Source organism: Spermophilus citellus (genome assembly GCF_964194105.1).
Source record: "Spermophilus citellus genome assembly, chromosome: 2".
NCBI classification, from domain to species: Eukaryota; Metazoa; Chordata; class Mammalia; order Rodentia; family Sciuridae; genus Spermophilus; species Spermophilus citellus.
In genome coordinates this window covers 26,358,066-26,646,423 of record NC_138183.1, presented here as the reverse complement: position 1 = coordinate 26,646,423, position 288,358 = coordinate 26,358,066, and the positions used below count along the sequence as shown (strand labels likewise).

The following is a 288,358-nucleotide window of genomic DNA, read 5'->3' as shown; positions in this document are numbered from 1 at the left end:
GTGGCTATTTTTATCTCAGAACGATTTCTCTAAAAAGAGAATAATTGCTATGGATATGTGAATATTAATAACAACTGACATTTATTGAGGACTTATTATCTTCCAGGCATTGTTCTAAGAGCTTTGCATATACTAACTCACTTAATAGTCACTATAATTCCATGAGATTGGTGACTTTTATTATTAATCCATTTTACAAATAAAAAACAGAGGTACAGAGAAGCAAGTAACCCAAGGTTAGACAGCTAAAAAAATGGCAAAACCAGGATGAAAGCCCAGACTATATGAATACAGCTGCCATGAACGTTTTCATACAAATACTTTTCTGAACAAATGTCTTACTTCCTCTCGGGTATTATGTCTAGAATGGAATCGATGAATCACAGGTAGGTGTATCTGTGGTTACTAAGTAACTGCCATATCCTTTTCCAAAGTAGTTGTACCCACATCCCTTTGTTAATACAGGAAAGTATTTCCAATATTATTAGGTTATTTTTCAAAAGCAGGATATAAAACTTTATCTGTAATACAACTGTATTCTGATGTATTGAGTATTGGGAAGAAGTTAAGAACAATCCTTTCAAGTGCTAGTAGAGGGCTGGGGATGTAGTTCGGTGGTACAGCACTTGTTTACCATGTATAAGGCCCTGGGTTTGATTTCCAGAATAAAAAAAAAATGAACAGAGGTAATCTCTGCATAGAGGCCTACAAATGCTCACCTTTTTCTTTGTATTTTTCTATATTGTAGCATTGTGTATTACTTTAAGACAATATAAATTTGGAGTTTGGGGCTTTTTGAAGGAAAAAGATCAGCAAACCACGTGATCAAAATGTTCTCTTCTAGTCAAAAAGGTCAAGAGATGCAAAGAATTAATAAAGAACTCAGTTGCCCAGAGTGGGGAAAAAATCTATTTATGGCAGTCTGAAGAAGCAAGAAGTTCTAGGAAAAGACCCACCCACATCTCACAAGACTGTTCATTTGTATGGGCCCCTTCCTGAAGGCTTGAATTTGTGGTTAGGTAGAAGGACTTTCCTTCCCCTGCCCTTGGTAGTCTCTGTGTTTATGTTGTATTCCAGAGCCTTTTGCCTAGACAATAAGATCTGTGTCTCATTTCTCTGTGGCCAGAACATAATAGATGCTCACTGTATTTGTGCAACTACTGCACGGCTCATAGAAAATGGATTTAACAGAGTGGCCATACCCACAACACAATCATATCAGTGATATCAATAATGATGTAATTTGAGATACAATGGAATGTTTTTACCCAGTGTGATGCAGTTACACAGTGCATTGGAATGCAGCTCACCTCTACAACTGAGTGGCTCCTTGAACTTGAGCCACTACTTGGAAGCTATTCACAATGTGATTCTTCTTTATCTTTAAACAAATTCAGGAGTCACTTTTCCTTCAACCAGCAGTATTAAAAAATTTTAAGTAGACCGTACAGCATTTATCAACCAAGAGAAAAAGAACTCCACTTACAGAATACTTAATTTTATGTGTCATGTCTTTACAAGAGACATTATACATAGTATCTCTTTTAATCTTCACAACAAGTCTGTAAAGTAGGTATTAGGAATACCCAGTTCACAAAGAGAATGCTATCCCATGGTACGGTCACTCCTCCCACATCATATGCCTTATAAAATGCAGAGCTGAGACATGAACTGGGGTCTATGAAGTCAGATTTCACAGGGTAGATCCATCTTCGATGAATTCCAAGACATTAGATTCAAAGTAATAAAATGTCAGCTGCATAAGCAACATCCTTTAGGGATGACTTAGAATGAAACATCAACTAATTACTAGATCACAAAAATGTTCAACCTGCCTATCTGTCTCTATGGAAGTGTGAAATGAGGCACTGAAAATATTTGTCTCCTGCAGTATAGAATAATAAGGCCATCCCAGAGTGGGATGCACAGGATCACGTGTGGGAGTTCCAGGGTTTACTTCTAATTGGAATGCTGTAAAATCTCAAAGCCGTTAAACAGAAATAATACGGTAACAAGAATACAGGCTTGGGAGCCAGAATCTTAGCTGTGATTCTTACTAACAATGTGTCCCAGAGCAAACCACATAACCTCTCTGTGGCTTAGTTTCTCCATCTAAAATAGTAATAAAAGAAAATGGAACTACATCATACAGTCACTGTGAAGACTAAGTGCATTAACATCTAAACAAGTGAATTCACACACAAAACTGTGCCCAGTACATAGCACTTTCCACCAAGGCAAGCCATTATTATTATTATTATTATTATTATTATTATTATTATTATTAATTACTATTATTATTTCTCAAATATATGTCATTCACTTTCAGAATACTGTGATTGATCCAGAGTGATTAAGGAAAAACCTGCTCAAATTGATGGTAAGTGTGGATTATAAAATATTTTTTAAATTCAATATATTACTTTAAAAAGTTATAGGCATTTAAACTAAAGTAACTAAAGGAAGCTAAGGTAACTGAAAAGTATTAATGCAAAAGTTTCATTGGTCATCTACTTCAAAAACTGAATAAGTTGACTATTTGCTTCTAAATAAAAATATTCTTGGAAAGTATCTGTTATTAGATAAGGTGAACATTCCATACCATCATGCTATTTGCTTGGTTAGAGAATAATCTCTTTCCCTATGAAAAACAATTTCATAGATTTAAAAACTCATTGAAAAGGATCTTTAGGAAACAATTTCATAGCTTTCAAAAAGCATTGAAAAGCATCTTTAAGGAGACAGACCTAATCTCACTCTTACTCAGGAAATCCTCACCCCACATAGCACAGGAACTCAGGGAAGAAAACTTTCATTTCAGCCCAGGCCATTTTTAGACAGTACTTCCTTAGATGGGGTGAATTCTTCTTTGTGAACATTTACTCCATTTCACTGATACACAGAATTACCCCAAAGGAGCATCATCCCTCTTCTTAACAGTTGAAGAATTTGAAGATGACTATTGTACCCTCCCTGAAGTCTTCTCCACATGTAACACCCTCATCTCTTCTGATCATTTTTCATTGACAAGACTTTAGATGCATCATCCACCATGGTCCTTTCCTTCTGCTTGAGCCCTTTCCCCCCATGTTGGGATTCCAAAAAATGAACTGGACACTCCAGGTATAATTGGATCAGAGCAAGATACTGCCTTGCTGGGTTTGGACCCAAGGATAATCTTGACATTTTGGTACACTCATCGACTCTTGACTTACACCAAGCTTAGCACTGCCCCTCTTTCTTTGTTGGAGAGGGAAAGAGAGTATAATATTCAGGGTTCTGCAGATAAACAGAATCAACTCGTGTGTGTGTGTGTGTGTGTGTGTGTGTGTGTGTGTAGAGAGAGAGCGAGACAGAGACAAAGACAGAGATAGAGACACAGAGAGACTGATTTATTGTAAGGAATAAGCTTACATGAAATCCAGAACAAGAAAAATGAATGGTACAGTTCTAGTCTGAGCCTAAGACCTGAGGAACAAGAGTTAATGATATAAGCTCCAGTCCAAGACTGAGTTAGAGAACTAGGAGAGCCAGGGGTGCACACACCAGTATGCATCTGGGGCTAAAGGCTGAAGAATGACATACCAGTTTTAAGGCAGTCAGGCAGAGAGGAAAAAATTAAAAATAAAAAATAAATATATATATATATATATATATACACACACACACACACACACACTATATATATATATATATATATATATATACACACACATATATAGACTATATCTATTATATATATACATATATACTATATATTATATAATATATATGTATATATACACAATAAATATATTTTTTTCTCAGCCTTTTATTCTATTCAGGCCATCAACAGATTGGCTAAGGCCCAACCATATTGGAAATTAACTTGCTTTATTCTTTGATTCAAATGTTAATTAAATCTAGAAATATCCAGAAATTATGTTTAACCAAATATCTGGGTACTCCCTAACACAGTCAAGTTGATACATGAATTACACATGATGAGCTTCTACATGCTATTTTGGCCATAAAATCCCCACCTTCTACCTTCATTTCTTAATCTATCACTATTACATTTATATTTACTTTATGTCTATCCCTATTACATTTCTTGTAATATTTTCACCTTAGTTTCACCTTTGAGAGATCTCAACTACTGTTTCCCATATTATATCTGATATCACTCCCAAATTTGCATGAATAATATTGCTTGATAAATATTCTTCTAACATAAAATATTAAGCTGAACTCTACCAAGAGGAGCACCATTTGGAATACTAGGTTTCTATTCATTCATTAGCCAGGTTTTTCAATTGTGGCTGTTCAGTTGTTATCTATTTAGTTGTAGCATCAATTGTCATATTTCCATAAGATCCTAAAGGTCTGGAATGAAATTATGACTATTCATTTTACCTCCTTAAGACTCTTCAGTCAAGTACAAGAAATTAAAAAAAAAAAAAAACGAAATTCAAATATACTATGTCTATAGCATTTCCCTTGTTGATCAGTTTTGCAATCTCAAAAAAGAAGTCCTGGGCCTGGAGTAGTGGCTCAGTGGTAGAGCACTTGCCTAGCATGTGTGAGGCACTGGGTTCAATACTCAACATCAGCACTGCATATAAATAAATAAAATAAAGGTCCATTGACAACTAAAAAATATTTTTTAAAAAAGTCCCACATGACCACTTCTCTCAATGGACCCGTTCTGGCTCCTAAGGTTCATAATTCATCTCTTTAATGATCTTTTTGAGATCTTTTTCCAGGAACAAACTTTTAAGCCTATAATTAGTAAAATTTGCCTTCTTTCCTATAAATATGTATGTACTTCCTACTCAAATCAAAAAGTGGATTAATTAATTCACAATTTGTCCTCCCATAGTAATATCATACAGTATATTAAAACCTTGGTTATTGATCAGGGGAAGTGACTGCTTCATGTCTTTGGTTAAATGAACTTCTTTATTCATAGCTTAAGATGTGAGATTTCCTGGCTATTGAATTAATCATCTACTATATTTGCTATTGCTTCCAAATCGGAAAAAAATAAATAAAAGAAATAAAAATACATTACCTGAAGGCGAAGGCCTGAACCAAATGATGGTCATTTCCCTCTTGTGCAAAGTCTATAGTTCAGAAGGCTTTATTTTGGGTGGAGTTTAAAACCTTGTCTGGGAGCATTGTAAGTTTGTTCTTGCTACTCTGTAATCCCACCATGATAAACCTGACTGATACTCCAGTATATAAATCTGATTCCTCTGAATTGGAAGATTTGAAAGATATACTGCGTCAATAAATTAGAATACCAAGTTTTACAAACACATAAAATTGCTTCCATCAGGAGTTTTCTGAAACAGTTAGAAATCAAAAATGCAAAGCAAGAAGAAGATTTAAAATATGGCTGCAACCACAAGTGTATGTGAAATGCAACTTGCCCTTTGGTATCCTTTGGCCAGCGTTCTTAATTGTAGTTCTCTTCCTGCTTGGGGATTGATCTCAATATACTGCCTATCTTTCCTGCCCTTGTTTGGTTAAAGGTTCTTGGCACCATGGCTCATTTCCTTTATTGCCAAGTTGGTTGATTTTCTGGCTCATAATGTATGCTTCCTTAAATTTGATTCTGATTGCATTGATTGACTGTTCTCAAAACCTTGGTAGCCATCTTCTCTCAGGAAGGAAAGCATTTCTTCTCTAGGCTCAGGGCACTCAATAATGTTCCCTCCCAGCAAATGAATGTCAATGACTGCCCTACTGCCCCCTGCTGATGGCTCCAATATTTATGAGTCCATCTCATGTTTTAAGCCTTCATTCCACAAATGAATTGGCAAAAATCAAGTCAGTTTAAATAAAAATGAGAATTACAGTAAAATTAAGCTGCAGTCTGATGTCAGCCCATTCGATCCATCGAGACGTACAATGGTAGGACCAACTGGATGATGATTTAGAATAACCACGGTGACTAAATGTCAAGTCTCTGGAATGAATCCCAGTTCCACTCTCTGAGTCCTTGGCAAACCATTTCTTCTCTCCAAGCCTCAGTTTTATAATCTGTATAAAAAGATGATTTAACCAGAAGGTTCCCAAGGTCCCCATTAGTGCTCAAATCCTGTGGATCTATGAATCTATTGTAAAGTTGCCCGTTATTAATTCATAACATTTGTGTGTTATAACCTGACCCAGCTATTAGCTGTATAAATTTGAAATCATATCTTTGAAGGCAATGAAAGAATAGTGGTTCTCAAAGAAATCAAACCAATTCTTCTTTTTCTTTTGCTTTTTTTTTTTCATTCTCTGTTTTTCCTGCATGTTCTTCCAGTTCCCCAAATCTTAATGTCTTATGGCAAAGGAGATGTTCTGTTCTAGCCTGAATGGCAGTAAAGCGTACTGGAAATGTCATGACAATGCCTGTCCTCAATTGATCCAGCCCAAATATGCAGATGCAAGAGCTTCAGATAGTCATCCTAACTTCTGGGTGCCTGTCCAAACCAAACCTCTGAGTTCTTGGACTGGAGCCCTTCATTTGAGCAGAAATAGAGACTTCATTTTCTTTCTGTCTCAAAAGACCTTGGAACTTTTGGGTAAAACCAACCCATGGATGCAAACAGACATGCTCTCACACACAGTGCACACGTGGACATATGCTTCTACATATGCCAGGAGCTATTGGAATCTCATCATAGCATCATGCACCCTTCCAAAACATCAGGAGGAGGCCAGTTTTCTAGAATATAAGGATGTCTATTTAAAAGGATCTGGAATGATGAGGTTTCCAGGAGGCTGCTGACTTGTTCCAATGATGGCTTTGGCTACAGTGACCCACTGCATGGCTTTGCCTGTGATTTGATCACAAAGAGTTGTCTTTATTTATGTGCTGTGTTTGAACAGTGGAGACAGCTTGGCAGAGTTAGGGATAAGGGGATTTAATTGCCACATATCTTTAAATGCTAACAGCTTTTACAAATTTTTTTCTATACCACATGCTATATTTATGGGACAGTAAAGTGGCAGAGGTCTGAGGAAATGAAAATGAGGAGAAGATGAAGCAAAAGAACAGTAGGGAACCAGGGCCTTAATGAGTCTGAAAGTATTTTAGAACTCTCAATTCCATTATTCTCTGAAAGCACCAGTTAGCTTTCCAAAAGTCTCTGTTCATGATACTCCAGAATATGATATAATTTAAGGTTTAAACAATATGTTCCTTCTGTCTCTATTTACACACTCGTTTGGTCAGCAAATATACTCATTGAAAGCGTACTGTGTCTGGGCATTATATTAAGAATTGTAGAAAGTGTAATGATATATGAGACAACTCTGTCCTGTATGAGCCCTTCGTCTAATGGAGAGAGATGATACATACGTGTGACTGTAATGCATCACTCTATGTTTATTATTAAAGAATTAATTAAGAAAGAGACATTTAAAAGCTTACATCAGGAAATAAGGAAACAGATTCCCAGGAAGAGAGAGCAGCATGAGCAAAAAATGTAGATGCAAAAAAAAAAAAAAAAATACAAGGCTATTTTAGGGAATGACTGAATCATTGTGGTTGGGTGTTAGGAATCGAGGGGGAAAGGCTTGGAAAAGTAGGAGTAGGCTGGGGCAAGTTATGAATGACTTTAAATCTCACACTGATGGGCCTGGCCTTTAGTGACCAGAAATGGAAAGTCAGTGAGGATCTGGAGTGGGGAGTAGCCTGAGCAGAGTGATGCTTTCCAAAGACTGACCTCTAAGCCAGGTGAGGACTGACTAGAGCAAGAGAACTTGGGCCCATGGTGACCAGAAAAGAGGCTCTTCCACTTGACTCAGTGTAAGGCAGTAATTAATGGCCTGACCTAGGCAGGTAGAGGTTAGAAGGCAAGAAAATTAATAACCGTAAGAACTGGCGTGAAGGAATGAGACACTGTATATGAGGAATGAGAAAGCAGGACACGTAGAAGATTCTGGAATTTTAAACTGAGATAACAGAAACTGTGTGTGTGTCTCTGGAAGGGACAACTGGCACATGAAGGATGGTAACAAATTCCATTCCAAAACACTTAGGGATTTAAGAAAATATTTCTCTACGTGCCTAGGAGAAATCTCCATTTTCAAACTTCGACCCGAATTGTGAAGTCATAAAATTCATTAACACTTTTATGGCTTGTTTATAAACCCATTCTGAGTTCTAAACAAGAAAAATACACAGACTTCATGTTTTCTTTGTCTAATCACCAATAAAACTGATTATCCCACACCCATTCACTTCGATTGCCTTATCCACATTGCTGACAATAATAAAAATAGAACACAAAATGGGCCCACAAAGGATACCCCACCCCTGCTTCCACAAGACTGCAAGTGATAGCATGAGAATAACCAACAATTGCAGAAAATGCACCCAGTCTAGATTGAGAAGTCATTAGCATTGAGCCCAGAAAAGGACTTTCTATTATAAGTGATGATGGGAATAAATGGTTCCCCAAGGAAATGGTGTGTTCTCTTAATAGCTCGAATTATCCAGGTTAGTTTGATCAAGCGGAGCAGAGCTAGCAGGGATACAAATTACTGAAATGGTGTCAAAGATAAAGCTTCTATAGAAAAGAAAATTTGAGGTGCAAAGGAGATTGAAGATTAGCTTTCTAGTAACTCAGTAGAGCACAGGACCCTGGGTTCTATTCCCAACATGGCAAAAAAGAAAAAAATATATTAGCTTTCTCGATAGACTGAAGGAGTAGGCGTACAGCTTGAAATATGTTTATGTTCTTATTTCATTTCAATGTCTAATTTTCTAAAGATCAGAAATAGGGAAGGGGCCAGGAAGTGGTAAAAGAAAAAAAAATCTCCCTGTCTCTCCTCTCTGTCTTCTCTCCTCTCCTCCTCCTCCTTCTCGTCCTTCTTTCTCTTTCTCTTTCTCTCTCTCTTTCTCTCTAAGATTGAGGAACAAACCCAGGGCCTCTTCTATGTTAGGTGAGTACTCAACCACTGAGCTACACCTCCAAACCCCTGTCCCCACTCTTTCTCTAGCCTGTCTGTCTATGGGTCTTTAGAACAGAGTTCCAAAGACCCATGACTGGGGGAAAAGCATGTTAGAAAAAAAACCAGGGAGAATGAAAACCACTCCTTTCCTTCTCATTGCCCTTCTGCAAAGGGGGTTCTGTTAGGTTCATGAGCATGCATTCCATCTCTACTTTGGAGTTAGTGGTAGAAAAGAATCTGACACATAGGCAAACTGCAACCCAACCACACAACTCTGTCTGGCTTCAATGAAGTCAGTTGTCCTGTATTCTCTGATGACAGCATGTCATGGGGAAACCATCAGAGCCCTTCCCTCTGATGCTGTTGGCCAGGGGTAATTCCAAAATAACCACGAGGATCCGAGAAGATCACTGAAAGCCACATTTTCCTTGGCCTTCCAAAGACACTCAGGGAGGTTTTTCTCCAGCTTTGATAGATGACAGCTTGGAGCAATGACTGGAGCCACTTCAAATTAATTAATATTCATGATTGTTACCACCATGTTAAAAAGCTGGTTATTCATTGCATTCACTCAAAATTATTAAGGAGTAGTCAGTAACTGCTAATATGAATCACTACTCACATGGGCATCCCAGGTTATGATGGCCAGTGTACGTCCATCTACCCTGGGCACACTCACTACCCAAAACCTTAATTCTTGGCAAATGTTGTCTTCATTTAGAGAGAAAGAAACTAAGGCCCAGTGAAATTAAATGATTGACCCAAACTCTCACATCTACTAGAAGTTGCAAAACTAAAACTTTAACCCATATCTTCTGAGCCTGAATCAATGGGGTATTTTCTTATAGCCCCACACAGTAAATATTGATGATAGGCACCAATTAGTATGTATGCCAGGTCCAAAATCCCACATAATCTTGAAAATTGTCCCAAATGCACAGACACCACTGGGGGCACACAGTGAGGTCAATTTTTTTGGCATGATGTAGTCAAAATGCCCAGTTAAACCACTGTTTTCCACTATAAATGAATTATATAGTCATTTATTCACTCACTACCAAAAAAAAAAAAAATATTTACTGAGTCCCTACTATGTTCTGGGCGTAATGTTAAGTTTTTCATCTATCTTTCCTTCTACAACTCAGGTTAAACAATGTGTAGATGTTACACACTTTTTTTTTTAACACTTATTTCCAACTACAATAAAGCCATTTGGGTGCTAGTGAATCTTTCATTTCTCCTCAGGAGAAAAATTTTTTTAAAACTTGACAATGTATTTCTGTCAATGGAGCTTTCCCCCTTATTTTTCGGTCATGTTCGTCTCTCTGACCCACTTATTCAGGTTCTTTGGAAAAGGAGAATTCACCCTCTGCAGGTCACCCTATTAATTACTATTATAAGGAACTGATTTATGGGCACAAAGCCCTCTGCGGGTGTTTGAGAATGGCGCTCCACAATGGGAAATGGAAACAGGTTAATCAATAACAATCCTCAGGCTCCTGCTACAAGGCTGTCCTTGAAGGGTGCAGGGGATCTCTTTCCAGCATGCCTAATGAGCAGTCCTTCTGCCAGCAAGGAGCCCTCGGGGAGGAGGAGTAAATATTGACTTTAGGCATGGCACAAGGGCCAGCAGATACTGCCAGGACATCCATACTGAGAGATCACAGGACTTGTTGGAAGGAGGAGGAAGGCTGGGCACAGGAAGGAATGTGGAAATCTCTTCTTTTGACCCCAGTGATCACTGAACTTGGTGTCAGATGATTCAAGTTCCAGATCTGGCTCTATCAATCAGAAAAGTACCTTTGGAAAAGTGACTTAGCTTCTCCAAACTTCAGCTTTCTCCTCTGTAAAATGGGAGCAATGAGTTCCCACACAATGTAGAGATGATGTGAGCTAGTCCAAGTTCGTTATGGGCCAGGAAGTGCTAAGGGGACTCCTTTCAGTCAGGCTTAAATCATATCCCAGCATTTGTCCCCTTTCCAGGTGGACTTTGAGCACGGGACTGGAAGAGAACACAATGTAAAAACACAAGATACCTCTGTGGCCTGGCACACTGCAGGTGACGAAGAGGTATCTTTAACCAATAGTTTGCATCATCTCTTCTACTTCTGCTTGGTTTTCATTTCAGCCCCTCCTAATGATCCTCAGAACTCGTGGTGGGTTTATTAGGGAGCAGCAGGTGGGGCAGTTCCGGGAGGGGCCCCTTTGTCCTCCCCTTTCACAGTTTGGCTTTTTCCCTCAGTTGGTCAGAGAGCTATTCGAGCTAGTTGGATGCAGGTCACCATGTACAGAATGTTGACTACCAACCAGGCAGCTAAACCCGATCCTCTGGCTTAAAGGCAGTTAGTGTGGTTCCTTAAATAAGTAAAAATCCTGACCAAAAGACAGTGAAAAGTGAAGCCTGGCTGAATTTGGAACACCACTGTAAGCTAGAGAAAGAAGGAACAGGAAGACTCACCAAGAGATCCTATCAACAGCCCCCGTGTGAGAAGGCTGGAAGAGACCGGCCTTCCAGCCTGAACTGCCACAGCAGTGAAATCGTTTCTAATTTTAGAAATATTAAATAACTGATAATAACATGACCTTGTTAAAGATCCATGTTGGGGGGAAAAAAAAGAGACACTGTTAAAAATAGCATGCCATCTCCCAGCTGAAGGTGCTAGGTAAAATATAGGTTCACAACCATAATGTGGGCTCCAAGTGATGTGACGCCCCACATTGCTACCAGTTGCAGCAAGACCAAGGCTCCTGTGTGCTCTGGAAGATGTTCATTTTAAGCACCCAGTTGGGGGAGAAGGGGGAGGCTCTTAGCATCCTTAAAAGCATAAGAGAGTGTGTAAGCACCAGGAAATCAAAGAGAAATAGGACAGAATGCTTCTCAGGGAGCTTAAAATCTGGTCATCAGCCTCGGGGACACTCTGAAGCATCCTGATTTTAATATGTGAGGTTGTGCTATGGTGCACAAGACCTAACTGGGAAGAAGCAGCCCTCTGCGGTGCCTGGGAATGTCTGAAATTGCTGTAGCTGGCATCCTATGAATAAGAATTTGCAAAGCAGCACCTAAATAATTATCCTGGACTCACTCTGGAGGGATAGAGAAATGGAAGGTGCCGCTTGCCTGGAAGGTGGACAGAACTTCAGACAGCTTCCCCGTCCCTCTACGTGCCTCAGATGTGCACCTCCAAGGCTTGGCTACCTCAAGGATCATTAAATGCTTTTAGCAAAACTGTCTCTGAGGAGCAACCAGCTTTGAAAGCCAAATTGAAAAAGGTCCATCTGATCGTGTAATTGGAGAGAAAGTAGGATCGGTGCCATGATAACACATTAGAGGCATTTGGAGATGAAAGAAAGGAAGGGGTGGTCTAATAATTAGCACGGGCCTGAGAGTGCAGAGATGTGAGTCTTCTGGGGGCATCGATGGAATTCACTTATCAGATGCCACCAGTCTCTCCCCACATCCCCCTCAACACTGGGAGAATTTGCTGAGCACACCTGGGCTGAATCTCTTTTGAACTTCTGAATCTCGTCCTGTCTATCATACTTCCAACTGCACAGTTGACAACACTGGTTCTCAACAGGAGGCAGTTTTGCCTCCATTTGGCAATGGCAGGAGACATTCTTGATTGTTCTAAGTGGGAAGGGATTTTCTACTGGCATCCAGTGGATAGAAGCTAGGGACACTGTTAGACATTCTATAATGCAAGACAGCCCCTCCCAACAAAGAATGTTTCAGCCCAGATGTGAATAGTGCTGAGATTAAGAAACCCTGGTTTAGAATAATGAATGTTTTCTGACCTTTCATTCTTTATAAACTATTTTTATTTCTATACCCTGACGGGCAACATTTTCCCTTTTTTAAACAAAAGGAATTGGTTTACCATATCATCACTGCTATAACGAAAACATCCCAGCAATTAAGAAGATGTTCCTTATCTCAAAAGTCAACCAGCTCAAGAACTATGTTTTTGCCTGGGACTTGTCCCTGCCCAACACCCCAGCCTGAGTCAATGGCCCCTCTTGTGGGTGGACTCCCTGAAAACCCTGATGTTTCCTCCACCATAACACCTATCTTGCTGAATTCCAAATAGTCATGCATGAGCTCTGGACACTTGGAACAGTTTCCTGTTCATCTCTGTGTGTACAGCAATCCCTCTACCTCCTCCCTGACCTGGTACAGGGCTTGGTTCTCCACGGGTTTTCAATAACTGTTTGGAAAAGTGTGGAAGGAAAGGTCAGAGGAGGGAGGGGGAGGAGGTTAATAAAGAGATGGGGAGAAGAAAAGAAAGAAAACAAAGAAGCAGCAGAGAGGGAGGGAAGGAGAGAGGAAGTGGGAAAAGAAAGGGCCAACAGGAGGAAAAGAGTAGGCTGGCGGGGAGTAGACGAAATAGAGGAAGCAGAAGAAAGGAGCAGAGAGACAGGAAAGGGCGGGGGGGGGGGGAGGAGAAGGAACAACTTTGCTGTTGCTGCTTGCTCAGAAAAGATGTCTCTACTCTCTCAGACTTAAGTCAAATTAACTCCCCTCAAGAACCACAGGACTCCTATAGCACTTACCACATATATAGCTTCAGGTGTATAGGTTGGGAATCTCCAATCCAAATATTCAAAACCTGAAATGCCCTAAAATCCAAAATTTTTGAGGGCCAGTGTGTTGCCAGGAGTGGAAAACGGTGCACCCTTAAACGTTGTTTCATGCACAAAATTATCAGACATATTGTATAAAATTGCCTTCAGGCTATGTGTATAAAGCATGCATGAAACATAAATGAGTCTTATCAGTAGACTTGCATGCCATCCCAAGATATGTCATTATGTATATGTGAATATTCCAAAATCTGAAAAGATCCAAGCATTTTGGATAAGGGATATTCAACCTGTATTATGTTGCAAGCTCCATGAGATCAGACTCTGTTTTCGCTCATTGTTGTAGCTTAGGACATAGTATGTCTTCAAAATTATTTGCTAAATGTAGGAGAAGATGAACAGATTGACTGGTGAAGGGATGGCAGCAGCTGGTTCTGTTAATAATCAGCCCCTATTTTTGTTGTTGTTGTTGTTGTTGTTGTTTGTTTTGTTTCGTTTTAGACATCCATCCAGGAGCTTGGATTTGGTCTTTTCCCTTCCTCCTAAATTTGTTCTGCTTCTGGGTAGAACTGCTCCAAAGCATTCAAGACAGTGGCATATACATCCTCGCTTTAAAAATCAGTCCCAGGAGCAATTTATTACAGGGAAATTTCCTGGACTCCAAGAAGCACCTTGAAGTCAGGAGATGATTAATTTGATATAACTGAAGAGCTGCAAACATCTGCTCCCCGTTGACATCTGCCTCTCATTAAGTTACAGCCCTCTGTCTCCCTCTGCACTGGGGGGCTGGCTTGTGTGTTGATCTGGTAACTCTAATTATATGGTAAGCCCAGAGCTCAAGGCCCTTGTGCCAGCCACCTGGTGGGGGCTCAATAAAAACTTGCTCTATTGCATTATACTCCAGATCCACCCTGAGCACTTTCTAAGTCCTCCGTCACTCCTAAATAATAGAAATAAAAAAAGGTAATGAGGTTGGTGAGCACATTGTCCTCGTGTAGCTCTGGCTACGGCTGAGTCTGGATAAAATCAAACCCTTGGTTGATGCACATAAACAAATCAATTCCATGAAAAGTCTCCCACATCAACTCTGTTTTTTTGGCATCCTGTTTCACAATGATTCTTTATTTGGTAGCTCTTATTCCTTATCCCTTCCCCACCAATTCTATCAATTCTGTCAATTCGGAAACACATCTCTGATACTGAGACACTCTACTCCTGGAAGCTCTGCCTTCACCGAAGAGAACATTGAGTCTCCCTGACTTTGACTTCTAGGACTTCCACTGCCTGGAATAAACCTGACCTCCACCCCATACTCTCCCCCAAACGGCTCTGTTTTCAGTCATACTGTGTGACTTCTTGCTGCCTGGTTCTGCTACTCCTCTTTCCACCTTCCTACCTCTGCTCAATTAACTCTGAGCACCATCACCAGTCAAAGCGCCATCAACTCAGACCCAAATGCAGTCATCTCAGCATCTGAGGGAGTTGGTTCCAGGCCCCCCCACAGATACCAAATCCATGGATACTCAAGTTCCTTATGTAAAATTGGGTAGTAGTTGCATATTTTCTATACACACCCTCTTGTATGCTTTATTATTTAAAGTGTTTTGTTTTTAATTGACACAGTATAACTGTACATATATATAGGGTACTCTGTGCTGTTTGTATACGTGTATACATTGTACAATGTCCAAATCAGGGATTTTCACTTCTTTATCAGCTCAAATGTTTATTATCCCTTTATGGTAAGAACATTCAAAATTCTCTCTCTTAGTTATTTTTAAATATACAATATTATGTTAACTATTATCACATTGGTATGAAACAAAATACCAAAAGTTATTCTTCCTATCTAATTGTAATTTTGTACCTGGGAATCTACCCCCATTTTTTGGTCCCCCTTACCCTCCCTATCCTTTAATGACACTATTATGCTGTCTACCTCTATGACATCAGCTTTTTAAGAGTTCACAAATTAGTAAGATCATGTGATATTTGTGTTTTTGTGACTGGATTATTTCCCTTAACATAATCTCCTCCAGGTTCACCTCTCTTGCTGAAAGCTACAGAATTTCATCCTTTTCATGGATAAATAGTGTTCCAGTATATATGCATGTCGTTTACCCATTCATCTGTTAATGGACACTTAGGTTGATTACACATCTTGACTCTTTTAAATATTGCTGCAACAAACTTCTTCTGAATACTTGAAATCATCTCTAGATAACTTATAAATACCTAATACAAAGTAAGTGCCATGTAAATAATAGTTATACTGTATTATTGGGTGGATACTGATAAGAAAAATGTACATGTTCAGTAAGACTATGCAGGAAGCCATCCGTGATTTACATGAGGGTCTTCTCTCTGTATGGTAGCCCAGGAGATTTAGGTTTGGCATTGCAAACTATCTGTGGCTCCCCGGGGGCAATAGATAGCCCAATGCATGTGACCTTTATCTCCGCTCTACTAGGGGATCCCTCATGGTAGCTCCAGAGATGAGCTAACCCACTGGGAACTGGACAGCCCACCTTTAGCCTTTTTTGGTGAAGAACATTCTATGGAAGGCCTTTAATGTTTCTCGATATAAACAAAGCAGGCACAGGCTCAATTTTGCCATAGTATAAAGCTTGATCCACATGATCGAAGCCCATCCTGCCCCTGCTTTTGAAATTATTTTCTGTGTCCTGTGGTTTTTTCGTTGTTCTATTTTTCCTAGCTTTTATTTCTCAGCCAGAGCATTCCACCAAGGGGAACCCCATTTCCACCACCCAGACAAGAACACACAATCTGCTTTTTTCCAAGTATTTTTTTTTCCTGTGGGGGCGGTGATTACCAGGGATTAAACTTGGGGGCACTCAACCACTGAGCCACATCCCAGCCCTACTTTGTATTTTATTTAGAGACAGGGTCTCACTGAGTTGCTTAGTGCTTCACTTTTGCTGAGGCTGGCTTTGAACTCACGATCCTCTTGCCTCAGCCTTCCAGCCACTGGGATTATACACATATGTGCCACTGCACCCAGCTCCCAGTATTTTCAATCCACAACTGGTTGGCTCTGAGGAGGCAGACAGGTAGATATGGAGGGCCAACTATAAATGGAAATCAGTTAAATATTTATAACACTCTTTCATAAAAACACCAAAAGAGAAAACATAGAAACACCTAAATTTCCTAAAATCTGTCTTTCCCATTCCTGCTCACACTAGGCTAACCCCAATTCTCTCTACTCCCGAACCCAAAGCTCCCACCTTAACATGTCCTCCAAGGGCCCCTTCAGCCTCTTGAGTCTCCTCCCTGACTAAGCTCTTTATATCTATATCATTTCAACCTCCCTCGCTTCTTAGAATTGTTCTATAAAAACTCTCTACTTGGGAGTTGGGGCTGCAGTTCAGTGGCAGAGTGCTTGCCTAGCATGTGTGAGGCACTGGGTTCAACCCTCAGCACCACATAAAAAAATAAATAAATAAACAAATAAAGGCATTTTGTCCATCTACAACTAAAAAAAAAAAAAAAAACTCTTAGAGAACTTGGCACATTGGTCTTGTTTTATGGTTTTTGGTGGGAATGTCTTATTTCTACTCTTGAAGTTTGGGACTCAAGATCATCTGTAAAACCCTTCTGTAACCTTCAATAATCACGTACACATCATTTCTGTGGTGATGGCCTTCCTTGCTTGCGTTCTGTCCTTGGTTTGGTCATCTCGCTGATGCCACAGCAACCAGCACCAACTTGACTTATTATTATCAAAGTTGATGGATTATTTGTTTATCTGTATTGTCACTTCTCACCCCAGGCACATATATACTTTGAAAACAGGGAGATTTCTTATTCAGCATGGCACAGCGGGGCATGCCTGTAATCCCAGCAGCTCAGGAGGCTAAGGCAGGAGGATTGCAAGTTCAAAGCCAGCCTCAGCAACTTAGAGAGGGCCTGCGCAACTTAGTAAGACCCTGTCTCAAAATATAAAACAAAAAGGGCTGAGGATGTGACTCAGTGACTAAGGCCCCCTGGGCTCAATTCCCAGCGCCAGAAGATAGATAGATAGATAGATGGATGGATGGATAAATAGATAGATAGGGAGGGAGAGAAAGAAGAAGGGAGGGAAGGAAAGGGAGGGGAGGGGAGGGGAGGGGAGAGGAGGGGAGGGGAGGGGAGGGGAAAAGAAGAAAATTTTTATTCATCTCCATATTTATCCAAGTGCTTGACCAAAATATGTTCTCAGAAGATGTGTGTACAATGACAAGTTTGCTGGTTGTATTCTCCCCCCAATATCCATTCCTGTGTCTTGCTCATAGTAGATACTCAAAAAGTATATCTGGAATTCAATTGAGTATATATGAAAGAGCATGACTGATTTTCTTTTTTGATGTAAATTTATCTGCATGGTGGTCTAATGTTTTCAAAGTGAAAAAAATACTAGAGGGAGAACAAAGGACTGAAAATAAACTGGTTGGACCAGTTTCTTTCCCTCTGGATACAAAGCCAAGCTTGGAGCTTTGTCTCAGGAAATCATACTCTCAGGCAAAAGATAACAGGCTGAGTGTGGGTCCTTCTTCTGCAACCTGCAAGGCTATAAGACCTTTCATTTCTGTATTAGAATATTCTGTTATACTAGGCTCCCGTGACTCCTTTGGTTAATAGTGACAGAAAATGTGACTCCAGGGCCACATAACCACAAATACTACTGGCCTAGAAGCTGGAACAGATTGATATGATTGGCAAACCCCACCTAGGCTGCTCTTTGTAAAAGGGGGAGAAAATACAGTGATTAAGCGTAATCACTCTTATGCATTGTGCAATTAATCTCCAGGATCCCTGGACTGCTCTCTGGGCGCCACAGTTTACACTCAGCTCACAGTGATGGGGCACTGACTATGGAATCAGAGTATAGAGAAGTCTATACACAAAAATTCACTAATTCTTTTGAAATTCAGTCCTTCCCCTCCTGTGGCATGGGGCCTTGGAGGAAGGAGGATATATTTTCTTTGGCAAAGCTTCTGAGGCAGAGGTTCAAGGTAGAAGCAACCCGGGGAAAGCTGATACTGCTGGTTGTCCACACACGCCCTAGCGCCAGCCCCAGGGGTGGGTTATGAACCCATTCCCCTTAACAGAAATTGGTTTAGATGGTGGAATGGATGTAATTCAAGTCAGTGAGGGATGGTGGGAAAGCTTTCCTTTGAGAGAGAGAGAGTCAAGATAAAGCTGGTCTCCTTTTTCTTTTGGACATGATCACGTGTGGCCATGTTATTACAACTGCAGCAGCCACATTGCAGCCAAGAGAGAATTCCACCTGAGAAGACAAGATTGGGGGTAGTGAAAGGTGTCAAGATCCTGGATTCTTGATTCGCAGCTGGATCACCAACACCGGAGTCTCCGTCCCTCTGATTTTCTTGTAATATAGGGTATAATATCTCTCAAACCATTTAGGATTAGCTTCCTTCTATTCTTCTGTTCTTAGCTTTCTCTACTGTTACAAAACAATCTTAATATATTTGGATTATTGAATTTTGCAATGTTTTTCAAAAAGTATAGCTCTCCTATCTGCTGTATCACAGCCAACAGGTAAGACCCTGTATCTGTTTCATCTACTTCACCCTCATATCCTTGGTCTTTCTTATATCATGCTGTGGACAGGGTCACTGGCCTTTGTCCTCAGCTGAGTGACCCATTGATTTAATGGTTTAGGTCAACACTCAACTATTGACTCTATATAGCCCCTTAATTTCATGCCTGAGTCGCACATGACCCTTTCCCTCCTCCCTTAGACTATAGAACACTCACTTGACAAGCCAGCCTCCTGACACCTTGCAGGAAAGGGGACTTAGACCATACACAGGCAGACGCAGACCATGTGATCTTTTCCATATTCCTCCACTCATTTATCAAGTCCCTGTCTATCGCTAGACCTTGGTTAGGCTCTCAGTGAATTAAAAGGAACAAGTTACCTGACCTCTAAGTGACCTTCAATCTCTGAAGAACTACCTTCAAATGATGATCTGGGTATTCCTATAGGATGCCTCAATTTATTTATTTAATTTATTGAGCATTGAGTGAGCAGTTAATTTAAGCCACCCATTCTGCTAAGGATGGGAGACTCCAAAAAGGAATTCGCTTTCATTCATTCAACAAACATATGATAGTGTCTACTTGAAGACAGACAAGCACAAAGGGCTAAGTTGTGATAGAAACACTACGCTGAGCCTGTCCCCAAGGAGCAACAGTAGAAACAGACGCTACCTGGCAAAGACAGACATTTATTATATACCCACCCAAGGCAAGCACTGGGTCAAAGGCAGGACTAAGGCAAGAGAGGTCACTCTACGCAAAGAAAACTGCCACACAAGGTTACTGAGGCCGAAGAAGAAATAGCACAATTCAGAAAGTCAAAAATCTCATGTCACTGGAGCACAAGGTGCAAGGGGAGACCATTTCAAGATGTGACCGGAGAGACAGTGGCAAGGAGAAGGTCACCAGGTGCCTTTTATATTGTGTTAAGGAATTTGGACCATTTCCTAAAGGCTCTGAGGCTGCCTTGGTACATTTTAGGTAGGTTAGTGAGCTGAATAGAAGTTAGGAAGACGCAGAGAGAAGTAAACACGAAATCAGGAACAACTGAAAGGTAAAGGCAGTGGGATGGAGAAGAGAAGCTGGATGAGAGGCCAAGTGGGCAGAGTCAACGCAGGGAAGCAGCCAACACACGCCCCCCGGAGGTGGGGCAAGGAGGTGGAGAAAGCCTGGGGTTCAGTCTCAGAAGGAACTATGTGAGAGTGTGTGCACCCAGTGACATATTCCCTCCAAAGTGGGGCCTCCGAGTTAGACAGATGTTAAGGAATACAAATGTGATGCTCTAGAGAAAAATCTGGGCTGGAAAAATAAATCTGGGTTCCACAGAGCAAAGGTGGTACTGAAGGCCAGAGAATGGGCAAGATCACCCAGTGGAAGGATATAAAGTGACAAGGGAAGAATCTTACTAGGAATCCCTGAGGACAATCTGTATTTGTGGCCCCTTGCAAGAGCACCATTGGAAATTCACATGCATATAAATATTTGAAAGTGAAAACATCAACCTAAATGTGGCATATATACACAATGGAATTTTACTCAGTAATAAAAGAGAATAAAATCATGGCATTTTCAGGTAAATGGATGGAGTTGGAGAAGTTAATGCTAAGTGAAGTTAGCCAGTCCCAAAAACCCAAATGCCGACTGTTTTCTCTGATATAAGGAGGCTGATTCATAGTAGGATAGGAAGAGAGAGCATGGGAGGAACAGACAAACTCTAGATAGGGCAGAGGGTTTGGAGGGGAAGGGAGGGGGCATGGAGTTAGAAATGATGGTGGAATGTGATGGTCATTATTATCCAAAGTACATGCATGAAGACACGAATTGGTGTGAATATACTTTGTATACCACCAGAGATATGAAAAACTGTGCTCTATATGTTTAATAAGAATTGAAATGCATTCCACTGTCATATATAAATTAAAAATTAATTAATTAATTTAAAAACCAACCTAACAGACTGATAACTAAAATATGTAATTCTCCTGCATTTATAATTATACTTTTACAATAATACAATTTTAAACATATAAAAAGATAGTTTTTGTATGATTGAAATTTGGCAAAAATTTAATAAGATGATTGAGTTCAATTTTTATTTTGAACATCTGCATCTTCTGTTGATGGCCCAGCAATGTTCAAATAAGAGTTTTAAAAGATATACACATTCCATGAGTAATTATCAATTTATTCCATAGAATTTTTTTCTCCTGTTTTCATTTTAACAAAATCATTAATTATGTTACTGTAATCAATTATTCTTATGTAGTGGCATTCTTTCACAGTAGTGCCAAAATTGAAACTGAGGCAGTAACAACAGGGGATGTCAACAAAATTGTTAAAGCAATACTTCAGTTCAGAAATGAATCCTTAATTTTGCATATTGTGTTCAAACATTGTCATACACAGAATATCTAGAAAATATTATGAAATATTTTAACTTCATGATCTTAGTGTAGCATCTAGATCCATAGAGAAATATAAAGATTCTATATCATGCTTCACACCCATTACATCTAAACCTGCATAGATGCAAATTTAAGAGTATTATACATTGTTTAATATTGCAAAGGTTCTCTTGCTGCTGTGTGCCACTACTGTAAATCCCACATTAATTCATGAGTAGTTCTGAAACTATGAATTGAAAAGTAAAGAGAAGCAAGAAAAGGGGCACTTGGCACTGAGAGAAATGATACTTCACTCTGCAAGAAGGTATTGCATTCATGCTATCTGAGTGGAAAGATTTGACATATTAATTAATTTGTCTTTTCTCTTATCTAAGTACTTCTGCCACTCAAATTCTCCCTGCACACCAAAGAAGGGCCCATCATTGGCTTCTGCTGCTGCATAACCCACACACCTTTATGGGACTCAGACTTGAGCATCTTTTGTTCAAAAGACATGGGGTAAAAGAAGTCTAGAGAAGACTTTCCCTGAGACCCAAACAGCGTTAATTTATGAGAGCCGTTGTTTAAGGTTTTGAGACACACTGGCCAGTACTGCATACTGGATCTCAAATGGTAGAGGTGCTCTGTTGCTCTTTAATAAATTTACCAGAGGACTGTGAAAAAGAAGCTGTTCTGGATAAGAGTCCCTATCAATGAGCCAAAAGACTCCTCTAAGGAGTATCAACAGTTAAAAGGTAATTTGGAAGAAGAGCATGCCCTGAAGGAGCTTGAGGCGGAATAACCAGAGAAATGAAAGAAAAACAAAAAGTGGTATTACAAAATCAGAGAAAGAAGAATTTCCAAGAAGTCATCAACAAAGGCAAACATTTTGGAGAGGTGAAAAACGTAGGACATTGGTTAAATAGAATATGGCATATCCATATGATGGAATATTATTCAGCAGGGAAATGGGGGTGAAGGACAGAATCGTGCCACACTGTGGATGAATCTTACAAATGTGCTAAATAAAAGAAAGCAATCACAAAAGTTCCCATCTTGTATAATACAGTCTATATGGAATATCCAGTGCAGACAAATCCATAGAGACAGAAAAGTAATTGTTATCATTCTAGTAGAATTGGGGAAATGGGAGTGGCTGCTAATGAACATGAGGTGTTTTTTGTTTTGTTTTGAAGGGATGTACATGTCCGAAATTTAGACTATGTTAATAGCTGCACAACTCTGAAAATACCTTCAGTCTTTGAACTGGACATTTTCAATAACTGAACTTTGTGTTATGTAAATTATATTTCCATAAAGCTCTTTTTTTTTAAGAAAAAAAAATAGGAAGAAATATCCACTCATCTAAGATCCCACAAAGCATCCCCTCTAACTGTGGAAATGAAACCTGGACTGCTGTCATATATTTAGGACTCAACAATCCATCCTGGTGATTCCATTACCCCTGACAAAAATAAAGAAAGAAACTAGTTCTTCATTCTTTGAAAAAACAAGAGGATGAGACAGAGGGACAGTTTCATAATAGAGGTCTTTCACACTGAAGTAAACTCTAAAACAGAGAACATTTATGCAAAAAAAAAAAATCCATTTACTGTGTCAGTAATTTTCAGCACTTCCCCTGCTGTTATTGTAGATAATTGAGTAAAAGCTTTTTCTTCCCTACATCAAACATCAGTTTCCAACTGATCCTCTCAGAAATTCAGTTTTGAGATTTCACTTCAAGATCATGACTGTAGAGTTTAGGGGAATGCATGTGTGTTTGGGTAAATGGAACTATTTCCTTTTCTTGAGGCAAATGCTTAGAACAACTGGAAGAAAACAGAAAGAAAAAAGAAAAACTTCCCACCAAATGTATCAACCATCCCAGCTACCCTTCCTGCAAACCCTCAAGCGACTCTACATTTAGGTTACGAATCCACATCATCCCGGTCAACTCCTAGCATTTATATGATTCAAGATATTCATCGCTAACACTTTTCTGCTGCCTATGTTTTTAATGCACATGTTAATTCTAAAGTCCATAAGCTGAACTACGAAATGGGGAACTTAGTAACATATAGGGAAACTTATCACTCCAACATTAACAGCTTCAATAACATTTACATTTTACAGTTTGTATGATGTAGTCATATATAATACTGTATGTGATTTTTATTAAATGGGTAGAGCAGGTATTATTATTATCTCTTTTGTTTGGACAGGTAAACTAAGGGTGACCATAACCACTAACTAAGTGACTAGGGTAGAACCCTTCCAGGATGCTGCCAGAGTACCCTATCTGTAAAATATGTAACCTTCATGGGTCTCATTACTTGATACCTGTCTTCCCCACTGGGTTTCATGGAACCAGGTAGCAGTGAGGCATCTGGCACCCAGTATGTGCTCAACAACCGTGTGCTAAATTGAATTGATCAAGTGACCACAACGAGGAATGCACAGAAACAAGATGTCAGACTCCACATTGCACGTTTTGTAAAGCTCTAGTTGTGTTTTATTTATTTACTGTTATTCATTTGAAAACATTAGGAGGAAGAAGAAGATGCCAAGTGAGACGGGTAGAATAGGAATTTGTTTACTTTTAGACTCAAAACCACCTGTGTACAATAGCATTTTGGCAATATTCCAGTGGTCACACAGCTTAATGGTCATATAACTCAGTGGTCATAGAGCTCCGTTATCATATAGAGTACTGTTCATATAGCTCTGTAGTTCTATAGCTCAGAAGTGTACAGCTCAGAGATGTACACTTACAACCCAAGGATCATATAGCTCCAGGTCATGTAACTCTAGGATCATATACCTCAGTGGTCCTAGAGCTTAATAGTGAAGAGGTGGTGATTTTACAGTGGTTAAGAGCCAGAGGGTTGTTTCAGGTCTTTACCCAAAACATCCCTCTATCTCTCCTCTATATGTGTGTTCTCTAGCTCATCACAAGCCTCAGTTTCCTCATCTGAAAAACAGAGATTAAAAATGAAAACCTTTCAAAATGACTGTGATGATGAAATGAAATCAAACCTGTAAAACTTGCAGGACAATGTCTGGCACTAGTAAATCATGCAACATACATATTACCATCATCATTATCCATTGCTATTACTACGATGATGTGTCCCTAATGAGAAAAGAAAATGCCTCTTGTTGAAATCATCAACAGCTGAAAAGGCAATTTGCTGATAACTGATATTTGATTTGGAGTTGAAAGCTCTTACTCAATTTTCTGCAATAATAGATGAGGAAATTCTAACACTGTCATGTCTCACTGCAATCACCAGAGGCAAGAATGGCCTCTCTAGCTTCTTGGGTAGATGTTCATTGACTTGCCTGTTGAAGAACCCAGGATACCCTAGAATAATCTGTGATTGTATTTCACGTACCCTAGGCCATTTAATCTCATCTACCAAACTCCAGACTCCATTGCTCCAGGCAATATTGTTTTCTAGAGAAGTACCACCCCAGGTGCTGAGCTTTTTTGTGGTACTAGCATTTAAATGCAAGGACAAAGTCAGTGGAAGTGTAACTGATGTGACTCTGCAATCTGTATACGGGGTAAAAATGGGAGTTCATAACCCACTTGAATCAAAGTGTGAAATATGATATATCAAGAACTATGTAATGTTTTGAACAACCAATAAAAAAAAATGCAAGGACACTCTACCACTGAGCTACATCCCCTTTTTATTTTATTTTGAGACAGAGTCTCTCTGTTTTGTTCAGTCTAGCCTCAAACTTATGATCCTTCTGCCTCAGCCTCCTGGGTAACTGGTGTTACAGACATGTACCACTGTGCCCTGCTCCACTAGATCATTTTAAGAAAGAGAATTCCTAAATCCCTTTGCAGCTCAGAGAAGTATGCACTTTCATTTGCACACATACATTTCCCTTCTCTGCTAGGTGTTATTATTTCCAATTTCACCTGCTTCTTCCGAACGCAATGATTCCTGACTCTTGTGGCCTGGAAGACTAGGTCACCTTCCTTGCTAACCCCTAAATCAGAGCCTTCTCCTCCTCTTTTCTCTGCTACTCCATACAATTCTCTCGGCCTCTGAGCCAGTCAGCAGCTCACAATAGGGTTCAATTACAGTTGCACACATTTTGAGATTTCATGATGATCTTTGTGGCTACTGGCAAGATAGGACATTAAGAGTCAGAAACTTGAGTGTGAATCTAGATTCAATTACAAATTGGTTGGCTGAATTGTTGGCAAGTTATGCCATAAGCCCACAATCCGACTGGCACAATTACAAAATAGAAATGAAAATAACACCTACCTCATGGACTCAGGATAAAATCACATAAGTAAGAATACTTATGCAAAATACAAGACATTCTTCAAACAACATTTTAATGACCAGACACAGATAGGACAAGAAAAGGGATGAAAAATCAATATGAATTTAGGGCCCCCTGGGTGAGAAGGACTGTATAGCTCTTAAAGGATCACTCTCTTGATTTCTGAATTAATGCTTTACTCCAGGCTGCTCCTCTTTTTCCTTTTATTCAGAAATTCTCATCTAGTCATTCAGATAATGTTGGCCATCCAGAATGCATGGGGAACATGTGATAGCAACGTGGGGAGCCTGCACAGAGGGACTTTGATTTGTTCATTCATTCAACCAATGTCATCAAGTGCTATGTTAGTTTTCTATGACTGCATATACCCATGTACCATAAACTCCACAGCTTAAAAAAAAACACATTCATTATCTCACCTGAGTCAGGAGTCCAGCCATAACTTAGCTGGGTTGTCTTCTCAAGGGTTCACAAAGGCATGTTCAGTGGGGCTACCTTCCCACCTGGAAGCTTGACTGAGGACCATCCACTCCTGAGCTTTCTGCTTCTTGGCAGAATCATTTTGTGCAGCTCTCTGAGGTCTCACTTCTTCACTAGCTGTCACCTAGGGATGGCTCAGCTCCTAGAGGCCACCCTCAGGTTCTTGCCACATGGCTCCCTCCGCAGACCTTCCCACAACGTGGAAGCTCCTTTTCCAAGATCATCAAGATAATCTCTCTCCCTTCAGGAAGGGCCTGATCCTTCTTTAAAAGGCTTTTCTCTGATTGAGTCAGGCCCAACCTTGATAATTTCCTTTTCAATTATTATCTCAAAGCCAACTTAATTAGGAACTTTATATCTGCTAAAATACCTTCACCTTAACCACACAATGCAATCTAAACGCAAGAGTGACATCTGTCATATTAACAGATCCCACCAACACTGCAGGGAAGGATATTATGTGGGGTCATGTACTCTGGGGGAGGGGGCAGCACTCTTGAGACCTTTCTTAGAATTCTGCCTGCAATAAGCATCTATCATCTGCCAAGCAATGCCTAGCAGAAATGATAAAAAAAAAATCAGATGTGTCCTTTGTCTTCAAAAGATTATAAATTGGATGATAAGCACACCTATCTTACAGGAATAGATGTGTATGATTTTATGGGAGGAAATACAGGTAAGGGATTTGTCATGATGCCTGACATAGGAAAATTAGTGTTCAGAGAAGTTAGTCACTATTATCAAATAATTGTAATATAGTTTGCTGAAATTTATATGAACGTTCTGGGCAAGGCCTATGTTAAGAGAAGATTAGAAAGGACTTCAAGAACAGATGCCACTTGACCAAGTCTTCTTAAACTTTCTATCACATTATTTGGAAATTCAGACTCAGTTAAAGAACTTACAGGAGGCCACTCAGTTCATTAAAAAAAAAAAAAAAATGAAAGTTCTGGACAAGGCATATGTTGATAGGAGACTTATCTTCACTGCATACTTGGAATGTTATTTTAGGACAATTATCCTGGCCCTGATGGGAAAGATGCATTATAAGGAAATAAGGATGTGCATAGGTAGGGATGAGTCCAGGAAATCACGGGTGCCTTAAGATGTAAAGTGCCTGGAACTGGAAACTGGAGAAGAAAGGCCAGGTCCTGACAATGGAAAGGAGCAGTGAGTCTCAGTCGGAAGAAAGCAACTGTGAGTTTGAACCACTACTCAGAATTCCCCAACCCTCTGCCCTGAGGGGCTCTTCTGTCCTCTCTCCCCTGCTTATATGCCACAGCTCAGCCGACCCGGACCACCTGTGCCCTTTGCAGCACACCTCAAATCTCTGTTCTTGCTGTTTTCTTCCCTGTGACTAGCCTTCTTCATATTCCCTTCTAGAAAAACCCTAATTGTCCTTCAATGCCCATAATAAATGCCATCTATTTCAAAGACTCATCTATGATCCCTGCACACTTCTCAAATTGATGTAATCTCCCGCTCCTCCAAACACTCAGATTGCACTTAAAAATCTACACCATACCAGCTGGTCTTTCGATACGTGTCCTTATTATGGTCTCTAATTGATTTCAACTCAATACCAGGAAGGCCTTTCCAACAATTAGAGCTCTCTGACTGCTTATGAAGAGATAAGCTGCCCAGGAAGACAGGGAATGGGTCCTCGCTAAAGTTGGTGTCTCAGTAATTGTCAGGAAATTGAAACAAATCCCAAAACTTGATGTGAAGACTTTTACATGAGGAAAGAGGCTGAGTGTTGGGGATCACTGGAAAGTGGTGGGGAGAGGGCACACTGGAGCAGACACTCTCTCTCTAAAACTAGTAACTCACTTCTCTGTCCCCATCCAGGGTTGCTGAGTTAAAAATAGGGTCCAAGGACTGGGGTTGTGGCTCAGAGGTAGAGTGCTCTCCTAGCACATGGCAAGTACTGGGTTTGGTCCTCAGCACCACATAAAAATAAATAAAGGTGTTGTGTCCAAGTACAACTAAAAAATAAATATTAAAAAAAAAGGAATGGAGTCCAGTATTATCAGCCATTCTGATTATACAAGGAACATTTTAAAAACCGATTTGGTATGATATGACTTGATTATTTTTAATTTGAAAAATCACTTCTTTTGCAAAAACACTGGGCAGACCTAATTAAATGCATCCAAGATTGGAATCTGCCCTAGGATACCATTTTGAGCCTCTAACTTAAACATTTTTCTAGATCCTTAGAATAATAAACCGGATCTTGAGAAATCCCACACTTTTATGGGAGAAACATATTTAGTATATTTGTTAGTACTTTAGTATATTAGTATATTTCAGATTTTTCTTCAACAATAAATGAAAGCAACTGGTGGCAAAATAAAGAGAAGAGAGATGGAATACGTGTAAACTGTACTTTCAGTGCATAAGGGAATACAAACAGAAGAGATAGAGGACCTAGTTTAGGAAAGTCAGAAAGCACGAAAAATGATAAATCAAATGTATCGATGGAAGTAGAAAAGAAACTGAGTGACAGTCCAGTGTGGTGTGAATACAGACCTGAGTCCCCTCCCTATAGCAACTAGTAGAGGACTAGGTTCTGTTTGAGGAGAAACATGGCTCACTCACTGTAGAACAAGTAGCATTTGATGATGTTATTAAAACATCCAGCAAGCAAGGCATAATGGAGTTGGACAGTTGGGAGAAAAATGAGAATAAAAGATGAGGACCTGAGGGTCAGCTAGGAGGTCTATGGTTTAACGTTGTGGACGTGAGCCCAACAATCGGGAGGGCTCACAGTGAGCATTGTAGCAAATGGAGCCGAGACCCTAGGTGATGAGCATTTAGGAGCAGATGCAGAAAATCAAAGTCCAATGAACTGAACCAAAAAGAACATCTGGAAAACAAGGAAAGTCCTGAGTGTCTAAGGCCAAGGTAGGCCTGTTTGCCAAGGAGTCATTCTTCCATTCTTCTTCGATGCAGGCCATTCCAAGATACTGCTGCTAAAGAAGAAAAGCAAAAGCACAATCTCTGAAAGCATCGTGACAGGGCTGATTTCCAACCTGGTCAAGAGTTGTTACCCCGTGAGGAGCAGCTAGCACGTCACGAGGATAACGGGATATGGTCCGGTGTCAGGCTGAGCCACTCCTTTTGGACACTCAGTAGGAGAATATTCTTCCTGGGGCTGAGAGAAAGAGGGCTCCTTTTCTTTTGAGAAGGAACCGATTTTCGCCCTGACTCTGCAGGAACAATGCAAGCCATGGGGAAGGGATTCATTATTCTCAACTGCAATCTTCCCACATTCCTGACACAAATCTATTTCCACACCCAGAAAAGTTCAAACCAACTTCACAACAGTGGAGCACATATGTGTTCTTAGGTTGCAACTATTCGGCTCAGTCAAACTTCCTTTTTCTTAAGAAAAGTAAATTAAGATCTGCTGGGAAAAGGAGGAAAATGAAGCTGGCCAAATGAGGACTTTAGTGGACTCGAGATGTGAATTTTTCAGAAACTCCCTTTTCCCCCATTAATCCTTCTTTTTTTTTTTTTTTTTTTTGTCCTTTATCCATTATGTGGGATTAGTTCTTTGTAAATTTGGATTTGTACTGATGAATTAAATTCTTGGCAACCGCTGTTCCTGCTGACTGGATGCTTCTTTGTGTTCTTTGTAAGATCTATAACTCATTGCACCTGTTGCATCTGAATAGTCCTCTGCGGTCAGGGGTGTGTGTGTATGTGTGTGTGTGTGTGTGTGTGTGTGTGTGTGTGTGTGTGTGTATGCGCGCGCACACACGCGCACACATGTTCTTGAAAGCATTCCACAGTGTTCAATGTAAAAAGAAGAGCTTCAGGCTGACGGGAGCAGTCGTTAAACAGTGGACTGAGTTACAGAAGCAAGTTGTAGAATCTCTTCCCCAGAAGATCTTTTAAGAAAAAAGAAAAAAAAAGCCAGAAAAACCTTTCAGTAGCACAATGTGGGTCCGTGCTCATTTTAGGCAGGAGGGTAGGGGGTGAATTCTGAAGATCTTTCTAGCTCTCAGGAGCTACTATATGCTTTCACCAGAAATTAAGAAGAGAATGTAGGGCTGGACCTGAGAGGCACACCTGTAATCCCAGCTTAGCTCCTCAGGAGGCCGAGGCAGGAGGATTACAAGTTCAAGGTCAACCTCATCAAATAAATGATACCCTGACTCAAAATTAAAAACTAAAAAATAAAAAAGACTGGGGCTGCAGCTCAGTGGTAAAAGCACCTCTAGGTTCAATGCTCAGTATGGAAAAAATAATAATAATTTATTGATTCTTCATTCAAAAGAGCACAGTCTAAGTCTAGGGGTAAGTCTAGGTTGGAGAGGTTTGGTAGTAACTTACCCAAGGTAACACAGCTAGTTAGTGGAACACAGGGCTAGAATCCTCCACTGCATATTCTAACCCCTCCCCATACAAACACAGTTTCACGTTACATTCTTTTCTGTTGTTGTTCTTTCACATAAATATTAACCAGCTGGTTTGTGAGGCCTTTGTAGAGAAGCTCTATATTTTCATCAGGCTTCACATTTTTGAAAAATTACATCAGAATTTATGTCAGAAGGATGCTGTATTTTTTCAATGAAATAGATTTTTTAATGGGAAAAAGAGAAAGTGGCCTAGGATATATATCTTAGCAGCTGAATAAACAGGCCTACAGAACAAGCATTTGGGGCTTTATAAGTTATATATTATTTATAATGCAATCATTCAATATATTAAAGATTGGGCCATTAGCTCCATAATATAATACATTCTCTCCTTTTATTTCCCATCCAGAGTTCTTTCGGAGATGGAAGTTGGCCAAATGGAGTAACAAGCATCTTCCTTAGAGATTCTCTTCAGTCTCCTCCTCCTCTTACCTTTCCTGCTCCCTACCACTACCACCTCCGTGGATGAGGCTTCCCCAAGCACGCTTGAATCCCTCCAGACATCTGCTCTCTGGGACTTCCAAACGGTGGAATGGGTCTAGCCCTAGAGGTAACAAGACATTCTCACATATGTATGGAGCCGTGGTCATTTAGGGGAAGTGGTTGATACGGATGCCCAGGGACTAATCCCTGTGCCATTAGAAATGTCAGCCTGGATCTGGACATTAGAACCCCCAGCAATTCCCTTCAGCTGAGAATGTGTGAAAGTGTCATGGTCCCAACCTGTCTGCTGTGACTAGATGTCCATTATGGTTCAGAAAGGACTTTGGTATATCTCCCAAAGATTCACATGTTGGAAGTTTGGTCTCAAGGTGTTGGTATTGGTCCCAAGTAGTGTGGAACTTGTCTCCTGTAGAAGGTCCTGAGGATGCTGTCTTTGGAAAGGAGTAAGGTAGTCCTTTGTGATCCTTGGGTAGTTCTCATGAAAAGGCTTGTCATACAAGCCTGAACCTGGCCCCACACACCTCTGGCTTCATGTCTGGCAATGTGATCACTTCCTTACACATGCTCTCAACTTTGCCATCCACCCTAAGGTGACAGAGTTAAGGCAGGGATCCTTGTCAGAGATGGTACAATGCTGTTTGAACTTCCAGCCTCAAAAACTGTGAGCTAAATAGACCTCTTTTCTTTATTAACTCAGCTTGCTTCAGGTATTTTATTACAGGAACACAAAATTGACTAGTACACCATCTTAGTCTCTTCCAGTCACTATAATAAAAGTAGGCAATCTATAAGCAACATAAATTGATCGCTTACAGTTCTGGAGGCTGGAAAGTCCAAAATCAAGGCACCAGCTTATTTAGTGTCTTCTGAGGGCTACCTCTCTGACTCAAAGATGGTACCTTCTGTGTCCCCACAAGGTGCAAGGGGAGAACAATCTTCCTGGTTATCTTTTATAAGGGCACTAATTCCATTTATCTCTACTATTATACATAAATATATACATACATATAATCAGCCCTCAAAAGTAGGCACACTTCACACAAGAAGAAAACAAAGCACAGAGAAATCAGTGTAGCTAGCAGGTAGCAGAGGTGGAGTTAGAACTCAGGTTGTCAAGCTCTGGAGCTCAGGCTGGTTTGTCACATGGGTGCTACAGATGCAGAGCCCCATGTTGCATGTTAAGGTTCCAGATAAATAAGACATGCCACTGTTCTTAAGGAGTTCACGATTGTTGCAGAAGACAGACACATAATTACAGTAAGGTGGAACAGTGCTGGCTGAGTTGAGTCATGGTGATTAGGACTGTCTGCCTTGGAGGATGCCATAGTAAAGTCCTCTGCCCTCAAGAGCAGTGTGTACAAAGGCAAGAAACTACTGTAACAGTCAAAAGGTTTTCATTAGGATGATCTACTGCAGAGAAGCTACAGAAGCTGGGGGACGAGGCAGCAATATGTATCCAAAAGGATTGTCAGAGGCAATGGGGGGAAGAGCTGGAATGCCAGTCTGTACTTTCATCCTGCAAGAGACTCAGAGCTGGGGAAGGTGTGTAAGCAGGCAGTTGAGATGATGGGATGTGTTGCAGAAACACTGTGTGAAAGCCTCGTGGAGGCTGGACTGGAGAGGGAGAGAATGTAGGTCAGGTGACCAACTGGGACAGTAGTAACTTACCCTGAGTCACATCACATAGCAGTGATGGAGAAAGCATGGAAAGCTAGGGGCTCTGAACCTCCAAGCACATTGCAATAGGAGCCAGGAGAACCACGCATAAGTTTATCTGCGTCACCTCTTTTAGGAAACAACTTAAGTTTTTTCACCTCAGATTCATCATCTGTAAAATGGGTCTACTAAGTTCTATATCCCCGGTTGTTAGGAAGATGCAGTAAATGTAAAAGCAGCTTATAATCTGCTATTTTAAGGAAATACTGCTCTGACTTTACCTCTCCCTGCAAAAAAAAAAAAAAAGGCTTAAATATACAGATAAAAATGACCAGTTCAAATCTTTTTAACTAAAACTTTCAACCTGCAACAATACAGCCATGTAAGTTTTTAAAACTCAATGAAATCATTTATCACCTGTGTCTTCTAAATCCATTCTCTTCTGGGAAAATACCAGTATCAGCAAATGAGAAGTCAGGGACTTCAAAGACTTTATTGTCATTTAAATCAACTGAGGGTCACCAGGAAGCCCTATGAAAATGCTGGTTTGGACTCCCTAGCTTTCATTTCTTGTATGAACATAAACTAGTTCAAAGAACTTCAAGTTTCCCAAAAAGCTGCTCTTTTACACACAAAATTTCAAGACACAGGAGGTCAGATCTAACACACATGTATGTTAGAAGATAATCTCAAAAGCCATGAGGGATCAAATATTTGGGGTCCCAGTCTGGGAGTGATGCTGGAAAGGGGTCTATCTCAAGAACTTCCTTCAAGAAGCTGTCCATGACGATGGACAAGCTCTCATACTGGCCACCTACAGGAGAGCATGTCACAACCAACACTGAAGACTCATCAGACCCACTTACACATTTTATTGCATCTTAGTTGGCCTCCCTGTACTGTATTTGGAAATCATCACATCTCCATTATCCAAATAATCATTGGCCACTCCTCCCTTAGATATGTATTGTAGAGATGCCCACATGAGAAGCAGCTCCCGTTTAATTCTGTATCTACATTCTGAGGCATCTCCTCTTATGATTTTCATTTGGGGCTAGATTTATTTTTTTATTATCACTACTATTGCTTCTACTAGGGAATGGAACCCAGGGCACTTTACCACTGATCTACATCCCTAGGTTTATATATTTTTTATATATTTTTATATATATTTTTTATATATTTTTTTTGAGACAGGCTTTTCCTAAGTTGCTGAGGTTGTCCTCAGACTTGCAGTTTGAGGAGTCTCTTATACGTAGGTTACAATTTAATTCAGACCATCCCAAATATGCCCTCCAGGCATGATGAACATCCAAACAACTATTTGCTCGATGGGGCAACTCATGAGCAATTAGTAATGGTATATATGTAAATTCAATAATTTATGAATTCATTACCTCATAAAACATTATTAAACAGCTCTTCTACGTCAGGCCCTTTGCTAGGATTCTAGAGCGAATGAGGCAGACATAGTCCCTGCTGTGAAAATACTCACTCTCAGCCTCCTCGGAAACACAGGCAAATAAATAAGTCTCCTGGATCTCATATGAGATCCGTCATGCAAGTGTGTGCAGAGCACATGGGAGAATGCAGCAAAGAGGGCCATGGGTCTTTCCTGGAGAGGTGTGAGGGAAGGCTTCCTAAAGCAGGTGATGTTTGAGCTGTGTTTAAGGGATGAGCAAACATCTCTGGGCTGGAGTTATGCAGACAGGCCTTCCAGCCAGCAGGATCCCTGAAAAAAGGCAGGGGGACATGAAGCTGCCTCTTATCACTCTTTGCAGTCTGATAGGAGTCTATCATACACAGGCAGCCAGAACAGTCAGATATGAGCCTGGCCGGGGAGGTCAGGCTCAGATTATCAAAGGCCTTGAAGGTCCTCCTAAGAAGTATATTTTTGTCCAGTAAGTAATGGAACCATGGAAAGATTTCCTTGAAAAATGATCTGACTGCAGAGTTGAAAAAAAGTCTGAGAAGAGAAACAGTTACTAAAGATAGGACAACCAGTTAGACATTGAGGAAGATTCAGAAAAGAGGTGCTAAGTCTGAACTAGAGAGAGAGAAACGGACTCAAAAAGACGCTTTTAGATAAGAATTGACAGCATTTATTGATAGGGTCCATACGCCCTTGTCTTTACCATATGCATTTTGGGGATGTACAAAGTCCATAAGTTCCCTAAATTACAAAAGACACATAACGCAACCAATGAATCATTAAAGATCGCTAATAAATGGTATTAAGGTGGTGGGGTGGGCAGGGGGAGGGGGGGCTTCTTCTATTCTGATTCCACAATGTGAGGCATGGCTTCTAGCACTCTCCCATGGTAGCTGGGTAGACATTAGACATGATCCTTCTCTCTGAGCTCCTCGCTCCTGAATAGAGGGACTCGCTAGGATGATCTCCCTCCAAGGTCCACTTCAGATTTCACACTCTGAATCAGACACTTATGAGAAGGGGCCAGCAACCCTAGCCTCTCCCAAACTGAGTCACCACGAAAGCAGGGATTATTTGGGGGTTGACCAGGAAACGTGAGTCCAGGGACTATAGTCACATCCCAGATTTGATTCTCAAGAGTTGGAAATCAGTAGGTCTGACCTGAGGTGGTGGTAGGGATCAGAGACAGCTCCCTGGTTACTGAAGCATTTCCCCGCAGATGCACAGCCTGGCTGAGTCCATGAACCTGCTTCCACAGAAGAAAGAACCTTCCTACCTGGGCATTCAGGTCTCTGGATCTCCCAGAGTCTACACCTCATTTGTATCAATTCCCAAAGCCAGTTATCCTGTTGACATTTTCCTAAAGCTGTTCATAGGACTTGGCCACAGAACACAGGGGGTTCTCAAGTATCTGGAATTCACTTCCTTCAGATGAGCAAGGCTTCCTCCTCAGGGCCTAGCCAGGAGAGAACTCTACCTCTGCCCATTTCCATTGTTTCGCTCTTAGTGAGCGCCTGCTGTGGGCCACCAAGCTCTTTTGCAAGTCAGAGATAGTCCCACTAGGTAGGTACCACTTCTCCATTTAATGATGTGGAAGGGGACGTTAGGGGGTTTATCAAAGACTGAGCTAAGATGTGGCCCATCCAGGATTCAAATTGAGGTCTGATTTCCAGTCTTTTGCCTTCTTCTTCTAGTAAACAAAGTCAAGCCCTAAGTAATATTCTGCACAAGTGTGAATCACCTACAAAGCCTCTAAGCAGACCTGCTGTCCTGTTCTACCCAAGGAAGGCATATCAAGGTATACTTCAGTTCAAGATGCAAAAAAAAAACCAAAAAAAAAAAAAAAAAACCAGGTCATAATTCACCTAACCAAGTACACCGATGTTAGACTTCCAGGTTCTTTTTTAGTTTTCCCAGTACAGTGTTAATATACTGATCTCACTCAGTATCACATAGGGTTTTAAATGAAAAAAAAAAAAACGCAGTGAATCAGTCCACCTGGCTTTGAATATCTTGTCACATAGAGCCAAGTAACCCTGGCCAAATCACTGAGAGTCTCTAAGCCTCAGTCTCTTTTTGCGTATAAATCGGGATGAGAACAATACTCACCTCATAGCGCTGTTATGAGGAGTAAATAAGACGATGCCTGTAAAAAGCACTTGACACGGAGCCTGGCATATGGTATGAGCTCGAGAACTCCCAGCCACTATTATTATCATAATATCTTTGTGCATAAATCTCTCTGCATCTCTGATTGTTTTCTTAGGACAGATTCCAATGAGTAAAATCACTGCATCAAAGGGTGGCTCTTCACACACACTACTTAATTATCCTCCAGAAATAAGAGCAATTTATACACCCAACAGCTGAACCTGCAGGAGTAAATCCAGCACCCTTCAGAGCAATGAACTCTGAAGACGGATCTCATGCAGACGAAGGCGATAGGTGTCTGAACATCCTATAAGTTCTCAAGTATTAGAGAATAATCTTTCTTTTTCTTTTCTTTTTTTTTTTTTTTAAGTTAGAGGAAATGGGATCCATTGTAAGCTTGGTCACTTACTATGGGGTTTTGAGCTAGTTCATTCCCGTCTGTACATTGGTTTTTTTCTACAGTGTTTTGGGGTTGTTGTTTTTCTCTGTTATGGTTGTGGTGGTTGTGTTTTTTTTTTTGTTGTTGTTGTTGTTGTTGTTTTGTTTTTGTTTACTTTTTGATAAACAGAAATATATGCAGACCGGATCTTCCTCCTGTATTTATTATTATTCCATGTGCATAGTAAATGTGACTATGCCTGGTGATAATCCCTGTCGCACTGTGTTCATAACTTTGGCTTTATTATCACCTACATTTGTTAGGACAGACATTTAATAGTATAGATTTCCTGTGCTAATGTTCAATGGAGTACAGACCCAGCTCTACTCAAACTTGGTTGTGTGATGAAAGTGTTGAAGGGTTTGTGACTTCACTATTCTAGGCTTTTTTTTTCCCTTGTCTATATCAATGAGATGTTTGGTCCAGATTATCCCCAAAATTTATATTGCTATTATCTTACCTTCCCATATATACCAAGGTTTTTCAGTCTCACACTACGGACATTATTGATCCAGATAATTCTTTTTTGTGCTGAAGGAAGGAGGAAGGGCTGCCCTGAGCACTTTAGGGTACTTAGCAGCATCCCTGGCCTCTCTTCAACACTGGCATCCCACCCAATCCTGAAACTGGAGAATCTACGGACATTGCCAAATATCCCCTGAAGGTCAAAATCATCCCCAGTTGTGAACCACTTGCCATATATTTAAGGGTTTCAAGAATTGGGTGTTAATTAAAGAACTGAATTAGGTGGCCTTTAGCATCCCTTCTGATCACAAAATTCCAAAAGCCAATGACGCTGTGGCCAAATTGAATTTCTACTCACCCACGTGCCACATATTTGAGAAAAACCATAGTCACTGCTGGTGTCTCTTCCTCTATTGAATTCCACAGGGATGAGTGACTCAGTCACCGACATCTTCGCTAGAGGTGGCAGGTAAAATATCCCAAACTATGAATTTGGGATCCATCTGACCCAATCACCACTCAGGTGTCTTTGAAGACAGTTTTTAACTTCAGTGAATTCCTTTATTTTTTTCTACAGGTGAAGTGTGGATAATACCTCAGAGCCATCTGTGGATGACCGAACATGACAACTTACTATTGTACCTGGTACCAAGGAGAAGGAGGAACTCCAAAGAGGAAGCTGCTGCTTTCATTTTTCCCTAGAGAATAAGATTCTCTGCAATCATTTCCCTGCCATAGCCTCAGGGCTTAGGCCAAGTTTTCTTTCAGTTTAATTGTTTCCAGCCAGACTCCAGGAGTAGCTCCTGAGGAATGGGGTGGACAAATTATCTACTGAGGAGTCAGAGAAAGGATAGGGACCAACGGAGTGACTTTGGCTCCAGCTGAAAACGTCAGTAGAGGGCTGGGAGAAAGGGATCAGTTTAGCAGGTGTGTTTGGAATCTGGCAGAGAGCGCTGGGCCCAGGCCAGGATCTCTGAGCTGGTCTGAATGCCGTCTGTGTTGAATCCCTGGGCCTGAGACCCAGGAGGTAAAGGGGAGAACATCTAGTGTAAACACACTGCAGCCAGACAGTGGCCACGGTTTTTCCTTAGGCTCTCGTAGAACTCCAAGAAGCCAGCAGCGTGAGTGTGGCCTGAGCCTGAGGCCTTCACCCACCCTCTTCCAGACCTCCCCATCCAAGAGAAGGTCCCAAAATAGCTCAGAATCTGGGCCTGCCTGGGAGAGACATAAAGATTCATTTACATGAGAAGGTGACTGCTCAGAATATCTACAGCCTACCATCTATGCTAATGGCTCCATCTCCTCAAATCTGGGATTTATATAACTGGCTCCTATCCTTTGTCATTGCCAGCAGAAATGCCTGAATTATCTTAATTCCAGAATGTAAATTATTCCAATTTTGAGGCCATCATTTTACAACTGTCAAAGTCAATATTTTTCACAGCCTAGGAAAAAAAAATTACAACTGGAAAATGTCTAAACAAGTTGTGCTCGAGGTCCTGAGACAATGTCTGGCAAGAATCTGTGCCCGAGATGGAGAAATACTCCACACTGACTCCACAACTAGGAAAAAAACATCAATTTGTCCTATCACCTATTTGTCTGCAGGAAAGTCAACGTGTCAACTCCGCTGGCATTGATCACTTTCAATCTGTTACCTTCCATCTATGGATTAATCATCTGTTTTTTGGTCCTAAGATTTTTTTTTTGAAGAAAAAAAAAAAGAAATTAATTCTTAAAAAGAATAACAGCCGATACTCAGTCACGGAGAGAAGGAAGAGATCCTGCCCTAACCTCCATCTTTTCTGAGCTATTTTGTTTTATTTCAGTTCACTTCATCCATTCCTCTCTGATACTGTGTTCTGGGCACAGGCCTAGGGATGCTGGGATCCAGGAGAACCCTAGAGGAGGGAGGAGCTATTTTTTTTCATCGCTGTGACCAAACCACCCAATAAGAACAACTAAGAGGAGGAGAAATTTATTGGGGGCTCATAGTTTCAGAGGATTCAATCCATAGATGGCTGACTCCCTTGCTCTGGGCCCAAGGTGTGGTAGCACTTAATAGTAGAAGGGCCCAGGGGAGGAAATCTGCTCAGCTCATGGTGCGGTCAGGAAGCAGTGAGAGAGAGAGAGAGAGACAGGCCAGGGGGAAGTTGCACTGTTCCAGGGCACACACCAGTGACACACCTCTTCCAGCCATACAGCACCTGCCTACAGTTACCCCTCAGTCATTGCATTCAAACGAGGAAGGACTCATTAGATTGGAGCTCTCACAATCTAACCATTTTACCTCTGATATTCCTGCATTAAGAGGAGCTTTGTGGAGACACTTCATATCCAAACCCCATAACAAGCTACCTTGTACCCTTGAACTTGGTCAGGAGGAGAATGGCAGCTCTCGGGCTCTCTCTCTCCTCTCTCTCTCACACACACACATAGTAGTTTGCAACTAGATGAATCCTTATCTCTACCTGATAAACTCCCCCAGACAGAAACCTGGGATTGAAGGAAGAAAGTGTGTGAGAAGAAAGCCATGATTTGCCTTTGGGATAGAGGTCATTCATCAGCACCCGGGAAGCTGGCCAGGTGGCAAGAATATGGAGCCACCAAATGGATACTCCTGCCACCACTGCCCCAGATGCCAGGCTGAGTGGTCTTTGTGGGACGAGACTGAAAAATCTCTGTTATGGGCCCATCTCTTATTCGGCAGCTGGAAAACACCCATTCCTGCAACTCCGAAGCAGGATTAATTGATTGGTCTCATATGAACCTAAAAGCCGTTAAGAGCAGGGAGGATGAAAAGCAATTCAAATTGCTTTATTACCATTTTCTAGTAAAGTACCAGTTTAGTCCTCAGCCCTACTGTGAAGCAGCAGGTCTCCAGATATTGACTGTGCTGGCATGTGCTGCTAGGAAAGAGGAAATGCCTGGGTCTGAGAAGCAGAAACATCTGCTCAGATCTCCAGCGGGCCTGTTGATGGAGCCATGCGGTGGGGGGTGGGGGGGTCCCCCTCCAGGTGGTGTCACTACAAGCAGGAGACAGGAGCAGCACTCCCAATGGGGGCATTTCAGGCTTTTGTCAAAGACCTCATTCACTTAATGTGAGGGCCAAAAAAATTAGGAATGATTTTATACAGCAGTCTATAGACTTTCTGACACAGGGCAGCAAAGTGATTATAGTAGCTGTAATGATGATGGTGATAATAATAATCATCCCATAGTGCTCGCATACACGCAGCACTGAGCACTTACATGTCTTAATTTATTTAATCCTCCAATGACACGGCAAGGTAAGCACCTCTAAAATTCCCTTTTTGTAGATGAAGAAGTTGAGGAACCCAGAGAAGTAATTTGCCAGAGTCCACCAACCAGTTAGTATAGGAGCCAAGCTTGAAACCCAGCCAGTCCAGCTACAAAGCCCCTGACCTCAATCACTAGCTGAGGGAATAATCACTACATGATGCTAGGTACTGTCACACACTTTTTTCTTTGATCTCTACAGGAACACTAGGAGTAAAACAATAATGTTCCCAATTTTCAAATGGGTAAAACTGAAGCTTAGAGTTATGTAGTGATTTGTTTAATGTCACAAGGATAAGAAACGTCAGAGCACAAATTAACCCCCGATCAAGCTCTTTTTATAACAGGTGACCTGAAAATTTGAATGCAGGCTATGCTTTTTAAGTGGGACTCTAGCACAGAATGCTAATAATAAGTTAATCAGTATTAATAATAATAATTTAATAATGGTTACCACTTATTGAGCTCCTACAATTTGATAAGCTCTCCTAGACATGAGTTTAATCCTCACAAATCCCTACAAGTCCAGTCTTTATTATATTCATAAATCAAAAAGAAAAACACAAAAATCACTTGCATTTCTATTCACTAACTACGATCAATGTAAGAAGGAAAAAAATTCTATTTACAATTGCAATAAAAAAGATATTTAGAAATAAACTGCCATCAAAAATGCAGGCAATGCAAGAAAAAAATTTTGACTTTGTCATATTTCAAAACTTTTATACATCAAAAGACACTATCAAAGCCAAGTCACAGAATGGGAGAAAATATTTGCAAATTATAAGGGATTGCTATCCATAATACATAAAGAATTCCTACATCTCAATGACAACAGCAGTGATAATGGAAAAACTCAATTAAAAATAGCAAAGACTTGTATAGATTTTTTTCTCCAAAAAAGACATACAGATTGCCAATAAGAACATGAAAAGATTACTAGGTGTTGTAGCAAAAACCTGTAATCCCAGCAACTGAGAAGACTGGGGTAGGAGGATAGGAAGTTTGAGGCCAGCCCGAGCAACTTAGAGAGACCCTGTCTAAAAAATAAAATAAATAAAAATAAAATAAGATATAAAAATGACTGAGAATGTAGCTCAGTGATAAAGCATCCCTGAGTTCAATCCTCAGTACAAAAAAATGATGATGATGATGATGAGAGGAGGAGGAGGAGGAGGAGGAACAGACACTCAATACCATTTATCATTTAGGAAATGCAAAACAATATCAAAATGAGATACTGCTTCACACCCATTAAGACAGAAAAAGAAATAGAATAAAGTGACAAGTGTTGGTGAGAATGAAGAAAAAATAAAATCAAGACTAGGGCTGTAGCTCAGTGGCAGAGTGCTTGCCAAGCACATGTGAGGCACTGGGTTTGATCCTTAGCACCACATAAAAATAAACAAATAAAATAAAGGCATGTTGTCCATCTACAACTACAAAACATAAAACTAAATCTTAAAAAAAAAAAGAAAAAATAGAATCAGTATACATGGTTGGTGATAACATAAAATAGTGCAGCTGTTATGGAACAATATGGCAGTTAATAAAAAAATTAAACACAAAATTACTATATGATCCAAAAATTCCAGTTCCAAATATATAACCCAAAGAATTGAAATATCAGACAGAGATTTGTATGCCCACGTTCAGTAGCTTTATTCAGAGTAGCCAAAATATGGAAACAACCCAAATGTCCAGCAACAGATGAACAAATAAACAAAAAGGTGGTAGATTCATAGAAGGGAATAGTTTTCAGCCTTAAAATGAAATGAGATTCTTGTAGATGCTACAGCATGGATGAACTTCGAAGGCATTAATCTAAGTGAAATAAGCCAAACCCAAAAGGACAAATATCGCATGATTCCACTCATATGAAAGACACAGCATAGTCCAATTCAAAGAGACACAGGATGGAACGGTGGTTGCCATGGGCTGGTACGAGGGGCCAGTGGGAAGTTCCTACTCATGGGTAGAGTTTCCGTCTGGAGGATGAAAACATACTGGAGATTCGTGATGGCGACTTAATAAACTTAGGCCTCTGATCTGTAACTTTTAAAGAACTGAAGTGGTAAATGCAATGTAATGCATACTTTACCATCACCACCACCCACCCAAACACACACACACACACACACAAAAATGCTAACCAAGATGAGAAGCCTTGCCCAAGGTCATACAGTGAGCATGTTCCAGGCACAGCCTACCTAGAATTCCCAGGTTCCTGAAGCCTACTCTAGTGCTATTTATATCTTTGCTGTAAACTAAAATGAATATTTCCATTTAATACAGAGCACTTGTAAACACGGGTTAAATATCAGATGGCTTGGACAAAATGAACCAAACTCATCACCTGCTCTTTTCCCAGACTCTTTAAATAGAAGGAGAAACTCACAACTAAACCATCCAATTGGTGGTGGTGGTGATGGTGGTAGGTTATGATAGCAAACCCTCCATCCTCCAAGGCCTAGGCCACAGCAATTTCACAAACTGCCCAGAACCCTACACGCTACTCTAACAATATCCCAAGCCTATAACTCAAAACTCTTAGAATTTTTTACTTTCATAGCATGAGACTAGGTAAAAGTCATTCAGAAATCCACTGATCTTCCAACTGATTACAATAAACACTAGATCAACCAACTCCAATCAGATCATTCACATTAACATATTTTATATTGCCCATACTACAGTATCGCTCTCATCAACATCCTTGCTGATGTAACTGATTGGTCTCCTTATTAATGCCTAGAGTTATTAGAAATTCTAGTTATGAAATACCTTCAATAAATTAAAATATCAAATTTCCAATTACATTTCCCTTTCAGCCTCAAAAATGATAAAAACTCAAAAATCTCAGGATGTAGCCTCATGTGTAAAGTGAATTTTAATTGCTCCATTTTTTTCCCACAACAACCTGCATATGGTTATTGATTTTCCTTAAACTGGGTTTAAGTGTTTGGAGTGATGGAAATTGTTTCCCTCTCCCCTTTCCACTTATTCTCTTTATACCTCTTATCCATTTAGAATGCATGTTAACTATAAAGAACATTTGTGCTATCAAAGTTCAAGCTTTAAGAAAAAATCCTGATTTCACCTTTTTTTAAAGTACAACTCTTTTTATTGGAATTTGAAAGGAAAATAAATTTTTATATATCCTATAATTCCAACCAGCTATTAATCAACTTCACCTTAAAAGATGTGTAGTTTTATGCCCTTTTAAAACATTGATTTGCAAGGAGTTGAACATTTCTTATAACTCTCGGAATATTTGAGCCCTCCACTCTTATGTCCATGAGAAACACTGTCGATAAAACTTTTGTTAATTCAGATCTCTATATTATTGCTTGTGTCTATTGCTGTCAAACAATTTAATTACCTAGATTTACACTATTAACAGATTGGAGAAATACTATCTGAACAAGTTACCTTGTTCTTCTTCATATATTCCTTGAGATATATTCATTTCCATTCTTAATATGAAGGGCTTCATGGACCCTGAACTGGCTGCATTGCTCAGAGTTTTGTTATGATGTTCTCTAGATGCCAGTTTCTGCTAAGGGAAATGCATGTGGTCAATGTTCACTTAGGCATCTCCAGCAGATCCTATTGCCACTCTCATCCCCTTCTCCATGAGCTATCTTCTACCCATCCTCTCCTAGCAAAATACCCACCCCCAGTCACTTTCAATACTGCATAAATTATTTCAAAAAAAATTTGGAAAGCATGTTGTGTTTACAGAGCAGTTTTTTTAAGTAGATTTACATTTTGTATGTTTTTCTAAAATGTATTCATTTTTTTCAATACAAAGAAAATATTTGTCAATCTTCACAATCTCACAGCCCACTGTTGCGTATTAGATCAGAAATGTCTTCCAAAAGCTCATGTGTTCAAGACTTGGTCCCCAGTGAAGCCATGTCCCAGGGTGGACCTTTGGGGAAGTACCTGGTTCATGAGGAAGGTAATCTCATCAGTGGATTAATCCATTTGATGAATTAATCATTTCAAAAGATGACCAGGAAGAGGTGAAAACTGTAGGCAGGTCTGGCATGGCTGGAGGAAAGTCACTAGGTATGTACTCTTGAGGACTAGATCTTGTTCCTGGTCCTCCCTTCCTCCCTCTCTCTCTCTCTCTCTCTCTCTCTCTCTCTCTCTCTCTCTCTCTCTCTCTGCTTGCCAGCAGCCAGGAGCTGAACAGCTTTCCTCTGCCATGATGTTTCCACCTAGGAGTCACCTTTTTGTGGTTTGAAATATTAAAAAACATGAGCCGAGATCCAGAAGGGAAACAGCTGTGACTCAGCACTAATCCATCCGGCTGAAACAACTGGTCAGCCCTTCTCATCCTACGGAGGTAAATGCCAACCGAGCCTTCATAGGCCTTCATAGGTAGTGGTCACAGGTTTGAAACGGGGCTTGGGAGAGACAGTAAGGACCCACCCGTTGCATTGGTCACCCGGCAAAGGGAAACAAACTGTCGCCATTTGCAAGAGATACCACCATGGCAGAGAACTGACGTCATTAGACTGCGGCGGAGGAGATAACTTCATTGAAACCTGCGGCTACAGGTGTGTAATTCCCTAGCCTTCCCTCTCCACACATCGGGGAAACCTTAAGGGCCCCTCCCAGCTCTCCCGTGAGCACGATAGCCAGACCCAGGGAACCAGAGGTGGCACGGGACCCGCGGCGCTGAACTACCGCTCCCACCAGTGCTGACAGCTGAGGTCTCTTGCACCAGCTACCGGGGGCGTGGCTACCGGAGGGCAAGTAAAATTCGCTGAGAATTCTCAGCCCCAAGCTCTACAAACTTAGGGTCTGAGGGAGTGGCAAACTGGAAGAGTGTGCCCACTCGTTTATGAAAACAGGGCTCCCTGGAGCAGCAGACCTGGTGTGTAGCCAGTATTGTGGTGAGCGGCACCCATGAGAGGGGCCTGGCTAGAGGAAAAGTGGGAAGTGACTAGACACAAGAGGAGGCCCTAGGCACTCAGGATTGGAGACTCGCCCAGTCTGGGAGGAGCTGCTGCACAGTGATTGGTCCCCGCGTATTGACAGGAGAAACTTGGCCTGGTAGGCACAGCGCCACCTACTGGAAGAGAAATTAATCAAACTATAAGACTGCACTTATTAGTTTTTTTCTCTTTTTTTCTTTTCTCTTTTTTTTTTGATTTGGGTTTTTCTTTCATTTTCATTGTTCTTTCTTGTTGTTTTTTTAAATTTTTTTAAATTTTTTTTTAATTTTTTTTTCTTCTAATTTTAATTTTAATTTTTTTAAAATTTTTTTTCTTTTTTATTTCCTATTTTTTTTCTTTTGTCTTTTCATTTCTTTTCAATTATCTTATCCCCCCTTCCTTGAATTCTACCTGCTTACTCTCATTCTCTTTAGTGACTTCTTCCCTTCCCTTCTAATACCTTTCCTCCCAAGCATCTAATAAATTTATAGGAGTAAACAGTAACTCATCAGTCAAACAGAACAAGAAGTAACATGAGAAGCTTCAAAAAGCAAGGAAGAAAAGGAGTACAAACAATGCAGGACAGCCTAAATATTCAGGAGGGCCTAGAGTCATCAGAAAAATGGTCATATAAAGAACTCAAGGAACACCTTAGACAGATGGAATGGAACCTTAAAGAGGATACAAGACAGCAAATTCAAGCAGCGAAAGAACACATTGAGAATGAATTACAGAAACAGATAAAAGAAGAAGTTAAGTATCTTTATCAGGAGATAGAGATTATAAAAAATAATCAAACAATAATTCTAGAAATGAAGGAAACAATAAACCAAATTAAAAACTCAAGTGAGAGTATCACTAACAGAGTGGAGCAAGTAGAAGCCAGAATGTCAGATAATGAAGACAAAATATATCATCTTGAAAAGAGTCTAGCCAACTCAGAAAGGCTGGTAAAAAATCACGAGAAAAACATCCAAGAGTTATGGGATAACATAAAAAAACCAAACTTACGAGTCATCAGGATAGAAGAAGGTACAGAGATTCAAACCAAGGGAATGAGTAACCTGCTGAATGAAATAATTACAGAAAACTTTCCAGAAATAAAAAAGGAAACAGATATACAAATTGAAGATGCATACAGGACACCGAGCACACAAAATCACAGTAGACCAATGCCAAAACACATTGTTATGAAGATATCCAATATACAGAACAAAGAGAAAATATTAAAAGCTACAAGAGAAAGGAGACAGATTACATTCAGGGGTAAATCAATAAGGTTAACAACGGATTTTTCATCACAGACACTGAAAGCAAGAAGGTCATGGAACAATGTATTTCAAACACTGAAAGACAATGGATGCCAACCAAGAATTCTGTATCCAGCAAAATTAAGCTTCAGGTATGACAACGAAATAAAAATCTTTCATGATAAACAAAAGTTAAAAGAATTTGCAGCCAGAAAACCAGCATTGCAAAGCATTTTGAGCAAAACACTACACGAGGAAGAAATGAAAAACAATAACAAAACCATCAGTAGGAAGTGCCTCGGTAAAGACAGAGGGCAAGGGGAAAGATAATCATGGAGAAACAAACTAAATTTTTTTTAAAAAGGATAAATAATCAAGCATGGATGGAAGTACAAACCATATATCAATAGTAACTCTGAATGTTAATGGCTTAAACTCTCCAATAAAGCGACATAGGCTGGTATCATGGATTAAAAAAACAAATCCAACAATATGCTGCCTCCAGGAGACACATCTGATTGGAAAAGACATACACAGGCTGAAGGTGAAAGGATGGGAAAAAATATACCATGCACACGGTCCTTGTAAGCAAGCAGGGGTGGCCATCCTCATATCGAATAAAATTGACTGCAAGACTAAGTTAATCAAAAGGGATAAAGAAGGACATTATATACTGATAAAAGGAACCATTCACCAACAAGACATAACAATTATCAATATTTATGCACCAAATAATGGTGCTGCAACATTCATAAAACAAATTCTCCTCAAGTTCAAGAATCAAATAGACCACAACACAATAATTATGGGTGACTTCAACACACCTCTCTCACCATTGGACAGATCCTCCAAACAAAAGTTGAAAAAAGAAACTATAGAACTCAATATCACAATCAATAACCTAGACTTAACTGACATATATAGAATATATCAACCATCATCAAATGGATATACTTTTTTCTCAGCAGCACATGGATCCTTCTCAAAAATAGACCATATATTATGCCATAGGGCAACTCTCAGTAAATATAAAGGGGTGGAAATAATACCTTGCATTTTATCTGATCATAATGGAATGAAACTGGAAATCAATGATAAAAGAAGGAAGGAAAAATCCTACATCACATGGAAAATGAACAATATGTTACTGAATGATCAATGGGTTACAGAAGACATAAAGGAGGAAATCAAAAAATTCTTAGAGATAAATGAAAATACAGACACAACATATCGGAATCTATGGGACACAATGAAAGCAGTTTTAAGAGGAAAATTCATCGCCTGGTGGTCATTCCTCAAAAAAAGAAAAAAACCAACAAATAAATGAGCTCACACTTCATCTCAAAGCCCTAGAAAAGGAAGAGCAAAACAACAGCAAATGTAGCAGAAGGCAAGAAATAATTAAAATCAGAGCAGAAATCAATGAAATTGAAACAAAAGAAACTATTGAAAAAATTAACAAAACTAAAAGTTGGTTCTTCAAAAAAATAAATAAGATCCACAGACCTTTAGCCATGCTAATGAAGAGAAGAAGAGAGAGAACTCAAATTACTAACATACGGGATAAAAAAGGCAATACCACAACAGATGCTACAGAAATACAGAAGATAATTAGAAATTATTTTGAAAACCTATATTCCAATAAAATAGAAGATAGTGAAGACATCGATAAATTTCTTAAGTCATATGAGTTGCCCAGACTGAGTCAGGAGGATACACACAATTTGAACAGACCAATATCAATGGATGAAATTGAAGAAGCCATCAAAAGACTACCAACCAAGAAAAGCCCAGGACCGGATGGATATACAGCGGAGTTTTACAAAACCTTTAAAGAAGAATTAATACCAATACTTTTCAAGTTATTTCAGGAAATAGAAAAAGAGGGAGCTCTTCCAAATTCATTCTATGAGGCCAACATCACCCTGATTCTGAAACCAGAGAAAGACACTTCAAAGAAAGAAAACTACAGACCAATATCTCTAATGAACCTAGATGCAAAAATCCTCAATAAAATTCTGGCGAATCGAATACAAAAACACATCAAAAAAATTGTGCACCATGATCAAGTAGGATTCATCCCTGGGATGCAAGGATGGTTCAATATACGGAAATCAATAAATGTTATTCACCACATCAATAGACTTAAAGATAAGAACCATATGATCATCTCAATAGATGCAGAGAAAGCATTCGACAAAGTACAGCATCCCTTTATGTTCAAAACATTAGAAAAACTAGGGATAACAGGAACTTACCTTGACATTGTAAAAGCTATCTATGCTAAGCCTCAGGCTAGCATCATTCTGAATGGACAAAAGTTAAAGGCATTCCCTCTAAAATCTGGAACAAGACAGGGATGCCCTCTATCACCACTTCTATTCAATATAGTTCTCGAAACACTGGCCAGAGCAATTAGACGAAAGAAATTAAAGGCATAAAAATAGGAAAAGAAGAACTTAAATTATCACTATTTGCAGATGACATGATTCTATACCTAGAAGACCCAAAAGGGTCTACAAAGAAACTACTAGAACTAATAAATGAATTCAGCAAAGTGGCAGGATATAAAATCAACACACATAAATCAAAGGCATTTCTGTATATCAGCGACAAAAACTTCTGAAACGGAAATGAGGAAAAACACTCCATTCACAATATCCTCAAAAAAAATAAAATACTTTGGAATCAACCTAACAAAAGAGGTGAAAGATTTATACAATGAAAACTACAGAACCCTAAAGAGAGAAGTAGAAGAAGATCTTAGAAGATGGAAAAATGTACCCTGTTCATGGATAGGCAGAACTAACATCATCAAAATGGCGATATTACCAAAAGTTCTCTATAGGTTTAATGCAATGCCAATCAAAATCCCAACGGCATTTCTTGTAGAAATAGATAAAGCAATCATGAAATTCATATGGAAAAATAAAAGACCCAGAATAGCAAAAGCAATTCTAAGCAGGAAGTGTGAATCAGGCGGTATAGCGATACCAGATTTCAAACTATATTACAGAGCAATAGTGACAAAAACAGCATGGTACTGGTACCAAAACAGGCGGGTGGACCAATGGTATAGAATAGAGGACACAGAGACTAATCCACAAAGTTACAACTATCTTATATTTGATAAAGGGGCTAAAAGCATGCAATGGAGGAAGGATAGCATCTTCAACAAATGGTGTTGGGAAAACAGGAAATCCATATGCAACAAAATGAAACTGAATCCCTTTCTCTCGCCATGCACAAGAGTTAACTCAAAATGGATCAAGGAGCTTGATATCAAATCAGAGACACGGCGTCTGATAGAAGAAAAAGTTGGCTCCGATCTACATATTGTGGGGTCGGGCTCCAAATTCCTTAATAGGACACCCATAGCACAAGAGTTAATAACAAGAATCAACAAATGGGACTTACTTAAACTAAAAAGGTTTTTCTCAGCAAGAGAAACAATAAGAGAGGTAAATAGGGAGCCTACATCCTGGGAACAAATTTTTACTCCTCACACTTCAGATAGAGCCCTAATATCCAGAGTATACAAAGAACTCAAAAAATTAGACAATAAGATAACAAATAACCCAATCAACAAATGGGCCAAGGACCTGAACAGACACTTCTCAGAGGAGGACATACAATCAATCAACAAGTACATGAAACAATGCTCTCCATCTCTAGCAGTCAGAGAAATGCAAATCAAAACCACCCTAAGATACCATCTCACTCCAGTAAGATTGGCAGCCACTATGAAGTCAAACAACAACAAGTGCTGGCGAGGATGTGGAGAAAAGGGTACTCTTGTACATTGCTGGTGAGACTGCAAATTGGTGTGGCCAATTTGGAAAGCAGTTTGGAGATTCCTGGGAAAGATGGGAATGGAACCACCATTTGACCCTGCTATTGCCCTTCTCGGACTATTCCCTGAAGACCTTAAAAGAACATGCTACAGGGATACTGCCACATCGATGTTCATAGCAGCACAATTCACAATAGCTAGACTGTGGAACCAACCCAGAAGCCCTTCAATAGATGAGTGGATAAAAAAAAATGTGGCATCTATACACAATGGAGTACTATGCAGCAATAAAAAATGACAAAATCATAGAATTTGCAGGGAAATGGATGGCACTAGAGGAGATTATGCTTAGTGAAGCTAGCCAATCCCTAAAAAACAAATACCAAGTGTCTTCTTTGATATAATGAGAGCAACTATGAACAGAGCAGGAAGAGTAGGAAGAAAAGATTAACATTAAACAGAGACATGAGATGGGAAGGAAAGGGAGAGAACAGGGAAATTGCATGGAAATGAAGGGAAACCCTCATTGCTATACAAAATTACATGTAAGAGGTTGTGAGGGGAATGGGAAAATAAACAAGGAGAGAAATGAATTACAGTAGATGGGGTAGAGAGAGAAGATGGGAGGGGAGGGGAGGGGGGATAGTAGGGGATAGGAAAGGTAGCAGAATACAACAATTACTAATAGGGCATTATGTAAAATTGTGGATGTGTAACCGACGTGATTCTGCAATCTGCATTTGGGGTAAAATTGGGGGTTCATAACCCACTTCAATCTAATGTATGAAATATGATATGTCAAGAGCTTTGTAATGTTGTGAACAACCAATAAAAAAAAAAAAAAAAAAAAAAAAAAAAAAAAAAAAACAGAAAAAACCATGAGCCAACAACATGCCCCTAAGTTATTCTTATCTGGTATGTTGGTCACAGAGGTGAAAAGCCAACTAGCACACACACTATCTTATTATTTCTTAATCAGTGATACATTTGAGTTCTGTATTGACAGAGTACAGACCGATGTCTTCGAAGGACCACGAGGCGGGAGATTGAATATACAGAATGAGAAGGATGTTTTTTGAGGGTAATAAAAGTACTCTGTGTCTTGGTGGTGGTGGTTACATAGCTATATGTACCAATTTGTTAAAAGTCATCACCCCGAACATTTAAAATGGGTATGTTTTATTATATGCAGATTAGACTTCAATAGAATTGATTAAAATTTTTAAAGTAGTAATATATTCATTAGGAAATTCAAATTGGACACTAAATTTATTTCACTCTTCTTCTTCCCATTATATCCCTAAAATGGAAGAAAAGCAAGAGATAAAAGATGCCCGAAGACAAGGAGGACAGAAAAAATGTTCAGAAGATAGGAATTCAAGAGATTATAGAATTCAGCAGAGCAGAGGAAGCTATAAATACAGCGCCTACAGATGAATGAAAAAAAAAAATCATGAGAAATTAGTAAGAGGCTGCCCTTTCAGGATCCTTGGCCAGAAGAAGAGCAAAGAGCACTGGAAGAGAAATTGACTGAAGGTCTGAATGGAGAGGAATGAGACCCCTTACCCCTCCTTCCCTCGAGCAGCCAGACAGTTGCCCCTTCTTCATCCTCTCCAGTGCTAGGACAGAGGTTTATTCCAAAGGGACCCCAGACTCAGAGGCACCAGGCACTGTGGAGAGCAGGGTGAGGGGCAAGGCTGAGCCATTTACAAGTCATCTGACCTCGTGAACTGCAGCCCCTTGCACTGACTTCAGATCACCACCATCAAGGTTCCAGAGGAAAGGCATGCACACAAATCCTGCGGCTCAGCAAACATCAGGCTGTCTTGCTTCTTGATCTCCCTGAAGCCCACCAGTTCATAAGCACTTACCCAACACAGACCCCCCCACACACACACACCTTCTAAAAGATGGCTCAATTTTAAACAAGAATGGATACTGAAGGATCATTAGGTGTTTAAGAAATATCATCAACATGATTTGTTTTAAAGAAATGAAATAAACTTTTTTTTTTTAATTTTTGGAAGAAACTGAGACCAAGAACAGAGAGAGTTTTAAAAGTTCTTTTAAAAAAAGAATCTTACAGGGCTGGGGATGTGGCTCAAGCGGTAGCGCGCTCGCCTGGCATGCGTGCGGCCCGGGTTCGATCCTCAGCACCACATACAAACAAAGATGTTGTGTCCACCGAGAACTAAGAAAAAATAAATAAATATTAAAATTCTCTCTCTCTCTCTCTCTCTCTCTCTCTCTCTCTCTCTCTCTCTCTCTCTCTCTCTCCCCCCCTCTCTCTCACTCTCTTTAAAAAAAAAAAAAAGAATCTTACATTTAATATCTGTAAAGTGATAAGAAATGACATTGCATCCCTAAAACAATACACGAGTGCTATAAAAGGAAATAATTAGAAAAAGAGAGACAGCATTCTGATGTTTAAAATACATTAGTCCAAGTATGGAAAGTTCAGAAACTCATAAGTGTTGAAGTAGAGAAAATCCCACATAAAACAAAATGAAAAGACAGAGTTGGAAAGAGGATCAACCAGCACAAGCAGCATACCAATAATAACAGAAAGCCTAGGAACAGGAAGGAGGGAAGAGGGGAGAACAATCTCGAAATTTAAAGAGAACCCAGTGTGGCCAGAACAAAACTGGAGCAAGATAAATCATCAAGAAATCTTAAGACACCCAGAGACAAACAGAAAACGCAAATGCCTCTAGAAATACACTGAAAGTCACAGACCAGGAAGAGATACAAGAAGATTTAGATCCTCATCATCAACATCAATGCTGCTCAGACCAGCCAAGCATGGCCTTGATGTGTGTGGGAGAAACTGTATATTATCGAATTTTTTATCAAGCTAAATCAACATTCAGATTAGGAGGAAAATAGATTGTTATTCATGCAAAGCCTCAGAAAAATATTTACTTTTTAGATGCCTTTCTTCAGAAGCTACTAAAAGAAGTGTCCCAGCAAAAGAGAGACTGTTGAGAAAATGAAAGTCAAATTTTTTAAGGAATAAAAAGGTGCTAACAGAAATTTTTTGCTGTGCATGAGACCTAGAGGAAAACAAATGCAAATCAAAACCACTCTAAGATTTCATCTCACTCCAGTCAGAATGGCAGCTATTATGCATACAAACAACAATAAGTGTTGGCGAGGATGTGGGGAAAGGCACACTCATACACTGCTGGTGGGGCTGCAAACTGGTGCAGCCGATATGGAAAGCAGTGTGGAGATTTCTTTGAAAATTGGGAATAGAACCACCATTTGACCCAGCTATCCCTCTCCTCGGTCTATACCCAAAGGACTTAAAAACAGAATACTACAGGGACACAACCACATCGATGTTTATAGCAGCACAATTCACAATAGCTGAACTGTTGAATCAACCTAGGTGCCCTTCAATAGATGAATGGATAAAAAAAGATGTGGCATATATACACAATGGAATATTACTCAGCAATAAAAGAGAATAAAATCACAGCATTTGCAGGTAAATGGATGGGATTAGAGAAGATAATGCTAAGTGAAGTTAGCCAATCCCCAAAAAACAAATGCCCAATGTTTTCTCTGATATGAGGAGGCTGATTCATAGTGGGATAAGAGGGAGCATGGGAGGAATAGACGAACTCTAGATAGGGCAGAGGGGTTGGAGGGGAAGAGAAAGGGCATAGGGTTAGAAATGATGGTGGAATGTGATGATCATTATTATCCAAAGTACAGGTATGAAGACACAAATTTTGGTGTGAATATACCGTGTATACAACCAGAGATATGAAAAAATTGTGCTCTACATGTAATATGAATTATAATGCATCCCGTAGTCATATATAAGTAAAAAATAAATAAATAATTTTTAAAAAGAAAGAACTCCATACAAAGTGGGGATATAGAGATACGCTATTGATATATTTTTATCTTCTGTATTTAAACACGTGTCAAATTTACTGTTGGGTGTTTGACATATATATGGGTGTGTTCAGGAAAATTTCATGTGACAGGTAAATAGAAAATTGAGCAAAGCAAATGAGACAATTATTAACCACAAGAAAAATTAAAAATGTATATGATAAAGAATCTATAGTCCTTGGCAAGGTTGTGAACTGTGTAAGTACTTGTGATAGTATTACTCTGTCTTTAGATTTGGCCAAACATTGTTATGCATTTATAAGAGGAAGTGCAGAGATGGAGATCAAAAGGAGAAGAAAGGGGTTACTAGAGAGATGTGCCCTAAAATAACATAATAGAGATATATAATATAAAATAACACTATAATCATACTACACAGATATTTGAAGGCAAACAGAGGGAAACAAGAGTTTAAGGAATTGACTTTTAGCACTGAGAATGGAAAGGGTTGAGGCAGGGAGTTATATTTTATACAAGCCTTTACTACTTCTTTGTATTCAAACTATATGTACCACATTCATAATTTTTAATGTAGAAGAGAGGTAGTTTCTTGTTTTTTACTATTACAAATGTTACAAGGAACTTTTGCATCTACTATCTCATTTGAGCTTCACAACAATACTCTGAGATGGAATTTACTGTTAGCCCTATTTTATAGGTAATGATTAAGATGATTCATAGATTATTGAGGTCACAGAAATGAGGTGCACTGTGGCAAGTCTGCTGATTCTATATCCTTACCTTTTCCTCCATCCAAAGGTTAAAGAACAATATCATAATATTTGTCTATTTACAACTCTGCGTTACTCCAAAAAGGCACATATGGTGACTTAAAGATGAATATAGGGTCTGGGGTTGTGGCTCAGTGGCAGAGCACTTGCCTAGGATGTGTGAGGCACTGGGTTCGATCCCTAGACCACATAAAAATAAATAAATAAAAATAAAGGTATTGTATCAAATATTAAAAAAAAGAGAGAGATGAACATAGCATCACCTAATAAATTGAATTAAAAATAAAACATTTGAGGAGCACCTAGGAAAGATAAATAAGGATAGTAAATTCAAATGAAAGCTTAGTTTCCAAATGCAGGCCAGAAAATCCTGCGTATTGCAATAGAGTTGAATCTAAAATTTAGTTCTGAACTTGCTATTAGTCAATGCTAAAAGGAAAACAAAAAGGACAAATTTGAAGACTCACTATAAATGACATACGATCAAATCAGTTGTTACTTTAAATTTTTTCTATCTATCCCTAACACTGAAGTCTCTGAGAACTCTCACTGAGAGTTCAATCCTCAACAAATAAGTCAGTGATGAGGGGGACATAAGACCTTCCATGTAGAACTATTTCATCACAAAAAAACCAATTTGATTAAACATATATTAACTGGGGGAGAAAAAGGGATGTCAAAATCACATGACTTGAATATAAGGAAGAAACTCAAAGCAGATGTAATGCTTTGAGTCACCTATACTTAAACACACATGAATACACACACACACACACACACACACTCATATGATAACTATGAGGAGTTTTTAAATAACTTCCTGGTGCACTTGCCAAAAAAAAAAAAAAAAACTTCAAAGTGACCCCAACATGATATATTTATGCCATTTACTATCTAGGATGATTTGCTCTGTGTGAAGTTAAAATTGATTCATGTATCTAAAATAGTGACACTAGTTTTAGAAGGATCCTTTCTATCAGAGACAATTATCTCTTAAAGATATTCCTAATTCATGATAGTAAAACCATATCATCTGTTAAATGCTGACTTCCAATGCAGGGACTTGAAACCATTTCTCATCTACCCACCACCTCCATTCTGTCTCAAGGGAGTGAGCTGTCCAAATTCTATGGCATGCAATGGCCAGGGAGTGTTGATTCAACCGAGCCAAGTAGAAGGGCATGCAAGAAGTGCGATCTGATGAGCTGGTAATCCGCCATGTCTGTGGAGGTCTTTTGGACATCACAGTCTCTCCAGGGTTCTTCTGCTGTTCTCTGTGCAAATAATGAACATTCTGGGGTGCCAGCAACCTAAAGTGACACCCAAAATTGTCATCCTTTGAGATGCTTAAAGTTCTCCTTCAGTCTTTAAAGAATTCAGACTCTTCTGAATTGCATATTAGTATATCCATAATAGCCAAGGCATGGAATCCACAGAGACATCCATAAATGAAAGAATGGATGAAGAAAATGTGGCACAAGTACAATATGGAATATTATTCAGCCATAAAAAATAGTGAAATCTTGTCATTTGCAACAGTGGATGGAACTGGAGGAACTCTTACGTTAAGTGAAGAAATCAGGCACAGAAAGACAAATATATGTGATGTACCAACGAGGGGGCTCCTGGGAATCACTGGGTGAAATGAGGGCAATATCAGGGTTCTGCATGTTCCCATTCATATGTGGAAGTTAAAAAAAAAAAAAAAAAAAAACTTATTTCACTGCCAGGCGCTATGGCACACACCTGTAATCCCAGCAGCTCTGGAGGCAGAGAAAGGAGGATCGTGAGTTCAAAGCCAGTCTTAGCAAAAAGAGAGGTGCTAAGCAAGTCAGTGAGACCCTGTCTCTAAATAAAATACAAAATAGGGCTGGGGATGTGGCTCAGTGGTCAACTCTGTGCCCCTGAGTTCAATCCCCAGTACTCTTCCAACAAAAAATGTTATTTCACAGAAGTAGAATAGTGATCACTAAAGGCTAGAAAGGGGAAGGAAGAGCAGGGATAGAGGATAACCAAATGCAGTTAAATAAGAAGAATAAGTTCTAACACTCTACAGCATAGTAGGGTGACTAAAATTCGCAAGAAAGTATTGTATATTTTATAAAGAACTAAAAGAGTTTGGAGATTCCCAACACCAAGAAATGATAAATTTATAAGAAGAGGAAAATGATAACTATTCTCATTTGATCTTTATATGCATACATGTATTGAGTTATCACACTGTCCTCTATAAATATGTATAATTAATGTGTGTTAATTGTAAAAAAAAAAAAAAAAGAAGCCTCCAGTAGATGTAAGGACTGGTTGCTGGGTTTCCACAATGAAGAACATCCTCAAGCACAGCTTGAAGTTTTTGTCTATAGCACTATTAAAAATAAATATTAGCCCACTTACTCAATATGTTTTATAATATGATTGCTTTCATAACTGTTTTTTTAAATACCCTTTTGAGTTCTATGTAGAAAAAGAAAAGAATCTTGTGTGTGTGTGTGTGTGTGTGTGTGTGTGTGTGTGTGGTGCTGGGGATTGAACCCAGGGCTTATATGCATGCAAGGCAAGCACTCCACCAACTGAGCCATATCCCCAGCCCAAAGATTAAGTATTCCAGACCTGGCCCACATCAACCTACTGGCCACCATATCCAATGCTGTCTACCTTATTTTAAAACATCCATTCAAAATCTCCTCTTTTGCTACACCATTCACTCCAGCAAATTAACTTAGATTCAGCAGGATTGCCCGGCTCCTTACCACCAGTAACCTGTGTGTTCACGGGCCAAACCAGCTTAGCAGACACAAATAGATTCTCATCAAAATAATATTTCAGTAGGTATGACTCCGTTTTATTCTTCTAACACTTCCAGGACCCTGGGATTGCCCTCATTTCATCCAGTGATTCCCAGGAGTCCCCTCATCGGTACGTCACATGTATTCACTGCCCCATTTTGTCTTCTTCCACCAAGACTATGCCTTGGTCCTCCCTTACTGAGTCAAAAGGCCTCCACAGTGCTCATTCCAAGCTGTGTAAGGTGCTCCAACATTGGTTCAGGGCACACTGTAACACCTGTAGTGCCACAGATTTGACTAACGCTGGAGTTCTGGAGTTGCCAAAGAAACATTTTGTTTCCGTAGTCTGAAATGTGCTGAAGTCAAACTATCTCTATGCAGATTTGTAGTAAAGTCCCATTCCATCATTATATTTGGAAGTATTACTACTACAATTGTACTGAAGTTGTGTTTCTTCTTCTTTGTAGCTTTCTCTGTCTCCAGAGTTTAAATATGGATCCTTAGAGGGCTGATCCAAGGGAGAATTCCGGATACCATGGGTGAAGATGAGTAGATAATCCTTACCTATGAAATCCACAGGTCTGGTGCAGGAAAAACCATGTTGAGCTCTAGAGTGAGTTCTTTTCCAAGAGGCTCCTCTGCATGCAAATAGAACACAGGGGCTCCTCAGGTATCCAGTAAACCTAGCCAGTCTGGCTTTTAGAGGGAATGCAGATTTGGCTCAAACTCTCATGGCCACATCTACCACTTAACAACCTTCTATATGCCCTTGTGCTGAGTTCCCTTTTGTAGTACTTTGAAGACTCCTGAGGGTGGAATATTATTTTCTCCATTTTGAAAATGAGAACAGAAGCTCATCTATTCATGATCTTCACCAGAGCTCCTCTCCGAGGCTATAGAAGTATGGACGGTGCAGCGTTCACACCAATCCAGGGCTGGATGTTGTGTTAGACAATGTGGCAGGACCCAAATATGCCCCAAGGAACTGAGATGGTAGAAGGAGAAATGAAACCAAAACACAAATCATACTATTAGATAGTACAGTATTATCCAACTGATACAGAGTTCTGGGATATGCAGAGGTGGAAATGGAAATTCTTTCATAAAAAGTGATTGCAATGGTGAATCTTGGTGTTCATGCCTAAATGACCAAATGATACTCATTCATTTATTCAACAATAGAAATTGAGTGTCTACTCTGGGCTAGAAACTATACTAACACCAAGGACATGACCATACCAGGAACAAGGAAACTCATGGTCTCCTAGAAAAAGAATTAATTCCAACTGCATTGGTTCGTTAGTGCTGCCATGACAGATTACCGCAAAGTGGATGGCTTAAAACAATAGAATTATTCTTTTACTCTTCAGGAGGCCTAGAAATTCAAAATCAAGGTGTTGGTGCAAGTCTGCACCCTGTCCCCTCTGGGTGGTTGCCAGCAATCCTTGACATTCTTTGTAGCTGTGTCTCTTTAATCTCTGCCTCTACCACCATATGATCTCCTTCCTGTCTATCCTCACATCATCCCCTGCTCTTTGTGACTTCACATGGCCTTCTTATAAGGAGACGGGTCATTAGATTTAGGGTATGTATTTCAGTATGACCCATCTTAACTAATTATGTCTGCAAAAACTGATTTCTAAATAAGGTTGTGTCCTGAGGTTCTTAATAGACATGATTTTGGAAGGAAGGACACCCTGTAATCCAGTACACATATGTCTGATGAAACTCAACAAGTGCCAAATAGGGAAATACAGAGCTGTGGGGGAATGTGAATTGAAACTCAAAAAAGGCGAGAGTTCAGAATCCAGGAAGACAGCAAGTTGGTAAATGCTCTAAAGTTCACTTGCAAGTAGACAACTTCATCTCTTCTCTCCAAAGACATGCACCAGAATCTTCTAAACAATTTCTCTAACTCATCATTTGTCAAGCCAAGCCCCTCCTCCATGAAGTCTTTTCTGATCTCTCTGTACAGATTAATTACTGCTCTCTCTGCACTACTATGGCTGCCACAGCAACTTTATTTAGAGGAATGGGAGCTAGCATTATGATAAGTGTCTTCCATGCACCAGGAATATACTAGTCACTTTCAAATATCCTGTAAAGTGGGACCCCATTTTTAGACGTGGAAAAACTGAGACTCAACAGTTAAGTGACTGAGCCAAGAAGACACAGTGCCTCATCTGTCTGGCCCTCAAGGTCATGCATCCTGTTTCAATGCACAGGCCTCCTGAATTTAAGAGCCCTGGTATTGTCTTAGACTTCTCCCTCCCAGGCCTGCAGTGAGCTAGCTGAGAAAAGGACTGTATTTACTCCTGCAGCATGGAAGAAATGCTGTTAGAACACAGCTGAATGATCTGTCACACTGAATGCCCACAGGACTTCCGAGGGACCGTGAGCTCACCCATAGCTTTCTGCATCCTCAATGTACCTCCCTCCAACCCTTCTTTCATCCCGGGAGAAAACCAGACCAGCTGGGAGTGTTTGCACCATGAAAAAAAAAATCCATCTCAAAGCAAACATTCTTCCAGTCCCTAAGGATTCCTCATAAGAGCTTTCCACTGCACCCGCTCACAGGGCAGACAATGTGCTAAACCAGCTGTTTAACACAAGAGGCTCCCCATCCCCAGAGACCTGAGACAAGCTCCTGAGACGCACGATACGTCTCCATTAGCCAAGCAACCAGCTTTGGGTGTACTTTCTAATTCCATATTCTCGTGTTCATTAGCTGCAAGCCTGCCAGAAACTCAGGGTACCAGCTTCCCCAAACACAAGAGGGAACTGCTTCCCTAGATTCATATAGATCTGCTTTTCCAAGGACTCCACGCCACTGAGGCTCGTCACCACCATAACCTATATGACTTAGCTGCAGCATGCACAGAGATGCCAATGCTGAGTCAGCCGAGGAGGGTGAGTAAGCAGGAGCAGGCATAACTAGGAGGGACAGGCGGATGGAGAGGCCAGCATCCAAGTCCTGATGTCCAGGGAGTGGGGGGGGGGGGGGCAAAAGAAAGGAAATATGGAACCACAGGGAAGAGCTTAGACTACAGTTAGGACTGGTTTTGAATCCAGCCATTGTCACTCAGCAAATCTCTGACCTTGGATAACTTACATAACTTCTTATGCCTCAGAGATAATAAAAGAACCTCCAGATTGTTCTGCAGACAGAACGAGATAATGCTTATAAAGTTCTTAGCACATGGTCTGGCCCATGGTGAACTATAATTAATGCTCTTTGCAGGCTAATTTCAGCCTCTAAGAGAAGACAGGGGCTGGGCTGGTAGACAGTGATGTCCTATCTGAGGTGTCCTTACAGAGAATGGCAGCTCTCAGATGCTGGGTTCTCTTTCCAGTCTGCAGTAATGTCCAAATTCACCAGTGTTGGGTCAGGGCCTGGATTATCCAATATAGTAGCCACTAGCTGCATTTGGCTATTGAGCTTATGCACATTGAGAAGTGGATTCAGTATAGAATCCACACTACATTTCAAAGAGTTAGCATGAAGAAAAGTGTAAGCCATCTTCATAATCTTTCTTATATCACCTACATGTTGAAATAATAATATAGTCAGCCCCTCATATCTACAGTTTCTGCATCTATGCATTAAACCAACCATGAATCAAAAATATTTTTTAAAAAAGCATCTGTTCTGAATATGTATGGACTTTTTTCTTGTCATTATGCCCTAAAGAATACAGTATAACAGTTATTTACATAGCATTTACATTGTATTAGGTATTATAAGTAATCCAGAAATGATTTAAAGTATTCAGGAGGATGTTCATAGGTTATATGCAAATACTATGCCATTTTATATAAGGGACTGGAGCGTCCATGGATTTTGTTATCCTCAGAGAATACTGGAACCAATCCCCTGTAGATATGAAGGGATGACTGTTCTTTTATTATATTGAACTAAATAAAATATATCATTAAAATGTCCCTTGTTTCTTTTTACCTTCTTAAATTAGGCAACTAAAAAAAAAATTAAAGTTATACTTGTGGCTCAAGGCTCATAGGTTTGGCTCCCATTATATCCCTATTGGACCATGTTGGTTTAGGCCTGCACGTCTTCCAGTCAATGGATTGAACTGAGGGGTTACTGTAGTTGAAATGTTTGTGTCCCCTCCAAAATTCATGTTGATTCATGCTGCATTCACTCCAAAGAAGCAGTGTTTAAGAAGTGGGGTCATTAGGAGGTGATTAGGGCATGAGGATCCCTCCCTTGTGGGGGATTAAGGCCCTTATAAAAGAGGCTTCACTTAGTATTCAGTCCTTTACCCTTTACCTTTTACCACATGAGGTCACTCATCCATCCTCTCCAGAGGACACAGCATTCTGGGTACCAACATGTTAACAGAAGTCATCCAGATACTGAAACTGCTAGCACCTTGATCTTGGACTTCTAGACTTCAGAACCTTGACAGATATATTTCTGTTCTTTATAAGTTATCCATCCCCAGGTATTTTGTTATAGCAGTAATAACAGATTAAGACTGGAACCCAGCTCACATGAGTTAGGAGAAGTGGAGAATAATCAGGAAACCAAGGCAGGAAGGATTACAAGCTATCACACATGCCTGCATATACCTGGGTTCACCTGCACCCCCTGGACACAAGGATAACAATGATAGCAGCGGACACAGATGAGACCTTGGTAGGGAAAAACCCCTAACGAAAGGCCAAGTCTATTCAGGGATAGCCCTATATATGGGTGGGACTGAGCCTATAAGTTTCAGGACCTGCACCGGACAGGGCTGAGGCCTTCAGAAGTAGAGAGTCACTGTCTGGGATTTTTTAGAAACCTGGCAACAGGTGAGCACCTTTTACTCCAGGTTTTCTCCCTTACACATCATTAGCAGAGATAAGGAATCCAGATACCTCCCTCAAAGGAATTCACACACAGCTCAGTGCTCTGGATTGCAAGAGAAAGCCAGAAGAGAGGAGAGAAGCAGAAGAAGCCGTGGGGGGAAGACTTTCAAAATATTGAGCATGCCTTCAAGCCAGGCTAGCTACAGTCAATTTCTATCACGAACACAAGAATAGTTCTTGGAGAACTCAGTCTCCTTGAAACATGACTGCAGTCAGAACCATAAAAAGTTTCTACCATGTTTCAAGAAGCTCCTGGTGCCCTTCAATCTCTTAGTCCCCAACAGCCTCCAAAATGTGGTTACATAAAATCTAAACCCACGTCTCCAAGAAGAATGACAACCAAATCTATCTATTAGCTCTAAAAGTGAGAGTTTTTTCAGGAATGTGTGTGTTGTTCTTAAATGAATGAGGGTGAATGGTTTCAGATAATTTCCCCAGCTTCAAAACTGATAATTTAGTATCTGACCTTGCCTCCATGAACTTGAATGAAGGAGACATATGAAAAGAACAGGACACCAAAAAAGAAAAGGTTCCTCAGCATCTGAGAGTTTAGTGATGAACTATGTTCTTGGCCTTGGCACTAAAATCAGGACTAGAATCTCACTTCTTGGCCTCATTCATCTGACATTGTCTTTGTGGACACAGTATGTATTCAGGTACAAGTGGCACGAAGAGACTCAGATTCAGCAAGGCAGCCTGATCCCTGAGGGTGATGTGGATTTTAAAAGATCAAATGGCTGTGACTAAAAAATTTTAACTAAATTTTTTTTAAAAAATTTTTTTCCATTTGTTCTAATTAGTTATACATGAAAATAGAATGCACTTTGGCACATCGTACATAAATGGAGTACAATTTCTCATTCTTCTGGCAGTACATGATATAGAATCACACTAGTCGTGTAGTCATATGTACATAGGGTAATAATGTCCGATTCATTATGCTATCCTTTCTAATCCCATGCCCCCTCCCCTCCCTTTACTCCCCTCTACCTAATCCAAAGTAATTCTATTCTTCCCAGCCCCACCTGCTTTATCATGGATTAGTATCTGCATATCAGAGAAAACATTTAGTCTTTGGTAAAACTCACACTTTGGTTACTTCTACAAGATATGAAGAAATCTTTTGTAACCTTTGTAAAGCCTTGAAGCTACCCCAGTGGCGCATCTCAACCCATCTCACAAAAACTCCATTGCAAGGCTGGGGTTGAGGCTCAATGGTAGAGTGCTCGCCTAGCCCATCCAGGGTACTGGGTTTGATCCTCAGCACCACATAAAAATAAAATAAAGGTATTAAAAAAATACTCCATTGCCTTTGACAGTCTGTGCCCTGTGGCTTTGCCTGCTTACTGAAACAGCATGAGTGACTCACCTCTGTAACCAGGTGTCCCACTGTCAGCCCACTTCTCATGAACAGACCGGAACCCAGACAAAGTGGAGAAGTTTCTCTGTACTCCTGAGCCCCCTGGGCTCCCTTCACCTCATGCTGCAGCCCACCTCTTTGTGTAAACTATTCATGGACTTGACTGGCTGCTACACTAGCTCACTCTTGCTTGTGTCTGTCTGTTCCAGGTCACAGGTCCTGACACTGCATGAATGTGTGTTAAAATAAATAAATAAAATTAGTGTCTACAGCTTTGAGCTTTCCCTTTCTCACCACACCCTTGCACTCTGTTTACAATAAGTGGTACCAAGTCATGTAGCAACTCATTTAGTGGTAAAGCTGGATTCGAGCAAGCCACTTAAGAAGCAGCCTGGGAGACAGAATCAGAACAGTGAGACAGCACATCACGTAGCCTTTTCACTATAAGACATGCCAGTCCATGGCTTCCCACATAGAAAATGGATCACATAAGAGACAATGGAAAAATGGGGTCAGGCCAGGGTCTGAGCAGTGTTGGTCAGGTGAATCAGACATGACCAAGTTCAGGGCACGCTTTAAAAGATGTAGACATGATCCAGCCTTTTCCGGAAGCACTTTCATGATCATGACATCAGTAATGTTAATAACAACAACATTTACTTATTATTTTAATACTTGTGTCTGAAGTCCCTGCAATGTTTGACACTGCTCTGAGTGCCCGGGGACACAGCAGTGACACAACAGCTAAGTCCTTCTTGCTCTCATGAACTCAGGGAGAGCTTGTAAGGAAGCACATATATCTGGTAGGTCACACAGGAGTGGGAGTGTTGGGGGCTGCGATTTTGTACAAGATGGCCAGGGAAGCTCTCAGAGATGTGGTGTATCTTAGCAGAGACCTGAGAAGAACATTCCAGAACAAACAAGTACAAGCATGCTCTGCATAGTCAGGAAGGTGTTACTGGAGCTGAGGGAACCAGGAAGAAAAGAAAAGCCCAAAATCAGAGGGCGACAAGAACAAAGTGGACACCTCACTGAGCTCTTTCATTACAAGACATCCTAAAGACCTTTGCATTCCCACATGGAAAAGGATAATAGCGTGTGTACACGCTATTATCATGGTTGTGTGTACAAACTTTAAAAACAACAACCCCAACAATAAAACTTGTCAGCAAAACCAGTACCTTTAGAACACTCCCTTACCAAGCCCTAGACAAAATGATAATGTCAGCAGAGTTTATTTTTGACTCTTACTAATAAGTGTATTTCCAATGCGCATGTCCCTCTTGCAAGCAAAATGCCACGTTCTACAGTTTGGTCTGCATAAAGTGATGTCCAACTTTACAGTGGAGGCCCGGGTTTTATTGGCTAGTGCTGGACTGTGTCCTGCTTCTTAACTCTATATTTGTCCACTTACATCTCACAATAGCCTTATGAGGTAGAGCTAAGCCATAAAATAAAATACAATTCAGGTGATTTTCCTACAAAATCATAGAATTCTTTGGGCTGTTCTGTATTTACCTCCATACAAAGAAAAGAAAGAGACTAGCAGTAGGTCCTCTAAATGAGTGCTAGGAGATTGAGAAGAAGATTGGTCCTGTGATCTAAACCTTTAGAAAACTTATAAGACTCATTTAGTCCTCAAGAGCCTTTGAAAATTAAGATGAGATAAAATCTTCCAAGATTACCAGGGATCAGGGAGCTGAACAAGAAAATGACCTGACTGAGTACAAGATTTCCCAAGGCTCTTTCATTCATTTATTCATTTGTCTTATTCATTCATTCATCTCACCCATTTAACATTGGATGACTGCTTACTTTGCTATAGATATTTTCCTCCTGAAGTTCTAATCTCCTGTTAATAGTGTCGCCCCTGATAAATTCTAACTTTTCTAACAAAGATCACATGGAATCACACCCTCATTGGTCCATAGATTTGGGTTTGACAAAGAAAGTGGTTGTTATTTGATCATTGTACAAATTACCTAAACTATGTCCTCAGAGGCTAGAAGAAGATAATAATATCAGTTCTTTCTCATAATTTTTGTTATAGCGATAAGACATGGTGTCTGAAAGCACCTGTTACCCAGTTGGATTCAAGAACTGTTAGCTGAATCTGAATTTATGGGCAAAATCTCGCATTAGGGTGTCCTGGTCCATTTTCTGTTGCTTTATCAAAATACCTGAGACTGAGGAATTGATAAAGAAGTGTATTTCTTACAGTTCTGGAGGTTGGATCAAGGGGTCACCTCTGTGAGGGCCTATGTGCTGTTTCAGGACAGGCCAGAAGGGACCACATAGTAAGAGAGCAGGAAAGCTCTTCCCTTTCTAATCAAGTCTCTAATCCCATCATGGGGGTCCCATCCTCATGACCTCGACTAGTCCTAATTACATCCCAGAGCCCATCTCCATATAAAGTCACCTATGAATTTAGGGATCAAGTCTCCCACATATGAACTTTTGGGGGATATAAGTCTACTGCATAAGTCTACTGCTGATCTTTAGAGCAAAATCTAGAATGTGAAGGCAAAGGAAACAGAAGCTGCAGAAAGCTTGGGTAGTCTCCATTTTTCTGATTACTTGTGCAGACATTTGGGAGAAATTCTGTCTTGACAGTACCACCAGGATGAGGATCACCCCCCAGAACCTTGAATATGACTGTGGCTGAGAGGAGGTGCTAAGGCTGTGATGTGTCGGTGAGTGTGGTAGATGTTGGAGAACCTGGACATTTCAACTCTGAGAGCAGTAGTCGATCTTTTGAGAGATGGATATTTGAAAACACTTTCAGTGTTTTCCCTTTCCTCTCCAAGCAAAGCCCACAAAAGCTGATTCATTTATGCAAATTTAATGCAAATACCTAGGCACCGTTCTTGGAAACCCGGTTTGGAACAGTTTCATTAGTCAGCCTCTAAAATGGAGATGCTCAAAAGCTGTAAGTGAGAGAAAGCAAAATTGTTTTCTATGATCTAAGCAATAGAATTTTTGTGTGCAGTGAAGTACATCAGGGTATCTTTAGGCTGAGCTGTATTTCTTCTGTCTTTCCTCTATTTCTTAAGAACTGTTTTGCTGGTTCCCAAACAAGAGCTGCTATGGTCCCAGACTGAAAAAAAAAAAAAAAAGAAAAAAAAAATAGGCAAAGCAGAAATCAAGACAGGAGACTCAAAATGCAAGCAAATTCACCAAAAAGAATTGAAACCAACTGGCTTTCCAAAGGAAGCCTTAATTTCTGGCAGGTGGGCACCAAGGTAACTAAGAAAGGGTAAAGCCTGCCTTCTTTAAATAATTACTTTCTACAGCTCAAGCAGCATTTGACCAACTCACTGTTACCTGTCCTCGTGGAGATGTGCTTATTCTTATATGAGATGTGCTCACAGAAGGATCTAGAGCCAACATACATAAGGAATATAAGAGGAGTTACCATGAGATCCCTCCTTAGACTAGAAAAAAAAAATTACCAAGATGAACTGACCTTGGACTGATGAAATCCCCCAGACTGGCATATAGACATAATATATTATGTCCATCCTTCTAAGGACACCTATCTTATCAGATGAGGTACTACCCTTAATGACCTTGTTTAACCTAAATTATCTTATACATAATGCTACGTCAGGATACAGAACACAGATTCTCAACTTTAAATATGAAAGAATGGCCAGGCATCGTGTCTGTCCCATGCCTGTAATCCCAGAGGCTCGGGAGGCTGAGGCAGGAGGATCAGGAGTTCAAAGCCAGCCTCAGCAAAACAAGTGAGGCTCTAAGCAACTCAGTAAGACACTGTCTCTAAATAAAACACAAAATAAAACTGGGGATGTAGCCCGGTGGGGTCTTGTGTCCCAGAGTTTAATCCCTGGTATCTCCCCCCACCAAAAAAAATGAAAGATAACAGTTACATAGGTCTATGAATACACCAAAAAGCAATGAATGGTACACTCTGGATGGGTGATTGTATGCTATGTAGATTATATGTTAATGAAGCTGTTGAAAAAAAAATGGAAGTGATTTCTTTCATGTAGCTAAAAGGGACAGAGATAACAAAGACACTCTTGCCCACTACTATGATATATATGCATTTCTTTCATGACTCTTGGGCTTATTTGGTATCTTTGGTAAGGGCCATGAAGTTTGGGTTTAAAGGCTGGTGGAAGAGTCTGCTTTTTACAGGATGACTGATCATGGACAAACAGAAATAGAAAACTGGACCTTATAAAGTAGGCCATAGGAAGACGAGACATTCTTCCGTCACTTTGTTTCACTGTTTTAATCTTGGATATGCTGGAGTTAAGACCATGAGAGCAGAGGCTAATGGCACGGACACCAGGGCTTCAGCACAGGCAAACGTCCCTTCATAGACCCCATGCTAGAGATGCACAGAAAGATCCTGCAGACCAGGGACCTCGCTGTGACTGTGTTCTATCAGGCATCTCTGACCTTCTACTAAAGTCTACTAAAGTCCTCCTCTCTTCAGCTGGTTGAATATGGGTACAAAAAAATAATGTTACATTTCCTCAAAACTCACCTATTCCTCCCCAGATCTTTATTAGACACTGTTAGTATTAAGTCAGCTCTGACTACCAGAAAAATACACAGACTAGACACACTGATTTTCCCAGAGTTCTGGAGGATAAAAGTCACTAATCACAGAACAAACAAATCTGGTTTCCTGTGAGGGGTCTGAGATCTCTAGGGTCTCTTCCCAATCTTCTAAGGACACCTATCTTATCGGATGAGGCACTACCCTTAATGACCTTGTTTAACCTAAATTACTTCCTTAAAGTATATGGGGCACTAGGGCTTCAACATACAAATTTGGAGGAAAGGGATCAAATTTAGTCCACTACACTATTATTTTTTCCATTTGTTTTAGGTAGCTTTTTCCCTACTGTGACTAAAAGACCCAACAAGAACAATTTTAGAGGAGGAAAAGTTTACTTGAGGGCTCATGATTTCAGAGGTCTCAGCGTGTGGACAGCAGACTCCATTCCTCGGGGTTCGAGGTGAAGAAGAGGGTCAGAGGGAAGTAGTTCACATGATGATCAGGAAACAGAGAGAGACTCTACCAGATACCAAATATGTACCCCAAAGCCATGCCCCCAATAACCCCCCTCCTCCAGCCACACCCTACTCACCTTCTGTTACTACTCTGTTCATCCCTTTCAGGGGATTAATTCACTGATTGGCTTAAGAGTCTCATAACCCAATCATTTCTCCTCTGAACCTTCTTGCATTGTCTCACATGTGAGCTTTTGGGGGGACACCTCACATCCAAACCAAAACACCACTCTACACCTGCCAAAACTGAAGCTCAGAAAAATGAAGCTATTTTGTCATAGACAAAAAGCTAGAGTTTAACCCAGGCTGTCTCATGGAAGAAGCACATCTTCATGTTCTTCGTTTATGCCATCATAGTGAGTGAATGTGTTTGTGTACTTTGGCTGACATGTTCTTTAGGGAACAGGACCCTTGCCAAACTTGAAGATTCAGGGTCAGAGTTGATTAAGAGACCTACTAGTCTCATCTGCATGATACAAGAGGAAGTGAGGGGAAAGGGAAAAAAAACAAGGGGGAGAAATGAATTACAGTAGATGGGGTAGAGAGAGAAGATGGGAGGGGAGGGGAGGGGGGATAGTAGAGGATAGGAAAGGCAGCAGAATACAACAGACACTAGTATAGCAATATGTAAAACAGTGGATGTGTAACTGATGTGATGCTGCAATCTGTATACGGGGTAAAAATGGGAGTTCATAACCCACTTGAATCAAAGTGTGAAATATGATATGTCAAGAACTATGTAATGTTTTGAACAACCAACAATAAAAATTAAAGGAAAAAAAAAAAAGAACAATGGTAATTCAGACAGTCAAGATTCCAAAGGTTTTAATGTTAATGATGGCCACATGAAAAGGGGTAAAGCTGGGAACTTCTAGTCAAAGTCATCTTTACCTTTCAACACAGATAAATACCATTCAGGCCAAGGACATCACAGAGTTCCTTGCTATTACCATAAACAGACCTGCCTATCCCAGACAGCTCCAAGCTCTACCAGACCTTTCCTCTTCTCCCCTAATTTCTCCATGTCCTATTTCCTCTTCCAGACATATACTAGGGGTAAACTAATAATTTTTAAAATACCCACTGGTAATAATGGCTAACCTGTCTTCTAAGGATATCTTACTTATTCATTCAACAACTGTTGATTGCCTTCCCTATTATAGATCAGATATTATTCTAAGCAGCAGCAACAGAGGAGTTAATGTCAGAAAAGATCCTTGTCCTCAAAGAAAGACATCCTAGTAAGGCACTTATATAATTGTGAGGGTCTTAATGTTCTTAGAACATTGGAACAGGAATGGCTGTGCCTTATCACTTACGGAGAACATCTCTACCACCAAATCCATCACAAGCAGTGTGATAGAGTACAACAGGATCCACAGCCATGATTACAGGACCTGGTTTCAAGTTCTGGCTTCACCTCTTTCATTTATTCATGTAATATCCATTCTGTCCCAGGAATTATGCTTGATGCCTATGATACAGAAATGAGACAGAGACAGACCATTGAAATGCAATGTGTGTGGGTTGGGGATATGGCTCAGTTGGTAGAGTGCTTGCAGAAGGCCCTGGGTTCGATCCCTAGCACCATAAAAAATAAAAGCTTGGAAATATTTGATTTGATTGTATCTCCTAGGCCTTTTCAACTATACCAATACAATTTCATGAAATGCAATGTGTGAGTGCCACAGAAGAATCACCACACCAGTGCTTTGGAGGTTCGGTGGAGGGAACAGTTTAGTTTCTTTGCCAAAATGGAGACAGCTTCACAGAAGCCATGAAATTTGAGCTCATGATGGAGCCAGTGTTTTCCAGGTCAAGAAAGTAAGATTGCTATAAATCACTATATTATAAATAGAGACAGATAGCATTAGGGGCACAAAATAATAATAATCATAATGTCAGCATGGCCTACGAGAATTTCAGGCAGGTGGGAGAAGTCTACAGAAGATGTATGGGCCAGATATGTCTGTATTTCTAAGATCATTTCATAAACTCAGCTCTATACCTTTGTATTTTAGTAGCACAGAGAACCATAAATAAAATTTACCTCTATAAATACTTCTATTCTCAGGGTATACATACATATGTATCTAGGTGTATATTTGAGCTTGTAAAATGTAATAAGATGTAACAGTACTGAGATGCTTTCTACTTGACATTTGGGTGATTGGATTTTACCAACGGTTTTTTTTTTTTTTTTTTAACTTTGAATTGGGATATTACCCTCTCATCAAGACTTAAAAATTAGCCTGAAATGACATAAAATGGAACACATCTAAATTTTCATCAGGAGATTATACACTTGTACTTTTGAAATCTTCAACTCTCAGATCAGTTGCTTGAAACTCATGGTGACTATTCTTAAGCTGAAGAGCTACATTCATCCAGAAAATTCCTGTCCAACAAACCTATGCCCATCCTTCATAAAGAGTTTGGAGAAATGATAAAGAATAAATGCATTATTCCGTAGCCTTAGTGCTATTTGCCTGGTAATTGAGGATTTCTGCCTTCCAGGCACATGGTAGTATAATGGTCCCTTCAAGAATGATTCTAGATTCTCTGAACCTTTTTTTTTAATACCTTCTTTCAAGATGATCAATGATACTAGCTGCTTGATCAGCCTGGTTCCAGAGAAGGGACAAGACAGATCAGATACTAAGCCACTCTGTAATGAATACATAGAGCAAGTGAATAATAAACCTTTGTTGCTATAAATCACTAAAATTGGGGGAGGGTGTTTGTTACCAGGCATAATCTAGCCTGTGCTGACTCATAAGTTTCACACATTTGGGAGTTGAATCAACTGTATTTTAAAAGTTGACTGTTCCTGTATCAAGCATAGAACACACACCATATGCTAGAATATGCTACATAGTTTTTTTTCCCCATGCTTCATAGAGAGGTAGGTATCACTTACAAATGATAAAACTGAGGCTCAAAATATGAATAGTAGGGTCAAAATACAAATAGGTCTTCCTATTCCAAATTTGGCTTCCTTCATACTATACGCTATTTCTTGTCCTACCATTTCTAGGGTAAGATGTGGTCTTGGCAAATGTAACCTGGATATCCCCTGAGGCTTGACTCTCTAGACCTTGAACCCCATCTCAGCACTTTATAAAAGGTCAAATCCCTCCCCCCAAAGTTGGATTTTTTAAAGTCTAATTTTGTAAATGCATTTTTATTGATTGATTAATTGGGACAGGATCTTGCTATGTTGCCCAAGCTGATCTCAAATTCCCAGGCTCCAGCTTCCTGAGTAGCTGGGACCATGGGTGTTTGCCACTGTGCCTGGCTTTCCCCACAAGTTTTGCAAATTTCCAGGGAATGAATGAGTCCAAACTCTAACCTGCCTCCTGGAATCCCCAATTCCTCATTTCAATCCTGCACAATGTAAAACCAGAGTTGGCACTGAGTCCCTTCCCCCTTACCACAGAAACAAAACCAACCGACAGTAAAACAAAACAAAACAAACAAAAACCCCACCTTACTGTATACACATACATACACACAGAACATCAGGTAAAGGTGTCTGAGAGGACATCCTAGGTCACCTCTCCCTAGTTCCTACTTCTTTAACAGTCAAACTTCTTAACAGTCAAACTCAGCAAGATTATAACCCTTCCTCTTAAGTGAAACTACCCACCTTATCAACTGATTGTGGTTATTTTAATTTTTTTGTATAAAATTTAAAGATGTTTCTTTTCTATCTTCCCCAGTATTTGGCCTAGCTACTCCACATATGCATGTGGAAACAGATTTAAGGTAAAGCCTATTTGGTTTCCTGACTCGATGCCATCCACCATCAGCTATGTCATGAGACCTATGCCAAGCAGAGTAAGAAAGGAAAGATACTTAGCTTCTGTTTTAGTCACCTTTTTCACTGCTGTGACTTAAAGATCTAACCAGAACAGCTGTAGAGGAGAAAAAGTTTATTCGAGGGCTCACAGTTTCAGAGGTCTTAGTCCCTAGAAGTCTGGCTCCATTCCTCGGGGCTGAAGGTGAGGCTGAACATCATGGCGGGAGAGTGGGGCAGAGGGAAGCAGCTCACATCTCTCTCCAACTCTCTACACCAAGTGGAGACAGAGGTCTTCACTTGCCAGATTCAAATATGTACCCCCAAACCACGCCCCCAATTGGTTAATTGATTAATTCCTCCAGCCACACTCCACCTGCCTCCAGTTACCATTCAGTTAATCCCATCAGTGGTTTAATTAACTAATTGGGCTAAGGCTATAGCCCAACCATTTCTCCTCCAAACCTTCTTGCATTGTCTCACATGTGAGCTTTTGGGGGACTCCACATCTAAATCATAACAGCTTCAAACTGAAAATCCATGATTATTATACATAAAATTGCTTGGAAACCTCCCAAACTCTCATCTATATTGTAATATTTATGACAGTACCATGAATTTAATGAGGAGCTGATGTGGTCAAGTAAGGTCTCAAGGAGATGCTAGGTACTGAAATGTGTAGGATTAAATGGATACATAGGGCTTGGTAGATATAAAAGATGGGAAGGTTTAATCCAGGCAGTGGATAGGGCATGGTGAAAGGGTATCAGCTGAGACAAGCTGGTGGGAGAAGGCTTAAGCATTGCTGGAGACACTCAACCATCTTCTAGGCCACCATGCCTAGCAGTGTGTAGCAATTAAAAAAGTAGAATGTGATTCAAATCCAAGGGTTTGTTGTTGTTTTTTTAATCCCAAACCCAAGACTCTTTCATATTCTAGTAGTTCTCACATGGTGATCCCATAAAACAGAAGTTTATCATGAGCTAGATTGAGGAATCCTGGCTCTAAATCTGGTCTTTCTCTAATTGTTGAAGAAAAATACTAATGAATAACATTTATTGAACTTCCAGTTTCTCTTCTTTAAATTTTTTAATTCTTTTATACAAGTTTCTGTTTGTTGACAACAAAGCAATAGCAACTTAATGAAGAAAACAAGAAGCAGTGTGCCCTTTTAGTTTTTCTGTTAGTTTGTTCTTCATGAACAAGTAGTCATGAAAGTAGAAACCCAGGCTTTGGGGCCAACTCTGCCCAAATTCACATCTCTGCTTGGCCACCTATGAGCTGTGTGTCTTTTCCTGATAATTTTTTTTAACCTTTTGATGCCTCAGTTTCCTAACTATAAATTTGGGGTGCTTTTAACACCACTTCACAGGGTTGATGTAATTAATTAATAAGATCTATTATGTACAATAAGTATACACTATACATAAAATGCATTAGGAACTGTTCTACCATGAACAAACCTGATAATATAATAATAATAATAATAATAATAATAATATTTAACACTTGCTAAGAACTTAGTAACTATCAGGCACTGATTTATTTTTTCAAAAAAGGTCTGTTTTTCCGTTTTGGGTTTTTTTTTTTTTTCCTGTCTCCTTGATGTTACAGTTGTTCCTAATGTATATAATGGAAAGAGATAAATCATTTCATAGTGTTCCGATGTGAGCTCCAACAACTATCATTCTCTTCAACCTGAAAATGTTTGAGAAGCCTGCATTGCTCATCAAGGAGGTTGATGTCATTCTTTCACTCAAACTTTCATAACAATAACTTTCCATCCAAATTTCAAAACAGAACATTTGCTTCCAGTTGGATGAAAATCCTTATTCAGAAGCCAACAGGCCATCCAGAATTCATTGACTGTTCTAGGGTATGCTAGATAAGGAGGAGAAGCCCTAGAGGAAATGCTGTTTGGGGGTTTCTTGATGCATATGTTCTTGATGGGGTGCAATGACATACTGATGTAGTTCTTGAATGCAATATAATTCAGTGTTGGAGTCATGAGCAGAGCTTCTTCCTGTGGCTTCAAATCCTGCCACTTCTAATTACAAAATGAGTTACTATTAAAATGGGGAAAACTAAACAACAGGCATTGCATACCCATTTCTCTACATAAACAAAATTATCTTGATGTTACCCTGAAACTGAGTACATCCTGTGTTCAAATGGTTACTTTGGACCCCAGAGTCTTTGTCAGTTATTTCTCTTCACAAAACTCATGTGCTGGGATGCTGTCATTCAATCCTCAACCAAGCAGATAAGGAACTTCCAGGAAGACATTCTCAGGCATTCTGCTTTATCTAAAAAAGGATATAGGGGCTGGGGATGTGGCTCAAGCGGTAGCGCGCTCGCCTGGCATGCGTGCGGCCCGGGTTCGATCCTCAGCACCACATACCAACAAAGATGTTGTGTCTGCCGAGAACTAAGAAAAAATAAATAAATATTAAAATTCTCTCTCTCTCTCTCTCTCTCTCTCTGTCCCCCTCTCTCTCACTCTCTCTTAAAAAAAAATGCAAGTCAATTTAAAAAAAAATAATAAAATAAATAAATAAATAAATAAAAAAGGATACAAAAGTAAATGAACAAATTATTAAAGCAGCACTTCTCCTTGAGCCATTAGTCATCGTTTAGCGATTGACATTTTACAAATAAAATCAGTGCCCTGGTAAGGCAAAGCTCACAGAAGTGTCCCTTCTGCTTCCAGATTGCAAATTTGAGAATTGATCAATGTACATATTTCAAGATTATCCTGTATAAAAAAAAAAAGCCACCAACCAACTCCTGTAAGGGTCCCACTTACTTGAAATAATGTGGTCATTTTTAATGAGCCAAGAAAAATCTTTACATCATCAGTGAGGCTGTGTGATTTAGTATCTCAGAAATCAAGGACACAGCTTCACTGGGGAGTACTTCCTAAAAAGCATAAAGAAACGCTTTAAAACAACTGACTTCCTAGATCAAGAAAAGCATCCATCTCAGAATCCCTACAGTTAACTTCAGATACAACAAGTCCACTCACAAACTTAGCAGTGTGAAGTGCAAGTTCCCAAAAAAAGGCAGGTGGGGACAACTTTGGTAGATCACACTCAGCAGAATCCATCAGATAGGAATCCAGAACATCATTTGTGGCACCCATAATTCCTCGTCATCAAGAGTTCTTGGTTATTCAAAAATAGCAAATGCCAAGAGTAAGAGCATAGATCATATTCCAAGAGTATAAGGGTTTGCTTTTTTTAAAATTTTTTTTTAGTTCCATATATTGAACCCAGAGGCTCTCAGCCACTAATCCTCATATCCAGCCCTTTGTTTTTGTTCTGTTTTGTTTTGTTTTTAGAGAGAAAGAGAATTTTTTTAATATTTATTTTTTAGTGTTCGGTGGACACAACATCTTTATTTTATTTTTATGTGGTGCTGAGGATCGAAACCAGCGCCCTGCACATGCCAGGTGAGCGCACTGACGCTTGCGCCACATCCCCAACCCAGCAGCCCTTTGTTTTTTTTATTTTGATACAGGATCTCCCTAAGTTGCTTAGGGCCTCACTAAATTCCTGAGGCAGGCTGGCTTTGAACTTGCAGTCATCCTGCCTCGGCCTCCTGAGCCACTGGTATTATAGGCATGCACCACCATGTGCAGCTGGTAAACTGCTTTTGATAAAATCTTAATAGCAAAGTTTGCTGATTCTAAAGGCTTCAGATGAAGGGTTTTTAAACAAATATTACTTCCTACTCTCATAATGACTTTGCAAGGTGAATGTCATTACCGTGTCTTACAAACAAAACAACTAAGGACTAGGAATATTGGCTAAACCAGGAAGCAAAGACAGGTTTGCCCAACACCAGGCCTAATGCATTTTCCTGCATACTGGACTACTTCCCTAATGCGTGCATGGTGCTTTTCTGTATATCAATTGCTTCATTTGTTCTAGTCAACAGTCCCCTGATTGTAGGTATTACCGAGATTCAAGAAACCAAGTGACAGCAAACGTGACACAGGGAATGTCAATTCTCTTCCAAGGACACCACAAGGCACTTTCCCAAGAATCAGCGACAGAGTCCGTCACCAACCAGGAGAGTGAGATTCAAATTGAACTGAGTTGTGGGGGATTCTTAATCAGACACATTCCATTTAACTTTTTTCCAAAGTCCGTTGCCATGGTTGTTAAGACCAGCAGGCATTCCTTGAGATTACAAAAATTCACAGCTGACGATGCTAGAAATTGTGTGGTCAGGTGTTATTACAAGAAGAGTGAAACCAAAACCTATTTTTATGATTTATAGAAATGGGCTTCAGATCTCAAGGCAACCATTTTATTTGGGATGGTATTTAAATATTTTAGTGATGTTTACTATTATTATAAAAGAAGCGCATTATCTTTACAGGAAAAAAAATTATTAAACATTATTAGAAAGAAAAGAGTGGAAATACATAATTCCACCACCCCAAGTCAACCACAACTAACAGTTCATTTTACAGTTTTGCTTTTTAAAAATAAATATAGTATTATAAAGATTTATATATTTTTGGCAAAGTTGTTATCATACTGTATATATAACCTTAGGGTGTTACCTTTTTCGTTGAACACTATAATATGGGCATAACTAGCACTGGATTACTGGCTCTTAATAGTCTATTGAGCATAATGATTATGATTTGCATACTTTTCTCAGTTTGATAGTCCTTTCTGGTTTTCCAGCGATTGTTATTATTAAGAACATTGCAACAGGTCTTCATGTATGAAGTTTTCTTTTTCAATATTTAGGCTTATTTCATTTCATAGACACTCAGAAATAGGAGCAATGATCATTTTAATGGTATATATTGTCAAATTATTTTTCTAAATATATGCATTTCACACTTGTAGTGTCATTTGAACATCCCGATTTTAGCAACTTGACAGAACATTTGCCAAGATAGTCTCTGAGAAACTGTATGAGTTTGTGCCATTCATTCTGAATTTAACCATGTTATTCATTCATTCTCATGGTGGAAATTGTCTTTTGGTCCAAAGGAAATAAAAATTAGTTATTTTCAAACATAGTCACAATATCCTAAAGCCTCCAATGCCCATCTAATCATCCCAATCCCCTGGCTGCTGCCTAATAATTGGCACTGTGGAAGATGCAGCTGCGGCACCCTCTTGAGTAGCACCCACATATGGTCTCTTGGATCCTTGGCTCTGGATGTCCTGGTGGTGAGGACTTTGCAAAGCCTAGCCTTGTCCAAGTTGGTCAACAGCTGATCTGTGATGAAGCGACTGTCACTTGTGAAAGGCCATTTCAGGTTACATGTCTTCCCTTTGGAAATTTTCTCTTCCCCATAAAATTCTCCAGTGTCAGGATCACTTGGAGGAAATATACCTCAAAAGAAATGAAACCAGGACTTTGCTGAGTCCTCCAAAAAGAGAGCTGATACAGATATCCATGGAGAGATAGAAAACTTTTTTCTCACCAGAAGCCTTGTCTGGGCTGAGGAGTAGGGAATGTTCCCAGGATAGGAGAATAGAAGCATTGTCTCAACCGAGGAAAGGAAGATGGGGGGTGGGGAGGGTCTGGGGAAGAGATCAAGAGTCAGAAACTGAATTGGAAACAGAAAGAGGGGAAGTTTTTTCATGTCTTTGGGTAGAGGAATAATTGAAAAAAATTAATATATTCTGCTGAATGATAAACTATAAACTTCTGGGCTTGCTCTTCAAGAAAAAATAGTAAAGACCCACCCACTTTATTTTCTAGTCTTCCAGGGTTAAATTGCAGCGGTTTGGGGTGGAGAGTGAGAATGGCAGAGGGTTGCTCTTATGAGTCTGTTTTATGTGTCACCTGGCAGGGACAGGTCTCAAGGTGACTCATCTGTATTTAAGTTGCATAAATATTCTTCTAGCAAATCACTTTGAACTGATTGGGTCTTCAAGGTTCATGCCGTTTGGATGTTGTTAATGATCCTGTCAACTTTGGCCCTGGGTCCTCTCATATTCCACCCCTCCCTTCAGATACATTCACTTGTGGAATCTAGAATCTCTCCTGCTGTATTGACCACCATCTCCAGCCTCCATCCCCATTTTTGCTCTTCCTTTTGGTGTGAACTTTAATGAGATATAGTCTACATGTTCCTATGGCTCTGCCAGCACTGCCTGGTGACTGGTGTTAGGCTCAGACAGTTTAGCTTGACCAGAGCGATTAATGCCAGTCTATGCAGCAGAGAGAGCATACCAACCACACAACCAAGGAAAGATAAATTCATGAAAAGCTTTTCATTGCCTGATATCCCTTACCCAAGTTATAAAGCAGACATGAAAATCTAGAATCCAGGTTAGAACTTCAATGTCATCTGCTTAAGCTATGACATCAATATTTTACCCACCCCCACCTGGACCACTTAATAGAGGTAGAATCATATCTTATTGAAGTTTAGTTTCCAGGGGTTCAGGTTAAAAAGAAATGTGCATAGTAAAAGAAAATTACTCTTGCAAATCCCTTAAGTCACCTGTAAAGTATTAATAATATAATCTTCCAACAAGTTTAGAAGCCCAACAAACCCACTTTTTTTTTCTAGTGTTAGAACAGATCAGCAAGACTTCGATTGAGAACTAGAAAAAAATCACTATCATATGTTATTGGCTATATTGTATAAAAATATAAATTGCGAAGGGAGAAGTAGAGGGAAAGGGGAAATATTGGAGAATGATATTGCCAAATTATATTTTAATGTCATATGCATGTACAAATATGTAACAACAAATCCCATCATTCTTACAAATTCTTACAAATTCATGCCATCATAACATATAATTGTAATGCACCAAAAAAAAAAATCGGGAAAATATACATATACAGTGTCTTGAACTCTAGATATAGAATCAGCATGTGAGACATTGCCTCTAGAAGAGTCGCATGATAAATTGGAGCCATAGGAACACCAGATTCATGGCTTCCAACTCACATTTACTCTGAGGTATATATTTCAATGAGTGAAAATAGGGACAAAAGATCTATGCATTCTGGTAGCTATGATATATCTATTTTCAAAGTAAAGCAAGAACCTTCAGCCTGTTTAGAGCTATTCATTCCAGAAATACATGACACAAGCCTACTCTGTACCAAACTTCACACTGGATACTGCAGTACTTACATAGAGGGAAGAGCACATATTCTCTAGGAGCTCATTGCCTGGTGAGAAAGAGACAGACACTTGAGCTACTATTGATAAATCAGTTCACCAACACAGTATACACACCCACCGAGGTGCAGGCATGAATTTGTAAGAAGCAGTGGGAGGCCTTATTAATCTTACCTCGATGGGTGATAGTGGCAGTCACAGAAGCCTCTGAGAAGAGGTTCCTTAATGATAAATTTATAATTCTCAGAACAGAAAAAGGGAGATGCTGCCAGCTGCTGCTCTAAAAGTAAGGGACATATAATCCATGCAATGGTTTCTCCAGAAGCAAATCTTGCCATCTTCTTAGCACTGTTTGCTCATTTGTTCACTTCCCCCCTCCCCACTAGATTTTTCAAGCACTGTGCTATAGAAATTATACCATGGCTCTAGAGTTTCTGAGCCTGGGTGCCTTTTGTAAATTTTTCAATGACCCAAGCACTCTAAATCTTAATTAACTCCTCTCCAAAATGTGGATAATACCCATATCTTGGGATCTTTTTTAATTAATTGAAATGATACATCCCAAGTACTTAACATAGTGCCTAAAACAGAATAAATGCTCAATAAATACACCTGTTATCAGTCACTGTGCTAAATATTTGAAGGTGACTAGGAGATTTTTAGGGGAAAAATAGGGAAGGAAAGGGGATTTTTAGGCAGAAGGAAATTGTATGAAAAAAAAAACAGTATTAAGAAAGCATGTTATGTTAAGATAATAAGATGACTGTTGTATTCTGCTACCTTTACTATCCTCTAAAATCCCCCCTCCCCTTCCCTCCCATCTTCTCTCTCTACCCCATCTATTGAAATTCATTTCCCTCCATGTTTGTTATCCCATTCCCCTCGTAAACTCTTATATATAATTTTGTATTACAATGAGGGTCTCGGTAGCAGAATACAACAGTCACTAATATGGCAGTATGTAAAAATGTGATGTGTAGCCGATGTGATTCTGCAATCTGTATTTGGGGTAAAAATGGGAGTTCATAACCCAATTGATTCTAATCTATGAAATATGATGTGTCATGAGTTTTGTAATGTTGTGAACATCCAATAAAAAAAAAAAAAAAAAAAAAAAAAAGATAATAAGATGATTTGGTTTGGTGATTGTGTGGAGCGTGTGATTGTGGGGAGGGACCAGTAATGAGATTGGAAAGATAAGTTGGGTCCAGATTGTGTAAGGTTTTGTAAACCATATGAACCAGCTTGAACTTTACCCTGCAGGCAAAGAGAGACAATGGAGGGTTTTAGGCAGAGAGGCACCACTGGGGCACTTATTTGTTTGTTCATTCATTCATTCATTACAGTACTGAAGATTGAACCCAGGGCCCTTTACCTCTGAGGTACACCCCCAGTCCTTTTATATTTTCTTTGAGACAAGGTTTCGCTAAGTTGCTGAGTCTGGTCTCAAGCTTGCAACCCTCCTGCCTCAGCCTCCTGAGTAGCTGGGATTCCAGGCATGCACTACCACTTCTGGGCTGTTTTAGGGAAAATGTTCTGGCATCAGAATGTGTGAGAGGGTGGAGAAAGGCAAATCCAGGACTGGGGTTGTGGCTCAGTGGTAGAGCGCTCACCTACCATGCCTGAGGCACTGGGTTCGATCCTCAGCACCACATAAAAATAAAATAAAGATATTGTGTCCACCTATAACTAAAAACTAAATATATATATATATGAAAGGCAAATCCAGAAGCAGGGATATTAGTAGGAAATGTTTGCAATAATCTTGGCAAAAAACAAGGTGAGGTTATGACTAAGAACTGTATTGAAAGAATAGAATTGGGGGGGGGAGTATTTCTTGAGCAGGATTAGCATGACAAAATGCTTGACAGGATGTGAGGAACAAGGGAGAAGGAAGATTCTAGAGTGACTCTAGCTGGAGTAAGACATGGAAAGGAGAGGCAGATGAGATTTTGTTGTTCGGGTGAACAGCATGCGTATGTAAGACCTGGTGGTGAAACTGTCCAACTGGGCAGTTGGAAATTGGGTCTGGAGTTCACTGCAAGCTCTGAGCTGGAGATGTAAATGTGGGAGGCAGTAGTGAGCAGGGAAAGCTCTGGGAATGGTTCCAAGAAGGGGAGTTGAACATGCTATCTTCTTGGTCTATTGCATTACTTTCCCTGGAATTCACTCTTCTGAAATGAAGTGAAGCGTAATCTGTGTCACATGGCTTCCAAAAATAATATCTCCAAGCCCTCCTAGAGCTATTCAACTTTCACCATGTTTTTTATTATACAAAATGCAACCATGCTTAAGTCACCTCATTGTCTAGTGCAGAGGAATTGTCTTATGGCATCAAATTCATCAACAGAAAAATGTTTCTTGGACCTTGGGGACTTTCTTGATAGAAACCATGGCTATTTAGGAGTTGTTTTCTGTTGTTTTGTTTTGTTGTTGTTTAGTTTTTTGGGGGGTGGAGATTTTGTATGGGGATTGAACTCAGGGGTACTTAACCACTGAACCACATCCCAAGCCTGGTCTCAAACTTGCAGACAGAGTCTGGCTAAGTTGCTTAGGGCCTCACTAACTTGCTAAGGCTGGCTTTGAATTTATCTTCCTCTTGCCTCAGCCTCCCAAGCAGCTAGAATTACAGATGTATACCACTATGCCCAGCATTTTTTTTAATTCAAGAATAAACTCATCTTCAGAAAGTAACTGCATCCAAACTAAGAAACCTGTCTTTTTAATTTTTTTTACAGAAATCAAAAGTTCCACCACCCTTTCCAATTTGTCTTCTTCTCATGTTTAACAGGAGGAGATTAACCTACACAGGTAAGTCAAAGCCATTTATCATGTTCCACGTCCACAATGATTTACATGACTTTTCTAGGACAAGAATTAATTGCAAAACACATCTCTAAGGGGTTAAGGCTGATCCTAGTTCCATCTCAAGCATCCACTCTTTGAAAGAAATGGATGACCAAACATTCATTTTTTAACAATAGATCACCATTTATTTATCTTGGTTGACTGTAAAAGAATTTGTGAGTAAAGCATTAATAGAGAACTATTGTGTCTCATCGTTCTCAAGTTCGATGAAGGGCCAAAATAAAATGCAGAATACCAAGGGTGCCCTCAATCTAACTGAATGGCAAGATCAACCAAATTGGTTTGGTGATTTCCTTACTGCTCAATTTACCATTTCTTGTTAACAATATTCAGTTATACCAAATCACCAATAGATCATAAAATTACAATTTGGGGGGGTTGGGGTTGTGGCTCAGCAATAAAGCGATCACCTTGCACGCACAGGGCCCTGGGTTCGACCCTCAGCACCACATAAAAGTAAATAGGTGAAGTAAAGATATTGTGTCCAACTACAACTAAAAAATAAATATTTTTTTAATTACAATTTGGAAAACCTAGGTTCACATCTCAGCACTGACCTTGAATAAATCAAGCAAATGTTCCATGGGTTCATCATCCCTATTTGTAAACACTGAATGTAGCATTAATCTTACAAATATTTTTAAGCATCAGTGGGATAATATATGGGAAAACACTCAGCAGAGTGCCAAGTAAGGATTTGACCCAAATGTCAATATGGGATCAATAAAAGGGTTTGGGACATAAGATTGTGGTCTGCTTATGCCAGGTGTTGAGTCTTTTCTCTAATGTCATTATGGGATAAAACTACTGAGGTCATAGACCCTGAATCACATTAGTTGGAAATCATATATGACCCATCTTTATATTGACCATCAGCAAATACATTCCTATTTGGGTGACCAGAAAATTCAGGACTTTGAAGAAGTAGTTGCTCTTCTGATTGTGATTTTTCAGGTATTCCACAAAGCACATACATTTACCATAATGTGGAAAAAAAAAAATCATCATCTGGTCAGACACCTGCTTAAGTGAATTTGTTGTTGTTGTTTCTGCGCTTGTGGAACTTGAGACAGAAAAGGTGGAACCTCCTTCAGATTTAGTAAAGTTTTGGGTAAAATACTAGTTGCCTCTAAGATACTAAATTGGAGTTGTCTTGGTATTGTAACACAGCATGCATGACCAGTATCTTGCATAATTTTAAATCTATGTCTATTTCCTATAAAATTTGACTCTAAAATTTTGCCAAGGGAAAAATTCCAAAGGAGTTTCACCGAATACAAAGAACTGAAGAGAGCAACTAGGCAAATAAACCCGTTTGCAAAAGGTCAGAGGATATTTAAGAGAACTTGCCAAGGTAAACAGCATAGATTCAAAGGGAGAAAAAAAACTTATAATGGATTGCTATTTTAGAATTGGATCTCACAGCCCAATAGATGTCATGTGTATTATAATAAAATAAGCATACATTTAGCAGGTACTCACCAATGGGAAATCCATTTCTGGGGCCCACCTGACATTCACACCACAGCTTGTTACTGATATAAAGAAAGATTAATGTACCTGGTCACACAGAGCCAATGGAGGAGGTTTGAGCTTGCATCTTATTCATGACCAAATCCTCTCCAGCCAAACATGCGACTTCCTGGAACCATCTGTGAGAAGCTGTGGACTTTGCCATCCTGGGCCATTTATCCAGGCATGATGTTTAATTAGTGCACACAAAGTTGATGCGAAAGGCTTGGCAGCTCATCCCCTCACCCCTGTTGGGTTCATTGCCTCATTAGAAAAGCCCTGGATGGCTGACCAGCCAGACAAAACTAACAAGCACATTTTTCACCATCTACAGTAGCAGTAACTAACATTTTTTATAAAGATTTAAGATTTACAAAGTGCCCTAATATACACCATGCTCTCTATTACAGTGTAGCAGACAGAGGACCAGACCTTGGATTTGAAAGTTTCTAGTCTATGTCCCTATTCTGCCATGATGTGACCTTGGGACAAGTCTTCTCTTCTCCATGCATCTCAGTTCTCTCCACTGCAAACAGTGTTAATAGTGCCTGTATCTCAGAAAGCTGCCTGGATTAACTGAGGTAGTATATATGAAAATAACTACCCCTCTCCAGGCATTCAGTGGTTATTGTTTTGACTCCATCTGCTTCCTTCCAACTTCTCCATCCACTTAATTTGATAATCAATCTGAAATTTGATTATCTGTACATCTGAAAAGATGGTGGTCCCAGCTAGATGCTCTGAGTAGACTGGATAGTCAATGACCATAGAAGTTAACTGAGAAGACCACAATAGGAAAGTCAGGCAGGAAAGTCAGAAGAGAGACAATGTCAGCTAGGTTGACAGGTCTTCAGGTAAGATCTCATTGGCAAACCAGACCTCCTGGAAATTATTTTCCACCTAAGCATGATTCTTGTTAGTTGTTGAGCCAACATGGTTATGCTGTGTCCATGTGACCAAAAGAAACACTTTAGACAAAACACAAAAGAATGTTAAAATTGACTCTAGAGTAAAAACCTCTCGCCTCTTGTATCTTTTCTTCTTCTGTGTTTTGTTTCAAAACTCCAGGACTGAGTCTTGAGCTCCCCCAAGTAAAGGGGGTTGGGGTTCACACAGGAACTATATTTGAAGGAAAACAGTGATTACCTCTCCTATCTTTCACAGTCAAATAAATATTTACTAAGTAAGGACACACAGCATACATTAAAATTAATGCTTTGCGCCGCTTTGGAAATGTCTGTCATATCTGTCAATGTTTCCATAGCTCCATGACTGTGAATGGCTCTGCTGTGAGAGCTGCCATTTTCCTGATGGTGCTCAGCGGGAGGCTGGGCCTGATTACACACTCGGAGCCAGAGGATGGGCAGCTAAGCATATGAAAGCTCAAGGGAGAGAGGAAGAGCTTATAAAGTTAGCGTTCAGTGAGGTCTGTGGCCGCTCTTCAATATTTTCAGAGAGCAATTTAACGGTGATTTCAAATAAAGAAAAGGATCCGCACCTAATAGGGACTATCTGTGTTTATAGACTATTAACAAAAGAAAACTGGAGAAAATTGACAATCATCTTCACTTGGTTAAATAGCCTATGCAGAGTTATGTCTTCGGTGTGTCAAGTTGTCACCAGCCCCAAGGGCTTAAGAAGGGGAGAGTTTGCACTTAAAAGATATTGATGTGTGTGTTTCCCCAAGTGTCATTCATCCAATGCCTGTGCAGCGTGGAGATATTTGGACTTGGATAATTTTATTTTGTTGCTCTTCCCTCCTCTAGGAACAGTGTCAGTTCCTGACACTAATCTGGCTGCTGAAATGATGGCTTCCAATTTCATTAATGGTATATTTATGATCCCTTTAAAATGCCAGTGATCTCCTCTTCTTGGAAAATATACACAACCATTAAGAAAGCCACATTTTTCAGCTGTTGTTCTTTTCTTTGGCACATCAGGTCCTCCAGCAGCTATGGTCACCAGAAGATGGAAGGAAATGTGACTAGTTATTTTGGGACAGCAGGAGAAACAGATCCGGGGAATATAGAAATGGAGAAGGCAAGAGGTGAAGTAGAAAGAGCAAACAGAAAGGTATGTGTTACACAGTTGACTACATTTTCCCAAGTATTCAGAAATAAATTAGTGACATTCCTGAATGTGCTGGAATGTCTTGCTTCATTCCAGCTGTGTTTTCTCTGTGACTCATGCACTAGGGTCCCATCCTTCAGCTCTAATATATGGGTAGTCTGGTTTAACATCAGGGGTAGAGTCCTAGGTGATTTTTTTTTGTATGTTTGCTTTTTTGTTTTTGTTTTCTTTTCTTAGAAATACATTCTAGAGACGTAGATGGAACTATCTATAGCTCAAGGGTAGAGCACTTGCCTAGGATGCACGAGGCCCTGGGTTCAATCCCTAGCATTGAAAAGAAAGAAAGAGGGGAAAAGAAACACTCATTTCTTTCTGTTAGGAAGAAAGCCAGTTCTCCCTATCAATATTTTCATCAGCAGGACATGCTGTTCCTTAAGAGGTATTTTACATCATAAAAATGAGATTGGAGAATCGTCACAGAGGCCCTATCACTAATGTTTTTTGACATTACCTGGTTATTTGGAACATTTTTATTATTACAGTATAAATGGGGCGGGGGGGAAGCTTGCATTATGAATTCCAGCCTTCAGAATCAACATAGGCCTTGATTAGGTTTCCCAGAGCAGAACTTGAGAGGAAGATTTTTGTATGGATGACTTACTGAAGAAATGCTCTCTAGAGAAATGGCAAAGAGTGGGGAAATCAGAATAGGAAAAGGGAAGAAGCAAGGAGGGTGTATGATCAGGGGAAGTTCCAGCCTCATCTAGAACCTGTGAGGGCTTCTGGGAGATAAAGGATGCTGCCATTTGGACCATTTTGAGGCAAGAGAGCTGAGATTTCATACTGCTGTACCAGCAAACTATGGGCTCCAGGAGGTCCCTGGGGCATGTAAACTAGCAGGCACTCTGGCTCTTGGAAGGTCTAAACAAAGAATGTCCAACAGCTCAAAGATACTTCTCTCACCAAGGTCACAAGTCTATATAAGCTGTGAGGAACAATGTGTCCAGGACCTGTGGGAGGGTATCCAACAGGCTCTGCAGGGAGCACTCATAACATCCACTGTGATATATGACCTTCATTTACTCCCTAAATAGTTATTTAATGCCTACTATGTACTAGCTACCAGACCAAGTGCTGGACTTTCAAAAGTGAAGAAATTATTTCCTAAAAACGTCCAACACCAAAATAAAAATATTTCTTCAAATAAAAATATTTCACCAGGCATGGTAGCCCACACCTGTAATCCCAGCAACTTGAGAGGCTGAGGTAGGAGGATCACAAGTTCAAGGCCAGCCTCAGCAAATTGGTGAGATACTGTCTCAAAAGAAAAAAAGAAAAGTTAAAAAGGCTGGGAATATACTCAGTGGTAAAGTACCCCTAGAGTCAATCCCCAGGACCTCTCAAAAATAAAATAAAAAATAAATGTCAATGTTTCACCTAGAAATAAATTTAAAAAGTAACAGTGAAAAAAGGAACAAAGGAAACGAAAAGGTCAACAACTAAAGAAATGATTACTCCTCTAGACAAAGGAGTCATTAAAAGATGATGCTTCAGTGGTCTCTCGGGGATAAAGACCTGTGAAACCACAAATAAGCACAGAGCACCTAGGGGTGGGCAAGCTTCGGAGGGGTGTGATCTTAAACAAGTAGAATTGCAAATCCTCCAGGAGGGAGGAAGCTCTGCTCAGACTCTGCATTATTGTGTTTTTCTGAGACATTCATTAAATATTCACCCAGGGTTTTAGTCAGCTTTTTTGCTGCTGCAACTAAAAGACCCAAAAAGCACAGTTGTAGAGGAGGAAAAGTTTATTTAGAGCCTCAAGGTTTCAGAGGTCTCAGTCCGAAGGCAGCAGGCTCGATTCCTGGAAGTGAGGCTGGACATGGTGGAGGAAGAGCGTGACCCAGGGAAAGCAGCTCACAGGATGATCAGGAAGAAGAGAGAGCGACTCCAGATACAATCTATATACTCCAAAGCCACACTCCCCCCAAAATGACCGACCTCCTCTAGTTACCACTCAGAAATCCCATCGGAGATTAATTCACTGATTGGGTTAAGGCTCTCAAAACCCAATCACTTCTCCTCTGAACCTTCTTCCATTGTCTTACATGTGAGCTTTTGGGAGACACCTCATATCCAAACCATAACACCCAGAAAACATTTTCTGAGAACCGGGTATATCCCAGGAACAGGAACAGGCACTGGGGTACAAAGTCAAAGAACAGCCTCCACTCCCTGAGGGGCCCTCATCCTGGGCTCATCATCTCCCAACCCTAGAAATGCAGATTCACCACCAGAAAAATAAGGTTTACAAAGCCTTGGCACCAATCTACACCCAAGAATAATAAGACGGAAAAAAAAAATGAGCTCAACGGAAATGTATCCAACAATGAAGATATCAGAAGCTCCCACAACAAAACCAATGAGCATTTTCCTCCTTGAGCCACAGACTTGAACTTAACTTTTCGAATGAATATTATTTATTCCCCAATGAAGGACCTAACATGTCTTAATCTATGGCTAAGAAGTGAAAAGTAAATTGATCTTAAGCTCCCTGTGATAGTGCTACAGGCACCCAAGTAAAACCACAGATGAGAAACTCTCAGAATGAAGGATGGGGACACCAGATGTGGACAGTCAGCAGAAAATGAATAAGGAAAGGAAATAATGTGGAGGAAATCAAGTCCTAGTTCACTCTCACCTCCTATCCTCTGCCCCAGTCGACCAACCGAGATGCCCTTCCTGGCCAGTCCAAATTTTGCCCAGGCTTTACCAGCTAGTCAGGTTCTACCTCTTTGATGAAAAAGTCCAACCCTTTAATAGTTCTTCTGCCAACAGTATTCATTGAGCTCTTTGAAAATCATCTGGTTAACTTAACGGTCTCTCAACCCCAATTAGCATGCAAACTCTCTGATGATAAGAATTCTTCTTTCCTCCTTTTCCATCTGTCCAGCTGAGTGCAAGGCAAATGAGAGAAGTCGGAAGTCCTACTCGCTGGTGGAGGAACAACAGTCTCCTCGAGCTCCAGGTGTGCTCTCAAATTCTGAAGGACAAAGCAAAATGTGGGTGGGTGTAGGGAGAGATTCTAGGACGGCAGCAATGCAGATGAGTCATCAAGATTAGGAAGATTAGCACCGAAATGAAGTAGGCGTTGAGGCTGAGATCAGAATCCAACTCCTGTGAAAAAGACGCCAACCCTAATCAAAGGGTTAAAAAGTGGGGTGGAGGCCCACAGGGCAGGAATCAATTCAGGGAGTAAGTCAAGATCAGAGCTGGCAGGGACTGAAAGGCAAGGAGGCAGAGCAATAAAATTTGAAAGTTGGGTCCAGGCCACACTGTGTAGAAGGCGCTCTGCTAAGGTCAGCCCCTTTTGATAATGAAGTCGCCACTCAGTAATCAGGGAAGAATTGTATTGATGGCCACCCAAGAGTTGAGAAGCTACATGTCTCCATAGCTTATATAAAATTCCATTTTGGAGAATGAGAAATCTTAAAGACTCTATCAGCTCAGTTCTCCTATTTAACCTGCTGAAAAGATTACAGCGACTATGAAATAACTGTGCCAAGGAGAAGGAAGGACACGTGCTTTCGGTATGTGAACAAGTTATAAAGATATTTCTTTTGCTTCAAATAAGTATCTTTGACCCCTTCGTAGGAATAAGGGTAAAATTTGGTGGAGATAAGCTGAGAGTAGGGGACAAAATACTTAAGGACACAAAGAAGTGAACACTCGGATCAGCACTCTCTGCAGAACCGCCTGTGGGGATGGACACCTTCCCCAACTGCACTGTCCACTCACTGCCATGTCCTCAAGCCACATGTGGTTATTGAGCACTTGAATAATGGACAGTGTAAATGAAGATGAGAAGAACCTTTTATTTCCTCTAATTCTAAATAAACGAAATAGGACCATGTGGCTGGTGGTTTTCCAAATTGGACAGTGATATACTAATTATCATCTTTTAAGAATGAAGAAAAAATAATAAAATAATAAGGTAGAGGGAAGAGAATAGAACAGAAAATAATGAAAAAGAGAGAGAAAGTAATGAGAATGAGTAATAAAGTGGGTCGGCAGAAGGAAAGAGTGAACAAGATCATCAGCAAGATCTGGTTTTATTAAAGAGAAGATACAACAGATCTAAGACCAGAGTTAAAGTCACTTAGCTAGGAGAGTTAGATTGGCAGGAGGCCTTGTCTCCAATCTGGAAGAACACTGAGCTATGAATTCCTCCCATGTTCAACTTCCAGGCTCCTAAATGAGGCCAAGTGCAGTGACTGTTCCAGTTTTAGATGAGGCCAGGACTATCCTATCACTAAGAATCTATCACTTTATATGATGCTACTTCCCAAGGAATGGTATTCTTGTTCTTTGAAAGAAGCTCTGACTGGGTGAGTCTTAAACCTCAGAAAAGAACTCTACAGAAAACAACACCCTGGAGGATTCTCTCTGTTCTATCCTCTAAATAAGACTTTTTGCCTAGGCATTTCTCAGGTACTCAATCTTCAACTCCACGGAAATGGGGACCTGATCCTTATCTTTGGTGGTGGGGATTGAACCCAGGGCCTTATGCATGTGAGGCAAGCACTCTACCAACTGAGCTATACCCCCAGCCCTGTGATCCTCGTTTTCAAGGCTGCTTTTAGATGGGGGCTCATCTGGGATCTTCACGGAGAATTACCCACCTCTCAGATGACTTTACAACCTGTTCATTCTGAACCAGACTTTTACTGTGGACCCCTCCACTGACCCACCCACAATATTCCTAAAAGGAAAACCGAAACTGCTTGCCCCGTGTCACCCCCTCTCAGCCTGAAGCAACCAGAGCAGTTATCTTCCATCTCCCCTAAAAGGAGTAAGGGTTCCCTCAATCAGAGGGGGGATTGAGACTGGGGCATAAGGACAGTCAATATAGATAATGATTAGGTCAAGGAGATGGGGGCTGTTTCAGAAGGAGATAAAATGCTACCACCTGCTGAGCACTTTCCCTTCCTCCCACCTGGTGCCCAGGTCGGTGGCCTCTGGGGGATTGTTCCTTCCAGCAGGAGTTGTTAATGAATGCCCCCTGGGTGGCTTCCTTCCTGCCTTTCTGGGCAGATATGGAAAATAGGAAAAGGCACACCTGGACAGCTCTTTCCCTGCCTTTGGCCACTGGAGCAAGATAAGAGGAGGAGAAGAAAGGAAATCTAAAATCTACAAAATGGGCAGGACATCCCCACTCCCTTGGGTACAGCTCTGGATCCTCCTCTGTGATGGACTCCCCACTTCTACCCTTTAAATAAAACTTTTTGCTAAAAAGAAAAAGAAAGAAAGAAAAAAGAAAACAAACACTCATTCCTGAGTGCATTTCCCTAATTTGTTGAATGTGTACATGTTCCTACCATTTTCTCTGTCCACGTATAGAAGAGCAGATGATTTCCCAATGGTGAAATGAGGAACTCTCCCCACAGACACATAGTTCAAACAAACCCATTCACCTGGTTCCTATTCAGTCAGAGACATTTTCTGAACAATGGAAATTCCAAAGGTGGAGAAGAACTTGCAGAAAAACAAAAAGAAGTATGCTTTCTTTTCTCATTAAACATAAGAAGCTCCTCCTAGATCAATCATTGTGTTATCCCACACTTTCCCCTTAAGTAGGCTATGCTCATATATTACACTACCAATGCTATCCAGTAGAAGAAAGATAACTAATATCTTCACAAAGCTAAAATGTATAGGAAAACTTTCCACACCAACTATCTCCTTGATCCCCAGATCAACCTTATTTTACAGAAGAGACAACCAAGACTAACGAGGAATGATGGTCTACACAAGGTTTCACCGAAGCTGAGTAGGAGAGGCAAGAGTAACCCGAATTTCCTTCAGCCAAACCATACATGGGAACACATAACCCAGGACCTGATTCATAAGCAATTGCTTCCTTTCTTCCTCAAGATCTTGCAATCAACAAAATCCATGTTTCTCAGACCAACAGAGAGTTTCCATTCTACAATACCTAAAAAGAACTAGCACATAAGCAGAGAGTCTTCAGTGCATTAAGATACTGTTAGATCTGCTAGACTGTGAGATACAAATCTAGCAAATCTTAGTCAGATTCTTAAATTTCCAGAAACTGTTGGCCTCTGACGATAGATACCAACACTCTTTTTATCTTATATCCAGAACAAAAAAAAAATGACTTGATCCATTAATATTTTAAATTTACTAGTTGTTATTCTTATGTAGTACTCTTTCCTCCTCCTCCTCCTCCTCCTCCTCCTCTTCCTCCTCCTTCTCCTCCTCCCCCCTTCCTCCTCCCCCTCCCTCCTCCTTTCAAATGCAAGGGTTTATCCTGAAAGAATTCAACACTGAAAACAGTAGTTTTCAATTCTGTTTATTTGGATGTGCATTTAAAGAATTTAAGTTTTCTCCATTCATCACAAGGAAGAACTGTGGACTGCCCTGGCCGGACATAAATTTCTGATCTTTATTCATTCCTGGCCTGCTGTTGACAATTCTGACCCCTCCTTACAGCAAATAACACCCTGCTTCAGGCCACAATGCACAACTTGCTCAACTCAAAGTACCTTCTGACAGAAGTCACTGTAATGCATGCATGTAGTCAGCTGTAGCAAAAATAAGCCTTGCACTCGAATCAAATTTAGTAGTACACCAGGGAAGGATTCATGATATATCTGCCATTCTCAACACGACAATTGGGAAACTGATCTGGCTAAATAGATTTGTAAACAACTAATTACAGTACAGTCTGAGGGGATTCTAAAAAAGAGTCAACACAGAAGATGGAACAATTAAGTCTTCCAGAGGAGTGACCAGAGAAGGCATCTCGGAGGTGGAGACTTTTGAACTAGACCTTGAAAGGCAAGTTGAAGGCAAACCGGAGGAGAGGATTCAGGTGGAGGTGATTGAATGGGTGAAGGCACAAGTGACAAGGCACTTCCTGCTGTGCTCACAGGTGAGAGGATTTACAAGGGAAGCTGAACAATTCCTTACAATAGATAAGAATCTCAGCCAGTTCATGCCCAAAAATGAGAAGAGGGCTTTATAAGGCTATCTACAAACTTCAAGGTAGAAATGACAATAATTATTATTCCTAGACATATAAAACACCTCAACTTTATTTATTTTTATTTTTTTATTTTAATTTTTTTTACAGTACCCCAGAGCTATGCACTCAGCCCCTCCTCACACTTTAAAAAGAATTATTGAGGGCTGGGGTTGTGGTTCAGTGGTAGAGTGCTTACCTAGCACATGTGAGGCCCTGGGTTTGATCCTCAGCATCACATAAAAATAAATAAATATGAGCTGCTTGAGGCAAGGCTGATATTCCACTTAGACTATTTAAAAAAAAGAATTATTGAATATTACAGAGTTGGTATTTATAACAACTCCTATTATTTATGTTATACTGATGAAAAAAAAATGAACTTCGGAAAGATTAGGTGTCCTGCACAGCAAATATTCTGTTTCATTTTTGAGAAAAATGTTCTTTTCATCAGAGCACCAGCATCTTCCTTTGAGTATCTCATAGACTAAAGGTCATGGGTAAATTAGTATGCATATTTACGAACAAACACAGCACAATTACTGGGTAAATCAAAAATTCAAGAAAGTATTATTTTTCCTTTCCAGCTTATATTCTTGCAAACTGTGCCCTTCTAATTTTAAAACAAAAATTAGAAACATTTTGAATGTGTTTAAGATGTACGTGATAACAACTCTCTGAATTTTAAGATCGTTCTTTATTTTTTTATATTGAAGAACTTTTTTTCCCCTTTCTTTCTTAACTATAAAGTAATTTATACTCATTTCATAAAATTTGAAAGGAGAGGGCTGCGGGTGTAGCCCAGTGGTAGAATGCATGCCTAGTATATGTGAGACCATGGGTTCAACCTCAAGCACCACCATAAAAAAGAAAAGAAAAAGGAGGAGGAAAAGGAGGAGGAGGAGGAGGAGGAAGAGGAGGAGGAGGACAGCAGGAAGAGAAAGAAAAAAATTAGGGTAGAAAAGGCTCACTTTAATCCAATCTCCACTTAATATTTTGTTGTGTGATTTCTATTGTTTTATGCATATACATATTCACATATATATGTACCTTATAGGCCATCGTTTTCTTTCTCAGATTATTCATCAACAAAGGTGAAAGAAAAGACAAGTGAACCATCTGAATTATGTCAAACACTGCAAACTAAATGAGTCACAAACTAGGATCGCTAGGATTATTCCAAATTTCACTATTGGAGCAAACAGGATATAGCAGGGAGAACTTGATTGGCCCAGTTTAACAGAAGATATCTGAACACTAAGAATGAGAAGAGATTTGCTGGTCTTTCTTAAATCCAGAAATCCCAGTGGGTTATACTAATGTGGATGGTAAGGAGATTGATTTAAGACATGATCTAAAAAGTCACAGTTTCATAGTTCCAGTAAGGACAGTTCATGAATCTAAGAATCCAAAATGTTTTAACTACCACCTGCTGGTCCCCATGACCTAATCTGAATAATATGTCTACACAACCCAAAACATACAGATTGTGTTAAGATATAAGTGTGAATGATGATATCTAGGACTGTGAGGATGGTTGTTGGCATTAAGAAGGGTGGTCAGTAGAAAAATTGGAAAGCAAGAAGATACTCCTAGAGTCAGCAAAAAGAGGCAGCTAACTTGCCCTCTCATCTATGCTCACTATAAAGGATAAACTCATAGAGAGTCATTCAGGACACTCTTCTGAAAGGTACATGATCATCCCTTGAAATAAATGGTAAGATAGTCCACAAATGGTCTCGTCTATCCAAATTGGATACCACTCCCTTCACCACGCCTGTGGGAATGATTGCTACACATGTCCCATCTCTGTGCTTATACCACCACTGAGCATCACCTAACTTCTTCAATTAATAATACTCCCAACTTCAGGATCAGGTTCCTAATGAGTAAAGGTCAGATCCTTATTATACTTTACAGCAAAGTTCCTGGCACCAGTGGTTGCATGATAAAACTGTCTTCATAGGATTCGTCTGTTGAGAACATTCCCCATGTTCTATAGAGGTCAGTTCTGGAATTTTAAAATTCCAGTTTTTATTCATCTGCATGTGATATTTTCAATCACAAAACAAGCAGAAATGTCTGGATCTCCATTCTGCCAAGCATTGTGCCAAGTTCTGGGAGAAACTACAATAAAAGAAAGTGCTGGGCTAGGACTGTGACTCAGAGACCAAGCGCTCACCTAGCATGCATGAGGCACTAGGTTCCATCCTCAGCACACATAAAGTAAAATAAAGACATTGTGTTCATCTATAACTAAAAAGTAAATATAAAAAGAAAAGAAAGTGCCATTGCTGATCTCAACACACTTGCAGTCTATTAAGATGCACATGTAACCAGAGCCAAGTCAGGGGTCCAAGATTAAATGCTGCACAGTGGGGAGGCTGAATTTGTGAAAAGAGGAGAAGACACTGAGGGCTTTGGGCAGAGTAGTCGGATGGAGAACATACTGCAGTTAGAACAAATTCAAGTCCTGGCAACATTACTTTGTAATTGAGTGACCTTGGCAATCTCTTGGAGCCTTTGAACTGGATGGCTTTGTCCCCTTCCTGCCATAAAGTTCTATAACCCTCCATGACTCATCCTGTGATACAATGAAGACAAAATCAACTTTGTATAGGGAGAGAGGAACAAAAGGGCGTTCAAGATATGAACAGTGTGAATTAGGGGGAAAAAATGTGGTAGATTGCATGTAGCAGGGAAGACCCTGAGGAGATGATAGCAATGCCTTTGATTGAGAGTTAAGAAAAATGGACTATTACCAAGACCAGGGTTCCCACTGCCTTCCTCCCAACCCCAGATCCTCCCTTAATACAATAATTAAACACCAGATCTCTCTGACAGCCATCCAGAATGCTAAATAGAGAGTTCAGAAGGGCTCTACTCTGAGAACTTAAGCTTATTGCCTATAACAACTCTACTCAAACTAGGTGAAGAATTTATTGAAATAACTCAGGAGAATCCTATCAGATCCAGTTATAGAATACACCAGCCAGGCCTCATGTGACCAGGAAGGTCATCAAGCACCTATTCAATTCCATCTAACCCTCTGAACCACAAGTTTGTTTGTTTGTTTGTTTGTTTTTTCCCAAAGCTATAAGTCTGCATTGTTCTCTTCCTATATAACATCTTGGTCATTCTTGCCCAATATATAATATGGCCATAGCAGGGACTCTGCCCCTAATTCTGCGTGAAGATAATATTTCAGTACTCAACATAGTTTTTGTGACTCATTTCAAATTCTATGGAAAGCATGTGACTGACCAAAAACCAGTTGATGGATCTGTAAGCTCTAAAATTTCTCAATTACCAAAAACCAACAGAACGTGTAGTGCCCAGTTCTCCCCTTTCCAGGGCTATAGTAAACAGGTTAAGCTAGCTAAATAGAAGAATTTATCTAGGACAAGCAAGTCACCTACTGTCTTTGCTATAGGCCACTAGTGTATGATAGCTTAGATATTTTATAGCTCAAAACGATTATGTGAGCTAAACTAGTGTTCTATCATTTCTAACAGTGTTTAGAAGAAAACATGCACCAAGTTTTCAAGATGCTACAACTTTTGTAACAAAATCTGTTTTTTAGATTGGGGGCTATCTTCATATAGTTTCTACCAACTGACCATGATGGTGAAATAAAGGAATTGTCAGACTGTCTCAATTTGATTCCACAAGGACGTTCCTTCATACCATAAAACCTCTAGCACTTTTGAAGTATACAAACAGATGCCTTCATGTGGAGAACAAAGGCCAATCATCTAGAAAATCATTTACTTTTAGAGTGGTAGATGAAAAGCTGGGTAGAAAGTAAGAGGACCAACCTCTATGACACTAAGGAGAACTTCAAGAGGAGAAAACTAACCTTTGTTTGATGTCAATCATATGCCACAAATTATACCAAGGGCTGGCTGTGCATTTCCTTATTTAATTCTCATGAAATGTAAGAGGAAGATATTGCTCATCCTATTACCCAAAGAAACTGGCACTAAGGGAGGACAACTAACTTATACAAAGGTGTGACAAAACCAATATTCAAAACAGAGTCCATCTGACTCTAAAGCACAAGCCTGCTCAAATCTCTCACTCACAATAGACAGTATAATGGTTTTGGACACAGACTCAGACCAAACTATGGATTCCTGACCATTCTTACTACAGGGGAAAAGTGATCCTGAAAAAAATGAGGGCTATTTAGAACATACCTCCAAAAAGCTGTTTGAAGGATTGTGTTAACATATGTGAAGTGCTTACGAAGAACCATGACACATCTAAAGCTCCTCACCCTTCATTTCAGCATATTCAATTGGGATTCCAGCTCTTTAAGTCCAGATGTCTTCAGTTGAACTGGGTCAAGGTATCTTTGCCATATGCTATTTGCTCTAATAATGACATTGGGAGCAATCCTGGTTTACGGCAAGTTCAGTATGCAGAGTTTTATATAATTCAAATGATCTGCTTGGTCTTTTCTTCAGCCTCTGCTGATGAGCAATTGGAGAAAGAAATTATCAGCAAATGATGTACACGCATACCTACAAATATGTGTGAAAGCAAAAGAACACATCAAAGTTGTTATTATCACCCCACATTATTTTGGATGCTGTGATCCATGAGCAGATGATGAATATTATGAAAGGGGAAAGTTATTTGCCTAGATCTGATTAGGGGCACACAAAAGTATTTGCAAACTACAAAACGTATCTAAATGTTGAAGGAAATGTAAAGAAATCCTGGTAAATATACTTACCTAAGGAAAAATGCTGAAAACTTATCAGCACAGACATTTTAGAAAGAAGGTGGACCAAATGCAGAAGAAGAAGTAGAAGGAGGAATAAAATATGCTATCAGAGTGATGGCCCTGGGGGAATAAACCAAGTAACCTAATAGGTGTTTTCCATCTTTGAATTCTATGACTAGAATAGCAATGAAGGTTTTAGCTCAGAATTGGGATGCTGCAGACAACTTAGGAAGTCTATAGAAAAAAAGCTTTTATATTACCTACCCACACCGTTTCTGGCTTAAACTAGTACCGGCTGACTTCTATTTTCGTAAGTGCTCATTCGCCATAACAACGTTTTTTACACCCTGTGTGCGATCATCATGCACACACACATACAATTACAGCTCCAGATACATGAGCATTTGTGTGCAGATAGATTTTGAAAGGTAATGTTCATCCCAGATGCATTGGTTCTCTGATTTACATTCAATACATAGAGAATATAAGCATATTTCTTTTAGAAGGGAAAGGGGGGGGGGAAACCAGTGACTGATATAGGTTGGAATTTATGGGTCAGATATTAATTCCCTGAATATTTCAGTGAGTGAGTGTTATACTTGTAACGTTCAATGCTTATCTCAAATGATAGTGGGTATTGTGGGAAAGAAACAGTGGGGGGCAGGGAGAGAAAGCCATAACTTCCTTCAGAGTTCATTACCAACATTATTTGGCCTACCATTAAAATTATTATGATTATGTCTTTAAAGGTAAAAATATGTTCATACTGATCACATTAATTTCCTGATGGTAATGAGTTTGAATTACAATGTGAAAATATTGAAACTAAATAACCACTAATGCTCTTGAAAAAGATTATTAAGAGCAGGAGATTTCTCCAGATGGTCTAGAAATAATGCCACAGTTACATAAGGTGTGGGTCAAATTCCATGATCTTAAGTTCAATTAAAGTGTGGTTTTGTGCTACTTTCTTATAACATTATATGAGTAGATGAATACAATATTAAATGATCAGATCTTCTAATGTAAAATTAATAGATTATTACCTTGGGCTTTTTCATCTTTTGCAAACTGATATTTGTTGAAATGGAATCTGACCCACATAAACAAATTCGTATTTATGAGTGTGAATCTGATACGGCAGAAACCCTTTCAAAGCTCCAAACCAAATGTTCTTTCCATTACTAAACACTTTCAAAGACATGCACTCAGTGCATGTAGAAGTTATTTCCATTGACTATGGCATCAAATTCTAACATACGAATCTTAAACATAATGAATTATTATAAAAACTAACTTAAACTGTTGCATTTAAAGGTACTCATTGTTAAATGTATGGGCACATGGAAAAAATACCTGAATAACTATTTCAGCATGTAATTCCCTTGAACAAGAATCCTTCATGTTGAAGATGATTATTACATATGCAGCCTTTTCACTATTTCTTTTCTCATTGTCATCTAGTGACATTAAAATAACTTTCTTGCATACAGTCTCCCACCTTGGATTTTTCCCCAAGTTAAGATGCTTGAGTTTAGAAAATCACAGGGCTCTTATTACATAGAGACTCTCATTGTACAAGTTAGACCTAGATAGCATCGTCCTCTGCAGGCACCAGCCAGATACTGTGCTTAGAGTCTGTGCAACCTTTATTCATCGTACATTCCATTTTCAACTAATAGTTATTCATTGTGCCAGACACTGTTCTGAATGTTTCATGTGGCTAAAGACAGAACAGCAGTCAAGTAAGGAGTAGAGGAGAAACTCTACATTCCTGAAGCAGGTTCTGATTATACAGTACTTTCTTTGTTAACAATAATTGCTTGTTACCTTATGACACTATACTTTAATTAGAAATGCCTATACAGGAAAATGCTAACTAGGTCTTGCACCTATTATCAAATATGACATATGTCAAAATTGCAAGCAGTTGTAGAAATGCACACTGATAATAAAAATGATAATAATAATAAAATAATAATATGTGCCACTTGTTGCTTAGCATGTGCCTGACACCATGACAAATACTTTATATTTAGTCATGAGATGATCAGTTCTCCAAGATGAGGAATCATGTACATGTCCTGTTTATGGCTACCACCCCAGTATCAGGCCAAGTATAAATATTCAAAAATGCTTTTGCTAAAGAAATGAATAAATGAATCTATTATTTCATTGAATGCTCAAGAGATAGGGATTGTTACCTCTCTTTGTAGATAGTTAAACTTAGATGCAGAGAGATGAAGTATTCAGGGCAAAATTGGGATTTAAATCTAGTTCTTATTGATGCTAAGATGTGTGGATGTAACAGTACTCTGTAGTAAAGTCTCCTGCCTGGTATTTGGGGTCCTAAGTCATACTTTCTCCTTAAATCAAACATATTCTTGATTAAACTATATGTGTGGTTCTCTTTTGTTTGATAAATATGCTTGATCACCTACTGATTTCTAATCTTTCATGTCATCCTTTTAAATACTCACTCAGTGTTTATTCTGAACACTTATAATTAAATTTCAGACTAAATGTATCTTAACTCCTCTCCCTTCCACCCCCAAGATTCAATGGTTTCATTACAAGAGGCTCCTCGGGGATGAACATGTGGTCGTAGTCATCCCAATCACCGTCTTTGCATTGATACCTGGTGTACTGTGGGGGCGGCACTGAGGGAGGCAAACCTTGGCTCAAGTTGCCATTCTCCTACTTTTCCAGCTCTGTGGCTTAATAGGTAACTGCTGAGAGTCGACATTCTTCAAATGCAAAATGAGAACATTTGAAAGAAATAATATAAAATTGCAAAGTTACTGACAGCGTGGCAGATTCGAGGCTCAATCAGTAACTGATTCCTTCAGAGAACCTGTTAAAAGTATGAAGAGCAACTAGAACAATCAGAAGCAGACCAACCCTCAGGTGTGTGGTAGTCATGCCTCTCCTAGAGAACACCACCAAGGAGGCAGGCAAGGGTATTAATCTGGGGGACTCTGGAGGGAGAATTGCTGCTGGCTCTGGTTTACTGAGAGTCAAACCTTTGCTCTTCTGCAGAGAAGGTGCTCAGAGGGATGATCTCTCAAATGAAATACAGAAAGGGAGAATCACATCTTGAATCTGGGCCTGAGTGTTACTCTTTCTGGGAGGCCAACGTCAACTCAAGTAAGGGAAGTCTCAGGAGTTGAAAACTGGTAGAGGGTCAAAGGTTTGGGATCAAATAATCTCTGAGGTTCCATCCAGCAATTGCATTTTATGATTCCAACCTCTGACCAATTTACAGGAGTAATTTAAATGGTCTCAAATGCCCTGTATGTGTATCAAAGCAGAACACCGTGGTGTTGAGGGAAAGAGGGAGAGAAGAGCTAGTTAGCAACACCCATTAGAGTGCAAAGCCTCTAATGCTGGTGAAATGATTTTGAAGGGAGCACAGCCAAGCAGACTTGAGAGGCACTGCTCACACCCTCTCCCCGGCATCCCGAGAGAAGAATGTATTCTCTGCTTCAGCAATATGAGAGTACGGCCTCAGACAGAATTTTTTAAAACGTATACAGAAAAAAAAAATAACAAATTTCACATTGAGAAGAGAAGCCTCTTCCCTTTACTTGGCAAAACCACCAACAATATACTAAATACCTGATTTGTGCCTTTTACTGGAGAGAGATACAGAAACAAATGAGAAAAGTTTTCTACTCTCAAATATCTTATAATAAATGAGAAAGAGGGGCTGGGGCTGGGGCTGAGCAGCAGAGCACTTGCCTTGCATGTGTGAAGCACTGGGCTCGATCCTCAGCACCACATAAAGCCCTGAGCAACTTAACATAAAAATAAACAAAATAAAGATATAAAAAATAAAAATAAATGAGGAAGATTCAACAAATATGGCTGAGTAAATTGATATCTACACAGAGGTACAAATAATCTGTTATGGGAAAAAAAAGATTCAAACTAAGATACTAGAAAAAAGTTCCATGGAGAATGTATTTTAAACTGAGCTTTGAAGAATAGCAGGATTTATAATAGGGGGAAAAGCTTGTAATTTAAAAATAATGGACAAAGGCCATAGAAAAATAGTTTCCTCAAAACACACTATAAATGACTAAAATAAACATTTAAAAAGGGTTCACCTTGCTAATACCAAAAAAATACAAATTAAAATAATGCTGAATGAATTTTCAACTACCAAATTGTCAGACTTTTAAAAAATGTTAATGTCTAGTGTGAGTACAAATTAGGATACTTCTTATAGTTCTTATTAGAAATCAAACGATATATACGTAAATCAAGTTCTTTTAAAATGTTAATATATGGGAGACTAAAGCAGGAGGATCAGATTCAGAGGACCAGGTTCAAGGCCAGCCTCAGCAACTAGGTGAGGCCCTGAGCAACTTAACAAGACCTTGTCTTAAAATAAAAAGTAAAGGGTCTGGGTTTGTGGGTCAGCGGTAGAATGTTCGCCTACCACATGCAAGTCCCTGGGTTCGATCCTCAGCACCACATATAAATAAATAAATAGATAGATAGATAAAGGTATTGTGTACAACTAAAAAATAAATATTTTTTTAAAAAATTAAAAAAAAAAAAAGTAAGAAGGTTGTGGATGTTGTTCAGTGGTAAAGCACATTGAATTCCCTTCCTAAGACCAAAAAAAAAAGTTAGTACAATTTTACCAAGTAAATTCATATCTGATATTTTATATAATAATATATATTCATTCCAATGCATATAGTTTTAAGAATATTTAATTACATTGTAAATTTCTCATAATACACTAGGCCAAAAGAAGAGTTCTAAATATACATACATGTCTATATGTATATGTGCTTTGAAGCATAGACTAGAAAATATATCTAAAGATATAATACTATTTCTGGATTATGGGATTGCATGATTTTATTTTATACTTAGTAACCTCTATAATAGCTCAAAATTTTAATCAGAAAACATCAAGTTATTTTAAAATAATTTTAAAAATAAATTGGATTTAGACAAGTGAAGAATTGAAAAATGGCATTTTAGGCCAAAGAACAATATGAGTAAAGATAAAAAGACAGTGTAAAAGGAACTTTGGGAAGAGACAGAGTGGACCAGTGAGAAAGATCAGTGTCAGTGAAACCGGAAGAGCAGTTGGAACACCCTGCTGATGGCCTGGCCCATCCTATTCATGGTTGGGTCCTGTGAGCAGTGCGGCTCCTGATCCAGGGCAACTGTGGTCACACTGGTCTGTGTGAGGACAATCCATCTGACAATTTGCAGAATAGAGGATGGATCAAAGAGGGAAAACTAGAAGCAAAGAGAAGTCATTTATAGACTCCAACTTACAAGAACCTTCCAAACTTTGTAGACTATAAGTACAATTCAAATAGTGACCCCATACTTTCACACACACACACACACACACACACACACACACACACACAAATGTATGACACAATTAGCCCCACAAATAGCTAAAAAGAAATTTTCATGAAGGGGTAATAACCTTACCTTTTGAATGCTAATACTTTCTGTTCTGTTGGGTTCTGTTCCTTTCTACTTTATAACATTATGCATCTTTCTTTCTTTTAATGCTGGTCACCATCCACACAAATGATTTCATGACTTATACTATGGTGCTATTTTGGGAAAAATCCAACCTTCCCTTTCCTCTTCCCAATTCTTCTCCCAATAACAGACCACACTCCAGCAGTGGGTTAAGACCGGGAACCTAGAGCTGGATCATGGCCCCCAGCAGCTGGAGATTTCAGGCCAAGAAGTCTAAGGGGAGACATCTTTGATTCCATATGGAGAAATATCTAAGGCTCTTGCTCCCTTGGCCTTCCTTTCTTGCTTGGAATGCTTCTTGGTCTTATATGTCACTTCCCATATAAGCAGTGAGATCAGACAGGCTTGAGTTTTATGCTCACCCTCTGCTCTTATCCCCAGAAGGCCAACAGAAAGCCAGGTCGGCCCAGGAGAAAGGAGCCTGCAGCAGCTGTGCATCTAGTTCAGACATGAGCAATCCTTTCAGCTGGCACACCACCCAACCTAAAGCCTAAAATGGAAATTTGGAACAAAAGCCTCATCTATCAGAAAAGTACAGTAAATTGGTAGTCTGTCGTTGGTGTAACTTTCCCTTGGACACACATTCATAGGTAGTAGCTACGGATGGAACTTGTGTTTCTATCTATCCTGGAAGAAAATAATTCAATAATCCCAATGAAAGATGATCCAGGCCTTATCTAGAACAGTGGGGTCAGAGAGTAGAGGATAGATGTAATAAACATCTGTGACAGAATCAGCTGAATGTGAGCCTAGCTGGGGAGGAGAGGAATGCAGGGGTTGGGAGACTGGGATACTTGGGAAACTGCATTCAGACATCATCGACAGGGGGGCTGGGGCTGGGGCTCCTTGGTAGAGTACCTGCCTTGCACAGGTGGGACACTGGGTTTGATCCTCAGCACCACATAAAAATAAACCAATAATTAAAGATATTGTGTCCATCTACAACTAAAAAAAAATGTTTTTTAAAATCATTGATAGGGACAGAAAATTTGGGAAGACGAACCAGTGTATGGAGAAAATTATGTTATGTTTTGGTAGTAGTCCAGATTAGAGAAAATTCAAAGCACAGACACAAATGTATTTGAAAGTTTCCAGTTGCTTACGGAAAAAAGCAGAATATGAAGGTCAGTTGAATCAAATAATAAATCAATTCACTATTATAAATTTCGGGATTCAGGTCGAGCCAAGATGCAACCCCTTTCACATAACAACTGCAAACAGCAACACCTAGCATACATTTAACCAAGGTTTTGTGTTTACTTTTTCAGTTACCTCCTCATAGGAAACCTTACAACTGAGAGTTATCAGGGACATGATCTCCAGTTTGCAGATGAAAAGCCTGGTCTCCAAAGGTGTTAGAGGATTGTCTGGAATCACACAAGGCTCCAGCACTTTTTATCAGTACCTGTTCTACCTGTGTCCCCTGTAAACTTGACAATGAGAAGAAATGGGAAAGCTCCAGGTGAGGCAGCTGAAGTGGAAGAATCAGCTCCAAAATGAATTTGGAATGTTCCAGAGGCCTGGAGTAAAAGACATGCCTTACTCAGATTATAAAATAGAATTAAATTGTCGAACATAAAATCCAGGTCATTGGAAAAGATTTCCAGAATTTGATGCTAGTTATGTTATGAAATACAACTGCAATGAAATCAATCTTGCTGCTTTACGGTCGCTCAGAAAAATCATTTTAGAAAGAGGATAGTAAGGGAACTAAAGGGGCTTTTTGCTTTGAACCCCATTTTGTATTTCTTACTCAGAAAAGGGTTTCAAGCATTTTTAAGGGCGTCAATTGACACAAATCACATGTTTCAGCAATTCAGTAAGGTTAGTATGCATGAATTATATTTTTATTAACAATTGTTTAATCCTTTTAGCATAACATAATTGAGTCAGGACTCGCCTGCAGACTAGTACGGTGGAGAAAAAAGACTCGGATTCAGAAACCAGGATTTTAATTCTGGTTCCACTCCCTACTAGTTTGGTAACTACAACCTGGACAAGTTTTAGCAAAATTTGTCTGAGTCAAAATTTCATCACTGGGAAAATAAAAACAATACCTACCTTACATCAGAGATGTCAGGATTAAAAGAGATTAAAATGTGTATAAAACTCTGAGTATGATATCTGACATAGCAGAAGTTCAACGAACAGTGGCTATGATCATGAAAGAGAATAAACAAAAACAAAAACAGCATAAGCCATCATGGGAAAATGTAATTTTGGGGAATCATGAGGGTACAAATCAGTTTGACCTTTTTTTTTGGGGGGGGGGATAGTGTATTGAGCCCAGGGCCTCAGGCTCGCCAGGCAAGCACTCTACCAGAGAGCCACACCCCCAGCCTGACTCCAAACTTTTATTAAAAGACAATATATACTTGAAAATATGTGTGTTTGCTTCTAACATTCATATTTCGGGTAATCTTGGAAAAGAAACCTTGTCTTCTCTGGCTCAAATTTTGCAAAACACCAGAGCAAAAACACCTCTGACCTTTCCAGAAATATAGTGACTATTTGCTTTTAAAAGATCAGTTATGGATAGAAGTTCCCTGTATCAGAAGTCAGACCAGCTCCTGTCTTTAGATAAGCACATACTCACAATCATACACACAACCAGACCATTTCAGGTAGATAAAAAGTGAGCCTTTGGGTCCAACCTTTCAGAAAGGGTATGTGGCCACTTTCTAGGGAATCCATCAAGGTTTTCCACCATTTGCACTGTTTGGAATTTCTTCCTTAGAAATAAACAAATGTCAGTTTCCTCATGTTCTTGCCTTAGCAGAGTTGGAACACAGTTTGTCACCCCCTGAATAAAACCTCTTTGAATATTAAAGGATTTCTTCCTCTCACTCTTCTCCAGGAAGAATAGCCCTGATGCCTTTAACTTCTGCAGAGCAGGCTGCAAGCCCCCATTCTATTAAAGGGCTTGGCACCCCGTAGACCTTAATAAAATACTCTGGACAAAGTGGCTAATGGATTGACTTTTGCCGTAGATCTTATTTCCCAAACTTCTAAACATGCCTGTAGCTTTCCTGTCCAAGTTCAAATATAGTGTATCACATCACAAGTGCTGAGGAGCAGGAAGTCCATCCCCGAATCTGGCACCACAGTCCCGAGTGGAAAATACCATGTGTTTCCTTGGCAATCTGTCCTTGGTTAAGTGGAAAAAGTGGGGAGCAAAGGGTTAACGCTACTATGAAAGGGCCACACTGCAACCCACAGGTAATCAGAGGATGGGGCAGAGTGGTCAATTCTACTGAAAAACAGCGGCTGGAAATACATTAAATGCCCCCGTTGTTCAGCAGGAAGTTGGGGAAAAGGGCTAAAGGTCTCCTGATCTCATTAAGGGCTACTTCTGCTCTACAAGAAGTTTATAATCAGGAGTTGTCCTGCAGGAAGAAAAGGACAACTAATGAGAGTCACTAGCGAGCTTAGAGGCTGGAAGGCAGAAGACCTTTCCAGAACGTTAAGAGCCAAAAGAGTACCTTTTAGTGTTTGTTTTGGTTATATTTCCCTGTAACCCAGCAACTGGGCCCAGATGCCAGGAGAGAAGACGGCTGATGACTGGAGAAGGAAAAGAAAAAGAATTCCCTTTGTGTCCCCACTTGTGTGGTTCTTCTCAAGGTGAGTGAAAAGAGCCCGTCAGGACCCTCTGAGGGTGTTAAGAACCCTCCCTCATTTTCCTAACCATGGTCAGAATGATTTACAACACCACATGTGCTCCTTGGTGGTTTCCTCTTTTTTATTTTTGAAGACAAGACACAAGTGGGAAATGTGAATCTTGAGCCAGAGTTAAGCTGATCTTTTAAAGCAACCAAGGGAATTTTCCAGGCACCATCCCCCCACCCTGAGCTCTCCTCCCTGAGTCACTCTTTCCCCCTCCCAAGGGCAGTCTGCATATGTTCAGTGTCACTGTAAACCAGGATTTCAGGAGTTCCATGTTGCTCCATGTGTTCAGATGCTTGCACTCTGCGGACGCCCCTTCTCTGTAAAGGAAAAACAAAACTAGGTGTTCAGTATATGAGATCTATGACAAAATCACACCAGAACAATGTCAAAGGGACAGCATTCTGTTGTTTCAATGCATACATAGATATGTAGAAGAAGGAGAATATTTCTGTATTCTAACTTCATTCTTTATAATCTCGGTGACCAGGCAAGTTATTATTCAGTTCAAGCTAAATCCTTTTCTAGTGTCATCTGTTTGTTTTTGTTCATAACTATGGAAATGTGTGTGTGTGTGTGTGTGTGTGTGTGTGTGTGTGTGTGTGTTAGGGATGATGGTAGTTTGGTTTGGTTTAACTATCACCACTCAGATATTTGAAGATAATTATCAATGCAGCTCTTAATATCTTCTAGGTGAATTAACCCAAATTCTTATGATTTTTTTCCCTCTACACAGGTCTTATTTGGGATCTTAGAAAATAACTTTGAATTAAAATATTTCATTATTTCCTTTATCCAAGGACTCTTAGAATTTCTCTTGATATGTTGACTTAAGTGGGAAAATTACTAGTAAATTTCATCTGGCTGACTAGTTTGAAAAATGGGACTTTCTTATCCAACATTTTTCATACATGCAAGATTTGAAAAATTTGAAATAATATTTTTTGACAATAATGCTATGTGCAACTGAACTTAACCAGTCTGACCACTCAGATGACATTTTAGAATCCTGCATGGTTTCAGTACCAGTTTTCAAGAGTCCATAATGCGACTTCACATTTGTAGCTTGAAATCAGCCATCAAGGGAGCATTTTGACCACAAAAAAAAAAAAAAAAAAACCAGTAAATTTTATAAGGAGAGCCAATTGTTAAACATTTACCAGCATACCACTGGATTCTAGGTCATTATTCCAGATGTAATTATTAATTACCTATAAAATTCAAATTCTAAACTTGATACCCTTAAATATGCAATAGCATAGATCAGAGAATAAATGAATAACCAAAGCATGCACATTTCATTCACAGTTAAAGTTACAAAATTGCAACCTGATTTTAATTTTCTTTGGTAATTATTTTCTAAATATTTAGAATTTAAAAAAAAATTCCTCCTTAAGTCAAAAATGAACAAAACAGTAATTACATACTAAAATGATAAAAATCTTATTTAAAAAGACTCTTAAGTCTTATTTTAAAAGGTTCAAAATTTACTATGTTAAAAAAAATCCTTGAAAGTAAGTAAAAGATATGTAACTCAATAGAAATTTTAGTAAAGAAATACAAATAGCTAACAATGGTGTGAGGGGGTGCATATTGTAACACAAGAGTAAAAATAAAAATAAGAAGATTCAGTTTTATCTGTAAGATTAGCAAAACTTAATTTCTTAGAGCATCCAGTGTTGATATAAACAAACAAATATTCTAATACAAGTAATGAGGGTTGTAAATAGTAAAACGTGTTTGTTTGTTTGTTTGTTTGTTTTTAATGGTACTAAGGATTGAAACCAGGAATGCTCTACCATATCCCCATCCTTTTTTATTTTTTATTTCAAGACAGGTTCTCACTAAGGTTTCCAAGCTAGTCTTGAACTTGCCAGATCCCTGCTTCATCTTCACAGCGATAATACGCATGAGACACTATATTCACCTGAGATATATATTTTAAATATTTTTTATACATTAATGGACCTTTATTTTATTCATTTATTTATATGTGGTGCTAAGGATCTAACCCAGTGCCTCAAACATGCCGGGCAAATGCTCTCCGCTGAGCCACAATCCCAGCCCCTCATCTGATATTAAACTCATCTGATATTAAACTTTCTAGAGAAGTTGGCAATGTGTGTCAAAAGCCTTAGAAATATGTATAACCCAGAAATTATCTCTCCAGGAATTTATCCTAAGAAAATAATTAAGAGTTTGGAAACCACTAACTTCAACAATAAGATTGCTAAAGTAATAAGATTATTAATTTTCCAGCTACGTTGCATTGAGTAGTTCATATAGCAGTTCACATTTATGCAAACAAGGTAAAGAACAAGAAATAAGTCTGATGCTAACAAATTAAGTTCAGGGCACATGTGAGACCAGCATAGTCAATTCATTACCCTAGATTCTTCACATAAAAAAATTAATACAATTCATCTTCACTAAGTGTTTTCATTATTAAGAACAAAATCAATTGTAATTGTGTTGTTGTTTACTAAGGCAGAAAACCATGCCTTGTACCCAACTAGTGTTGAATTCTATTATTCAACACTAGTCTTTCCTTCTATGAAGTTTCCAATCAGCAATGTGTTCTTCACCCTTTTAAATGTTGTTGTTAAATGTTTCTATGGATACCGCCACGCCCACAGACAGCACTATTAACGTCTCTTGCCCATCACTGCAATAGCCTTCTATGTTGTGTGTAATACTTTTGACACTCCACACTACAGAACCAGCACTTAGCCCTCCTGAGTACTCTGTTCTTTTTTTTTTTTTTTTTTTTTTGTCACCAGGGATTGAACTCGGGGGCACTCCACTTTCTTCCACTCAACCACTGAGCCACATCCCCGGCCCTATTTTGTATTTAGAGACAGGGTCTCACTGAGTTGCTTAGCGCCAAGCTTTTGTTGAGGCTGGGTTTGAACTCACGATCCATCTGTCTCGGCCTCTTGAGCCTCTGGGATTGCAGGTGTGCCTGGCTTCATTTGTCTGTTTTTTTTTGTTTTAGAAACCCACCTTGCCCCTCTGACCATTATAAATTCTTATGAACATTGACTTCAGGGCCCCCTGCTAGCCTAACTTTGTGGGAATTGCAACAAAGTGTCCTTCCTTCCAGATGCCTACAAACTCAGACAGAGCCCTGGTGCTTCTCAGGCATCATTATGCCTTATTCTGTTGCTCTTAGATAAAAGGACCTGAACCTCCATGGTGACCCTGACCTTCACATGCATCGCATTGTCAACTTAACAATGTTTCTGTGGAGTCATTTCTCTTTCCACTCCCCCAACCTCTTTCTCTCTACCCTTCTAGACTCCAATCTCTGGAAAGCCAACAATACTGTCTCGACTTGCCCAACATTGCATCCCTATTGGTCTGGCACAGAAGCACTACTTAATAAGTATTTACAAATCAGTGAATGAATCTAATCTTTCTTTTTTTGTCTCTGGTTATTGTTCTTTTTTCCACATACTCTTTGGGTTTCCATCCAGTTGCTAACCTACACACAACAATACTACATACCTTCCTAAAGGCTCCACAGGTGGCTATTGACACCAAAATTGCTTGAGGAATGGAGATTCACCTCTGCCCTCCAGAGAGAGGCACTCTCTGTTTTCAAGGGATAGTCCACACATGCTTTGTCATTATTCAGAGTTACTTCACTTTTAATATATACTTAATTTTAGCTTTTCTTTTGCATTTTAAATGTGCACCTAATAATAGGATATTGGAAAGTGAAAAGGATTGATAAAAATCTCAGTTCTGCTCAGTAAATAATTACAAAGCACTTCTGAACTACCAAAAAAGGTGGGAGAGAAGGAGAGGATTTACAAAATAAATGACTAGGTCAAAATCATGCTAGGGAAAAGGAAGGTGCTAAAAAATGAAGTTGAGCAATCAAACACCAATTGTACTTGAGATTGAAGAGGGATTTGAGAGGAGCTGGAATCAGTCTTCATCCTGGCCAACTTCAAAGAAATGTCAGTCTCCATTGTTTTGGTAAATGTGAAAAGAAAAAGAAAAACAAACAACAACAACAACAACAACAAAAACCACTTCATTCCAGCTTTAAGAACAGAATTAAAGGAAGTAAACACCTATGTGTCTATAAACTTTAAGTAAATTTTTATAATTGCCTAAATAATTTCTCAGATTAGAGGGAGGAGGGGTATAGTTTGGTGATAGAATGCTTATCTAGCAGGCATGAAGCTCTGATTTTGGATCCCCAATACTGAAAAAGAGAGAGAGAGAGAGAGAGAGAGAGAGAGAGAGAGAGAGAGAGAGAGAGAGAGAGAGAGAGAAAATATCTCAGATTAAAAATGAAATAATAACCAATTAAGATAGGTGGAGAAAATATAAAGCAATGAGCAAATATCGGTTTGGAGAGAGAAGAGGGAAAAAATGAGATTCCACTTCTTGGGCTAATTGTGTAGATATAAAATTGAAATCACTGTTCTTTCCTCTTTTTCTCTTAATTGTTTTTAAAGTAGCAAGTGGGTGGATGGAACTGTTTGGGGAAAATGTTATTTCTGACCAGAAGGGGAATTTTGATTCTTTTCTACTCCTATCAGGAATACAAGGTATCTGGAGAAATTTGTAATGTTCATAGAAAATCAAGATAGAAAGAAAAAAAAAAAGAAAGAAGGTAGACAAATGTCAAACACACGAGTAAATTTATAAAATCAATTTAAGTTAATTAATCTAATAAATATCCCTTAATAAGTAGAGAAGTGTGAGTTAATAGGCAACTTTGGAAGATAAAGAATAATATTAAAAATAAGCCTTGTGGGCTGGAGTTGTGACTCAGTGGTAGAGTGCTATCCTGGCATGTGTGAGGCCCTGGGTTTGATCCTCAGCACCATATATAAATAAATAAAATAAAAGATCCACTAACAACTAAAAAAAAAATTTGTCTGATTAGACAAGTTATAGCACATCTTTTGTTGTCAATTAAGATCATGAAGTACTTGAGTGAAAGGGAGATGAGAGATCCTGTAGGCCAATCTCCCTTGATTTACATGTGTTTTATTACATCATTCACAATATACATGTTGAGCACCTGATTTGTATCCGAAACTGTGGTGAATGCTGAACATAATAAATCAAAGTCCCTGATCTCAAAGAATTCATAGTCTAGTTGGGAAGAAATATCTAGATAAAGAAATGTGCAATGTCAGATGGTGCTAACAGGGATGCACAGTGTAAGTATGTGTGCATTTGTGTGTGAGGCAGGTATGATGGATTGGTAGGGGAAACATCTCTGCAAATTAATAATTGAGTAGAGATCTTGGTGAAGAAAGAAGGTCCTGGGCTGGAGTTGTAGCTCAGTGGGAAAGTGCTTTTACCTTGCATGTGTGAGGCACTGGGTTTGATCCTTAGCACCACAAAAAAATAAGTAAAATAAAGGCATTGTGTCCAACTAGAACTGAAAAATAAATATTTAAAAAAATACACTTATTCTCCCCTCCTCCCTCCCTCTGTATCTCCTTCCTCTGTTCTATTGGTCTCCCTTCTGTTTCGGGTGCCTATTTCTCTCTCTAGCTTCTGCATATGAGAGGAAAACACTGAACCCTTGACTTTCTGATTCTGGTTTATTTCACTTAGCATGATGTTCTCCTGTTCCATCTATTTACCAGCAAATGACATAATTCTATTCTTCTTTATGGCTGAGTAAAACTCCATTGCATATTTATACCACAGTTTCTTTATCCATTTGTCAGTTGATGGGCACCTAGGTTGTTTCTATAATGGTAGGAGATACAATCCGAAGAGTAGAGGAGATATGGTCACATCAGACTACAGCCCAAAATAATACAGGATACATTGAATTTTTATTGTTATTTCTTTGTTCTGACTTGTTTGTTTTGTTTTTTTTGCAGCACTGGAGGCTGAACTCAGGGGCATTCTTTCACTGATCTACATTGCCAGCCCTTTTTATTTTTATATTTTAAGACAGGCACTTGCTAAATTGTCCAGGCTGACTTTTAACTTGTCATGTTCTTACCTCATCTCTTGAGTAGCTGGGATTAAAAAATGCCTGGTGAATTTTATACTGAGTTGATACACCATGGCAAATCAGTCACTTGGTCTAACTTAATGTTTTTAAAAGGTCATTCAGAATAAACTCTAAGGTGTCAGAAGAAGAAGCAGAGATTTCAGCCAGAAAGTTATTGAAATAACACAGTGAAGAGGTATGGTGTTCAGGCCCAGATTAGCCACAGAGAATTAAAGATTGCCTAGATTAAAGATTTATTTTGAAGTAGAGATATGGACTTGATGATGGGTTGAATATTGGGTGGGAGACAGTAAGGAATTAAGAGTTACTAGGGTTTTTAGAAAAATGAACAATCGTGCTCTCAGAGAAGGCTGGGCAAGTGGAAATCAAGGATCCAGTTCTGGTTATATTAAATTGGTGCCAACTAGACAATTAAATAGAATTTAATAGCACTTAGACATAAGGGTTCTAGAGTTCCTGGGAGAAGATCTGATTGAAGAAGCAAAAATTTTGGAGTCGTTATATATCTATGGTACCTAAAACAAATGACTAGATGAAATCCCAGAGGGAGTGAATTTAGGTAGCCAAGAAGAGTCTGGGAATTGAACTTAGATTTCTGCAACACATAGAGGTAGGAAAATGAGGTGGGTCAGACAAAGAACACTTGAGAATGTATAGCTTATGTGATTGGAAGAAAGTCGAGAGCTCAGTTTCAGAGGTCAAGTGCAGAATGTGTTCATGAAAAAAGCAGTCAAATGAGACCTACATCAGGAAATGAGAAGACTTGACCAGAGCTCATAGATTAGGTTTTTTTTGTTTTTTTTTTTTCCCTAACACCAGCCTCCTTCTATTCCACTGTCACTTTGCCTGAGCTACAGACAGGACTTTCTGGGAGCTGCTAATTCATTATCAAGTTCACTGAAATTTCAGTAGCAATGGTGAATATCTCAGTTTATGTTTTTTTGAAAAGGAGACCCTGAAACAAGGCTTTGACAAAGGTCGAGTGTTAATGAGCATGTTATTGTGCTGGACAATAGGCTCAGTTTCATGGAGATCTTCTGAAAAAAACATGTAGAATATACAGCAACCTTGGCAGGAGGGAGAAGGTGGGGTAGCTGTTCACAGGCTTATTGGTTGTGAGTTGCCCATCAAGGACATTAAACACTTAGCACTTCCACTGTGCCAAAGTCCCCAGGCAGAAAAACAGAAAAACAGAGAAGGAGGTGGGAAGCTGTCTATCTTCCCAACAAAGACCCATGACAGCTGCAAGTGAACCAGATGTGGGCAGAGTGAACATGGGTATCTCCTACTGAGGCCAGTGCAGATTTGGTTGTGGTAGAACTGGCTCACCACCACTTGGTAGTGGACTGTCTGGACTTTGTTTATTTTTAAAATATGAACTAAGCCATTTGGGCAAATAATCAAGTGACATTTTTTAAGCACTTGTTAGATGAAGGGAAACTCTATACTGTGTGAGAGATTTATGTAGATAATATTTATCATGTCTTGAGAGTTATAAGACAAATATTAGAATATCCTGCTGGTATCTCTCTATCTAGAAATTTCAGGAAACTCTTCCAGTTTTTGCTGTGTAGAGAAAACCAGAAAGGATTGAAATAGGAATGGCGTTCTTTCCTTTTATTTTTTTTATTGTAAGATTTATTACTTAGATTCTCCAAGTACCAAAAAAGAATTTCATCTGGCTTCAATAAATATTAGTTCTTCCTAATATGTTCTAATTGTAGACATGTCTATATGAGTATCTGATTAAAAGACAATCATTCACAAGTTCATCCAGTGAACTATTGCCATGGTCTTCTAGAAATGATATTTCTCTGCCTGATAACCAATGGGCCTTTGTTAAATAGATGATAGATATGTGTTTAAGTAAGTTTCTTAACTTTCTACAGGAAACTAATCCACATGTATATGCTTTTAAATGCCGGCACAAAGTATCTGAACTCTAGATTCTCCTTGGAGGTCTCAGCTATTCCAAATTAATAAAGCAAGGTGGTTGCAAGCAGTGACATTAACAGAGAATTGTAGAAAGCACAGTATTACTGGATACTCTGGGTCCTGAATGGCACAGGCTGTGGGACATGTGCTCCTGCAGATGTAGCACTTTGGTTCTTCTAAAACTGTCCTAAGCAATCAGAATTTGGTGTTATCCCCTTGATTTAGTGAGGAGCAGCAGGTGAGTTCATGGAAGTAATGGCTCTTTCAGGGTTGGCATCAGGATAAACTCTGCTTCCTATTTAAAACACAAAAACAACAGCAGCAGCAACAACAAAATGCATTTGCTTTTATCTTCTGAGCACCATGCCACATCACTTGTGATGTGTCTAACCAGTTGAGCCCACTCCAGGCATACACATAGGAGTGTATGCCTTGCATATCTGTATACTGATTTGATTGTTCTTGTTATTACTATTGTTATTATTTTTCTATCATTTTCCTCCTTGCTCAGATTTAACTATTTTTGCCTTTTACATTAAAATCATTTTATGTATTTTAATAATTTTATAGTATTTTGCAGAACTGGAAGAGATATGAAAAGAAAGGTGGGTGTTGGGAGGTAGATGAGTTGTGAGCTTTTACCAAGGAAAGCAATGCATGTTGCACCTACTGTGGGTTCACTAAGAAGAAACCAGGCCAAATTAACAAGGACAGGAAAATGTATTCTAATTTCAAGAACAAGTTTTCTTTTTCTTATAATATAGTAGATCAGATGCTAACTTAGCTAGGTGAATTCATCCCTTATTGAACAATGATAACAAAGGAGGATTGATTGAACCATGATAACAAAGAAGCATTGATTAATGAACCTATTCCAACTTGGAAAGAGGTCATTACTAGCACAATTCAAAATTCCCCTTTTTGCCTTGATCCTTCAAAGAGCACAAAAACATTGGGCCCTAAGGACTGAGGATTTCATAAAATCTGAAGAGCTATCTAATAAATTGGAAAACAATACCAACCCTGAAAAAGTTTGGCAGTCTGAAATGATTGAACATTTTTTTTTAAAGATTGTATTTAACAGAGAGAGTAATAAAGGCTTGATTTAAGAATTTAAAATTCAACCAGGCCTGATGGCATGAGCTTGTAGCTCAGTGGTAGAGCATCCCTGGTTAAATCCCCAGTATTGCAAAAACAAAACAAAAGATACTTGTTCTATATATTTACATACTTAAAATATAATACAAGTGCAATAATAATGTAATATAAAAATGAAACATCTAAGAAATAAATGACACAATTTTTTCATTTAATGACATATCTTAAAATCTTTCCATGCAAATACAAATAGGTCTATCTTAATATTAATGAAAACATAAAAGTTTCCAATTGTGTAAATCCATACACTATATTTTATAAACATTTCTATTGCTATTGCATATTTAATCAGATTTGTTTGTTTCCTGCTATTAGAAATAATATACACCTTTGTGCAGGTATTCAAATATGTCCAATGAGTAGCATCCTGGAAGTACAGTGCCTGGGTCAAAGACCTATGAATATTTTAAATGTTGGTAGATGTTACCCCCTCGGAGACTAAATCACTGCACACACCTGTGTTTCCACAAACTCAGTACTTGTGTACTTACAGTACTGAATCTTATCAATATTTAAAATATTTGGCAATCTGATGAATAAAATGATTTTATTGTTAACAATTTTTATTTCATGTATATTAGAGATATAGTATCTCTTTAATGTGTGTTTTTGCCAATTCTGTATGCCTTCCATGAACTGCTTGATGATGTCCTAACATCCATTAAAGAAAACGTAGATTTGACTTTTTTTTAATTGAATCATTGGAACACTTTATAAGGAGTATTTATTCTTTGTTGTGTATGTTGAAAATATTTTTTATAGTTTCCCCACCTACAGAATTTATTGTGTAGATTAACTGGTCAGACTTCTGGACTTTATGTCATCTTAGAAACTCCTTTCACATCTAAAACTATAAAAATATTTTCTATAAATATTCTTCTATTTTATAATTTTAATCTGTCTGAAATTTATTTTTGTACCCTATGTGAAAAGAGATATAACCATTTCTTCCCCAAAGGAGGCCTTTTGCAAAATTAACTAAAATAATCATTTATGACTTATTTGAACTATCATATTTATTATGCTCTCATTATCATTTAGGAAAAGTGTAGGGTGCTTTGGGGTGTTGTATTCTGCATAGTGTTCTATTCTGTGCTCTTATATTTATATTCTATTCTTGTGCTAATGCCATATTATCTTCATCTCTATATCTTTATAGTAAACATTGTGTGAGCCTCGTACGGTGGCATGTGCCTGTAGTTCCAGCTACCCAAAGCTGAGGCAGGAGGATCACTTGAGTCCATAAGTTCAGGACTATGTGGACAACATAGCAAGACCTCATCTCAAACACAAGCAAAACAAAGGAAACCCAAACAAAACACCCTGAAACGTTATGATGTTGATGGGGAGTTAGACTATACACTAGTCTTATTTTTTTATACATGTTCTTTTCCACCTATAGATAAGCTTTATAATCAGTTATCAAGACAAGAAAAAAATGGGCAATTTCATGAGGGCTGCTATGGATCTGTAGAGTATTATACAGAGAATCAACAATACCATATTGAGACTTTTCATGTGGAAACATGATGTGTTTCTATTTTTCATGCCTAATAAAGTCTTTCAGTAAAATTTCTAAATACCATCATGTAGGTCTTGTGCATTTCACTGACTGTCTGTACAGATATACTGTACTGGAAACACACACACACACACACACACACACACACACACACTGGGATTATATATATATGGAATATATTATATATAGGATACACACACACACACACACACACACACACACACACACACGTATACTGGGAATTGAACTTAGTGGCACTTTACATTCCCAGCTCTTTTATTTATTATTTTGAGACAAATTCATGCTAAATTGCTGAGGCTGGCCTAGAACTTTCAATCTTCCTGCCTCAGCCTCCTGACTCACTGGGATTACAGGCATGCACTATGGATTACGGATATTCTAGATATTTCATGGTTTCATTTCTTTTCTTTCTTTCTTTCTTTTTTGTCATTTGAGTATTTTGGTTTCTATCTCCATTTTTTTTTTTTTTTTGGTATAAATCTTGTATCTCCATCTTATTTCATGTAGTGTCATTCACCTTGAGTCATGTCCCAAGTAGTCCTCTGATACATCTCCCTTGCTAACAGAATCCTGCTTCTGTTTGGCAACAGTTCTGTGTCCATGCCCAGAAAATGAATCTCAGTTGCCTGGGCCATTATGGCAGTCTAGATGACTGTATCTTTTGCTACATGTGCTACATTTCCCTGCCACATTCTCCGCCTAGTTTTATGAAATGTGTGATAAGAGAAAGTCTGAGAAATTTTACTCCTTTGTAGAAGGAAAGCCCCTTTGTTCCTATCTCCATTCTTTCTTCCTATTCAATGCTGAAGAGCAGTCATTATGACTAGTTGGAATAGTTATTCCGTGAGGCCACAAATATGAAGATAAAAAGGTAACAAGTAGTTGCAAGGATAGGCAGAAAAATGCAAAGTACTGAGGTTCTTGAAGACATTTATGAACCCCCGAACCTATGCATAAACTGCTTTCTTCCAAATTTCCATTTAAGGAAACAAGGTGCATACATTGGTTAATTCAGCTTCTCTAACTGCAACTGAATGTGTCCAGATCTATTTAGATATTACTGGCATATGGGAATATTATTGATTTTTGTGTGTTTACCTTGTATTGAGCTCTCTGGTTGAAATCTAATGAGTTCTATTAATTTTTTAGAGGATTATTTGAGAATTTCTAGTGTGTATTGCAAATAATGATGGTTTGATCTCCATCCTTTTAATACTTCTTGTTAGTGTCTCTTGAATTATCTCAAAGGCTGTAATGTTAGTGAAATGTTGAATTGTGGCACAAATAGTACATATTATCCTTTTTTATTATGGCTGTTAATGGCAATGCTTCTATGTTTTGGGACTAAGATTTTTTCTGTAATGTCCTGGTTTAAAAAAAAAAAAACAAAAACTGATAGGTTAAAGAAGTATCTTAAATAACTAAAAGTTCAGTTTTGTTTTACCTTCCTTTGTTTTTATTTTATTTTATTTTATTTATTTATTTTTTTGTGGTACTGGGGATTGAACCCAGGGCTTATGCGTGCAAGACAAATACTCTACCAACTGAGCTATATCCCTAACCCTTTTTAATCAGAAATAGTTATCAAAGTATATGAAATACTCATTTGGCCTCTGACAAGATAATCACAGGATCATTCTACTGTGTTCAGTTCTGTAATGAGCTATATCAATAAATTTCCTGATTTTGAGCATCCTTATTTGCTGGGATAAACTTGTTTATTCCTAAGGAATTATTTCTTTCATATGTTGTTGGATTTTCATATAAAATATGTTATGCAGGAATTTTACATCTATCTGTACAAGTAATATTGCTACAGTTTTGTTTGAGTACTTGATTTGCTTTGCTGCATTGTGAGATGATAGAATAGCACTCAACATAAAAAATGAATATGAAATCTTTAAATTGTATATAACTCTTTTTTGCTATTATGTTTACCACTTCCTGTGTTCTTTGATTTTTTTCATAAATATGTATATTATGTTTATTTTTTTTTAAAAGGGGGTTTAAAGATAAATATAGACATGTATTTTATAAATGGAACTTAACAGTTTATGAAAGGTAGAAGAGAGTTTATCTATCACTTCTGGTGTGGGAATTGGGGATTTAATTGTTTTCATTTGATCCTGGGAGGTGAGCCCAGGGATTTGTACATTCAAAGCATATGCTTTACCACTGCACTACATTCCCAGCCCCCTATGTGGTAGTAATTGGTTTATTTTTCATTTCTTCTTATTTTTTTTTAATTGTATCAGGAATTGAACTCGAGGGCACATGACCACTGAGCCACATCCTCAGCCTTTTTTTTTTTTTTTTTTTTGTATTTTTATTTAGAGACGGGGTCTCACTGAGTTGCTTACCACCTTGCTTTTTTGCTGAGACTGGCTTTGAACTCATGATCCTCCTGCCTCATCCTCCCCAGCTTCTGGGATTACAGGAATGCTCCACTATGCCCAGCTCTTCATGAGACAAGTCTGTTTTTTATATAGATTTTTAGAAAATTATTCTTTTCACCTAGGATTTTCCAATTCACTAATATAATACTTTCATCTTTTTACTCTCCTCTGTGTCTGTAGTTATGTCTCTTTCCTTGTATTAATGTTTTATATTTGTGTTATATATTTATATTTTGAGTTTATAATTAGTTAATAAAATTTACTTATTCATTTGCATAGAATTCAAATACTTAATACCTTCTATTTGATTTTTTTAATTTTTAACTCCTTTCATTAAAACAGTGCATTTGTAATATTTTCTGTTTTCTAATTAATATATTTAAGAATATTAATTTTTATTTGACTATAACTGGGTCATATTATATAGATTTTGAGATGTAGGATTCTCACTATTGTTTTTGTTTAAATAGTCTTTATTTCAGGTTGGCATTCACTTAAACAAAGAGTTGTTAAAATGTATTTTTTAAATGTTTAGTATTTGTGTATTTGTGTATTTTTTTAGTTTATAGTTTTATGTATTTTTTAGTTTTGTATTTGTGTATATTTTTATATATGTTTGTGTATTTTTTAGTTTATAGTTTTATGCCTTCTCTTTTTTTTCTACTTTGGATATTTATTGAGTTTTTTTTATAGTTTTAAGAGAAATTTGTTAGCTGTAGGTGTATGTAATACATTTATTTTATTTGTTTATTTTTGTATGCGATGCTGAGAATCAAACCCAATGCCTCACATGTGTTAGGCAAGTACTGTACAACCGAGCTACGACTCCAGCCCCTAGGGGTTTTTGTTTGTTTGTTTGTGACAGAGTACCTGGCCAATTTTTGTTAATTTTTATTTGTTTGGTTTTGTTTTTGCAATGCTGAGGATTGGACCTGAGGCCTTGCATGTGCTATGCAAGAGCTCAACTGCTGAACCACGTCCCCAGGTCTGTAAACATTTTATGAGTACTGAAAAAGAATATCAGACACACACAATTTTCTGTGTACATCCACACATAGCTCTATAATGCTTAATGAATGTGTCATTCAATTCCTCTATATCCTTTTGTATCTGCATGTCACTTAATTTGTCACTTCTTTATGAGAGGTGTCACAAAATCTAATTATCATTGTAATTTTGTCAGTTCTTTCTTGTACATCTAAGATATCATTTGTAGATGCTATATCAGGTATAGAATGATGAATTATTTTTCTTATAAAATTAAATTTTTTTCTTTCCCATTTTAGTGTTTTCACCTTAAATTTTATGTATTTATATTCCTTTCTTTATTTGTTTGTTTACGTGTTTATTTATATACATTTTTTGAAGGACTGGGGACTAAGCCAGGATCTCATGTATGCAAGGCAAGAGTCCTACCAGCCTCTTCATCTTGTATTTTATTTGGTCTGATGTGAATATAATTTCTCCTGCTTTCTTTAAAATTGTATTTGCCTGATTTCAGTTAGTCTTTTATATTTCAAAATTTTTTTTGTTCATTAAGTTTTTTTTACTTATGACCTATTTAAACAATTGTTAACATTTGCTTAGACTATTTTGTAGTTTACCATGCTTCATTCAGAAACTGATATGTTCTATGACAGAAAGGACATAGAGAGTTGAGTGACAATTTAATAAGCCTGATTAGAGTTTGTGATCATTTCTTGGTTTAACAGTATGACTTTCTCAAGTCTCAATTGAGAAATTTTATTCCCTAACATTTTACTCTGAAAATTGATATATTAACCAAATAACTTTATTTCTGACATCTTATTCTTATTTCTGGCACAGTATTTGTTTTCCTGTATCATATCTTCTTGCTTGATTATATCTTTTTTCTTTTCTTTTACTAGCTTAATTGAATTTTTTTTGTGTGTGTGTTTTTTTTCCTCCATGAATTTTGAAGCTATTTTTCCATTATTTGCTTTTTCAGTGAGAGGAAGCAAAGTTTATCTGTGTTCAGGAGTACACAAGATTAGATTAAGAATCCTGAATCTAACTGAATTAAGAAAATTACCAATGAAAAGTTTTGAAAGAATTTATAATCTGTTAATACGTCTGCAACAACTTATGTAATGATACAGTTACCGTTTGGGATAGCTCATTTGAAGTAGGTACTTGTGCACATGCTGAGGGAATTTGGATTTAAAAGTTAATTGACATAAGGTCTGAAGTGTGACTCAGTGACAGGCACTTACCTGCTATTTATGTGAGGACTTGCTGGGTTCTATCCTTAGCACCAAAGAAAAATGTTGGAATAGATGGAAATTTTAGCCAAATATTTAATAAAATCTAAACAATATTCACTAATTTGATCTTTTCAGTTTAGAGGGATAAAATCTGACAACAAATGAGTAAATTAGAACCAGAAAAACAGGTTTGTTAAACAAATAAATAAAAACAAATGAATAGTCTGGAAATAAATAAATAAATAAATATATATATATATATATATATATATATATATATATATATATTATATTTTTTTTTCTTTTCTCTCTCTTTTGTGATCTACCACTGAGATACATCCCCAAACCTCTTTAATCTTTTATTCTAAGACAGGGTCTTATTAAGTTTTCTTAGCAGGCCTTGAACTTGTGATCCTCCTCCTTAGCCTCTCCAGTAGCTGCAATTAGACATTTGCCACCTCACCTGAGATAAATAAAATTTTAATTTGTAATAAAAATGACATCAATTAAATGGGTAAAGGAATGACTCTTAAACATAATGCTATAATAATAGTTAACGATTTAGAAAACAATTATGTTTGATTTCTGTATTTGTAACTATGTATCTAAACTTTTAAATTGAAAAAGTATAATAAAAGTGCCAATTGTAGCTTTTTTCCTAGGTGATTTTTTTTCCTAGGTGATGGAATATGGGTAAACTATTCATGTTTTTCACTTTGGCTTTTGGATTTTTAAACATTTTAACAATTTATCTCTTTCAGTTAGAAAAAAAAATTAGAACTTTCAGATAAATTTTGCCAGCACAAAACTTCTCCCATATCATGAAGACTGACAAAATTAATGTCTAATTTATAAAAGAAATTTTAACTATAATGTTCGATTTTTGTTTTTAAAAATACACTCTTTGAATCCTTGTATGTATTTGATTTTCCTAAACAGACTTGACCCAAAGTTCTGCATGTTAAGACAGAGCAGGCTGGTACCAAGTCAACTTGACTTTGAATCGACAAACCACCTTCCCATGACTGTAGAGGAATAAATTAAATACTTACAGAAGTAGATTTAATGTTAGTTGCTTTTCATCAGAACATGGGGTCCATATATAACTCTTTTCCTGTTTACTATAGTTTGATTTCTTTCCAAGTTGCTAAGAAGCATGTTTCACAAAAGCTACTTATTTGGTAATATTTTAGGTGTCTGGAATGTAGAACAAATTTATTCTTTAGTATCTCCCTGATATTTATCCTGAACATTTGCTCATTCCAAAGAATAGGTTTAAAGGGTATTCATTTAGAAAAATATAAGAGCATATTTATAGAATAAATACAAAACCAAAACTAGCAATGAACATCTCTACTCATTAGTTTCTAGCTCCTGCTTTTATTAGTAATAGCAAGGTCTTAATGTATGTTTTAATGACTCCATGCATTAGTTTCCACATCTATAGAGGAATAAATTAAATACTTACAGAATTACTATGGGAGGATTACATAAATTTTTCATAAGGAATATAGCGGGGCTGGGAGTATAGCTTAGTGTAAAATGCTTGCCCAGTATGTGGGAGATCCTGGGTTCACTCTCCAATATCACCAGAAAAAGGAAAAGAAAAAGAAAAAGGAATATGAGATACTGTAAGTATAAATTAATGTGATCTATGTCCTTAAATCTTTACTGTGAGACTGAACAGTTGAAGCAAGAGCCCTAAATTTGGATCATGACAGATATCTAGTGCAAAAATTAAAACCAGTATATGTACTCATGTTTTAAAAAATCTATTTAAACAAATAAAAATGATCAACAACAATAACATAAAAATTTTAAACCACGATTACCTTTACCTGAGTTCTTCTTTTATTATTTGTTGTGTATCAATTCACTCTCTATCATTAGCTATAAATCAGCGACCAGACATGTGACAATAAGGCAAAATGTTTCTTAAAAGTTGTAAAGAAAATCTTAAAGTTAAGAAATTTTGTTTATTGGTGTCTCAAACCTAAGAAACAGTTACATGTGCTTAGAAAATCCCATACTGTGCAGGAATTGTAATAACTTTCCATAAATAAACCACAGCAAAAAGGAAATGTTTGATTTCACTTAATTTTTCTGTAAATTGCATAGACCACCACTGTCCATTGATCCAGCTTCTGTTCAGGAGTGTTCTGCAAAAGTACAACTTGAAAACCACTGATGGATCCCAGATGAGAAAATGATCTAAAAGAAAAGTTACATATCAAGTTATTGAAGAAGCTAAGATCCAGACTTCCTCCCTCCTCCACGGCTATTTCTACTGCATCCAAATTTCCCTGTCCTAGCAAGGGAAACTTCCTTGAGCTGGTCTTGAACCAAAAGCTTAGTTAGTTTTTCTTCTTTCTTTCCTCCTTTCTTTTCTCCCTCCTTCCCTCTCTACGGTGCACTCCCCGCTTCGTTCCTTCCTTTCTTCCCACCCAGAAATGAGATCCTATATGTGACCACTAATAATTAACAGCTTAATCAACCAATAAATAATTTTTACGTTTTCTGTAAATTATTTTGATGACTATCAGCTCATCTCATATTCTTTTTAATCTCAGAGGATTAGAGGTTCTCCATATATCAGTGTATTTTCTATTGTTTGGGAATGTTCAGTGCTATCCTCCACTCCCCCAAAACCCACCCCATCTTCCAATCTAAATTGAGTTTTAGAGGCTTAGGGTCAGGAAAAAAAGGACAAAGGGGTATATGGTTTTTCACATGGAAATTTGTCATCCTGTTTTTATTTCTCATGGAGATATAAATGGAGAAACATAGCACTGTTCTGCATAGAAGGGATCATATGGAAGAAAAATTGATTCTAGTCCTTCTGCATTGACTCTGTATCATGGAGCACTCACCAAGGAATTACTTCTATTATTGAAAAAGGAGGTCGGCCAGTGTTCTCATTTGACTTACTATGGAGCATAAAATTTGAAATCAGTCAGGACTTTTTTTGATGTCATGAACATGAGATTTTTAGTATCAACTTGGTAATTAAATTAACTCTGTGGATACTGGAATTGAATGATGAAGCTTCTGACATGGAAAAAGGACAGCAATCGTGATAGTTACTACAGTTTAACTTGAAGATAGCCTTTAGTCAGGATCTAGTAGAAGATCCTGTCCTACTTAGAGGAGATGGACAAATCTAAGGTACCCCCAGTCAGCTTTACCTGAACCACTCGGGAACATAAACCCTCCTCAGGTACGGGAATAGGGTGTTTGTACAAAAAGATGAGCAGCAATAGGGGAAATGAAACAGTGGTCCACTTTATTCTTTGAATATAGCCTTGCTGCTCTGCCACTGCAACAGATTTTTAAAATGGTCATGTTTCTTTTTCTTCCTCTCTCTCTGCTCCTTCCTAATCTCTCCCTCTCCCTAATCTCCAGGGAAACAGGATTACCTTTCTTCCCCATCCTAGGCAGAGTTATCTGTCCTTGAGTACACACCCACCATACGAACCAAGTAATGCGGACTTTGGAGATGCTACCAGAAGATCTCAGAAATGACTATCTCCCAAATTTACAAGTGAGCTACAACTCCACAGAGTGGAATGTCGCCTTTGAGTCACCTCTCTAAAAGCCCCCTGGTCCTGTTGTTGGGCAGAATCACAGCCTCTGGGACAGAAGTACTCTGTGTTTCTCTTTTGCTAGCAAAGAAATAAAGCTCCTTTCTCCTTTTTATCAGGAAAGAAGAAGAAGAGGAGGAGGAGGGAAAGAAAAAAAAGAAAGAAGGAAGGAAGGAAGGAAGGAAGGAAGGAAGGAAGGAAGGAAGGAAGGAAGGAAGGAAGGAAGGAGGGGCTTTTATATTTTGAGAAACCAGGGCTCTAAGTAGTTCAGTGACTTGCCCAAGATCCATTCAATTAGTATTTAAATTCAGAATTTCATATCTGATTCCAGATAGTACTATCCTTCCTCAATGTCAAGTGTTAAACTCCCAACATAGCATAGTAATATGTTTTTAATAACATGTTATTTTTAAAATATATAATATATGTATGCGTGTGTGTATATATATGTATTCTGATTATGGAAACCATATATATGGTAACAAATTAAGCAAACACAGAAAAGTCTTCTAGACAAAAAGAATCAAGGAGTTGGGGATGTAGCTCAGTAGCAGAGCACTGGCCTACCATGTGTGAAGCCCCGGGTTCAATCCTTATCACTACCAAAAGAAAGGAAAAAACAATTATAGGAGCTAAAGGCGTAGCTCAGTGGTAGAACACTTGCCTACAGATGCCCAAAGCTGGGGTTCGATCTACAGCCTCTCAAGAAAGAAAAATCTACTCTCAAAATACAAAGAGTTGCTATTTACTCTTTCCTCTATGTTTCTCCCTTCGTGATTTGATAGTTTATGCTTTTTGCTTCTCTTTTGTTGTTATTGGTATGTATCTTCACATTGATATGTAATACCACTTTATAGATTAAGAATATTAACCTCGAGGCTAGGGATGTAGCTCAGTAGTAGAGCCCTTGCCTAGCATGTATGAGACCCTGGGTTCAATCCCCAGCACAATATTATTAGCACATATAACACCAAGTAAAATGTTTTTCTAAGTTTTGATTTGCTCGTAACTTAATAATGCTTTCCCATATATCAAAGTTCATTATTTATTTATTTGTTTTGCAGTGCCAGGGATCAAGCCCACAGCTTTGTGAATGCAAGCAAGTACTCCACCACTAAGCGACATCCCCTGCCCCTATTAAATTGTTTTGTGTGTTTAAATTCATTGATCACTTCTTTATGCTTTCTACCTTGGGTGTAATATTAGAAAACTATTAAAAACTGTAACATAACAATTATTCATCTATTTGTTTTTTTAATTAACTCTAAGATATTTATTTTCACTTTTACCTCTACCAATCTATGTAGAACTTATTTTAATATAACTATTGTTGTAGTTTGGATGTGAGGTGTCCCCCAAAGCTCACGTGTGAGACGATGCAAGAGGGTTCAGGGGAGAAATGATTGGGTTGTGAGAGTCTTAACCCAATCAGTGATTTAATCCCCTGATAGGGATTAATTGAGTGGTAACTGAAGTGGTAGGGTGTGGCTGGACGAGGTGGAAATTAGGGCGTGGTTCTGGGTTATATAAATTTGTATCTGGCAAGTGGAGTTTTCTCTCTCTGCTTCCTGATGTGAGCTGCTTCCCTCTTCCAGACTCTCCTGCCATGATGCTCTGCCTCATCTTGAGCCTTGAGGAATGGAGCTGGTCTTCTATGGATTAAGACCTGTGAAACTGTCAGCCCTCAAACTTTTCCTACTCTATAGTTGTTCTAATAAGATCCTTTAGTTACAGCAGTGAAAAAGCTGTGACTAAAATAACTGTGCACGTTGTTTGAAACCTGTTTATCTCTTATCATTAAAATCATGTAAATGTTTCCATGTCATTTAATATTTCTTAAGAACATTTGAGGCTATACAAATTCTTATTGCACAGATGAACAAAAATTTTTTAGGCATTCACTTGCTATTGGGTATTGATGCCACAATAAACCACCTTGCCCATACAGTTTTGATGGCAGTCATGAATATTTCCTTACATCATTTTTCAAAAGTTAAATTTCTGGGTTAAAGACATCTTATATAACCAGAAAGACTGAAACTGTTCCCATAGTCCCACAGACCCTATAATAGAGAATTATAGGGTCTATATTCCCTTATCTTCAACAATTGGGAATTAACACCTGGAAAAGTTATAATATATATTATATAGATAATATATATTTATATATATATACATGTATGTGTGTGTATGTATATATATATATACACACACATATATATATATCCATATACATATTGTATTTATCTGCCTGCTAACTTTTGTGTAAAAGAGTACTGTCTTTCATTTGAAAAACTGATGAAGTTGAATTTTTCCATATTTACCATTAGTAATTTTCTTTTGCTAGTGTTTGATAATATTTTTGAAATTATAGTGGAATTACAGATTTCAAAATGTAAGAGTAGGAATTAAGAAATCTGGATTTTAGTGTTTACAACATTAGCTAATATTGGAAGACCTAACATTAAATGATTCAATCTCTTTCATCCTCAATGACTTTTTTTTGGAGAAAACAAATTCAGAATGCCCACTTAAACCTTCATCCTATTTCCCCTGTGAAAAGGAAATTAAAATATCTATGTGAGAAACAGTTACTGTACCACTATTTTATTAGCAGTATTAATACACTCTGAAACATACTTGTAATTACCACAATCATAAAAGTAGGCTCTATCATTTTAACTTTAAAATGTTTTTAAATACTCAAACATAATTTACAATTCGGTTCAAATAAAGCCTGTGACTCCATACAGCATATATTTATCACAAAAATATTTTTACTTATCATTATATAACTACATAACTTGCATAATTTTATATATGTTTTACACTTTTTAAAGCTTTTTATAATGAGAAGTCAATTTACTATAGGTATGTTGCTTTTTTGTTTTCTTTTGGGTGATTTTTTTTGGGGGGTATGTACTATGAAAAAATTAAACTATGATCATAATTTTGTACCTAGTTCTTTCACCTAACAATAGGTAATTTTTCCACTTAATTAAAAAATCCTCATAAACAATTTGAAGCTGTCTAATGTGTCATAATGAGGATGTGTTATTATTTACCTAACGGTTAACTATTTTCTTAATCACTTATTTTCAATTACTTGCTTTACTGCTATCATTTCTTACATAAATCTTTTCTACATTTCTGACTGTTTCCTCAGGATAGAGTCTAAGAAGAGGCATTAAAGGGACAAAAGTGTGAACATTTTAAGACTGCAAGTATGTATTTTAAATTGAGTTTAAAAGCTTTGTGTTAACTTTTCTCTTTTAATCCAAAAATCTTCTAAAAAATTTAATAAGGATGCATTTATTTTGATGTGCATTAAAAATGTGTATGTGTGTATTCCATCAAACCTTGATTTCACAGATATTATTGCTTTCAATGAATTTACAATTTTTAAGAGTTGATTTAAAAATGTGTATCTGTTAAGTAATTAACAAGTACTATGGAAATATGTTAAAAGAGAGAAAAGAAAAAAGGAACGTTGAGGGTGGTATGAAAATGATAACTTTGAAGAAACTACCATGGAAATGCTGATTATGGGGTTGACTGTTGGTGACTAAGTTTGGTGTTCTGACCAAGTTACTTCCTCTCTCTGGGCTTCAGTTTGAATATAAGTAGCAGGAATCTGGAAATTGTGGTCTTCTGGAAAGGATACCTCTACAAATGGTCAATCTTCCAGCACATTCTTTTCTTCAGAATTTTTATTCATCTAACCATACTTGATCTGAGGTTGTTCTCTCTCTTTATTTATTTATTTATTTATTTATTTATTTATTTCAATGCTGGAGATAGAGGCTGGGGCTGCCCATAACAAGGCAAGCACTCTAACACTGAGCTATATACCCAGGTCTTTTGCATTTTAAAATTATCACTTTCAGTAAGAATTTAATGTTAAATTTGAATTAAAGCAAAATATTGGCTTTAAAATTAAAAAAAAAAAACTCCAAATAGTTTAACAAAATATCACTCCTGTGTAACTCCATTGTAGAAACAGAAGTGGTTAAATTCATCAAATTCTTCTCATTGGGCCAATTCCTGCGTTGCTTTTGAGGAAATAAAATAAATGTGAAGTTCTATAGCCAAGAAATGTGGTTTTGAAGTTAATTCATGAAGTAGATCAAAATTTTGACTCATGGTTTGTCATTCATCTTTGAATCCCCAGTATTCAGCTCTGAGGGTGGTGTAGTGTAGATAGATGTTAAACAAATATTCAATGGTTGAAAGATATTATGTTTCATAGTATAGTAACTGGCTTGATAGAATTGTAAATTTAACTTCTACCTATGGGACAGAGACTTCCTTTTTGAATATTAGAATAATAGTATTGAAACATCTTCTTAGGTATCCAAAGGTATATATACAAAGATTCAAACAGAGTGTGTTTAATATAAGTTGTTGCAGTCTTTCTTCCTTTGAGAGCTGTTCAGAATCAGGAATCATCTACCTTTGTCTTCCTTTAGTCCCTTCTCCCGAGGCATGGACACTAGTTAGTGACATATGTTTAAATATCTATATATCTATACATCTCTATCTATCTATCTATCTATCTATCTATCATAACAGTGTGCTAGTGATTTTATTTTCTTGATACTGGGGGAAGAGTTCATAATTGTCCAACTTAAAGTTTTTAGAAAAACCTTTTGAAGACAATAATTTCCAATAAGAGTAAAGATCTCAAGAATTCAAATCATAAACTCAAATAGTAAAAAGACAATATTGAATTGCACAGAAAAGGAGTTTAAAAATTTTTTTTTTAGTTGTTGATGGACTTTTATTTTACTTATTTATATGTGGTGTTGAGAATGGAACCCAGTGTCTCACACATGCCAGTGCTACCACTGAGCCCCAGCCCCAGCCCAAAAAGGACTTTTACACAAGCAGGGAAATGCAAAAAGTTAATAAGCGGTGTGTGACAATATATATATTTTTTTAACCCGAGGGTGTTTACCACTGAGGTACATCCCCAGTCCCTTTTAATTTTTTTTATTTTGAGACAGGGTTTTGCTAAGTTGCTGAGGCTGGCCTTGAACTTCCCCTCCTTCTACCTGTTTTCAGGCTGATAATATGATTAAATGTTTAAGGATGAAATAATTAAAACTTCTAAAAAAGGCATAATCTCTATTACCTACTCTTTGCTTTGCTAAAATCATCAGCTTGAACACTTTTCCAGCTGGAATTTAGAAAGTGGAGCTACCAACTAGATTTCTTTTTCTTTCTTTTTTTGGGATAGTTTTCAGGAAGCAATGGGACTTTTTAAATATGAGAGAATGAAAAAATTGAAACAACGGCATTAGAACATTTATACACTCTTGTTTCAGTTCAAATTTTATATTTCCAGTGGAATCTCTGGACCAACTCTTCATGTTTTTCCAAGAGTCCTTCCTGAAGGTTGGGTAGAACCTCCTCTCCCCACCTCCATATATATTTTTCTTTAAGAGATTTGGGTGCCTTCCTATGTTAAGGCTTTAATAACCAAAATGATTTATAGACTATCCCTAACCTGCTGGTGTTGGGAAAGTAAATGGATCATATTTGCATGGGTCAATCTGATTATAGGACTTCACTATTTCTTGAACTAAAATTGCAAGATTTATTATTCTATTAATGCTCATAAAGTCACTCTTTTGATGAGCCATAATTTCTCTTTATGAAGAGTCTGTATGCCAGTCACCTATGATAAGGGAGAAGAAAGTCCAGATTTCCAACATATTCTTATTCCCTGGTACATTAATAAAGACTTGAAACCCCATATGACTCTGGGGAATAATGACATAGGGTACAGTAGCAAATGGTAGATTTCAAGGAGTCAGTCAACATGTCCCTGTGAGACTTCCTTCACATTGTTGGCCGTGTATAAAACCTACGTTTTCATTTTAATTAAAAAATGTGAACATTCATTCTCCTCATGGAGAAGATAACCCTCCAACTAGGCTTGCATTATCTTTGTTAATATTCTTGGGGAATGAAATAGCAGGAGGTGTGAACTTTCTCCTGCTTATCTAAATGGTCTGCTAATGGCAAAGCATAATTACGGTTACTTAAGTGCCAAGTTTATTAAGGTTTTCACTAAAACCTTCAGCCACAGCGCTTTCCTTCTCCGTCCCATCTTTCATTTATCCAATTACTTTCCAATCATTTGAGAAACTGCCTGCCCCCAAATAAAAACCAACAACCAAATGCCCACTCTCCTTATGTTTTAATTTCTTTCAGTTATTTTAGTTGGCCAGTTAAGGTACTTATGGTTTCTAAAAGTCGAAAATAATATGCGTGTGGAAGCATCAATTGAAAATTTTAGCCTTGCATTCAAAAAGCAGGACTACACGGGAGTTTTGCAATAGTTTTCTTCACAGCTTTGAGGAGTCATTTTGCTTCTAAAGCAGAAGATCGAGCTTATCTTCTAAAGATTATCCCGTGGTGTCCTATTTGGGATGGAAAATTAGCCACTGTACCCTTTCCCCCAAAGAACCCACACCAGAAGCCCGAAAGCCACCATCTCCCCATCAGTCTCCGGACCTCCTCGCTGTCTTTGTCCCTTCTAGACGTGGAAGCTTGGAGAGGAGGTTTGGTTTCCAAGGATTGGAGCGTTTGAAGGGCGGGGCCATCTCCAAGTCCATCTCCCCTTTTTGTCCTCTTCTTCTGGGACGGGAGGGTGGAGCCAGGTCCTCCCGCGGCCGTTTCGGGAGCTGTCTCTATCTCGGTCGCTCGAGGTGAGTCTGAAAGGGCGGCAGCCCGTTTAATTGTAGCGCAGGTTAATTTCTTGAGTTCACTGCAGTCGGTCCGCCAGCGGCTTCCCAGGTCTTTGCCAAGTGGGTTTACGAGGTCGGAGGCGTGTTGGGGCGCGCTCGCCTTCTCGCGAAAGGCTCCTCCCCAGGGCTTATTCCCCGACTGCGGAAAGCCCTCTGGTGCCCCAGGAGCCTTGGAAACCCAGGATTTCCTCTGACCTCGTCGCGTCTTCCTCCCTCCCCACCGCCCGGTTCCTACGCCCCGGGGGAAGGGCGGCCCCCATCTTAGCACTTCCGACCCCAGCCAACCCAAAAGGTACCTTCACGTCGATGAACATTTTTTATCGCATCCTCAACCCCCCCACCCCCCCGCAGTAATAGGAGCTTTCAGTCTGAAATACGATTGTTATTTTCTCGGTGCCGAGCTTGACAGAAAAAGTCAGCTTTTTATTAAAGACAAAGAGGTAAATTATCAGCCGGGACACTGAAGGGACGGCGGAGACCTGGCGCGCTTCCTCTGGTTGCCACGAGGAATTTATGGGGGAGCGGCGACCAGAGCTCAGACACCCCTGGGGTCCCGGTGGGGAGGAGCTCTGGGCAGAAGGACTTCCCCAGGTCCCTCCGGTCACCTGGAAAGGGGAGTCCTCCCAATTCTGCACAAAGCCAGGATCATTTCGTGCGGAGCAGCCTCCCCGTCTTCCTCTCCTTTCTTCTTTTCTTTCTTTGACTCCCGTCTCCCTTTTGCCCGTGTCCTTTCTCCTCCTTGTTCTCCTCTCCCTACTTTTCCCTTCCCTCTCCTCGCCTTTCCTCCCCCTCCTTTCTTCTCCACCGCACGCGTAGTGTCATTTATTTATTTATTTATCACCCCCCGCCATCAACACCCTTTTAGGGCTCCAGAGCTGTTCAATGTGAGTGGGAGGAGAAAAGGGCAGGAAGTGTTGACTGGAAGCGGGTGAAATCGTGCCTCAGGGTGAGAGAGTCTGCCCAGGAATATACAATCGGAAAATCTTGGAAAAGGACGATTTAGATCTGCTTATGAAACCCCACTATCCGATGGGAACCAACTCCGCGCGCGTCTCCTCCTCCCCCTTTATTGTATGGATTTAAGGGTATTTCTGCCCGGACCGTTTGGCTGGGCGGGGAGGGGGCGAATGTTAAGGAGGATGGTCTTGCCTAGAATCCTCAACACCGCGCTTTCACCGGATGCGCGCTCCTCAATGCAATGGAATCCAGCAACATCCCCCAATTCAGACGCGGACAAAAGAAACTTTAATTAAGGTCTCTGCCCCGCGCGCTGCGTGTTTCTCTCTCCCGAGGCTGTTGATGTCCAACTCGAGGATCTGAGAAATAGAAATGGTACAACCAGCCCATGCCCTTGAACTTCAATTGCTCCTGACTTGCTGCATTGATTTTTTGATACTGTAGTCCCCCTCACACCTCCCGCCCCCGGTCAAATTAAAGCTTTAGAAGACATTCGACCCGGGAGAAAGGAGGTGGAAACCCACTCCTTTGCAAAAAGAGATAGTTTAGAACGATTTGGGGGGAAATTACACTAAATAAAAATTCAAGGTGTGAAAGCTTCATCTTGGCTCTCTTGTCTTCAACACCATGACACCTTATCATTAGGAGCGCTGATTGTTACTTTCCAAACCTTTAGATGATCAGCCAGAAAGTGCAAACAACGCGGGGCTGGAAGGTGTAAAGTTATTTAAGTAGGTTTTTTTTTTCCTTTCGGTGCGCCGTCAAAACATTTCACAAGTTAGGAAAAGAAAGCGGTGGTTCCGAGGCTTAGGATGATGGGTTCTTTCCCTCCCTTATTCTCCCACCCTATTCATATCAGAAATAAATAAAACGCACACCAAGCCTTTATTTCGGGGGAGAAGACTTCAAAATACGTGCCAGTAATGGACAACTTGAGCTTCTCACTGAAGATACTCAAACCGCAAACTGGAAAGGAATTAAAAAGCCCCACGTGGTTGATCTGGGTTTAGACTTGCAACCTCCAGTTCTCCATGTATGTTCTTTGCAAAGATTGGCCTCTAGATGGATGCATGTGAGGGACCCTCGGGGGCCCGGGCTCGGCGCCTCGGGCAGGGCTGAAGGTGGGAGCGCTATGAGCAGCAGAACAGGGTCCTCACTGGGGGCTTCCTCTGCCGGCCAGGGCTGCCAGGCGCCTCCGGGACGCGAGCGCGCAAGCCTCGGACCCGGCGGCCGCGCTCCTTGCACCGCCTTCTCCGCAGGTCTTTATTCATCTCATCTCCCTCTTCCCCTTCTCCTCCTCCTTTGCCTCCTTCTCCTCCTCTTCCTCCTCCTCCTCCACCACCACCTCCTCCTCCGCCACCGCCACCTCCTCCTCTTGCATCTCACTGGCCTGGCTCTGTGTTGCTCTGAGTGACAAAGACAATGTCCCAGCCTTAACTTTGCAACCACCTTGCCTCCTTCTGGGGTTGGGGGGGGGAGGGGGGACAGCAGCCGCAGCCTCAGCATCTCCTCCAGCTTCTCCTTTTGCGCTTCTCCAGCTCTTGGAGAATTCTTCCCCCCTTTCCCCCCAGCCCTTTCCTCATTTCTTTCTTTCTTTTTTCCCCTTCCTCTCTCCTGCACGTTGTTGTTGTTATTAGAAAGGCTTCGCGCACCCCCTGGTGCTCCAGCGTTTTGTGTGGCAGGAGAAGATTGTCTTCCTTCTCTCTTTCTGTCTTGCTTTCTCTCTCCCTCTGGTTGCTCATTATTCAGAGAGAGACACAGAGGGAGGGAGAGAGAGAGAGCGCGAGGGAGAGGGAGGAGAGGAGAGAGAAGAGCAGAGTGAGGGGAGAGAGTGAGAGGGAGAGGGAGGGAGGGAGAGAGGGAGAGAGAGACGGATATCTCAGGTCATCTGCAGCTGCAGCGAGTCTGAGGAGCCGAGGAAGGCAGGGAAGATGGCGATCCTCCATTGCTGAGACCCGGCAGAAGCACATGAGACTCCCAAACAACTTCCACAACAATAACCCGAGCAGGAAGAGGAGAAAGAGAAAGAGGATAAGGAGGCGGTGGGGCTGGAGAACCCGAAGCACCTCCCGGCGCCGGGACGCTTCTTCTGTAAGTTACTGCAATTAACCACCACCTCCGGGTGGTCTGAGTGCTCCGGGGAGGAGAGCGCCGGGCGGTGGAGGCACAAACGCGCTCATTCATTCGGCCAAGGAGGGTTGGCGGAGCGGGGAGGAGAGGAAGTCCCCTGCATGGACTGGCTGTTGGAAGAGGAGAAGAAGCAAGAGAGAGGAGGAGGAGGAGGGGGAGGAGGGAGAGCAGGAGGGGGAGGAGGAAGAGGAGGAGGAGAAGCCAGGGAGGAAGAGGAGGAGGAGGAGGAAGAGGAGGAGAAGGTGGTGGTGGTGGCAGTGGAGGTGGCTGTGCTTTTCCTGCTGGCTGCTCCTTCTGCTGGGGGTGGGGGGAGCGGAGCGCTGTGGCTTAATTAATTTCGTGTAGTTCTATGAAGAGAAGAGAAAATGAAAGATGAGTGAGAAGGGAGCTGGAGGCTCAGGACGGATGCTCCGAGTGTGGGGACAGGAGTAGGGACGGAGCGGGGGGCGGGGGGCGGGAGGCAGGAGACCTGAGCCTGAGCCAGAGGGAGCGAGCGAGGGTCAGAGGAGCGAGCGCTCGGAGCGAGCGGCCCCGACCTGAGCGGGTTGACCTCTTTCTTTCTCTGTCCCTCTCCTTCCTTTCCCCCTCTGTCTGCCTGTCCCCCGCCCGATGGCAAAGCCGTGCGGATTGGCACCCCCCTCTTCCTCAGGTATTTGGCTCTCTCTCTGTCTCTCCGAAGTTGGGATGCGGGGTCGGGATGTGTCGGGGGTGGCTGCTGCTGCTGCTGCTGCTGCTGCTACTGCTGCTGGTGAGGACAGAGGCGAGGACCCGGGGGCCCGGGCCGGGCGGGGGGCGCAGGTTGAGGAGCAGCTGAGGAGCTGTCTCCAGGCTGGGGGTTCAGAAGCGTCTGGTGGAGGACAACGGTTTCTGGAGAGGAGAAGCCATTACACACGCTTGGCTCTCCTCTGAGGCGGGGAGAAAGGAAGGCAGGGGCCTGGGGGGGCGTCTCACTCCTGGTGCGGTTCCCAGGGGTCTGCCCTCCTTCCAGGCACGAGGGGAAGCCGCAGCCGCCCCCCATTGGAGCAGCCCCTCTCTTTCCCTTTCTTTATCTCCCTGTCCTCCATTTGCAAGCTGTCTGCTTTGGTTCCAGTCCAGACTCCAAAACACAAAGCTCCTTCTCACGTTCATTCTCCAGGCTGTTCACCATTCCTGAAGGAACCCTCATTTTCTTTTCATTGTAGCTTCTAACCTACAGGGAGGGAGGGAGGGAGGGAGGGAGGCCGCCTGGAGTTCCTTTTATATTCCTCCCCAACCCCACCAAAAAAAAAAAAAAAAAAAAAGTTTCATTTTTAAGCACGCGACTGAGATGGGGAAAGACCAACCAGTTGGGGCTTTCTCCCAGGGCTCCCGGCCGCCTCTGAGTGCCTGTGTTGGCTGTTTGGTTTGCTTTGGTTTTGTTTCTGGAGGTTGCTTGCAGGTTTGGGGAGGAAGTGACTAGTTTGGTTGAGAGCTGGGAACTGAGTCAGGTAAGCCGTGTCATGGTTGTAACTCCATCAGAAAATGGAGGAGAGCGGGTTTCCAGGAGACAAAGCTGAGATGAGAAGTGTTTATGAAATTATGGATGTCTCCATTTTGAAGCTCTGTTGGTGATGGCTGGCAAGCCTCCTCCTCCTCCTCCTCCTCCTCCTTGCTCTCCAGAGGGAAACCTGGTGGTGTTCCTCACTGTCTATTCATTATGCAAAGAAATGAGGGCTTTTAAGGGTTCCTCAGATTTTTCTCCCACCAGAGGAGTGCTTTCACAAGTTATTGAGACGTTTGTTTCCATTTTAAAGTAAACTTTTGGATTTTTTTTTTCCTCCTTTTGAGTGGACCTGAAGGGTTTTGACCCTCTTCAGCAAAAGCAAGGCAAAACCTGAAACCTTCCCACTGAGGTCTTCTCACAACTTTAGGCTTCTCCAGCTCTCCTTAAAGTCACCAGGAAATGTTATTTCCTCATTGTGAAGATGGTGGTGGCCCCAGGCTGAGATTTTTTTGAGTTGTGGGGCTTGGTTATCATCATGTTTGATGCATCGCAAGACTTTATTGTCTGGTATGAGTTGATTTCTGGAAAAAAAAAAAATTCCTGCAAGATCTCAGAGGAACTCTAAGACTGTCTGACTAACAGCAGTTTCTCCAGGGTCTACATTTCTCTTCAGGTTGATCCATTTGTACGTTAGGCCTTCCTTTGTTTCCCCCTTTCCCTCTCCTTCTGCTGTTTTTTTTTCCCCCTGTGTTCTCAAGGACTGCAAGTCTTCAGGAATATCAGTTTGTCTTCTTAACAATGTCACTATGGAAACAAATTATGTCAGTTGAGAAAACCTGATGTCCAGGTATCTTCACCTTTTTTAATTGGAGGAATTTATTCATTTTGTAGGAAGACATTTTGTGAGGATGTTTTGAAAAAAGAACCCAGTTCTACACCCCAGTCCACACTCACTGATTTGGACCTCTTCACAGATTAGTTCTAAAGAATGTGTGTAATTGACCCAAGTACAGAACTAAATCCTGAAATGCTTCAGGAATTTAAAAAAGCCAACCATGAAGATGTTGCTTTTCCATTAGGTGAGGTAGCCATCTTGAGGATGAGGGAAGATGTTGGAAGAATTTTAGATGGACTATTGAAGATATGTGAGGGAGGGCTCCACAGTGGAAGGGAAACTTGGAGGAGATTCAGACCCAATTAATATAATCTAAGGGGGCTAATTGGACCTTGCTTTCAACTGAAGAGAGATACAGAAAGGTACCAGCTTCAACAAAAATAAGGAACACATTGGTGAGCGACTTGCACAAGCCTTTTTCTTGCTTTGCTTTCTCATTATGTATCAGATTTTTGTGTGTGAAGTTCCTTGTGTCTACAGCATTTTTGTGCATATTGAAGTGATTTTCGTTTCCAGATGTAATTATATTCTGTTGAGTAGCTGGTAACAGTGTCACTCAGTAAATGCACAGTGCTATATATGACAACATCCCATTTTTCAAACCAAACTGTTGTGTCATTAATTGAGGGTTATTGTTCTTCTGCGGGGTGTGAAAGGAGAGGGGAAATACATGGTTCTTTAGATGATAATTGTCCATGGTCAATGAAGTAAAACCCTGTTTGTGCAGATGAAGATGTATGATTTTCAATTGATGTGTATGCTCATTCAAAAATACTTCTGTTCAGATCTCTGCCTCTTTATTAAAAACCTAGAGCACTTTGGAAAAATTTTACCTGGAATCATACCCTAATTCCCTCATTTTTGAATGTTGGTTTTTGATGATATCCATTAGTTTTGTTAAGTGGACTGTTGTCACTGTAATATTTACATTTGCTAATGCACATATGGATGCTACATGTTCAAACTTGAAATTCAAATGCAATGGATAAAGACAGTTATTTGGGAAAGTAATTACACATCTAATTAACTATATTTGTTTATGAAAACATAAATACATTATATGTTGATCTTGAAGCAAACATCCTTTTTTTTCTTTTCTTTTTTTTTTTTTAAGTCATTGTTGATAGCAGGACAAGTGGTTAATTTACTTATTTCAGTGGGGAAGAAAGAATGACAAAGTGCCAGTTCAGCAGTTTGACTCACCACATTTTTTACTGTGCGAGCAAGTGTTTTGGTGTCTTCATAGACAGTCTTGGAGTTGAGCTTTTTTGGAGAGAAAAAGTCAGGTCTCTAAGATAAGCATTTTGAAGTTCAAGAATATGTTCTAACTGGTAACCTGAGAAACATATCCATGTCTGTTGTACTTTCTCAACATGGCAAGCACCATAATATTTAAAAGCATGGTTTCTTGAAATTTTCTAGACATAACATACTTGGATTGAGACAAGTATTTTGGATAAACCATCATGAGAGAAATAAGAAGTGTCAAATTGAACATACTCATTTGCTCTCAAAGCTCAAAGATCTTTTTTGTTTTTGAGACTTCAAGTTCACCAGGCTCATTATGCAAATTTTTGCCATAGCTTTAGTTTATCACAAAGGAAAATCATTCTGAAGAAATATTTGTGAGCTGTCATGAATACTGCCATGCAAGAGATTCTTGTTGGATCTTCATATTCCATAGTATTTCTCATATTGTTTTATATCAATCTCATCCATTGACTGCATTCCCTGAGGACTTGATTCCCCCTCACCCCCCCCACTCTTGGAGTTAGACAACTTTTAAAGGAAAAAAAAAACTATATCTATTCTTCCTAATGAGTCTTCCGGAAGACAGTAGAAGAAAAAAAAAAATCCCTCTGTACTAATGGGCTTTAGAGTACTTGTGGTCAGTTTTCTTGAAAGAAGGCAATGGTAAAGTTGCGTTGGGATGGAGTCCTGTTTTACGTGTGATGGACTTTTAATAGGGTCTAGTCTGCCTTGAATTGTTTGATGTTCAGATTTCTTGGTTAAAGGTAACCTTACTTACCTTTTTTGTGGTGTGTGCCTTTTCAGACTTCACTGTGCCATGGGATAGAGAATTGACAAAGCTGTGTTGAATGTTCTAAGTTGACAACTAGAGAACAGAGATATGATTTCAAAATGCTCTAGTCACAAATTAAGAAGTATATAAATAATGAACTCAGATTGCAAAGGATCTGATGTGAATGTGAAACTGGGTGGTCTATAAATGGCAATTATAGAAATTCAAAAGAAGTGGGGGAGAAGGTATTTACAGGGTCTATTGCTAAAATCCAGTGAACAGAAAGATAATTGTGTGTGTGTGTGTGTGTGTGTGTGTGTGTGTATGCATGTGTTTGTGAAGGCAAGCATCTTGTGAGATTCACATACTTAGAGAATTGATGGCTTTGAAAGAAACATTGGCTGGGTGTTGGTGACCTATTAATTGATTATGAGAAAACAGAGAAGAAAGTAGATAATGCTAAAAGAAAATTCCTCTCTTTGTGTGATATGCCAAGACATCTGGCAGATGTTATGTTGGGCCCTAAGGAATGGACAGTTTAATTTTAGCCCTAGCAAGGAAATGGGAAGTTCTAAGCTCTTTTAATAGCACAAGTCTTAGTTTGGGGAAGGTTGCTTAAAAAAATAAGAAAGAAGGGGTGGGGAGGGGGGTGGGAAGGGCATTTAGTGTAACATGGAAGAGCTCTAGGGAGCAGGGAGCATAAGTGGAGATTTTGGGATGATAGGCAAAATATTATTTCTGAAGTAGAAATTAACATGAAAGTCATTTTTTAAAAATGACACATGTACACTATAAGTGAGGAATATTAGGTATTTAATACTATACTATCAGGCAACTTCCAATTTAGAAGCTTTTTTTTTTTTTAAATGCCTAAGAGAAATAATGTACTTCAAATATCCTCCCTCCACCCTCATTTTACTGAAGAGGAAACTGGCAGAAAGACATGAAGTGACTAGTACAAGGTCAGAAAGTTCAGTTGTAACAAAGCCAGGCCTAGAACACAGGTCGGCTGACTCCAGCCCAGTGCCCTTTCCACTACTCCAACTGCATTTGATAGTGAGGTTGTGAAACAGCAGTTCTCTCCAAGGCCCAAGGCTCCCTGAGAGTCCGGCACCAGTGGGACCTGGGTGTGGATTTTCGTTAGCTGACTTGAACATGTTGGGGACCCAGGGCTGGGCAGTGTGTTTCATTCATAGATCCAGAGGCCGATTTTGTTCCTATGACTTCCAGTCAAGCTTTGGCTACTGGGTTTGTAGCTGTGCTTTCTTGTACTTTCTCCTGTTCTTGTCTCTTGTTCCATCATCCAGGACTGGAAAGTGCTTTTCAAATGCCCTTCTTTGGAAATTTGTCTGGGTCTATTGCAACTTACAAAAGTGCCCACAATTGGACTCTGAGGATCTGTTTTGCAACGTGGTTCAGATTTAAATTGGCTTCTTTCAGAGATGCCATTTTGTAATACTGATGAATGGCTGAGAGGGTGAAATCCAGTCTCAAACAATTACTGGTGATTTTCCAGTGTTCGGGACTCATTCAAAAATGTGCCCTCCATGTATCTTCTTGGAGCCCAATTCAACTCCTGCAGACCAGTGGCTAACTCTTTCCCATTTCCTCGGTATACATGAAGTCATCATTAAAATGACTTTTAACAACACAGGCAACATTTAGCCATGAGGGTTGGGGCAGCACCATAGGAAGGGTGAAACAGGTTTCCATTTCTATCTCCCCTTGGACAAGCAAAAGTAATTTTGTAAGGAAGGATGAGTGATATTTGTAAGTTTCCACATTTTTCTAAGCTTCTTCCAAAAGAATGCATAAATTCGTACTCCAGGAGGCAGACTGGAGAAGGTGGTGCTGGAGGTGGACTTCTGGCAGAAACACAGTTAACGCTGTAAACAGTTGAACCTCAGTGTGGCACTCCTCCAAATGAGTTGACTGTCGAAAATAAAATGTTCCAGAAGAACTGGGAGAACAGGAAAGAAGTTAAAACAGCATGGTTTGCATGCCAGTGCTGAAGGAAGAAGAAAAAAAGTTTGGGGTTGGGGTGGGGGGAGTGAGGGGACATTGGAAAGAAGATAATCCTAAATTCAACCGTCTCCTGGATTGATAAGACCCAGGAGAAGTTTCCAAGTGCAGGAAAATGGAGTTTTATGAATTTAGATTGCATTTGCAGTTTACTAGGAAGCTCTTTTGAATCTTTTTGTCCCCTTGAACTTTCTATCTGGAGAACTGCATAACTGATAAATGAGAAGTCCATTGGAAGCGATTTGGATTTACATTTTCTGCTTGGAAATGCTATCATAAAATTTATCTTCTTTCCAAGGCCTCCTGTCCTCATCAGCTGAAGCATCCATATGGTTTTTAAAGTCTCTGGGTGTGTGGCTGCAGCACGAAGTTGATTTTTCGAGGGTTTGGAAAGACAAGAGGTAGAGAGCTATGTGGTGGGAGAGGGTGCTGGTATTGTCACCTACAAATGCATTGTCTTTGCTTCTGGTGAGCAGCTTACTGGGTGTCTTCAAAGCATTCTTTCCTAATTCCTAGCTGGAGCCGATTCTTCTTGAGTTATTCTTGGAGGGAAAGTGTCTTTGCATGCCAGGTCATGGGTATTTTGGTATTGATTTCCTTGCTTTCATGTGTTTGCTTGTTCAGTTCACTTCATGTTGCTTCTGGAGTATTAATCAAATGCTTATGCTGAGCCTGTCCACATCTACCCTTGACTTCATTCAAAAGGTAGAACCTGCTCTTTGGGGCGAAGGGAGGGCTGGTAGGTTCTTATTTGTTAAAAAAATAAATACCTGAAGATGAAGAGTGTATAAATCATGAAGTTATTTGCTAGGCCTTCAAGTAGTAGTCTTTTAACAAAGACCATGCAAGGGAAGGTGGGGGAAATGCTACTAGGAACCAATGGATCTTGATTAAAAAGTTTTAGGATCACTTAGTAGGAAATTAAGCATTTGCCCAAGGTGAGTGAGCAGAGACTTACCTTTGGATTCAGATTGGTTGGAGCACAAAAGGAGCTGGAGGCCCAGGCAGGACAACTGTGTCAGAAGTAATTAAGCCCAGGATTTGTGGAGAGGCTTATCCGCCACAGAGCCCAGCTGGGGAAGGCCAAACTCGCTCCCTAAGCCCTTGTCTGGCCAGTTGAACCAGAGCACAAGCGAAGGCCCTCGAATTTTTGGATTCTTCTCTTTCCTATTCAGAAGGAAGGAGGAAAAGCCATTATTCTTCCGTTTGCTCATGTCTGCCGACTGCTTCTCTCTCAAGCTGGGAAATGCCAGAGGTGGGGGGGCAAAGCTGATTTCCTCTGAGGGAACATTCTCCCTGTTAACACTGCAAATGTGCCTATAACATTGTACTTATTACTCAGAAAATAATTGTGCAGAGGCACAATGTGGGATACTTGAAAGATGTTTGCTGCACAAAGGTTCCAATACTCACCTGCAGATTAAGAAATGGGTTTCTAAACCATCTCATTTCTGTTGCTAATGAAAAGCTTTGGAAGGCACCTGTGAATTAGAGCTCCAGCTGCTATCATGGTAGGGGAAGTCAGGCCTTGAAAGGATACATGGATTAGCCCGTCAGAAAAGCAAACAGTAGCATCAGCACAAGTAGAAAATAGACAGGGTTGTTAAGCTAACAGAAAAGTAGGCTAAAGCATTGCTGTAATTATATGGTGGAAATTTGCTGGAAGGAGGGATTGCTTGGATGGGAAAAGGAAAAGAAGAAGAGAGGCAAGGAAATAATTGACAAGTCGGAATAGAGGAGGTCTGTCCACTGGGAAGAGCCTCCAAGAAGAAGTAAGGCATTGCTCTTAAGAAAACAATAAAGCAAGTAGAAAAGGACCTTGTAATTTGGTACCTATTGCATGTGAAATATGAAGACCATCTCAGACCCACATTCTTTGGTAAGCTTCTATTGTAAAAAATAGAATTGAGCTTGAAAGACTATTTGTATGACTTCTATGTTACAAATGCAGTCCTTCTGATAAAGGAAAGATGGAAACTTGAGGGAACTGGTTAAGAAGGCCTACATGGAGATTTTCCTGGAAAATGAACTTAGTAGAGAATAGAGCACAGTAGAAAATAGCTGCATTATTAATGGACAGAAAATGTGATAGTCCTCTCTAAGGTTATCCATAGAGCTTCTCTACCTATGCTCTGGGTATTAGAAGAAAGAACAAAGACTGCTTATTTCAGAGAGGAAAGGAGTGGATCATGACTACTACCTGGTGTCCAGTTTGGGATTAAGCCAGGTGCTGGAGCCAAACGTCACAGGCTGGTCTGTCAATCCACTCCCAGCATTTTAAAATCCAAAATAACGCCATTGCGGTGCAGGATGTTTAGCCTTTCTAATCCCCAATTACATCATCCCTCTGTGTTATGATCAGTTAGTCAGCAACTGAGCCCCACTCACTCTTATCTAGATTGTCATGGTCCTAATCTAGGAGTCCTTCCTTTGGGACAAAATTTTCACCCTGGGTTGCAGACTAAAGATGTCCAGAGATGGATGCCAGCCACAGATCTGTGAAGGTTTCAGTTCAACAAGTACATACCACCCAGACTTCTCTTCAGTGGTTTCAATCTTTAATAGTCTTCTCTGAAGCCTGTTGGTTTTCTTTAGTAGTGCTAACTGGAAAGAAGCTCTGTGTGGAGACCATTTTCATTTGAATGTCAGAGTTCTGCTGTCAGTGAATATTGTCTGGCTTAATATTAGGTAAGAACAATAGAGGATAAATATGATCGCTCCATCATAAAATTCTGCCAACTTCAGTACAGAGTAGGAATGTCACAGACCTACCATGAAATGCTATTTCCCCTCTTGGGATTGACTCAGTTAATATTCATACTAGGTAACGTTTGTTTAACATTTAGTATGAACCAGGGACTGTTCATATGATAGAGGAAACTGAGGGTTAGGGAGGTAAAGTAATATACCCAAGGTCATGGTACTAGCAAGTAGAAGAGCCGGGATTCACATGAATGGCGACTGCCTCCAGAGCCTCTCTGCTGGTAGAACCTGGCCTTGGTTATTACTTAGTGTGCTAATAGCTTATGTTCCTGATGGTTTATCTCTCCAGTTGCCAGGAGTTTATCCTTGGTGTTCTGGAAGGAAATCTGCACATAATGGAACATTAATTATAATATATTGGTTGGTATGAGAGATACAACTGATTGCAATAGCCTGACAAAAGTTGTGTTTTACTGCATAGTACCCTCTTTTTGTTCTTCTGAGTTATAAAAGGTGATAGGAAAAACAAAACTTTAGAGAAAAATATAATTTAAATTATGTCAAACTCAATAAACTATACACATGGTTTTTGTTTTTAGTTTTTTGTAGTTGTAGATGGACAGAATGCCTTTTTAAAATTTGTTTATTTTTATGTGGTGCTAAGGATGGAACCCAGTGCCTCACACCTGCAAGGCAAATGCTCTGCCACTGAGCTACAGCCCCAGCCCACCCATGGGTTTTTAAAAAAAGCACCTATCTGTTATGGCAGAAAGATATGCGGTGTGACTTTTTTTTAAATTTTTTTTTTAAGTAGAAAAGTGTTTTGCTTTTTTTTTTTTTTTTTTTTTTTAGGGGCTTTTTTGAAAGTTTCAGTGCTCTAAATTGGCTTTGGTTATCATAAGCCTGAAAAATGTCATCAGAAGCCACACAGACATTTGAAAATTGGTTCCACTATCTAATGGTCATTTGTGGAAGGTGGGACAGATTATGTTGAAAGTGTGGTGCTGTCACCCCACCCCTTTAGTGATCCCCATGTACTCTGTAGATCCTGGGACTTGATGAATATTTTGGTCTTATTTGCCTCTCCCTGAATCACTGTGGTAACCGTAAGAAAGCTGCTATTGATGGATGACCAAATGGCCTTAAGAGCAATAAGCTGTTCTAAGGGGTAGGTCCAGATACCCCTAAGATATCCAGGACGGTCACTTCTGTCAGATGAGTAGTTAGGCATTAAATGCTGACTAGATTCTTCAGCCAGGAGGCAAATAGTGTTGGTTTTATAAAATCTTTGCTGTGCTGTGGATCTGTTCAGTTGATCTCTGGTTCCCCGACAGATCCATAACCAAAACCTTGTAGGGGGATAAACGTGTCCTGTTCATAATGTGTACCAGAGGAGGCCATATCCATTTTCACTGCATGCCTATCATTGTCTACTAAACTTACCAAAGCTCTTGTTTTCTTAGATGAAATAACTTTAGTGGGGAAAAGTCTCAGGAAAAAAAAAAATAACTCTATAGTTTAAGGGTATAAAGTGAACTGTACCAAAGCATGTGATTCTCTGGGGCGGGGAGGGGGGGTGTTTCTAAACTTAGAGGAATAGGGGAGACTCTGTTTAGCCCCATGAAGCATAAACTGCGACCTTCATCAGTAGTGCCTAGCCTTCTAAAAACAACCCTCACACCAGACTTTCTCAAAGATTAGTCTTCAGCTTGTTTCTTCAATCTTTTTCCAAATTCGTTGGAGAGAAACCCACCCAGGTTGCCCTCCAGAACTGCTTTGCAGAAGGCCAGGTGAATTGTGTCAACATGTCATTATCGATGTAGTGACAACAGGGCATAGGACATTGAATTTGAGAGCACGGCCAACGTGAGAGGCACTGTAGGTGAGGCAGCCTTGGAACATGTCACAAGGAGGCAAACTTACGAAGATCATGTATGTAAGACTGGCAGAGGATTCATCCATTATCATGACAGGAAGAGAAAAGCGCATTTTCAAAGATAGATTCCTTGGTTATTGTATAAAAGCACAGTCTATAGATCACATAAAGCAGCAGGCATTTTAGAAAGCAGAACTGCACCCTTCCGCTTGCATGGAAGTTCTGTTTACTCCATCTTCTCCATGACTTTGCCTCCAATGAGTAATTTGAAGGGGCTGAGAGGTGAAGGGGTGTTCAAGAACAGGTGTCGACTGTCCCTGAAGTTCATGCCTACCCATGGTTGAGTGTTTCATGTTAATAAAGAGGGAACATCACCCATAGGTCCTGAAATTAGCAAGTGTTAAATGTTATGCAATTATTAGGGGGAAACAAGATAATCTAGTCAGTGGGCTTAATTAGGTTGTGATTGCCCGATTGCTGCTTCATGATAATTATATTCATAACCCCGTTTCTAGACGTCAACTACAATTATCAAAATTGACCCTAGTGCAGGTAAATGTTAGTGATCTTATTTGAAGCAGCTCTGAAACCGTGAACATCTGATGTTTCCAAAGTGCTCTTGCCTGTTTCTTCTTCCCCTCTGGCCACCTTCCCATGATCTTGTCCTTACCTTGGTAGGAAGATCTGTGGCAGTGTTATCTGTGACCATGCGTGAACTGTCTACCTCTTGTTGGTTTCAGCAGAAACATAGATTCTTAAGTTTTAGGCTTCAAGTATGCACCGAAAAAGCATTAGTACATTAGCAGATAAAAATCTTGAAGCATAAGAATCCAAAATTGTCTAGCTTTTTTCCTCAGCACATGGAGCTTTTCCAGTAGTTTTATTGTGATTCATTTGAATCGATCTTTTTACTTTATAAGGTATAATCTTAAAGTGAAAAAAAGAATCATTTGTGTTTAAGATAGTGGCTTATAAACATGATCATTAAGGGTCTGAGAACTGTGAAGTGAGAACTTTCTGTATTACCCCCAGATTGATGAAATGTATTCACAGCCTCTTCTAGCACAAAGAGAACAGGTCATTGCTTGGGATGTTGTTTACTGTTGTCTTCAATGGAGGCAGCGATTTCTAGGAAATATAGACAACAACCTGTGTCAGAAGTGGATGTGTCAGTGTGACACTGGGAATCGTTGGCTGTCATTTGGCTGCCTTCCCTCTTGGATGTGCAATTATATAGGAAAATAATGCACTTAAAATTTACACACCCTAGCAAACTTTAGGGTAGTTGATCTGTCTGAAGAACAACTAGGAATTCAGGTGTGTGTGTGTGTGTGTGTGTGTGTGCGTGTGTGTGTGAAGAGAGGTTATCTCTGGGCACTCGTTTTTTTGTTTTTTGCTAGAACATCAAGAGTGCAGATTTCTACTTGTAGTTGTCTCTTTGAATTTCTGGGTATAAATGTAGTCTATGTTGGGGTCTTCATTAAGAGAGTGGGCCAAGGGTTGGCCCTTCCTAGCTGTGTGGCCCTGTATAAGTCACTTAATTTCTTTGTCCCCATGATTTCCTACCCAATAAAATGTGAATGATAGTAATATAACTCTATAGAAATGAAAGGGTTACAAAATGTTGTGTGTTTAAGGGTCCTGGTTTATAATGGACACTCAAAATGATAGTTTCTTTTTCCTCACTGATGGAGAAACTGAGGAAGAGACCTTTCTCCAGGACTTTGACACATTCATCCACAGTTAGTATTATTAATTATTTTGGCCTTGTTCTTGAACTCAGTTTTTGAATTCTGCCAGTTGGAGTGCCTGCCTTTACTGATGAGCAGTCTTTGCTGCTGTTGCCCATCACAGATAGATGTGGCTACAGCCTGAGCTGCTGTTCTATTTGATTGTGGACCCAGCAGTGTTCACTAGGAATTTGTAAACGACCTGAGAATGGTGCTGTTTCCCTCTTGGAAAATTGCATTTACATGCTAACAATGTTGCCTATCCACACCTTGCAGAGATATTCCCTGGAGTGTTGTAGGGGAACAATTTTTAATAAATGTGAAGTTCTTTGAGCTTTTTGGAAGAAAGATGTTATTACTGTTCTTATTGTTTGGTATCATTCTGGAAAAGAAATGATTTGTCTAAGAACAGTATTTTTTTATTGCAAGGAAAATCCTGGTTGTGTTTTATATAAAAGTTGGATACCTCTGTTGCTTCACTCATATAAGGTATTTCTGAGCCAGTTTGAGGATTGTCCTGGACCCTTGCTTAGAAATGCTTTGGTTTTCTTTGTGTAGATATATATTTTAACAGTCTATGTTCACTTGGTCTTACTAACACACTGTAATATCAGATGCACTGAGATCTCAGGACTAAAGAGGCTAATTTTAGAATGTCTTAAGGGTAGATGGTATTTCAAATGTAGAGAATGTGGAATGGTGTTGGTAGGACCTAACAGGACTTACTTTACCTTGTTGGCTTTGGCTAAAGAACATTAATTGGTGGTTTCATTGGTGGCAGAATGATGGTGATGGGTATGTTGATTAAAAAGATGAAGAACATGTAAGTGATTCTTTGGTAAAAATGCTACTTATTTTTCACCTTTAAAAGCAAATCACCCATGAAGTGGTGGTGTTATTGCTTAACATTTTGGAAATTTTCAGATATATTAAGGTGTCAGTAGAATTTTTTTTTTTAATGAAAACTTTACAGTTATCATTTAAAAATTATGTCCAGAGCTGTTTGAGGAGGAGAGAAAAACTGCCCATGCAACTGGGTGGACCCCAAATGAAAAGAGTGGAGATGTAGCCATGGGTGTGGTAGCAATTATTATAACACAGAATGCCCTCAATATAATGAGAAATATGAGATGAAACAGTAGAACCAGAAGCCTGGAGTAGCTAGGACATCTTTTTTTTTTTTTAATTTAAATTTGTTATATATGACAGCAGAATGCATTACAATTCATATTACACATATAGAGCACAGTTTTTCATATCTCTGGTTGCACACCCTAGGACATCTTAAGGTCTTCCACTTGAGCCTTTAGGTTAGGGACTTCACCTTCATATATGTTCAATTCTTTACCTGTGGTAAGATTGTTTCTTACCTGTGACCACAGAGAAAATCAGTTGGCTTTGGAGTCAGAATTAAATTCACACCCTTACCTCCCACTTACCTCCCAGCTCTGTGAACTTGGGTTAAGCTCCTAATTGCTCCTAGTGGCTAGTTTCCTATCTTTAGAATGGAATTCTTTCTGGAGGAGGCTAAGAGGCTAATACATGTAAAACACCCAGCACCCAGCCAGGTGCCCACTAAATAGCCACCTCTGGTTCATTTGCAATGATGAATTAGTGGCCACCCAATGCCTCTGGTGCAGATGGCTTGCTCCTTGCCATTCATCTGATGCCTGGTTTTGCATGCCTAGTTAGCAGTTGTGGCTTGATGATAGAGTTGGAAAGCATTTAATGTCTTCATTGTCATAAGATGTATTTTATGGATGCTGTTATAGTTAAGAAATATGTGCCTGCTCATCTATTCATTCATTATACAGTTTTGAGCACCTTTGGAGGACAGGCACACCTGCAGTGTGTGCCTAGGTGGTCAAATGCAGGGGAAGTGGGATCTCTCTACCAGAGTTGTGTTAGGCTCTTTGTTTTGGTAATTGAAGTGATTATGATGGAGATGGATGTCCTCACCCACATTAAAATAGCCTGGAGTCAGGGGAGTGGTGAACAGATTCCTGTTTAGATGCATTCATTTCTGCATCTTTGTGTGTATGTATTTAGGTTATAATTTGCTAACCATGTAGTCTGTGCTGCTGTGGTTCGTAATCTGGCAGATATTTTAAATATTTACTCCAAAATATCTTGTTCTCTGTTGGTGTGAAGTAGAGTTTCCAGTTATTTTTAGGTCATTTTCATCTTAGCAACCCTGTTGGAGATGAACCAGACACGCTGCTGTAAACTGTCCCCACATTTGGATAGAATTTAATAAAGTAAAGTTTAATGGTTTGGTCCCAAGAGGCAAACAGACCATCTGGTTAGCAGAAGGTTAGGTCAAGTATTGCATGGCTGCTAAGAGGGCCACAAACCAGCCCCGACGCACTGGTAATGTGTCCAGTTGCTGAATGCATTAAGCATTGAAATGGTGCTCTCAGGTCTGCCGAGCCAGCAGTTCTGTTACCACCGCTGTGACGCAGGAGATAATTCAGCTGGGCAAGCGGCAGCATGGGGGTGGATCTACAGTACAGGATGTGTAATGTCAACATGAAGGATTGGAGCTGGCAGAAGGAAGGGAAGCAGTCATTTCATGCCAATGCAGGAAGCCTAGAGAGATGCTTTCCACCCCCCTTGCCTCTTGTCCTCTTCTGGAGCTTTCACATTATGTGTTAAATGATTACCTTGTGCATGGTCCATGGCAAAACTTCAGCTGATTTTCTGCCTCTTTTGGAACCTGTCAGCATAAACAGAGTAAACCACATTCCACACACTTGTAGGGCGGGCAGAGGGAAGAGTCTGCTGCACAGACTGGGAGGAGGAGTAAGGGCTTCATTAGGCAGGAACATCTTTGTGCTTGAGATGGAATCCCATTGTATGTCCCTTTGTGCTCAGCTTTGAGACCGGCCATCCATTCACAGGCTGCAATCATCTCAGAACATTGGGCTGCAGCTGTAGTTGGTAAGAAGCTGCGGAATGGTTCCCGTGATTCTGCAGAAGCTTAGCAATTACATAATTGCTATGTAACTGGAGAGAGCCATCAGGGTTGTCTAGTTCTCCTGGAAAGAAAGCTTCTACAATTTGAGGGGTAGATTGTTTTCCTTTGTTAAACCCGAAAGCTGATGAGCAAGTACAACGAGCCACCAGGCTGAAACAGGTCTTCTCACTGGCTTGAGCGGGAAGAAGTTGGCAAGTACACTTAGCTCCACACTCTGCAGGCTTCGTGGTGGTATCAAGGGGAGAGAGAGCAACCCACAGAATCTCGGAATACCAACTGAACACAATATTTGATTGTTTCTAATATCAGAGACTGTGTTCTGTATGCAGTCAAAGCGTGGAGTCTTCCAGAGCTTCCCTAGGAATGGGACCAGCGAGTTGTCTGTAATCATCAAGTGCCCTCGGCATTTCTGCTGTCTGCTAGGAAGACTTTCGCATTCTCTCTTGAATGATTACGTGCTTCTGAGGCTGCTCAGTGGAAGCTCTACAGAGCCTGACCACCGTGAGATGTTCCTGAGCGCTCACATCTTCTCAGCATCAATCCCTGGTGCAGCCCCATCAGTCCAGGGCCTGGAGCCGACTGCACAGTCTGTCTGGGAGGACCTCACAGCGCAGGAATGAATTCCTTCTTTCAGCTGCTTCACCACTTGTTTTCCATAGCTGAGAAAACTTTGAGGTGGAGTTGGTCAAATGTAGGTGCGAGGGTTCCATTAAACCTGTGAGAGGTCCAGGCTCCGATTCATCTGAAGGAAAACAGTCGTCTAAAATTAGCCACATCTCCTAACCCCAGTGTGGACTCTGTGTTTGTTTATGTTAAGTAGCTCTGCATTTCAGCAATCCCACCTTTCTTGCGTGGGTTTTGTGGAGCTGCTGGAATAGAAAGAGTGGTTGTCGGGGTACATTTTTATTAATGGCAAAAGATGGGCCTTTCATAACTGTGGTACTTACCTGTGCTTCTCTATTTAAATGTGTCAGTAGTCAGAACTTCAGACTGATGGGGAAAAAAAAAAAGCATTTGGATTCCTTTGTGAGTTAAAAAGGAATGCCCAGTGGGCAGAGTGGAGGATGTGGATGCCAGGATGGTTTGGGTCCACAGATTCTTAGACCTTTAACCTTTAGACCTCCTTGGTTTAACTCTGAGGTTGATGGATGCAACTAGTTTAAGAATTTTGATTCCTATGAAGCAATATTGGCAGGTTTTCAAGAAGCAGCCTATCTCAGCACTGAGCTTTTATTTCATAGCAAGCTGGAGGGGTATAGGATCAGCTATGGTGACCCTTTCCTGCATCATTCCAGGCAGGCCTTGGCATGCTTCTGCAGATGAATAAGGATGAGAGCAATTGGCACGAGGACCCACTGACTTCATCTTGCTCTCTATCTTAAGAGTTTGAACTGGCCTGACCTATGCCATCGGCAGTGTGTGCACTCTGAGAACCACTAGACCATCTTTCAAGGGTCTTGGAGATTATGATGTGAGCAGTGTGCACTCATATGAGGGGGGAACCCATGACTCCCTCGCATGAGGGAGGCCAGGAGTAAGGGAATCCTTTGCTATCAGTGTTGGTAGGCCAGTGAAGGCCTTGCAGCAGGGGCTGTTGAACATGGTGCAAGGATCCTAGACCTCAGAGCTATTGAGTAGCTGAGTGACCTTGAGAGAAGCATGTAATCTCTGATCCTAGTTTCCTTATCTGGGAAAAGAAATCTGCTTTGTAAGGTTCTTGTGGGGAATAAATGAGATCATGAATATAAATCTCTGTTTCAGAGCCTGACATATAGTGGGCATATAAAAAATACTAATTCCCTTTCCTCTCATCCTTATGGTTTTATAAAATTATGGGCAGAGCACCGTTAAACAGTGACTTTCTGATCTGGGGGTCAGAATACCCTTGAGGTTTTCGTGATATCCCCAGTAGGGGACTCTTTGAAGCTTGCACCGTTGGGATTGACAAATGTTTTCGTTTCTCGGCTATTGGGGCTGAGCAGTATCTTTTATTATATAGTGACTTCTAAAAGCCGGTGTGTCCCTCTGTGAAACGTGGCTCCAAAATCTGGTAAAGGAGAAAAAAAGTACCTTAACCTCTGTTTGCACTATCTTGAACATTCTGTAATAGATTATTTATTAAATTCCTTAGATGAAGTTCTGTTTTTTTTTTTTTGTTTTGACTATTGCTACACAACCAACTCCTTTAAAAGAAAACCTGAAATTTTCCAAGAATAGCACAGAAGTAAGACATGTAGTTTTCCAAAATTCAAAAGACGTAACAATTTTAATGTCTCTGAGAGTTCTCTTTTTCTTTGACCTCTAGCTCAGTGTACTAACTTCTAGTATGTTGGTGCTCAATGAAAACCTGATGGCTGTTTTCAGAGAAGAAGACCTTAGCCAGTTAAAATTTGGCCAAATGAACTTTGAAGGCCAACCACTGGTTTGTTTCATGTCAGTTACTGAACAGACATGAGACTGGAAGCCACAGAAAGGTAGGCCCAGGGTCCCCCTGTTCACCTGTATCTTGTGCCTTGTATAGTGTCTAGAAAAGATGTCACAAAAGGCATATGTTGGTTCAGTAAACCAAACCTAGCATTTTTTAAAAGGTGACATTGCTTCTAAATATCTCTTTCCTAAATATACCTAGATTTCTGAAACAAAATGAGCAGTGATTGCTACTCCAAACATCATTAGACAAACACTCTTAATTGTTGGTGGGTGAATATTTGGCCCTGATTGTAATTTAAAGATGAGAGTTTAATGTTAAGTTTCCATTCAAAGGAAACTGCCCAGCTCTACAAGTCCATATTACATACATTTTGGTAGTAAGAATGTCCAGATGGCAATCTAGGTTGAAGAAGCCATGCAGAGTTGGGTTGTTGGTAATTTTGGAAGGATTTTAATTTGAGAATGACAGTTTACTATTATGATCCTCATTGACACTTCCGTGCATTTTAAAGGTGGACTTTGTAGAATTGAGTCTGAAACATTGGAGATTCAAACCCAAGAATAGTCAATGATTCAAGGCTGTTGTTCATGGAGGAAACACATTTATAGCTTTATATGAAACTAAGAGTGAATTGGACCTATTAAGTCCAAGCGGATTATGGCATATATTTCATAGAGTAAATTGGTGATATGGAAGCCTCGAGGAATATAGAGAAAAATGTTATGGAAAGAAAAGATGAGGATGCAGTGTTTCCTATCAATGTAACAGAATTGGAAGAATGAAGCCTTAGAACCAGGATAATAGTCAATGTTCTTTGAGGACAGTCAGGCGGATTCAGAAAACATCCTTCTTCACCTTTGACTTTTTAGTTCTTGAACATTTCAATTGAATGATTTAGACCATTGAAAGTCTAGTATGTGCAGAATCCTTCTAGGTATTAGGTGACCTTGCAGCATTAAAGAAACCCATGGATCCTGTTAGTTCCAACCTCACTGAAGGACATATTCTGAAGAGCCAGCTCATTAAGCAAGCTTTTGAAGGGTGTGCGCTGCAGAGCAGTTTCCTGTTATTTGGTTAATGGTTGACCTAGTTCTATTGCCATATGCTTCCTGGAACGCATTCTAATATAAAGTATGTGTTAAAGCAAGACTAGGATAATAGCAGGAAAGTCAAAGCCTTTCTGAAGCAGAGACCATATTAATGCTGGCCCAGTGAAGGCAGAATAGTGTATGGATGGAAAAATGAAAAGACTTTGCTCCTCATGGCCATGTTTCCTAGTTTTGATTTTAATCCTCATGTTTCATCCCAGTTCATTCTGAGGAGTTGAGTCTTCCCAGAATCCCTTGCACACAGGCCTGTACCATGAATTCATTTATGGTGCACGGGAGGCCGAGTTTGGTGTTCAACACCCCAAGTAAAATTTTCATTGCAAGGAAGGATTAGATTAGATGTGGCTAATGGCAGGTGGTTGTGTTTTTGTATTATTATTTTTATATTGTATGCAAGGGATTAGTAAATCTTTTTGTCTGCAGTTTGGATGGAGTCCAGAGCTAAGACTGAGGCTCCTTTGACTTATTTATCATTTCACCTGGAATCAGCAGCTTTGGCTCGTTCATTTAGATGGATGGGAAGCCCACACAAGTCATAGGGGCTGGTGAGCAAACTTTGCACCAGACACACAGTGTTTGTTTTAGCAGCTTCAGAATGTGAAGAATCTGTGGGTCTAGCCTGCTAATTGCTGGATATTTGGGTGGCAGTGGAGGAAGTTGTTCTGTTCTCTTCATTGCTCATAAAAAAAGTGTTTGAGGAACCTCAAGTGTTTGTGTGGCGGCAGGGGGGTGGACATCCCCTTTTAAAAATGACTGTAAAACTGTGGTATGGGCAGTGATTTCTAAACCTGGTTGATCTTCCAGAATTAATTCTGAGAACTTAGAAACAAAAAGGGATTTATTAAAAATGGACTTTTAAGTTCCACCACAGGAGAGGGATTCCTTAGGTTTAGGGTGGGAGCTTAGAAGGTGTGTTTTCAGAAGCCAGATGTAGGAGCCACTGGCCTTGAGTACAGTGTCATTAAGCAAGGGAGGAAGAAGCAGCCCCATGCAGGAAGGAGGAAAGGGAAGAGTTGCTGTCAGAACTTGATATTTGTAGCTGGTAATAATTGGAGCTACGGAATAGGCTTTCCTCTTTTCTTCCCCAGGAATTTAGTACCTTTAGGGCACCTTAAGGGTACTGTATACTGAGTGATTTAAATTTGGGAAATGTCATCTCAGTGGCAGGCTACTTACTGTGCTCCACTACCACTACCCCCATCCTTCTCTGCCCTGTCCCTTGTCTCCTACAGTAGAGGCAATGTCAGCAGAATATCTGTCACTCATCAATTAGATTGGATGCAATTTTTTTTTCAAATTAATACATTTGACAAAAATAAAGGGAAGTTGTATTATGTCGGCTTCTAAATATAAAGAAATTGCTACTGACCCCAAGTAAAAAAATTTTTTTTTTCTATTAATGATAAGGAGATGCACTTGTTGACCAGGCTCACTCCATATGGCTTCCTGCATGGCCTGGTTTGAAGCTGTTGCCTCTGATATTAGGCCATTGCTAACTGACCTATTTTTTAATCAGAGGGACCATCGCTACAGGATCAACACTAGCCAGGGACTAATAAATATGCTTGGTAGGTAGTTGTGTTGGTTAGTGCACTGAATGGCCATCTGAACCAGCTCAGTAGAACTTTCCCCAGAGGTTAAGAAGTAACTTGGAAAGATGAAGATTTCAGCTTCAAAGCAGTAGTTGTGGTCAACATACCTTTCTAGGATGTGTTCTGCATTAATCTCAACAAAAAGGAAAATGACCCTGTTGCAACATTGAACAGGTCAGACACTTTGACTTCCTGAGAAAAGGCAGGGAATTGTTTCTATATTATTACCTATCCCTGAAATAACTACCACTACTGCCATAAACCACCCTTCTGGCACCGCAGAGAGTGTCTATAGAGTACACATTAGTAAGAGAATTTGATCTTTCTCCTCATTTTATTTCAACTGTAAAGGTCTCACCAGGCAAGAAGGTTATTTTAGAAGTGAAAGAGGAAAAGTGAATGAGTAGAAAGAATAAAGCAAGTTGAGGAAATTTGTCTGATTGCCGGTAATTTTTTAGTAACAGAAAACAGTGATCATGGCCCAAGAACTCATGCTCATGTCCTTGGCATGCTTAGAAGCTCCAAGAAGGGAGTATAGTCTCTTTAAAGTTATTTTAAGGAGTTGGACACTACCTACTAGGCTCTAACGCTTACCCAAGTTAAGAGGTTGAAGTGCCTCCAAGGCTTTAAGTAGCAGCTGACCATGTGGTCTTGTTAACTCTGAGATGTTGCTGAGTGACTCAGAGCACTGTGGCGAACGATTCTGTCCTGTTCCAGCTGCCCCAGCAGAAATCAGCATTAGGTCACTGTTTGGGCAGATGGTGCAGAGCCCATGCCACCATCAGGACTTTCTAAAGGACAACCTGAAATCACTGTCCTGCACATGGGATGACGTGGAGGACCTGCCTGCTGCCTAAGTGTCCGTTTCTTACCTCCACCTTATCCCCTGTCCTCACACAAACCACTTGAAGAGGATGTTCTCATAATCATTTGCTCTTTGGATCTTTTCTCATCTGGATAGACGGAGGCTTTTGTTTTCTGCAGAAAAAGGTAAAGTGTGCTCAAGGTAGCCTAAAGTGTGTAACGCAAGAGGTAACTAGTACCCAAGAGGTGGGTTTGCTGACCTTAGCATGATGGAGGTAGCAGCTGCCTAGTGACTCATGAGCACTACTGGTTGAGTGAAAAATGGGGTGCGGGTGGGGTGGTCAGAAGGTGGTTGGGATTGTTGCCTCACTAGACCACTCTCTAAACTTTCTCTGTCTTTTCATGACTCCAACATGTTTATGTAAATCCAAAATTATTTTGAAGCTTGAAGTGTCTTTCTGTTCAGTCGTGTGAATGTGCTGCCTATTTTGAAAGTTGATAATGACTCAAGGGTATCCAGCTCTCAGGATTCAAGCCACTGCATGTTGGCAATGATACTGGATCCTGGTTTTAAAAATAAAATGCCGGGATGCCGCCTCGAGGATCCAGACATAGACTGTGAGCACATTCTAAATCTTGATCCCCAAATACACAGCAGTGTCAGCTACAGAAAAAATGGAAGGGAGACATAGGGTCTGGAAGGAAAGGCGTTACTGTCCTCTGCAAAGTCAGTCTTTATGGGCCCTTGAAATCCTCCCACCCAACCCCTTCGTTCTGCAGCTCTGCAAAGGCTTAAGTGATTTGTCCAAAGTCCATAATGTAGGAAGTGAGTTAGGGAAACCTGAAATGGAATCCCAGCTTCCTGCCTTGGTGATCCATGCTTATTCCACTACAGCCGTGTTGGCAGATCGATTCTATTTTTTGTGCCAATTTTGATTGATTGGTGGAGACTGCCTGGAGCTCCACTTTGAGGATTCTGGGCCTTGTCTAGGCTTGTTGGAAGAGAGTGTGGAGATCAAGCAGAGAAGCCTACAGTAGGCGGGAGAGGGTAAGTGACAGGCGATGGCACTTCCCCATACTTGCTGTCCCTTACAATTATGTGATTTAAAATCACAGATTTACTCCCTACCCAAGCACTTTCTTACTTAGTGTTCATGAAGACATCCTCTCCCCAAACGGTTTCAAATAAAGTCATGAGGCAGAGAGAATCTCTTTCAGAATAGCTTAGCCAGGTGACTTCTCCAGGGCAACTGGGTGTTAAGTAGTGGTTTGGACCAGTGTTGGGGTTCTAGCCTGGGCTTTGTTGGGGAGCCTGAAGAGCTCTCTGTGCACTGTTGCTGAGGGTCCCACCTGTCCCTGTTGCACATGCCATTCCTGCTGAGTTGTCCACTTTGCTTTTCACCACCTGCACCCCTGTCTCCACAGATGGACTAAGAAGAGGTTCACAGAGGTCAGAATTGCTCAGGGGAACACAGGGCCACACTGGAACCCTGGTGCCCTGATTATCACCAATCCAAGGCATTTCCCGAGCGGTTCCCTATCTGTGACCATGATTGTGAAACTAGAAACAACACTGGAGGTTATTAAATCTCCTTTTATATCCAGGGAAATTGAAACCAAGAACATTTAAGGGATTTGCCCAAGGTGACTAAGTTGTTAGGTTTCACAAAACACTCTCTGGATCTTGCCAAGCCCATATTGTACATTTTTTCCCCCCTCTTTCCTTTCTCTCTTTTCCTTATTTATTGTGATGAGACAGATGAACTGTTGCTCATCAAGAAATTCACAGGGAGTATGATTGCCTTACAACATATTGGGATTTATAGATTTCATACTGTCAGAACGATGCAACTGTCACTGAGGAGAACTTTTTGGGTTATTCTTAACATAGTTTAGTAAATTTAGAAGGAAAATCTTTGGTTATAAATTTTCTTGTAACATGACCCTCACAAGGTGTTAAGTGTAATTTTGGAACCCTTTCTGTTTCCAGAGATGAGCTGTTGCGACAATAAACGTAGAGGGTGAATGTGCTAGACTGGTCTGTGAATTTGCCTAGCGCAATGATAGGTACCTCATAGTTGGGTAAATGGGGACTTCATGTGTCTTTGGGGATAGAAGCACCTTCCCCCAGAACTCTGTCGTGCCTATCTTCTCATATGAACTCACAATATTCTGCCCTGAGGAGGGTTTGTGTTTAGCATGGAGGAAGCTATGTTTCACAGGTAGAGCAATCTGCTAATGTCTAATTTGAGATGAGTGCTATTGATAACAACAGAAAAAGCCACTGTCATTTCCCATTCAGATGCCTCCATTTGTCCCTCTTGACTGTCTGGTCTGGAGAACAGAATTGGGGCTCTTTTTTTTTTTTTTTTTTTTTTTTTTTGCCATCCTGAGCTCTAGACAGCTCCCCTTAGACAAAGTGCTATGTTTCTTTGCAATGGCTGCTTCCTGTCTATGGTTTTCCCCCACCTTATTAGTCAACAAGGAGGGAGAGTTACCTGGATTTCTTTTTCTTAATTATTAAATTATGTATTCTAATTTGTTGTCCATGATGGCATGCTACACACATAGAAGACAATTTTTCAAGTCACTGATGGTACACAAAGTATTTTCACACCATTCGTGTCTTCATACATGTACTTAGGGTAATGATGTCTAACTCATACCTGGATTTCTAAGTGATCTTGGTCAAGAGAGTGTGAATCAGGCTCTTAGAAAGTAGGCGAGGGGGGCCACCTTGGAGCTGGTGCTCTCTAATGAAACACTGCCTTTTGATAGTGCCTCCAATTACAAAATCATCAATAAAAAAAAAAAATGTTTCCCTTGTTCCTTCTGGAAACTCCGTCTAACCATGAGCCTTTGTTTTGGACAAAACTGGGTACAAACCATTCTTAATTCCTTTTCCTCCTAGTCAGTTGTTGCAGCAGAATGATCCCCTCTCACTTTAACAAAAAGATTCTCTTTCTAGCTTAAAATATTCCGGATATGCTTTAACTTGCCTTGGGGTCATAGCACTTGTCTTCCAGGACTGATGAGTCTTGTCAGTTGCCCCAGGGTGAGAACTTTAATAAGCAAATTGCACACACCTGGTTTTGCAAAATATTGGCCTAATGGGGCACCTAGGTGGAAGACGGGCACATCCATTACCTGTGTACACACCCTTTCTCCCCACCCCTTTTTAAAGGGAGGCCTCAGAAATTGCTGCCCTCCCCATTTAGCTTGTAAAACTTTCCTGTCTCCTTGCTCCCCTATGCTCTGATGGCTCAGAGGGTTGTGATCATTAACGAGCTCAGGTTGTTGCTGTCGCTGCTGCTGTCTTTTAGATTTGAAAGCAATGCCAGTGATGGGATGTGGTGAATGTGCTGGGGAGTCTGGTTAAAAGCGAACAGGGCTGGAGAACTCTCTTTGTCAGACTGTGCATTCCCCTGCCCTTCCTTCTCTTTGATTTGTGGCTACCACTGGTGTTTATACAACTTGCTCAGGTTCTTCTTGGTTTAAGAAAAAAAAATAACCTTTTTCCCTGTTATTGAATGCAGGACACCAGGGTTATTTGTATTTTTACTTCTATTCATTCATTCAACCATTTATTGAGGGATTGGAATTTGAAACTAGGTCCTTGTGCATGCTAGGCAAATGTTCTGCCACTGAGCTACAGCCCAAGCCTTCCCAAACGTTTATTGAGCATTTGACTACTTCTGAGGCTTTGTGCTAAATTTGGCTTTGGGAATGAAAGACCTAGACCCCACTTTCCAGAAGCTCGTAATTTAACATTGACCTTGGCATATGTCAGCAAGTGTAACCTATCCCCATACCTGGAAGTGCTGTGTTGTAATGCATTTCCTTTGGCTTCTGTGCTCTCTCTGATTGCTCAAGATCAGCTACCTCTCCACCCTCCCCCACCAAAGCTATTGGGATGTCTTTCTTGTCACCTGGTTTTTCCAGACGTGATGATTTATCTAGGTGATCAGGATATAGGATGGCCACCTTAAGAAGCTGAAGGCCACCTTGACACATATGCATATCCAGGCCAATTAATGGGTTGTGTTTGATGCTCAGGAATGTTTCATGCTTGCAACTAGAGCTTGATTCCACATTGATCTCAGATTCCATCTATCATCCTGCTAACATGCCCACAGGATTCCTGGACTGGACTTTTCTCCATTGGTTAACTCCTGTGTCCCCTTGGATGATATTCTGCCTGAAAGTTTATAAATTTTGGTGATAGAATTTAGCCCCTCCCCCCCTTTGGCTATTTATTTATTTATTTATTTATTTATGGTACCAGGGATTGAACTCAAAGGCATTTAATCCCTGAGCCACATCCCCAGACTTTTTAAATTTTTTTTATTTTGAGACAGGGTCTCACTAAGTTGCTTAGGGCCTCGCTAAATTGCTGAGGCTGGCTTTGAACTTGTGATCCTCCTGCCTCAGCTTCCTGACCTTCTGGGATTATAGGCGTGTGCCACCATGCCCAGCTAGAATTTAGTTGTTTTGGCAATAAATAGTTATAGGCTCTCTAGGTCTTGACTAAGTTATGTGTGACTTCACTCTCCAAATCCGTTGTCAGCCTACCATTTGTTCATGGACGGACCTCCAGTTATAAACCCAGCAACACCTGAAGTACCCTTGCCAGGGACACTGGTTTGATGTTTCCCAGACATCTTTAGAAAAACTCCTTCCTGTCCTCCTAGAGTTCTTTTGGGCATATACAAAGTCAACACAGAAAGTATCTCACCCACCTCTCTGCAGTCCTTTATGCCCACAGCTGTAGTTTTTACATTTGTATCCTGGAGCGGGGCTTACATCCATTTACGGTGAGGAATACTTGAGTCGGATCCCCACTCATACCGATGCACTTAGGCATAGCAGGGAGGAACATCAGGTTAGCCCACTGTGGCGAGGTCAGAGGGCATATGCTATGATAAGGAAATCTAGAGGTCATTCCCTGTCTTGGTCTTCTGCACTGAAGCTCATGTCACTTGCATCATGCTGTGACATGAAACAATACTGCTTCGGAGGGAGTGCCTGAGGGACTCCAGTTGTTCATTACCCTGAGATTACTGCCTTCTCTTGCCTGGAAACTTGCCAGCCATGGTGAACAAAGAGGTGACCCAAGTAACTTTCTCACTTTCATTCTTGAGGACTAAATGGCATCCTTAATATCTGATGGTTTCCTCTGTACCCCTGTGGTTAAGTAGAATGTAAAGACAGGCTTTCTTATTTCTTTTTTCTTTTCTTTTTGTGTTGTTTTTTTTTTTTTTTGAAAAAAAATGTTTTTAATGAAGAATATGGTTAATACAGGAAATCAAGAAGATTTTTAGCCAATTTTGTGAGAATTGGTAAAAAGTCAAAGGTGGGACAGAAAATACATCTGGCTGAAGAGATGATGATTGATTTCTAGGAAGCGGGAGATTGTTGGGTATACTCACAGTATTGAAGAAGAGTTCTTCCTGGAATAAAAGTACAAAAAAAAAAAAAAAAAAAAAAAGAAGGCAAAGAGGAAAATGCATTTTCCCTACTCCACACACCATGAGGCTCATGCTCTGGTCACTAGAAATTCTGAACATTTCTTGAATTCTCAGACTTTCTTGATTTTCAAAATCTAACACTTAATTCCAAAATAATCTTTATCCATCTCTGTGCCCCCCCTCCCTCAGTTATCTGTGTCCCCTGAAAGTTTGAAAACAAGTGACTTTTTTCTCATCTCTGTTGGTGGACACACACAGTGGGCCTTTCGCCTTCTCTGTGGAAAGAATGGAAACATAGCAAGCAGCCAGAGGACCTCCATACAGACTGACATTCCTTGCTTCTGCTTTTGAAGTTAAGATGGTCACGGGAGAGAAAAATATTTTCGGTTCCAAGCCTAAGAAAAGGACATTCCTTTTAGTCTTGGCGCTCTTGTTTTTCATGGTGTTGATTTATTTTAGAATCATCCTCAGTCCCATTAATAAATCACATCTGAAAATCAAATCACTTTTGCAAGTTCTTCCCCTCTCCATGCCCTTGATTATAGAAAAGGTGGCGTTTCCTCAGATTCCTCTGAAGTAGCTTAGGGTATATTTTCCTGGCATTTTCCCTCTTCTGGATGGATTCCCATTGTTGATCAAGCACATTCAAGAAAGTTTTCCAAAGAGTCCTGGGAGACCCATCCATGCATTCTGTTCTGTTAAACAAAGCAAAAATTAAAAAAAAAAAATACACAAAAAAGAAGTTTAGCTTTTCACCTTGCTGTGGAGAAGGAAATCTCAGAGGGATCATTTTCCTTTCAGGAAAATTGGGGTTTTTAGGTTAAATTTCACATTATACAAATCCCCTTATGACTGAGAACCTATGCAATCAACCATGTGTCTTCAAAATGTATTTCTCTGTTGAAAGAAAAGGGAGTTCCATTTGAGGTGGTTGATTAAGACATGAAGACAAGGTCTGAAATTGGTGGTGGCCCAAGGTCACTGGTAGAACTAATGGGCCATTTGAAAATTATTAGCAGCTGGTTTAATAGAGTTTTAATAACTACAGCTGCGTCAGAGAATCCAAGCACAAGGCATCCAGAATGTTCCCCTTGAGGTCCTTTTCCCCTTGTTCCCTGATAATCCTGGCATCCTTTGAACAAAGGTGCAACTTGGATTGAAGATTAGGTAGCAGAATACATGAGCATGTAACACAAGCTTTATTAGCTTCAGGTTCTTGACCTTAAAAAAAAAATTCTGGTAGCATTAAACCTCACCCACCACCTTGTGTACTTCCCTGTGTCCCAACTAGTAACACTACAACCTAGATGTCTTACAATGTTGGAGAATTTCCGTGGCTTCTCTTTCTTTTCACCTAAGTTTTAATCATATCTAAGGATTTGTGAGGTTTAATTTGCCATACTCTGAGGCTGTGGAGAAAAAGACAACTGGAAGAAATACCAATCAAGTCAAGTTTCTGATTTCATACCATATAATAGAAGAGTAATTTGCTTAGATCTTTACCTTCATATCTGGAGGTGCGAGTGAGCGCGCGCACACACGCAAACACGCACACGCAGGCATATATAAATAATTTTTGGTCTGCAAAGAAATAGGCCTGTTTCCTTCATCTGTCATCTGTACCTTGCTAACCCAGAGGCTTGACAAGGAGGAGAAATGCGGAGAGCATTCCACCGTTAATGGATTCCACAGCCATGAGTCACCCTGGCCTCAGGCTTCTCCCCTTGGCCTCATCCTATTCCTGCTCTCAAAGTCAGAGGTCTGGATCTCCAGTTACTGACTTTTTGAAAGTGAGAAAGAAGGGGGAAGATGACACAGGTGACATAAAGCAAGAATCTTCTTGTATATTTCTAAGCAAATTCCTAAAATACACTATCAAAGCATAAAAGTAATAGAGGTCAGGTTTAGAGAAATCCACACCTTACATTGATTTGCAAAGCACTTTATCAACTAAACCAGCGACTTTCTGTATGCATTCTATAAATTTATGCTCCTCAACAACCCCAAGAAGTGGAATCATCTCTGTGACCCACAGAGATCAAGCCACTTCCCCCAAATCATGGCTGGTTCTGTGCCAGGACAGACACCCAAACCTTGTCTTCTGAGCAGCCCTTTCCAGTACACCACGGATGACTCACCTACAAATGACAAATGCTTCGTAGGCTTTTCAAGGAAGTTGAGGATATTCAGGGGACATCCTCTGACCTTGTGAGGATGTATCATCATGGAAGGAAATCACCATGGTCTTCATTAGAATCGTCCTTGGAGCTAGTGCTCAGATGGCTTGCAATGGCTGTGTAGAAAGGACTTTCTCGTGATGTCTAAGGATGTAAAGGTTTGCAAAGATAACCATTGCGCAATGCAATCGTGAACAGTCCTGTCAATTGTTTCCTTGTGCTGTTACTTCAGATGTAACTCATCCCCAGACTAATAGGTTTAAAGCACCAGGTTTAAACCAGGTTTAAAGCTCTGATGGAGAAGGGCAAGGGGCCGTGCTAGTGGTACTCAGGAGGGGGCAGAAACTGTATTTTCTAACTGTATGTTTAATCTTCACCATGTTGTGCGGTGGATCCAATTTTATTGTTTTTCCTGTTTAGCATATGAGAAATGTTATTCCTATTTAGCCTAATAGAGAACACAGGCTTAGTCGGGTTGAGTGGCTTGCACATGCTTGCAGATGTGCGTAGTGTCAAGACAGGGCTGTGAATGCAGGTCAGTTGGGCTTTCCATTGTGCAGTGCTCTTTGAGATGATTAAGAAACCTACTACTGTTATTTCTGGAGGACCAAAAAAGTCCTGAAAACAGAGGTTAAGATTATTGGTGAGACTGTGTGCCAAAATAGTTTTCATGTATTAAGTTTAATCTTTACTTTGATCCTATGAAATAGTAACCATTTTTTAACCACTTTACAGGGGAGGGAGTGGAAGCATGGAAAGGTTATACATTTAACCAAGATGGCACAATTGTTTTGTGGTAAAGACTGGATTTACTCTCAGGCAGGTGAGCTCTGTTATGGTTTGGATGTGGTGTCCCCCAAAAGCTCACGTATGTGACAGTGCAAGAAGGTTCAGAGGAGAAATGATTGGGTTGTTAGAGTCTTAACCCAATCAGTGATTTAATCCCCCGGGGTAAGGATTAATTGAGTGGCAGCCGGAAGCAGTAGGGTGTGGTCAGAGGAGGCGGGGAATTAGGTCTGACTCAGGGGTATATATATTTGTATCTGGCAAGTGGAGACCTCTCTCTCTGCACCTGGGTGTGAGCTGCTTCTGCCACACGCTTCGCCATGATGTTCAGCCTCATCTCAAGCCCCGAGAAATGAAGCTGGCTTTCTAGGGACTAAGATCTGAAACCGTGAGCCCTCAAATAAATTTTTCCTTCTCTATAGTTGTTCTGGTAGGATCCTTGAGTCACAGCTCCCAAAAAGCTGGCTAAAACAGGCTCCAAGCCCATTCTCTTGACTGCCTTGTTGTTAGGCAGCCCAAGTGCCCACGTGCCAAATTCAACACAGCCTTCATTGGTTGAACGTGTTTTCCCACCTGGTCCACTCTGGGGTTGGTGTATTCTGAAAATGATCTGTTTCACAGTGGTGGGTAATTGAGGCATTGTGCTTTGAGAAGGACCTTTTCTCTCAAAAGAAAGAGAAGATGTAAAGATATGACTTCAATTGTTCTGTAAGTCAATATGCAGACTTCTTTTTTGAATGAGAGGGATCCCTAACTTGTTGGTCTTTATCTTAGAAAATGTAAAGGTATTACAGGGCTATAAGCACATCACCAGATGGGATTAGGTTGGCGTTTTAAATCCTTCACTCCAGATGTTCAGCTGCCTTAGGTGGCTACCTCAAGGTCACAGCCAGTGAAAACTCTTGGACAGTCCTTTGTTCAAGGGATCCTTCAAGGTTGTCAAGGTTTATGCTAACACCAGAGCCCTGCACCTCAAGTGGCTTTTGAGTACTTGAAATGTGCCTAGTCCATATAGATAATGTTGTTCTCATTCTAAAATACATTGAATTTTCAAACTTCTTAGAAAAAGAATGAAAAATATCTTACAAAATGAGTTTTTATATCGATTGTTCAAATTATATTTTTGGATATATTAGGCAAGATACATTATTGGAAATACCTACAACCTGTTCCTGGCTGCTAGAAAATTTAAAATCACATATATGGCTGACGTTATATTTCTGTCTGACAGTGCTGATCTGGGTAATTTCCTTGATATCTAGTTAAATAGAAAATACATGGGAATGCAATTATCACGGGCTAAGCACCATCACTGAGCACCATCTGCTTCAACTATTCCAACCTAAGGAATTATTGCTACTTAGGTGATATTCTACACCTTTGTTGGCAGTGTTCTTTTTAAAATACAGTTAAGAGTTTTTTGTTTTTTTTTTAAGTTTTCATCTATCACCATAGAATAGACTGCTTTTAACATAGGTTTAAAAATCAAACTTAGACCACATTGCTTTAGTTCCTCTGGATGAGTCAGACAGAGTATTGAGCTGGTTATTAGATGGAGTTCATTGCGAGGGAACGTCTGTTCTTTCTTCCAGTATCCTGGAGGTTTAACCCTCCTCTTCACCCCCAGCTGTGTTCCTGGCCAAGGCCTATAGCCTCTCATCCCTGGACACCTTCTGGGTTGCTGTATTAGTTGCCTGTGTCCCAGAGCCCTCCCTGCCCCTAGAAGCCCTTCACAGTGCTGCCAAAATAATCTTCAGAAGGACACAGCTTTCATTATACCACATTCCCCTGATTAAGGATGATAAAAGTTCCAGGTTGCTCTCCAGATGAAGAGAGGGAGGGGAGAATTTGACATTGGAAACTCCCTAGATGTTATCTTCTTTAAGGCCTTTGAGTTGGATATTTTCTAGTCCCATTCTATGGGTCTGGAAGGAGTTTGTATCTTGCCTGAGGTCAGGTGGTAAACTGCTGGAGCTGGATCTAATCTTTAGGGTGATGTCCTCTTAGCTCTCTTTGCTAAAACTTAGGCCTGGTTGCCTAACTTTCAAGAACATTCATTACCAAACCCACACTGTCTTATCTTAAATCACGTCCTTTCTTTTCCCACCTGCTTTGGTCATCATAGCTCTCTCCACCTGTGCCCTCAGAAACTCCACCATAACAATCATCATAGATGGTTTGGGATTCTTTATTGGCTAATTTTTTGATGCAGTCTTGTCTAACTATATTTTAACTTCAAAGAGAAAGGCCATCCCACTTGTCCCCCTCAGAGTGTTTTGTTTATCTCCCACGTCTGGTGGGCACTCAAATGTCCAGTAAGTACATGGTGCTGGCACATGGCAACTGCCCATAAATATTTTGTCTCAATTGAAAAGTTGTTTTTGTTGTTGTTGTTTGTTTTTTAACTGAGGCAAGTCAGTGATTTCCTTTATCCCTAGTCTAAATATGAGATGGAGTGGATTCTTGGCATTGACAAGAAACTTCTAAGTCAGACTTTACCTCATTGAGTCTTGGATTCCTCACCTAATCTCAGGATCTTGATTGTGGGATGAGGGCGACATAGCTGGTATCCCATATATGTCTGGAGGGTAATGGAGCATATTGATTCTTGCATTTCCTGCAGAGACATTTAAGGCACTTCTTTCTGTTTGGGGGTTAAGGTTAAATATATGCCCCCATGAGGACAGTGCCTGTACCCTCTATAGCGCTTCACGGAACAAAACTGAACATTAGATGGAATGGTCAGTGGGTTGAGGGATTGATTGAAGTTTGTCTTCAGATAAGTGTTCCTGCTGAACCTTCTTTGTCTAGTGGGACATCCCTGCTGCTGTCTGAAGTTTATGACAATCACAAGCAAGTCGTTGACATTTGGTCCGTTTGTTCCTAGGCAGTTAGTGTTCTGTGGTCTGTCTTGGCTGTTGCTGCCTCTTGTTCACTTGCCCACAATAACGTGTGGACTCGTATTCATTATTTAAACACCAAAGTGATCACGCCCACATGTTCCCTAAAATGTGGGCTGACTTGTTGGCCATCCACTTGTAGACTTGGGGATTTTTTTAAGAGACAATTGAGCTTCTCTGATTTCTCTGAAAACACTTAAACTTTAAAAATAATTTCCAGTTTGTAAAACCCACATACTTATAAAAAAATATACAAACATTATAGAGGCTGGATTTCAGACAAAGTAGAAGTTCTTTTCAACTCCACGTTCAATGACGACTTCGGTCTTCATGGTTTGGGGCATACAGCTTCCAGTTGTTTTCCTGTATTTAGATAATAGCATTTTATCACCATTTGATCAGACTCTGCACTCTGTTTTGCACTTAAGAGTTTCCCCAGGAGAAGGCTGGGTTTTGGTACGCAGGCACGGGAGCTGGATGTTTGAGGCTCTTTGTGGTGACAGGAGAATTTCGTCCATACTGTGTTGAATTTTGGCCATCTGTGACCTCGTTCTCTTTAATATGTGGCTCTTTAAAGACTTATTTTTTTAAGTAAATCCATAGAAATAAACTGTTTGGAGACCAGTTCGTTCCTTTCAATACTGATATTTCTCACCTTCAAAATACACCAGTCTTCTGGAATGCAGTAGTGTTTTATGAGTGTAAGTTGCATTTCATAAAGACACTCTTTGTCTGAAATGTCATTGTCACAGGCAGCAACAGCCTAAGGAGCATGGTAATGCGTACAAGGATATGAGTACAGGAGGACGAAGGCAGAACATACCATTAAGTGCCCAACCGCTAAACCTGCCTGGAATCCTTAGGATGGCATTGGGATGAAGGGAGATGACCTGTGCTTGAGAACAGAGAGGACAAGTCCTGCAGAAGGGCCCCGCTCATCTGCCCTGGAATAGCCTCCAGCCACAAGCCAGGCCTCTGCTTTGTGGCCAGATGGGACTGAGGCTAAAGCCTTTTTCTAATTCTGATCCTCAGCGTCTCCACCAGCCCCCGCTCTGCGCCTCTCCTCCACATACACGCAAACACATCAGCCCATCAATTCAGCAGTATTATTAATGTTTGATTCTTTATTTCCTCAGTGCTAAGACATTTCCCCCTACATTCATACATTTCTTAAAAGGGAGACTTGTTAAAATCAAAGTTGATATTGAGTGTGCATGAAGTTTACCCTTCAATCTATTATTAAACTGGATCTTATAATAAACTTGTTTCCAAATGGTGGAAGAACAACATATAGGTTCTGGACTCTGGCTACAGCTGGGGTTGAACAGTGTACAGTCTCAGCTTCAAGGACCTAATAATGCAGTGTGGGAGATAAGCAGGTAGTGCTGTGTGAATAATGCTTGGGAAGTTCAGAGGCACTTAGGAGATGTCTCAGTTCAGCCTTGGGGTGCAGGCAAGGCTTGGTAGAGAAGGTGGTACTCAACTGGGGATACTTTTGCCTCACCAGGGGGCATTTTGCAATACCTTTGGAGAAACCAGTTAAGACACTGTTGGGCTATCACTGCTGTGGTCAGGGGAAGATGCTACTGGCATCTAGTGGGTGGCCAAGGACTGGAATGAGGCTAAAGTATCCTACAGTGCCCAGGACAGTCCCCAAAGCAAATAGTTATCTGGCTCCAAATGTCAGTGGTGCTGAGGATGAGAAACACTGGTCTAAATTGAGACTGAAGGGTGAATGCTCATTGATAGTGCTGGGGGAGTGGGTAAGGATGAAGGGAGTTATAGGATTCCAGGGAAAATGTGGGCTATAGTGAAGAATGGCACGTAAATAGTGGCTAAGTAAGGTTTCAAAGTAAAAGTTTCCTATAATTGGTTTTTAAGAAGTTTGTTTCTGACTTTGGCGAATTTGTTTTAGCAGAATTTGTTTTAATTACAAAAGGCAAGATGTGAAGGATCCAGAAAGGAAGGCGTTTCAGTGAAGGCAGTTTGCGTAAAAGAGGAATTTATGATAATTGTATGTGCCAGAAAGTATGGCAAATGTTGCTGTATGTTCATTATCCAGAGTATTCCATACAACAACCCTGTGGAATATGGGTTACTTTGCATAGATGAGGAAATAGAGGCTTAGAGAACTTAAATAGTTTGGCAAGGGTTCATATAGCTCATAAGTCATGGAGTTGGAATTCAACCCAAGGTATTTTTGACTCCACCTGTACCTGTATTGCAGAAAAGAAGATAGTCCAGAGAGGCTCGTGTGTGTGTGTGTGTGTGTGTGTGTGTGTGTGTGTGTGTGTGTGTGTGTTCCTGGATGGAGCAGAGTTTAAGGTGGGAATGACTTAAGTAGCCAAAGAGAAATTGAAAATACAGAAGGGATAACGATAAGGTGGGCTCCCTAGTACAGAACTGGATCAAGAGCCCAATTTAAAGCCTCAGACTTAGATGCTGGTAGGTAGGAGTATGCCTTCCATTATGAGAGATGGTCTACAAGAGGGAAATGATAGGTACCTGTGGAGATGAGGAACGGAACACCAGACAGTAAGTGAAACCTCTTAGACCCAACAGAAAATGGGTGACAGTTAACTATGTGAATGTCAGATTACTAAGTAGAGGTGAAACTGAATCTGTGGAGGTACCTATCTAAGGATGTACAAAGAAAATTTGGTAGAAAGCACTCATTGAAGATGGGTCTAGGGTTGAGATTTTTTTCAAATGGTCTGAGGGAAAATTAATAGGTTGAGTTTCATAATATGAACTCATTGAGTTCATAATATGAACTCAGATTTCCTTCCACTTGCTTTAGTTCCTTTAAGGAGAACTTAGAATGTAGCTTTTCTTTCCATAGAAATTTAGAGACTCTTAAATGTAGGAGTAGAGCAACTTACTGATTGAGAATTATTGATAGACAGTGATAGGGTTTGGATGTGAGGTTTCCCCTAAAGGCTCACATTTGAGACAATGCAAGAAGGTTCAGAGGAGAAATGATTGGGTTGTAAGAGTCTTAACCCAATCAGTGATTTAATCCCCTGGTAGGGATTAACAGTGGTAACTGAAGTGGTAGGGTGTGGCTGGAGGAGGTGGGAATTGGGTATGTGTTTGTATCTGTTGAGTAGAGTCTCTCTGCTTCCTGATCACCATGATGTGAGCTGCTTTCCTCCACCACCCTCTCCTGCCATGTTGTTCAGCTTCACCTTGAACCCCAAGGAATGGAGCCTGCTGTCTATGGATGGAGACCTCTGAAACTGTGAGCCCTTAAAAAAAAAAAAAAAAAACACCTTTCCTCCTCTATAATTGTGCTGGTTGGGTCTTTAAGTCACAACAGTGAGAAAGCTGACTAGAACAGACATATATAATCAATTAAATATTATCTTCATTAACTTACGGGTAGACAGATATAATCAATTAAATATTGTCTTCATGAAGTTAGGGCTGGAGTCTTAAAATCAGTGGATATAGATCATCTGAGATCATTTACTTAAGAACACCAAAAGGAATGTCATGGTATGCAGAACAGTCAGAATTCTTTGTGACCTGAAGTGAGGAAGTAAAATTCATTGATGACCAGTCTCTTGTCAAATCACTCTTGTCCAATCAAGTTGCTTTTTACTTGGTGATTATTTTTAAATGTTAAAGTCGTAAAATCTTGTTGAAAAAATTTCAGATCATTGGGTAGAAGATTAGTCATTGATCTGTACCTATACCCAGATAATCTCTTTTCCAATACTTAACTTTTTTTTTCTTGTATAAATGCATTGGCTAGCATTTCTGCAATAATGCTAATAGTGATTATTCTCATCTGCTTTTTATTTTAGTTTTTCTAGTTTTATCATTATGATGCTTAGTTTATCTTAAATTTTCATCAAATGCTGTTCAGGCTCTTTGTTATTGATCCATTTTTTTTTCTTTTGATATCTCAATTTTCTTGTGTTGAAACTCTGCCCTCCTGCAGTAAGTCCACTTGAATGTGGAGTAATGTTCCTTTAATGAGCACCAGGATTTTATTTTGAATTTTTGCTTCAGAATTTATAAGTGACATTGGTGTTCTCCTCCTCATTCTCCTCCTCCTCCTCCTCTATTGTTTAGGAGTGATTGATATCTGTTATATTTTTTTGAAACATATTTGTAATAGTCTTATACTTTAGGCTAGACAGCTTAAAAAGCATCTGGTTGACTAATTCCTTGAAGTCTTTTAAAACTCTGTTGTGGTTAGGTTAGCTTTTTTCCCTAGTCTTCCTTTTTTTTTTTCTTTTTTTTCCTCTCCTTGGATTAATTTTGGCAATACGTGTTTCTGGACAATTATTCATTACATTAAAGCTTTGTAAATATTGCCACACTAGGTGTAGTAATTTAACAATATATCTCCTTTCTGTTTCATTTATGGATATTTTCTGCTTATTCTTAACTTTCTGTATTTGTGTCTTTCCTTTTTTCCTTAATTAAGCTAGCTAGTTATTTGTATTAGTTTACATAGTATTTTAAAAGATTACTATAATCTTTAAAATATAATGGTAGCTGAGTCAGTTTTGTTACTATTTGATATTTTGATTCCTGATTTTTTTAAATATTTTTTTTTAGTTGTAGTTGGACACAATACCTTTATTTTATTTATTTATTTTTTATGTGGTGCTGAGGATTGAACCCAGCACACTAGCGTTTGCTAGGCAAACGCTCTACCATTGATCCACAAGCCCAGCCCAATTCCTGATTTTTTTTTTTTAAATCGTTATTGTTGATACCAGGGATTGAACCCAGGGGCACTTAGGAATGTCAGGTATGCAGAATAGTCAGAATTCTTTGTGACCTGAAGTGAGGAAGTAAACTTCATTGATGACCAGTTTCTTGTCAAATCACTCTTGTCCAATCAAGTTGCTTTACACTTGGTGATTATTTTTAAATGTTAAAGTTGTAAACTCTTTTTTTTTTTTTTTATATTTTTATTTTTTAGTTTTCGGCGGACACAACATCTTTGTATGTAGTGCTGAGGATCGAACCCGGGCCGCACGCCTGCGCGCTACCGCTTGAGCCACATCCCCAGCTCAAAGTCGTAAAATCTTGTTGAAAAAATTTCAAATCATTAGGTAGAAGATTAGTCATTGATCTGTACCTATACTCAGATAATCTCTTTTCCAATACTTAACTTTTTTTTTTTTTTTTCTTGTATAAGTGCATTGGCCCACATCCACATAGTCTCACTAAGTTGCTTAGGGCCTTGCTAAGTTGCTGAGGCTGGCTTTGAATTCAAGATCCTCCTGCCTCACCTTCCCAAGACCCTGGGATTACAGGCATGGGTCACCATGTCCCCCTCTGATCATAATTAAATCCTCTTTTCTTTATACTTAAGTTAGATGTTTTGATTCACTTAATCATTTCTTGGTCATTCTTGATGAGTTATTATTTTTTGATTTACAATTTTCATAGAGCTATGAAATTTCCTCTAAGTACCACTTTTATCAAAAAAGTTACATTCTTTTGTAACTTTTATTTTCTTCTTCTTTTTATTTTTATTGGTATTGGAGAAGATTGAACCCAGGGGTGCTCTACCACTGGGCTGTATCCCCAGCCCTTCTTACTTTTGAGTCTCTCTCGAAGAGAATCCCAGGCTGACCTTGAACTTCATCCTCCTAACTCAGCCTCCTGTGCCATTGGGATTATAGGTGTGAACCACTGGGCTTGGCTAATATGTAATATTTTAAAAATTATGTTCTGCAATTGAATTTTTGTGATTATCGCAGAAATCATTTATAATTTTCCAAGTGTTTGGAAATTTGTTTCTCTTTTCCCCTAGCTTTATTGAATTGTGAGTAGAAATTATAGACATTTTCCCACTTGTAATTTATTGTCTCTTAATTCTGTCATTAAAGACTTTTGTAAACCTCCATGGGTACTTGACAACCTTTGTAAATATCTCACAGATGCTTGAAAAAAATGAAAGTATGTGGGCTGGGGATGTGTGGCTCAGTGGTAGAGCACTTGCCTAGGATGTGTGAGGTACTGTGTTCAATTCTCAGTGCCACATAAAAAATGCATAAATTAAAATTAAGGTATTGGTTCCATCTACAACTAAAAAAGAAAAAAAGAAAAATATTTAAAAAATGCAAAGTATATTTTCTATTTCTGGGATATAAAATTTGAAATGTGGCTCTTAACTTGACTTTATTAATTATATTAATTGTATCTTCAGTTCTCTTTCTTCATTTAGTCTGGTAAATACTTATGCCTGATTCTTGTATCTGTTACTATTTTTTCCCTGTATTTATTTAGTGCCGTTAGGGGTGTATAAACATTTGTAATAAATCTTCATTGTGAGTTGTACACTTTTTGTTATTAAGTGTTCATCTTCATCATCTTAAAAGCTTTTGTATCTTGAATTTTAACCGTGAATAATATTAATCATGAGCCCTACTTTCTCTTGCTTGATATATCTTTGGCCACATTAATATATTCAAACTTTTTGTGTCATTTGACTATATGTGTGTCTCATAAACAAAATGCAATTAGAGTTTTCTTTTTAATCCACTCTGGGGATATTTTCCGGAGAAGGAGTTATCCAATTCACATTTATTGAGATAACGTATACACTTGGTTGTAATTAATTTTATGCATTCTCTTTTATATTTCTGTGTAATTTCCTTTCTCTTCTGCCTTTTACTACACGATCTGCATTTTCTTTGATTTCCTTGCTCTAGCAATTAAAAAGCTGTATAGTCTGTTTTTTTGTTTTATTACTAATTAAATTTTTAACTTTAATTAATGTGTGTATCCCTCTGTTTGGGGTTTTATTGACTTCAGGAATGAAACAATGCCGAGTGTTTATCATGTCCTGCTATAGAGGTCAGGACATCTGCCCACGTGCTGTTTTCTTCACCCCACCTCTTAATTTTGTTGTTATGCTGGACAATTTTTTTCCCAATTCTATAGACTTTTATGATGACTATGAATTTATTATTGAAATGATTTCACTCAGGATTATAATTTTGTTTTGCAAGTAATATGAATTATTCGATCTTAGTTCTGAGGGTAAGTGGTTTTGGTACACAAGGCGCGTTTGCTTCCCTGAAAATTCTGTCTGTGCTCATGAGTTTGAGCCTTCTAGGTTGGATCTGTCATGCACCAATGAGTAGATTTGAAGAAAGTTACTTAGGAGCTGCATTCCTTGACTGTGCCAGTTGGAAATTGCTCTTTTCTTACTTTTATGCGTGGTTGGGAATTTAGTTGGGAACTGTGTTCTTGGGTCTTGTCCTCTCTTTCTCAGTCCTGTGTAGATACTGCTTCACTGTTTTCTGTCACTGAATGTGACGGTGAAAAACTAGGAGGCCACCTAACTTCCCCCTGGGATCAAATAATTTTTAAATGCCTTAATGTTAATTGAATCCAGGGTTTGTCCTTGAAATCCTGTAACTTCACCAAGATGTTTCCGTTTTGAGGATTCTGTATTACTTCTCCGTGGGATTTCAGCTACGCCAGCCTTTCAGATATTTGCTATCATGGATTTGAGCCTATTTTGTTTTGCTTTGTTTTGCCTTGCTGTCTACATCGAGAAGACTTTTATCTGTGTGCTGGATCTCTGCCTTCAGACCTCATCTGTCATCATCTCTACCTGCTTTCATCTTCTTGTCCGTTTCCCTCTGCATTCTGTGCAGTTTTTGAAGACTGTTTTCCACATCATCAACTTTGTTTTCTTGGTTTGTGGATTGTGCCTCTCATAACTTTAATCTATTTATTAGTTCTACAGTGATACTATTTTTGTCATCAGTTTCTTTCTTCCACTGCCTGCTCCCCTTTCATCTGATTCTGATGTCTAATCATCTCATCTTTGATCTCTTCTTCTACAGCATCTCGGTTAATTGTTGTATATAATCTCTTTTTGTGTCCTGTTCTTTCAAAATTGATGGCTCCCCGGTCTTTTCCAGGTCTTTCCCCCAGTGTCTTTCTTCCCATCTTGTCTTTGGGATAGAACAGTTGGAACTTTCTCTCAGCCCCCTGATAATGAAGGTGATTCTCTCTGGACATCTGCTCCTCTAGACCACTCTGTTTTCCCTCTGAAACCTGAGTTTGAGTCTCAGTGGCTTGTCTTGTGTTCCTGGGTGTGATGTGGTGAATTTTATCTCTGAACTCTGTGAATATGATTTTAAGTTCTGTGTTAGGTTTGAGGACCATTGAGTTCTGTTGATTGGGGGTGGGGGGCAAACTTTTTTTTCTCTCTCTTTTTTCTTTTTTTTCTTCCTATTTTTCTCTTCTTTACTTCAGCCAAGCCTTTGCTTACAGTTTGAGACAATTAGCCACCATTGTTTTCTGGAAGTTCTTCCTTAATTTAAAGCATATACGCTGCTTTTGAGGGATTTTCAAATACCTTTGTGTATTCAGTTGTTGGTCTTCACTCGGCATTTAACTCTGCATCTTAGCTTAGCTTTAGATGACCAGAAGTGTTTTGTAATAAGATTTTATTTATCACAAAATCTTCTTGACGTGGAACATTCCAGGATCCTGAGGATTTAACCACCTCTTAGCATCTTCTGGATAAAATTTTCTAATTCTTTCCTCTGTAGATGGCCATATCCTACTTTAGAACTCTCAAGGACACCATGACATGACCATTATGAAGTTGTTTTATTTTATTTTTCAAAGTTATACTGTAGAGTTTATATACTCATCTCATGACTGAATATTCTTTTGTTTTTTGATTTTTTACAATAATTTGTTTTAATTAGTTATACATGACAGTAGAATGCATTTTGACACATCATACATAAATGGAGTATATCTTCTCATTCTTTTGGTTGTACTGTTGTAGAATCATACTGGTCCTGTAATCATATATACATATAGGGTAATAAAGTCCAATTCATTCTACTATCTTTCCTATTCCCAAATCCCCTCCCCTATCTCCACTCCTTGCTGACTAATTCAGAGTACCTCTATTTTTCCCTAGCCCCCACCCTCTATTGTGGATTAGCATCTGCATATCAGAGAAAACATTCAACCTTTGTTTTTGGGGGATTGGCTCATTTCACTTAGCATGATATTCTCCAGCTTCATCCATTTACCTGCAAATGTCATAATTTCATTCCTCTTTAAGGCTGAGTAATATTCCATTGTGTATATACACACCACATTTTCTTTTTCCACTAATCTGTTTAAGGGCATCTAGGTTATTTCCATAGCTTGGCTATTGTGAATTGAGCTGCTATAAACATTGATGTGGCTGCCTCACTGTAGTATGCTGATTTTAAGTCCTTTGGGTATAAACTGAGGAGTGGGATAGCTAGGCCAAGTGGTGGTTCCATTCCAAGTTTTCTGAGGAGTTTCCATACTGTTTTCCAGAGTGGTTGCACCAATTTGCAGTCCTACCAGCCATGTATGAGTGTGCCTTTTCCCCCACATCCTTGCCAACATTTACTTGTATAATTGATATCAGCATTGGTTGGGCCCTGACATTTGTTCTTTTAAGGACAGTGATTTGTCTTTTTTGAGTGTATTCTTACTTGCTTCTGATGATGGATCTGCAACTTAGTATTTTTCCATTAATTGCTGAATAAGAAGTTAAATATTTCCAAACATTAGTTCTGTTATGCTCTATTGTGGTTTGAATGTGAGGTGTCCCCCAAAATCTCACGTGTGAGACAATGCAAAAAGGTTCTGAGGAGAAATGATTGGGTTATAAGAGTCTTAACCCCTGATAAGAATTAACTGGGTGGTAATTGAAGTGGTAGGGTATGGCTGGAGGAGGTGGGAAATGGGGTGTGGCTTTGGTTATATATTTGTATCTGGTGAGTGGAGTCTCTCTCTGCTTTCTGATCATCATGTGAGCTGGTTCCCTCTGCTATACTCTTCTGCCATGTTGTTCTGCCTCACTTTGAGCCCCAAGGAATGGAGCCAGCTTTCTATAGACTAAGACCTCTGAAACCATGAGCCCTCAAATAAACCTAGCCTCCTCTATAATTGGTGCTGGTTGGGTCCTTTAGTCACATCAGCAAAAAAAAAAAGCTGACTAAAACATGCTCTTCAAGGACTGCTTTGCTGTTATTTTGCTCATTCAATCAACATCAATTGACGTAGGGCTCCTGAGCAGTGGAGAGGGGATGCCCTCGTAGCTGGTGGTCTGTTTCATACTGGAAGAAAAACTCGAGCTTGGGTATAAAACATTGTGAGCATTGGATTTGCTGTGAGGGTGTGTTAGAACAGATCCTTGGCCTCACCTCTGGAGTTTCTGATTCAAGCCTTGGGCAGAACCTGAGAATTTGCCTTCTTCCCAAATTCTTGGATAAGGCAGATGCTATTCATCCAGGGAACAGACTTTGAGAACCTTTGCCTTCATGCATGGGGGTAATAAGTTAGACGTGCAGAATGTCAGTAAACATTGTACATGGAGGAAGAACGTGAACAAATGTGCAAATCGCAGTATCTTCTCACTAGAACGATGGTCAACTTTTGTAGGAGACCTGTATGAAAGTATTTAATAAGTTGATCTCAGATGTTCTGATATTTTTATCAGTTTTTTTTTTATGTCTACCAGATGGGTATTTAAAAAACCACTAGGAATCAAGACAGATAAATAAAGGATAGAGTAGTGTGAGTCAATAAAGAAAAATATTCTAAGTTGCAGTTGGTTTGATGGCAGTGTATAGTTTGAATTGAAATTTGCTATCAGCAAGGTTCTGGTATCATTGGTCTGAGCCCCTTCTAGATGTGCCACAGGGAGGTTGGCTTTCTTGCCAGGCCTCCGTGGGACCGACTGCTCTTTCCCTACCTGTTTTACGTGGAACTGACCCTGATATTTTCAGTTACCCTTAAGGCTTGTTTGGCCAGTCTCTCTTCACTGATTCGTTGGCAGTGCACATTTTCCATAAGAAACAAGATGATGTTTCTCGTGGGGTAGATTTGGCAGGCGTAAAGCTACTCCATAACCTTGTTCTCATTCCATGAGGTTGGATTCTGAAGAAAGATAATTCAGTGTTATAGCTCTTGTTTTTCTTTGCATACCTTTGTCAGCAACTTCCCGTCTTCCAAATGTGTTTCCAAAGTATGAACGCACGGCTTGCATACCTAAGTAGCTCTTTGAACAGTCAGACTGCAGACAATGTGTTTTGCACCTTTTCAGTTAATCTCCTGAGTGTGAATTCAGGGCAGAGGAGAAACTGGGGGGGGGGGGCGGATTATTCTGGAATCTGCCTCCCCAGTGAAGAAAGATGCTTGTTACTGAGAATATATCGAGAATACGTGAATCGTTGCTGGCAATCTGAATAATACTTAGGGAGTCTCCATACTGCTGGATTCCTTTCTCAGTTTAGGGAATTCGTCACCAGAGAATGTTCCAGAAGGATAGGCAGGTTACTTTTCTTGAGACCTCAGTTTCACTATTTTAAAAATGAAGATGTTGGACCAGCTGGGACTATCTGGTCTTTAAGATCTCCTCTCCAGTGAACATTATGGCCTTATGGGTGATTAACTTTTAGAGTGGGCTCTTCTCTTTGACTTAAGGAGAGCACAAGTAATATATTGTTTCGATGTTTTCCAGGGATACTAAGGAGAGAAAACTCCTACCTGAATGTGTTACACTGCCTGCCACTGAAAATGTTTTTACAGTTTTGATATGTAGGGGGAGAATTGTTCCTCGTTCTTTCCAGAATACTTTGCAAACAAAAATTAAAAGGATTTTGGGAGGAAAGGTGACCAGATGGTCTCAAGTAGAGATACAGGTGATGCCCCAGGTGTCATATCAGCTGGGGCTGCTTAGTATTGTGATATATTTGTGGGTGGACTGGACCAGTGTAGAGGAATGAGGAGGAAGAGGAAGGTGGCCACTTAAATATTAAGCACAGGTGAGGACTTTCTGGTATCCTGGAAGTCAGCTAATCACTGTGGTGTGGCTTCCTGAGTTAGGAGTTATGTAACACTAAGTGTTCATTCTTCTCATCTATTAGAGGCTTTCTGGAATTGCTCATGTTCCTAAACATTGGTATGAGTTGATTCCACTGGTCAATTTCTCCAGGAAGCAGGCATGCATATAGGTAGTCATTCATACCACAGATCTCATTAGGGCCAGACCTGTGCTGGGCTCTGGGGATATAAGAGCAAAGAAGAACACATTACTCGTTCTCTGAAGAGTGATTTTGAGTAGCTTAGGGGCCCATCACTTTGAAAGAAGATAATTTTACACATTGGGGAGAAGAAAATATGCCTTGTGTTTTTTGCAGAAATTTTTAGTTAGAGGCCACTTGCTAAGTGTAGAACTGGACCATTTTTTAATGACATTGGCCTTTACTCCCAAAGCCCACAGGATTGTCAATGGCACAAGGGCCTTTCCACTGAAGAAGGATACTCCAAATAGTCATATCCCTTAATCTTGGATTCTCCTTGGAAAAATTTTGGCAAAATTCCAAAACCAGGAAAATAGAAAAACTCATGATATCATTTGGCTGCTAAGATCAATTAGAGCCACAGAGTTGTAAATCTTAGAGCTGGGAGAAAAGGTATCGATTTTACTGGGCCAGAAACTGACCAGCCGGGACCCAGGAAGGGCTTGTAAAATCAGGTGGATTAGATGCAGAGACTGAAAAAAATACGGAGGGATCACTTGTGAGAGGGTGTCCAGTCTCAGCACCATTGACATTTTGGATAAAAGAATTCTTTCTTAGGAGAGTTTCCCTGTGCATCCTAGAGTGCTTAGCAGTATCCCTAGCCTCTACCCACTAGATGCTGGCAACACCCTTCCAACTGTGGTAGCTAAAACTATCAGCAGATATTGTCAGATATCCCTGTGTTGGGGGCAATGGAAAATTTCCCTGATCACTACTTTGATAATATAGGATTAGTAGAAGAATTCAGTTCTCATTACCAGTCTTTTTCTTGTTGTGGTCAGTTAGAATCTTATCATTCAAAATCTCTGACTCATTTTTTTTTTTTAATTCACTCCTTCATTCATTCAACTCATATTTGCAGAGTACCTATTGGGTACACTGAGTATCCTGTCCCTAGGTCCGTAGATAGCAATGTGAACAAGTCAGACAGACAACCCACTCTTGGGTACTATGTTCCAGTGGGAGGGACAGACTACAGAAAAACAAGTGCCATGTCCACAGGAAGGAAACAAAGTGTCCTAATGTAGTAGAGAGGAACTGTGGGTGTCACTGTGGGAAGGGGGCTCACATTCACCAGAGAAATGGTGGCAAATGTGAGACGGAGTTGTCAGGGGAACCCCCTTGAAAGATAGACCTTTAGAGGCTCGTCTCGAATTTTGAAGGTAGTGCATGGAGATTGGCATTTGTGTGTCTCTGAATAATCATAAAAAGTAAGGGAATGAATTTAATAAGGAAAAAAGTCTTAAAATATGAGAAGGAAACTTGTATAACCATCCCTGAGACAAAAAAGGTCGAACACCCTGGTCTAATCTCTTCATTTAGCAAAATGATCAAAGTAAGGGGCCTCAAAAGAATCACTCAAGGTAAAGATGGCAGGCAGAGACATCACACCTACTGTCACTTTTTGGTTTCAGTGACCCGAGAACAAATTCTTTAATTGGCTGGATAAAGCATGGCTTTTTTGGAACAGCCTAGGAGTGAACGAGCTGAAACTCCTAATCTGCTTGGATGAAAGTGGGTGTTTTTTCCTGTCCCACCCCCTGCTGGGGATTGGTCCCAGGGCCTCACATATGCTAGGCAAGTGTTCTACTCTTGAGCTGCATCCTCAGCCCCTAGAGTGGGATTTCTTCATTAAGGATTTATGGGATGTGGGGCTTGGCCAAGTACCTGAACACTAGTGTTTTCACATGGTGATGAAGTCTGCAGTTGTGTTGACAGATAAGTGTCTAAGCTTTTTTTTTTTTTTCTTTTAAGAATAAACTTACATGGTGAAAGTAGATTGGCGACTGTAAGAAAAAAATTTTCTTAGCTGTTCTTTTTTCAAAATCCTAATTCTTGGGTATCTGCCAGGCCTATACTGTCAGAGTCTATTAATTTATTGAAGCAAGGGTGGGAACACCAATGGATCTGCATAAGCCAGTTGGTTAGTTTGATAAGCAGAAAGGACGGCTTTCCAATGGTTTCTGCTACAGGTAGAGGCTAAGAGGAGGGGAAATACAATCAATCTCCTGTTGTAGGAGGACTTGAATGTGTTTGTGGTCTATGTAGACCTAGCCACCGTTTGCCTTTCTGGAAAGCAGGCTGCTTAGGACTTTCATCCTGACAGGGTGATGAGATGAAGAGCCACGATTTGGAAAGAGACAGGAAGCCCCCCAGGTGCTGGCTTAGGTAATCAATATTGTCTGATATAAGGAATTTGACTGGAAAAATCGTCGTACCAGGGCTCACCCTTTTTACCTGCAGACTCTGGTCATTCTCATCTAAAGGAAGTGACTTGTCAGAATTTTTTTTTTAATTAAAAATTTTGTGCTAACGTATATTTTTAATTAGCTTGTAGTTACTGTGCATATTTATGGAGTGCAGTGTGGCATTTCAATGCCTGTAGATAATGTGTGGTGATCATATCGGAGTCATGGCGTATCTAGCACTCTATGTCATTTCTTTGTGTTAGCAACATTTAAAATCTTCCCTATTAACTATTTGGAAATATTCAATTACATGTCACCCACAGTAATCCCACTGCACTGTGTAGTATTATAAATCATTCCTCCTAGTGGCTGGTCTCGGCTTGCCTATCACGTACAAGGTGCTGGGTTCAATCCCCACCACCCCCAAAATAATAATAGTAGTAGTAGTAATAATAATAGTAATAATGTTATTTCCCCTGTCCAGTTTCAACCCTACACCCATTAGCCACCCTCCCTGCATCCTTCCCACTCCACACTCTTCCCAGGCTATAATTACTGCTATTCTGTTTTCTTTGAGATCAGCTTCAGCTTTCACATATAAGTTTAAACACATGGTATTTATCTTTCTATGCCTGACTTATCTCACTTAACATCATGTCCTTCTGCTCTGTCCATGTTGCTGTAAATGGACTTGTCTGAATTTTTTCGAACAATCCATGAGTGAGCAAGTCTCCCAAGAGATTAGACTGGGATTTTTTGTGGGCTTTCCCCCAAATAAGAGAAGTTCCTTTGGCAAAACTTTCTCACACCCTCTTAAGTCAGCAGCTGTCCAACGGTTTTCTTCAGCTACTCCTAGAGAGTGAGGTAAGTTGTTGAAAAGTTTTCTGAATCCACCATAGAATGGAGGTGTGGTGGGTGTGGCTGGAGCTTATGGGCCAGGAGTGGTTTTAGCCAGCAAGGTGCATCCACCACCTGAGTTGGGTGAGGCTGAGGGCCTGCAGGGAGAGAGCCAGTGCAGTGGCGGCCTCTGTTGAGGTGGAGGAGGCCTCTTTCTGCAGCTTCTGCTTACTGTGCGTCTTAATCAGTTCTATAATGAAGACCCAGCAGCATATCTGCAACTTCCCTTTAATTTTACAATTTTTATAATGAGAGTCCTTGTAGTGTGGAAAGTGCCTGTAGAAACCCAGCCAGCATTCTGAAGAGTCTATAAAGGAACACCGTGATTTTCTGTCTCTGTCGTTGGGGTGAGGTTTGGCTCCGAAGGAGAGAAGTCAGTTATCCCTGGCTCTCAATGCTCGGGCAAGAGTGGCTTCAAAGTTTCCAAGGAACTTCCTGGTGAACTCATGGCATTTCAGAGAATTCCTCTGGACTTATCGTTTCTCATTTATTCATTCCAAAACCGACTGATTTCCCATTATTTGAAAGAACATCATGAGCTGGACTCTCATTTGTCATGGTTGCGTTTTGAGAATTTTGCTGTGGGAGAGGAGTCTTCGTTCTGTCTAACCCACATCTTGAGAACGTCGTCCAGACACTTCTTAGAATTAGAGTTATCTGGTGAACTGCAGGTTCCCCTTTATAGACAATGAGGTCTGAAGCCACCGAGATACCACCCTGCTTCCTCCCTTTCTTTTCTTGTCCCTTCTCTCCTTTTATCTCCTTGCTCAAATCACACGCTTCCTTTTCTAAGGACGGGAGAGCTGGCAGACTGCCTACTGGCCTGTTGGCCTCAATTAGCCTTATATCATTGCAAAGGAATGCAGGAATTCTCCAGAAGGTCTGTAGTATCTCTTTCTGTATTAGACTCTCACTACCTGCTTTCATAACAGGTCACTTAGCCAGAATCACTTCTTCCTTGCATATCTGACATTTTCTAGCCACTTGGATTACATCCCTAGATGCTCATCTCATTTTAATGATGATCCCAAAGGTATCTGCTATGAAATATTACTCCAGCGTAATACTTTAATACTTGAAAACTTTTCTTTAGGAGAGCAAACCTAACCTAAGAGATAACCTCAAGACTAGCATCCTTACCTAGAAGGCGACTGGGTTATTAATCTGCAAATTGCCTGCTTCAGACTTTGTGCTGGTATACAAGTTCCCACAGATGGACCAGGCCAGCCATATACAACAGAGACCACTCACATTGGCAGGACTTAGTCTCATGGTATTTCCCTGCTACTATTTAAATTTGGTCTCATATTGGTGGTTACATATGTGATTGCAAATTAATCCTTTCTCTTCTGAAAATTTGGTTTTGAAGAACAGCTGTGTCTCCCTTCTGAATTCCTTAATTATTTATCCTCCCTGATATGTTAAACCTTTCATTAGTGTGGTGAATTGCCAAGTGTACACAGAACTGCTTAGATCATGTAGCAAACAGTATAAACATTTGATAGGACATTTGAAGACACCACATGGTGAGCCAGGATCTATAGTCATACCAAATGGTGTGGGATCGATGAAGGTAGCTTGCTGTTGGAAGTTCTTTGTTAGTTTATTTTTTTCTTAAACTATAACATGGGGAGAGTACATGTCATTTGAACTTATTCAGAAAAGGACTGATTCGCACTAGTTCTTGTTAAATTTGTAGTACACAGGTCCATATCCGAGTTAGATAGATAGATAGTATTTCTTGACTATCTACCTACCTACCTACCTACCTACCTACTTACTTAGATTTTCTATATTGGCATTTGTGGATTTGATTTTCTAACTACTGTTCCTGAGATTTTTATCTCAGCTTCTCAGTCCAATGCTGTTTACAAAGACACTTTAAATGGTTTTTAAATTGTCAGAACTTCACTTTGGCTGTGACAAGAATAAATGATTAATGGTGGTCTAGAACAACCCTTGTTGCAAAGAATAGCACCCCAACATTCCCAAGTTTGTTAATTAGTGTTTGTCCCCCATTTTTTAATCCTTTGGTCCTGGGGCTTGCAATTAGAAATATTAGCCTCCCAATATACCCCACAACTGAGCTCATCGTAACAACAGCTTTTGGTCTGTAAATACATTTTTAAGAATGGTCTTTAGGTTCCTGATTTTTCTGTATTTTTGTTTCTGTTCCAACATGTATGTGTGCTGTCACCTGTCCCTGGTAATTAGTATTTCCATTCACAGGAAAGGAAAGTCAGAAAAGGGCAAACAACAGGTGCTAACTAAAGCCCTTGGTTAGACTGAGGAGAACTGGGGAGCTCAGTGTCTTGTAAATGAAAGTAGGTTTCTGGAGTGGCCAGAGGAAGAGCACCTTATGGTGTATCTGGATCCATTTCTCAAAGGCTTTGAAGGTTATAATTAGTTGCCACTGGATCACATGGCTGTGGGCTTCTCGGCTTTATTTCTGGTCTGCAGGCCTTCAGTCAGAGAACAGGTTAGATCCAGGCAACGACTGTGCATTTTAATTTGGTCGCTTCCTGGAGACATTTGGGGTTTTGACTTGAGGACCACGTTCTGCTCTTGGCCATCAAGCTCAAAGAGAGAGCAGTGCTTGCCAAACTGACCTGGACAAGGCCGGACGGTGGCAGGCTCGTCAGAAGGCTGAGAAACGTCAAGGACGCCTCCCCTCTCCAGTTACAACTGAGCAGTGAGTTGAAAGGACACAGGATCAGGCTGCAGTAGTCTGCTTTCTTCTTCCCAGGTGAAAAATGGAGGCACATGCACCTCTGGAATTCTGAGCATAGATGGTGGGCGGACAGCTTGGTACCAATGGAAGCTGGTGTTCTTGAGACCGAGAAAGATCAGCCTGTGTCCACCGTGTCCCTGTCCCCATTCCAGTGTGTACATCCCACATCTTTAATGGGGATCTCTGGAGGCTCTCTAATGACTTCAGGTGTTTGTCAAAATGGATGACTGATTCTGGAGTTTCCCATCAAAACTCCACATTTTGAAATTTGCAAACCATAAGTAGAAACCAAACAAACCAGCCACCAAAAATAAGAAGTTTGAAGAACAACAAATAATTAGGATTGTCTAGGGTTTTCATGTCAGGAGGACCAGTCACACCAGGTGTCGGCTGTTGGAGAATGAATCTGGATTCACTTTGCAGGCATCCAGCAGGGGTGGTGTTTAAAGATGGATGCTCCTAAAGGAAGCCTGTTTGGGCCTTCAGGGGCCTGGAGATCCTGCATTGGGAGTTGGAGGTAGAGGGGGGTGCTTGTTGGATTTGTAGATTGATCTCATGACCTTCCAAATAGTGTTTCTTTTCCTTTAGTTCAGAAAGCTTCCTTTTCTGCTTTTTGATTTTTCTGATTTGGTGAGAAAAAAAATATTGCTAATCTCATAATCGCAGTGTTATAAAGTGAAGTAGGTGGATTTGAGGTCAAGGCTTTTAAGTTGGAATCATAATTTTGTAGCCTCTTAGGTTAGCCCCTTAAGGGTCACCACTCTTCTGAGTTGATGGAATAGTCACACGCACGGGGCTTCACTTCTCATCTTTTTTTCTAGAAGATCACCATCTGCTCCAAAAAAACCCATATGCTGGTTGATAGATGGGCGGGTCATCCTCAGGTCCAGTTTTCTTTGTCTGTCCTTAGTTCCTCTTTTCTTCTCCTACTCTTGCTTTTTGCTCGAGTATACATCTACAGTCTCATAAACATATCAAGTTTCTGTTTCTTTGATTGTTTGGGCCATGCCAGCAATTTCTGTTTGCTTCTTCTGTCAGCATCTTCAGGAGAAATGTGTATACAAAGGCAAAGAGGCTTTCAAAGTAGGCTGCATCCTCATTTCCGTCTTGGTGCAGACATCAAATTGAAGGCCATTCGGCTCTACCTGCCGCCAGTTCTCTCAGCAGCCTGGAGATTAACCTCTTCTAAGGCTCTGAGCTATTTTTGAGGTCGGGACTGCAACAACATTAAAGCTAGAACCCATTAGAAAATCACTTTCATCATCTCTTCTTTTTCCAAATCAGTGGCCCTTTTTTTTCTGATCTCATTACCCTTTAATCTCCTTTGTAGCAGAACAAGGAGACTGTTGGTTTGTGTTTGTAGCCAATGAGGTTAGCATCCTTGATAACAGCTTCAGAAGACACCAAGATATTAAGAGAGCTGCACCAAGAGAGATGAATTCCATCTCCGGGTGGATGACTTAATGCTGTAGGTGCCGTGCTTTCCTTGTGCGGAGCCGTCATTTTTGTTGATGTTGTGCAAAGCGGGCTCAAACTTTCCAAAAGACACACAGCAGAAAGCCTTTTGTTGCATTATTTCTAAAGGCTTGAAGTTTTGAAGGGAAGAGATTTTGTTTTCCTCTCCGCTACACAATGGAGCTTTCAGAGAACCTCTTTTAAAAGGAATAGCTACAGCCTTTGTGTTGAAGGGTGTGTCTGTTGGCAGGGTCTGCTGATGCAGACAGACTGGCTGGTGATTAACAAAGGTCATTAGACTTTGGAATCTGGCAAGCCCCATTGGATGGTATGTCTTCTGTGCGTGGAAGGACGACTCCCAAGAAGCCAAGGCGTTGTGGAGGTCCCCCCCAGGGTACCCCCAGACCCTGCTGTAGAAGAGGGTCTGGTCCTGGGTCGCCTGTTCTAGCCCGTGCTCAGCTAGGACTCACAAGCCAGCATATCAATCATGGAATAAAAGAACCTTTGGAGATCTTGGTGAATGACATTTGAGAAGGAGAAAGGTGCTGCTTTTCGGAAAGAAATGAAAACAGTTAATTCTTTGTTGGGAAGAGAAGAGCAGAGGAGGAGCCCAGCCTGCCCTTGTAGCATTCACTGGTGATTGTCAGCCTAGCAGGATCCAGAAGCCATGTTGTGCACGGAGGAGAAGCTCTGAGCTAAAATGGCTGCTTCTAAAGCTCAGAGGACTAGGGCAGCTTAGTGAGTCTTAGAGCTCCAGTGACGCAGGAGCTCCTATCTCTTGAAAGTGTGATAAACACATTCAGCAGAGCTGTGGCTTGTTTGGCTGAGATGAAAGGACTAAGCCGGGGGGATGGGGAGTGCGCACTGGATGATCTGCTTTTTTCTGTGAAGTGTTCTAAATGCAGGAGTCCTCCGCACCATGGAAAAATTTGTTTTCAGGTCTAATGGACTGTGCAAAGGAGAAGTGGGGTGGGGCCTCTGACTGCTGTAATTTGATCCAGAGCTGATAGCAACCTCTTCCACACAATTTGGGTTGGTGCTTAGACATAAAAGCTTGTAGGTCTGGAATATTGAGACTTAGTTAGCTGAAAAGACTCTGGTGCACAGTTCAATGTTTATTGAAAAAGGATAAATGGCTGGGTGAAAGAAGAGGAGGTAAATATCTGCGTCTCACTCTGCAAGCTCAGTGTGTCCAGAGCTGGACTTGCCAGAAGTTATTTTAGCAGGCTATCAGGAGGAGCATTCTTTCAGAGAAAATCCTCATGCAACGGCTCCTTGTACTACATTGACATATTATTACTGGACTTTGTTCCTCCTGCAGAAATCATTTATCTTTTATAAGAAAAGTAACAGAAAAAAATTGCATCATAAAATAGATTTGGCCTCAGCTTTAGTTCTTGGACATCTGGTTCTAGATTACAATGACTCAGTAGAGTTTGTGAGCTTAATGAAGTAACTCATTAAGATGATAACTGGCTATCTCGAGGTAGGATATAGATTTGGATAGGCAGGATGACACCTTTGTAATACATTTTTTGACTTCTTGAGGGTGGGACTCTCCGTTGAGTTGGTATGAAGTTTTCTGTACACTTCAGTCCTATCATAACTAGCAGAGAAGGAGGCTGGACAGGTTTTGCTTTATTCCACACCAGGTTCACAGCTTTTGCATCCAAGTATGCACTTCACATTTGTAAAGGAGAGATGAGGAAATAGACAAAATCAGGACTTAGGAAGCCCTTCTTTAAAACTGTAAGCTTCTCTTGTCTTAATGTCGATCGAGTTGCCAAGGTGCAACTTTAAACTAGAAACTGGATTGTCATCTAAAGCCGGTTGTTTGAAAACCCCATGAGAAATATTTTATGACTTAATTAGATTGGAGTAGCTGTCAGGTTTTAATTGGTAGGTGGCAAAAGAGCAAATAATCGTTTAACTCATGGACGAGGAAAAAAAAAAAACTAAACTATTTGGCAAACAGGTGGGCCCCAATATCAGTGAGGATATAAAAATAGTACATATGAGAATAGAATCCACCACTCCCAAGATTTCAATACTGTTCCACCATTTTGTGATAAAACACCCATGTAATAACATTAAAACGGCTCGTGGAGATTGAGATTTGCCCTTTCTCCCGTGTGGACAGCCTCCGGTACTTCTAAGAAGACTCTAGTTCCAAAAGAAAAATCAGTCTGAGGCAGAACCAAAGTCAATATTAAGTTACCAAGAAATTTGAATTTAGTGGAGAAACTCGGAAACTGCTAAAACTTGTGAAGTGTTAAGGGTTTCCTTGACAAATGACATTTGAAGATCTATCAAACCCCCAAAAAACATTTATCTGGGTTTTCTTTTCTTCTTTGAAGCTATGAAGTCAAGGACATCGTCTCTATTATGTCTGATTGCCTCTCTTTGGCCAGGGTTCCGGCTGGCAAAGCTGAATAAGAACAATGTACTGATGATATTGGAATTTTCTCCATGAACAGCCGTGTGGCCCCCTCGGCTTGAGGTGCGGGATTGGTGCATTCCTTACAATGCTTTCTTCTGACTTCTCTGCAGGTTCCTAATGTGAGAGAGTAGACCCGGATCATGGAGGTGCTTCAGTGTGATGGCTGTGATTTCAGAGCCCCATCTTATGAAGATCTCAAGGCACACATTCAGGATGTCCACACAGCATTTCTGCAACCAACTGATGTTGCTGAGGACAATGATGATGAGCCACGATCCGGGTCCATGAATGCCAGTAATCAGACGGAGGTGGAGTTTTCTTCTATAAAGGATGAGTTTGCAATTGCTGAGGATTTATCAGGTAACTCTATACTAAACTCAGCATATCTGGTGTATTCTAATTGCTCTCATTTATTTTTAGCCTGCAGCCACAGTTCTGGATATGTGTGGCTTCTATGGAGTTTCTTGCTCTTTGCGGGCCATTTCTGTTGGCTTGTGCATCATTTTTCTCTCCTAGAGGGGCCTAGGTTTTGGTCCTTCTAGCTTCCTCCTGTCTCCTACTCTTTAGTTTTGAGAACAAAAGTTCTAGAATAAATATTGTAGTTTATGAAATTGGTACTTTTCTATCTCTGTGGCTCATTTCTGGAGATGAAGACAGAGTGGTAACTAGAGCCGTTCACTGCATCTTCATCGGGGAGAAGGGGCCATGCATGTCTGTTCATTAGTGCTCTGTGAAATCTCTTCATGAAAGCATCTTGAGGCACAAGGCCTTCCAAATATGATGTTTATTAATGAAGAATGATTGAAATGATACTGATTTGCATGATTGAATTTCTTAATTCTCTTTTCTCACTTTGCTTATCTGTTCATTCTCTCTAGGTCAAAATGCAACTGCATTGGGGACCGGAAGTTACTATGGCCACAGTCCAGGATATTATGGTCAGCATATTGCCCCTAATCCCAAACCAACAAACAAGTTTTTTCAATGCAAGTTCTGCGTACGCTACTTCAGGTCAAAAACCCTCCTCATAGAACACACTAGGAAGGTCCATGGGGCTCAAGCTGAAGGGAGTTCAGCAGGACCTCCCGTCCCAGGATCCTTAAATTATAATATCATGATGCACGAGGGATTTGGAAAGGTCTTCTCTTGCCAGTTTTGCACATATAAGTCACCAAGGAGGGCAAGAATAATTAAGCATCAGAAGATGTACCACAAAAACAACCTGAAGGAGAGCACAGCTCCTCCACCCGCTCCCGTCCCCTTGCCAGACCCCGTGGTTCCTCCTGTGTCCCTGCAGGACCCCTGCAAGGAACTGCCAGCAGAGGTTGTGGAGCGTAGCATCTTAGAATCCATGGTGAAGCCTTTGACCAAGTCTCGAGGCAACTTCTGTTGTGAGTGGTGCAGCTACCAGACACCTCGCCGAGAACGCTGGTGTGACCACATGATGAAGAAGCACCGCAGCATGGTCAAGATCCTTTCCAGCCTCCGACAGCAACAAGAAGGGACTAATCTTCCTGAAGTGCAGAACAAGAATGCCCCCAGTCCCCCATCCAACTCCACTTATCTGTCCATGAATGCTGCAAGCCGGGAGATACCCAACACCAACGTCTCCAACTATAGGGGCTCCATCGGCAACTCCATCATGAGACCCAATTCTTCAGCTTCCAAGTTTTCGCCCATGTCTTACCCTCAGATGAAGCCGAAGTCACCTCATAATTCTGGCCTTGTTAACTTGGCAGAGAGATCCCGTTATGGAATGACTGACATGACCAATTCTTCTGCTGACCTGGAAACTAACAGCATGCTAAATGACTCTAGTTCTGATGAAGAGTTAAATGAAATAGACAGTGAGAATGGCTTAAATGCCATGGATCACCAGGCATCAGGCCTGTCTGCAGAGCAGCTGATGGGCTCCGATGGCAACAAATTATTGGAGACCAAGGGGATTCCGTTTAGAAGATTCATGAATAGGTTCCAGTGCCCCTTTTGTCCTTTCCTTACCATGCATCGACGTAGCATCTCCCGTCACATAGAAAACATCCACTTATCGGGAAAGACAGCTGTCTACAAATGTGACGAATGTCCGTTTACTTGCAAGAGCTCCTTAAAACTTGGGGCTCATAAACAGTGTCACACGGGTACTGTGTCAGATTGGGATGCGATGAACTCCCAGAGCGAAAGCATTTCCTCGCTGAATGAAGGCGTGGTGTCCTATGAGAGCCCCAGCATTAATGGTAGGAAGTCGGGAGCCATGTTGGATCCCTTGCAGCAGCAACAGCCCCCCCAGCCACCACCGCCACCGCCACCACCACCACCACCGTCACAGCCACTCCAGCAGCCACAGCCACCACAGCTCCAGCCGCCACATCAGGTGCCACCCCAGCCACAGCCGCCACCCACGCAGCCGCCACCACCTCCCACACAAGCCCCGCCCCTGCACCCCTACAAATGCACCATGTGCAATTACTCCACCACCACCCTGAAAGGGCTAAGAGTCCATCAGCAGCACAAACACTCGTTCTGTGACAACTTGCCAAAATTTGAGGGGCAGCCCTCAAGCCTACCACTGGAAAACGAGACCGACAGCCACCCCTCTTCCAGCAGCACTGTGAAGAAAAGTCAGACCTCAATTCTTGGGTTGTCCTCCAAGAACAATTTTGTAGCTAAGGCCTCTAGGAAGCTCGCTAATGACTTTCCTCTCGATTTATCGCCCGTGAAGAAGAGAACTAGGATCGACGAGATAGCAAGCAACCTGCAGAGCAAGATTAACCAAACCAAACAGCAGGAAGATGCCGTGATCAATGTGGAGGACGACGAGGAGGAAGAGGAAGACAATGAAGTGGAGATAGAGGTGGAGCTGGACAGGGAAGAGGAGCCCACAGAACCGCTCATGGAGGTTCCCACTTCCTTTTCAGCCCAGCAGATTTGGGCCCGAGATGCTAGTGAGCCCCAGAAGGAGCCCAGTTTCCGCAGCATCACCCACGACTATAACGCTACCAACGGGGCTGAGATTGAGCTCACCCTTTCCGAGGACGAAGAGGATTATTACGGTTCCTCAACAAACATGAAAGATCATCAGGTTTCCAACGCAGCTCTGCTGAACACCCAAACTCCTATCTATGGAACTGAGCACAACAATGAAAATACAGACTTTGGTGACTCGGGAAGACTTTACTATTGCAAACACTGTGACTTTAATAACAAATCGGCCCGGAGTGTTAGCACCCACTACCAACGAATGCACCCCTATATTAAATTCAGCTTTAGGTACATCTTGGACCCTAATGATCACAGTGCAGTATACAGGTGCCTGGAGTGCTATATCGATTACACCAACTTCGAAGATCTCCAGCAGCATTATGGTGAGCACCACCCAGAAGCCATGAATGTACTCAACTTTGACCATTCGGATCTGATCTACCGGTGTCGGTTTTGTTCTTACACGAGCCCCAATGTTAGAAGCCTGATGCCCCATTACCAAAGAATGCATCCCACCGTGAAGATCAACAATGCGATGATCTTTTCCAGCTATGTTGTGGAACAGCAGGAAGGTCTGAATACCGAATCCCAGACCCTGAGGGAGATTCTGAACTCAGCTCCCAAGAACCTGGCGACGTCCACTCCTGTGGCTCGTGGTGGTGGTATGCCTGCTGCGTTTGGTAAGAATACTCCTTCGAAGACGTTTACTCCAGAATGTGAAAATCAGAAGGACCCTTCGGTCAACACCGTGGTCGTTTACGATTGTGATGTTTGCTCATTCGCAAGCCCCAACATGCATTCTGTCTTGGTCCATTATCAGAAGAAACACCCTGAAGAAAAGGCTTCCTACTTTAGGATCCAGAAAACCATGCGCATGGTGTCTGTGGACAGGGGCTCTGCCCTTGCTCAGTTGTCATTTGAGGTGGGTGCTCCAATGTCTCCCAAAATGTCCAACATGGGTTCCCCACCCCCCCCACCACCCCCGCCACCAGACCTCAGTACTGAGCTTTACTACTGCAAACACTGTTCCTACAGCAATCGGTCAGTTGTGGGAGTGCTTGTTCACTACCAGAAAAGACACCCAGAAATAAAGGTTACTGCCAAATATATCAGGCAGGCTCCTCCCACAGCTGCAATGATGAGAGGGGCCGAAGGGCCCCAAGGCTCCCCTCGGCCTCCTGCCCCCATGCAACCGCTGAACCGAAGCAGCTCTGAGAGAGATGGCCCTCCTGTGGAGAATGAGATGTTCTTTTGCCAGCACTGTGATTATGGGAACCGGACGGTCAAAGGTGTACTCATTCATTATCAGAAGAAGCACCGAGACTTCAAGGCCAATGCAGATGTGATCCGGCAGCACACGGCCACCATCCGAAGCCTCTGCGACCGAAACCAGAAGAAACCTGCTAGCTGTATGCTTCTCCCCTCCTCTGGCATGGAGCGGGACAAAACTAAACTCCGAGCACTCAAATGTAGGCAGTGCTCATATACCTCGCCCTACTTCTATGCACTGAGGAAGCATATCAAGAAAGACCACCCTGCCCTGAAGGCCACGGTCACGTCCATCATGCGATGGGCGTTTCTGGATGGCTTGATAGAAGCTGGCTACCACTGTGAGTGGTGCATCTATTCCCACACAGAGCCCAATGGTTTGCTCCTGCATTACCAAAGGAGGCATCCAGAGCACTATGTGGATTATACTTACATGGCTACCAAACTCTGGGCAGGGCCAGATCCATCCCCATCCTCTCTCACCATGCCAGCTGAAGCCAAAACATACAGATGCAGGGACTGTGTTTTTGAAGCCATCTCCATCTGGGACATCACCAATCATTACCAAGCATTCCACCCCTGGGCCATGAATGGCGATGAGTCGGTACTGCTAGATATCATCAAGGAGAAAGACACCGTGGAGAAGCCCATCTTTGGGCCCGAAGAGCTGGCAGGTCCTGTGAATTGTGAAAACAGCATGCCCACCCACCTCCCCGAGCAGGAAGCCGAATGCCCAGAGGATGCAAGACTTTCCCCAGAGAAAAGCATGCATCTTGCTTCAGCCAACCCCGCCATCTCCTCCACCCCCTACCAGTGCACGGTGTGCCAGTCAGAGTATAACAACTTGCACGGCCTCCTCACCCATTATGGGAAGAAGCACCCCGGCATGAAGGTGAAGGCTGCTGACTTCGCCCAGGACATCGACATCAACCCAGGTGCCGTCTACAAATGCAGGCATTGTCCCTACATCAACACTCGCATCCACGGTGTCCTGACTCACTACCAGAAGAGACACCCGGCCATCAAGGTGACCGCTGAGGACTTTGTGCACGACGTGGAGCAGTCTGCAGACATAACCCAGAACGACATGGAGGAGACAAGCAGGATTTTCAAGCAAGGGTACGGTGCCTACCGGTGCAAACTCTGTCCGTACACGCACGGCACTTTGGAGAAACTCAAAATCCATTACGAGAAGTACCACAACCAGCCCGAATTCGATGTCTTTTCCCCATCCCCCCCGAAGCTGCCAGTCTCCCTCGAGCCTGAGATAACCACTGAAGTGAGCCCCTCCCAAGTCTCCATCACCGAGGAGGAGGTGGGAGAGGAGCCCGTGTCCACGTCTCACTTCTCTACCTCGCACCTGGTCTCCCACACTGTGTTCCGGTGCCAGCTCTGCAAGTACTTCTGCTCGACGAGGAAGGGGATCGCCAGGCACTACCGCATCAAGCACAACAACGTCCGCGCCCAGCCGGAGGGCAAGAACAACCTCTTCAAGTGTGCCCTGTGTGCCTACACCAACCCCATCCGCAAAGGGCTGGCGGCCCATTACCAGAAGCGCCACGACATCGATGCGTATTACACCCACTGCCTGGCAGCCTCCCGGACCATCAGCGACAAGCCCAACAAGGTGATCATCCCGTCCCCGCCCAAGGACGACTCCCCTCAGCTGAGCGAGGAACTCCGGAGGGCAGTGGAGAAGAAAAAGTGCTCCTTATGCTCCTTCCAGTCGTTCAGCAAGAAGGGCATCGTGTCCCATTACATGAAGCGCCACCCAGGGGTGTTCCCAAAGAAGCAGCATGCCAGCAAGTTGGGGGGCTACTTCACAGCCGTCTACGCGGATGAACACGAGAAGCCCACGGTGATGGAAGAGGAGGAGAGAGGCAGCTTTGAGAAAGTCGAGGTGGAGGGCGAAGCCCAGGAGATCGAGTGGCTCCCATTCCGCTGCATCAAGTGCTTCAAGCTGTCCTTCAGCACCGCGGAGCTGCTGTGCATGCATTACACTGACCACCACAGCCGGGACCTGAAGAGGGACTTCGTCATCCTAGGCAACGGCCCCCGCTTGCAGAGCTCCACCTACCAGTGCAAGCACTGTGATAGCAAGTTGCAAAGCACAGCCGAGCTGACCTCACACTTGAACATTCACAACGAGGAATTCCAGAAGCGTGCCAAACGTCAGGAGAGGAGGAAACAGCTTTTGAGCAAGCAGAAATATGCAGATGGTGCTTTTGCAGATTTCAAACAAGAGAGGGTAAGGATATGTTTTGATTCCCCTTCCCCCAGGAGGCCTCTCATCACTCGTGCTCACATGCACTACTTCTTCGTTGCCAGCCAAGCTGCTGCAGGCTTCCTAGTGACTTAGCTTGCCAGAGAGCTCAATAAGTCAATTAAACATTTCGAGCTTGATATCCCCTGTTCTATGCTCACCCCTCTCCACGGTCCTGTCCCCCTCCCTCTCTCCCTCTGACTCCTCCCATGGCTCCCCAGGGGGAGGTTTGGGGTGGTTTCTGTGTGTGTCTTTCTGCCAAGTAGCCTAATCTGAAGCCTAGTTATACAACAGTGCTCGCTCTTTCCTAAGGCCGTGGTGGGCTGTCTCTTGGTACCATTAGCACTTCTCAGCCATGTCTTGGTCTTCAGTGTTTGCTCCAGCCACCTAACACCTCAAGGAGTAGATTTAAAAAAAAAAAAAAAAAAAAAAAATCAAGACGTTCATTCATGGCGCAGCTGTGCAACGCTTCACCTGCGTAGTTGAAACTGGTTTGAAAACCAGATAACTTAGTGGCAGTGACGATGAGCTTCCTGCACAGAAATCTTCTCCACTCACAAGCCGTAACATATTTGGGTTCCAGAGACTGTGTCTAGTAGGCAGTGTGCCATGACTAAAAGAAGTTTGTTATATAAAAATACTCGCCTATGTCTCCCTTGGTGTTTAACCTGCTAATCTGCTTTAAAATAAAAATATGCCAGTAAACTACAAGAATAAATGCCTGCCATTGAGGGAGGGCTTGGAGTACTGATGGCTACCACTGTATTTTACCAGCCTTTTGGCCACTTAGAAGAGGTGCCAAAGATCAAGGAGAGGAAAGTGGTGGGCTACAAATGTAAATTCTGTGTGGAAGTGCACCCAACGCTCCGAGCCATCTGCAATCACCTGCGGAAGCACGTCCAGTATGGCAATGTCCCGGCCGTGTCCGCCGCCGTGAAGGTGAGAATGGAAAGTTCTGGATGCGTGTTCTTGCGTGTGAGCGGCTCGAGGTACCTATTAACCCATTGCTTAAAGCAGCACGGGAGAGAGCATCTCAGAGCGCGGGCACTCCCGGGAGTGGTGCTCCCCTCGGTTTGGCTTGCTTTGATTTCTTTGCAGGTTGGACCTTCATCATCTTTCTGTTGGGGGAAAGGTCGAGTTTTGATCTGGTTTCCTCCCGTGTGGATAGTTTGTGGACACAGAAGGTCCTGGATTCTCGGTACAGGAGGCTGTGGGTCGTCCTTCAGTTTTGTGTTAGTGCCATTAGGTTCTTGCTCTTCGAAGCGGCCTGAGCTCTTACGAGGAATCAAGTGGGTTCTGTTTCCATCATCTGCTCCTCCTGCGGCCCGAATCTTACTATTCTCTTCTGGAGGAGGATTCAGAAAGCCCAGGAGACCCTGTCCTTTGCTTCTTATCTTGGGTCCTTGGGGGAATGTGAAGGATATTAATTAAACCCAAAGCCAAAAGCCTTGGAGTTGTACTTGACCCTCAGAGCCCTTTGACCTGGCTTATCTGTTCCATCCCTTCTCCCCGTGTGCTGCCAAGTATCCTCCCTCCTCCCCTGACTTTCACGAGGCCACCTGTTTTGAACATCATAATCCAAAGAGCAACCACAGTTTCCATTCCACACCTCCATCCCTGCTTTGCAGAACACTATTGCTGAGCACATGTCATTTTTGAACACGGAAGTAAACTCAGGTCTCTGCCCTTTCTCTCTGGATACATGAATGTATTTGTGTCATCTGCCCTTCTTGATCTTGCATCCTGTTTTTGCCAATTTAGCACAAAGGTAAAGCTTCTACTTCATTGAAGACTGAAGCCTTCTGTCTTTGGACAGAACAATGGCAACCCAGGGACAGCAGCAGGTGGCTTCCTCTACATACCACTGCAGCGTGCCCCAGGATTGTTTCCTGGAATCAATGCAAGAGAAAATCAGATCCAACGAACTACCTCGAAAAATGGGTGACTTAAAACCAGGCTGCTCCTTAACTCTTGGGATGAATTATGCAGCCACCTGCAGATAAGGGGTGAGGGTGAAGTCACTGTCTGCGGGTGGGAGGCAGAGAGCAGGGTCTTTTGCTTTGCCTCACCTCAAATAATGGCCCAAGTCTCCTTGTTGGTCAGACCGCTTTGCTGTTTCTCATCTTGCTTTTCTTTTCTCTGAACTATAACCCTAACCAAATTTTAACGTCGGTCTAGATGAGCAAATAGTTGAAATTTTCTTTGAAAGATGGGCAATTAAGTGAACTGTCTTCAGACTGGGATAACGCCTCTCACATTTCCCAGGCAGTGGCGACCGTTGTCCGGATATGTTGCCTTAAATCCACCATGGCATGAAGAACGTCAGTCAGGCTTGCCCTCCCTCCAGGGGGAGCCAGAGAGGCAGGGGAGGAACCTTTAACCGGAAATGCCGATGAGCTTGGGAGATGAAGGGAGCAGAGGAAAGCTGGGGGCAATGACGATGGATATTTATTTTGTTGGTGGGGCATGTGTGTGTGTGTGGTTCTCTTAGCAGGAGGCTGACGACCCTTCCCACTTGTTCCTGGATGGATTGGAAGCGGCCAAAGATGCCAGTGGCGCCCTGGTGGGCCGGGTGGATGGTGGACACTGCTTGCTTGATGGAATGTTGGAGGATGAAACCCGGCCGGGGGGATACCATTGCAGTCAATGTGACAGAGTCCTGATGTCCATGCAGGGGCTGCGTTCTCATGAGAGGAGCCACCTGGCCCTGGCCATGTTTACCCGCGAGGACAAGTACAGCTGCCAGTATTGCTCCTTTGTCTCTGCCTTCAGGCACAAGTAAGTACTATTGGGTGGTCCTTAGTGGTTCCTGGGAGAAGATTTTGTAGTCGGAGGCAGCTAAAGCTACAGTAGGAGAAACCAGGATGAGCGAGAAGGCCCCACTCAGCCTGGTTTACCTGCCCTCATGCTGCCTGAGCCTTAGGCTTCTCAGCTGTAAAATGGCACTAAGAACAGGAATGCTCGTATGGCATTGGATTTGGCAAACGCAGGCATTTTAAAAAATAGGGGGTGGATGAGTTTATGGATCTGCCAAATATTCAGCCACAGCTTAGCCATCATTTAAGGAAACAGAGTTCCATTTGGAAAGCTGAATTGCTAAAGAGGGAGTATGACGACTATTAAACCATGTGACCAAAGAACCAATCACTGCTTGTGATTTTAAAAGAGACCTTTTGAAGTATAAATTTGGGGGTAGGCGTGCAATGCTTCATGGGGTGGTGGGAAGTAAGTTTTGAAAAGCAAACTTTTGTTATATAGCAGAGAGGTAAATGTTCAATCGTGCATTTTCATATTCTTGGAGGAGGGTAACTGATAGTGGGTGCTCTTTATTTTTGTAAACATTGAAATTAAGTGATGGGATGTTTGCTTCTTTAAGAAGATAAAGTGCTACTCGGTGGTTGCTGAAAATAGGGGGAAGCAGTGTTTCTGCCGAGGTTAGGATAGGTCACAAACCTTTTATTATTATACAGGGCCTCATCTGATCTTTGCCATTAGATCCCCACTCCCTTCAGTTCACAAGTATTTACTGAATAGCACCTGGCAGGTTGTCTGGCACATAGTGGAACCCCAGCAAATACTTGTGAACAAGGAAGACCCCCTGCACACACACTAGCCCCTGAACCTTGGGGGGCACATAAATGAACAGGACAGGGTCTGTGACTTAAGGGTTGGGTTATAAAACAAACAAACAAAGGGCTTGGCAAATTCAGGTCCATTTCTTTAGAGAAATAACATTAAATGCCACGAAGTTCAACAAAGGAAAGTGTTATATCCACTTTGGAAGCATCAGGAAGGTTTTATGGGGTGTGGGGTACTCGAGTAGAGTCTTGAAGTTAGGAAGCTAGGACTGGGATAGTTGGGAAAGGAGGTTAAGTGTGGAGGACAAGATGAGTGGCCAAGCCAAGGAGGATGGTGGCTCCCTGGGCCCAGCTGGGGTAGGGGCGGGTTTCAGTTTGACTGGTTCTTAGATTACATGTAAAGGACCAGTGGAAGATAAGGTGTGAATGTTTGAATAGAGACCAGATTTGGAGTCTCAATGCCAGGAATGAATACTTTACAAGTTTTATTACTGGTAAAAGGAAGAGTTGGGTATGAGTAAAGTAGCCATAACTGATAATTGTCCCTCACTATATAAGCAAATTCTAGTATTACCTTTTTACATTCTCAAAAATCTCTCTTTACACAAGGGATGTTCCTATTATTATCTCCATTTTATGGGTAAGAAAAATGAGACCTGCATGCTGGGTGTGGTGGTGCACACCTGTAATCCCAACGGCTTGGGAGGCTGAGGCAGGAGGATCCTGAGTTCAAAGCCAGCCTCAGCAAAAAGCAAGGCACTAAGCAACTCAGTGAGACCCTGTCTCTAAATAAAATACAAAATAGGGCTGGGGATGTGGCTTAGTGGTTAAGTTCCTCTGAGTTCAATCCCTGGTAACAAAAAATAAAAAGAGTAAAAAAAGAAAGAAAAGTGAGACCTGCAGAAAGTAAGTAACTTGCCCAAGTTCACATGGCTTACAAGTAATCACTGAGATTTTATCCCAGCCAGCCTGACTCTTATAACTCCTGCTCTTGAGTTGAAAAGATAGATAGAGATTATTTTGGAAGTGGTAACAGTAGTTGAAGTTTGGGAATGGTTGAGGGAATGGACCTGCATTCTGTTAAATGGTAAGCAGTAGCATTCCTGTGTGGGCCATTTAGAATGGCATTTAGTTCTCTGGGGTACTGACACAAATTAGAACTTTCCCCCTTACTTTGTTTGGTAGATTTATTATTTTTTAGACTCCTATTTATCGTAAAGTATGGGGGTTTCTTCTAATTAATGTCCTCGTAAGTTGCTTCTGGAAGACTGATGTGCAACAGATGTGGTTGGGTTTATTACAGGACTCCTTCAAACTCATTGCACTGTGCCTCCATACTCACATAGATGCTGGAACAGATCAGCCCACTGCAAGCAGGACAACCACTTTGAAAACTCCCTTCTCTACTCCAGTGTTCACCCTGCAAATAGAATTAAAATTTAAAAATACAGCCCTTTTAAATGCTAAATCTAATTTCCATTTTTGTTTTGGATTAGTTAAGTGGATTACTCTCACCTCCTGGGCAGAAAATATGAATTCACTGACTTTGGTTATACCTTCTTTTTCTGGATGGCCTCTTTTAGTTATGGGACTTCCAAGAAGAAAAATAAGGATCTCCCATGACTTGTTGCCACTAGCCACATCTCTTACCCCAAAAGGATCTCTTCCTCTCTTTCTTTGGGTTTCCCTCCTCTTTGAGCAAGTCCAACAACTCTTGCTTAGTTGTTGATTTATTTGTATGGCAAGCGCCCTCTTTAGAAAGTAGATGAAGGGATTTTGAACAGCTTGGAAGTGGGATGTGTAAAAAGTGGAGAAAATGTTGAATGTAGTTTTTAACTTGTTTCCCTTTCTTTCCTTTCCACATCAAGTTTGGATCGCCATATGCAAACCCACCATGGACACCATAAACCATTCCGATGCAAACTCTGCTCCTTCAAGTCCTCGTATAACAGCCGGCTGAAAACACACATACTCAAAGCTCATGCTGGTGAGTTGGTGTTTGTGGTGCACAAGTTCTTTAGCATGCTCTGAGTTCACAACCCAACAGTCTTTATTAAGTGAAATTTTTCATTCTCTTTCCCCATGCATGAGGAAATGGTTATAGGTTTGGTTTTATTTTTATCTGTTAAAGAAAACTGGAAACAAAATCAGAATAATATTTTTAAGAATTAAAAGTCAAAATAATCACCCATGTCATGTTTGATTCATCCTACCAACTAGAATTAGACTGCTCTGCTTCTTAAAAGATATTTCTGAATTACCTAACCTTGCCAGTGGAATCACAGAGAATTGTTATATCCACTAAAGAGAATTTCCCCCCACCCCCCTGCAAATAAAGGTGTAATCTAAAGGAAGTTGGATGTACCAAAGAGAACTCAAAGTGTGTGAGATTTCTCAAGATGGGCTCATGGGTCAGTCGTTTCCTTTCTCTTTGGGGGTTGCAACTGTGTAGTAACTGTGCTGTCTCTCTCAATGCTTATCTCATTGGGTCAACTTGGTGAACACCTGTTACCTATTAAGATTCTGCACTGAGCATGTTATAGGTATCATCCTATTCAGTCTTCATGGTAGTCCTACAGGGTAGGTCCTGTGTGGCTTCCTTTGTGCCTTGTGTAACACTTTATAACATTTTGAAAACTATTATAAAAACTACCCAAAACCAGGGTCCTTCGCTTTTGCCATGTTTGTACCCCGTGTCTCTTTGCTATCTCCAGCGTAGTGGGCCCATTGAACTGGCTTGTTACCACAAAACTACTCAAGCCTTCTGGCTGCTCTGAGCCCCACTGGGGTTTAGGGATGGGACAGGGAGATTAGCTACATGGGCCTGTTTCTATCTTTTGGGGTTTTTATGTCTCCAGGAAACTCTCCTAAAGTTCAAGGTGTAAGTGGCTTCAGAGTTCAACCCCAGTCTCTTCTAATTTGTGCATATTGTAAATTATTGAGCTGGGACAGCATTCTGGTGCATTTTCCCCATAGGCCTCAAGCTTTGTCAAAAGTTCTGGGAGCTGGGTAAGTGGTTGGACCTGTGGGAAGGACTCTGAAGAGTGTTCGAGACTGCGCACTGACTCCAGGGCACTAAACTGGAGACTGTTTTGGGGGCTGACCAAGCTGACTGGCTTTCTTCTGCTCACTGGCTAGCAGGAAGGAAGCATCCAGACAGAGAAAATAGGAGCAGTATAATTCCACCAGGTCTCCATGGCATGGCTCTGAGTCACTGAGAGAAGCTTGACTTGGAAAAAGCCAGTACATTTTCTAAAGGTCTCTCTATTTGTCTATTCTAGGTGGATTATTTTATAATATTTTAAAGGGTAAGCAGTGGTATGACCCAAACAAATAATCTGGACTTGAATTCTCTGTCATGTGGTGGGACTCAAAGCCACCCAGCAAGATTTATGCAACCGAGCTTGCATTTAAGGAAACAAACAAACAAGTAGTGTTAGGGCAGTAACCTTGCCTATAATAGTAAACACATGCAAACAGCATTGTCTGCTGCCCAACATTGTTGCCTAACTCCTAGGCAGTGGTCAAGAGGCCAAGTGATTTGTGTTCTTGTCTGGGTGACTGAATCTTTGAACTTTTTTTTTTTTTTTTTTTTTTTTTTGCTGTGTAGTGCTATGTAAATTAAGGTTTTCTGTAGTTCTCTTCAGGACCTCTTGGAAATGCAAGCTCTGGAGGTTATCAGTGGTGAGAAGATTTAATTGCAAAACTTGGATGCTGAGCTCTCTTTGCATATAAAACCAGTTAGTAGTTTTCAGAATGATAGGAATGAAACAAAATCTCAGCCAGCTAAAAGCAAGGGCAGGCCAACCCTCCATTCCTCTTCTTCCTCTTCCTCTGTAGACCCACAGCACTGCCCCTTCATTTGTACTGACTTGCAAAACTTACATTACCAATGATCCTGTCTTCTTTTCTTCTCTTTTCCTCTGATTTTAAATTTTCATCTCAAAAATTAAATTTTTAAAATGCACGTTTATTAGAAATAAAATTGAAAATGAGGCTGGGGATGTAGCTCAGTGTTAAAATGCCTTCCTAACATGCATGAGGTTCTGGGTTCAATCCCTCGCACTACCAAAAAGTAAAATTTTAAAAAAAATTAAAAAAAGAATTATTGTAAATGCAAAGAAACATGCTCAGTCATCTATAGTCTTATTATCTAAAGACCGCTCGCTGTTCTTAACATTTGATGTTTTCCTTTTAACCATTTTTTCCTGTAATTGTTTTTAATTATTGTGGTTATAATATAATCAAAATATATTTTGTCTTTCTATTTATTTCCAGTTTGTCATGCTATTATAAACTCAAAAAAATTATTTTAATGATAATTTATCAAGAGGGTATGCCCACATTTGTTTAATCATTTCTTTGTGTTTAAAATTTTGGGTGGTTTCATACCTTTTTCAGACAGTAATGTAAATGTCTAAATAAAATTTTCTCTAAATTTAATTATATTTTCTTTATAGAGACTCTCAGAAAGGAATAGGATTATTGAGTTGAGGGCTTGAGTGCTTTTGTTGTTACCAGAAGCAAAATTGCTTTCTGAATTGATCATACTAGTGTACATTTGCCCAATAACATAAACATGCCCACTTCATTCTTAAAATGTAATTAGTTGAAAAGTTGACTTATGGTAAAGATAAGCCTCACTCTTGTCTTAACATGGTCCTGTTGATCTGTGTGGTATTTCAGTTTTAATGTCCTCGTTGTTGAAGAATATTAGTGAGACATGTAACCCCCACGTGTTTACATACACAACTCTTCCATCAAAGAAATGATTTATTTTTACTCATTTCTGCTCTGTTGGTTTGGATAGGAAAATGGAATTTTATGATGAGGTTTGTGAGCTGATTAAAAAAAAAAAAAGAATGTGTGTACATACTTTGAGGGGGTGTGTAGTTAGTCAGGAAATGAAAATTGGGACTCGCATTGTAGAGCTGGCTTGGAGTGACTGTGTGTTTGGGAAGCCACTGGTAGATGGTTAGGTTAAGAAGGAAGCATGTTTGTTTCTATGGTTGACTGAAACATGACATGGTCAATTCTGGTATGGAGAGGGAGGAAGAGGGATGGGGAAACCTTTCTGAAGGAGATAAGAAAGATGGTTGGTTTCTCTTCCTACTGTGGAGTCATCCCAAAGTCTCACCTCATCTAGAAGGACATGACATGAACAGTGACCAGGCCACTTGCTTATGGAGAGCATGGAGGAGTTTCATCCCCAAGGAATCTTGTGGGCAGGGGGTTGGCCTGGAAGGGTTTCTAGACCATGAAGCTTGGGAAGCACATCTCTAGGATGAATTGACTGTGTTGGTTTGTTCTCTGCCCTGCCTTCTCCCCTCCCACTCCATTTCCTGTCTGTCCCTCACCACCTTCTCCTTCCAGGTGAACATGCCTACAAGTGCTCTTGGTGCTCATTTTCCACCATGACAATCAGCCAGTTGAAGGAACACTCCCTCAAGGTCCACGGAAAAGCCCTGACCCTCCCACGGCCACGGATTGTCAGTCTTCTCTCCTCACATGCCCACCACTCCTCCCAAAAGACGACCCCCACTGAAGAGGTGGAAGACTCCAACGGTAAAAACGGTGGGCTGGGATTCCTTGCCACTCGTTCTTTCTAGAGGAAACTCCTACATGAAAGCTTAACAGTTCAAGTGAAGGAAGAAATATGGGGAGGTTGAGTCAATCTAGAAATTGGAGTTGGGAGGGGTGCGATCTCTTTAAGAATAGCATAGTGCTCTGGTGGTGGGTACTCACGGGAGCATTGCCCGGGAAGGAGCATGCTGGCTGGGATGGGTCAGGACGGGATTCTTCTGTGTGCGTTTGAGCAAGACCAGAATGGAATATCCAGCAGTTTTTTGTTTTGTTTTGTTGTTGTTTGCTCATTTTTTCTTATATCCTCTATTACCAATAAACACTATATATATATATGTATATATGTATATAAATGTCCAGTGAGCTGTTTGAGGTAACAGTTATGAAAGTTAATTCAAAGTAGGAAGTGAGAGGGAGCATGAGTATTTCTGAGCAGGCCACATGGTCTATCAAGGGCACCATAGTGAATTCTTATAGCTGAAGGATGTTGGAGAAGCAATAATTGGGAGGAGGGTTCGGTTTTGGAGCTTAAAAAGAAAACAGGAAGCTGTGGAAAAGATCCTCTCACTGGTCATGTGAGCAAGGCTAGATGAGGACAGAAAGAGAGTCCAGTCTTGGAGCCTGCAGGCGTGGCATAGTGAACCAAGGGATAATGTAAAGTTTGGGCCAGAACAGGAAACAGACCTGTGTTGACCACTCTGCTCACCTCAGACAACTGCTGAATCAGACACTTGGGAGAGAAGGAGGGAAGTCTGTGGATCCTGGAGGTACAGGGGAGCTGCTCTCCTCCAACCCCTTCAAATGCTTGGATCCCTTCTTCAGTGTCTCCCAGCTGCTAACTGCCACTGGATTGCATAGTTCCAAACCCAGGGACTGGGCTGTTCCCTAAGGTCGACTCCTGCATTCCTGGGCAGAGCTTCGTAGACAGGAAAGAAAGTGGAACTAAGGCCTGGATTAGAGTCTCACTTCTTTCAATGCTAGTGGTGTTTCCCCAGGTGATCTTAAGTTTCCTGGATAATGAGACCTGCCTTCACAGGTTGTCTGGAGAGTAATGAGAAAAGGTGCACCTGTAAAGTGCCCAATACATTATGTGACATATAAGAAGTCTGTCATTTTATGGGTCCTCATTTTCTTTCTTTTTTTTTCCCCCATCTTTTGACTGCTTTTCTGGCCTTTGGGACCATTTATAGCAAGTATGAATTTGGGGTTATTTTTAATGTAGGGTTTAAAATAGAAGACTCTTCCATTGACCTGATGATCTAAGGGCTCAACTTGTCAACCTGGTCTAATTCTCAGATTACCAGAACAGTACGAGGTAATCTTTATTCATGAGGTCTGTGAGTGGGAGGAAATGAACAGGTAAGTCCCAAGACCAAAAAAAAAAAAAAAAAGATCTTTATTGAGTTGTAGGGCTTGGTGTCCTGTCCTCTGCAAATCTTTAGGCAGTATGTTAAACACTGTAGTTCCTTATCCCTGTGTTAAGGCATTGCTGTTTAACAAAGAAGGCAGATTTGTTTGTTTTTTTTAGGGGGTACTGGGATTGAACCCAGGGCCTCATATATGCTAGGCAATAATTCCACACCTCTAGCTCATTAAGGCTTCTTAAGATGCTATGGCTTGTCATAAACTGAGCACACGAGCTACTCAATTGTACAGTAGTTTAAAATGCAGGAGAATGTCTATGGTGTTGGCTTGTTTTTTCCTTCCCAGAAAACTTGAGAGCCTCAAACTTGGGACCTGGAGAGAGTACATGTGAAAGGTTAAAGAAAATGCCTTTTTTGTATCTTGAGATTCAACTCATTGGAAAACATTGGTATTTTGCAACCAGAGGGCAAAATCTAATTTGACCCAAATTGTAGATCTTTATTAACTTTTTTTTTTTTTTTTTTTTTTTTGTGACACTGGGGATCTAACCCAGGGCCTTGAGTGTGTGAGGCAAGTGCTCTACCACTGAGTTACACCCCCCAGCCCATTAGGTGCTTTTTATCTAATTGTTTTTGTCTGAAATGGAAGCCACACCCCGGGAGCCTTTTGGTTGAAATTGGTCCATCCAAACACCATTCTCAGCAAAAGCTTTTCTTGGGCAGTTTCTCTCAGTGTCCAATCTTTTTCCATTGTCCTTTTTCCATGAAAGATGGCTCTCTATCAAGACCAGGATCTCTTATAGATAGATGTCCCACTGCATGGACCATGTTTCTCTACATAAGCTAAGAAGAGTTATGTCAGCTTCCTGAGCCTGTCTTCTCTACCAAGAGGTTGGCCAGGGACAGAAGAGTCAAACATGAATACAATACTGTTCTAGACCTCCAAAAGCTTAAAATCAAATGCTTTGAAGACATTATCAGCCCTTGAATCTGAGCTAACCACAACCCCACACCTGAGGCCTGAACTTTTTGTGGGGTGATGTCAGAGTCATAGATTCTGGGCAGAGGGGAGGGCTGGTATCATAAGAAACATGGCAATATGATATTAGGTAATTGTGCAATACAGAGAGCCCAGCTTTGCCCAGCTACGGGAAGGTAATTTCCTATATATAAAAGCGATTTCCTTTCCTTCTTAAGAAACAGTACAGTAACTGAAAACTCTAGGTGGTAACCATTTAGTAAGGCCTACACAAAAGGCATTGGACCTGTGCTGTTTTTAAGGTATATAAATAGCCCATATCAAAGGACCAGGAGTGATTAGTTTAATTAAATGACAAAAAGTTGATTAGAAGGCGGGGTGGACAGAAAGAAGGCATCAAATGGGCTGTTCTCATGAAGGAACAATTCCATGGAAAGAATAAATAATGGCTCCTCCTCCCCGTGTTTTCTTGAAGCCTTCAGTTTTGCTGTAGGTTTTGCATGGTTCTGAGTGGCTGTGAGTGACTGAGGCGGCCTACACTCGGAGGACTGTTTGCCAGGGATCTGGATGGTGGATTCCTAGAAACAGCTCAGTCTGGAGGATGGAAAAACAGCTGTGGGGCTAGACAGTAGCCTGTAAATCATGCTTTGAATGGTGTTTAAAACACACATGTGAAATCCAATTGCACATTTTAATAGGCAGAAGCTGTGGGGCTATTGGCTCTCAGTTAAGGTTTCCCACACTGCAGATGCCAGGACACTTTGAACACACGAACCAAAAATGTGTTGCAGGCCTGGGGGGAGTCAAGATCCATAAAACCAGGGAAATCACCAGTGTGTCCTTGGCTTTCTGAATCCCTAGCGAGGGATGTGAATAAAACGAGTTGACATGCTCACTGCTCTTTGCAGTGGTCAGATGCTTGCTGTCTTGAGAGCAAGCCAGTCCTCTCTGGCAGAGGGAAACAGCCCAAATGGGAGGTTGTTCCTTCTCTCTCTGACCCAGAGGAAAGCATTGCAAGGGAGAGGCGAGAATTGGAGAAAGTGGAGGGCAGCCTCTCACCCCAGCTGCTAGGCCACACACCTGTTCTGTGCTTAAACAGTGCTCTTGGGCCAAGCTGTCAATCTTGACGTGTTTCACCAGCACCCGAATCCTTCATGTCTTCTTCATGATCATTTTTTTGGATAGCAGAGCAAAGGCTGTATGGTATTGGTTTTGTGTATAGGATAATGGGAAATGACACATAATTGCTATTCAAAACAACACATTAAGGGGAGACAATAAGTTTGTCAACAGAGCAAACTGCTGTGCTGTGTTTGTGTTGACTGTGTTCCTTCTCCTGCCATATAAAATATAGGACTGGTTTTTATCAGGCTGTTTCCTAGTCTCTGTTTTCAGCATAGAAAAATACACAGACATTCACAGCTAGAAAATAACAAAGAAATGAGGCCAGCATAGTTTAGCCATGAGATCTGTTTATGTCTGAGAAGCTGCACAAGGCATGGGCAATGGATGTGTAATTTAAAATTCGGCTATATCCTTTATAAGATGTCAAGCCAATGATGCCATTTCATCTTTTTTTCTCCCATGAATTTCCCCCAATGAAAAATTTAAGAAAGAAGAACTTTTTCTGTCCAGTTATGCTGTATGGAATCGCTTGCTTTGGGAAATGCAATTAGGATACATTTGAAATAAAACAGGAATCGGGTACTAAGGTACACAATGAATAAGGTGAATGAGGGTAGCATGGTGTTTTTTTGCCCATGCCCTGGTTAGCAACCTAGAAAGAACACAAAAATCTCCTGGTCCTGATACCTGCCCCTTTATAATTAAATCTCCAGAGAGTCTACCCACAGAGAAGTCTTTGATATTGTAGATTAATTGAAAAGGTTTGGAAGGAGCGATATGACTTTTCTGCCTCAATTTTCAGTTGCCTTTTCTACTCTAAACTTAATTTCATAAACACTATTTTATTCAGACTTTTTTTTTTCTTTTTTTTTTTTTTTTTTTTTTTGGTACTGGGGATTGAACCCAAGGGCACTTAATCACTGAGCCATATCCCCAGCCTTTTTTTTGTATTTTATTTAGAGATAGGATCTCTCCGAGTTGCTTAGGGCCTTTCTAATTAGCTGAGGCTGGCGTTGAACTCGCAATCCTCCTGCCTCAGCCTTCTGAGCCACTGGGATTATAGGCCTGTGCCACCACACCTGCCCAAGAGACTTTTTAGACACCACAGGTCCTTTTTACTGTCACAGCATCCTCTGTACTGCATTCAAAGTTTACCATTTCATCACTCTTTTCCCACTTCAGTGGTCTGGCTAACACCTGCTGATGTTCCCTGTCACCTCTATGCTACTCTCAGCTTCTAACACCTTCACCTGTGTTTGTACCCCATTGATTAAATCCTGCTGGGTCTTAGAACGGTTTGGTACCCCCCTTGCTTCTTTGTATATGCTTATGACTTTTGCATCCTTTAAAGACTTTGTTGTTTTTGTTGTACTGGGGATTGAATCCAGGGCATATGCATATGAGTCAAGGACTCTACCAACCAAGCTACATCCCCAGCTCTAAAGATGGATTTTTATCGTCCCCAATCCTACTGGATTACTCTTCTGTCACTCTTGCTTTATTTGTACTGGTAGATATGCTGTTGGTTCTGCCCCCTGGTTTTCTGGTGGAGACAATTGGATAAATACTGCATTCCTTTGACCGAACAGTGGTTTGTTAGAGGCATCCCAGTTTTGAATTCAGCTAATTGTACTTAGTTCCCCAAATTATCTAACTCCACAGAAGCAATTTATACAAGGGCAAGTTTATTTCCCTTTCATGTAAGAGTTGGCCTCACAGGTAAATAATCTGAAGATGAAGCCTTAGGGACTGCTCTCTCAGGAACTTTCTGATGGAATTATTCTGCCAAGATGAAAAGAGTTTCCTTGACATAGAGTTTTAAACGTTGTCCTTGTCTCTGCTTTTTGAGACCTTCTGTGGAGGTGGAAATCTGAAGGTATAAATCCCACAGATGTAAGTGTGGTGGAGCTCCAGACATGGACATTGCTGGTCTGGTCACCAGATAGCAGAGCCGCTTCTTGGAGCCAGTGCACACAGTCATCAACCCTGGAGAGGGCCAGCTAGTTCTCTGTGTGTCTCAAAGGAAAACCAACAAAACTTTTCAATGAGTGGAACCTTTTAATCTACCTGAGAAATTTTCCCACCGGGCTTTTCATATAAAACAAATATATGGGTTAGAAGAGACTCATTTTGTGAGACTCATGTGGGTCAGTTTTTTCAAACTATTAGGGAAAATTTGTCAGATTTCTTCTGCAAAGGGCCAGACAGAAAATATTTTCAACTTTGTGAGTCATGTAGTCTCAGTCAGCACTGCTCAGCCCTCATACATGAAAGCAACCATGGACGATGTATAAACCAATGGACATGTTTGAATAAAACTTTATGAACAAAGACAAAGGGGAGGCCAGATTGCCCATGGAGGATACTATACTGGCCCTTGCTGTAGATGAAAAACTTCAGCAATACCCATGAAACAAATCCTGTCTTTAACAAATGCAATTCTGGATCATTATGTTTAACACATGAACTGTCCCTAGATGTCTTATAACATGGAACTCGACCTAAATATAGCCTTTGTTTCTTATATGAAATGTAAGGTATTGGGTAAAGCTTTAAAAATATTAGTGCCTGAATTACATGTACGCTTAAAAGGAAACTCTTTCTCCAAGAAGTGTGTTGAGTCTAGCTTCAATCTATCAACTCATTTAACCTTGATTGCAGCAGTACTTGACACTTAAAAATTAAGATCTGAGATGCCTGCTTTTCTGAGAGGAGCTTTTCAGATCTCTAAATAGGTCAGACATAAAATTCAACCTTTAAGAGGATCCAATTAGTTGCTAGGGCATCAGACCTTCCACGCAGGTTCCAATTGCAATCAGATTTCTCTTGGGGTGAAAGAAAAAAAGAGGTGGTTTCTTAAAAAATGACAATAATGAAATGGAGACTCTCGAGTGAATAATTGTAAAGTACAAAGATTTACATCATTTATAGTCCATGGGATATAAAGCATAATTTTATTGGCTTGTCTATAATTTTTAATAGGGTCTGCTGGTCCTAAAATTATCTGACCAGATACTACTAACCTTCCCTTTTTCATACCAGAATTTCTACATTAAACTAGAGTTTGTTTTAATGTCTAGTATAAAGAATGACACTTTTTTTACTTAGAGGTCTTCAACTCTCATGGAACCAAGTGGCCCTGAAGATTCTGGATTCTGTTAAACACCCAGAATCCATAGGGGATAAACCATTAGAACTTGGCCTCAATGGCAAATATGAACCCTCCAAAGCGATCATCCTCCTGGATTTGAAGATTAGGCAATACAGGCCCTTCCCAAGAAACCCACCTGCCTGGGATTTGTGACTTTTTGAATTAGCCACAGTTTTATGTGCCAAGGATTAAAAAACATTTCAAGTGTAGACTTCCCATGTCCTGGGAACTCAGTCAACTAACCCATCTCCCTCTTCCCATGCCAACAAAAACATTTGGTCACCAGAAATATAAGCATTTACTACCAAACTTATTCAGAGCTGGTCCCTAGCAACACCAGAGTTTGCTTCGAAGTTCCACATCTGGCTTTTGCATCTCTTGGTGCACTGCTTGGAGATTACCTTATGTCCTTCAGAACCTCAGTCGTGGGAGTGTCTGAAGAAGAAGAAATCTATTTTCTTCTCTGGCAGGAAGTATACATTTAATTATTAGTCAAATCATCTAAATTGACTCATCTGGGTTTGTTTTTGCATTTTTTTTCATGAAAGAATTTTCCCTTGTCTTATCACTGTCCACCTTGAATTTCTTTCCTGCTAGATATTTTAACCCAATTTTATTTGAACAAAAATCCCTCAAAACTGTCTTTTTGAGATTTCTATGACTCGTAGGTCTTCTCTTCCCTTTCGAATACTGCTCTGCGTGAGAGAATTTTACTCAGGCCAAAAGGAAGGGTATTGGATTGGGAGGAGAAACATGAGTGAGCCATGATTCATAGGTAGAGATCCTGGTAAGCCTTGCTGGAGCAAAAGGGATGTCCTGGGAAAGATGGGTGTATGGAAAACTTTTTTTTTTTTAAATGCAGAGATGAGAATGAGATAACAGAAATATAGCTTTTTTTTTTTTTTTTAAGAAACAATTACTATTTTTAAAAAATATTTTATAAACTTTGATGGTATGGCCAGGAAAACATGTTCACATTTCTTATGTTTTTAATTTGCTGCTTTTAGATATACATGACGGTAGAGTGTATTTTGTCATTTCTTAATACAGTCATAATCCTACATAATATTCTATAGAAGACTCCCGGTGATGGTGGTTAAACAAAAAATGGCAAGATAAAGATGGCCAAGGTGACATGAAAGGCAGGTGATCAGATAGGAGGATCTGCTTGCTTTTGTAGATTCATTCCCTTGCTGTGTATGCGCAGGAAGGGGTGAGTTCCTGCCATGGGGCTCTTCTCCTTTGCAAGCTCAACCCAAGGAGGTGCTTGGCTGGGAGTGCAAGGCCCAGCTAAGGTTTCATGTACCAGCACACTGCTCTTGGACAAGTTATTCTAACACTAAGTTCTGCAGCTTCCTCGGGGACACAAAACATTCTTAGACGACTGGCTGCAAGTCACTCCCCTTAGGTCATCTTTTATTTTCACATACTACGAGTCGTCCGCCAGAACTGCAATAGTTGCCACATTGAGCAGCGCAGGACCTTTCAAACCCTTAGCGTGGTTCTTGATTTTTAGCATGGTCAGTTATTATTTCCCCTTGGCCAGTTTGAAAGTCATCTATTCTGGTTTATATAAGGGTTTTGCACGTCTTCTTGCTGAATTCCTGAATGATAAAAATAACCATATTTTTAATAATTTATTTAATTCTGCTGATAGCCTTAAATTTGTTATCTCTTACTGTGTCTAATCAATCAAGATCATTGTCACTTTATAAAGAAGGAATGAAAAGGTGAGTCCTACTCAAAAAAAAAATTGTGCGCAAGGGAGTTGGGTTTTATTCACTGACTCCGAAGCCTATGACCTTGACCTTTGTACCTCACTGAAGTCTAACATCAAAAATACACATCCAGGAAATGATCCAAAGTGGCCAAGGGACAGCCTTTTCTTACAGGTTTGGGGTGGGATATGTGGTCTGGAATCTCCCAAAGAAAACTAGAGACAATTTTTTTTTTGTATTTTTTTTTTTAACTATTGATATTTAGAGCTTAAGTTAATAGGTATACAGATAGCATTAAGTTTAAGGACCAGACTATAATGGAGTAGACATTGTGCATATAGATTTTAATGACTAACAATGGAAAGACAAGGAATTGATGAGCCACAGATGGCTTCATGGAAGAGTGAGGCTTGGGCTGTGCCAGAAGGGTGAGTAGATTTAAACAGGCAGAGAGAAGTCAGTTTCCAGTGAGAGGAGTTTCAGAAATGAACAAGCATGTGGACGAGAGGCTCTTGGGACTACAAGGAGACCAGTCCAGCTCAGGTGGATGGTGAGGTTAGTGGGAATGTAGAGGTGGTGCCAGACCATAGGGGCACTTAATTCCAGGAAGAGGACTTTGGAGTTGTTAAGAAACAGACTGAACAGGGAAGACCAGCAGCAAGGGGCCTTTTCCCTGTGGAGGTAGCAGGGTTCCTTGGAGCTGTGGCTGCATTCAAGTGCATCTACGGGTCTTCAGGAATAGGTGTGTATTAAAAATAGTCAGGAGTAATCATATGGCTGCATAGATTTTTTTCATTCTGATTACAAAAGTTATGTCTCCTCATGATTAAAGGACAACTTGATGGCAATTCATAGCATAAAATGTAAGAGTCACCCATAATGCAAGCCCCTGCGCCCCCCCCCCCCATAATAGTCTGAACCAACAGTTTGCTGGAGAGTCATCTCAATATTTGTTTTATTAATGGACATAGTTTGTTTGGCAATTTTAATTATTTTTACAAAGCTAGGATCATACTACACAAACTATTTTTCTTTCATACATTTTTGCTCTCAGTTGACAGATTCTATCACTTGACTTACTATAGGTTTGAAATTTGATGGTGGGTTTCCTTAAAACAAATAAATAAAAACTATTCTGTTCAAATAATAAATGTTGACTATTTAAAGCCTTCAAGTATTTTTGTAACTTGAAAAAAAATGTGATATATGTATTTAAGGTGGACTTCTCAAAATTATGAAAGGCCTTTGAGATTTTGCCAATCAAAAATCCCATTAATTTCATTTTAAGGCTACTCATCTCAAAACTGAAGTATATCCTCTCTCCCTACTATTTCCTTGAGACCTAATACGTTTTAAATACCAGTAAATGGTCAATAAATTAAATGACCAAGTCAAGATTACAGGCTGTCTAGACTGTTCATAGTAAAGGTCTGAAAAAGAGACTTGGCGAGGGATAAATACAAAGTCTGTTGGTAGCTTCTGACCCTTGTATTTACTTCCATTTCTGGAGTTGCCTCACATCCATGTGATTATCAGTTACCGTATCTGCTCCCCACTATAAACTGTGTGCTCTCTTGGGGTCAAAGGCTGCTTCCTATTCACTCTCCGAGCCCTGGTGGTTGGCAGGCTATTTGATAAATATTTCTTAAACTGATTTGAATTTGGGTTGGAAAAGCAACCATATACAAGGAAGGCCAATAAAACAAGGGTTTATGTGTGGAAAAAGCCTGGGAATGTTATTGACTGCAAGTTCAGTTGTGTTACATGATGTTTGGAAAAAGCGAATGGAATCCAGCTACCTGTGTGCCAGAATGTGCTCTCCTGCATAGCTCCTCCCTCCTGGAGGTGACACCTGCTACCCTCATCAACAGCACCCTATCCCTTTAACTTCCTGCCGCCCAGGTGACACCTCTTTGGGCAGCTGAGAAGAGAAGGGGCTGCACCTCTTAAATATTTTTGCCTTTTGCTACCTCTTGAATATTTCCGCTTCCTTATTTAATAGTCCAATTTCCTGCTTGCTTTCTGTGTTTTCTTCTTCCAGAATGTTCCTTTTCCTTCCTCCACAATTTTGTTGTGATGCTTGCAGCCTTCCTTTTCTGCTGCGGTTGTGACTGTCATGGTATGGAATTTGTTTTTTGTTTTGTTTTGTTTTTTTTTTAAAGAGAGAGTGAGAGAGAGAATTTTTAATATTTATTTTTTAGTTCTCGGCGGACACAACATCTTTGTTGGTATGTGGTGCTGAGGATCGAACCCGGGCCGCACGCAAGCCAGGCGAGCGCGCTACCGCTTGAGCCACATCCCCAGCCCCAATGGTATGGAATTTGGATAGACGAGACTCCAGGGGAGTAACTCATAGACAACTCAGCGAGGGAGGTTTACTTCCGTCCCAACTCTAGTCCTACTGCCCATCCGTGGCAGGACTCACTATAACTGCTCCATCACCAGGGTCTCAGACTCTTAAATGTTCTCTGACTAGCTGCTCTGAGATGTCCTTTCCTCGCTGACCCAACCACCCAGGTTCTAGGGTTGACCACTTCAGAGCAGCTTTCTCCGACATCCTGGTCTCTAGACTTGTCAGAACCCAGACCTGAATAGCCCTCACTCTCTTGCATCCTCTGATGGTGGTCAGTCTTCCAGTCTGTTTTCCAGGTTATCTTTGTTAAGCACAAATCTGATTACTTTTAAGAAATCCACATGAGCTTCTTGAGATTTATCCCTGTACAATGTCAATTAACCTGTAAGTATTCCAGGGTATTTTCTTGCAAAGAGATAGGTATTGAGTCACAACAGTGTTCTAGAAGTTGCAGATAGCTGCAGTCTCTCTCTTGCCTGTGCTGGAGTCAGTGGAGTGAGCAGCTGCGTGCTTAATAGCTGTGGCAATCACAAATTATTGTACTTGTAAGTTGTGATTTTATTATTACTCTGATTTTACAGTATTTTAAAATTTTGCCCATGGGTAGGTTTTTAATTAGGAATGCAGAGAAAAAAAGATGAGGAAATTCACATCTACCTTGCATGCAAGTAAGACGGATGCCACCAACACTTCTGTTAGAAGAAATGCAGCAATTATGATAACGGAACCACAGGCAGACAGTGAATTGTGAGTGAAATTCCCAACAAACACATTTAAAATCGGTATATTCGATATGTTGTTATGGTAACAATAAAATAAGCTCAGTTTTGCTGATACATTTGCAGTATACTTTTGCATCTTGGTTAAGTCATCTCCATAATGGAGGTTTGGGGGAAAAAAATAACTTCAAAAAAATGAAGTTCAACATTTAAATGAAAGATTCATTTTTTTAATCTTTTAAAATACTGGTTTTTCAGTTACTTTTTGATTAGTTTTATTAATACATGCCTCTTTCACTATAGCTCTTAATTTTTGACAGTAATTTCTAAATCACAGGGTCTGAGTATGGCGAGTACATGGATGTCACTCACTGTGGGTGGCCAGAGCAGAAAAGAACTTGAGAATTGAGGACAGAGAAGCGGTGATGCTGGGTGAATGAAGGACAGATTTATTTACTTGTTATTATTTTTTCTAAATTCAGATAAAGTTAATACAATGTAAGAGAAAGAAGCTTTATAAACTATGATAAGTTGTACCCCTGGGTGGTGATTTTTATACTCACCTTCATCCCAATAAAAGGAGGCGACCCTACTAGGGCAGGCCATGTAAAGCAACTGTTAAGAAAGTCTTGAGACCAGCTGAGCCACTGAGCCTCAGGTCTTCTTGCAGACCAGGTGGAGCAGCTCTTATTGTGCTTCTGGATCCAGAAGTGGAGTGAGGGTTATTGACAGAAATAGATCTGCAGCATTTGAGTATTCCACAAGCCAGTCCGAGTTCCACCCCGGGCATTCCTGGTTGCTGTGGCTCTAGTCAGGACATTTTTGCTCTGGGGAACCACCCCAATGTTCCATGGAACCTCTTCCCTAACTCATAACAGTTGCTTTTCAGTGGGATTTTGGAGTCGTGCTGCAGTACTGGCATCGAGTACGATTCTTGCTGTGTATCACTGGGTTCATTTTGATTGAGCAAATGCCAGAAAGGATCATTTTCACCCAACTGGAGCTAATGAAAATTAGGGGCAAATGATCTTTTTAAAACCAGCTCTCTGCATAGATCATCTTTTCTTCGTAGTCTTCAGATCACCATAGGATGCTGGACTCCTGAGTCTGAGGACCAGTTGGCAGACTGCTGCAGGTTCAAGTCCAGGAAACACGTTTGTGTTGTAATGGAACATGCAGGCTTAGGCAGGCGATGTTCTGACTAGCTCCATATCAGACACAAGTATCCCTGGATAAATCATTTACCTCCTCTGAGCCTTGATTTTCTAATACATAAAATAGTTATATCTATGTTATAGCATTATTTTAAGGATCAAATGAGATAACATGGAAATGCTATCATATTCTATATCACTACCAGAAAACTAGATATTATTAAAATTGTATGTTAGAAGCAAATTTCTTATCAATTTATGATAATTTGTCATTAGCCAGAGATTGGTGAGGTGGTTGTTATTTTGCTTGTGTGTGTGTGTTTGATGACAAAGGAAAAAAATTCACATCTTGCCTTGGAAGCTGAATGAAGTTCCTGTACATTGTGATCTTTCTTGGGAGTCCGTAGCAATTCAGTGTTTGGAAAGTGGTGCTTAATCTGGAGCCCTGTTGATATAAACTTGAACTTCAGCACTTAATTGAAACCAAACCACCTACGCAAGAAACTCCTTAGCACTTGATCCCTGGTGGAAAGCATTGATAAGTCCTGTGTCAGACAGCATTCCCATCATTATTTTATCAATGAATATTTTTAATGAATGGTAACTTTCATTTATTGCATGTCTTATAACAGAGTACTTTACAAACACTGTTTTATTTCACTTCATGCATATAACAATTCCATGTGACAAGAACTTATGTGACCAGCTAGCTCCCTGCTGATTTAGGAGGAAGGAAAATAAATAGACACTTTAAGAAAGTTAGTGGTGTGCCCACTATCATCTGGCAGAGTTGGGGCTCTTGTGCTGTTGCCCTGATACCAGGGCTGTTCTGTCTAGTTCCTTTAACCTCATTCTTGGACATGCCTGTTTTTACCCTACAAAGTCTAAGAAAGGTGTCCATAGAAGTCCTAGGAATGTGCTCTGCTTTAGATATCAGAGCCATCCTTGGATCTGACCTTCTGTAAGTTTATGTGAGCAACTGCAGTCTCATCCTCCAGGTCCCTTGACAGAGTGAATATCCCCAGCTGGGCCTCCTCTCCTCACTCACTCTGAGCTGGTGGAGCCTGGGTTTGCCTGTCAGCGTTTTGCTGATACCCTCTGGTGACGTGATCCTGTTGGCTAACTCCAGGGACATTTTGTCTGGGAAAGGGTTTTTCCTTCTTGCTGTTTATTCCTGCTGCCACCTCTGTTTCCTCCTGACGAGGGTCATCAGGGAGTCCGAGCAAAGGAGCCCGTGGCCTCTGCTCTTGCCTAATCCTTCTTTTTTTGTCTGTGGCCTTTAAAACTCCTGAGCTTCCCTGGGCAGATCCTCCTGCCTTGGTTTGGGGCTGCTCTCTATCTTGGACTCTTCTCCGGCCTGAGGACACCCTTCCCTATGCCTCCTCCTCACCACTATTCCTGCTGTGACCATCGCTTACCCCTGGGTCCGCTCCTCCTCCTCCTCTCTGTGTTCCCACTTCCAAACCCATGGAATGGGCTCCTACTCTCCCACTCCTGCACCTCCAGCTCCAACCTCAGGGCAAGCCCCTCTTCCCTGTCTGCTCCTCCCTTTCTCCACCTGGATCTCTCATTCAGCCTCCTCAGCGGTTCTCAAAGGGAACTCATTAACTCCTTCCCAAACTTCCCCTCTGCCTGACCTTGGAAGACCCCAGGAATCCTCGGCCCCTTCAGGTTGTCTTGGACCCCTTCCATCAGCCAGTCTGTTGCCTACCCAGTCCTGGGGTTTACCTTCCTTAACCCTCACCTGCCGCACACCCTCCTTCCCATCGCCATCTCTTACCTAAACAGTCCTAAGCAAGGGTCAGTTCCTGTGTCCCCCCATCAGCTCTCCATGGCCTGTTTTCAAAACAGTTGGCACCCAGCATTCTCCACGCTGTACCCAGCCTCTCCTCCTGTTAGCTGCCTGCTCCCAGGTTCTTTCTGCCCAAATGGAATAGCATCTCTTCCCACCCCTTTGCCTCTCCTTGTGTTTCATTCTCTTTCTTCCAAATCTATGCCTCCAGACCCTACTTGTCCTTTGAGCCTGGTGCAAATTCCTTCACTTCGGTGATGTTCCCAGGTGTGAAACCCGAGGCACTGTGCATTTCCTCTCTTGAGGACGCCAACCCCACAGTACTGCCAGGAGGCAGCTTGTTAGGGGCAGAGTGTTTGCCACCTTTCTATTCTAAACCCTGGCACAGTGTTTAGGGCTTCCCACCTAGAGTAGATGTCCTGTGAATGTGAAGTGAAAGTTGGTCGTGTCTCATAAGTAGTCATTACAGGAGTTTAAAGCACTAAATCAAGATTTGAATTTTTTTTTTTTCCCTGACTGTAGAGTTCCGCTGTCTTCTAGCTACACTGCTAACAGCAGATAACGGGCTCCCGTGGGTGTCTGTTCCATCCTCGGAGCACTTGCTCATTTTAATGTGTGTTATAGTACTCTCCCTAACCACCTGAGAGCTCTTGAGATAGGAGGGCTGATTATCTGTGTCTCTATCAACTGTCTAGCTGATAGTAGACATATTTGTTATGAATCAGGAAGCCATTCACAAAGAGCTCGTGAATCCAGGAGAACGTTGCATCGCTTCACAAAATAATTTTTTTGACCATAGAGTTGAGCCTAATGAGCCCAGGACATATATGTATGAAGTGTCCTTGGATGACGCTTGGATATTTACTAAGGAGTAAAATGGAGATCTTGAAACATTTGGGTGTTGCTGAGACTCAGTATCCAGGAAAGAGACCAGAGGGTCTTGGCTGATGACCAGTAGGTGATGGTTTGCATCGGGTGGATGTGCCACTTGGTTGCCTGTGCTCCCTGTTGCTTTGCACGTGAAGGGATGACAGAGAGCAGCCAAAGAGACGACTGAGTTTCCTTCTTTCTTTTGCATAGGTAGGGACCGTAATCAACTCCAGATGTGAGTGTAACTAGAAACAGTAGGAACTGAATTTTAAGTAACAATTCCAACGCACTAGTAAAATCCAGAGGGGAAGAGTGTTTTCTACTTAACAAAGTATGGAATCCTTGCGGGCTCCTGACGGCACTCCATCCTCTACAGGGAATGGCTGCCAGTGGGTTTTTCTCAATGTGGGAAACCGTTTATACCAAGCTGCTTTCCCCATCTGAGGAGCATTTGGTCAGGGCTGTGGGAACAATTTATAGACATAGAAAAGGTAAAGATGCAAGGCCTCTATTTCACCTGTTCCCTGCTTACAGTCCTTCACTGGCTGTCTCCTTTGCCTTCAAAATAAATCCCAAGCCGGCATGGAAAGCTGTTCTTGGCACCCGACATGCTCTCTGGGATCTCTCCTGCACCCTGAACTGCAGATGTGCTGAACATCTTGTAGACTCCACGGAGTCATGCTGCAGGCCCTGATCCTCCTTCCTGGCATGCCCTCTGACACACACTTGTCTTTCCACTTGTTTTGCAACCTACAGTGGAAAGAAGGTAGGACACCTCTTGGGGCATGCGCACTCCTAGGTTTCTCAGATCGAGTCACAGGCCAGCAGACCTAAGGCATCACTCCTGCTCGGCAGAACCAGATGTTCCCAGGGAAGCCAAGATGCTCTCATTAGTTATGAAATAAAATCCAAAAATCCATGCAAGTTTGGAACCAAATCCTTCCATTATAGCAGGGAGAACTAGACAATCCACCCATACATAGCTCTGTAGGTGAGTTAGCAAAACAGTGCTATCAAGAAAGGAGATGAGGATCGAGAGTAGAAAGGATCAGGGTTGAAGTGTCAGGCAGGGCGTCTGGGGAGGGCATTAGGGGGGATAGGAATGGTTGGTGCCACACCTATAAGTTAGACACCAAGAATTTTGCTCAAAGATGGAGGCAATCTTGAAAAAAATTTTAAAAAGAAAATGACCCCCGAATGGTTGTCAGGCAGGTCAATTCGGTTTGGGAATTCAATTTTCTCTGACAGGTCTTTTTGCAGTAAGGTGATCTATGACCACTGTGTTGTTATCTAACAAAATGGGGGTTAATCCTTCAGGCTGTGGCATTATTTAGGTCAAGCCCACCTTTGAGCTGAATCCAGTCCCACAGTCAATCCCCGACCCCCTCCCCACTTCAGCCATCTCCATCTACAACTTCGGCAGGTGGGCTGCTGCCCACAGTAGCCTTGGTTTTGGTTTTTCTCAGAATCAACCAGTCAGAAAGTAGCTGCAGAGGATGTACCTTGTGCCTAGATCTGAGATGAGTATTATACTGTTGACAGCAATGTCAGAGAGCTTCACTGACCCCGCAGTCCAGTTAAGAAGACCACATTCTTTCATCTGTAGTAAACTTTCATTCAGGGCAAAATTTATATGATACAGGCTTGACTGCTGTGGAACTCTGGGCCTTGCAAGGGCTCCCTGTGTGCCAGGCCCTGTTCTTCACACATGGCTCTCATATAAAGTGAACAGTGTCATCTTTTCCACTTGACCAGTGAGGAACCAGACAGAGGTTAGCTTGGTTGGGAGTCTCAGCAGGACTATGAGGAGGCGTAAAAACCCGTTCTAGAGAGCTGAAGATTATCTGATTCCTATTTGCCTCCTCAGTTTCCCTGTCTGTGAAATAGGAGGCAGTAATTCCATAAGGATGTGGTGAAGGTCAACAACAGGAGATTTTATAAAAAGCACCCAACACGGTTGCTAGAGGCAAAGTCGGCTGAGACGGTGCAAAGTGAGGCCTGGGTGCCCTGCCTGATCCTTGCAGCTTCCCGGAAGCTGACACCCTGCCCCTGAGCCCAGCATCACTGAGCAGTGCTCCTGGGGGGTGAGTCTGGAATGGGTGGAGGAACTCTCCTGAGGAAGAACCTACCACTTTAATGGTGATGAAAAATATAGCTTAACCCAGAGTGAGGATTTTCTTACAGTGCATGGAAATAGGTGAAAATAAAAGAAAAAAAAGGGTAAGAAACCCACTGGGTTTGTTGGTTCAGCGACTCCGGCTCGGGGACAATTTTAGAATAGCTTTGTGCTTTGAAGTGTGGCTGCTCAATCCTGTCCTGACCCACCATCGCCTGTCTCCCCTGATTTCCATACCGTCACCTAGAGCTCTCTGTGCATCTAAATATATATTCTTATACCCAGATGTGCTCTTTCTTCCTGATTCATCCTTTAAGAAATCTCCACAATGGTTTCCCGTCTGGGCTGTCACAGCCCGGTTCGTAGCCAGCCGTACATTGTGACCAACTCCTTGAAGTCAGTAGGCGTCTTCCCTGCACTTGGGTCTTGAGGAGGACGCACCATGGCTTTGCGTGCGGGCTGTGAGCTCTGAATGCCGTCTGAGGTTACTCGCACGCTCTGTGGTGGAGGCCAAGTCACTTATATAAAGAAGCTTTTGTAGTCGTCGCTTTTCGTTGGATTTTGCAGTGTGGTAAAGACATCTATATGATCTCAACGAACAGCAGGAAACATTACTTCCTCATCACACAATTCAAAAGAGTCACAGGTGAATTATGCATCTGGTATTGTAAGAGCTTCTCAATTAACAATGGCAGATGCCACCCAGAGGTTCCTGGAAAAAAAAAAAAATTACGAAAAGGCTCCTTCCCCACACAGTCGTTTGTTTCTTCTGCATATTTCCAGCCTGTTTCAAGGAAGGTTTTTAAAAATACAGGCTTTGGGTGACTAATACAGCTTAGTGAAGAAGGAACACCTGTAATGTTTCCTGATGGCACTGGAAGAAAAAGAACATGTTTTTGAAACTGGGGCATTCAGGAGCCCTGGGTTATGTCCCTGTTTCTCCATCGACTGGATAACATGAAGCTCTCTCTGCTTTTCTGAGCCACCACAAAATCCTTGTGCAAAACGAATAGTCTCTATGTTACACGTCTGAGATGAGAGTGTGTTCCTAATGTGGGATAATGGGTAAAACGTCTTCTACAGAGAAAATATACTAAATACCTGAAAATAATCCAAGAATATCTTCTTGTCAGTTGTCCAGGGCTCTCTTTGCATGGTCTTAGCTTTGACTTTGGAAAAGTCATGGTGTACTGAATGCTTCCTACTGTGTTACGCCTGAGCATCTCAAAAATACCTATGTCTACCAATGGATGCAGAAAGGGAGGGAGAAAGAGCAGATTGTCTGCGTGTGGAATCGTCTAAAGCATCTTCCAGATTTCCTGAGGTCATCTGTTTCATCAGAGTGTTGTCGACTCCGATCTGGCTGGTTTAGGGTCACAACCAGAAATTAATTCCTTTGGCTTCTTGGGATGGCCATGGATTCTGAATTTCTTTGCTTTTGAATTCCAGTGTTAAGATGCCATTGTCTAGATACTTAAAAATGATCTAGGCTGGTTTTAGTAAAAGTGGGTCAGTGTTTCAGTGGGAAAGTTCTATTAAAACTTAGCATCCGAAAGAGAGTGGCATTTGGTCAATTGGATTTTCCTTTGAAATCAGGTTTTCAGACCACGGTTGTCAGTTTGAACTCTTTGGATGTTTACAACATTGTTTATTGAGCACTCATTTTAGGACATGCCTTAGGCTAAATGCTGGGGGATGTCAACTTCTGAAAAAGACAAAAAGTCATAGATAGATGGATGCATGCTTGGGTCGCCTACTATCAAAGTGATCGTAGTCTAATGGGGGTGAAACAATCTCCATATAGCATGATGAATACTATATGAGAGACCCAGAGTAGGAATTGAGTAAGTGTATCCAGAAGAATTGAGGAAAATATCACAGTGATAGCAAATTTAAATTGAGTGCCCTCTGATGGATTAATTAGAGTATCTCAGACTGAAAAGACTAAGGTTATCGTAAGAAAGTGAATATTAGAAACGGCCGCTAGTGTGGGGACAGTGTGGTTGCGGGTTAGAATAGATCTGGGGAGTTGAAGGAAGCCTGAGCACCATTGGTCAGTGTGGGCTTTTTCCTGTAAGATCCTGGTATCAGGATCACACTTGCATTTTAGAATAGAAAAGAACCTTAGGGGGAAACGAAAATGGAATATAGGAAACCAGTTAGGAACATGAAGAGCTGTGAGGACCTGGACATTTGCAATGGTAGTAGACTAGTGAGTGGACCACAGAGAGACCTTTCTAGAAGGTTGCCTAGCAGATCTTTCTGACTTGTGGAATGTGTAGAAAGAAGGAGGGAAATGCATCTGGAATTTCCTCTGATTTTTGTTAACTGGGTAGGAGTGACATTGAAGAGGTAGACACAGAAAGGTGAATGGATCCTTCAAGGCCCAGGAGACCAGTTATGGTGGTGCACACTTGTAATCCCACTGACGCAGGAGCCTGAGGTGGGAGGATTGCCAGTTATAGCTAGTTCTAGCCTAGCCTAGGCAATTTAGCAAGATTCTGTCTCAAAAAAAAAAAGACCTAGCAAATCCAAAGTCTAGCGGTTCTTGGTGTCTTGTGTCGGGGTGTTTCCCTTGAAATCCAGAGTGACGGGCTGGGGATGTGGCTCAAGCGGTAGCGCGCTCGCCTGGCATGCGCGCGGCCCGGGTTCGACCCTCAGCACCACATACCAACAAAGATGTTGTGTCCGCCGAGAACTAAAAAATAAATATTAAAAATTCTCTCTCTCTCTCTCTCTCTCTCTCTCTCTCTCTCTCTCTCTCTCCCCCCCCTCTCTCACTCTCTCTTAAAAAAAAAAAAAAAAAGAAATCCAGAGTGACATGAAGTTACATGTGAAATTAGGCCTTTGAGAGACTTTCAATGAATTTAAGTATGATGGGAAACAAAGGAAAAGAGTGGCCTTTTTTTGGTATATTTTCGTAGTTTTGAAGACTAATATTCTTGGTGATTGTTTTTTTTTTCCTCACCTACTCCCTGATCATATTTCAAGGTTTTGTTTTTACTCGTCAGAATGACAGGAAGTTTTCAGTGTGTGTTTCCTTCACGTTTGGCCTCAGCCTTATTTTCAGGATTAGAGGCTTGTTTTTCCGTTTGCCTCCATGACAACCAAGCTGAGAATTCCTATATATAGTCATCCAGGGTCCATTGTCCCCAGGCCATTGTGTCATAATCTTGTGCATCCAGGCCCGAGAACTCCCATTGATAGCAGAAGACAAGAAAGTGCCAGAGTCTTTGGCCTGGAGAGTGTTTCAGGGCATAATCAAAAGAAGGAAATAAAAGAGTGTCAATGTCTCTAGAGAGTCCTGTTCCTCTCCAGACATTGTCCAGAATGGACATGGTTTGTTTCTAAATGTTAGTTTTAAATGCAGTTTCCTTTGGGAGAGGTCCATGGACAGAATGTATTTGAGGTTCTTCAAAGGAAATAATGGCATCAGTAGCCAGTCACTCTGGAGATTCATAGGTGTCCTGGATGCTGGATTTCACTCTGCTCATGGCAGAGTGAGCAGTGAGTATCTCGAGAAGGAAAGAGAGTTGAATCAAGGTGCAGAGGTATCAGATAGATCCTAAGACATCTTTTTAAGTAAGTAGACTCAGTGAATCATCTTGACAGCTCTCTGCTACGTACTGTTTTAGTAACTCTAAATATGTGTAGTAACTACACATACATATGGTTGTGAGAGCTGTCCACACATTTAACCCAGCAGACATTTTCTTAAGTGCCTTTCCACCACTTAGAAGCACTTGAAATACATCAGTGAAAAAAGCATCAAGAATCTTGGCCCTTGTGGCGCTTACATTACAATTTATAGGCAGAAACAATACCTCATGTGCCTTCCTAGCCACAGTGGTCCGCAAATTCAATCCAGCACATATTTCCGTAAGTACCTTAATTAAGTAATTATGATGATAATTAAACTGTGTTAAATTCGTAAAGAACCTGACATATTATCTTGTCTAAAGGCACTGAAAAAAAATTATGTGGTTAAAAAAACATGGAAGATGAAATTTACCCTCTTAACTAAATTTTAAATATACCTTCAAGTCTTGTTAACTACATATAAGCACACTGTTGTGCAGCAGACCTCTAGAATTGTTTTTTCATCTTGCAGGACTATAATTCTATACCCACTGCACAACAGTGCCTCATTTTCTTTAGCTTCTAGCCAGTGGCTATCCCTATTCTACTTTCTGTCTCTGTGAGTTTGACTATTCTAGGCAAGGTCCCTTCACAGAGTGGAATTGAGCAAATTTTGTCCCTTACTTCTGGCATATTGTTGTCCACTTTTATCCATTTTGTGAGCATATGACCAGATTTTCTTCTTTTTTTAAGGTTGAATAATACTCCATTGTATGTGTGCGTTTTCTTTTTCCATTGATCTGTGGGCAGACATTTGGGTTGTTCCCACCTCCTGGATATTGTGAATAATGTCGTAGTGAGCATGGAGTGCCATTATCTCTTCCAGATTCTAATTTCAGCACTTTTGAATAAATGCACAGAAGTAGGATTTCTGGATCATATCGTAGTTCTGTCTTCCATTATTCAAGGAACCTCCATGCTGATTTCCATAGTGGCCACCCATTTTCATTTCCAACAACAATGGCGCACAAAGTTTCTGGTTTCTCCACATCCTTGCCAACACTTTCCTTATGTTTTTTGTTTGTTTGTTTGGATACTGCCATTCTGACCAGGGCATCTTTTCTTGAAAGCACATTAAGCATTTTATTTTCACTGTTGAAAGTATATTCTTTCTCCAGGAGGATGGAGGGTCCCACCTGTGCATTTGAGGCTAAGTCCTTGGGCAGGAGTCCTGCTTTTTCTCCAGCGTGAACCCTACTCTAATTCATTACATCATGTGCCGTTTCCAGTTTCAGTTTCGTTTGGGTGGAACGAGAATTTAGAACTTGTAGATTTTTATGTTTTCAGTCTTCTATAGATGCTCTCACCAAAATGTGTTTTGACAATATATTTTTTTTAGCAACTTTATCGAGTCTTTTCAGAGCATTCAATGTAGCTGTCGTAGAAATAAGTTTACACCTATATTTCATCATCTCCTAAGATATTAATTATATTGAATAAACAAAGTAATATAATGGGGATAAAGAAGTTTAGGGACAAATACAACTGATTGTTGATGGCATTAACTCATCTGCTAGATCAGAATGGATGGGCCTGCTGGAGAATGGTGCACCACGCCAGCTCAGACTCCATAGAGGCTCTGGGTCTTCCTCAGTCAGATGTCTTAAGGTGTGGGTCATTGGGCTGGCCAAGTGTTTTGAAGGAGATTCTTAAGAAGACTCGTAAATGTATATAAGAGGTATAATGAGATCAAGGTTAGAATCACGATGTGTATGTGTTAGAAACATAGAGGATAACAAAGAGTTCTGTTCGGGTTATTGTAAAAAAGTCTTCACAAAAGAGGTGGCTTTTTAGCTGAGGAATTTACCAGAGTAGAGAAAGAGGAAGAACAGTAAATAGTCATGACCAAGGACCCCGTGATGAAATATGCAATATGTGTAGGGCCAGAAGTGAGCCAGGCATGTGGCTGCAGACCTGGGCTGGACCAGCTAAAGAGCTATAGTACCAGGAATGACGGAGGCATTATTGGCAATAATGTATCGTTATATCATAATCATATAAGTGGTATGTTGTTATGTCTGTGGTATGTATGCTGGCCAAACTAGAATAGACCTTAACAGAAGGAAAACTGAGTAGGAGGCTTTAAGAGCTGCCCATGTATGACGTGAGAACTTAGAGGAACAATGGGTGGGGAAGGCCAGGAAGTCAAGAGGAAAATGAGCCATGGTGGGTCATGAGCTAGGTCTCCAGCACATGGTTAGATGTACTGCCACAGGAAACAGAGAAGTCTGACAGCTCAAAGAACCTCAGTTTGAGCCGGGCCTGGTGATGCATGCCTATAATCCCAGTGGCTCAGGAGGCAGAGGCAGCAGGATTGCAAGTTCAAAGCCAGTCTCAGCAATTTAGCAAGGTGCTAAGCAACTCAGTGAGACCCTGTCTCTAAATAAAATACAAAATGGGGCTGGGGATGTGGATCAGTGGTCAAGTGCCCCGAGTTCAATCCCTAGCTCCCCCACCAAGAAAAAAAAAGAAAACCTCAGTTTGAGTTTGAACAAACAGGTGAGCTATCCTCTAATGTTGAGAATACACAAGGGGATATTGGGAATGATGGCAGTTCTCAACGTGGTGGAGGGTTTGGGAAGTCCATCAGACCCACATCTTGAAACAGCTTTCAGCTTTGGATGGAAGAAAAGGATCATCACACTCAGTGAGTTCCCACTGCAGCAGAATTCTCTGTTCTCTACAGCTGCCTGGGCCACTGTCACATACACAGAAATATGTATAAGACTATCTTTGTCCTTTGCCTAAGTTTATCAGCAGTTGTATGATAGAGGCTGCGTGCCATTCCCAGTGTTTCATGGCTGTTAACTGAAGTAGGTCTTTAGCTGCTCTTTCATGATTGTAGTGTGCCTTTCTCAAATTTTCTATAGTTTCTTCACTAGAGATGTAGTGTTCTATATTTCCTGCTTATGTGAGTTCCACCCCTCCACTTTACTTTGGGCATCTGCAATATTTTTGGTTCAGTTGCCTATAGGAAACATTCTATTTCTGGTTGCTTATGCTGCCAATCTTTAGTTGCTAAATAGTCTGCTTTTCTGAAGAAAACGACAACCTATGGATCATTTTGAGCTTTCTACACAATTTTAGAACATGGGGGTTTTAAGCAGTGCTGCACACCATTTACCCAACTCTCCCCATGCATATGTTTTTCTGTTTAGATTCATTCTCTTCTACCCCTAATCTTCATTTCTTTGTCCTAGGGAGATTAAGTCACTCTTGTCATTGTTATAAGAGCGTACATGGTTACGTGTTTAGTTTCCCATTAGTTTCTACAAAATGTACGACTTAAGGTTCAAGTGTAGTGAATCGAGCTTTTCGGTTTCTGCGGTTTGCTGTCATTAACAGTCATTAATACCATTTATTAATGGGACTTGGGGTTCTCTGCACTTCCTTTCCCCTTCTTCACTCCCACATTCTGTCAGTCACCACATGCTGATGATTTTCCCTTCATCCCCTACAATTCATTTTTTACATGGTATATAATCAATTATTTTCATGTTTTTCTGACTCAGTGAGTTGCTGGAGGGCAGGGATCAAGCATTATTGTCCCAGAACAGGATCTCCTATTTACTTAGATGCTCAATAAATATTTGCTGAATGAGTGGGTGTACTGTCATCATTTGCCACTGGCCACTTCTAAAATCTGCTTGTCTAAAATTCTTTTTTCTTTTTTTTTTTTTTTTCTTTTTCCTTGATACTTGATTCATACTGTCTTCCAAATCTGTCCCCAAAATGCAGCTCAAATGTAATTGAATGTGGTCACTGGCTCAGGTACTCCTGCTCCCCCTCGGGTACCTTGCTTCCTTTCCCCTTCCTTTGTGGCCTCAAGGCAAAGCTGCAGAAATTCAAGAACTGGCCTTGGGTATGGCTTCCTTTTTGTTCTCCTCTGAGGCTCCCAGAATTTACTGCCTAATTGATTCTCACTCTTCCTGGTGTCTTCCTTAATCTTCCCGTAGTTATATTTGCCTGTTACTGTTCATTTGTTCTCTTTGCCTCTTTTGTTCCTTCAATCAATGAAAGCTTGCTAAACAGAAAGAAGGCCTGAATTTTCCTAACAAGCAACTGCTTGGCTCCCCCCTGCCCTCCACAGGGTCTGAGTTCTCCCAGGCACTGCTCACCTCTTCTTTGACCTTGACTCTCAGAGTCAGCACATGGCCTGGCACAGAGACAGTGGTAACCTCCATCTGTGGATACCCGGAAATCCTCATTCTCTCAAGCTTTTTGTTCTTCTAGGTTGACTTTTCTGTCTTTGCTTTTATAAAGTTCAGATTTCTTAGGATTGTTTCTGCAATGGAGGAAAAGAAAAAAATCTTATTGATACTCACCTGGGTTTGGCTGGTATTTTGGAGATCTGGAATTAGCAAAAAATCTCCCATTTCTGTAGGAACCTAAATAAGTGGAAGGGTTGGGAGAGCCCATCTGGAATTCAACTCTATCCTGGTAAAATCCCAGGCTGGGCTAGAGCCACCCAAAGCACTCACGTCCCATTTGTGTCCTTGACATTCCCAGCTAAATCCCATCTGAGGAATTCCAGAGAATTATTATTCAAGGACCATCTATCAAGCATCTACCTAAAGCATGGCATTGAGACAGTTCTGGGTGTTTTGAAAGCCTTCAAGCACAGTGTGCTTCTAGAAATGTCACCTGTGTTGTTTTTATAAAGCATTTTGAGATTTTTGGATATTTTTTTCCCCACAAATATTGCTGGGTTTATTTTTTCCCTACCTACTCCACCATGTTTATGTCCGTGTTTTCTTTTGCATTGAGTATTAATGTTGTGTTCTGTTATCATTCATATCTAGCCTAATATTATTTTCTTAACTATTTCAACCTCCCCATGACTTTGCCCTTCTTATCTCTGCTGCATCTTTGTTGCTGAGAGAGCTCACATGATCTTTTTCGTACCTCTGATTTGTCCTGGGTCCCTAGAGATCGCCTTCAGGTACGGATGCCTAGTAGCCAGAACTCAGGTTCTGTAGTTAAACGGATCTTTGTTCAGGTCCTCCCTCTGAATCTTGGTAGATCTTGTGTGACCAGCCATCCTCAGCTTCAGCTGTCTCTTGGGTAAAACTGGCATGGGGACCCGATTATATTGCATACCATCATTATGAGAATCAATTGCTGGCTATGCAGTAAATTTCTAATGTTATAGGCACTGTGACCTAGTCCATGCTAAAATTATACTTTGATCCTGATTGTGTAAAGTATAACTCTTTTCTTATTATTGACAATCTACAAAATAGGTGTGTGTGTAAGTGTATGTGTGTGTATACATATACATATATGACGAAAGTAAATGTAATTTACAAAACTTTGTATATAAATAAAGTCACAAGTCAGGGCACTGAACTTTTCTCAGACTGTAAGTCTCTGGGCTGGTGGGGTGGAGATGTGTGTTACACTAAGCCGTGATCTGTTTTTAAAGGTGAACCACCTTTATCTTAGGCTTTGCTGTCAGCTGCAGTCTAGATACCACAGGTCACTTGAGTGACCCCACTGTTAGGTGCAGAATCTCCCACTGAATTCACGACCGAGTGCTTCAGCGGCTGCAATTCCCAGAAGTTTGTCTCTCCCAACACACTTTTCTTTCTCTAAGCTCGGAATAAAAGGAAATAGTCTTAATGATGATGTTTAACTTATGTGACATGCCCTTGTTGCTAACAATCTGTTTGCCTTCCTAACCTGGGTACAAAATGACCCTTTTCCTGCCTGTGAGGCTATGCCTCACGAAAAAGATAGAATTTTATGTTGCTTAGCAAGTGGGCTTTTTTAAGATCAGCGGAATCATACACACTCACATCTTTGTCACTTTAGTGCCCAAAGTGCTAAAATCGTACATTATTCACAAACTCTAAGTGAGAGCGAGGACTGAGAATATTGGCACCAGAGAGCAGAGTGGAGTTCAGAGAAGCCCCACAGTGCCCTGCCCTGGCCATTATCACAGCTGTATCACAAATGGTAGGGTTTGCTGCTTTTTCTAAATACAACTGTCCACCTGATTTTAACCAGGAGGAAAATACAAGTTTCTGGTGTAGAGGCACACAGCTGTTCCTTTTGCATTGCCATTTAAGGGAGGTGAAACTCCTTTCTTGGAAGGCTTTGCCTGAGACCTCCTGCATTTTATTCTCAAGTTTTCTGTAACATATAAATACTGGAGTTAAAATGTAGAATTTGTTTTTTGAGACGGATAGACTAATAGGCAGTAGACCCTAAAGACAAGGAAAACATACCAACTGAAAGGAGACGCTTCTCCCGGAGGGGTCTGCCTAAGAGATGACCACATGATCTGGGTCAGGGATGGGTGACGGGGAAGGGGACATCAACTCACCTGGCTTGCTGTCTAACTGGGAGCCGTTCATTTCTTCATAGTTCTGCTGGGAAGGGATGGGAGCTGCCAGGTGCCTGTTTGAGGTGTGAGCCAGCGTCCACGCTGACCTGGGAGGCTCCCTGAGGTGCGTGCCATGTCACAGAGGGAGCATGTCGAGAAGTAGACCTTTCCATGGGATGTTTGATTTGGTTCCCAGGTAGATTTGTGGATGGTGGACAGACCTCGAGCAGCAGGACCTGGCTTTGGCCTTGTTGATGACAGGATTGCTGTTCTGCAGTGCTGAGTGCAAAGTAGGACCCATGCTACTGAGGGAAGAGAGGCTTTCTAGGAAGGGCGACGGGCAGTCGGTGCTCCACCTGCACCAGAGAGGTGGGGTGTGCTTTGTGTTTCACTGTGCGTGTGTTTTGAGCCGAATCTGGTCTTGAGGGTTTAAATAGAAAACATTGCGGAGCAGTCCATGAAATGGTAAACAAACCTGCTGTTGAAAGAGAGAATGAGGAGTTGACAGTTGCATTGTTGTGATCCTGAGTGGGTTCATCAGAGAGGGTAGAGGAATAAAGAAGGAGGAGATAAAGGAACTGGGGGGGGAAAATGAATTCCATGTGTCATCCCTTTCTTTCTTTGTCTTCCGTTTACACCTGGTAATGAACCCATGGAGGCTTGGAGAGATTGTTCAAGTTTCCTTTTGTTTTATTTTTTTTGTGTGGCGGGTTTGTTTACAATTTCCAAAGGGGTTTTTCATGATCTTAAGGAATGTGAATTGAGGTGGGGGGGGGCAGGAGAATGAGAAGGGAAGGTGTTTGAGTGTTTTGAAGACAGGAGGTGGCCCACCAACGGGGAGGCTGCTCTGCCTCTGTCCTTCTCCACGAGGCCGGATGCTTCTGGTTTCATCAAGTATGGGTTTTCAGAGTCCTTCCGTGTCCCGCCTCGGGGAATCATGCTTTGGAAAATTAAGTGTCCATCAAATCAGGAGGAGACTTGTACGGTTTCCGTCCCCTTTCCCCCTTGCTTTTTTGAAGGGCTTAAGAAAAGAGCCCTTTGTTTTCTTTTCAGGGAAACTTACACTGAAATTCTTCTGTGTGGTATTCACAGGCTTCATCTGTGTCTTTCCTGGGCAGCTGCAGGTTGCGCAGGACAATGTGGAATTCTGAACCTTCACTTTCACAGCTGAGCCATGCGAAAAGGCTCAAGACTGTTCTTTTACTTTCTCTCTCTCTTTTTAATTTTTTAAAATTTTTATTTCTCCCCTCTTTCTCTCTCTTCTCTCCTCCCTCCCTTCCTCCTTCTCTCCATCTCTCTTTTGTAGCAGCTCTGAGCTTTCCCCTCCTCCATCTGGATCAGGTTTCCCCACCACGTGCCGCTGAAGCTCCTAGGGTTGAGATGTGTGCCTGTCGTTTCCGACATGTTCCTCGGAATTGCAGACTTGAAAATATCTTTCAGAGAAACTTGTTTGGAATTTCATTTTAATGGGATTTATGAATAAATCTCCATCTTAATGCTGACTAAGCTTTAAACATCTATTCCAGGAGAACACTATCAGATTTTTATATTTTAAAATTTAAATCACTTCACTGTGAAGACATAAAGCATTTTTATACTTGCATGAGTGCCATGTGCTTGAGCATTTCTGTTTAGAGACTGAATTTTTTTTTTAATCTGGTGGGCATGAATAATTCTCAGCTTCGGTAGAGGAGGAGCTGTTGCTCTGTCCCCTGTCCCTGCCCCTGTGTGCATTGCATGGGTTTATTTATCTCACCCACTGGAACGGGTATTCTGTGGCAACCCGTTGCCATTCAGCAATTTCCTTTAGAAAAAAAAAAAAAAACCAACAGTTTACTTTCTTCCTTCACTTTGAAACCTTTAACCTCAGAATTTTATTTTTAAATACCAGGGGCCCTCAAAGTCAGATTCAAAAGAGGAGTCACTTCCTCCATACACGCATTTCCCAGATCTGTCGTAGAGTTTAGACAACGGTGGCAAGAGATGGGATCCTAGCCATCGTGCTCAGATTAAGGCTCAGAGCTAATCAGATGATGCTGACGGAGGGTGAAGACTTTCAGTTAGAAGACGAGCTAGTTCTGGGGGGGTCTGTGGTGCAGCAGGTGACTGTGGTTCATAGCAAGGCATCCTGTACTCAAGATGTGCTGAGGTCTTCGGGCTGATCCGCACACACCAGAAAATGGCAACCAGAGGAGGAGATGGATGTGTCAATTAACTGGATTGTGGTCCTCATTTCACAGTCATATGTGTATCTGACCATCATGTCGCATGCCCTAAGTATATACATGTTTAGCTTGTCAGTTACACCTCCGTTAACCAGGGGGAAACTCCAGGTTGTGGGTGTCCAGGCTCCAGCCTTGACCGCGTGCTCCGTACCCGTGTCATTCTCCCTGTCTCTCCACAGACTCCTCGTACTCAGAGCCCCCAGACGTTCAGCAGCAGTTGAACCACTATCAGTCAGCCGCCCTGGCGAGGAACAACAGCCGTGTTAGCCCTGTGCCTCTGTCCGGGGCCTCTGCTGGCACCGAGCAGAAAACCGAAGCTGTTCTTCACTGCGAATTCTGTGAATTCTCTTCTGGCTACATCCAGAGTATCAGGCGCCATTACCGGGACAAGCATGGTGGAAAGAAGCTTTTCAAGTGCAAAGACTGCTCCTTTTACACAGGCTTTAAGTAAGTGGCATGAAAACCACTGTGAAAAGCACAGTGGCTGCCCTGGCTCCACCCGCCAGCGCCTTCTTCCCTTACCGACCTGGAGCTCAGGGAAGGCCCCACCCACTAGATGATGTGGAGGTTGGGTTCAGTCTTTACACAAGGAAGCTAGTTTCAGAAGATGGCCTTGGATTTACCAAGGGAGGAAAAGCTACGTCAAAACGAATTTGTTTAAAAATCAAAGCAAATGGGCTCCTGAATAGTAGGAGCTTGCAACAAAGGATTTCACTGGCCCAGTGCATAGAGAAGTAAGTGTTTTTCTTTCATGGAACAACCTCTGCACCCCCTTTTTTTGGGGGGGGAGATAAATTATATATGTATTTTATATGTATATAATATTTATTTATATATAATTAACATATTATATATAATATATAAATTTAGAAACAAAACTAAAGTCAGGATAAGCATCCATCTTTGCTCCCCTCATAGAACATTTCTTATTTAAGATGGTACCATTTTGCCAAGTACGGTGATGCACACCTGTAATCCCAGCAGCTCAGGAGGCTGAGGCAGAAGGATCATGAATTAATTCAGAGCCAGCCTCAGCAAAAGCAAGGCACTAAGCAACTCAGTAAGACCCTGACTCTAAATAAAATATGAAAGAGGGCTGGGGATGTGGTTCAGTGGTTGGGTGCCCCTGAGTTCAATCCCCAGCACCAAAAAAAGAAAGATGGTAGCATTTTAAGATACATAGAGAATCGAGACCCCAGCACAGGGATGAGTTGACCTGAGTAATCATAGAAAGAGTGTTTCAATCTAGAAAAAGAGACTCCAAGTCACCTTGCTGCTGTGTATAACAGAACTGGCAAATTCAAGGAAAGGATGTAATGCTTGCTATCACGTAATCTAAACCTCTCCTGTGATTTAATCTCATCCTGTGAGATCGCATGTAGGTTGTGGCCACAGGTGCAGAGTGCAGAGCCTCACTGCCTGAGTTTGAATCCCAGCTTTACCCCTTAGTGGCTGTGTGACCTTAGACAAGTTGCTCAGCCTCTCTGTCTCCCATTCCCTTACGTGTAAATTAAAGATAATAACCGTACCTACTTCTGAAGGCTCTTAAAAGCAGCAAAAGAACCAGTGCATCTGAAATGTTTAAAATATGCCTTGTAGTAGCATGGATAGAAAGCCATCTGATAGTAGAGCATCAGTCTTGTATTACAGATATAAAGCTGCCCTAGGTAATCAGGACCTGAACCTCAGATCACTTCAATACAGTCTGCACACAGAGAGGATGCAGAAATTAGACTTCATGTCCCAGGAAAGGACTGGACTGGATGAGGAAGAAGTCTTTTCCCCACCAACAGTTTAGTTGCTGGGCTTTGATGGGCACTGCTGGGTCTCTGTTCATTTGGTCTAGTTATGTTTCAGATAAATATGTTTGTGATTGAGACCGTAAGGGGTCCCTCACAAGGCGTGTTCAGAGAGAAGCCCTCAGGTCAATAAGGGGACCTTGCCATTAGACCCTTGGCTTCATCCATTTGTAGGAGACATTTTAGGGCCTCGCCAGTTTTGAAGACTTGGAAAGGATGGAGGAAGAAGCAGCAGAACCGTCCCAGCCTCACGCTGGGACCACCCTCTGAGTGTGCCCTGTGGGTCCCTCTTCGTGACCTCCCAAGTGCACCCCTGCACTGATGGCACTGGTGAGCTCACTGGCAGCTGTGGGGTGACGTGACCTCTGGTCTCACCTGCCTTTCCCTCCGCCTCTCTCCTAGATCTGCTTTTACTATGCACGTGGAAGCTGGGCATTCGGCGGTGCCTGAGGAGGGCCCCAAAGATCTGCGCTGTCCCCTCTGCCTCTATCACACCAAATACAAACGCAACATGATCGACCACATCGTGCTCCACCGAGGTAACCTTCCTGCTTGCCCTCCTGGAGTGCTGGCAGAAGCGGGTCTCTCAGGACCACCATAGCACCCTTTTCCTGGTCACTTGCTCCTTCAGGCAAGGGACCACAGTGATGGCCTTGGTGCCAGCCAACAGGATAGAAATCCCTCCCTCTGGAAAGCGTTTCTCCCTTCCTCCACCCAGAGGGAGGCATAGGGGATGGATTCTATGGGGAACGCGTCCTTAGGGCTTCCCAGAGTGAGGGATCTTTACATCCTGAGGCCTCCACTGCCCACAGTTTGCTTAGAATGCACCCTAGGCAGGAGGGAACAAGGCACAACCTGGTGGGTGAGGGTGGATGTACAATTGGAAGACCTGCATGGTTGTGAGTACCTATTTGGGGAAAGGCCAAAGTAATGATTTCCAAAGCAGAATGTGCAGTTTCCCCTGAAGTGGACAGGAAGAGAGATTCTCAGAAACCAAAGTGGCCTGATACTTCCTAGGAAACCCATTGAACGGGCATTGGATTTAAAAAGTGATGATTGTGCCCAGGAAATAATGGGTGGTTATTCCATGCTGTTCCCTAATGGGTACGGCATGGTCAGTCTGTAAAGGTCGGTTCCTGCTGATAATCCTGGACACTTCTGTTCAGTCCATGTTGACTTTTCATTGAGTCAGGTTTCCTCTTAGTCAAAAAATTGGAAAGCCAAGGCTTCCTTGGCGTTGGAGGGAAAGAGATGCTTGTATGGAACCCGCTTTGTCCTCACAGGGCTGAGGCTGCAGGGGGTGGGAGATGACTGGAGTCTCTTTGCCAGGTGCTTCTAGTCTTCCTCTTCTTCAGTCCTTCCCCTCTTCCCTCCTCTTACTCCTTACCATCCTTTCTAAGCCGTTAACCTTGAAGAGGTTTTTGACACTTGCCATACATGCCCCTATACCAACGAGTGTCCTGCGGAGATGTCCCTCCCTCCGTGATGCTGGGCGTTTGGAAGACATCTGTAAAGCATCCCGTGTTTTCCCCGAGCGCCTGCATTTGGCCGGTACATTTTGTGACATGCCCACATCTGCTGCAGCCTGCGCGGAAGGCTCGCCATTTAGCATTCTCAGATTTCCCTCCTCCCCTCGCACTCTAATGAGACGTGAGATCGTTGCTGGCTAGGACGTCCACCTGCAAGCCCGGAGAAGCAGCGTACCAACATTTAGGCAGAAATTCTTGGCCCGAGTGGTCCTGCCTGGTGTTCTGCCTCAGTCACCTGGCTTCCGGTCCCCTCGCCCATGTGTCGCGGTGGCTCGGTGCCCCATCTCGGCTTGGGCAGGGGCCATCCGTGGTGCTGCTGCCCAGCAAGCAGAGACAGCGAGTGAGTCCTCACGTTCTGCCGTCGCCCCTCTTCTTCTCCCATATTGCTGCCCGGCGGGATCAGAGCTTTAGTGCCTAATGAGCTCAATGACTTTCCTGAGCTGAGACTTCGAGAAAGGGAGAGGCAGAGAGATTGAGCACTGAGGCCTTGAACACTTGGCAGGGAGCTGCCGAGGTAGAGGCACTTCATCTCCCACCGTTGGGAGCAGCGGTGCTGTTACTGACACTCTCGCTTTACATACAGGAAACTTGAGGCTGAGGGAAGAGTCCGTTTTGTGTTTTGTTTTGTTTTTTAATTTCAACACCATATTTGTGGCCTACTTCATTTCACAAGGGATTTACGTTCGCTTAAAGATATTCCTGCAGGTCAAAAACAAATGAGGTAGCTGGGGCAAATGCAAAATAAAGTGTAACTGGTAGGAAATACAACTGAGTATGAAGAACGTAGCCAGGCATTTGGAGATTCCGCAGATGCCATGAGGTGCTGTTCACTTGTTAGCAGGGCACTGCAGATTTGGCTCTGGGATTCCAGCTTACCACGAGAGTGAAGAAGACAGTCAACAAGGCTTAGGATATTTGTTAAATTTTTTTTGAGGTGGTTTTAGAGGAGATTTGTAGGAATTATAGACACTGAAAACCAAAATTTCTCCAGGAGGTTCCCTGAAAGGGACAGTGGATGCAACCGTGCCCACCATCCATACAGCACAGCCTGAGTGTCCCTTAACCAAAATGCTTGGGACCAGGAGTGTTTCAGATGGAGACATTTTTTCAGATTTTGAAATATTTGCATCAACTTTACTGGTGGAGCATACCTAATCCAAACATCCAACATCCTGTGTACCCAAATCCCAAGCAGTTAGAGCATCATTGCTGCTGGTGGTGTTGGATTTCAGATTTGATGATCAGTCTAGAGGTGTTCTACCTATACTAAGGGCCAGGAGACCTGGAGTAGCTTAGCAGATCACCCAACCAGGACGCAGTAACACTGTGATCCAATCCCAGTCTTTTGATCCCATCTTCCATCTGGTTACCTGTCCCTGGTTTTTTATGCTATCTTCTGTTTGCTGATGGAGGTAATTTTCTAAGTGTCTAAGTATTGTTCTCCTGAGGGTCAGAAGGCACCAACCTGAAATGAACACAAGCATTTGAGGATTCATAATAAGATCGGCGGTGGCTCCCACTAGTGAAGCTCGCCAGGTAATAGGCACTGTATGAAGTGCCCTCCCTGTGTCATTGTGTAGAATGCTCACAAAACCCAATGTGGAGCATGTGACCATTATCCTCAGTGACAAGGGAAAGCAAGTTCAGAAAGCTGAGCCACTCTCAGCCTTAAGAAGGTTGAGGACTCTTGCATAACCCAGCTGGGATCTGAGCCCAGGTGTGTCTGACCCTTGGCTTTAACCACAGGCATCACTGTTTCCCCGTGGGAAGGTGGTGTCACTCTGTGGAATCTTCTAGTGGCAGCTGGGTTTGAGGACAGAATTACCTGTGGGGCTGGAGATCAGAAATGGGGGTCACTGATCCACAGACGGCAGAGGGCTCCAAAACAGCAGAGCCTGCCATCTGTGTCCTGACCTGGCTCTGGTGTCCATCTCAGCTCAAAATGGCAGCTCAGTGGGAAGCTGGTCTTGACATGTCAGGAGACGGGATTGGATGTCTGCCTTGCAATTTTGCACTGGGGCTAGTCACAGGGCAGCAAGACGAGGCTCCTTCTGCACCTGTGCACTTCCCACTCTGTGGATGAATAAACATCTTTGGTCTCTGGGGTCCACAGATCTTTCTAAAGCCTTAGTGAATTAAAAAACCCAGGATAAAAGGCAAGATAAACAACTTCTGGACTGGCCTTGGGACAGAGCGACTGCTAGCAAGAATGGAGTTTCTGTCACTGTTTGTCCAGATGCATAGATTTATTTAAGTAGTTAAAAAGGGGGATGAGAATGTGTTTCCCTCGTGGGAGATCTGAATGAGAACTCCTCAGAGACTTGTGTTGATTGTGGCAAGAGAGAGTGATCATACTCTTTGTTCACGCTTTCAGCGAATGTCCATTATTTGTGACACGTCATGCTGTGCTTGGTTGTCTGGTCATGAAGGGGTATATAGGACCCAGTACCTGCTCTCCTCAAGGAGATGAACATGTGCACAGCGTGTCCAAGATGGTGACAGATGTCTAGGAGTCATGTTTCTGTTTGGATAGAGAAAGGTGGTAGATGAGGGTGGCTTTCAGCCTGAGGCGTTGATATCATTCCAGTAGGCTTAGAAGACCTCTCATGGGATATATTCATTTCCCAGGTAGGGGGACCCTACCTCGTGTACAACCAAAGAAGTGAAAATTTGTGCTCCATTTGTGTACAATGAATCAAAGAACTGTCATTCTGCTGTCATGTGTAACTGATTAGAAAAAATAAATCAAAAATGGTTTTTTAAATTGCACCCCAAAAAAAGGACTCCCAGTGGGGTGTCTGAAGACAGTGTATTCTCTCCCAGTTTGGAATCTAGGAGTGTGAACCTGGGGTGTGGCAGGGGCATCTTCCTCTGAAGGCTCTAGAGAAGAAACCTTCAGGCCTTGTCCTAGCTTCTTAGGGTCCCCAGCAGCCCTGGGCATCCTAGGCTTTCACTAGCAACACTGTAACCTCTGTTTCTTTCTTTTTGGGGCCTCATTCTGTGTGTGTCTCTCTGTACCTTTTCCTGAGAACACCAGTCATTGGATTTAGGGCCCACCCTAATCCAGTAGGACCTCACCTAACTAATTACATCTGCGAAGGCCCTGTGTCCCATTCTGAAGTTCCAGGTGAACACAAATTTCGTCCCATTTCTTGGGAGAAGGAACAATTTAATGAACCCCTGAGGCCAGTGGGAGGAAGCAAGACGTGTTTGCAGAATGCTCATAGATGCTCTGGGTACCTGAGGAGAATCTGAGGCAACTAGAAAAGGAGACTAATATAGAGATTTGAACCTTGCTTAGGAAACAAGATGGAAAGCCAGGACAAATTTTGATCTGATTGCTGATGAGTCACCTGTTAAATACAAATTTAACATGGGTTGAGACCTGTCTCTTTCAGGACTTAGGTCAGATCAACATTTGGTGCTATTGGCTATGATTTGATGGGTTTCTAGGAAAAAAAAATTAAGCCCCATGACTTTGATGGTGGTAGGGCTTTTGGTGGATATTCATTTACTTGAGAAATAAATACTTGTTGAACACCCTCTATATGCTAGCAATGTTTTAAGGTGTCGGGACGCAGCCATGAAGAGCAGGGCAAGGTTTGTACGCTGAGAGATGGTATGCAAGTGAATAAATAGTTCTGGAATGCAGAACTATTTGAGTTTTGAGTTTGTTGCCCTTGGAAATGTAGTGCCTTATGTGTAGCTTTGCCTGTATGTACGGTATTCCCCGATATTGTTCCTGAAACGTTGGGCACAGATTGAATTTTAGGGATAAAAACAGTTTTGCCAAATATTGACATTGTGATTACATGGCGGTACACTCACTGCGCTGGGCTCTGGTGGGCATGTTAGCTTAGTGTTTCTGTTTCCCAATGGATAGATAAATGCTGCATGTAACTGAACCCTGCAGGTGGGAGTTGAGAATGGAAGTTATCTCTCCTGCTTTATCTGATCAGTGTTATTTTGATAAGAAAGAGAAAAAAAATCTACAGTGAGATTACTAATTTTTTTTTCTATTTAATGAAATTACATGTTCATTAAATGTTTTTTTAAGTTGCCAACCCCCCCCTTCCCCGAATGCCTGTGCCATTAGAATTAGAGGTGCCCTTCTCCACTCTTTCTAGCTGGGGCATGGCAGCACATCTTAATACTTCTTTCCCAGGTGCTGATTTGCTTGTGTTTATATGTGTCTATGGATGATTTTATTTTAAGATGATTTTTTTTTTTAGATTATAATTTTTTTAAAAAATGACTTTCTCTAGTTCTCAACATTTCCCACTAGTTTGGCTAAGAAAGAGTAAATGGTGGGTCTTTGATTTGGCCGAAAGGGGCACTCAGTCCTTCGGGATGGCAATTTGTAGACAAAGTTTGTGGGCAGGAAGGACTTCCCAATCTATTCCTGCTTCCTTTAGACGCGGTGCATTCTGAGAAGAAACCCTGTGTGTGTTGTGGTTTGCCTTTCAGGAAGAATTTTTACTTGGTGACTCTGGACTCCACAGTGTCATGCTTTTTTTGCAGATTTGAGCAGAATGACCCCTCTGTGGTTGCAATTCTGCAGATATTTCCACCGAGCTCCATGGCAGCTTGACAGCACATGCTTCTCAGGGGCTCTTGGCAGATCTTGGCACACAGGTGCTCCGGTGAGGCCTTGCTTTGGGTCTAGCCTCTTGGGTTTTACATCCCAATGCAGCCCCAGGCATCTTTTGAGTAGGAGGAGAGGAGAGACACAATCCATCTTGTCGTCGAACTGGTGAAGTCATAATATTTTTGCAGCCAGTGCTGGAAGCTGAGTCACAATGAGTGTGATTCAGGCTGTGATTTCTTACCCAAGGTAATTTTGAGAGGTGTGAAGTCAAAAGAGACCCACAGTTGTCACTGCCCCCATGGAAAACCCGCCCCGGGCTCTGATCTTCTGTAGCCAAGACAGGGCTCCATCCAAACCTGAAAACTGTTCAGTCTTTAACTTCATGTCCCTCACTTGCCTGGGCAATGAATACCCTCTTTCAGAAAATACTGTGGGTCATTTGCCCACCTTTCAAAGTTTGTCTTTTTTTTTTTTTTAAATCTTGTTTATGTTAGCCATGTTTTTAGAAAGAAGGAAAAGTTAACTATTTTCTATAATTAATACCTTAGTAAAAATCCCTGTAAGTGAGAGACTTGGAACATTGGTAACAACTTAGCTTAGAAATGGGAAGTCTCACGTTTCAGAGGAAGCAAGCAGGGAAATGACCCGTTAGCAGATACTGGAAAGACATGCAGACATAAGCGGTCACCTTAGGAATCTGTAGCTTTTTGCATGTTTGAGAATATTGGAATGAAAGGCTGATTAGCACATTGCATGCAGGTCAGAGGTTCCAGAAGATTCTTAGCAGGGAAAAAGGAGGTAGGCATTGACTGAGGTCAGATTTGGGACCCCAGGTTATGACTTTGTAGGGTTATGAGGATAAAAGTCACAGGGAGGGCAGAACACCTAACGGAGGCTTAAGACAGCAGTCACTTAATAAATTGTAGTGTCATCTACATTAATCATTATTATTTGAACTCCAGGGCAACATTCTGTGTGCTCGTGACTTGGTGTAAAATTCACTTAGATATACATAGTGAAATCGGAAACTGCAAAGAAAACTAACATGGCAATAGAGGAATTGAAAAAAAAAAAAGACGTATAAAAAAGTCTGAAAGAACCAGTTGGGAGTGGGAAGTGGAGACTGAAGGGTGACTGAATGATCATCCTCAAGGTGTTTGGGCATCGTATGGAAAATTTTACCCGGCTGTTCTCCATCTTCCCAGAGGTGGACAGAATCAGGGCAGACAGGACAGGACAGAGCCAAAGAACAAAAGAGGAAGCAGCAGAGATGACAAGATATAAATCAGGAGCAAACCGAAACAGCAAAGGGGTTGTAGCCTCAAGGGAGGGGCAGGAAAGTTTGCTTTCCCAGTATGCGAATGTCCCTGTCTCATGGCGTAGGTACCAGCTTGCTCACAGGCCATGTCCAGGGCTGCCTTAATTGGAGCAGTTGCAGTTCCTGCTTGGCACTTTGCTTGGAGAAGTCCTCAGCTGGGGTCAACATTGTCTCCCCAGGATACATTAATCTGCAGGCACTCTGGGGATGTCACAACTGCGGGGGAAAGGGTACTGGTGGCATCTAGTGGGTGGAGGCCAGGGCTGCTGACAAACATCCTACAATGCACAGGACAGTCCCCACACCACGACAAAGAATTGTCTGGCCCCCAAATGTCAATCATGCTGCTATTGAGAAACCCTGGGTTAGAGGAGTCAAATATCCTAGCATGGGCTCCCTAAAGCTCACTAGTTGACGCCAAAGCATTTTTCCTCCGTTTACACCAAACCGTGGAACTGAATGGTTAGAAGACTGTTAAACATTTGCTATTCTAAGAAAATGTGTGGATTACATTATAATCATGTGTTTCTTAGCTGTCTGCTATACTTTGGTTTAAAAATATTTATATTTCTAAATAAGCAACTGACTCTTTGTATAGGGAAAATAACATATGCATTAGAGCTCCAGGGAGTGCTGCAGACACCATCCTCCACGCTTCCCCTGCCGGGGCGTTTGGCTGGGGCGTTTGGCTGGCCAATTATTCGCTGTATTCAAGGACTCCCAAGGCAGCCACTGCCCTACAGTTAGAATGTTGTGGTTGAGACTAAGGCATGACTGTTGGGTGGGAGAAATTCCCCAGGGGCAGAACACAGGCCAACAACAAAGGGAAGAATGGATACTGACGCTCTGGAAGCCAGGCTACTCGGTGGCTCTGGGAATAAATCATGCTTTCTTGACTTAATAACACATTGCTGTTTCTAAATAACGTAAGTATATGTTGTGTGCGTCCATTTGTAAACTTTCAGAGTCTTCTGAAATCCAGACACAGCATGAAAACGCGCTATATTTGATTCTTGCATAAATAGCACAGATTTTAATTTTATCCCAGTTATGGATATCTGGCGCGTGCGCTGATACTCTGGGCAGACTGGTGTGAAATTTAATTTGAGCAGTTAAACACAAGGGTGAGAGAGTGCAAAGCAAACAAGCACACGCATTTCCAGCCCTACAGCATTTGGTGTGTCAACGGGAAAAGCACCCAAATCCTCTCCTGCGCTCCCTCTTAGCTTTTTCCATCGTGACAATTGGATCACAGATCTTCTGAAAAGGCACGAATCCTCCAGGTGTCTTATGTGACCCCACCTCCCCCTCGATGTTGCCTGCAGCCTTCATTTGTGAGCTCTTTGGAGTTGGAGTCAGAGTTTTGGTGAATGAAAGTGAGCAGGTTTCTTTGTTTTCAGATTTGCGGTTAATTAGGGATTCCCCCTGGTTGCAGGGCAAGGGAAGAGTCTCCTTGAGAACATCTTCAAAGGGGGATACAGGAGTGGGATTGGAAGTAGTGGCCACAGTGGATTTGCAGGCCTGAGCTCACATCTCAGCTTTGCCAGTTACAACTCTGTGTGAGCTTTGGAGAGTTCCTCATTTTACTTACTGTAAATATGTAAATATAGGAGTAACTCTAGCCTTGTAGAGGTGTTGGGAGCAAGGCAGGTGCTGACCCAGTGGTAGCATACAGATGCCAGCTAATGTCACTTTCCTTGCCTCTTATAAGGAGACATCTGTAAATGCAACTTCAATACCATTTGCTGAGGAAGAAGGTTGTTGTCAATAATTAATGGTGGTAAATACAGCAGCCACTTCCATTCCTGCCCTTGCCTCAGTTACCTCCATTCAGGCATTAACAAGCCCCCTTTAGCCTGACCCACCTCTGTTTATAGGCCATTCTAGGTATTAAGCACCAAGAGCTTTTGGTCTTCAAAACACCCTCTTGTCCCAGAGGAATGTGTTATTCGAGGCTAGGGGAGGGACAGGGTGTGTGCAGTTCACCCAGGAGAAGTAGCAGAACTGAATGGGTGAGTCTCTTGTTGTATTCCAGAGAAAGAACATCTGCTTGCCATTGGTAACAATGCCCGTCTTCCATTCCGCTTGTTTCCACAGAAGAGCGAGTTGTCCCCATTGAAGTGTGCCGTTCCAAGCTGTCCAGGTACTTGCAGGGAGTGGTTTTCCGCTGTGATAAGTGCACCTTCACGTGCTCCAGCGACGAGAGCCTCCAGCAGCACATAGAAAAGCACAACGAACTGAAGCCCTACAAGTGCCAGCTCTGCTACTATGAGACCAAGCACACGGAGGAGCTGGACAGTCACCTTCGGGATGAGCATAAGGTACTTGCCCGGGGGCCTCCTGCCTCCCTACCTCAGCTCTCCAGTGGGGAGGGGCCGAGTGGGGAGTCAGGTGGCTTCAGCCACACCCACTGTGTACAAAAGGAACTCAAGGCACTTTTAAAGTGAGGTTTAGTTTTTCTATAATAAAATAAATGTGAGGTCATTTCAGAAAATTGTTTAAAAAAAAACAGGTGGGGAAACAGCAAATCAGTTGGCACTCTACCACCCAAATCCCTTGGCTTGACATTTGGAATCTCTTTCCTAGAATCACTTTCTTTATTTTCTATAATTCTGATTATACTATAAATGAATATTGTGTGTTGCTGTTTGTTTTTATCCTGACAAGAGTATTTTTCAATATTATTTTAAATGTGTTATTGCAAGGATTGGCCAATATTTTTTAAAAAGGGACAGAGAGTGAAAGTTTTAGTGGCACCTGTTAGTTTCAGTGGCACTTGCTCAAATCTGCCACCGTAGCAAGAAAGCAGATATAGGTAATATATAAATGAGTGGACACCATTGTGTTCCAGTAAAACTTAATTTACAAAAATAGTCAACAAGCAGTCGGCCCGTAGTTGGTGACCCCTAATGTGTCCGATAGATATTCCATCTTGTCCTTAATCATGTAGATTGTTTACAATATTTTCCAACTACCAGGATCTTCAAAGGCGTCAACATACATAGCCAAACTCGTAGAGGCTGTAAACTGTATGTTTTATTTAGGGAGGGGAATTGATTTGAAAAAGATTAGCACAGGACATAAAATAAGAGGGTTTGTAGAAAAAAATTCTCTTCCCCAAGGTTTGCTGCTCAGAGAATCAAAGTCATGCAGGGTGGCTCCTTTCCTCTGCACAAAGTGTATTTGGTGTATCATGAACTGAGGTGATTATTTCTGGGTTTGTGTATTTGCCCCAAGCACAGGAGGAGCTAGTTGGTGTTTGCTTAATAAAAGCAGGCCATCAGTCCTTTCTAATCAGCCTGCTCCAGAACATCTATTAAGTGTTCACTTAAGACACTCTGTATCCTCATCAGTGAAAATACAGCTTCTCTTCTCTGGCCCTACAAACCTAAATTATAGAGATTTTAATCAATCATCTTTCTCCAAGGGATATAATTTTTCTATGGGATATTGAGAAAGGGGAGTCTAAGCTTTGTCTCCTGTCCACAATTTAATGGTTTTATGGAAACTTCTGCTTTGGAATATATTCACACCCCAGCACTACCCCAAAAGTGAATGCAGGGAGGAAAAGCCTGAGTTACAGTATCATTTCTTATTCCACCTTCCTGGAAATTTCTAACCCAAACTTAAAGAAAAATCATTCATTTGCTTTAAACCAAGCTTCCTGTATTAATTCCCATATGTCTTGTTTATGCGACACCTTTTTTACTACAGGGTTCAAGGTTTCAAGTTCATAATGTGGAGCAGAGCAAATCAGGGAGATAAATTCTTCCCCGGTGGTTGCACAGTAACTTGTAAATCAGTGGGGGAAATCCAGAGAATGTTAGAAACCATGCCAGGCATGAAACCAGAGGCTTGCTAAACAGTGGGTAGAAGTCTAAGGCTTCAGGATATAGGTCAGGGAAATGGGTTGCTCGGGAAAGTAGGGACCCAATGTAGAGCTTTTGGAGCTAGAAGACTTGGGTTTTAATCTTGTCTCCACTTTTTATTGTACATGCTTTGGGAAGGTACTTAAGTTGGAGGTCTTTTTTCTGATTGGTTAATGCAAATTGTTATGCCACTCTCAGAAATTGTGTAAGATAAATGAAGTCCTTGTTTTCCCTCACCTTGAGACTTAATGTTCCACAGAATATTTGGAATTGAATTGTACTAGAATATAACAATAATTAGATACCAGAAAAGCAGTTGTGTTCTCAAGGACGATATTATAAAATCATAATTATACCTTGAATTTTAGGGAGTCTTTGATATCATGCTTTCACTGTTGTATTATGTTTTTAGTTTTTTCTCTTTCTCACTGGTTGACAAACTTTTTAAATCCAATGAGCACCTAAGGCTAAAGAATTGCCATTTGCAGCATGCCTAATGATTTTCACCTTTGGCTCAATTGTCTTTAAGTTTATGAGATTTGTTTGTTGACTATTCTTCCCCCCCCCCCCCAAATGATGAGGATAAAATGCAGTTAAAGATCTTTAAGTAATTGTCCACACTTTTGAAACTGGATTTTCAGCTGATAGATAGTGGCACTGTGCATTAGTTAAAAATGATCATTCATGAGGCAAAAGATATAAAAAAATCTGACTTCCGTGTTCATGAAAGGGGTTATAGGACTGACAATATACTAAAGAGAAGTTTGCTGATAGTTCAAATAGAAAAATCAAGAATAATAGGCAAAAACAAGGAATTGAATTCAGGAGAGTTGGGAAGAAATAGAAATGATTTTATTCTCAGACAGTGTGATCTTTATACTTAGAAAATCCTGAAATATCTCCATAAAGCTACTAGGACATTAGTGAGTTGGACAAGGTTGCAGGATATAAGTTTAATATATAGAAATCAATTATATATTTCTATTTACTAGTAATAGCAGTACAACCTGAAAATGAAATTTTAGAAAGATCAATTCCATGTACAAATAATATCAAAAAGAACAATATACTTAAGAATAAATTTAACCTAAGAACTACACTCTGAAAATGCAAAGTGATACTGAAAGAAATAAAAGAACTAAATTATTGCAATGCATACCATGTTCATAGATTAGAAAATTCAATATTGGTGATTCTTCTCAGACTGGTCTACAGATCCAGAAAACTCTTAAGCAAAACAACAGAAAGATTTTATGTTGATAGAAATTGGCAAGGTGAGCCTAAGATTCATATGGAAATTCAGATGATTAGGATAGTCTAAACTGTGGAAAAGGAGTGAAGTTGGAGGACTCATCCTTCTTACTTTCAAACTTATTGTAAAGCTATAATAATCAAGAGAGTGGGGTATTGGCATAAGAGTAGATGCATAGCTCAGTAGAGCAGAAGAGAAAGTCCATATATGTCATACATGTGGCAAATTGATTTTCATCAAAGGTATCAAGGTAGTAGGAAAGCAATTTTTTTCTTCAAAAATGGTGCCAAAATAATTAGATTTACACATGCAAATTGTCACCCAGGATTCTTATACTACTATTTACACAAAAATTTAATCAAAAAATGGATCATAAATATATGAACTAAAACTATAAAACTTACAGAAAAATAGTGAAAAACTGTGTGATCTTGAATTAGGCAAAAGAATTCTTAGGTACAATACAAAAAGCTATGAACATTAAATGAAAAAATATTAATACATTGGGTGACATCAAAATTAAATGTTTACTCTTCCAAAGATACCATTAAGAAAATGGAAAGGCAGGCAGCAAAGCAAATATTAGTCAAGTAATTGTATAACAAAGGATTTTAACTGAAATATACAAAGAACTCTTACAACTCAATAAGAAGATAAGGCACTCAATTAAGGATGAGCAAAAGATTTGAGTCAACAGTTTACCAAATAAGCATATGAAAAGATGTTCAATATGATTGATCACTAGAAAAATGTAAATTAAACCAAAAGTAAGATTTTACCATCTACCTTCTAGGTTAGGAACCACAGTAATTCCAAAGTGTTGGCAAGGATTTTGGAGCAATTTGGCCCATTTGTTTAAAAGTCAAATATTCTTTACTCTCTGACCCAGCAATCCCACCAGTGGAATACTAATCATCAATTAAAAAAAAAAAAAAAAAAGACTGCGCTACTAGCATGTTAGCAATATGACAAATCTATTAAGTGGATAAAAGCCAGACACCAAAGACTACCTGTGGTATGATTGTGTTCATGTGAAATCTCCAGAAAAAGCAAAATGACAGCAATAGCCTGGGACTGGAGATCACAGTGGGGTGGAGGGTACTTCTCAGAATGATAAAATGTTCTTAAACTGATGGGAGGATGAGGCTTGCACAAATGTATGAATTTAATAAAAATCACTGACTTGTTTGCTAAAAATAGATAAATTTTAAAGCAACTAAATTATATCTCAGTATCCCAAACCCAAGCACATAATGGGTCCTTAACACATGTTAACATCCTGCAGTCTTTTCTTACAAAGTTGATCATTGGGACGATAGATCAGTGGGATGCTCAAGATCCAGATTAATGTATGGACTGCCAAAAATAAAATGTGGAAAAAACATAGCAGTTGGTTCTAAGCTAAGGCTGACTGTGAGACTTAGGTGCATTACACTCTAATATGAATAGCATTAGGTGATTTTTGAATAGTGGAGAGTATTTATAGAAGAAACTATAAGACACTGTAGGATGTCTTTTTCAAAGTACTTCATTAAACAGAGCTGGATATTCAAAGCTGGAACCTGAGTTCTGCTTGCAAAAGTTGTAAACCTCAGGAGCATCTCTAAAGATGTCAGACTGTGTATTTGTAGGCTGCATGGAATCCTGGTAATAGCAGGACGGGTCCTTGAAGTCATATCTATCCATTTAGGAACCAAAATGTCAAGTGCCCTTGATAGAGGCTGCCCTATATATCCTCAGAAACCAGCATGTTGCAGAGAAGGGGAGACATCAGAACCCTCGTTTTGTAGGTAACACACGGAATCTTGTTCTCCTGGACCTTTATCTTTGTGCCATTGAACGGGGACTCACTTATAATCTCTTGGGATCCAAAGTAAACACTGCAGGTGGTTTTATTTTATCATCCTTTGACCCCCCTGTCTTTTTCTGGTCTCGCTGTTCCTCTAGAAGGCTATTTTATATTTTCTTTTCTTTTTCAGTGTCTCCTTCCTTCTTCCCTCTTCATTCTTCCACACACCCCCACCATAGACATGCATGCATACACATACAATGAAATAGCTATCAATAATGCCACTTATTAGAAGCTCTGATGAAAGATGAAGACATAACATTTCTAGAAACCTTGAAGTCTTGGGGGGGTGGGGAACAAACCTTGCACTTCTCACATTTAGAAAACACATACTTTTTTTTTTCTTTCTTTTAAAGAAAATTTTAGTATATTCGATACCTTGTTTAGTGTTCTTTATAGTTCTAAAGTCTCTTTGCTAGTTTAAGGAACATAAAAATATATTATCTCTAACTTGGTTTGCTCATAAAATTGTCATGTTTGGTATATTAAATTTAGAAGGATAGTCTATTCAGGCAATACACATTTACTAATTGAATTTACTTTGAAATGTTTTTAATTTTTTATATAAATGGAACCTCAGGCAGCTGAACTCTAAGAAACTCATATCTTTTATTTTTTTTCTAGTTTTGGGGGAAGCAGCAGAACATTAAATCTAGAAGGAATCAACATATGAAATTGCTCATCTTTCTGGACTAGTGAAATTCACAGTGTTTAAAAAAAAAAAAACACACAGAACATTGGTTTCCAGAAGATGAGAATAAGTAAAATGATAAAAGAACCTTCCCCACTCTAAATCATAAAACACATCTTTGGCCACTTCTTTTCTTTTCTTCTTCTTCTTCTTCTTTTTTTTTTTTTTTTTTTTTTTTTTTTGCATTTAATTTCTGAACTAAGTACTATCAGCTTGAGCTTTATCAGCTCAAAACATTTCTCTAAGTGACAAGGTTCCTCTAGAAGTTGATGTCATTTTGCTGTTTCTTTCCCTCATGTTAGCTTTGCCTGTTGTTTTCTCAATGATCCCTTTTTTTTTTTTTTTTTTTTTTTTTTTTTTGGTTAATGTATTTTTGAAGCCAAAGAAACCAGAATTAAATAAGCAGGAAGGGATGTGTGTGTCAGAACTTTAGACATATTTCTCAAGCAGACATTAGAAGATGTTCTTTACTTGTAAGCTTTGAAATTGTCTTCTAAGATTTCACAAGACATTTCTTTTTCCTTCTTTAAGGCACCTTCCTCTCTTTCCTTCCAAAATCTAACATAGTATCTAACATGCAATGAGGCTCGGTTTGTTTAAAAATCTAATAAATGGATTCACTATGAAGATATGAAATTTTAAGTATCCTGCTTGTTTAAATAAGCAAAATGTGACAGCACCATCAGAACCTTTGTCCTTGTTCATTTCGGGTCCAGGAGAATGACAACTGCTCAACTGACCAGAAACGAAACTCTGAGACACTTAATGACACCTTTCACATGGTTTCTTGACAGTCTGTGTCTGGAGGCTTACCAAGATTCTCCAAAGGAGTTGACTGTTTCTAGACTTTGGCCAAGAAAGGTGTTTTCTAATTCTGACTCAAGAAAGTAGATACGCTTCTTAACTTCTGTGTTCCTTTTCCTTCTGGGTACTTCATGATCCTTTTATTCTCACTGTTCTTAGGCAGGTTTTTACTTTGAAGAAAACTTTTCAAAGGATACTACTGCTCTCTCCCATCAGATTTTGCAACAGAATATTATTGTCAATATTCTTTTCTTCTTTTTTTCCTGTGTTTAGCCAGTATGAACATGGTTGTTTTTACATATTTTGTGAGTAAATTTGCATTTCTACAGTTGATTTGCATTGTAATAGGAAAAGCTTGAGCTGTGTCATCTGAAGATATGAGTATGAATCCTGGCTTTAATCATGTACTTGTTTTGTGTACTGTTTTCTTTTTCTACAAATATGGAAGTTAACATGTATCTTAGTGGTCTTAATGGCTAAGTGATACATTGTTAGCACATATCAGATATTTTGTTAATATTGAAACAAATTCATAGGTCAACTACATGACTGACCTTACTCTGCACTGAGCTATTGTAGAGCTAAATAAGAAATATTTGCTACCCTGAAAGAGTTTATAAACAAGTAGGCAAGACAAGTTTAAACAAAGACTCACCACCCTATGTGCTTAGTGCATGATAAAGGTGACTATAAAATAAGAGGGCAGCATAGTACAGAGCAAATATGGTTTCACGGCTAATCTTCCAAAGAACTTTAATGCTGCCCAGGGGATTTGTTTGGCTGAATATCCCCCTTTATTAAGGCATATTTGACACATAAAATTGTATATGTTTAAGGTGCACAATGTGATGTTTGATGTATGTGGAGAAGGCGGGGGACCCTTGTGTTCTGTTGTTGAGAATGTAAATTATTACAGTCATTATGGAAAAAGGTATGCATGTTCCTGAAAAAAGTAAAAATAGAGCTGTTATATGATTCAGCAGTCCCATTTCTGGGTATGTAAAGGAAACAAAATGAGTGTCTTGAAGAGATTCTGCATTTCCATGTTCACTGCAGTATCACTTATAATAGCCAAGACATGGAAACAACCTAAGTATCCACTGGTTACTAGATGAGTAAATAGAATGTGGCTTATATATGCAATGGAACATTCAGCCACCAAAACGAAGGGCATCCTGACATTCATGTCCTTTCTTAAAACTCCAACTGAAATGCTCATATATGAAAACTGAAAATTGTTCTTACCTGTACCCTCGACTGTCTTCCTGTAAGAAGTCATACAGATGATTACTTGGGTGAACTTCTCTTCCTCTGAATTCTTTACTGCATCCCCATTCTGGTTTTCAAAGGCAGGCAAAGAAGATCTGGGTATACCACCTGATACTGTTAAGTGTTTTGCAAACCATGGACCATAGGCTCAAATAACCCGTTTTTTTTGTTTTGTTTTGTTTTGTTTTTAATGGCCTATTATCTAAGAATGATATTGACATTTTAAAATGTCTTTTAAAAACAAGTGAAAGAAATACTTTTCTGACAAGTGCAGTTATATGAAATTCAAAATTTGGTTTCTACAAATAGAAGTTTATTGGAATACAGCCTCACTCATCCATTTATGTATTGCTTATGGCAGCTTTTGAACTACAACAGCAATTGAGTAGTTTTGAAGAGACTATATGGTCCAGAAAGCTTAAAATATTTACTTATCTGGCTCTTTTCAGAAAAAGTTTGTTGGCCTGTGTTGTAAGTCATTCAAATTCTTCAGAGCACTGCACATTCTCAGTCTGTGACTAATGGGCACTACTGATACAATAGGCAGGTCAGTGTTTTCCATGTTCTTTGGTGTCACTTTTTCTAGAAATAAAAAGTTCATTTTGGCTTTCCTTTTTAACAGTATTAAATGAATGCAGTATTAGGCAATATGAGCATTCTGACTGGGTGTCTCCTTTTTAATGTATAGATTGTTCCGTAACAGGAGGAGGTCTAGACTCTGGAAATAAGTGGCCTTATTTCCTCAGAGGCTCTGCTACCTGTTGCCTGCAATGTCATGTGAAGACAGGGTGTGCGATTCCATTCTGTTAAGAACAAGCATGATCACATCCATCTCTCCTATAAGGCTGGACTTGCCACCCTAGAACAGTATAAAAATGCATGTTCAACTTTAATATTTGTAAATCATAAAGTTCTTAGACTAAGCCGAGAACGTATGGAAATATATGCCAAGAACAGATCTAAAACGTTTTTCTAAATGGTTAAAAAACGACAAGTAGAAAAACAAAGCCGTGAAGGTTGAACATTAGCTGAGCACGGAGGGGGTTTCATACAGTCTTATTTCAGTAATCAGGGTCAGCATTTGCTGGTCAAGGGCACTTCATCTCAGTCTTCCTGAACAACTGACTTCCAGACACTAGGTTAGTGGCCTTCACAGTGGACTTTGGGTTAGTGGCATTCACAGGTGACTTTCACTGGATGTAAGGAATGATTGCATATCTGAACACTGACCATATACGGCAGGCTGGGCCTGTAACTCAGTGATAGAGTGCTTGCCTGGCATGCACAAGGCCCTGGGTTCAATCCCCAGTGCTGCACGAAGAAAGAACATATATGGCTGCTTTCACCTGCGGAAGGCTGCAAAGGATCCACCCAAGTTTGTTCTCTCTTTATTGTGGACCTTTGGGGAAAACATGGTAAAAAATTGCTTTTCATCTCCAGAGAAAAAAGTGAATCGCCCTCAATACGTGCTCTGTACCATCAGGAAGTTAGTCAGTTACCTACCGATCACCAGGTCTGGGAAGTAGTGCAATCAATTCAGAGGCCAACTGGGAAATATTGGAACTTTAATAAAGTCTATACCATTTGGTTTTGACCCTTTAGTTTCACATCTGGAAATTTCACTTATAAAATTGAAATTTACCATGAAAGCAAGGCTTACTTACATACAGTAAGATTTATTACTCAATTTTTATAGTGAAAAGCCAGAAATAACTCAATGTAAATTCATAGGGGAATAGTGAAGTAAACTATAGCATATCCACATGATATGTGATTCAGTGATTAAAGTTATGTTTATTCAGAGAACAATGTGTAGGCCATTTGAGGTGCAATAAAGCAAGTGGCACACTGGCATGTTTTAATATGATATAGAAATGAAAATAATCTATATCTGTTAGGAAAAGGTTAATGTAGTTTTATATATATATATATATATATATATAACTACATTAATCTTTTATATATATATATATGGTTATAGTTTTTATATATAGGTCATCAGGCTTTAAGTTGGTTCTTTTCTATTTTCCAAATTTTCTATGTGAGCCTTAAAATGAAAGAAAAAGATAAAGTGAAGATACCCAGTCGCTAGAAGGAGAGAACAACATTCACTGTGATCTAGACACTTTGCAGGCCTTCTGTGTAAAATGCAGAAAAATCTGTCCTCAGAGCGTGGAGCTCTGAGGAGGAGAGGCGGGACATCAACAATTACCTAGTGTGGTATGTTCTCAAAGGAATGTGTCGGTACTGTGGAATCATAGAGCAAGGACATTTACCTAGGAGCCAGGTTGGGGAGGCTAGGCTGGAAGATGGAGCCAACACAGGAAGGGCGTGATTGAGAGTTAAAGACCGAAGTAATGGCAGGTGCAGAAGCCCAAAGTCAAGAAAAAATGTGAATTTTTATCCTCAGGACAAGCAGAGACATTTATAAAGGGATTTAAACATTTTTTTTTTCAAGATGGCTTTGACCTCACTAGAGAACGGCTACAAGAAGAGGCAAGAATGGAAGCTGATAAACCAGCCGGGGGGTGCTGGGGTTGCAAAAACCCAGGTAAAAATCATGATGGGCTCCGAGTGCAGAGCAAGAAGGGAGTCTTCCTTTTGTGTTCAGATGAATATTTGGATGGCTGGCTTAGGGATTTCAAATATAGTAATAACACTATAAAGGGTTTTGATTTTTTAAAATCTTCTAATTACATAGCAAAAATTTTATATTTTACTTTTAAATTTTTTAAATTTGCCTCACAAAAATTGTAGAAATCTTCAGGACAAGTAAATCCTGGGTTATCCCAGGATGAGCATCCTCCCATGGAAATGTCATGTACTATTTTAAAATTGTGCAGAATCCAAAATGTTAACAGTTTTCTAGTAAAGGGGATGATGGCTATGGGAAAATGGACAAATACAGTTCTTTAAAAAAAAAAAAAAAAAAACAGAAGGAGGGGGAAAAATAACATTTGGTTTGGTGACAGATCTCCTTCTGTCACTGTGAGCTCCATGAGAAATGGGAGCTCCAGTAAGGACCAGGGCCTGCTCAGCCCTTGGGGAGTCCTTGATGGATGGATGCATGAATGAATGAATGAATGAATGCAAACAGCTGAATTAAAGAAGATGGATAAAGGTTGTTTCTTGACTTTCTTTTTTCATCCTTTTTGTTGTCTGGCAACTCCCCACCCCTCCTCTCCAGGTACAGATTTACAGTGTCCCTGGTTACTAAAGATGGGAAGTGAGAAAGTGGTCTAAAAAAGGCTGTCTTCTAAGTACTTACTAGTCACTTAAAAATAGTTTTCTTCAAACATAGTTCAAAATTTGGTGAATTGGAACCTTGACTACTTTACTTGAAAAACTAACAAGCTAGGAAACTTTTATTGAAATATTTGTCATAAATGCTATTTGGTGAAAATGTAGACTTTGTGGCCAAACATGACTTCATTAATATGCATTTACAATGGTTATTATAAGCATTTCCAAATGCCAAAATTGGAAAAGACCCATTTTCCCAGAAAGGGGAAAGAAATTACATTTGGGGGGGGGGGACTGTTGTGTTTCAGGTACAGTGCTAACTTTGAAAATGTAGTTAATGGCTAACCCTGAGCTTGAACTCACGTCTGTCTTACTTCATAAGTCATGTCCCTTATGCCAATTCTTTTTGCTTTTATATGAGAAAAATAAAAATTCATAGAGGTTCATATGGGTGAGACATAGTGGATAAATCTTTAGTTAGCAAGATGAAAAAGACCTCAGAGACTGTTTCTGTGAACTTAGAAGAAAGTAAAGGTTCTAAGCTTGACGTCTTCTTCCTCCTTCTCAACTTAGCCTATTATTAAAAAAAAATAATATACACACACACACACACACATACATACACATATATACATATATGAAAGAGGAAAACAAGAAGTTGTCTTCTCTATGTGTTTTAATGGATTGATAAAGACATCTGGTCTTTTTGACTTGTTTTCAAAGTCGACTGATTTCATGAATTCCATTCTTATAGTAGATCTGTGTATTGTTTCTCCTGTTTTAAAGAAGCTTTGTCTCTGAGTTTTCTTGCTCCTTTTTGATGTACCTGTGTCCCCTGTCTGTTGGTCTCAATTCCCTCCCTCTCTCTCTGTCTCTCTCTCTCTCTCTCTCTCTCCCTCATTTGTCACAGTCAGTGATGATGTTCCCATCTGCCAGGCATATGGAATTGATGGTGCTCAGCAAATCTTTGTTCCAATCTGGTCCCAGAGAATATTTTGGAATTGTCTTGTAAATTCTCTCTTTTCCTCTCCTGTGCCCTCATTACACTCTGTCTCTACTGTGGCAACCGAGAAAATCTGCCTTGTGATCTAATTAATGATGTCTGCCTTCCCTCTTGAACTGAACTGTGAGCCTCTGGAGGCCAGATCCAAGTCTTGTTGATCTTTGTCATGCCCCCTCCCCTGGCCTCCAATAAGGGGCGCTTACACAGAGAAGTAGCTATGACTGGTTATTGACTGGAGCTGAGGCTGGGCATTGGCATGAGTCCTGTGCCACCTTTTCATTCCTAACAGTCCCACACATACCACTGGAGAGGTTGTACCACCATTGATCTAAGAACCCAAAACAAAAAAATAATCATTCAAGACTTTTCTTATATGGATTTCTGTTTCCCTTGAATGATATTTTGAAGATGGCTTAGATTCCCATATTATTCCAACCACATATTATATGAATAGGAACCATAGTTAACTCTTTGAAAGGACTTTTAATAAGTTAGTTGTTGGGCTGGGCTTGTGGCTCAGAAGTAGAGCACTTCCTATCATGTGCGAGGCCCTGGATTTTATCCTCAGCACCACATATAAATAAATAAAATAAAGGTATTGTGTCCACCTACAACTAAAAATATATATTTAAAAAGAAATTAGTTGTCTACATTTTTCTCAGATAATCCCAGCCTTGATAAATAGGCTCTGGGTCAGCTTCAAGTATAACAGCTAAACCAGTAATCATAAAATTGTCTTCCATCTAATTCAAGAGTTCAGAGTTCAGTCATTTGTCTTCTGGCCAAAGCTGGACCAGCCTACAACCCCCAGTTGATGGGACCATGGCAAAGAAGGGTCTGGTTCTCAATGCTAGATGTTTGCCCTGCTTCTTTACCTCTGAAGTGTTTGAACCTTAGGTAGTTAATGAAAGTCACACCTTGGAATTCAACTCAAAATGTTTACTTATTGAATGCCGCTTACTCTCTACTCTGTACTGGATGGTGCATCTCGCCTTCTGCTCTCTGTACTCATGTTTCTTAAGAAAACAAGTGTGGTAAGTAAAGTCTGGTGTTGACAGTCGCAGTGAAAACAGTGCAAGGTGGAAGCAAAGGACCTTTGGGGCATCTGGGTTGTTGGGTCCTGGTTTTAAAAGCACTGTCACAGGAGAATGATGTGGGCGAGGTCTCCACCAGGGAGAACCCGTGCGGTCTGTGCGGTTCATTGTTCCCTCGTCTGTTTGGACCTTTTTCAGGTAAGCCGTAACTTTGAGCTGGTTGGACGGGTGAACTTGGATCAGCTGGAACAGATGAAGGAGAAAATGGAGAGCTCCAGCAGTGACGATGAGGACAAGGGAGAGGAGATGAACAGCAAGGCTGAAGACCCAGGTGAGTCTCGCCCTGCGCGCTCAGTCCCAGATGGCACCCGGCGCGTCCATGGTGAGGACAGAAGGGAGGCAGGAGGTTGCCGAGAGAGTAACAGAAGGAATGATCCCTCTTAGTTAAGCAGCAGAACAGACTGCCTCCAAGAGCAGGGGCCGTGTCTCTGTAAACCATTACCAGCTCTAGAAACTCCAAGGAAAACAGACCCGGGCTCCCGAATCGTACATGCGGGGGGGTCGGTGGTCTGTGGTTTGTTTTTACCAAGGAAAAGTAGTGTCTGAGGATCTTCAGAATGAGGACAGGCAGGCAGCATGATGAATGACACTGTCAGGCTATCAAGAAACCCAGTGAACTTGGAATTCATCATTTCATTCTGCAAAAAAAAAAAAAAAAAAAAAAAAAAAATACCTGGGCCCTCTTTTTGCATCCCTCTGCTGGGCCCATCTCTTAACCCCCTTGGAGCTGTTTCCACTTTTGTAAGAGGGAGAGAGACCACATCTTTCATTCTGTCAGGCATTTACAGAATGAACTGGGGAAGATACCATTGGACACTGAACCTCTGTTTCCAACTTCCTGCCAAGCTCTAATTATTCCAAAATAAAAAGGTTTCCAAAGTATATTTAGTTGTAGATACAATTTGTGGTCTAGAGTGTTGTTTTTCTCTGCTGTTCATCATAGACTGTTGTAGAAATCCCCAGACTACACATGTAAGAATATGGGTTGGAATGTGTTACTTTAGTTATTATAATCAAAAGCATATGGATAACATAAGTATAAGAAATAATTATTAGAGATCTCATCCCAGGAGTGAGAAGAATAGTATTGGTTGCCGTGACTGAGCATCATTACATGCCAAGTTCAGTGTAGGGGATTGTATTCAACCTTTACACTTTTTAACTTTAAAACTGTAGGTGTTAGCCTTTGATATTGTATTTTAACTATTCATTTAAATTTTTATTTTTCGATTGTGAAATAAAAATTATAGACATTTATGGCATACAGCATGCTGTTTTGAACTACATATATATTGTGGAATGGCTAAACCAAGCTAATAACTTACACATTTAAGTTATTAAATTTTTGTGATGATAACATTTAAAGTCCATTCTTAGCAATTTTCAAGTATACAATATGTTGTGTTTCATTGTAGTCATCATGTTGCTCATTAGCTTTCTCAAACTTATTTTTCCTCACTGAAATTGTGTATGTTGGGACCAACATCTTCCTGGTTCCCCGTCCCTTCCCCCTTGGTAACCACCATTCTTCTCCTATGAGTTTGACCTTTTTAGATTCCACGTAGAAGCGAGTTGATTCAATGTTTGTCTTTGTGCCTGGCTTTTTTCCCTTATGTAATATCCTCTAGGTTCATCTCATGTTGTCTCAAATGACAAGATTTCCTTCCTTGTTAAACTGACGTGGGTATATGCATCACATTGTCTTTATTCACCCACCGATGGACACGTAGGTTGGTCTGTATCTTGGCTTTTGTGAACATGCTGCCGTGAACGTTGGAACACCTCTTGCACATTCTTGTCTCATTTTCTTTGGCTACAGACCCAGCAATCCCACTGGGACTGTTCCTTTTTTTTTCTACGTCCTCTCCAGCATTTGTTATCTTTCCTCTTTTTGATACCCAGGTGTGGGGTGATGTCTCGTTGTGTTTTCAGTTTGCATTTCCCTGGTGATTAGTGATGTTGAACATTTCCATAGAGGTTGTCTTTTCACTCTTGTTTCTTTGGCTGGGCAGAAGCTTTTAGTTTGATATAATCCCATTTATCTTTTTTGCTTTTGCCTGTACTTTGGAGGTCATATCCAAAAAAATCCTTGCCCAGTCCAGTGCCTTGAACTGCTTCCCCTACACTTTCTTCTGGAAGTTCTATAGCTTCAGGTCTTGTGTTTACATCTTATCCATTTTGAATTATTTTCTAATCTCCCGTGAGATAAAGTTCTAGTTTCATTCTTCTGCAGGTGGATATCTAGTTGTTCCATTTACAAAGGGACTGTTCTTTTCCCATTCTATTTTCTTGAAAATCAGGCTATAAACATCTAGACTCTATGCTGTTACACTGGGCTATGTGTCTGTTTTTATGCCAGTACCATGCCATTTTGATCATCTTAGTTTTGCAGTAGATTTGGAAAACTGGGAGTGTGATGCCTCTGTCATACTCTGTTTGTTCAACCCTGATTTGGCTATCTGGGGTCTTTTGTGGCTCTGTAGGTCGTTGTAAAGATTAAATAAGGGCTGGGTGTAGCTCCGTGGTAGAGTACGTGTGTGGGATGCACAAAGTCCTGGGTTCAAGTCTTAGCAACGGAAAAAAAAAAATAAATGGGATAACACCCAAGACCTTAGCTTATTAGCTCAGTACCTAGAACATAGTAATCACCTAATAAATAATAACATTGCATATTATTACAAACAGGACAATGAAGTTCTCAAAAATTTAAGAGCTTGTCCAAAGTGTCTCTCTTTCTCTCTCTCTGTCACACACACACACACACACACACACATACACACACACACACACACACACATTACATAGTTGAATTGGGTCTTTAGCCCCAAAGGCAAGACTTTTTATAATATCTACCACTTGCCCAATCCCTTGGGCAGTAAAGTGTTCTCTATTGAAGGGACTGTGGCCCTGACATCTGTGAATTTGTGGCCCACAGGGCCTTGTCCAAGGTCTACTTGTGCAGAGTGCCTCTGTTTTTCTAGCTTGGTCAGTCTGCAAGCTTGAGGAAGCCTATTTCCTTCTCCCCTTTCCTGTTCCTCCCCTGCTCCCACCCACCCTCCAGGTAACCAGAGGACCATGGTTTTGCAAAGTAGGGGGTTCAGTTTAGCCTTTGAACCTCCGTCTAAGACAGGTGTCAGGGACTGACAGCCCAGGTGTGCCAGATTGTGAAAAGCCCCAAGCCTCTGGTCAACCTGGAAAGTACACGAACAAAGAAAACAATCCTCACCATCTAGGCCGGTGGTTCTTGGGAGGTTTACCACTTCTATTAGGAGAGGCTGGGTTCACCCATCCTCTCAAGGGAAATGGTGGCGACCTGAGAAGCATGGCCTTTCTTCTCCTCTTCTTTTTTTAAACCTTTCACCCATCTGTTCTTCATAATGAATCCTTCACATCTGTGTACTCTAAGGAGAACACTCTGGGAGAGGATGCTACTGACAGAGGGTATAAAGGCTTCTTGTACTTCATGATGCTGTGGGGCCCTGCCACTCCTCTTGAGGAAATAAATTATTCCTCATTGGATATTAGGACTTCTCCTGGTGTCCAAAAACTGTGCACATGCACAGTTTTTAGAGGTGATAAGCATTACAGAGACAAAACCCCTTCTAGCCCTTCCTTTCCCTGTGGCTCATAAATAAATAAATGGAAATTAGAAGAAATGACAGTTGGGATGCCTGTGGGACAACAGGCTCATTGTCCCTGCTTGTCCAGCTTGGTTGCCCCTTTTTCATTCGACTCCGTAGCATCAGACAACAGATTGACATACCTTGAAAAGTGTGGTGTCCACATTCACAAACCTTAACCACTGGCGGGGAAAAGTCCTGGGGTAGAGAAACAAGTATTCCTCCAGAGGTGGGCAGACTTTCCTAAGTGACTTCCAGCCAAGTCAATAGGAATGACAAGCCTAATCCTTCCCTTGCCTCTCACCCAGCCTGCAAGAACAGCCTTCTTTGTCCTGTCACCTTTGAATAGACCTAGAATCAATTTCCCACCTTCACTGCAGATTCTTGCCCGTCAGACAATAGCCTCGGGGTGTCTTTGCCAGACGTTCTGGGTTGCTGGAGCAGAGGGCGGGAGGTGGTGTTAGTGTAGCTCTCAGGCTGAGGGAGAGCTATTTGAAGTGTGACAGGTAGTGAGGGGCCTCCTCCTTTGAGGATGAAACTTAGCATTTGCCTTTGGAGAGAACAGATGAGTGGCTTCATGTTTCCTGAGGGTGAAGGAGCAAATGCACCGAGAGCATTTTCCATCAGATACCCTCAATTTAGGGAGTTCACTGCCTCCTCCCTACCCATTCCCAACCTCCTTTCCAAACACTGAGAGCTGGAGAGAGGACTGAACCGGTGGGCCTGCCCAGGGTGCAGGGAGGGAATTTGAAAGAGGGAAGACAGGACATGAAGAAATCAAAATGAACCCCGAGGCAGATCCTCCCGCCCCGCCCCCTCTCATTATGCAGCCGGGGAGGAGTCAGGAAGGCATTCTGCTGATTTCTTGCCCAAGATAATCCCTGCTAAGGAATTAATGCGCAGAGCAGATGGTGCTGTCTCATTTCCAATGAAAAGAATCAAGGAAGATAGTCTGTGCAATTATTTTTAATGGCTTGTGTGGTGATCTTCTTAATTTGTGAGAAAAATGTTTCATCTTTTGTGAAAACCGGCCCCGTTCACACAGCTCTTTGTGCTGGAGATTAAGGCATCTCAGAGCTCCTATCCTGTTAACATCGTCCTGAGGATTTTGTGAGATGGGTTATTTCTACCAGGAGACGGCTTCCTGTGACATCTCTGTGTGTGTGTGTGTGTGTGTGTGTGGTCAGGTACGGAGAGAGGATCAGTATTTCCCCACACACAGCTCTCACTTTGCCGTGTGGCTCAGAACCATCTCATCCTGCTGTTTATTAGTCCCCTGTGAAGATGTGGCCTTGTATGCTACAGTGAAACACAAGTACAGGCTTGGAACTTACGAGAGCCTGAAAGCCATATAAGCTGTCGTCTTTGAGTGTGCCAGGATGTGTGGCCTGAAAACACCCAGCTAGTTACGTTTATCAGACCCTAACATGTGCGCAGCACCGTGAAAGAAACAGAACAACTAGTATCTGGTGTTTACGACAGACCTGTCCAGACCTTTCCAAAAAAGGTCTGTAGAGCACCCCATTCATGAATGTCACTGAGGATAGATGGCAGTCAGATGCCCAGGACCCTGGAAAGCCTGGCTGGGGACATGCTTTCTTCCCATTCTAGCCCCAGGTTGTCTGGATTCGTGGTCATACCAGGTTCTTTCCTCGCCGATCTCATTCAGGACTCCCAGCCACCCTGTGAGGTGTTCATGATCTCTCCATGATAGGTGCCCATAAGGCATGAGGCTTTGGCCTCACGGGGAACAAGGGAAAGCCCTGGGGTCTACAGCCGTGACCGAGTGGAGTACTTTGGGTCGTCTCTATTCATTTTAGTAAGCAAAGATAAACCTGTGTCAGGTGGAAAGTGAATAGGTGCCACACTGTGGGGCCTGATGCGGAGCCTACATAGGAGGGTGAAGCTAAAGAGAAGAAAATGCTCAGGTGCCTTTGGAATGGGCAGAGAGGACACTTCTGGCAAGAAATCCCTGGACTATTTGTAATAGAAGCTGCTGGGGTGGGTGTGAGAAAAGATGGGGAGGCTTGGGGCCCAAGAAATGCCCCCCTGGGAAACCCGAAGACAGGGTGAGGAGCCTGGGGAGTGCTTTCACTGAATGGCCTTCCAGGCCAGGGGGAGGAGTTCCCAGGGAACGGAGACCCACCTTGATGTCCCCCACCTCCCATAAGACACTGGTAACACGAATGCTTTCTCTTTGCAGAGCTGATGAGATTTGGTGGCTGTGGGACTCCAATTAACACTGAGAAGCGTTTTCCATGTGAATTCTGTGGACGGGCATTTTCACAGGGCTCCGAGTGGGAGAGACATGTGCTGAGACACGGCATGTAAGTGGAGACAGGGTAGGAGGGAGGCCGGGCTCATGCATTCCCTCCCTCCTTCCCTCCCTCCCTCCCTCCCTCCCTCCCTCCCTCCCTCCCTCCCTCCTTCCCTCCTTCCCTTCCTCCTTCCCTCCTTCCCTCCCTCCCTCCCTCCCTCCTTCCCTCCCTCCCTCCTTCCCTTCCTCCTTCCCTCCCTCCCTCCTTCCCTTCCTCCTTCCCTCCCTCCCTCCTTCCCTTCCTCCTTCCCTTTCTTCCTCCCTCCCTCCCTTTCTCCCTCCCATGATCTCCCAACACAATGTTGATCCCTCCTTGTCAACTTTCTAGGAGAGGCAGTTGTGAGGAAGGGACCAGGTTTCTCCTTCTCTGTTGGTTTTTTAAGTGGCTATCCAGACACAAGTCAGGGGAGGGAGAACCATCATTATGAATGACACACCCCATGCCAGCCCACAGGCACAAGTATGGTGTTTGCTCCAGCCATCATCCCTTCAGTGTGAATCGGGGATGTAGACATCTGGCTTTTGTTCCTGCCTCTGTGACTGGCCATTCCCTGAGTGCCTTGAACTTGCCTTTGCCCTGCCTCAAGGTCAAAGCCAGCTTCTGCCTTCCTCCCAGGTCATTGAGAGCACACCTGTGAGATATTTCTAAGATCCATAATCTTAAAGTTGTCCCCTCTCCAAGGTACCTCTAATTCACCAAACAGAGAAGCTGAGATTTGGTCCTTTCCTGAGGGGAAAAAAAAAAAAAAAAGCCCCAAAACATTGAGTTTGGCAACTTAACAGAGAATTTATCTAGCTTCCCAAGATGTATGCGGGTTCCAACTTCAGGTTTTTATTTTTTAGTTATTTCAGCTGTTTGTTACTGGGTCCTGTTCAGTAAATCTTTTAGTACCTTTTTGTCTTAATAAATATAGTCAATCTCAAAGTTTCTGGGTTCACCTGATAGATGTGAGCATGCGACAGTTCTTGCTGTTTTACCACTTCTGGCTTTGTAGAAGAGATAACCTAAAATGATTATGTTCATCTGGAAACAAAACATGGTGTAATTGAAACACAGTACAATAGTGGATATTAATGTAAGTTCAGATCTTAAAAAAAGTAGTTGACCTCAGTATTACAGATAGCAAGGCCCTTCTTTGGCAATGTAGTTATATATTGATAGCCCTATTCAAAGGAAACCCCAAAGGCTTTTTAGGATGGTGGAAATAGAGACATGAGGGGTTTTTTTATATTTAATTAGGAAAAGCCTATATACTCATCTGTCTCTTCCATGTGTGTTTCCCCCACCCCCTGCCCCAGGGCATTGAATGACACCAAGCAAGTGAGCAGAGAAGACATCCTCCCGAAGGAGATAGTGGAGGACAGTGTCAAGATGCCCTCCATAGAGGAAAAGGAAGATGACGACGAGCCAGTTGGAATAGACTTTTCCCTAAAGAGTGAAACAGTAGCCATCTGTGTAGTAGCTGCCGACAAATCTCTCCTAGAGAATGCAGAGGCCAAAAACGAATAAGAGTTTGGTGAAATTCTTAATCAAACCTTACTTGAACCGTGATGAAAAAGTGGGAGGGCCGGCGTGGGCTTGAGAAGGGGGGGACAGACAAACGAGAAGACAGAACAAAGCTGCTTTTTAGGACTGAACAATCTATTTTCAAAGCACTGGTACCTGTGTGAGTGAGTATGTAAATTAAAGTTATTTAAATGGTTGGAATATGTGGCTCCTTTTCCATCACTCCATCTTTTTCTTCGGGATCTTCACCATGGAAGTTTTATTCATGGCGGATATGGAAGCACCTTCGTGGGCACGGTGCGCTCCATGGCGGTCTTGGACAGTGTGTGCAAACAAGCTCCGGAGACAGTACAAGACTTCTCATAGGGAACAACTTTTTGACGCACAACTTTCGGTGCGTTTTTCTAGTTTTAATACCTTAAGCTTTTTCAAGACCTAACTGCAGCCGCTTTGGGAAAATAATAATAATAATAATAATAATAAAACAACAAAAAACAAAAACAGAAAACAAAAAAAAACTGCTTTGCATAAAACAGTCACCTGTTTCCTAGTACCTCAAACTTAACCAAGGGAATTCTCTGCATTTGTCAGTACTACCTGTCGTCCTTGTGGTTAAATGTAGAGAGAACTGCTGGGCAAGATGGTGAATGGAGAAAAAAAAAAAAGAGTTTTAAAGAAAGGAACACAAATTGTGCTTAAAATCCCCACGTGGGTTTTATTTCTTAAAATACTGTGATTTTTTTAATTATTTTAGTAAAAAACAAAACAAAAAAAAAGAAACAGACTTTAATTATTAGATAACTGTTTGTGAATTGTCATCCTTTATTCCAGGTAAGCTGTTTATTAGTGTTCGACTATAATTTAGCATTTGGTAGATCCATGTGAGCTGATTTTAAAGTGCTCGAGCCGTTTCGTTTGCCACGTTTATTTCCTATCAAGTTGAGTGTTACAAACACAGCACAATTCAGTTTTTTTCATATAAATTGTTTCTTTTTGTGTGTGTGTTGTTATTGTTGTTTTAATTGGGGGGCAAGGGAGATTTAGTTTTTTTGTGAATAGGAATGTTTTTATTTTAAACATGAAAATAACAAAGAAGTTAACTTTTTTTGTTGTTGTTCGTTTTTTGGTTTTTTTTTGTTTTGTTTTGTTTTGTTTTTTTATTTAACTAAAGAACCAAACTTTCGGCACAGCTATGCAGCTCGTGGGCCAGAGAAGAGGTCCTCTTCACCCTTCTGTTGCTTGTCAAATTAACACATTATCCGTCTCACACCAATAATTTCTGTTAGGATGGGCTGGCTTTTGTGTGTGATTTTTTAAAAATCTGTGTTTTTGTGTCTTGGGGGGTTCTCATTTATTTGAGGGGGGGGACGAGGGGATGTGCTGGAATCCCATCCCTTTGCCGAGAGTGGACAAGAAATGACATATATCCTACAAGGAGCCTGGAGAACTACTTTTTTTTTTTTTTTTTTAATCTAGCTGCCAGCTGCTGTTTCCCCATATTAGCGTCTTCTGGAGGGAGCAGCTTAGACTAAATCTAAGTCTACATTTATAATATGTTCTGATTGTGAACAAAGGGTTTCGTTCCAAAAAGTAGAGAAGAATTTTTCTTGAAGCCTAGGTTTGTAGAAGCCCATGTGTGTGTGTTAGCTTGGTTGTGCATGGATGCGTGCGAGTGAGCGTGTGTGTGTGTGTGTGTGTACACACGTGTGTGCGTGAGTCTTGGTTTTCATGTTTTTGTTTTTGTTTTTGATTTTTTTTTTAACTTGGAAGGGTTGGGGGAGGGGGGAGGGAAGAAAGGGAAGGGGGATTGCTGAGACGACAGTGTCCCACACAGCTTCAAATGAAATCCATGGAAAGATGTTGCATTTGTGGAATAAGTGCTTACTTGAAAAGCATGTTCTTCTTTTATTTTCTTGCTGTTAAAAAATTTTTATTTGTAGGACTTTAATTTAATTTTTTTTTTTTTAGGGATGGGGGCCATCATGTGGAAACCAGAAAATGGGGAAAGTGTGGACTCTCTAGACAAAGATTCATTTTGTGTCTATATTTGTTTTTAATTGGCCTCATTTCAAATGTATTAAACAGTTCCATACCTGGATTGGGTGTTTGTAATGATTACCAAAAAAAAAAAAAACAAAAACAAAAAAACAAAAAAAAAAAAGGAAGAAAAAGGAAAAAAAGAAAATAATTGTGACATGCTTTTATCACTACTTTATTTTTCAAATAACATGTAAATATTGTAATCCATTGGATTTTGTTTTGCTAACCTATTAATAAAAATATGGGACCATTATCCTTTTAACAAGGCTAGAATGTCATTTTTTTTTCTTTTTCAAACATATACCTGATATTTTGTGGCCGCACATTTTGGATGCATTATTATAATTCTGTTGACTGTAATGACATAGAATTTACAACATTTTTTTGTTGTTGTTTAATTTATACAGAGGACATTTTTTTTCAGAGCTTGAGAGAAGAAAATAAATAGCAGAATGATAACCTATTGACTACAATAATCAGTGTTTCCCGATACTTGGTAAAAGATGAGGGAGATTCTGAGTCCTTGAAGCCAAGGGTTTAAAAACAAAAACAAAAAACAAACAAAAAAAAAAACCACAAGTAGGTTATTCAAGTTGTTTGCAACATACATTTTGTAATGAAATGTGAGAAATTAATAAAGAAATTTTTTCACATGTGTTTATGTCATCTGTTGTAAATCATTTGTGGATATGAATTCCTTCCTTCAGATAGCAAGTGTAGAAATGATACAGCATTGCCTTTCAAAGCTTGTGCACGAGAGGTGTTTCAACCTGCTGAATCTACACAAGTGTGAACAGCAGAGGTAAAATTAAAGTCAGGTGTGGGCTAGAATTCTAAAATGCTAGCATTTCCACATCAGGTATCCTCACAGAATGGGAGAATATTATGGAATGTTTTCCATCAAAATTGTGAATCAGAGTGATGTATGAAGCTTCCAAGGAACAGCCAGTGCTGAGGCGAATTTATAAGCATAGTCATTTTCAAGTAACTGCAAGTCACAGCCACTTGGAGGATTCATGTCATCACAGTGTTGCCACCCTTAACAGGAAAGCTTCAGTCACTATCTGACTATGCATCCTGCACCAAATTATTACCATTCACTTTTTTTTTGAGCTACTGTGATGTAAAGCATATCCACAGTTGTGAAACCTAGAAGAGCACATTAAAAATCAACAGTGTCCGCTGTTGCACTCAGAGCCACCCAACACTCTGCCTCCACCAGTGTCCTAAGAATGGCTGGCAATTTGTTCAGAGTTCATTCTAAAAACTTGGTTCTCACCCTTCCTCATTCTTTGTGTCTCTTTCACTGGGGGAGAGCTAAAAGACAAGACTATAAAGGTGACCCCCAAAATTTGATAAGTCAGGGCCCAGAGGGGAAAAATGATTCAGTGGCAAAGATGATGGGTGCAAATGGAAAAAATGCATTCCGTGAGGCCCACGTAAGCCACAGATGTGGCTGAGCTTGTCTACCAGGCAAGGCAAGAAAAAAAAAAAAAAGGATCAATCAATTATTACAACTTATTATTAAATGCTCAAGAGAGAGCCTGTTCTAGGAATGCTAGCCGAAGTCTCTCCTGTTTCCATAAAGGAGAGAAGGTGAGTCAGTTGCTGAGATCTTGGGGGTGTTCTACCCATCACTCAAATGCCTCAACTAGGAAGCAGCACACCTCACCAGAGTTGGTCAGAGCTGACAAATAAAGGCCATCTCTCTATAGGAGAGAGAGGCAAAACAGGCTTTGGTTCTGAGACTTTTATGGGGGAACTTCAGGAATCACAGCTGGGTGGGTCCTAATGCAGGTGGTTAAGGGTGGTATTGGTAAGAGGGAGTGGTGAGCCTTTCTCAGAAAGGCTCTTGGGCAGAAAAGGGAAACTTTTTCCTTAAAATGGCAGCTGTCACTTAAGATGGCCATCCAGATGCTACGCAAGGAACTTGGGAAACCACAAGATGCTGGTCTTATGCACTTTGTCAATACCTTTTAGCAAGTCTTTGGTGCTGGCTCCTGTATAACAACAAGCAGGGCAGATGTACGTGTGTGCGTCTTGACAAATAGGATGAGGATGGAGACGGAGAGAAGGGACCACCACAAGGCGCTGGGTCTTGCTGGATGCTTTGGTCCTTCTTGTGACACTTTGACTGCAATTCTGTGTTGACAGTGACAACCCTGGGGGAAGCAAGCTGTTGATGGTGAGTGTGGGTTTTCTGTCCACCTAGGGGAACAGTGGATTCAGGGAGGCATGTATGAAATCGGCCACTCACACACCGTCTTTAGTTCTAAGCTCAGCCAAAATTCCTGTAGGATAAGTTCTTCCCTTGTGGCTCTCCTTATTCACTATGATGTCACACTATTATGTCACAGCTCTCAGAGGAATAAGCTTAGCATAATACCTCTCTTTTCCTCTGCACAGATGAACCAAATGATGGAGTTTTAAGGGTCGGCCAAGCATTGACCTTAAGAATTTATTTTTTTTAAGGTGTGTTTAAAATTATTAATGTGACAGTTTTAGAGGAAACATCAAAGTCCCTCTACTATCTCCCACATTCTAATCCAGGGATGTTTTCTACCCCTTTCATTCCTGGATACCTTTTACAATGCCTGTAATCATGGTCAACAATTTCATAACATGCTCTTTTTCACTTCTTATTACAAATATTTTCCAAGTTGCTATAGAGTCTTCACAACTAAAAAACTACACAGAGCTCCATAACACATTGGATAGAAATACATAAGTATAATTTATAACTCCAGAATGTTATTGAGCATTCAGGTTCTTAAATTTTTTGCAATATTATAAATAATCATTCAGTCCAATCTTGCCTGTGTATTTCTCACCTACCCTGACTGTAGATCATTTCACTAAAATGAATCCTCAGAGGTGCAATTAAATTTCAAAAAGGCATTATCAATTTGTACAACACCCGCCACGGATGGAATAACTTAATCATGATCTTGGACTTACGAAAGGAAAGGAGAATGTGCAACATGGTCATGACTGAGGAGTCTAAAGTCAGACCACTTAGACTCAGATTTCCCCCACTGACCCACTTAGTGTGTGATCTCAGGCAAGTTATTTAAAGCCCTTTGTACCTTCATTTCTTTATTTGTGAAAATATTACAGTATCCAACCTTGCATCTTGCTTTTGTTGCTATTTTTTTAATTTATACGTATTTCAGCACAGTCAAGTTATTCATATCTGAGAAGCCAGACTTGGAGATTCAGCTGTCCTTAAAATAATGTAGAGTCTTTAAAAGAGTCTGCTTAATCAGAGGGGAAGATGTCTTACCCAGTTTGATCTGGCCCAGGACCTGACCTTGAGCTATCATGCCCAAACTGATGGCAAGCACCAAAGATAAATTGTCAATGTGGACTCCACTTGGAGTTTACAGGAGTGATTTACAAAACCATAAAGTGATTTAGAAATATGGAGGAGGGAGGGGACTGGCTGCCTCAGGGATTGGCGACACATGCAGTGGAGAAGCAGGTCCACTGAACAAGGTCTTAGTGACTGGTGTGGAGCCTCTGCCAACAAGAAAAAGGGAGGGGAAGGGGACATTTCAGACAGAGAAAGGGACATTAGAGATGAAACATGTCAATCTGGTATCTTAGGTGTGGCAGGTGGCATTGGGTGACCTGATTAAGGAATACCAAAGAAGGTTCATCAGGGAGTTCATGAGGGTCTTGAATGCTAAGCCAAATAGTTTCAGTATAAAGGCGTGAAGAAGCCTCTAAGTATTGTAAACTCAATGAGGGATTTTAAGCAAGGGGTCTACACGCATCAGATTTCAGATTAACAAAGAATGTATTTGTGAGGTTGTTGGTCGCCCTGCCCAATATTGATCGTTTCCATTTTTCTTATGAACCCAGTGGAAGCCTAATTTTAATTGGAATGGTAATGTACCCAGTTTTTCAAAACACATTTCTTAACTGCCCTTCCAACTAGGAGTACCATGAGTCACAGTTCTGGCCAATGAAATGCAAGTGGAAGTCTATTGAAATTCTCTGAGATTTTTTTTTTCTTTCCAGTTTAGATTCCAGCTCTTCCTTCATGTTTCTTTCTTCTCCCCTCCACCACCCATCTCCCCCCCCCCCCCGGAATTTCTTCTGGAATATTGAACAGCCATCTTGCAACTACAGATCAAGAAGAACGGGGAATTGAGAGGCTTTCACACATACCATTAGGTGGATCAGCAAATTGAAGGAGGACAGGTCTCTAAGTGCATTGTGGGTGAGATCTGGGAGCCTGGATTCACCAGCCCTGAACTTCTTGTCCTGAGCTGGGGATGGGAGAGGGAAAGGTATTTGCTTAAGCCTCTGCTTTTTGGGTTTTCCTGTTATTTGCAATGTAAAGCAGTTTGTAACTGCTGCAAAGCTATCTCCAGCTGGAGTAAGGACGTGCTCACTGAGAGAGCCTCCTGGGTGAAAAGATCCCACAAAGGTAAGAAGAAGATTCTGCTCTGTATTGGCTGAGCTCAAGCTGGTAATTTCTTGCTGCCTTTGGAAGGACTTCAACCCCGGCTGTCACATTATGTCAGAGGAGCTATATGATAAGGCCCACTTACAGGCCGAAAATAAAAGGAGCGGCAATGTTCTTTCTCACCACCCGCTCTCCTCTATCAACCTCAAGTGCAGAAGAGATAGGAAATGAGAGAGAAAGTGTTAGTGAGAAGGTCCCCCAATCTCATGCCCACGGTGGCGTAGGGAACAGCGCTCCATCACAGGGGCCACGAGGTGCCTCCAAGTATCAAGCTCATTATCTCCTGAAAATGTCAGTCGCTTCCCTTTCTCCCTCTTTCTGCTTCCTGGTCATGCATGAACTGAGCACCTACACTCTGCTATGGCTTTTCTGCCAGGATGTTCTTCCTCTTCTTGGACTCAGAGCAATGGAGCCAGCTGACCATAAACTGAACTTCTGGAACCATGAGCCAAAATAAACTTCTTCTGCTCTAAGTTGTTCTTGTCAGGTGTTTTAGTCACAGTAATTAAAACTGACTAGCACCCTTGGCATAAGGATTCATCACTCCAATTTCTCCCTTTGGCTTGAAACCATCACCTTCTCTATCTTCCTTTTCCCCTTCTCTTCTTCTCTAAAGATACCAGTTATTGGATTTAGGAACCGCCCTAATCCATGATGATCTCATCTCATGATCCTTAATCACATTTGCAAAGAGTCTTTCGGAATAAGTTCATATTCACAGATTCCAGGTGGACATATCTCTGTGGTAGGGGAATCACACTTCAACCCACTATAACCCTAATTAACATCTGAAGTCACCACTACTGTTAGTCCCATTTGACAGATGAGAAGGCTGGGTGAAAGGTTAGATCAATACCAGGAGTCATAGCTCAGGCGAGATGGAGCCCTGCAAGATGGAGCCAACCTGCATCCTCGTAACTGCCACCCCTTGTGCTTCCCTTTGTCTTCCTCGTTTTCGTCTCCCTAGCACCATGCACAGAACCTGGCCCTGAATCAGAACTCAGTAAACGTCTGTGGAAGAGATGGATGGATGGATGATGAAATGTTCTCCTCTCCCCCACCCCCCACCCAGCTCAGGCTTTCAGGAGCTGAGACACATTGCTGTCAGATGCAGCTAGCCTTTTTAAATTCAAATATATTCCTGTTGATACCAAGTGTTAGTTCTCATCTGATTTGGCATCGATGTTACATTTTCTTTCGGAGCTTGATATTGCTTTTTTAAATATCTAAGTAAAAATATGCAGCTTGGTAGATGAAAAATGTCTTTGTCTACAATTCTAGGCTCTCTGAGAAAATGCACAGAGAACCGAACACCAGCACCCCTCCAAAGGTCACCTTGACCCTTCTCCTCCTCTCTTGCTCAGAGGTGGAAAGCAAAGGGATGGAGAGATCTCCTGGGTCTAAAAATCAGACAGCAGCGTGGCTGAAACCAGGATCGTCTGTGGTGGGTGTGGAAATGTAGGGTGGACATGTAGGGTGGACGGTGTCAACATTCTCACTTGTGAGAGAAATGAGGCAAGAGTGGACCAGGAACTTGGGAGAGACAGGGCCAAGGACTTTTTTTTTTTTTTTAATAGAAATGATTTGGACATGTTGATTACCCATGAGGGAAGGAGCTGTGTTCTCCTGACTGGAGAACACATGATGTGTCTCAGGGTACCACAGGGCCATGGCTCTGGAGATGGGGTGGGGGTATGAGGGAGTGTTAACAGGAAAGGAAACATGCTGTCCCTGCACATTGGAGGTGGGAGGTACAGGACCTGATGAGCCTTGTCTTAGAGGTGGGATCCCAGGTGGGAGGTGGGGGACCCCTAGTAGAGAGGTTACCAGTCAAAGAGAACCAAAAAAAGTTGGCTACCACTCTGTTCTCCATACAACAGAACAAGCTCACTCAGAGGGGTGGGGCTTAGACCTTTTGTTAGGACTTCCTTCCCAACACCCCTCCACAAACACCACCACCACCACCTAATAAAAGAGAGACAGAGTCCCTCTAGGAGTCTGAAGGGACACTTCCTTTCCCCGCCTACTTAATTATCTGGCTTTTTGCATTAGGGCTGCAAAGCAAACTTGCCTTGTTCCTATTCGCCATTTCTCTCTTGAGCTCGCTCCCATTAATGAAACAGCTTAGTTTGATTTAGCTAACTGCATGCATGACTTCCAAAAACCACATCACAATGCAGGAGGAATGCAGCTACAGCAGCTTAACCACATTGTTTAAAGAGAGGAGCCGGCAGCCGCAGCAGCGCCTCCGAAATCCATTTAAGATGTGTGAAAACATGAGATTGAAATTCTGACCTTTTCCCTGAAAGCTGAAAGAGCCTGTTCCAGAAAGCTGCTTGGGAGACTTGCAGCTCCAGGCCTGGGCCCATCCCCACTCCCAGGGCTCTACCTCCCAGGCGGCCCTTGGAGGAGGGAAGTCCTGCCTCTGTCTGTCCTCTCCTGACAGGGAATCTGCCTAGAGGCAGCTGGGCATTTTGGAAGGAGAGGTACTGTTTAGGGAAGGGTCACCAAGGCCAGAGGAGGACAGGGCTCATCAAAGGGCCAAGAGCAGAAAAGAGAAAACCCTCCCCAGGACTGGGGGGGCCTGGGTCTGTCATCGTCCACCGCCTTTTCAGACATGGGCCAGGAAAGGCTTTCCACCCTGCTGCACTTTCTGAGGCCAACCTGGATGCCAGGATTCAGATTGACCTGACTCAGTTTCTATCCCATGTCGTGCCCACAGACTGTAGAGAACCCAATCTGACCCTGGGAAAGAGCAAAGCGCCTGGACCAGGTGGCCTTAGTTAAATCCTGACTGCTCCACTTACATGTGGAAGCCGAGCAATTAGCCCGGTCCCCTCACCCCTCAGTTTATCCATCTGTGTTATTGGCATAGGAGTTACTGGCCTGAGAGTAGTCATGTAGAGTCAGCCCCCTGTGTCCATGGGTTCTACAGCCAGAGTCAAGCAACCATGGATGGGAAATGTTTGGAAAAAAGAAAATTGCATCTCATTGAACGGGCAGATATTTTTTTTTTTCTTGTCATTGTTCCCGGAGTAATATGGTACAATGGGGATTTACATAGCGTTTACCTTTGTATGAGGAATTTTAAGTAGTCTAGAGATGATTGAGAGCATTCAGGAGGATGTGCATAGGTAGTATCAACCACTATGCCCTTTTATATAAGAGACTTGCGCACCCATGGATTTGGGCATCCACAGGGAGTCCTGGCACCAATCTCCAACAGATACTGAGCACAACTGTATGTTATAGGGACTAAACCAGAAGGCATTTAACATAGGAATTCCCCCAGAGTCTATGCTCAGTTGATTCATTTGATCAGCCTTCTGCTCATTATTATTGTGCCTGATTCTTCATTGACTCGAAACCGTTGCTTCCCCATCTGTAGAGAAGGGACAACAGGTCTCCACCCTTAAGGAGGCTTAAGATAAAAATAGATTAGGGCAGCAGAGATGCATGGTCAATGGAAGGCACCTGATATGTGGCCACTGGCTTAATATATCACCTACCACATTTACAGATTTTTTCACTTGTTGAGCCTTGCAAAAATGTAATGCCCTGGATTTCTTCAATGAAAAGTGGGTGATACAAGGTCAAGATCGATAGAGCTTCTAGTGCGGGCTCTAGGGTCAGGCAGATCTGGGCTGGGGTATCATATCATCTTCTTACCAACTTTGAGACCTTGGATGGGTTACTCAGCCTTTCTGTGCCTGGCTTTTTCATCTATAAAAGGAGACGTAATAGTATCTACTATGAAAGTGCCATGGGAAAAGGTAGTATCCAGGCCAGAGGAGGGCTACAGAGTCTGAAACAAATGTTCCTTGTTGGCCCCTTGTTATATTCCTACACTGTGAGCACACCTGGCCTCTTCTAAGGATGCTCAGTGAGTGTTTGCAGGTTGACTCACCAAAAAATGAGGGAGAAGAACATCAACACTAATTTCTGAAAGGAGTCGTGCCCAAGGGGACCTCATGGTTTCACTTTGGTATTCTTGGTGAAGCAGGTAGCACCCTCAAAAATTAATATTTTTTTCTTAATGCAATTCTCTTTGAGTCTTCTAAAAAACAGAAGTATTGTTCTACAAAATGCTTTCTTGCAGGTGCAGAAGTTTCTCGTTCTTTCAAAGTTCTAGCCAGTTACCCTGCATCTCATATCTACTGCCCGCCACTACCAGGAAAGAAACTTCCCCCAAACCCAGGGGACGGATGGCTGTAGTTCATTCGGCCAAAGCAGCAGTGGGAAGATGTCTTTGTCTTGTTTCTATTAATCATCCTAAATCAGTTCTTCATTCTGACTATAGACAGAAATAAAGTCAGTATCCTGGTCTAAATAAACGTTGCAGGATTCTTGCTTATAAACCTGGTAAAGAGGCTAGATCTGAATTGGTCTCCATATCAGACTTAGAGAGCCTTTGGCAACAAAAGTTCCAAGCCATTTGATAATTAAAAACAACTGCAATACCTGGACGCAGTGACATATGCCTGTAATCCCAGCAACTCAGGAGGCTGAGACAGGAGGATTGAAAGTTCAAAGCCAGCTGCAGCAACTTAGTGAGGCCCTGAGCCACTTAATGAGACCTCATCTCAAAATAAAAAATAAAAAGGACTGGGGATGTGGCTCAGTGGTTTAACACCCCTGGGTTCAATTCCTGGTACCCCAAAGAAAAAAGAACTGCAACAATAATAATGATAGGTGCTAATATCAATTGAGCATGTGCTGGGTGTCAGGGTGTATATCCATAATCTCAGCTATTTGGGATGCTGAGGCAGGAGGATCACAAGTTCAAAGCCAGCCTAGACAACTTAAAGAGACTCTTTATCAAAATAAAAATATAAAGAGGGCTGGGTGTGTAACTCAGTGGCAGAATGCCTCGGGGTTCAATCCCCAGTACTGTAAAAAAAAAATTATCAACTGAGCAGAGACTATGGGAAAAACTAGGTGCTTTACAAATATTATTTTATTCAATCCTCAGAACATGTATGTGACTAGAAAAAGGACTTTTCTCCCTAAGATTTATTAACCAGGCACATACTGAGTGTCTAGCCCTATGTCTTCTGGGAACCAATATGCATGCACCTTTGAGGATAGAACATTCTCCACTCCACAGTCTGCAAGAGGGATCTTTCTAAAATTTATATCTGGGCCTGTTTCTCAGGCTCAAAACACATATCTCTCCTCCAACAGATCTCCTTACACTTCATATCTCAGCCTAAATACCACCTCCTTTAGGAAGTGTTCCTCTCCCCAGGTCTGAATGAACCTGCCTCCCAGGTGTTTCTGTAGCCTTCGGGCTGACTGAGATCCTTGCACCGATTACTCAGAACTGAAATGTTCTGAGCACTTGCGTGCCTCCCTCACACCACGGTGAGCAAAGACTGTGTCTCATTGACTGCGTTCCCAGGGCCTGGCACTGTGCCTGGAACAAAGGAGTCATTGATGTAGTCAGGATGCTTTGTGCTGTGAGCACAGTAATAGACAATCCCAACTCAGATTCAGACTGGCTCACACAATGAGGGAAGGCACGATTTCAAAAAGTCAGAAAAAAGTCCAGATCTACCGCGCAGTAGGATCAGTGGCTCCAGGATGTCATGGGGGGGGGGGGGGTTTGGATTCTGACCTTTTGCTCTGTCAGCTGCACCCTAACGTTGGTTCCCCTATGGTCACAGCATGACCCTCAATGCTCCCGCTGTATTGCTTTATCGTGCTCACCTAGAAGGGAAGAGAGAGGAAGCTCTCTCCCCCATAACGTCTATGGGACTTTCCTTATAATCCAGATGGGTCGATTATATTGGTCCCTCCGAAGCCTCAGCTAGTTGACTGCCATCATTGGATTGTTCTGGACAAATGGGGATTTCTATCTGGAATAGGAAAGGGGTAGGAAGAAAAAAAATCTAGGTTCAATGAAGGAGGAGGAGAGATGGTGCTCTCTGGTGATGAGAACCCTTCACATAGGTGCTGAAGATCTGTTCAGTGAAGGAATAATAAAACTGAGAGCTTGGATGGGTGCTCCGAGGAATTACGGCCAATGGGAAGGGCTGAGGCTCGTGGGATGCTCCCCTGGGATCTTCTACGTGAGAACCTGTCACTGATTTAGGCAGAACAGGGTATTTCCAACCTAAAGTTTGTCTTCTCATTAATCCTTTGGCTCAGAAGGAAAAATGACAAGCTTCTCTGGCCAAAGTGAGAGGGTCTCTAGGGCTTTGCAGACAACACTGTATGTCTTTGACTCAAGTCACTTCCTTGACTCTAAGGTGGTGCTTCACAGAGCTGCTGCTCTCGTTTTGGGGACCCAACCCCATCAGTGCTCATTATTTTTCAAGAAATAGAAGTATCTGTTTGGAAACAAGAAGAGGATTGGCAGCGTCTCTTCCAAGTCTGTGTCCTCCATCTATCCAGCCTCCTTCTCAGGGAGGTGGTGAGGGCAGGTGGAAATGGGGGGGCTTTCTGGAACTGCCCAGTTTGAAATACCAGCTCCACTACTGACTTGAAATGGGCCCGAGAGAACAAGACTTACTCTGTGTCTCTTCTTTTCCTTTCCTGTGAAGTAGGATGTTCATAATTAAGGCACTGCCTTCCCTCCCTCAAAGGGAAAGGGTTTTCCCAAAATCCTCAAACCCCTTGAAGAAGGAGAATATGAGTTTGGAGAAATTAAGCACTTACAGAGAAGAGAGGGTGAAATGGGGGCCACATTAGTGATAAACATAGGAAAAGTCTCGTGACTACAATTTTAAAATTATTTTTGTAAAATAGAGATAGAAAATGTCGATGACATTTAACATTAAGTCAATAAACACTGAGAGGAGGATCCCATTAATTTCTATTTACCACCTTATGCTTATAAGAACACCAAGGTCGTCTTCTCCATAGTTTTCAGGAAGATACTGAAAATTCAGATGGCAGATAAGAGGCAGGATGAGAGGTGCTTGCTGTTCGGCTGTGGTTCCTGCCTTCGGGTCTCCACCCACATCTCATTGTCTTTCTGTGGGGTTTGGTGGGTGTGTTTTCTCCTGTTCCCTGGAGACCCAGACTCAAGGCACATCAAAGAAGAAACGCCATGCACCATCTGTCTGCACCAGGCTGGCTCCTCCCCTGGCTCCCAGCCTCAGGGAAACACCATCATTTACCCAGTTACCCAGGAGAAACCGCTTGGCCCCAACTCCTGCCTCACACTAGCCCCTCCCCTCCAATAGGTCCCCAGTTCCGACTGTCCATCAGCCTCTGTCCATAAGTCCGTCAGCCTCTGTTTTCACTCACTCCTATGCTGTAATTTCATTGTTGATCAAGACCTACCCCAACCACTTCCTGTTTGGTTTTCTCTGATCTAATCAGACCACACAAGGCAGCCCAGGGGAGGAAAATCTGACTCCATCACTCCCTGTCTCCTAACATCTCAAGACCTTCCATCCACATCTCCCGCAAAGGTCCTGCCAATCTAGGTGCCAAGTCAAACAAACCTGCGACCCCCACCACCACCATTATTCCTCAGGTCCTATATATTTTCCTTGCCTTTCCACATATCCTGCTGTGATTGCTTGAAACACTTCCCCCCACCTCTAACCTAGCTAATTCCTCTTTGCCTTTAAATAACTCACATTTAACCACTTTGTGCCTTAGGGTTTCTTCTTCCATAAAATGAGAATAATAACAGTACCTGCCTTGCAGGTGCTAGAAGAAATAAATGAGTTAATCTATATAAGGCATGAAGAACTGTGCCTGGCAGTTCAATAGATGTTAGCTATTATCCTTTCCAGGTAACCTTATCCCTGAACCACACTCTCTCTGGTTCTGAGCTTCTATATTGTCCCATACTTCATGACCCTTAACAAACAACTCAGATTGGATCACTAGAATTTGCATTGCTTGAGAGCATACACATGTACCTATCTCTGGAGGGCTGGAAGCATAGAAGGGACATAGTGACTTCTAGTTGAAGGGAATAAATGGTCAGGGTAAGAAACCCATTTACCACTACCTGAAGGTCATCTGTGTTAGTCAGCTTTTCATTGCTGTGACCCAAATACCTAACAAGTACAACTTAGATGATGAAAAGTGTATTTTTGGCTCATGTTTCAAAGATTCAGTCCATGGTTGGCTGACTCCATTGGTCTGGGCCTGAGGTGAGGTAGAACATCATGGCGGAAGAGCATGGTGGAGGAAAACTACTCAGCTCATGGTAGCCAAGAAGCAGAGAGTGGCAGGAGTTAGGGGACAAGATACAATCTCCAAGGACACACCCCCATAGACTATTTCCTTCAGCCATAACCCCACCTGTCTACAGTTACCACCCTGTACAGTAACCCTTTCAAATTATGAATCCATTAAATGGATTAATCCACTGATTAGTTCACAGCTCTCACAATCTAATTATTTCACTTCCTACATTGTCTCACATATGAGCTTTTGTAGTCAAACCACGGTGTCACTCCAGATAAACTATGGAAACTCTCTAGAGTTTCTGACAAAATACCCCCAACATGTCTGGGCTTCTGCGATGGCTCCCACTATCCAGAGACAACCCCAACAACTCACTGGATTAGTGGCACAACAGGCAGAGCTACTTTCTCCTTCATTTAAAAAGGAGAGAGAGAGAAAATCATGAAGAGGAAAATTACTTAGTCATCAATGTCAATCTTGGCAAATAAACATGGCTATTACCTACTCCAGAACTCAAGCAGCAACACATAATTAGGCACAGGTTCAATCAGCAGCGAGATGCAGGTTAGGTGAGGGTGTGAGTGTCTCATTTGCACTGCAGAAGAGGAGGGGATGTTGATTTTCATGAAAACACTGTCTCAAAGGTTCCCATGAAATGAGCACATTGGTATTTTTCAGGCTCAACCTAGGCAAAATGCTTTTTTTTTTTTTTTCTGGAAAAAGGGTAGAGAAGGTGTAAAGCTATGTTTCTGAGTGATGGTTGCAGATTTATTAGGATTTTATTTGTTTTCTGTTTATAAAAGTAATATATGTGCATGGTGAATACCTTGGAAAATATAGAAAACAATCAGGAAGAAAATAAAATCTATAACGATCTTACAGATATAATCCTATCACCCACTTGATTCACTCTCTATCTACATTTAGTAACTCAGTAAATTATCTCATCCAGTCCTGGGGATTTAAATGCTGTCTTTATACTCATGATTCTCAAATTAATATCTGTAGTCCTATCCTCTCCATGAAGCTCCAGACTAGATGTCAAAGAGACAGAGCCTGGTGGATATTTGATGGCATCAATAAATCTCTTGCTTTCTACTCTTTCCTCCAGAAACTCTTTCCTCCTCTGATCTTCTTGATATTAGTAAATGCCACCATTATCCACCCAGTAGTTTGAGCCCCAAATTAGAAGCCATACCCTTAACCTTCTTACACCTAAATCCGGTAGAGTCTTAACTCTACTTCCCAAAGACATCATAGCTTCACGTCACCCAAAGTGCAAGAGGCCTATCTTTACTGCTCAGAATATTGTATGGCCAATCCCCTCCCCATTTCTTTTCTGTCTCTGTTCTTTATACAGCAGTCAGAATGATACCTGGCTATTTTCTTTAGTCTGATCCCCAAAGCAGGCTTGCAAAAATGTCAATAACCTAGGGTTCTTGATTGTACATGTACATATATATCCAGGTTGATTTACAGAAATCACCTTCCAATACTGACTGCCCCAACAGTGTCTGAGTGTCTGAATTTTAAGATAGCATTCCCAGTTGTACCATGTACTTGGCCAAGAGCAAGCTTGAATCTTTTTGTAGGTATGTATTTTTATCTCTCCTACTGACTGAAGCCATAAGTACTCCTTTGATCATTTCATATTTACATAGCAGTTTGAATTTCCAATCAATGGTGCAAGTGAATAAAAAATGTAACTTTCAAAATGCTTCTTTTCCCCCCTGGTAACTGAACTCAGTGTCTACTTAGAGGCTCTGCGTTGTCTAATGGCAGATAACTAGATCTACTTAATTCTGGATAAACTCAGTTACTTTTCCCTGTCACTTTAAGTTTAAATTCAGTCAAGTTGGGGTTTCTTCACCCCTTCCTTAGGCTCAGGACCTGAGATTTGTCTATATTGACAGAGGTGGTGGGACTTGGAATGCTTTTATGGAACCCAGGCTCAGGCAGAAAAGGAGAGGGGGCGTGGTCTACAACTGTCATCTATTCTAGCTAGGACCTGAGAACTTGGCTCTACGGGACTTTTGGTTAATCCCACTTTTATCAGCTCACTGATGTCCTCTGACTCACCATCAAATCCAGGTGTCCGTGGTCCTTCATGCCCTCCCTCTTGCAGTTACAGGAAACTTTCACTCAGACTGGGACCATGGAAGACTGGAAGACCTATTTTGGACCCTCTATGCATCTTACCATTTTCTTTCTACTTCTAGGGCCCTATGCTTCTCTTGGCCACCCTGGGGAAGTTCAGCACAGGTCTCTTCTTCAGGTTTTCCAAACATCAATGTTCTATTATCCCCCCGGCCTGAGAGGAAGCTCAGTGAGGAGGAGAGAATTGGGATGGTGGACTGCTCCCCAGATCCCTCCTTATGCTCAGCTACAGGAACTGAGGACAGCTAGCGGATGGTCTCCAGCTATCAGCTCCTTCTAGATGCACAAAGCCACCATGCCCAAGCCATACCTTCCTCTGGGTGAGGTATGGGATGAGGTCCAGACTGTTTTTGCTCTAGAGCCCCCGGCTGCCCAAGGCTTCATCAGGCCCACATCACAATTCCACTTCTCCCTCTGCCCGGTCCTGCTTTCTTGTCCTCCCTTTCTTAGGCATTAATTGCTAATCAGTATTTTGCACCTAAACCTGGTCTCAGAGTGTCACTTACAGGTTCCCTTCTCAGGCGGATTCGGTCTCCTTGGACCCCTCCCCTCAGCTCAGTCCTTGGAAACTCTGCAGACTTTATACAATTGGATCATTAGCTTTTACATACCATCATCGATGTCCCCCAATCTTTTGGCATAAAAAAAGCCACACTTTTGAAACTCAAAAAAAAAAAAAAGTTTCCTATCCACCTGTTTTCCTTGCCAGGACTTTGAAAAGGCTCTTTTGAAACTCAGATTGAGAACTGATGCCTTTGTTCTCTTTGTTTGGCTGTGGCCCTCCTTCCTTGAGGCGATGAGCTTGAATGGCCTAGCAGCTGCTGGACAGAAATAGAAGCTTCTCTTGATACATAGTGTGGAGGTAAGTGTGTAGAGCATGGGAGGGACTGGTGTTTACAGTCTTATTCTAGCTTATCTGCCAAATACCGGATGCCAATAAAAACAGCACTCATCTGAATGAGACAGAGTAGCATTCAAAAGAATAGGGTTCGCCTCTAATGTCAGCAAATATATCACTCAGATGATGAAGGTGCTGGACAGGGAGATGCACACCCATGATCCCAGTGACTTGGGAGGCTAAGGCAGGAGGACCACAAGTTTGAGGCTAGCCTCATCAACTTAGTGAGATGTTGTCTCAAAATAAAAAAAATTAAAAAGGGTGGGGATGTGGTTCAGCAATTAAGTGGCCTTGGATTCAATCCCTGGTACCAAAACCAAAACAAAACAAATGAAACAGACGATGAAGGCAATATCAGGACTCTCAGAAACAGATGTGGGCAGTCCTGTTGGAAACTTCTTTCCCATTGTATAAATCAGTATGTGCAAAATGTTTGTGGCATTCTGTTACAGTGGTGTCAATGAACCACACTTCATTAGTTCTTTCACTTGCATCTGTGCTGGTCATGTGGCATGCCTTAATTAATAGACTGCAGAGGAAGTGATGTTGTGCCAGTTCTTGGCATAGCCTTTACACTGAGCAGCTTCTACTTTTAGGCTCTAAGGAGACCTGGTCTCCACGTTAGGATCATGGCAGGTCTGCTGGAGAGTCTTCCTAGAAAAGCCATATGGAGAGAGACGTTTTAAGATTCTATGGAAAGCTACAAGAACCAGCTGTCCCAGCTGGCCCAGCATGCCAACAGAGCCCAGCCCCTGCTGACCTGCCAAGTAACCACCACCAAGAGCGGTAAAGACCATCAGCTAAGCCCAGCCAAGTTTACAGAATTGTAAGAAAGAATGTAACGTTTTTTCTTTTAAGATACTAAGTTTTGTGGGGGTTTGTTATGCAGCTTTAGATGACCTTGAGGAGGTTGGAGCTTCCAGACTGCAGGTCTCAGGACAAGCCAATCACGGGATGGTTCCTCTGAGATCCTGGGGTAATGGCATTACACATTCAATCCCCCCTCCTTGTTCATTGCAGGTTCACCTAAGAACCTTCTGCTTTTCCCTGAGCCCCCAGCCGCTTCCCAGCAATGTAGTTGACTTAAGAGAAAGAGGGCCTTCGTAAAAGACTTCAATAATATTTTCCTTTAGGACTTTTAAATTTTTCCTTTAGGATTTCACTTAGAGTAAATGACCAGATCTTACGGTTCTATGAATATATATTCATATATTCTATAAATACATACACCCTGTAACTCATACCCCTAATAAAATATAAATACCTCCAAAACTCCAGAAGGTTCTCTTGTGCTTTTATCAATCCTGGTACCTGCAGGGTGACCCTTGCCGGGGTTATCTTCTTTAGGGATTAATTTTGACCATCCTTGAACTTCCCATAAATGGCATCTTTATGTCTGGCTTCTTTCACTCGTCATAATGTCTGTGAAATTTATTTGTGTCACACCATGAATGGATAGGCATTGCTTTTCATAGCTCACTTGTATCCCATTATATGGATGTATGGTTCTCTGATCATTGGATTTCTAAAGTTATTTCTAGTTTTCGGCTATCAAGAAAATATACAAATATAACAGTAAGTTTGTAAGTGGGCATTCAATATCATTAGTCATCACAGAAATGCAGATTAAAATCCTAGTGACATACCACTCACATCAATTAGCTTAGCTAAAGTTAAAAAGCTTGAAAAGACGAAATGTTGGATAAGAAACTGGGGTTCTTGTAATTGGTGGTGGAATTGTAAAGCAGTACGATCACTCCAAAAAGTTGCTTAGCAATATTTTATAAAGTTAAATGTAATCCTATATACAGCCCCTGACATTCCACTCTCAAGTATTACCCAAGAGGAATTAAAACACAAGCCCCAAATGATTTTATTTTAAATTAATAAACTGATTTTCTGGAGTTACACTTTTTTTTTGATTAATATAAGTTCACTTCAGAGAGATCCTGCTACTTTTTGGTGTTGATAAAAATCAAAATTTTGAGACTGTAGCTCCAAGAAGCAGATATCAGACAGTAGTAGTCGTGTGAAGATAAGGAAGCCATGGGGTGGGGGAGTAGCGCCTCAGCTCCACAGCAATATTTGTGTGTTGTGGAATTTCTAGAAGGAAGAAAAGAGCAGCAGTGGAAGACAGCATCGTGGCAAATGGCTGGAAGAGTTAAGAGTAGGACAGAGAAGATTAGTGTTAGGGAAATCAGATGAGAGGATCTAAAAGGGGGGACTTGAGAGTATAAGAGGCGGTCAAGAGGTGAATCTTTTTTTTTATTGGTTGTTCAAAACATTACAAAGCTCTTGACATATCATATTTCATACATTTGATTCAAGTGGGTTATGAACTCCCATTTTTACCCCAAATACAGATTGAAGAATCACATCGGTTACACATCCACGGTTTTACATATTGCCCTATTAGTAACTGTTGTATTCTGCTACCTTTCCTATCCTCTACTATCCCCTCTCCCCTCCCCTCCCATCTTCTCTCTCTACCCCATCTACTGTAATTCATTTCTCTCCCTTGTTTTTTTTCCCTTTCCCCTCACATCCTCTTATATGTAATTTTGTATAACAATGAGGGTCTCCTTCCATTTCCATGCAATTTCCCTTCTCTCTCCCTTTCCCTCCCACCTCTCATCCCTGTTTAATGTTAATCTTTTCTCAT

General features: G+C 40.9%; 1 protein-coding gene and 1 long non-coding RNA gene across 13 annotated transcripts; one reads left to right on the top strand and one right to left on the bottom strand.

Annotated features, from left to right (window-relative positions):
- The first annotated feature begins 128,032 nt into the window (after nt 1-128,032).
- Nucleotides 128,033-270,626, top strand: ZNF462 (zinc finger protein 462). 12 transcript variants are annotated; one of them, XM_081282030.1, is made up of 14 exons: nt 128,033-128,109; nt 129,600-129,657; nt 191,127-191,376; nt 191,895-197,512; nt 198,302-198,466; nt 200,019-200,305; nt 202,974-203,092; nt 206,479-206,679; nt 236,401-236,668; nt 238,423-238,559; nt 247,553-247,776; nt 260,668-260,800; nt 266,353-266,476; nt 267,766-268,749. In XM_081282030.1, exons 3-14 carry the CDS (start codon nt 191,157-191,159, stop codon nt 267,974-267,976), a joined length of 7,707 nt encoding a protein of 2,568 aa, XP_081138156.1. In that variant the 5' UTR covers nt 128,033-128,109; nt 129,600-129,657; nt 191,127-191,156; the 3' UTR covers nt 267,977-268,749. The 12 variants fall into 12 exon arrangements, 11 of the variants coding, with proteins under 11 accessions (XP_081138156.1, XP_081138159.1, XP_081138153.1 ...); XR_014020629.1 differs by lacking the exons at nt 128,033-128,109; nt 129,600-129,657 and adding exons at nt 135,027-136,236; nt 269,942-270,626 and having other exon boundaries at nt 267,766-268,367; XM_081282033.1 differs by lacking the exons at nt 128,033-128,109; nt 129,600-129,657 and adding an exon at nt 132,686-133,149.
- LOC308642761 lies at nt 214,469-219,173 on the bottom strand. Its single transcript, XR_014020630.1, has 3 exons — nt 218,661-219,173; nt 218,470-218,525; nt 214,469-214,911 (listed from the first exon to the last, which is right to left on the bottom strand). It is a non-coding gene; the product is annotated as an uncharacterized lncRNA (long non-coding RNA).
- Nucleotides 270,627-288,358: the final 17,732 nt, after the last annotated feature.

Coding starts and splice junctions, on each gene's coding strand:
- ZNF462 (XM_081282030.1), top strand. CDS start 191,157: ATGGAGGTGCTTCAGTGTGATGGCTGTGATTTCAGAGCCCCATCTTAT. Junction 236,669..238,422: donor TCCTTTTACACAGGCTTTAA/GTAAGTGGCATG, acceptor CCTCTCTCCTAG/ATCTGCTTTTACTATGCACG. Junction 260,801..266,352: donor CAGCAAGGCTGAAGACCCAG/GTGAGTCTCGCC, acceptor TTCTCTTTGCAG/AGCTGATGAGATTTGGTGGC.